The sequence below is a fragment of the Aspergillus fijiensis genome (assembly GCF_003184825.1).
Source record: "Aspergillus fijiensis CBS 313.89 unplaced genomic scaffold BO72scaffold_31, whole genome shotgun sequence".
NCBI classification, from domain to species: Eukaryota; Fungi; Ascomycota; class Eurotiomycetes; order Eurotiales; family Aspergillaceae; genus Aspergillus; species Aspergillus fijiensis.
In genome coordinates, this window is record NW_024469007.1 from 17669 (window position 1) to 272637 (window position 254969).

At 52.6% G+C, this 254969-nt stretch overlaps 81 protein-coding genes and 4 non-coding genes across 85 annotated transcripts in view; 37 read left to right on the top strand and 48 right to left on the bottom strand.

The window, feature by feature from the left end:
- The window catches only part of BO72DRAFT_459801 (iron-containing redox enzyme family protein), a gene marked incomplete at both ends in the record, with an annotated part of 2211 nt that extends 2132 nt beyond the window's left edge, over positions 1-79 (top strand). Inside the window, one exon of the mRNA XM_040946435.1 lies at positions 1-79. This exon is cut by the window's left edge and continues 1406 nt beyond it. Within this exon, the coding sequence (XP_040800092.1) occupies positions 1-79 (79 nt within the window).
- A 1880-nt stretch (positions 80-1959) lies between these two features.
- On the bottom strand, positions 1960-3872 carry BO72DRAFT_512170 (FAD-binding oxidoreductase). The gene is made up of 5 exons (XM_040949432.1): positions 3491-3872; positions 3220-3433; positions 2754-3157; positions 2322-2701; positions 1960-2249 (listed from the first exon to the last, which is right to left on the bottom strand). The coding sequence occupies exons 1-5, from the start codon at positions 3776-3778 to the stop codon at positions 1988-1990; spliced, it is 1548 nt and encodes a 515-aa protein (XP_040800093.1). The 5' UTR covers positions 3779-3872; the 3' UTR covers positions 1960-1987.
- Positions 3873-8027: 4155 nt separating this feature from the next.
- On the top strand, positions 8028-10070 carry BO72DRAFT_147042 (sugar porter family MFS transporter). Its single transcript, XM_040939200.1, has 5 exons — positions 8028-8394; positions 8449-8637; positions 8699-9169; positions 9226-9691; positions 9757-10070. Exons 1-5 carry the CDS (start codon positions 8175-8177, stop codon positions 10031-10033), a joined length of 1623 nt encoding a protein of 540 aa, XP_040800094.1. The 5' UTR covers positions 8028-8174; the 3' UTR covers positions 10034-10070.
- Positions 10071-12433: 2363 nt separating this feature from the next.
- BO72DRAFT_380747 (putative MFS transporter) lies at positions 12434-14349 on the top strand (the record flags this gene model as incomplete). The annotated part of the gene is made up of 4 exons (XM_040941399.1): positions 12434-12603; positions 12709-13020; positions 13093-13684; positions 13759-14349. 4 exons carry the CDS (start codon positions 12434-12436, stop codon positions 14347-14349), a joined length of 1665 nt encoding a protein of 554 aa, XP_040800095.1.
- A 295-nt stretch (positions 14350-14644) lies between these two features.
- On the bottom strand, positions 14645-17127 carry glnA (glutamate--ammonia ligase). Its single transcript, XM_040944949.1, has 5 exons — positions 16636-17127; positions 16494-16526; positions 16307-16399; positions 15549-16053; positions 14645-15493 (listed from the first exon to the last, which is right to left on the bottom strand). Exons 1-5 carry the CDS (start codon positions 16636-16638, stop codon positions 15054-15056), a joined length of 1074 nt encoding a protein of 357 aa, XP_040800096.1. The 5' UTR covers positions 16639-17127; the 3' UTR covers positions 14645-15053.
- Positions 17128-22993: 5866 nt separating this feature from the next.
- BO72DRAFT_147310 (uncharacterized protein) lies at positions 22994-23533 on the bottom strand. The gene has a single exon (XM_040939201.1). It carries the CDS (start codon positions 23435-23437, stop codon positions 23030-23032), a length of 408 nt encoding a protein of 135 aa, XP_040800097.1. The 5' UTR covers positions 23438-23533; the 3' UTR covers positions 22994-23029.
- Positions 23534-23558: 25 nt separating this feature from the next.
- Positions 23559-25979, bottom strand: BO72DRAFT_459806 (RNA polymerase II mediator complex middle subunit MED1; the record flags this gene model as incomplete). Its single annotated transcript, XM_040946436.1, has 2 exons — positions 23559-24224; positions 24285-25979. 2 exons carry the CDS (start codon positions 25977-25979, stop codon positions 23559-23561), a joined length of 2361 nt encoding a protein of 786 aa, XP_040800098.1.
- A 578-nt stretch (positions 25980-26557) lies between these two features.
- BO72DRAFT_380816 (uncharacterized protein) lies at positions 26558-27514 on the top strand (the record flags this gene model as incomplete). The annotated part of the gene is made up of 5 exons (XM_040941401.1): positions 26558-26644; positions 26743-27149; positions 27196-27275; positions 27333-27363; positions 27418-27514. The coding sequence occupies 5 exons, from the start codon at positions 26558-26560 to the stop codon at positions 27512-27514; spliced, it is 702 nt and encodes a 233-aa protein (XP_040800099.1).
- Positions 27461-29292, bottom strand: BO72DRAFT_406563 (SOS response-associated peptidase). The gene is made up of 3 exons (XM_040942326.1): positions 29205-29292; positions 28496-29084; positions 27461-28393 (listed from the first exon to the last, which is right to left on the bottom strand). Exons 1-3 carry the CDS (start codon positions 29229-29231, stop codon positions 27699-27701), a joined length of 1311 nt encoding a protein of 436 aa, XP_040800100.1. The 5' UTR covers positions 29232-29292; the 3' UTR covers positions 27461-27698.
- Positions 29293-29449: 157 nt separating this feature from the next.
- BO72DRAFT_449124 (TPR domain protein) lies at positions 29450-31440 on the top strand. The gene has a single exon (XM_040944950.1). It carries the CDS (start codon positions 29716-29718, stop codon positions 31144-31146), a length of 1431 nt encoding a protein of 476 aa, XP_040800101.1. The 5' UTR covers positions 29450-29715; the 3' UTR covers positions 31147-31440.
- Positions 31441-31566: 126 nt separating this feature from the next.
- cpcB (40S ribosomal protein RACK1) lies at positions 31567-33826 on the bottom strand. Its single transcript, XM_040944951.1, has 4 exons — positions 33628-33826; positions 33185-33311; positions 32712-33029; positions 31567-32466 (listed from the first exon to the last, which is right to left on the bottom strand). Exons 1-4 carry the CDS (start codon positions 33705-33707, stop codon positions 32041-32043), a joined length of 951 nt encoding a protein of 316 aa, XP_040800102.1. The 5' UTR covers positions 33708-33826; the 3' UTR covers positions 31567-32040.
- A 203-nt stretch (positions 33827-34029) lies between these two features.
- BO72DRAFT_431481 (succinate dehydrogenase assembly factor 2) lies at positions 34030-35277 on the bottom strand. The gene is made up of 2 exons (XM_040943135.1): positions 34720-35277; positions 34030-34586 (listed from the first exon to the last, which is right to left on the bottom strand). Exons 1-2 carry the CDS (start codon positions 35186-35188, stop codon positions 34138-34140), a joined length of 918 nt encoding a protein of 305 aa, XP_040800103.1. The 5' UTR covers positions 35189-35277; the 3' UTR covers positions 34030-34137.
- A 327-nt stretch (positions 35278-35604) lies between these two features.
- Positions 35605-36752, bottom strand: BO72DRAFT_449128 (emp24/gp25L/p24 family protein). Its single transcript, XM_040944952.1, has 4 exons — positions 36490-36752; positions 36228-36354; positions 35833-36133; positions 35605-35737 (listed from the first exon to the last, which is right to left on the bottom strand). Exons 1-4 carry the CDS (start codon positions 36676-36678, stop codon positions 35719-35721), a joined length of 636 nt encoding a protein of 211 aa, XP_040800104.1. The 5' UTR covers positions 36679-36752; the 3' UTR covers positions 35605-35718.
- Positions 36753-37486: 734 nt separating this feature from the next.
- Positions 37487-41123, bottom strand: BO72DRAFT_459812 (uncharacterized protein; the record flags this gene model as incomplete). The annotated part of the gene is made up of 2 exons (XM_040946437.1): positions 37487-38713; positions 38775-41123. The coding sequence occupies 2 exons, from the start codon at positions 41121-41123 to the stop codon at positions 37487-37489; spliced, it is 3576 nt and encodes a 1191-aa protein (XP_040800105.1).
- A 5702-nt stretch (positions 41124-46825) lies between these two features.
- Positions 46826-48403, bottom strand: BO72DRAFT_147425 (uncharacterized protein). Its single transcript, XM_040939202.1, has one exon. The coding sequence runs from the start codon at positions 48126-48128 to the stop codon at positions 47031-47033; it is 1098 nt and encodes a 365-aa protein (XP_040800106.1). The 5' UTR covers positions 48129-48403; the 3' UTR covers positions 46826-47030.
- Positions 48404-49507: 1104 nt separating this feature from the next.
- BO72DRAFT_449131 (uncharacterized protein) lies at positions 49508-50778 on the bottom strand. Its single transcript, XM_040944953.1, has 3 exons — positions 50602-50778; positions 50421-50537; positions 49508-50327 (listed from the first exon to the last, which is right to left on the bottom strand). Exons 1-3 carry the CDS (start codon positions 50672-50674, stop codon positions 49960-49962), a joined length of 558 nt encoding a protein of 185 aa, XP_040800107.1. The 5' UTR covers positions 50675-50778; the 3' UTR covers positions 49508-49959.
- Positions 50779-50973: 195 nt separating this feature from the next.
- BO72DRAFT_486949 (calponin homology domain protein) lies at positions 50974-53783 on the top strand. The gene is made up of 2 exons (XM_040947959.1): positions 50974-51504; positions 51585-53783. Exons 1-2 carry the CDS (start codon positions 51338-51340, stop codon positions 53395-53397), a joined length of 1980 nt encoding a protein of 659 aa, XP_040800108.1. The 5' UTR covers positions 50974-51337; the 3' UTR covers positions 53398-53783.
- An 18-nt stretch (positions 53784-53801) lies between these two features.
- BO72DRAFT_528726 (uncharacterized protein) lies at positions 53802-56329 on the bottom strand. Its single transcript, XM_040950199.1, has 2 exons — positions 55967-56329; positions 53802-55903 (listed from the first exon to the last, which is right to left on the bottom strand). Exons 1-2 carry the CDS (start codon positions 56073-56075, stop codon positions 54033-54035), a joined length of 1980 nt encoding a protein of 659 aa, XP_040800109.1. The 5' UTR covers positions 56076-56329; the 3' UTR covers positions 53802-54032.
- A 58-nt stretch (positions 56330-56387) lies between these two features.
- On the bottom strand, positions 56388-56458 carry BO72DRAFT_t166. The gene has a single exon. It is a non-coding gene; the product is annotated as a tRNA-His (tRNA).
- Positions 56459-57040: 582 nt separating this feature from the next.
- BO72DRAFT_528727 (uncharacterized protein) lies at positions 57041-58464 on the top strand (the record flags this gene model as incomplete). The annotated part of the gene is made up of 3 exons (XM_040950200.1): positions 57041-57049; positions 57598-57990; positions 58087-58464. The coding sequence occupies 3 exons, from the start codon at positions 57041-57043 to the stop codon at positions 58462-58464; spliced, it is 780 nt and encodes a 259-aa protein (XP_040800110.1).
- Positions 58465-59426: 962 nt separating this feature from the next.
- On the top strand, positions 59427-60958 carry BO72DRAFT_512198 (glycoside hydrolase family 71 protein; the record flags this gene model as incomplete). The annotated part of the gene is made up of 4 exons (XM_040949433.1): positions 59427-59561; positions 59633-60164; positions 60243-60374; positions 60441-60958. The coding sequence occupies 4 exons, from the start codon at positions 59427-59429 to the stop codon at positions 60956-60958; spliced, it is 1317 nt and encodes a 438-aa protein (XP_040800111.1).
- Positions 60959-61508: 550 nt separating this feature from the next.
- Positions 61509-62255, bottom strand: BO72DRAFT_147495 (uncharacterized protein). Its single transcript, XM_040939203.1, has one exon. It carries the CDS (start codon positions 62173-62175, stop codon positions 61603-61605), a length of 573 nt encoding a protein of 190 aa, XP_040800112.1. The 5' UTR covers positions 62176-62255; the 3' UTR covers positions 61509-61602.
- Positions 62256-63408: 1153 nt separating this feature from the next.
- BO72DRAFT_469478 (ORMDL family protein) lies at positions 63409-64117 on the bottom strand (the record flags this gene model as incomplete). Its single annotated transcript, XM_040946963.1, has 3 exons — positions 63409-63456; positions 63523-63881; positions 63985-64117. The coding sequence occupies 3 exons, from the start codon at positions 64115-64117 to the stop codon at positions 63409-63411; spliced, it is 540 nt and encodes a 179-aa protein (XP_040800113.1).
- A 963-nt stretch (positions 64118-65080) lies between these two features.
- On the top strand, positions 65081-67672 carry BO72DRAFT_528730 (zinc knuckle domain protein). Its single transcript, XM_040950201.1, has 2 exons — positions 65081-66358; positions 66431-67672. The coding sequence occupies exons 1-2, from the start codon at positions 65342-65344 to the stop codon at positions 67325-67327; spliced, it is 1914 nt and encodes a 637-aa protein (XP_040800114.1). The 5' UTR covers positions 65081-65341; the 3' UTR covers positions 67328-67672.
- BO72DRAFT_449137 (putative haloacid dehalogenase-like hydrolase) lies at positions 67514-68849 on the bottom strand. The gene is made up of 5 exons (XM_040944954.1): positions 68617-68849; positions 68460-68492; positions 68183-68392; positions 67920-68082; positions 67514-67811 (listed from the first exon to the last, which is right to left on the bottom strand). The coding sequence occupies exons 1-5, from the start codon at positions 68754-68756 to the stop codon at positions 67584-67586; spliced, it is 774 nt and encodes a 257-aa protein (XP_040800115.1). The 5' UTR covers positions 68757-68849; the 3' UTR covers positions 67514-67583.
- Positions 68850-69239: 390 nt separating this feature from the next.
- BO72DRAFT_528732 (uncharacterized protein) lies at positions 69240-70268 on the top strand (the record flags this gene model as incomplete). Its single annotated transcript, XM_040950202.1, has 1 exon — positions 69240-70268. One exon carries the CDS (start codon positions 69240-69242, stop codon positions 70266-70268), a length of 1029 nt encoding a protein of 342 aa, XP_040800116.1.
- A 36-nt stretch (positions 70269-70304) lies between these two features.
- BO72DRAFT_431507 (putative metallo-beta-lactamase domain protein) lies at positions 70305-71730 on the bottom strand. Its single transcript, XM_040943136.1, has 4 exons — positions 71528-71730; positions 70946-71353; positions 70721-70894; positions 70305-70652 (listed from the first exon to the last, which is right to left on the bottom strand). Exons 1-4 carry the CDS (start codon positions 71678-71680, stop codon positions 70458-70460), a joined length of 930 nt encoding a protein of 309 aa, XP_040800117.1. The 5' UTR covers positions 71681-71730; the 3' UTR covers positions 70305-70457.
- Positions 71731-72408: 678 nt separating this feature from the next.
- Positions 72409-77408, bottom strand: BO72DRAFT_497387 (uncharacterized protein; the record flags this gene model as incomplete). The annotated part of the gene is made up of 3 exons (XM_040948689.1): positions 72409-72564; positions 72625-74019; positions 74076-77408. 3 exons carry the CDS (start codon positions 77406-77408, stop codon positions 72409-72411), a joined length of 4884 nt encoding a protein of 1627 aa, XP_040800118.1.
- Positions 77409-80969: 3561 nt separating this feature from the next.
- On the bottom strand, positions 80970-83510 carry has1 (ATP-dependent RNA helicase HAS1). The gene is made up of 5 exons (XM_040947491.1): positions 82855-83510; positions 82550-82795; positions 82025-82500; positions 81708-81968; positions 80970-81652 (listed from the first exon to the last, which is right to left on the bottom strand). The coding sequence occupies exons 1-5, from the start codon at positions 83438-83440 to the stop codon at positions 81398-81400; spliced, it is 1824 nt and encodes a 607-aa protein (XP_040800119.1). The 5' UTR covers positions 83441-83510; the 3' UTR covers positions 80970-81397.
- A 4828-nt stretch (positions 83511-88338) lies between these two features.
- BO72DRAFT_147746 (transient receptor potential ion channel family protein) lies at positions 88339-91184 on the top strand. The gene is made up of 2 exons (XM_040939205.1): positions 88339-88967; positions 89035-91184. The coding sequence occupies exons 1-2, from the start codon at positions 88595-88597 to the stop codon at positions 90888-90890; spliced, it is 2229 nt and encodes a 742-aa protein (XP_040800120.1). The 5' UTR covers positions 88339-88594; the 3' UTR covers positions 90891-91184.
- A 728-nt stretch (positions 91185-91912) lies between these two features.
- Positions 91913-93634, bottom strand: BO72DRAFT_147739 (putative U1 snRNP complex component Yhc1). Its single transcript, XM_040939204.1, has 5 exons — positions 93430-93634; positions 93122-93380; positions 92926-93054; positions 92769-92849; positions 91913-92556 (listed from the first exon to the last, which is right to left on the bottom strand). The coding sequence occupies exons 2-5, from the start codon at positions 93339-93341 to the stop codon at positions 91994-91996; spliced, it is 993 nt and encodes a 330-aa protein (XP_040800121.1). The 5' UTR covers positions 93342-93380; positions 93430-93634; the 3' UTR covers positions 91913-91993.
- Positions 93635-94566: 932 nt separating this feature from the next.
- Positions 94567-95377, bottom strand: BO72DRAFT_147778 (uncharacterized protein). Its single transcript, XM_040939206.1, has one exon. It carries the CDS (start codon positions 95266-95268, stop codon positions 94738-94740), a length of 531 nt encoding a protein of 176 aa, XP_040800122.1. The 5' UTR covers positions 95269-95377; the 3' UTR covers positions 94567-94737.
- A 2552-nt stretch (positions 95378-97929) lies between these two features.
- Positions 97930-98400, top strand: BO72DRAFT_380593 (DUF3602 domain-containing protein; the record flags this gene model as incomplete). Its single annotated transcript, XM_040941394.1, has 1 exon — positions 97930-98400. One exon carries the CDS (start codon positions 97930-97932, stop codon positions 98398-98400), a length of 471 nt encoding a protein of 156 aa, XP_040800123.1.
- Positions 98401-100955: 2555 nt separating this feature from the next.
- BO72DRAFT_147803 (actin-related protein ArpA) lies at positions 100956-102463 on the bottom strand. Its single transcript, XM_040939207.1, has 3 exons — positions 101606-102463; positions 101235-101549; positions 100956-101177 (listed from the first exon to the last, which is right to left on the bottom strand). Exons 1-3 carry the CDS (start codon positions 102371-102373, stop codon positions 101115-101117), a joined length of 1146 nt encoding a protein of 381 aa, XP_040800124.1. The 5' UTR covers positions 102374-102463; the 3' UTR covers positions 100956-101114.
- A 351-nt stretch (positions 102464-102814) lies between these two features.
- Positions 102815-104003, bottom strand: alg13 (N-acetylglucosaminyldiphosphodolichol N-acetylglucosaminyltransferase catalytic subunit ALG13). The gene is made up of 3 exons (XM_040944955.1): positions 103416-104003; positions 103216-103354; positions 102815-103157 (listed from the first exon to the last, which is right to left on the bottom strand). The coding sequence occupies exons 1-3, from the start codon at positions 103744-103746 to the stop codon at positions 103019-103021; spliced, it is 609 nt and encodes a 202-aa protein (XP_040800125.1). The 5' UTR covers positions 103747-104003; the 3' UTR covers positions 102815-103018.
- A 146-nt stretch (positions 104004-104149) lies between these two features.
- BO72DRAFT_147842 (mitochondrial 37S ribosomal protein mS35) lies at positions 104150-105764 on the top strand. The gene is made up of 2 exons (XM_040939208.1): positions 104150-104798; positions 104961-105764. Exons 1-2 carry the CDS (start codon positions 104240-104242, stop codon positions 105575-105577), a joined length of 1176 nt encoding a protein of 391 aa, XP_040800126.1. The 5' UTR covers positions 104150-104239; the 3' UTR covers positions 105578-105764.
- Positions 105765-106538: 774 nt separating this feature from the next.
- BO72DRAFT_147850 (uncharacterized protein) lies at positions 106539-108770 on the bottom strand. Its single transcript, XM_040939209.1, has 3 exons — positions 108053-108770; positions 107900-107975; positions 106539-107848 (listed from the first exon to the last, which is right to left on the bottom strand). The coding sequence occupies exons 1-3, from the start codon at positions 108494-108496 to the stop codon at positions 106731-106733; spliced, it is 1638 nt and encodes a 545-aa protein (XP_040800127.1). The 5' UTR covers positions 108497-108770; the 3' UTR covers positions 106539-106730.
- Positions 108771-109787: 1017 nt separating this feature from the next.
- Positions 109788-115002, bottom strand: BO72DRAFT_406621 (putative chromatin remodeling complex subunit (Chd3)). The gene is made up of 3 exons (XM_040942327.1): positions 114278-115002; positions 110649-114216; positions 109788-110589 (listed from the first exon to the last, which is right to left on the bottom strand). The coding sequence occupies exons 1-3, from the start codon at positions 114659-114661 to the stop codon at positions 110066-110068; spliced, it is 4476 nt and encodes a 1491-aa protein (XP_040800128.1). The 5' UTR covers positions 114662-115002; the 3' UTR covers positions 109788-110065.
- A 234-nt stretch (positions 115003-115236) lies between these two features.
- Positions 115237-119326, bottom strand: BO72DRAFT_406622 (putative SNF2 family helicase/ATPase). The gene is made up of 5 exons (XM_040942328.1): positions 118987-119326; positions 118868-118885; positions 118661-118804; positions 115633-118602; positions 115237-115574 (listed from the first exon to the last, which is right to left on the bottom strand). Exons 1-5 carry the CDS (start codon positions 119104-119106, stop codon positions 115461-115463), a joined length of 3366 nt encoding a protein of 1121 aa, XP_040800129.1. The 5' UTR covers positions 119107-119326; the 3' UTR covers positions 115237-115460.
- Positions 119327-119579: 253 nt separating this feature from the next.
- On the top strand, positions 119580-121109 carry BO72DRAFT_449154 (uncharacterized protein). Its single transcript, XM_040944956.1, has one exon. The coding sequence runs from the start codon at positions 119976-119978 to the stop codon at positions 120762-120764; it is 789 nt and encodes a 262-aa protein (XP_040800130.1). The 5' UTR covers positions 119580-119975; the 3' UTR covers positions 120765-121109.
- Positions 120984-121670, bottom strand: BO72DRAFT_147915 (uncharacterized protein). Its single transcript, XM_040939210.1, has 2 exons — positions 121458-121670; positions 120984-121384 (listed from the first exon to the last, which is right to left on the bottom strand). Exons 1-2 carry the CDS (start codon positions 121564-121566, stop codon positions 121203-121205), a joined length of 291 nt encoding a protein of 96 aa, XP_040800131.1. The 5' UTR covers positions 121567-121670; the 3' UTR covers positions 120984-121202.
- Positions 121671-121806: 136 nt separating this feature from the next.
- On the top strand, positions 121807-124423 carry BO72DRAFT_449155 (putative AP-3 adaptor complex subunit mu). The gene is made up of 3 exons (XM_040944957.1): positions 121807-121904; positions 121956-122375; positions 122470-124423. Exons 1-3 carry the CDS (start codon positions 121861-121863, stop codon positions 123989-123991), a joined length of 1986 nt encoding a protein of 661 aa, XP_040800132.1. The 5' UTR covers positions 121807-121860; the 3' UTR covers positions 123992-124423.
- An 898-nt stretch (positions 124424-125321) lies between these two features.
- BO72DRAFT_497401 (hexadecenal dehydrogenase) lies at positions 125322-127129 on the bottom strand (the record flags this gene model as incomplete). Its single annotated transcript, XM_040948690.1, has 4 exons — positions 125322-125689; positions 125759-126558; positions 126661-126891; positions 126984-127129. The coding sequence occupies 4 exons, from the start codon at positions 127127-127129 to the stop codon at positions 125322-125324; spliced, it is 1545 nt and encodes a 514-aa protein (XP_040800133.1).
- A 1144-nt stretch (positions 127130-128273) lies between these two features.
- Positions 128274-131278, bottom strand: BO72DRAFT_147984 (alpha,alpha-trehalase). Its single transcript, XM_040939211.1, has 5 exons — positions 130733-131278; positions 130583-130658; positions 130393-130514; positions 128600-130338; positions 128274-128525 (listed from the first exon to the last, which is right to left on the bottom strand). Exons 1-5 carry the CDS (start codon positions 130859-130861, stop codon positions 128393-128395), a joined length of 2199 nt encoding a protein of 732 aa, XP_040800134.1. The 5' UTR covers positions 130862-131278; the 3' UTR covers positions 128274-128392.
- Positions 131279-133210: 1932 nt separating this feature from the next.
- On the bottom strand, positions 133211-134466 carry BO72DRAFT_449157 (short chain dehydrogenase/reductase family). The gene is made up of 4 exons (XM_040944958.1): positions 134313-134466; positions 133995-134229; positions 133594-133897; positions 133211-133525 (listed from the first exon to the last, which is right to left on the bottom strand). Exons 1-4 carry the CDS (start codon positions 134340-134342, stop codon positions 133306-133308), a joined length of 789 nt encoding a protein of 262 aa, XP_040800135.1. The 5' UTR covers positions 134343-134466; the 3' UTR covers positions 133211-133305.
- A 547-nt stretch (positions 134467-135013) lies between these two features.
- Positions 135014-136057, top strand: BO72DRAFT_380662 (deubiquitinase OTU2; the record flags this gene model as incomplete). The annotated part of the gene is made up of 1 exon (XM_040941398.1): positions 135014-136057. The coding sequence occupies one exon, from the start codon at positions 135014-135016 to the stop codon at positions 136055-136057; it is 1044 nt and encodes a 347-aa protein (XP_040800136.1).
- Positions 136058-136182: 125 nt separating this feature from the next.
- On the bottom strand, positions 136183-137096 carry BO72DRAFT_512241 (putative thiol methyltransferase; the record flags this gene model as incomplete). The annotated part of the gene is made up of 2 exons (XM_040949434.1): positions 136183-136539; positions 136626-137096. 2 exons carry the CDS (start codon positions 137094-137096, stop codon positions 136183-136185), a joined length of 828 nt encoding a protein of 275 aa, XP_040800137.1.
- A 1506-nt stretch (positions 137097-138602) lies between these two features.
- BO72DRAFT_469501 (MFS transporter) lies at positions 138603-140462 on the top strand (the record flags this gene model as incomplete). Its single annotated transcript, XM_040946964.1, has 3 exons — positions 138603-138999; positions 139062-140068; positions 140166-140462. 3 exons carry the CDS (start codon positions 138603-138605, stop codon positions 140460-140462), a joined length of 1701 nt encoding a protein of 566 aa, XP_040800138.1.
- A 3202-nt stretch (positions 140463-143664) lies between these two features.
- BO72DRAFT_148165 (uncharacterized protein) lies at positions 143665-144590 on the top strand. The gene has a single exon (XM_040939212.1). The coding sequence runs from the start codon at positions 143908-143910 to the stop codon at positions 144382-144384; it is 477 nt and encodes a 158-aa protein (XP_040800139.1). The 5' UTR covers positions 143665-143907; the 3' UTR covers positions 144385-144590.
- Positions 144488-144886, top strand: BO72DRAFT_148474 (uncharacterized protein). The gene is made up of 2 exons (XM_040939215.1): positions 144488-144571; positions 144630-144886. The coding sequence occupies exon 2, from the start codon at positions 144649-144651 to the stop codon at positions 144823-144825; it is 177 nt and encodes a 58-aa protein (XP_040800140.1). The 5' UTR covers positions 144488-144571; positions 144630-144648; the 3' UTR covers positions 144826-144886.
- Positions 144887-147536: 2650 nt separating this feature from the next.
- On the bottom strand, positions 147537-149110 carry BO72DRAFT_148455 (uncharacterized protein). Its single transcript, XM_040939214.1, has 3 exons — positions 148688-149110; positions 148466-148568; positions 147537-148187 (listed from the first exon to the last, which is right to left on the bottom strand). The coding sequence occupies exons 1-3, from the start codon at positions 148898-148900 to the stop codon at positions 147865-147867; spliced, it is 639 nt and encodes a 212-aa protein (XP_040800141.1). The 5' UTR covers positions 148901-149110; the 3' UTR covers positions 147537-147864.
- Positions 149033-151480, bottom strand: BO72DRAFT_148826 (gamma-glutamyltransferase family protein). The gene is made up of 4 exons (XM_040939216.1): positions 151201-151480; positions 151125-151143; positions 150711-151060; positions 149033-150607 (listed from the first exon to the last, which is right to left on the bottom strand). The coding sequence occupies exons 1-4, from the start codon at positions 151363-151365 to the stop codon at positions 149321-149323; spliced, it is 1821 nt and encodes a 606-aa protein (XP_040800142.1). The 5' UTR covers positions 151366-151480; the 3' UTR covers positions 149033-149320.
- Positions 151481-152387: 907 nt separating this feature from the next.
- On the top strand, positions 152388-153838 carry BO72DRAFT_380756 (uncharacterized protein; the record flags this gene model as incomplete). The annotated part of the gene is made up of 3 exons (XM_040941400.1): positions 152388-152650; positions 152720-153038; positions 153101-153838. 3 exons carry the CDS (start codon positions 152388-152390, stop codon positions 153836-153838), a joined length of 1320 nt encoding a protein of 439 aa, XP_040800143.1.
- Positions 153839-155228: 1390 nt separating this feature from the next.
- On the bottom strand, positions 155229-156385 carry BO72DRAFT_459849 (C2H2 finger domain protein; the record flags this gene model as incomplete). Its single annotated transcript, XM_040946438.1, has 5 exons — positions 155229-155348; positions 155404-155953; positions 156010-156117; positions 156176-156201; positions 156260-156385. 5 exons carry the CDS (start codon positions 156383-156385, stop codon positions 155229-155231), a joined length of 930 nt encoding a protein of 309 aa, XP_040800144.1.
- A 9751-nt stretch (positions 156386-166136) lies between these two features.
- Positions 166137-167491, bottom strand: BO72DRAFT_449169 (flavin reductase family protein). Its single transcript, XM_040944959.1, has one exon. It carries the CDS (start codon positions 167340-167342, stop codon positions 166446-166448), a length of 897 nt encoding a protein of 298 aa, XP_040800145.1. The 5' UTR covers positions 167343-167491; the 3' UTR covers positions 166137-166445.
- A 2832-nt stretch (positions 167492-170323) lies between these two features.
- Positions 170324-171842, bottom strand: BO72DRAFT_149461 (WSC-domain-containing protein). Its single transcript, XM_040939219.1, has 3 exons — positions 171475-171842; positions 171041-171411; positions 170324-170980 (listed from the first exon to the last, which is right to left on the bottom strand). The coding sequence occupies exons 2-3, from the start codon at positions 171363-171365 to the stop codon at positions 170433-170435; spliced, it is 873 nt and encodes a 290-aa protein (XP_040800146.1). The 5' UTR covers positions 171366-171411; positions 171475-171842; the 3' UTR covers positions 170324-170432.
- Positions 171843-175894: 4052 nt separating this feature from the next.
- BO72DRAFT_469507 (Gar1-domain-containing protein) lies at positions 175895-179403 on the bottom strand (the record flags this gene model as incomplete). Its single annotated transcript, XM_040946965.1, has 11 exons — positions 175895-176263; positions 176333-176514; positions 176651-176688; positions 176753-176810; positions 176864-176937; position 177574; positions 178510-178628; positions 178684-178710; positions 178854-178999; positions 179062-179162; positions 179343-179403. 11 exons carry the CDS (start codon positions 179401-179403, stop codon positions 175895-175897), a joined length of 1176 nt encoding a protein of 391 aa, XP_040800147.1.
- Positions 177282-177353, top strand: BO72DRAFT_t162. The gene has a single exon. It is a non-coding gene; the product is annotated as a tRNA-Ala (tRNA).
- On the bottom strand, positions 177663-177734 carry BO72DRAFT_t165. Its single transcript has one exon. It is a non-coding gene; the product is annotated as a tRNA-Ala (tRNA).
- On the bottom strand, positions 178061-178132 carry BO72DRAFT_t164. Its single transcript has one exon. It is a non-coding gene; the product is annotated as a tRNA-Ala (tRNA).
- Positions 179404-179668: 265 nt separating the features above from the next.
- Positions 179669-182130, top strand: BO72DRAFT_459854 (threonine--tRNA ligase THS1; the record flags this gene model as incomplete). The annotated part of the gene is made up of 6 exons (XM_040946439.1): positions 179669-179729; positions 179783-180233; positions 180287-180551; positions 180609-181184; positions 181241-181916; positions 181976-182130. The coding sequence occupies 6 exons, from the start codon at positions 179669-179671 to the stop codon at positions 182128-182130; spliced, it is 2184 nt and encodes a 727-aa protein (XP_040800148.1).
- Positions 182131-182729: 599 nt separating this feature from the next.
- Positions 182730-184328, top strand: BO72DRAFT_449178 (glycosyltransferase family 31 protein). The gene has a single exon (XM_040944960.1). It carries the CDS (start codon positions 182872-182874, stop codon positions 184306-184308), a length of 1437 nt encoding a protein of 478 aa, XP_040800149.1. The 5' UTR covers positions 182730-182871; the 3' UTR covers positions 184309-184328.
- A 1020-nt stretch (positions 184329-185348) lies between these two features.
- On the top strand, positions 185349-187551 carry mpkA (mitogen-activated serine/threonine-protein kinase SLT2). Its single transcript, XM_040939220.1, has 5 exons — positions 185349-185669; positions 185734-185866; positions 185931-185997; positions 186063-186377; positions 186433-187551. Exons 1-5 carry the CDS (start codon positions 185557-185559, stop codon positions 187071-187073), a joined length of 1269 nt encoding a protein of 422 aa, XP_040800150.1. The 5' UTR covers positions 185349-185556; the 3' UTR covers positions 187074-187551.
- Positions 187552-187605: 54 nt separating this feature from the next.
- Positions 187606-190908, bottom strand: BO72DRAFT_528763 (uncharacterized protein). The gene is made up of 2 exons (XM_040950203.1): positions 190380-190908; positions 187606-190185 (listed from the first exon to the last, which is right to left on the bottom strand). Exons 1-2 carry the CDS (start codon positions 190564-190566, stop codon positions 188030-188032), a joined length of 2343 nt encoding a protein of 780 aa, XP_040800151.1. The 5' UTR covers positions 190567-190908; the 3' UTR covers positions 187606-188029.
- Positions 190909-191093: 185 nt separating this feature from the next.
- Positions 191094-192857, bottom strand: BO72DRAFT_449182 (metal homeostatis BSD2 family protein). The gene is made up of 3 exons (XM_040944961.1): positions 192728-192857; positions 192082-192597; positions 191094-192013 (listed from the first exon to the last, which is right to left on the bottom strand). Exons 1-3 carry the CDS (start codon positions 192749-192751, stop codon positions 191432-191434), a joined length of 1122 nt encoding a protein of 373 aa, XP_040800152.1. The 5' UTR covers positions 192752-192857; the 3' UTR covers positions 191094-191431.
- A 319-nt stretch (positions 192858-193176) lies between these two features.
- BO72DRAFT_431591 (uncharacterized protein) lies at positions 193177-194206 on the top strand (the record flags this gene model as incomplete). The annotated part of the gene is made up of 1 exon (XM_040943137.1): positions 193177-194206. The coding sequence occupies exon 1, from the start codon at positions 193589-193591 to the stop codon at positions 194204-194206; it is 618 nt and encodes a 205-aa protein (XP_040800153.1). The 5' UTR covers positions 193177-193588.
- A 374-nt stretch (positions 194207-194580) lies between these two features.
- On the top strand, positions 194581-195719 carry BO72DRAFT_449184 (ubiquinol-cytochrome c reductase complex assembly factor 2). The gene is made up of 2 exons (XM_040944962.1): positions 194581-194736; positions 194855-195719. The coding sequence occupies exons 1-2, from the start codon at positions 194719-194721 to the stop codon at positions 195242-195244; spliced, it is 408 nt and encodes a 135-aa protein (XP_040800154.1). The 5' UTR covers positions 194581-194718; the 3' UTR covers positions 195245-195719.
- On the bottom strand, positions 195714-197750 carry BO72DRAFT_449185 (3-oxoacid CoA-transferase). The gene is made up of 3 exons (XM_040944963.1): positions 197486-197750; positions 196239-197421; positions 195714-196179 (listed from the first exon to the last, which is right to left on the bottom strand). The coding sequence occupies exons 1-3, from the start codon at positions 197546-197548 to the stop codon at positions 195866-195868; spliced, it is 1560 nt and encodes a 519-aa protein (XP_040800155.1). The 5' UTR covers positions 197549-197750; the 3' UTR covers positions 195714-195865.
- Positions 197751-198167: 417 nt separating this feature from the next.
- On the bottom strand, positions 198168-203452 carry BO72DRAFT_449186 (ubiquitin-specific protease UBP2). The gene is made up of 11 exons (XM_040944964.1): positions 203022-203452; positions 202216-202946; positions 201955-202162; positions 201858-201903; positions 201406-201806; positions 201259-201347; positions 200665-201202; positions 200009-200609; positions 199534-199954; positions 199230-199476; positions 198168-199156 (listed from the first exon to the last, which is right to left on the bottom strand). Exons 1-11 carry the CDS (start codon positions 203041-203043, stop codon positions 198624-198626), a joined length of 3837 nt encoding a protein of 1278 aa, XP_040800156.1. The 5' UTR covers positions 203044-203452; the 3' UTR covers positions 198168-198623.
- Positions 203453-203586: 134 nt separating this feature from the next.
- Positions 203587-204838, top strand: BO72DRAFT_449188 (Tim17/Tim22/Tim23/Pmp24 family protein). The gene is made up of 4 exons (XM_040944965.1): positions 203587-203826; positions 203907-204026; positions 204112-204306; positions 204387-204838. The coding sequence occupies exons 1-4, from the start codon at positions 203643-203645 to the stop codon at positions 204464-204466; spliced, it is 579 nt and encodes a 192-aa protein (XP_040800157.1). The 5' UTR covers positions 203587-203642; the 3' UTR covers positions 204467-204838.
- Positions 204839-208804: 3966 nt separating this feature from the next.
- On the top strand, positions 208805-211416 carry BO72DRAFT_497427 (SLM1 family PH domain-containing protein; the record flags this gene model as incomplete). The annotated part of the gene is made up of 3 exons (XM_040948691.1): positions 208805-209339; positions 209391-209878; positions 209941-211416. 3 exons carry the CDS (start codon positions 208805-208807, stop codon positions 211414-211416), a joined length of 2499 nt encoding a protein of 832 aa, XP_040800158.1.
- A 2037-nt stretch (positions 211417-213453) lies between these two features.
- BO72DRAFT_469518 (RNP domain protein) lies at positions 213454-215544 on the bottom strand (the record flags this gene model as incomplete). The annotated part of the gene is made up of 8 exons (XM_040946966.1): positions 213454-213593; positions 213648-213801; positions 213854-214299; positions 214383-214434; positions 214493-214633; positions 214691-214784; positions 214985-215051; positions 215157-215544. 8 exons carry the CDS (start codon positions 215542-215544, stop codon positions 213454-213456), a joined length of 1482 nt encoding a protein of 493 aa, XP_040800159.1.
- Positions 215545-215849: 305 nt separating this feature from the next.
- Positions 215850-216749, top strand: BO72DRAFT_150237 (uncharacterized protein). Its single transcript, XM_040939221.1, has one exon. It carries the CDS (start codon positions 216154-216156, stop codon positions 216670-216672), a length of 519 nt encoding a protein of 172 aa, XP_040800160.1. The 5' UTR covers positions 215850-216153; the 3' UTR covers positions 216673-216749.
- Positions 216750-218775: 2026 nt separating this feature from the next.
- On the top strand, positions 218776-220061 carry BO72DRAFT_406703 (uncharacterized protein; the record flags this gene model as incomplete). The annotated part of the gene is made up of 2 exons (XM_040942329.1): positions 218776-219354; positions 219465-220061. 2 exons carry the CDS (start codon positions 218776-218778, stop codon positions 219795-219797), a joined length of 912 nt encoding a protein of 303 aa, XP_040800161.1. The 3' UTR covers positions 219798-220061.
- BO72DRAFT_478319 (uncharacterized protein) lies at positions 219974-221830 on the bottom strand (the record flags this gene model as incomplete). The annotated part of the gene is made up of 2 exons (XM_040947492.1): positions 219974-220510; positions 220646-221830. The coding sequence occupies 2 exons, from the start codon at positions 221828-221830 to the stop codon at positions 219974-219976; spliced, it is 1722 nt and encodes a 573-aa protein (XP_040800162.1).
- Positions 221831-222080: 250 nt separating this feature from the next.
- On the top strand, positions 222081-224181 carry BO72DRAFT_406708 (WD domain protein). Its single transcript, XM_040942330.1, has 3 exons — positions 222081-222761; positions 222824-223715; positions 223786-224181. The coding sequence occupies exons 1-3, from the start codon at positions 222212-222214 to the stop codon at positions 224003-224005; spliced, it is 1662 nt and encodes a 553-aa protein (XP_040800163.1). The 5' UTR covers positions 222081-222211; the 3' UTR covers positions 224006-224181.
- A 250-nt stretch (positions 224182-224431) lies between these two features.
- Positions 224432-227012, top strand: BO72DRAFT_431620 (uncharacterized protein; the record flags this gene model as incomplete). The annotated part of the gene is made up of 6 exons (XM_040943138.1): positions 224432-224598; positions 224660-224779; positions 224843-225122; positions 225176-225762; positions 225827-225997; positions 226049-227012. The coding sequence occupies exons 1-6, from the start codon at positions 224513-224515 to the stop codon at positions 227010-227012; spliced, it is 2208 nt and encodes a 735-aa protein (XP_040800164.1). The 5' UTR covers positions 224432-224512.
- Positions 227013-227216: 204 nt separating this feature from the next.
- BO72DRAFT_150465 (uncharacterized protein) lies at positions 227217-228822 on the bottom strand. The gene is made up of 2 exons (XM_040939223.1): positions 227310-228822; positions 227217-227223 (listed from the first exon to the last, which is right to left on the bottom strand). The coding sequence occupies exon 1, from the start codon at positions 228681-228683 to the stop codon at positions 227325-227327; it is 1359 nt and encodes a 452-aa protein (XP_040800165.1). The 5' UTR covers positions 228684-228822; the 3' UTR covers positions 227217-227223; positions 227310-227324.
- A 100-nt stretch (positions 228823-228922) lies between these two features.
- On the top strand, positions 228923-230918 carry BO72DRAFT_512308 (MFS general substrate transporter). The gene is made up of 4 exons (XM_040949435.1): positions 228923-229331; positions 229393-229598; positions 229677-230442; positions 230521-230918. The coding sequence occupies exons 1-4, from the start codon at positions 229200-229202 to the stop codon at positions 230896-230898; spliced, it is 1482 nt and encodes a 493-aa protein (XP_040800166.1). The 5' UTR covers positions 228923-229199; the 3' UTR covers positions 230899-230918.
- A 194-nt stretch (positions 230919-231112) lies between these two features.
- BO72DRAFT_478323 (MFS general substrate transporter) lies at positions 231113-232942 on the bottom strand (the record flags this gene model as incomplete). Its single annotated transcript, XM_040947493.1, has 7 exons — positions 231113-231259; positions 231324-231650; positions 231681-231781; positions 231855-232239; positions 232321-232409; positions 232460-232757; positions 232823-232942. The coding sequence occupies 7 exons, from the start codon at positions 232940-232942 to the stop codon at positions 231113-231115; spliced, it is 1467 nt and encodes a 488-aa protein (XP_040800167.1).
- A 343-nt stretch (positions 232943-233285) lies between these two features.
- On the top strand, positions 233286-235474 carry BO72DRAFT_478324 (uncharacterized protein; the record flags this gene model as incomplete). Its single annotated transcript, XM_040947494.1, has 6 exons — positions 233286-233301; positions 233349-233402; positions 233632-234217; positions 234337-234533; positions 234589-234790; positions 234821-235474. The coding sequence occupies 6 exons, from the start codon at positions 233286-233288 to the stop codon at positions 235233-235235; spliced, it is 1470 nt and encodes a 489-aa protein (XP_040800168.1). The 3' UTR covers positions 235236-235474.
- A 976-nt stretch (positions 235475-236450) lies between these two features.
- On the bottom strand, positions 236451-240778 carry BO72DRAFT_150525 (GTPase-activating protein BUD2). Its single transcript, XM_040939224.1, has 2 exons — positions 237580-240778; positions 236451-237525 (listed from the first exon to the last, which is right to left on the bottom strand). Exons 1-2 carry the CDS (start codon positions 240398-240400, stop codon positions 236564-236566), a joined length of 3783 nt encoding a protein of 1260 aa, XP_040800169.1. The 5' UTR covers positions 240401-240778; the 3' UTR covers positions 236451-236563.
- A 3620-nt stretch (positions 240779-244398) lies between these two features.
- atgI (autophagy protein ATG9) lies at positions 244399-247810 on the top strand. The gene is made up of 2 exons (XM_040944966.1): positions 244399-245515; positions 245579-247810. The coding sequence occupies exons 1-2, from the start codon at positions 244779-244781 to the stop codon at positions 247698-247700; spliced, it is 2859 nt and encodes a 952-aa protein (XP_040800170.1). The 5' UTR covers positions 244399-244778; the 3' UTR covers positions 247701-247810.
- A 2611-nt stretch (positions 247811-250421) lies between these two features.
- BO72DRAFT_380870 (class I alpha-mannosidase 1A) lies at positions 250422-253157 on the top strand (the record flags this gene model as incomplete). Its single annotated transcript, XM_040941403.1, has 3 exons — positions 250422-251410; positions 251471-253060; positions 253121-253157. 3 exons carry the CDS (start codon positions 250422-250424, stop codon positions 253155-253157), a joined length of 2616 nt encoding a protein of 871 aa, XP_040800171.1.
- Positions 253158-253937: 780 nt separating this feature from the next.
- BO72DRAFT_380871 (uncharacterized protein) overlaps positions 253938-254969 on the top strand; it is a gene marked incomplete at both ends in the record, with an annotated part of 2616 nt that continues 1584 nt past the window's right edge. The window contains 6 exons of the mRNA XM_040941404.1: positions 253938-253983; positions 254107-254199; positions 254252-254382; positions 254474-254708; positions 254786-254886; positions 254938-254969. The exon at positions 254938-254969 is cut by the window's right edge and continues 128 nt beyond it. Of these exons, the coding sequence (XP_040800172.1) occupies positions 253938-253983; positions 254107-254199; positions 254252-254382; positions 254474-254708; positions 254786-254886; positions 254938-254969 (638 nt within the window). The remainder of the gene's footprint in view (positions 253984-254106; positions 254200-254251; positions 254383-254473; positions 254709-254785; positions 254887-254937) is intronic.

A 254969-nucleotide genomic window follows, 5' to 3' on the forward strand; every position in this document is an offset into this window, starting at 1 on the left:
TCAAAGAATGCAGGCTTTTACCAAAGGTTATCAATTAGCCCAAAGCATACTTGGGGAGACCTTGGGAGCGGCCGAATAGCACTAATAACCGAATAGACACATTTCATAAGCCTGTAGTACCCGTGAAATATGCATATCAGTGTAATCTCGCGCGCGTGAACCACTTCAGGAATAGAAGAAGTAGGAGTTGGCATAGATATCTATCAATACCCAGTAAGACCGAATTGAATGTTTCAACACCTTAGCTAAGTAGTATATTAAGGCTTGATAGACTGGTAGAGTAGTAGAATTAACAGATTAAATTGTAGAATAATCTATGACTATCTTTTTTTAATCTTTACTTAGCTCTTCAAATTAGACTATTCTTAGATGAATAAGAATACAATATAGCTTGAAAAGCTATAAACAGAATGAGAAACAGATAGAATGTTAATCTTCATTACATGTAGGGCAGTTGAAACAGATATCAAAACAGATAGCACAGTAAAGCAGATAAAATAGATAAAACAAATAGAAACAGATACACAGGACTTGTACAATTACAAATTTGAAAATAGCTAAATTTAAGTTAATTAATCCGGGAGTCTGCAGATAGAGGGAAGACGGGGAGGTGAAGAGAGGAGAGAGAGATGGGATTGGAAGAAGAGGCCTGGTCCTTCCAGTCATCTTACTAGGTACCTAGTACCTAGTAAACCCCCTAGCTGCTAACAGTACAACCACACCCCGGGAAACTACCAATCACTATACCACTTTTGCGGCTGAGCTTAGCCCACCCATCCCTAAGCATCTGATCAGCTTTCAATGCGAACCACATTCATTGCAAAGCTGCTGATCACTGCAACAACGTGCCACAGATCTGAACAAGCGAAGGAGATTTGGAGTCAGGAAAAGCGCACAAGCGATGAATCGAAACCCATCCATCAGATAAACGGTATTTCCTTACTACTCCTCATTTCGACGCAACACTAACCATTGGTTTTTGATAGATTTGAGCAGTATCTACAACGCAGACGATACCAATACAATTCACAAACCCTCGTGACAGCCCTTATCACGAAGAAGTACACAAAGACATCCACTTGTAAGTGATACAACGACCTAAAACACACAACACACAACACACAACGTCCACCACACCTAGCTACTCCGGAAACATGGTAATAGAAACTAGATGAGCAGACACGACTTCATCTACGACGCTAAAGACACTCGGCAGCCTTCTTAGGAGAGCACACCATCTCAGAAAGCTTCCACCCCCACGGCCATTAGACGAATGGCAGCCTATACCTTAACGCTGTCAATCTAAGGTCCGCACTCACATCGACATAGTCTAGGCTAAGGTAGTCCATCCCAACAACCCAGAGACGGCCATGAGAACCCAGAACGCTTGCTTGCCCACTTGCAGCTGCACGAACATCATTGCCACATGGGAAAATGACAAGCTCAACCCGGGACTGCGACTCCCCCTTGCAGTTGGTGAGTAGCACCGTCTTCTGGAGACTGCTCCTCAGTCATACTGTCCGGTCTGAGCTTCGACCCTTGCAGGCAGCAAGGGGTACAGTGACGACCTGAGCCTTCGGGTCAAGCCATCTTAAAATAGATACGACCCAAGACTAGGCTTCAACTGTCGTGACTTGCTGCCTGCATGCCAGCTTGTTTAAAGCACATCGAGCATATTTAATCATAATGCACATGAAGTGATCGACGCTTTGTATTATCACCAGAAAATGCAACACAAAAGAAGTTGATTCTGACAAGGGACCGAACTAAGATGACAATAGTCGCGTCTTGTGACCTTGCAATCTTCGCCAATGAGGCGAAAAGAGAGTTGAAATCTGTGTAGGGCTACTGCTACTGCATTGACAATGCACTGGGAAATACTTAAACAGTAGTTCAATTGCAATGAATAAGCGTAACAATACCTCGTCCCTCTTAGCTTACATCAACAGCAAGAATAAACACATCTTGAAGGCCTCGGGAGAGTCTCTCATTCCAGAGGAATAACAGGCACATGATAGGCGAACTGGTTGGTCGGGTCATATATAGCCTTGAGAGCCCAGAGCTTCTCCAGACGCCATGGCTCGTACCCATAAACCTGTTCTAGGGGCTCGTCACCAAATGCATAAATGACATGTGCACTGGGTAGCCGGTCTGGCTGGCCATCGATAAAGAGTTCACGAATATCATGAGCAAGCTGCATTGCCGGCTCATCAAGATTGGAATTCGGAGCATGCGTCATTGTGGTAATTCTGTATGACGATGATGTCAGCTTTCACCCTCTAGGAACATTAAGCTCAGATACGAGACATGAAAGGCCGTACTGATTGATATAATCATGGCGGTGCGGGAAAGCCGAAGTCGCTGGGTCAATCGCCTTGACAGCTTGGACGGAGTATCCTTCGAACAAGACAAAAGATGCTGGCCGGAGTTCCGTATACTTCTTCAGCCTGGCATCGAAGAGATCATAGACCTGGCGGCATGCAGATGTGTTATAGACTTGCAGCCCAACGGTAGATGCCTTCTTTGCAAATCCTTTCGCACAAGTTGAGTCGAGGTTACCATTTCTTGAAGCCAGGGGCATGTCAGGGTAGGGCACAGTTCCGTCGGTGACATTTATCGGGCCGATAGCATCAAATGGAGCCAGGTACTTCTCTGCATCGATCTGCGGACCAGCATAGTTGAAGGTCCAGTAGAGAACCACCTGGTAGACGTCAGAAATTGAGTCAGAGGTATAACAGAGATACTCAGCTCACGTCAGTGTCGCTGAACAATGGGTTGAATTCAAAATGGCCATAATCAACGTCCATTTCCACCGGTTGCGACCCGTTGCGAGCTACTACTTTGTTCAGTTGCTCGAAAAAGGGCTCCAGCTTATCTTGCGTGAACACGTAATTTCGAAAGTACCAAGTATCCTCCTCATGCGGATAGATCTTCATCTCGTAGCTGGTCACTATTCCGAAATTGTGTCCGGCACCCTTCATGGCCCAAAACAGGTCCTCATGGCTGTCGTCCGAGACTACAACTGTAGTTCCATTGGCCAGCACGACATTCAGTCGAACCATGTTGTCGAGCATCAGGCCATAGCGCGTTTTGTACCTTCCGTGGCCGCCCCCAAGAGCCTGTCCAACTATGCCTGCACACGAGCTGGCTCCGGTAACTAGTAGAGAAGACAGTTTAGCCATATGAATTGATGATGCGACAGAAATGGCTGTGACGGACCTGTAACATAACCTTCTTTCCACAGCGCGTCGATCAATTCCTGGGTGGCTGTTCCTGCCGATACACGCGCAATCTGTCTCTCTCGATCCACCACGACGTCGGTCAAGAGCTGGACATCAATGGCCATACCCCGGAACTTCCCTTGCGATTTTGGCAATCCATAGCCGCGGTTGACCGTGTAGAAAGGAATGCCATTTTGATAGGCATATTGAACCTTTTCCAGGTCAGTCAAGGGATGTTGCAAGCGAGAAAAGGAAAACAAAATACTTACCACTGTAGAAATATCATCTTCACAGCCGACCTGAACCCAGACGGTGAATTGCGGGGCCATATACTCCTGAAACCTGATCACTCGCTGTGGCCATCGAGGATCATCCGGGCCAAAGATATAAGAGGATCCGCAGAGTTGTGGGCCGAGCTCGAGTTGTATCTCGAGAGGTGTCAATTCTGCACGCGTCATGACACAGTATTCATCGTTGCAGTCGGTCAGCGGCACCGCCTGTCCGAATGACTGCAACAACGTGAGGATGAGCGTGAGCAAAGTGATAAAGTGGAACATGATGGATGAATCGATATGATGAGTGTGTAATGGAGGGGTAAGTCATGAGAGAGTGGGTGAGTTGGGGAAAATCGAGTACGAGATTGAGAAAAAGGATTGTATAGACAAGTGAGTCTCAAAGCATCCATATGAGGAAGGGGCAATTCTCGTAGGGAAAGAACTCAACACACCTACAGAATGCTACTTCCACGACTTGTTCCATAGTATACAGATTCGAAAAGGAGCATCTGACCCGGTGATTCCGTTTACAAAAGTAGGGTCCTGGGGCTAAGATACCTTTCTGGAGACTTGATATGTCTATGGGTTATTGAACATGGTATCGCCTCTATAGACAGTGGTGGTAAGTAGCAACCTTGCTTGTTGTAAAGCTCTCTGCTATTGTCTTTTCAAAGATCTCAGATTGCCTGCTGCCCATCCTTGTTTCAAGTCTAGATCTTTTCTCTCCGACCAAGCTGACAATGGGATTCCTCCTATGTACAGTAACTACATCCAACTTATGCATGCAGCGAGTTGAGTAATCAATGAGGCCGAACAGTTAACACCTTGCCTCGGTCCGTTGCCGCGACGTGGGGTATTGAATGACGTCACACTCCATCCCGCACCGACCCTTTCGGTCTCACACCTTCAATATAGTAAAACATCCAGAAACCCTCCATGGAGAACTCTGATCAAGCCACTTAGCTCGGTGGCTGACCGTACAGAGGGTCACTCGTCGAATAAGGCTCAGGGACGAAGAAGTTTATCGTGACCTCTCGAGGCAACAAGATACTTTGTATCTTGAGAACCAAAACAAACAATGCATGCGGCATGAAATAATGATATTCTTTGTTGATCTCCTGAATGCTTGCTTGAAACCCTCGTCCACACACGGGGCATTACTCATCGCAAGTCACGATGCCTACGAGCAGGAAAACCTGAGCCAAAACCAGGACCGCCGCGTCAAGGGCTAAAGGATAGCAGACTTGGCGCGCTCCACCAGGGGTTTTGTGCGGTTGTGTAGCTGGTTCTATAGTGCGAGTTTGCAGAAATTGTGACGCATGCTCTACATAGAAAGTGGAAGGGGAAACACTTACGAAGGTTGGCCCAACATGCGAGTACGAAAAGGTTTTATCCGGTTTCCAAATAGACAGATAGGAATCTACTAAGAAAGTATTTTTGCTGGTTGCGAATCTCATGAATTGTGTGAATATTATAGCCAGCAAGAACACATCATGTCATGTCTCCATCCGCTCCGGCTCTCAATCGGGTGTAACACGGCGAAGCAATTGTTTGAACCGTGCTCTTGGGTCTTGGATAGGTAAGGAGAGTCGTCCCATGCTAGTTGGTAGTTCAGAAACTGAACTCCGGCGTACTATGCATATGTTTGTTAAAAATTAGTTATTAGGTGGATGCACAGTGACTAATCATGCAGGAGGTCCATGCAACCACAATTTCTGGACTTGACGAAGAAGCTGTGACTGTATGGGGAGGGATAAGTCTAGGGTGCATGACGGATGAACGATCAACAAGAGCTGACTCCAGATAGGCTGCGTAAGATGCGGAGTAAGACCGGCCAATTCATGGAGGGTGGTTGCGATTATCCCCAGGTTTCGGGTTGTCCGAATTGGGTAACCCGAGGTAACGCATGGATGGGGAGGACTGGGTCGGCCACAACCGAATGGTTCGACTGTGGAGGTGGGGGAAAGTGCCCTGACCGCGGTCTCTCTTGGCAAGTCAACTTGAGCTGGCTAAAATGGGGCTACATGAGCATGGCTCCTCTCCAAGCGTGCGCGCTTTTTGCAACGGTACCAGAATTGAGGAATGGTGGCTTTGGCCTATGATCATCGATGGCCAGTCAGAGGCGCGGGTTGCGAAGACTAACTTGCCGTCCCTTTACCCGTCAAGTCGGCGGCCATGATCAATTGGTTTTGAGGCACACATACCAATTGTGTCGGTTGCATCCTCGAGAGTTTTAGGATATATGGTGAGCACTAGATAACTGAGATGTGCCACTGGATAATTTTGGAGGTGTTATTTGAGAAATTCGAAGGTGCCGTGGCACTGACTGCTTTTGCATAAGTTTGGCCGATGCTTCGGAGGCCGGGCTTTCGGCCCATCTGGGCAATTGTTCCAGCATCATCGGCAGGACCGGGCGGCCTCAACTGGGGGCGCCCACACGGGGGACCCGTCTGATCTCATTCGGGTCAAGCCATACCTTCCTCTTTCCAATTCCCAGGTAAAGTATGATGCTGTTGGCTGATTCCAGGTTAATCTCACGCCAACTGATGAGGCGACATTGTTACTTGCGGTTGGTCCGTTGTTTAAAACAGGCTCTCACTAAGCGGCATCCTGGGTGGCCCGGGTGGAGCTCCGTCCTCACTGCGATTGGAGCGCATGTGGTGAACGAGTGTAACAGAATAACTGATGCTGGATTATATTCGCCGACTGAAATCGACAACAGAGACAGGTCAGGTCGGCTTGGAGATAATCCGATCGGGACTAGTCAGTAATGAGACGGGCTTGAGTGTTCTGTCGACGATAATATTACGGGACCAGCATAAGACAGCCGGTCGCCTGCATGAGCCTCCGTCGCATACCAAATGCTTCGCTGTAGGTTTTGGTCACTATCAGAATCAGAAGAGAATGAGTGGTTCTAGGCCATCAATCAAAATTTGCCCCTCCTTGGTTGGAATTCAAGTGTTGGCGAAGCAAGGGAGAAGAGATTCAGAAAACAGAATCGACAGCCACGAGGCGGATCGAGCCGAGGCCCTTTTGGATCTTTTCCCAAAGTGGTAAAGTAAGAGTGCCTCAGGGCTTTGCGGAGTTCTCCAGACCCCCCGGATTCTGAATAATCAGTCCGACCTTCACTCCTCAGCAATCATCCCGAGTCCCGAATTGAGGGGAAGAGGGGTGAGAGGAGATCCACGGTGGGTATCATGATTCATGGCACCTTACGGCGTAACATAAGTTGAACCCTGTGAGTGGACACTGGTCAACAGAGCAGGGAAATGACGATTAGAGCCCCGATCGTTGGCCTTTTCCTGCTTTTGAACCACGCGGATGGAAACAACGAGAGAAGGTGACACCCTCTCCGATCGGCGTTGCTGCATCGAAGCCTTCTTTTCTCTCTTTCTGATTCCTACTGAACGCTCCGAGGGATTATTTGGCACTGTAACGTATACAGGTGGTCAGTCATTAAAATTAACACAACATGGCGGTCGGTCGGTGGCCCGCTACTTGCCCGACTACTTCTTCCAAAGTCAAGTTTGTTCGGATTGACCAAAAACAGCTAGACAGACAACGTTTCCAGCTCCCAGGGCTGTGATGACGGCATGCAAATTGACTTGATGCTATTTCTACAGTACTACTCCGTAACTACTAACCAGTAAGTCAACTAACTTAGTCTTACATGCGCACCAACCTTGAACAGTCCAGTGCTCTCACTCGTTGATTCCCCGCCTGGCACTAACCAAGCCTGATCAAGCCGCTCCCCGCCGATCACTGCACCGCCCGCGCGACCTGATGGTCTGCCATTTCACTCTCTGCCAACATCTTCCTCGACTAAGTTGTGGAATGAACCCACCGATTCAGTCTCACCTTTTGGCCTTTCCGTCTCTTCGCCTCTGGCGAGGGGTAAACAAGGGGAAGGTATGAGCTGAGAGACCTAGACAGACAGTTCGTTAGTCAGTCTGTCAGTCAGTCATCGCAGCAGACGGGGAAAATGCACCATCTTCTATGATCCCAACTGGGATCCATTTTGGCCTAGACCAATCACGCTCTTGCATACCAGCATCTTGATCGTTTTCGTCCGTCTGAATCAATGCCCCACCACCCTTTGAAGGCCTAACAATGAATGGATGTCTTGCTTGAGATGGATGAGAACCCCGGTTTCCTCCACTAGCGAATGGTCCTAGTGCATCTGACCTCCAGCCCGGATCCACTTTTCCCTAGGAGGTACAGTACAACCGTGCAGTACAGATTACTGCATACTTCAATTGTTGTTGTCTGGAGAGTGCGACCAGGAGTACCACGTTATCCAATCAAGTCTCAATTGGCAAAATTATCGGTACCTCGAAGCACTTCCAAGACCAGTCTATCTAAGGTATCCAGCCCTTGGGTTTAATTTTCCATGCGCCGGTAATTATGACCGCAGCCCGTCAGAGCCAATTTGTCCCATGCCTCTTGCTGGTTTAAAATCCCATCCATCGCCCCTGCAACTGTCGAGATGATCTTTCTTTTCTTTGATTATTGTGCCTTTCACTCGATCTTCTCCTTTCTTTATACCTCCCCGTCCGTTCCATGAATTCTAGATCTTCACCGACTTGAACTTGGATCCAATTCTTCCCTCACCCCCACAAATCCGTATCATCAATTTCCTAGAAAGTCGTCATCAGCGAAAGGAATTCATTTCACCAAGATGGCGCGTAGCTACTTGGGCCTCACAGGAGGCAAGTTGCAGATCGCGATCAGTTTGATTGCTGGTTTGGATTTCTTGCTCTTCGGATACGACCAGGGTGTCACTGGTGGTCTCCTGACCCTCGATTCATTCATCAAATACTTCCCTACCATCTCGACCAGTGGGTCTTACTATGAAAACTTAAGCTCAAGTGCGAGATCTGCTCAGTCCACTCGCCAAGGTGAGAGCGCGCTAGGCTTATCCGATTAAGCAACGTTCTCCTGACCCATTATAGGTATTGTTGTCGCAGCTTACAACTTGGGATGTTTTGCGGGCTCGATTCCGACAATATGGATTGGCAATTGGCTGGGTCGACGGAAGACAATCTTTGTCGGCTCGGCTATCATGGTTGTTGGTGCACTGCTGCAATGTACCTCCTACGATCTAGCCCAGTTCATTGTCGGACGTCTAGTGACTGGCTTCGGTAGGTGATTGGGAGGTCTCTGCAGGAAAATACCGAGTCTGGAGCTGATCTTACTGTTCAGGAAATGGCATGAACACCTCAACGGTGCCTACATGGCAATCTGAATGCTGTAAATCGAACCGCCGCGGCCAGCTAGTTATGATCGAAGGCGCCATGATCACCTGCGGCATCACCATCAGCTACTGGATCGACTTTGGCCTGCTGTTCGCCGACCCCAGCGAGGTGGCTTGGCGGTTTCCCCTCGCCTTCCAGATCTTTTTCGCTCTGATCATTCTAGCTTTCGTTATGTTCCTCCCGGAATCACCTCGCTGGCTCATCTTGAAGGGCCGTGAAGATGAGGCGCGTGAAGTGCTTTACTCCTTGAATGGAAAGCACGACGAGACTTTCATCGAGACCGAGTTCGCACAAATCAAAGCCACTGTTTTGGAGATGGCCAAGGGCTCTTTCCGCGACATGTTTACCATGACTGAGGATCGTCACTTCCACCGCGTGGTACTGGCCTATGTCAACCAGATGTTCCAGCAGATTTCAGGTACGTTGTCTATGGCATTTGGGTGTTCGAATGCACTCGCTAATGACATAATCAAGGTATCAATCTGATCACCTATTACTGTTCTATTGTCCTCGAAAACCAGCTTGGAATGAGCCTGGAAATGTCACGACTGATTGCAGCTTGCAATGGAACGGAATACTTCCTTGCGTCTTGGATTGCCGTCTTCACCATCGAGAAATTTGGACGGCGGCAGCTGATGCTGTTCGGTGCCGCGGGTATGTCCATTTCCATGGTCATTCTGGCGGTATGTGCCAGTCTCGATACGAACGGGGCCAAGGTGACTGTTGTCGTGTTCTTGTTCATCTTTAACACATTCTTCGCCATCGGTTGGTTGGGCATGACCTGGTTGTATCCAGCCGAGGTGGTTCCTCTCAAGATTCGGGCTCCGGCAAACGCACTGGCCACGTCGTCCAACTGGATCTTCAACTTCATGGTGGTGATGATCACCCCAGTGGCATTCGACAACATTGGGTACCAGACCTACATTATCTTTGCCGTCATGTAAGTACACCCCTTGCCGCCACCTGCATGCGTCGAGGCCGCCGAACTGACTGACTCGTGATTAGTAACGCATTCATCTTCCCCGTGGTGCTCTTCTTCTACCCTGAGACTGCGTGCCGGTCACTTGAAGAGATGGACCGCATTTTCCGGAAAACCAAGAGTATCTTCCAAGTGGTGAAGGTTGCCAACGAGGAACCTCACATGTACGGCCCCCGCGGTGAGCTGCTGCGGACGCTAGACGACGAGGAGGATGATGCGGTGCGTCGCACGAGCGTGCTGAGTCACTCCATTAAGGACGCCGATAAGGATAGCGATGATGTGGCTAGCACCGAGAAGATCTAGAATGATCGGCCATCGAATCTGCGCGGATCGCTCCGATCATGTTTGCTTGTTATGCTTCGACGCGCCTTGACGACTACACGATTTGATTTGCTTTTCTTCTGCGTTGGGGCCTTGGCGCCCGATTGACGTTTCTCAATATACCCCTGATGGACGATGCTATACGACTAGACGTGGTGCTTGAATGAAGATGGCCCGGGCCTTGTTCCTTGCCAGATGATTGGTATCTCGCGTACATTTTGTAGTTCTTCCTCATCAGGCAGTGCGTGTCACGTGCTATTAAGACGCCCTCGCATAGTGCCTGACTCTTTCACGTGAGTGCAAGTACTCTCAAGCTACAGGCCAACGCAGACTGGTAGTGGCCAGTCCCTAGTATTCCAGTGAGCGCAACCGTCACCTTGGCATGGCCTTCAGACCAGGATGGCTGCCACATGTCATATGCAACCGTCTTATGCACGATTCCAACCTCAACTTCTGAGGATCTTAAGCCAAATTGCAGCTGACTCTCTATGTGGAGAGCAGCGCCGAGTTTTTCATTGCTTGCGTAGCAACATCATCACGTTTCTCGTCGCTGCGGCGAGTACTCGTTAACGAGGGCTCCCAGTCTGACTGGATGCATACTCTTGCAGTGGCCAATCATGCAAGTCCGCCATACACTTAGCAATCTCAAAAGATGGCGGGCCCCAGCAATAAGGAATTGAACCAAGCACCTGTCAAGGCTTGCTGATCTTTTTCAAACCGGGACTTACACTTTGTGAGCATCTATCTATATTCTCATTAATGACACTTTATTAGCCAGGAACTGTGAGAAACAAGTGGTCGAGAGTGTACACTACCAGTCACCGTTGCCAGTTATGCCACTTCTCACCATCTCAATGTTCTCCGATCCATCATGATCAAAGGTCTAGGACCAGGCATTGTTTTACAACTGTCACTGAGAATCTATGCGCCGACTACATAGAAGCATAGAAAACTTGTGTGGCAAGGATGTTGCTGATACCGGGAAGGTCCCGGCTGCAAAGCAGAATGATCATCTACACATATGCCTGCACAGCCAAATCTCGTCGTTGAAGCTCTATTTGGTTGAGTGTGAGAGGCTGGCTCGATCCCATTCAAAAAGAACGTTTCTTGTCCGGCAGTTGAGACATGGGAAGCAGTGGGGGGAGTGGGTGTTGGGACCTCCGCGGTGGGCCTCGATCGCATGTGTCGCACTCAACAAGTGGGAACCGCCATGGCTGATGGCAACAAAAAAAAGAGGGGAGGGGAAGTTCACACCGGTCTGATGGATTGAGTCACCGACTGTCGCCGTGCAAAGTGTCTATGAACAGATGGATGAAGATCCCTATTCTCTTCATTCACGGCTGGTTTACCTCCGGTATCGGATGTTTCTGCAGGTCGACAGAGTGAGTCACTGAGGTTGAATTAACGTTGAACTAGAAAGTTCGGGAGCAGCAGTTGAGGAAAGAAGCTGAAGTCAACCAGCAGCCCCGTTTCTACCCGTCCGAGGGCCAAAGGAAGAAAACTGGCAATGCTTTTTTCCGGGGAATACATTGAGCAGAATTGTCACGTAGGTTTCAAGGTTGTCTGTAAGACCTACTGTTTAGAGCAGTTACCAGGTAGAATAGGGAGTAATTCAAGAGTAAGAAGAAGTAGAGAAGCACAGCATCGAAGAGGGTCTGGAACCAACCGGGCCAATGGTTCCTCCGGCAGGTCCCTCTTTTATCCTTTTACGGAAGTACACACTTTTATCAATCAATCAATCAATCAATTAGTTAATGATACATGCAAATTCCATTGACTTTTCGCCTGCCTTTTTGCTTTTTCCTCGGCTTTCACCAAGCTTTTTTCTTTTCTGTGTCTCCTGCAGGTGTTATCATCTTACCCTTTCTCCCCTTGCTTTAATTAAAAGCGTTTGCCTCGCCTCTTTTTTGTCATCATGACCGTCGCACTGCAGGTACGTTGTCTGCGCCTCCCCACTACATTCCCAGCGTTATCGCAAGTTTATTCGTGCTCGAGCTGCATCTCCTCCCTCCCCTCCTTTGCCAAACCCAATCACAGTAGCCTTCAGACAGACCAAGAACTGACCATCTCCGACTCCATTCCAGGGCTGATCACTGCCATCTTCTCACCGGACACTCCGATCTCTGTCTGCTATCGCTCCCCCGACCCCGAGAATAAAAAGTGCGGGGTTCCCAACTCTTTCTCCCCTCGTGGCCAAACCAAACCACCATCTCTTCCTGTCTGAATTCTTCATCACCTCTACCGCCGACAAACAATCTTATCCTTGCACGTGCATTCTAGAGTAAGCATTCTTACTAGTGGCATCGACCGCGCGCCACTACTGCTTCGATTCCCTGGTCCTCAACAAGGATCAACCGTCCCAAAGTGGCCCCCTCCGCCACGATGTCCCTCGCAGAGTCCAACCCCGACCACCCCCACGGGGTGACCAAACAACCCAACACAGAGAGCATTCACGAACGATCGCTCGACAGTCGGGAGGGTGAAAATGACCTAGAGACGGGCAGTGAGCCCGAGTCCGAGGCTGACCTTGCCGAGATCGAGCGCATCTATAGGTGAGTTGGGTAGCTCGTCGAACTAGTTGTACTAGTGTGTTTGCTATCCTGCATCGTCTGACATAACATGACATGACATGCTAACTCAAATCGAACCCCTTGCAGAAAGCTAGACTTCCGCATCATTCCCGCATTCTGGGTGCTCTACTTCCTCTGCGCGGCGGTGCGCTCCAATGTCGGCCTCGCGCAAACCATGAACGAGAGCTCGGGGCATGATCTGGGCTCGGTGCTGAACATGTCGCCACACCAGATTTCCACCGCTCTCGCACTGTTCTACGTCTGCTATGTGATCTTCGACTTGCCCTCCAACCTGATCATGACCCGTCTGAGTCCCCATGTCTGGATGAGTCGGATTGTCATCAGTGTGGGGATTATCGGGAGCTGCATGACGGCTATGAAGGCCGCCTGGAGTTTATAGTATGTGGTTCATGCCCCGCTCTTTGCCTGGTCCCTAGCCCTAACCAGTCACTAATCACATTTGTAAATCAGCCTCCTCCGTCTGCTCCTAGGAATTGTCATCGCGGGCATGTGGCCCGGCATGACCTACTACCTCACCCTGTTCTACCCTCCCTCCCGCACCGGCAAACGCATCGGCCAGTACTACACGGCCGCCCAGGTCTCCGCCGCCGTCGTCGGTCTGGTCTCGGCCGGGTTCCAGAAGATGGACGGCGAGCGCGGCCTGGTCGGGTTCCAATGGATGTTCCTGGTCTACGGGGTGATCACCACCGCGGTCGGCTTTTTACTCCTGTGGTGGCTGCCGGACCGGCCGCTCGCGCCCGGCGCGGAGCCCAAGAAGCGGAAGTACATGTGGTGGTTCCCGCGCAGCCCGCCGGCGTTGAGCGGCCGCGACGCAGAGATCCACTACCACGACCTCAAGCGCGTGTACCACCGCGCGCAGTGGACATGGAAGGACCTGCTGAACGTATTCCTGGACTGGCGCCTGTGGCCGCTGCTGATCATGTACTTTGGCGTCGTGGGCGTGGGCATCGGCACGCAGAGTTACGCCACGGTCATCATCCAGAGCATCAACCCTTCGCTGAACGGGATTGATCTCAGTCTCCTGACTGCGCCGATATGGATTGTATGCTCCCCCATCCCCATAACCCCATGACCCCATAACCCCATAACACTCTAAAACTAACCCCCCGAAAAAAGATGGACCTAATCGCCATCCTCCTCGTCACCCCGATCAGCGACCGCTTCCACCGCCACCGTTCCCTCTTCTTCTCCGTCCCAGTCCTCCTACAGATCCTAGGCCTCCTGCTGACCACCTACGCCGGCACGGCGACCAACTCCTGGCCCCGGTACGGGGGGCTGCTGATCGTGGGCTTCGGCCTGGGCCCCACCGTGCCCATCACCATGACCTGGACGACGGAGATCTTCCAGCCGCGTCACGGCGAGGTCGGCGTCGCCGCCGCCTCCGCCGTCGTCTCCGGGCTCGGCAATCTGGGGAGCATCATGACCACCTACGCCCTGTATTCGGGCTGGAAGAGCGATTACGAGGCCCCCGGCCGCGCCAAGTACCGCAAGAGTAACCTCGTCATGGTCGGTATCCTGTGCGCCAGTATCCTGGCGGCTGTCACCATGGAGGTGCTGCTGCGCGTCGTGGATGGGAAGAAGAATGGGGATAAGGAAGGCGGTGGTGCGGCGGTGGCTGCGGATGGGGCGGCCAGACGCGAGGCCAGGCAGAGGGGTCTGGATGGGTTGGGGGCCGGGTTGTTCAAGGTCTTTAAGCGGGGTGGTTGATGATGCGGATGATGATGACGGTGTTTATGGTGATGGCTGATGCATGGGCCTTGGGCATGCAAAAGAAAGATGTTCAGACATCGAGCCTTGTAAGGCACTCACATGGATGGCTGGACGGGAATCGTATGGACTGCCGAGTTGTGAATATGGATATAACTTATAAATCTTTGTATCTAATTTTTAGTATCCTATTGCAAATGTTGAGATTGCACCGAAAACAGTCTATATGGTCTAGGCGCAAGTAGAGCCGAGGGCAAAGAAGATTTGACATGTTCACATCCTGAGGATGTGCTTATTCGTAACGATTGATTATTTGAACACTATAATACTGACCGTGGTTCCGGCCTCAAAGCTATTTGATCCTTCCAGTTTCATCCCCAGTTTCAATTTCAAAAAGACCGTCGTCGGTTCTCCTCCGAGTATCAGTCCTCTATGCCATACGTAACACATAACCCAAGGTAAGAAAGAAACATGCAAGACCAGCAACAGGACAACGAATGCATCAACAGGCGCTGGCACACGAGAGAGGGTTCGAAAGAAACTCCGAAGTACCATCATGAAGAGAGAAAAGAAGAAGAGAAATTCTATAGTTTGCTCTCCCATGACCAGGCTGCATCGCAATCTGACTCCATGTCGAAGCCGGAGGGTATACGAGCGCTAAGATGAAATGTTTTTCACATTTGGAGTAAATGTGCTAGACGCACTTAGTTGCCACCGCAAAGAGTCTCCACGATGATACCAGTAATTTGGTAGGGGCAGGCGTTACTGGCGGGACGGCGGTCCTCGAAGTAACCCTTGCCGTCCTTGGCGACCTGGCGGGGGATACGGATGGAGCCACCACGGTCGGCAACACCGTAGCTGAACTTGTCAATGTTGCCGGTCTCGTGACGACCAGTCAGGCGCTCCTCGTTACCCTCACCGTAAACGGCAATGTGCTCAACGTGGCGGGCCTCGAGCTTCTTCATGTAGGACTCAATAGCCTTCATGCCACCGTCAGCACGAGTGGAGGCGGTCGAGACGTTGGTGTGGAGACCGGCTCCGTTCCATTCACCCTTGATGGGCTTGGGCTCGAAGGAGATTCTGACGCCGAACTCTTCTGCGACACGGTGGAGGAGGAAGCGGGACATCCAGAGCTCGTCACCCACTGCGAAAGAGATTAGTACGTGATGATCGCGACTGCAACAGGACGGAATACTCACTGTCAATACCCTGGCAAGGGCCGACCTGGTACTCCCATTGGGAAGGCATGACCTCGGCGTTGATACCGGAGATCTTGATACCAGCGTACAAGCATGCACGGTAGTGAGCCTCGACGATGTCACGGCAGTAGACCTTGCCAGTACCGACACCACAGTAGTAGGGGCCCTGGGCACCGGGGAAACCACCCTTGGGCCAGCCGTAGGGCCAGCCATCGGTACCGAGGAGGGTGTACTCCTGTTCGAGACCGAACCAGAACTCCTCCTTGGCGTTGGCCTCCATCAGACGGGCAGCCTCGTGGCGGTGGTTGAACTTGTTGGGGGTTCCATCGGAGTCCCAGGTCTCGCAAAGGACGAGGATGTTGTCACCGAGACGGAAGGGGTCGGGGTAGATAGCAACGGGGCGGAGGTAGACATCGGAGTTGTCACCGGGGGCCTGGCCGGTGGAGGAGCCGTCGAAGTTCCATTCGGGCAGTTCATCAACGGACTTGGGGGACTTGGACAGAGTCTGTGGGGGAAGATGCAATGATTAGTCATAATTCCGTGGATGAGTCGATGAATCACGTGAGACTAATGCAGGTGGATTGCAGGGCGGGCGTGCAGGGTCGGATCCCCGTGCGCAGGGCTTATCGGGAGCAGGAATCCCTCCATCCCTCTAGATAACAGCAGCCATTCTCTCCGCATCCCGCGCGATCCAACCCACACGCTGCGCCACCTGCAATGGCAAGAGTGAAGGGACATGAGAAAAAGGGGAGGCGTACCCTGGTCTTGGAACGAGTGCCACCGGTGGCATCGATCCAGATGTACTCAGCCTGGACGTTACCCCGCTGGTCGAGGGACATGTACTTCATGAGCTGTTGCCAGCGCATCAGTCAGTATAAGATTTCCTTAAAACCGCAATGCGGTTCAAGAAACATCTTGCAAGGTAGCAATGAGACAAGAACGCACATTCTCCGTGTTGGAGATGGTGGTTGATTCAGCCTGCAGTGGGAGAGAGTATGAGTCAGCGCGCAGTTCTTGTCGCTGCAGAGAATGCATTCGGACCAAGAATGACCGGGGCAGTTGCCAAACCAACTTAAGGGATGCGTACCATTGTGAATGTGTGTGTGGTTGTGTGTGAAAGATAGAAAACAAAAGGATGCTTTTTAGCGATTAAGCTTGCAGGTGCGAAGCTCGTAGACTTGGGTTGTTCAGATCGCAGTCGAACGACACAAACAGGACAATCAAAAGATTGATGTAGTGCGATTTATAACGAGAGCGGCGGAAGGATCAAAAGTTGCTCTTGAAAATAGAGAGAGAGAGAGTAAAGGATGGGGGAGGGAGAGATGATAAAGTATGGCGGAGAGGAGATGATGGGATGAGAATGGAGAAAGTAAGTCACAACGGGAGTTTGGGTGGGGGGAGGATATCCTTTAAATTTAAGAGAATAGGTTTTTCTTTCGGGAAGGAGGGAGAAAAGGCGGCGGGCGCGTCTTTTTTTTCCATGTTCTGAATTTCTGAATTTCTGATTTTCTGAATTTCTAAACCGATTTAATCATTTCATTGATTCATTCAATCAAAACCTGTGGTCGGCCGGGCCTGGGGCTACCGGCAAAGAGTGGAAGTGTGAGAGAGAGAGAGAGGCAAAAAATCCATTCCCAAAAAAGACCCAGTCCCACCCACTTCCACTTCCATTCTGGGAAGAAAAAGTTCAAAAATAAACCTAGCTGTACTGAAAATTACCGTTCCGGTTGGGCACGGTCTTGGGACCTGGTAATTTATCACTCCATTCACGATGCTCTTTCTCGCACTTGCAACACTTGCAACTCTTGCAACTGGAGATGCGCATCAATAAGGAATCGTCTTGTCTTTCTTACTTTCTCTACAATGTTTTCTTTCATTCTGTAACCAGTCCTACAGATTCAACAGCTTTCAGAGATGGAACACATCTTTAATAGCATACTGCAACCAAGGCTGCAGGATTGACCAGGGCTCGGGGACGCCACCAGAACTGCGCCCGCATTCTATCAATGGGCCAGCCTCGACCACTCACTCTTTCCGATGTCACGATGTCAAGATTACCTACGCTGGCAGTCGTCGTAGTCATGTCAGTCAGCCCATCATCGTTAAAGGTTTTGTAAATTAACCATGACTGCCATTAACTAACTAGTAGTGTTCGTAGGCAATTGCGACTCGCCGTTTGATAGACTTTTCGAACTAAAGTTACTGTTAGGATGCAGCGGTCAGTCAGTCCAGCACGGATATTACCCGAACGGGTAATCTCGATGCGCAATTGAAGCTATCGAAAGGAAGAAACTGCCTGTCACACGCCATTAATCTAACCTCCCACACTACTACTATACTCCATAGGTATCTTCCTCGCAATGTAATCCTATCTTCCTGCTTTCTGATAGGTAAGTCCTCTCGATGATAATGATAAACCAGGTCAGGCTAGTATTGTACCTACTACCTACCGGTAGTCACCATATCATCATTCCAATGGAGGCCGGAAACGGTTGGGCTTCCCCAGATGGATCATCTTCGATGCTGGCCCCCCCCCCCCCCCCCCCACGCGGTGGTGATCTGGGTTCAGACCTGGATCCATCCATCCCTATCAGACAGACAAGAAGCACACAAGCACAGAAACACCGAAAGTACTATCAGACCTGATAATTGGCAGGCCGCACCTCTTTCCATGTCGGCTGACCAGTAGTTATTTCTTGACTTCCTTTCCCTCCCCCTCCATCATCACGGCTGTGACATTGTCAACTCTTCGTCTGCCTTCTTTTTGCTAACCTTCCTATCCCTGGTGGCTGAAAGATAGCAACACGAAACGGTTGCTAAACCCCATTATCAATATCAAGTAAACGTCAGTCCCCATGCATATCAGCTGCAGGACCCAAATAGCTCGGACGTGACTTGCGCCTAATCGCAATGACCGGGGTTATTATTGGCAGAGCGCCATGGCATGGATAGGATAGAGTTGATACTTGATAGGAAGCACCTGAGAGGACACTCAGGTTGCCGCGTCCTATCTTCCGTTGCCTTATCGCAAACGATACTGTACATGTGGCTGGAGTGAGACCATATTGTCATCGAGGAGCTGGGATCAAAGTGATCATGCTCTTCTTCAATCTACCAAAGAAGGGAAACCGAGGCAGCGATTTTGATATCACAGGAATCCGTACCAGGATGTTACCGCCGCACAAGATACCCCAATACGTACTGGTCAAACTGCACCTTGCGGTTATCTCAATTGAGGGATGTCTTATCGCTGACTGCCCCTCGAAACCCCGCCATGAGTCGCGTGGGTGGATCCTGGCGCGCCTGCCGGACTGAATGGGAGGGAAAAAGAGTTTTCATTTTAATCGCGCATGGATGGAATCCGACCGCGTCAAGTCTCGATTTTTCCGTGTAGCGTGTCGGGAGCAGCGCGCACAGATCGGATCCAATCTCCCACCCCATACATGGTGGTGGAAAAACTTTGGGGAGGGAATTGAGGATTCAATGTCTACCTATCCTCGTTGACAGCTATTACCCCGGGGAATGAATTGCCTGCCCGTACAGACAGCCGGTAATTCGAATACCACGCGGGCAACCCAGATTTTGCGTCCGGTGGGGCGTGGCAAAACCATTCTCGAAGAAAGCGTCACCATCACCGTCGTCACCCCCCGAGACCGGCCATGTTTCCATGTTAACGGCAGTTATTTCTGGGTTCGGGTGACTAATATGAACAATCAGCCGAGTCACTGCCGTTCCCTGCCACCGCCTTGGGTGCAAGACGGCGAAGAAAAGGGGAAAAAGGTTCCTTGCACCGGCAACGGGGGTAAAGTCAAAGGGGGGAAGGGAAGAATGGACGGGTGAACGGGGTGACCGCGCATGGGAGAAGAGTTCTTGGTGAATGGCAGATGGGTGGTTCCGGAGGGAAGAAGCCCTTATCCATCCAGCTATCCCTGTCTATCCCCCAGACTTTTCGCTTCTCTCTAGGGGAGTACAGTTGTGTGCTGTACTTAGTGGCGACCCTCATCAAGTCTCTTAGTGTCCGATCAAAGGGAGGGGCTCCCGCTGCATCAGCGTCATCATTATGGCTTGCCCTTCCCCAGGGTATTCTGCGACAAATGGCAACAGGGCTAAGCCGGGAGATTCAGGAATCCGGGCAAGAATGAGTGGCTGCCTTTCCTGTTCTCCTCGATCAGCCCTGTGGATGTCGTCAAGGTTCTTTCAGGCCTCCACCCGACGAGAGAGCCTCGTCCTTCTGATCGCTCGGATGTCATGGGCAACTCATCCAGCGCATCATAGCTTAATTCCACGCAATGGCGGCAATAGTCGCATCGCCCAAGGCGAGACAATGTTTCTATAAACAGGCTCCCGTATCGTCTGCGGAGGCGGTCAAAGCCAGGAATAGATGTCCAGAGGTTTCAAATCGCGACTCCTGATTGTGGCGCAGGCTCAAGAAACTGAGGCTTAGCAGTACGAGCAACCGTACTCCGTACACAGTTACACCACTCCTGTCTCAACTTGGACTATCGTGATCAATGAATAATGAACCAACACATCCAGGATTGCAAATCTGACTGCCAACAAAAACGGGCAGTAGTCGCGGTCAGGCACGAATCAACCCCGATTCTCGAGCCATGGCGTCAATTTCCAGCAAAGGGTGGAGTCGTGGAGATGCGCCCTTTCAAGCGACGAGTGCAGCATCTGGAAACAAATGGGGAAATAATCCCTCACCGGGCCCAAAGCCACAGACAATCAGCTTATCGGAAACATGGCCACAGCCATGGGACCAGCTGTAGATCCCCGCCTCCTGATCAATCACCTTCTCCGCTGCCTTGTCTCCTCTTATCGTCCACTGCCGATTGGCTCCCTGCCCCGGGTCATGACAAACGCTGCTGACTGGTGTCGGGCCGATTTCAGCCTGTGCAGGCTGAGGGGGTAGGAAGTCACTTTCTGAGGGACTCAGCAAGGATAGAATTGCGCTCGCTCACTGCGTGCGAAGGAGAGAAACCTCTGCGAATTTGGCTGAAGAAAATCGAGCCCGTGTGGCGGGTACAGCAGAAGTTGATAGGAGCTACAGATGGTTGATTGTGCGATGGCCGGGCCGGCCGTCGGGTAAGGACTAATTTGGCTGGTGGATCTCATTATGGATCCAGACGGGGGGAGAGAACAAAGAACACCTGATATCCCTTTGATAGTGGAAGGAATTAGCATAGTACTAAGTATATTGCAGTTGGTCAGGTTTACAGGGACGTGGTTTTGGGAATTGGAGAATTTGCAAAATAGCTCAACACATACAGGAAACGATGATTGTGGTTGAAGGTTGGGTAGTCAGTGGTCGGTCGAGGTTCTAGATGTCGGACTGTATACGGAGTAGCGGGTGTGGGATGACATGCATGCTAGAGAGTAGTAAGCTGCGACGCAGACGCTGCAGGTTGAAACATACCCTGTATGAATAACTTACGTCTATAGAATTTGCAATTCCTATGTGACTCCGTCTGCAAGACGCGTCGGAGATCTATATCCTATCCTCCCCTCCCCTCAACAACCCAACAACCCTTCCAACCACCCAATCTCAATTCCTGTACAGAGTAAAATTGAACAGCCACATCACTTATACCTCCGTGAAGAACCAACGAACGAACAAGAACCTCCACAATGCCTGACCCGAAGTATTCTAACCGTGCGTACAGGATGGTACATGGTACTACTGAAATGACAGCTCTCATCCTGATAGACCAGACAGACCATGTTCGATTTCCGTCCCCCTCCCCACTTTTATCCGGGTTGAAGACAGTATACGGGAGATAGGAACAGGAACAGGAACAGGAACGATCTACGGACTACTTCTGTGCCGATTTGCTTGTCTTGGGTATTAGATTTTGGATTTGGTTTTTTCTAACCACTGTTGTGGTTGTGACTCATTCAGCCGACGCGAGGCGCGAGACGTGAGCGAGCAAACGAACTACAGCACTGTTGTCCATGAACGCGTAGAGTTTGGTAGATAATTATCTAGGTATCTGTTATATAAGTTATACACATGCTTTGCAATATAGTACCCTAGATAATCATCAGATAACTAAGTTACTCCCACCGAGCTTACACCTGAAGAATGAATCCAAGTAAGCAAAACAGACACCCCAATCCTAAATCCATACCCTATACAAAGTAAAAGACGATGCAAACTTCCAAGACCAAACTGAAACACAAGAAGCAGCAGCAGCAAGCAGCAGCAGCAGCAGCCCTATTCAATCTCAATTTCAAAAAATGCCCCTCCCTCTAGAGCTAGACAATGTAAGGTAGACCCAGTATGCAAAACGAATTTCAGGCCAAAACAACTACAACCGAAAAAAAGCTCCATAGTTAGGCAGCTAGCTGTAGTCTACGCAGAGACCCCCATTTAGACTCATTAGACTAACTTACTAACTTCAAACTACGGAGAACGCTACAGGAATGAACACTTCCTGTAACTACTGGACAGTGCAAGCAAGCAAGTCAAGGAGAGTAATTCGCGCAGTTGATCCGAATCACAATCCCCCTTCAAGGGTTTGACACCTGCATACCGGACTCTGTAATTTCCTCGAACTGCTCAAGAGTTTTTCAAAGTTATAGAGAATCACAGGAAAGAAAAATTCCCGCATTTCTTCGGGAGCATCATACAAAGGGGGAAAAGGGAAAAAGGGAAAGGGAAAAGGAAAAGGGAAAGAATCGTTTGACAGCTCATGCTTCTTAGGTAGCTAGTAACTTTAGTGTTTTTTGCGCGCGGGAAAAAATGACCCGGCGGCCACCAACCAACACCTCCAGACGCAAAACTGCTCTGGTAAAACTTAGACACATCCCAAAGTTCTTGCATTTTCATTTCCGTTTCCATTTCCATTCCTATTTCTCCCCTTGCATCTGGTTGGGGGAGGTGGTCAAAGTCCGGGGAGGATGAGGAATGATGGGCGGGAAAACGGAAACGGGGGAAAATCCCTCATACTTACTACCTGCCCCATTTCAAGCACTATAACTTACGGTAAAGAGTGTTGGCTGGATCTACAGGGTCAGAACTGATCGACTTCCGGCAGATGGGTTTGGTTCAGTCGACTACTCTGCAGAAGTTGCGTGGAAATACTGAGGTATCAGATCAGATCACCGCTGGGTAAGTTATCCTTCCTTTACTCTCGTACGGAGTACTCCGTACAGCCTGCCCCGTTATTGGGTCTTGCCGTCTTTCCAGGGACGGAACCTCCGACTCAGGGTCTTCAATCCTTCAAACACAGGGCAGAAGTTTGGGGGTCATGGTTCGGTTACGGCCGGGTTTTCTGGCTTCTTACTCGATTACTTCAGAAATGTTGCGCGTGCCTGGGTTTGATGGTGACTGGGTAACTATTCCAGCTTACATAGTATGTAGTATCATGGAAGTAAGATCCTGTCTTATATTAGAGCAGAGCTAGCGACGTCCTGCGGGTACAATTGCCCATGAATCAATCATGTTTCGCCGGAGCGGACGGCCCATTTTGCAAATATCAAATCATGGTATCGTTCGGCTCGAGACTCTCATATCCCCCTGGTCCTCGGCTGGTCCAGGTCCCTAGGGCCGAGGGAGCAATCCCCACGCTGCACGATCTCATGGCACATGACGTGACGCAGCTCTGTGATCTCACATGGAACCACTGAGGAAGTCTCGGGGGTCTGAGCTGAGCATCGTCTCTTCCACATCCGGCTAGGCTCAGATAGCACCAGACGAGTGCCAGTCCAGTGCAGATCAAAGACGCCAAATGGGGATCTGGTGGCCCCCGTACGCCCCATGCAGACACTGCATTGGGACTAAATCTGAGCAACCGGGTGAAACGCTGCTTCCAGAATGGCCAGCAAAGCTTGTTCAAGCCTTCATGCACAAAGAGAGAGAGATAGGACAGGTAACGCATGGCCATCCCTATTACGTCACCGCCTCGTCCGATTGCCAATCGACAGGTCACTATCTGAAGACGATTCTTCCCCACACACCGTGGTTGCAGCGTATCCGTGACCTACCCCGGTCTGGGGGGTAGGCTATCAGCGGCTCTTGCGCTGCCGGGCCCATCGTAAAACCCACTCTACCAGAATCCCCAAGTCCTGCGAGACTTCTAATACCCTCGCGATGGTCTTCTGCAACTCGGATACTTCATTGTCATGGCCTCCGCTCGCTTGAGTGTCCATCGGATCCATACTGGTGTTCTCATCATCAAACAAACCAGTGAGGTCGATGACGGACACGCGACCGTTGGGTCCGACTTCAAGGCTGACAGAGACTTTGCTCAGCGTAGAATATTCTTGATCCAGTGTCGGTTTCCCTTGAAGGTTGTCCACAGTGAACAGGAGCATGATGACCGGGGCTTGACCAAGCTGCGTGCGCAAGGTCACGTCTACTTTGACGTCATCCTCGGTGGTCGAATCATCGTCAGAGCTTCCGTCCATAGCACCTTTCCCCTTGCCTATGGTATGAGCACCTGCTTGTCCAAACCCTCCAAGCAATGAGTTCAACCTCTTCTCGTTGGGATCGTCATTGCTGAGAATAATGATGTCACCCTTGGTTATCGTCTGCGATCTGTTGGCATTCGAGAGATTGAAGAACCCTTTGTAAAGATCTTCCTGTGCATGAAGTTTGTCGTTGTCGGGCATGGGCGTAGTAGTGAAGATGCCACGAATCAAATTCGCCAGGAACGCGTACTGTCGTAGGATCTAACAAAGAAATCATTAGTATGCCCACATAATAAGCACAATACGACACAGGGTCCGTACCGGAAGTATGTCTGCAAGCTGTCTTGGGTGCGAGAACGGAATGTCTCTCAGGGTCCGACCTGCGACAGATTCGAATGGCTGGAACGTGTAGCAATGCTGTTTCTTGCACGGCTTGCCATCTTTGTCAATGGTCTGCAACGACAGCCTACGGCTTCTGCGACCAAGCTGCGATGCTTCTTCAGGTCCCAGTCCCATCGCACCAGCCGCCGATAATGGCGACCAGCCAGGGGCCAACAGTCCATCGTATGTGACCATCTTGAATTCCGGAGGTAACTGCATGCCGAGATGGCGGTAGATATCTGACGCCGCCAAGATGGGGAGATCCAGCGGCGGTTCCATCCTGGCCACAAACCGGCGGTTGGGCGCAGAAGAGCCCAGCATGTTCGAGTCGAGCGCCATGGCGTCCGAGTGGCTTTGCGCGGCCGCAATCACGGTTTCGGGGGGCTCGGCCCAGTTGACCACAACTCCCTCGGAAGACCCGGCCGACTCACTCGAGGAGGGACCATTCTCGCCATTGTGGACTGCTGTCAGAACCTCCGCGGCAACCCAGTCTTTCGACACGCGAAGAGATGGATATCCCTCCTCGCACTCGACCACAACGCTCCACTTGCCCTTTCGCGCGGCCTCGTCTTCCTCCGCCGGCTGATCGACGACCATCTCGTCGGAGGAGGCGGATTTCTGCTTCGCTTGCTTCGCATCCAGGACCCGCGCCTGCTGCACCCAGTAATCAAGGCCGAGCCCCACGCGACCCCCCTTGTGTAGAGACGGCCGACCGACCCAGCCACTGCAGAGATGATCGTAGACGCCCAAGAACTTGTGCTGATCCGACTCCGCCTCCCACACGCGCGTCAAGCTCTCATACAAGCCCTCGATCGCCTCAAAGCAGTTGACCTCCTGACTGAGTCTATCATGGCGCGCCAGCCACTGCAGGTTCTCATGGAACCCGGTCAGCGGCTTCCACGCGCCCCGCTCGCCGTCCGCGGGGGACTGGATCAGGTCGCGCTTCAGCACGGCCGTCGCCTCTTCGCGCTGTTCCCCGTCGGTCGACTCGGGCGTCACGTAGCTCAAACTCACCTCCTTGACGACATTGTGGCCGCGGTGGAACTCGATTTCGAGATCCACAAAGTTGCCGGCGATGCTGAGGCTGTCCTCCTGCCAGATCGACTCGAACCCTTCGAGCTGGCCCAGGCGCTCAATGCCCTCGCGGCAGACCCCGCGGCCCGCGATGCGCGTCCGCAGCAGCTGCACCACATCCTCAATGTGTCTCTTCCGCTCCTCGTCGTTGTCCCGCACGCCGCCCCCGCCGCCCAGTTTCAGGCCCTGCATGCCCAGCGCCTGGATGTCGCTGTCGTTCATCCCCGCGCCCACCAGGCCGCCGTCGTGGCCGGCCGGCGACGGGCTGATCCCGCTGTAGCCACCGAGCGCGAGCAGAGCCGACGGCGAACTCAGAGTGACGGGGTCGTCGGCCCCGGTTGTCGCCGCGAGCGGGGTGGCATAGTGGTGCGCCGAGGCGTTGGCGGGGTTGCTGCTGTTGGGGGGTTGGATGTGACCGCCCGGTCCGGAGACGGAGGGGGTTCTCCCCGCGGGTGACTTGTGGGCGATGGGGCGGGCTGGGTGCGCGCCAGCTGGACGAGGCGAGGAAGTCAGGTAGGTCGGTGTTGCTCCTGGGTTCGGCTTGGACGATGGCGTCGCCATGACAGGCTCTCTCTCTGTGGTTCCCTTGAGAAGTCAAGGCCGGAGCAGAAATCGTAGTCCGCACTTTGTGCGATCAAGAAGAGAAGACAAGCTGAGAGGTGCCAAACTTGGATCCGGGTATCACAAAAGAGAATAGAACCACACTTGCTAAGGCAGAGCCATACGGACTCAAGTCGTTCTTTACGCGGGAATGCAACCGGTAACGAAAAGAAGAAGCAACGGGCCTTAGCGACCCTAAATAGTATTTGCAAGGAAAGTGACTCGACAAAAATAGATCATCAATTAGGAAGCAAGGAAAGAGAGAGGGAGGGAGGGAGAGAAATCCCCCACAGAACCGCTAAGTTGACAAGGACAAGGAAGTGAGTTGAGCGAGTTGCCTTCAAGGTCATTCATTCAATGCGGGCGGAGCTGCTGCTTCCAGCCCGCCCGAAAACGCGCAATCACATGAGTTTGTCTGGTTTGTTCTACAATCGTCATCGGCCCCGGGGTACAAGCTTGCGCTTCATTTATTGTTTCGACTCAATGTCCGAAGATACCACTAGGATCAATCATCCTTGATTCCTTTTTCCTCCCTCAGCATGTTCGCTCTTAGGAATTCAGTGCGCCAAATGCACCAGTGGGCACAGGTTCGTTCCGTGTCGACCTTGGAAGGCAATCCTCACATAGTAAGTGCATCCTTCGAGCCACTGGCGCAGCGTCGCGAGCTTCAATAGAAGCCATTGCGCTTCTCTTGTTCCTCTTTCGTGCTAACATTCTCGCACAGTACGTATTCCCCAAGAATGGCACCAACATACTGTCCTTGCTTCCTTCCGAGCCAACCAACCCCGACCTGGCCATCGGTGTCTCATCCAAACTACCTCCGACGCCAGACTCGTTTAAAGAGAACCCCAAGTTCCTAGAGACTTTGCAAGATGTCATGACTGAGCACGGTCACAAAGACCCCGACGCTATATCGCAAGCACAGGTCATGGTGTCTACGTCAGGAGCTAATTTGAGCACCGGCGGGGTGCTTTTGACCGGGGGACGTACGAGGAAACGCCGCAGCGAGGGCGATTCCAGCGGCGGAGCCAGTGGCCAAGGCGGCGCTGGCTCCGCTGGGAGAGGTGGTTGGATTCATCTTTCGGATAACCGACGGCCACCTGAGTATGGCCGTATAGCTTGGTATGGATGGTGTCCGGCTTGTGGTGTAAACCAACGACTGATCGAATGAACATAGGCCCGAAGATATCTTTGGGAGCTTGGAAGTCGACGGCGAAGGAAACTTCGTGGGTGGGAACGGTAACTACCAGTCGAGCGGTATGTACTCCGATATACGAAAAGCTCTTCACCGACCCAAGCTGACGAACCCGACAGGGACGTATCGCGTGGTGACTCGGGATGGAATGTAAGTCATGCAAGCACCGTCATTTTGGACCCAAAACTAATCAGGGTATAACAGTCTGGGGCTGAGCCCATTTTTGCGGGAAAAGCTGGTGCAAAAGCTGCGCCAGCAGGAGACGGGATCATTTTCCGTCGGTAGTGACCATGTACAATAGACCCTTGCTATCCTCATTGCCGTCTCCAAAGACTGCACTGATCCAAAAACTGCTGGACAGTTGACACAATCTGTAAAATAGACTCGGAAAATGGAACAACGCCGCTCAGAGACCAGCTCATAATTGCCGACGACCCAATCCACGCCAAAATATACTTCGCTGCCAAGCCAGATGAGAAAAAAAATCACTTTTGAAAGAAATTCGTTATGGGCTGAGTCCCTGCCGCCGCTTTCTTCTGCTGGGGCTTTTTGGCCGGCTTCTGATTGTGGGTTGCACTTCGCATCTGCTTTCCTCGACTTGGTGCTTGCGTTGGACTTGCTTTCTGCTCGGTGCCCTGATCCGGTGAGGCTGGCGGGCTAGGCTGAGTCTTCTGCCTCTTCGCAGCTTCATCCTCGACTTCCGCAGGACTCTCTGCCGGATGCTCCCGTTTGACCCCCGTAGCCGGCAGCGGAGCATTGTCCTCGGTCCACTCAGTGTCTACCGTGTCCCGATGGTCCGGTTCATCCTTGACGGTTTTGTCGTCCGAATCCTCTTTCGACGGTGCATCACCACTCTCCGGCGCAGCCTTTTTGGCATTGGCGAAGAAATTGGCAATATTGCTCTTGTTCTCCTTACTGCTCACCGGCACGATGAAGTCCGGGGAGTTGTTCCCCACCTTCCCAACCTCCTTCGGCACCTGATAACACTCCAACTCGCCCTCGTACGGCTTCAACATGGCTTGCAATTCCTTCGACCACGTCGTCCGGCCCGGATCCAGCCACCGGTTCATCGCGTCGCTGTTAGGCTCGAGAATCACAGGCATCCGATCATGTAGAAACCTGAGGTACGGATTCGAGGATGTTGTAATGACCGTAAACGTATAGAGCTCTTCATCCGACCCTTTCCCCTCTCCCGTTCGCATTAGCATTAGCTCCAAAAAACCACGTACAAATCCCCCCCCAACCCGGGGGCTCCTGCAACAAAAGCAGAGAAGAGACTCACCTTCATACCTCACACAATCCCACAACCCGGCAAAACACATCAGATCCCCATCCCTCCGCCGCACAAAATGCGGCACCTTCTCTTTTCCTCCCGGTCCCTTCTTCAACCACTCAAAGAACCCCTGACAGACGACGACGCAGCGCTTCTTGCGCTTCATCGACGTCCACATCCCGCGGTCCTCGAGCAGCGAGTCGTCCCGGCAGTTGATCGTGCGCATCAGCGACCCGTAGTCGGGCTTGCGCTTCGTCCAGAACGGGATCAGGCCCCATCGCATACTTTGGATTTTGTAGCGGGGGCGATTGCTGACTTTCTGCTTATCAGGACTTGACGGGTGGGTGGTGGTGGTGGTGGGGTCTTGTTGGGGGTTAGTAGGGGTCTCGTTGTCGTCTTGCTCTGGTGGCCCATGCTGCTGCTCGTGCTCGTGCTCGGGCTCGTGCTCTGCTACGCCAATGGATGCTGTGTCCACGCGGTAGACCGCGCCATTGTTGCCCGGCGCGAAATTATATGTTTCGCGCACCTCGTCGTCGTCCGGGACTTCGTCGACGGGCATGCCCTGTTCTTGGAGACGACGTCGAACGAAGTTCATGCGCTTTTGGTTTGGGGAGGGGATTGTTAGCTCATCTTGGCCCGAATACTGATTTGCTCGGAACTATAAATGTATAGATGGAGTAGAGGTAGGGGGGGGGCTGGTTGTATTGAGGTCACGTACCACGCCTAGTGCATATCGTCCACACATTATGCCCGTGTTAGATTTGGCCTCGAGTATATCGAAGATCGAAGATTATGCGATAATTGCAAGTAGAGATGCTACCTTGAAGAAAGACGGTAGCTGCGACGTCATGTCATTCAGCGCTGGGCGGCGGAGGAGAAGCTCGGACCATTCCGCTTTAGGTCATACAAAATCGTCCCGCCGACAACCTCCGCTCCGCTGCTTGTCCTCCATACAACCATCTTTCTTCTTTCACATCCACGCTTCCTCTCCTCAAATACCATCAATTAAGGAGATTCACGGATAACTTGACTCGTCTCGTCAAAATAACTCCGTTGCTATCAAACACCAACACAGATACTGAAGACGAACCGCCCCAATGCTCAGCACGCTCTCCCGGCGCGCCGCCAGCAGCGCCCTCCGAATCCGCCCCCTCACACCCCAGAATGCTCGCCATCCCTTCTCAACAACACGCATCTCCTCCCGACCGCGCTTGACGGCCACGACGACGATGACGACCCCACTCACCCTGCAATCCACAAGCCTCGCCACCCAACCAGCTCGGCGCACGCTCACCACGGCCCAAAAATGGAAGCTGGGGTTCCGCAAAGCCCGCAAGGACATCTGGCGCAAGAACCCGATCGTACTCCCCTTGGCCCTGCTCTCCGTCTTCAGCGCCACCTGCCTGTTCGCCTACATCGCCTACGTTGAGGTGACGCAGGTCGCGCCGCAGTACAGCAAGTTCCCGCCGCCGATGGCGGAGCGGCTGCGCACGGCGGTCTACTACACGGACGTGGACCTGCAACCGCAGAAGGCGATGGCGGCGTACAAGGACGCGATCCACATCGGGCTCGAGATGGGGCTGCACCAGTACTCGGACGAGATCCTGGGGGTTCACCTGCAAGTGTCGCATATGCTGGAAAAGGCCGGGTTGGTCTCGGCGGCGGTGAAGGTGCTGGAGCAGACGCGGGCCGGGGCGCTGGCCTGGGTGTATCGGACGCGGCGGGCACGGTCGCTCCCGCAGAAGCCGACGGTGGCCACGCCCGTGGATCCCAACGACGCCAGCAAGGAGGCAGTGGAGAAGCGGATCCGCCAGGCGACCGGCGAGGACGTCGGTGAGAAGGATGCTGTGAAACGGGACGACGAGCAACCCGGCGCAAGTACCCCGGATCCAGCCAAGGAGGCCGAGTTCCAGGCGTGGGACGACCGCCAGCAGAGCAAGGTGCTCAAGAAGTGCGTCGGCATGTCGATGAAGCTGGCCGAGCTATACGAGAGCGACTACATGCAGGATTTGGAGAAGGCGGAGGAGAACCAGCGGCAAGCCGTGGAGCTCTGCCTGACCGAGATGAACCGTCGGGTGGCCCTGGGCCTTCCCGTCGGGAACCAAACAAAGGCAACACCACCACCAACAACAAGCGCCGAGGCTACCGACGAGGACGATGGCTGGATGAACCTTGAGGAGATCGCCATCGCCCTCAAGGACCTGGCCAACCTCTACTTCACCCAGGGCAAGTACGACCTCTGCCTGCCGCTGTTCATCCGGGCCAGCGACGTGATGAAGGCCGCGGAGGGCGACACCCCGACGTGCAAGCAGCCGTTCCTGATGGCCTCGATCGGCGCCACCATGGGCGAGATCGCCGCGGCCCCCAAGCCGACCGCCGGGATGCGGGCCCCGCGCGAGCAGGTGATCGCGCAGGCCCGCCAGTGGCTCGACCAGGCCCGCGCCGTCGCGGGCAAGATCGACCCCCAGGGCCAGGAGGCGGAATGCAACGAGGCCTGTGTGGCCGCGCTGCAGAGTCTGGGCGAGCTGGCGCGGCTGGAGAAGAAGCCGGACGTCGCCAGGGAGCACTACAAAAATGCACTGAGCATCGCGCAGCGCCTGGACGAGCCCGGCTTGGTGGAGGGGGTCAAGGCGGCGCTGAAAGAGATCAAGACGCAGTGAATGCCAGAGCTAGGCCATCCATGTACTGACTGTACCTGTGGCCGTGCATACGCATCTCCCCATAAAGATAAAAGAAAATGTACATTATTCGACTCTGACAGTCTGGACCCGGTGCATGTATGTGCATCTACCAAACGTAAAGCATGTCTTCGGAGGTCATCTTACGAAATCTGAGGCGAACGAGGGTACCTAGTAGGTTCCAGTTCTGACCGCCTCCAGCTCCATGCCCTTTCTGCCGCTTCCTATTTTGGAAATCCGTGTAGCTAGATGGTAGTTAGGGTACGTAGTGGTGCGACGATCTAGACAGTAGACCGATTGCTCTAGCTGACTGGACTATGACTTCATCGAGAGAGTGCCCACCAAGCCAACTAAGTCTAGAACCAACTACGAGACCGATTATATCAGACCCCAAGAGGAGGAGGGAGAGCAAAGATATAAGTTTTTTAACATCTTTTGAATAGTATTCGAACAATCCACCTCTCATCGTTCACAAGAATCTCCCCGGCAATCCGTCGTGTTTTAAGACCACGAATCGAGTAGGAGCTAGACATGGTGAAGAGAGACAAACGATAACCCGGGGGAAAGAAGCCCGAATGAACGGGGTGGGTATAGAGGGGGGAAATTGGGGGGAGGGCGGTGGGGATAGGGTGAGTTTTGGGTGTGAGTTAGAAACACCAGGCGGAAGAAAAACCCAGAGTCCTTTTTTTATCATTTGCTCATGGCTCATACATCCCAAACCAATGCCTGCCCTTTTTATTTTGATCTTGGGAAAAAAAAAGAAAAAAAAATAACAAACATGAGTTCAAGTTGATATTGTCTCTCTCTCTCTCCTCGCACACTTTTCCGCCCCGACCAAAATCCTAATTAAGCTTTGAGGGTTGGGTTGGAGCATATTTATGCCCGCGACATGACACCCCAGGCACGGATCTTGTTGTCAGTGTAACCAGCGAACAGAGTCTGGCCATCAGCGCTCCAGGCCAAGCTGATGCACTCGGGCTCGCGGCTCTTCTTGCCCTTCTCGATGAACTCGGGCTTGAGCTCGTCAACCTTGCTCTTCTTCTCGAGGTCGAAGATGGTGATGCTGCTGGCGGTAGCAGCGCACAGCCAGTAGCGGTTGGGGGAGAAGACGAGGGCGTGGATCTCGTCACCGGCCTGGAGGGAGTAGAGGTGCTTGGACTCGTTGAGATCCCAGAGCATGGTGGTACCGTCCTTGCCACCGGAGGCGCAGAGGGATCCATCGGGGGAGATGGTAACGGTGTTGATGTAACCGGTGTGACCGATGTGGTCAGTCTGGAGACGGCAGGAAGCGAGCTCCCAAACCTATTTGATGGATTGCGGGTTAGTCTTCATTCCGAAGATCAAGCATTGGATGAACCAGAAATTCAATTCCACCATTCTCGCAACCACAAACAGCAAAAAAACAGGTCGATTGTCCATCAGGCATTGGGTGATTGTTTGTCTCATGGCCAGAAGGCTCTGAAGTAGCAAATACGTAGATATGCAAACATCCTCTGGACGAATCGAAGAAAGAAAAAAACCGATGCAGACCGAAAAATCGAACGTACCTTGACGAGCTTGTCCCAACCGGCGGAGACGATGACGGGGTTCTGGGGGTTGGGGCTGAAGCGAACGCAGGAGACCCACTCGGAGTGACCCTTGTCGGTGATGGTGAACTTGCAGTCACCGAGGGTGTTCCAGAGCTTGATGGAGCGGTCACGGGAAGCGGAGACAATCTGGCGGTTGTCGGCAGAGAAGGAGACGGAGAGAACGTCGTTGGTGTGGCCGACGAACTTGCGGGTGGTCTCACCGGTGGAGAGCTCCCACAGGCGGAGGGTCTTGTCCCAGGAGGAGGACAGAGCGTAGGCACCGTCGGAGGAGATCACCTATACAAACGAAGCCCGCACACGGTCAGCCCATCATTCCTTCTTGCTTTCGTTTCTGACCCTTTCCCTCATCCCGAACAGCCTGGATTGGCAGTCGCTTGGCCTTCGGGTTGGACACGGATGGTTGGAGGATGGAACGGAGATCGGTAGCATACACAGTCAGAGACGATGTGAGAGTGGCCCTCAAGGCTGCGCTTGGGGTAACCGTAGGCCTGCTCATCGCGAGTAAGGTTCCAGATGATCAGGGTCTTGTCGCGACTGGCGGAGAGCAGCATGTTGGGGCTAGAAGTCACAAGAACAAGAAAATGTCAGAACTCATGTTGTCCATATCAAACTATCATTTTTTTTTCTTCTCTCAACCTAGTGCGATTTTGTTGCCATCATTTCATGATTCCTGTTGCGGACAATCAAACAACCTATATATACCACTCCAAACCTCCGGTCTTTCTTTTGTGGCTTTTTGGGGCGCAGCATATATAAAATTGTTCCATCGCCCTGCACCATTCCTCGCAAAACTCGCAAACAAAAATCGCACTTCGGTTGAGGTTGTGTGGTAGGTTTTTTTTTTCTTCGGTATGTGTGTTTGGTATGCCCTTACTTCTCCAGAGAGGTGGCAAGGGAGGTAACCCAGCCATTGTGACCCTCGAGGGTGCCGCGGAGGACCAGTTGCTCAGCCATGTTGGAGTCTGGGTGACGATGAGGAGAGAGGGATGAACGCGGGCGGAGCAATTGTCCTTGACTCTGGGCTGGGAAGTAAAAATGCACACAGCAACTGTTTCGAGGATGGAGGAGACAGCGTGCCCGCCTGAGCCCTAACTAGCGTGCCCGCCCGACTGGTTGTTGTGCGCCTCGCCCAACCCTAAGCCAGGACAAGCGAGTCACGTGGCACTGTTGCTGACTCACCCTGGCATAACCCTCCAGCCTGTTAGTTATGCATCCTCCGCTCCCGTCGACGATCGATCTACCCCGGCCTCCAATATTCCCCGGTCCAGTCAAAGTCCAGTTTACATGCAGTGTTCAATTCCGACTACCAACGTAATATACATACTCAGAATATCAGTCCTAGCGCACCTTCATTTTATATAGTACACGCAAGCCTCACTCTCCTCTAGTTAAACACCTGCACATTTGGCATCCTTCCCAACCCAGCACCCCCGGTCTTCTTACTCTTGGCCGCATGGAAGCCCGTGGCACTGTTATCGCGCACATGCGCCCGGAGCAGCTCCAGCACCTTCGACTCCTTCCACCGCGACGGCACGGGCCGGTAAGCAGCCTTGTAGGCGCCCACGGTCTGCGCCCACTCGCCGCTCTTGGCTCCAGTCTGCTTCCAGGTCTCGGTGACGGTATCCTGGGCCCCCTGGGCCGTGGACGAAGGGGACTGCTCCCCGCCATCGGCTGGGGGGTCCTGCGTAGCCCAGTAGTAGATATCCCAGTCGTTCTCATCGAGGAAGCGGTCGTATTCCTGCAGCTGCGCCTGGTCCATCTTGCCCAGGTAGACGTCGGCGAAGGTCGACAGCAGCAGGTCGGACTCGAGGATGCCGCGCTTTCGGCTCTGATCTGTTTGCAAATATCAATGTCAATTAGCGATATATCTCCGACACGACACGCTCTCGGGGTTCGAACTAATAAGCCCGCACAAGAGGTGATTTGAATAGTGATGCCAGTAAAGAGGCAAGGGGAAAAGACATACACAATAACCGAGCGCGCATGGTCGTTACATCCTCGCCCGATCGGCGGAGAGGCTCAACCCGGAAGGTGATACCCTCCATCTCGCCGACACCCAGCTCCGGCTTCTGGGCCCCGGTCTCCTCGCGCCCTCCGGTGAAATGCTCGACCTTGCCGGGGTACGGGTCCGCCGGCTTGTAGTTCGGGTCGACGGCGCCCACGAGGTCTGGCGGCGCGGACTTGGCGCCCACCTTGGGGAAGTCCTTGGTCATCGTAGAGGTCGTGTTGGGGACATTGGGGTTGTGGGGCTTGTTGATCTGGTTCTCTCGGTGCTGGGGCGCGGTCGAGGGCGCGCGATCCTTCACGGCGCTATCGCCGTTGAGACGAACAGCCGAGTTGCCGAAAGAGCGACGGGCAAAAGTGGTCGTTGTGGTAAACGAGAGGGAAGATGCGGATGGCCGCACAAAGCGGTGGACAAGTCTGGATGCGGACATCGTGGCTATGTGTCAATATCCCGAATGAGTTACTGGGAGCAAAGAGAAAGTCCTGAGGATAATGATTTTTTGATCGGACTCTGGGGAAGTCCGTCGGTAATCGAGCAATTGATCCGGCGAAGAAAGACCGGGTTGACATCATCCGCAGATGCAGCTGTTTGCTGTGTTTGCACGGCACGATGCACCAACCGCGACCTGCCGATTTCGAAAAGTGGCAGCTTTCGCATCTGATGCTATCATGACTTCAGTCGAGGATTCTCTTCTCATTGGGAAATTGTGGGAACTGTTGGAGAGAAACGGTATCCTATTCGCTGATCCTAGGAGGTTTCTATGCTAAGTGTCATGTCTACTGTTGATAATCACCAAGTGCGACTCACCCACCACGGCTATCATAGACTACAAACGATCAAGAAGCTGTATATCAATGCAATTGGAAGAAAGTCCATATATTGGTCATGACAAGTAGAGAAGCATCAACCTGTAACCTCCTCCATCCCCACAGAATACACTCCAAGCTACAAGAAAGAAATCTAGATAAGGTGCTTGGATCTGTACGCAAAAAGAATGAAAGGCTTAGCCAACCCTTGCTCGAATCCAGATCCCCATATACGCAATGAAGCAAGAGAAAAGAGAAAGGAACATACCTGAAGTAGGCCCGCAGATAGACCACCTGCCAAGCGCCCAATCCAACCAACATGCCCATAGTGCCGAAAGCGAACCACTTGACACGCTCGTTCGTGCTCTCGTTGGTGTCGCGCAGCTTTTGCTCACGGGCGCGCAGGTATTCCATCTCGCTAACAATCTCCGCGACCATCTCCTCGATGCGACGGAGGTCGGTCTCGACGGGCTTGAGCTTCTCCTGAACCTGGATGCTGGACCAGTCGCGGGCGTCGGCACCGATCTCGACGTCGAGCTCGATCGACTTGTAGGGGTTGGGAATAGCGTCTGTACGATCACCCCCCCCCAAAGATGATTAGTTATGCATTCCACTGGGCACGTTCTTTCGGAAGTCTTCAGGGGAGAGCAAGGTGAGACGTACGGCGGGTGGTCAACTGGTTGTCGAAGCAAACATCAAAGGCAGTGTCGGCAGGGGCAGTGAAGGCCTGGCGAGTCTCTCCGGCAATGTCCTTGGGACGACCGTGCTCATTGCCCAGGGCATCCTTGATCTATTCCCAGCATATATAGTTAGCTGATTGCGTGTCCCGACCCCAGTCCTTCGAAGGTCCCTCGAGAATCACGGCGAGTTCGATGCTTGCTCGATCCGACGCCACAGAGATAGCTCCGGGATTATTGCCACGTACGTGCATGTTGACCACTTGTCCGTCACCCTTGTTGCCGCTGACAATGGCAGTGACTACAACCAGCTGGTCCTTGAAGACGAAGTTGCGGATACACCGTTCATTCTTTCCACTGACGGCAGACAGGTCAAACTTGAGAGCGGAAGAGAGTTGAACAAAAAGAAGAAATAGAAGGCCAAGAAGGGACCTCATCGTAAAGTGAGTTGCCGCCATTGTTAACGGCGATTGTCGCAGCGGCCGACAGTAAAGTCTAGGAAATTGACAACGAAGCTCGGAAGCGGCCAGTATTATTGATGCCACGCCGCGCTCCAGGGGACCGGGCAAGGCCGGCATAACATTGATCCGGTTATCGGCCCCCCTTCCCGTTTCAGGTTGAATCAACAATGCCTAGTCTGGATATCTTGGCCGCAGCATCGTACTTATACTTTATGCGATATGGATTTGGCTGCAAGTAGTGACAGTATACGAAAGTCTTCATCTCTGGTCGCAGACACTATTGAAATGTGTCAGGCAGCTACATTATGTTACTATGTACAGTATCGGCAAAGGTGCCCTATTCCTCGATACAAAGTAGGATGTAAAGATGGCTCGAACCAAAAGTGATACCATAGGATGTAGATCCCAGATTGCAAGAATTTGGATTGGAATTAGTGGCCCTTGGGGTCATTGACACGAAAAGAAGAAGAAAAGCTGAGAACACAGGGGAATCAACTAGAAGTAGAAAAGAGAATCGCTGCAAGCGAGGGGTGATATTGTTCGAACAGAACATGGCCAACGAGGGTATGGAGATGTGAAAAGATAGAACAAGGAATAGTTCCAATGTCAGGAATAGTGTCATTATGGACAGGAAATGGTAAAGAATTGAAGGTAGAGGTATCATCATCAAAAGTCACAACGCTCAGAAAGACAGGTCATTTGCCAGTGATAGCATGTCGTGTTCAGGGTCGCAGAGAAAGCAACAGCTGTCCTCAAAGAAAAAAGAAAGTCACGGTGGCATGAATCAGACCTCGATCTTCTTTCGACGTGCGAAAAGGCGCGAGAAGCCTAATTCCTTCGACTTAGTTGGGGGAGCGGTTTGCGTAGGTCTGGTCACTGGAGGCTCAGGAGGGCCAGTATTCCTCAGAAAGTCGGCTAGCGCACTAGTCTCGGTTTGCCTCTGAGAAACAGACGGTAAGCCGTAGGCAGCATTCATGGATCCACCAGATTTAGTCGTATAGTTGTTGTTTGCCCCAGTCATATAAGTATCGGACGCTTGGCGGGGGGAGCTCCTTGAAGGTTGTGCGAGGACGTTCTTCTCGGTAGCCGTGCTCCGAGTGAGCAGGGTCTTCACAGATGAAGCACCAGCAAAGCCAGCAGATGAGCCCCGCCGGGTACCCACATTCGTAGTCAAAGGTTGCGGTGGAGCTGCAGACGCAGGGGGTGGTACGTTTCGCAAGAAATCCATCAGACTTTCCTCATCGCGCTTTGGTTTCGCGGGTTCGAGAAGATCTTCAAGGTCGTCATCATCCGAGTCAATTGCATAGGGGTCTCGTACGCGACGCTGCGTTCGTTTCGGTCGCATATCTTCCGAATTATCCTTGCTATGTGTGGTGGGAGTGCTTGACCGAAGACCTGTCTCCAGAAGGCCGGTATGGGAGCCAACGGAAGTTAGTGTATTCGCCGTAAGTGATCCTTGCATACTCGGACGCCCCGACTCTAGAGCCTGCAATTCGTCTGAGTCCATAGTGTCGCGGAATGGCGCCACCGCACGTGAAATCCGGTGAGCACCGGGAGTAGGCGGTCCCTCGCGGATAAAATCGATCAAATCGGAGGTCTGATCTCCTTTAGGGGCCACAGCAGGGCGTGCTTGCAAACGTGCACTGCTGTTACGAGCTGAAGCACTCACTGGTCTGGAGACCCTGCGTGAGACATCGGTCGCATCAGAAACGCGGCGCACGCTTGATGGTTTGCCAGAACCACTTTTGTCAAACCCAGTGATCGTAGGGGTACCTGAGCCAGTAGAATTCATGGATGTCGGTGATACAATACTCTGCTCAGTGGTGGGCTGCGGTGGGAGTACAGCAGGCACCACGATGGGGGTGTATTTGGGTTGGTCCGATGATTTGCACTTGGACATGGGAGCAAGGTCCATGATGCTTTTGGAAGATGCGTGAGATGTTCTTGGTCGCGCGAAATCCGATTCAGACGGGGTGGTCTGCTGGGCTCGCCATCTGGGTGAATCAGGCAGCTGGTTTCACAGTTAGTGACATTCCTTGACGACTTGGGGGGTTGAGGGGGTCCAGACGTACCTCCATTTCTCTCATGTTTCTAGGAGTCAGTGTGAAGTGTAAAGTTTCTTCGCTGCGGATAAGCTCATCTAGGCCGGTGGTGTCATCGAAGACTGACTCCTGAGTTGACACCCTGCTTATCTCAGACGAGTTCCGCAGGCGCAAAGAGTTGGAATCCCCGGTACGGACGATCAGGCCCTTTAGCTTGCTTGAAGCAGATGATGAGCCGGACGTCACAGGACGCCTCTCGCGGCTGCTGCCGAAACTGTCCGAGCGGCGCGGTTTGGAATAGCTTGAAGATGCCACCGAGGTGGATGGTCGCCCTGACAGTCTTTGAACGGCGGCACGCTCAATGCCGGATTTGACCGATGAGATTCCAGGGCTGGATCGCCCGTAGCGATGATTGGTACCGTTGGAGAGAGGGCTAGATTTGGGTAGTTTCCGCGAAACGTCCGAGGAGGCGCTATCTCCAGAGGTTGAAAGGGGCCTGGAGGCCTTGTACGAATGACCGTCATCGGTCGAAGATCGAGTGGTAGGAGGGGCTACAGACTCCTCGGATGATAACTCGTCGAGATCGACAGCGGGCGCTACCGAGACAGAGTCAGCCCCTTGCGTCGGCGGTGCGTCTTCCTTGACCGTTGACCCAAATTGTTCATCCACCAAAACAGGAGTAGCAGGCGGTGACCGCTCTTCGTAAATCGATGATTCTCGCATCGTTTTTGGTCGCGGTCGCTGCGCAGAAGCCAATCTGGGTCTCGCACGTGTCCCTTGGCCCTCGAGGATTTCTGTCTCGATCGGTGACGTTGGGGAGACCGGAGTGATTACCTCGTGGGCAACAACAGAGGTGGCTAGAACCGTGGTCGTCTCCGGCACTGCTTTTGTTTCTTCGTCTACATGGTTCACGAGTTCTATAGTTTCCTCCTTGCGTCCCTGGTCGGCATTTCGCTCGTCATCTTCGTCATGTTCGTACATTGTCTCCAAGCGCCGCCGCTCCTCGGATGCAGTCGGTGACGGTCGCTCTGGAAACTGCTCAGGTTCTGGAGTCTCCTCCCCGGGTCCAGCGTTGGGCAACGATCTTGATCGAGCATGACGGGTGATTGTCACGGTCTGTAGCTTAGGGGTAAGGGGCGAGTTGCCGTTCGATGATGGCGATCTCGGGGAAGGCAGTGTGAGTACCATAAGACTATGGGGACGAACTTTGTGGGCTACTACAGCCTGCATGGTTTGAATCTCGCCAGTCTCAAGCTCTGGCAGATAACCAGGGACCTCAATTTCCTGAATATCGTGGTCATTAAGCGGCAAGGGCACCAAGGTTGGGTCGACGTCTTTTGGTGTTTCGGGGACTGGCGAGGTTGCCGAACGGACTGAAAATTCATCCGCGGTGAAAACGCTGCTCTTCCTACTGCCGGTAGTGGTGAACACGCTATGGCGGCGGCGCATTGATTCTCGTGAAACTGCCCGCGACAGGTTGGACCCTCGGACGCGTTTGCGCCATGTTCGCCAGAGTCGACCCAATGTCGGGTTCAAGGCCAATTTTTCCATGTCATGGTCCTCCACAACCAGTCGATCCATACTTGCACGATTGATACCAGTCTCCATAGATTGTTCGGAATCCTGCTCGAGTTTTGTCGACAGTCGTGATCGAGCTGTCTCACCCGCGATGACCAATGCTTGCTCGCCCAAATACTCGATGATCGAAGTCAAGAAAATGGCTGCGGCGGGTGTGATATTTCCTACGTGACTGGCCAGTCTTCGCGGGACGCCGTCCTCGTCAGCTAGGCCTTCCCGTGCGATATGCTCTTCCTCCTCGTCCTCTTCCATGTCACCCAGTCGCGTGTAAACCATACATCGCAGGCGAGTGAGCTTCCACGAACGAATTAGGTCGAATTCACCGCCAGGGGTCTGGCCGCCACGGAACTCAAGCTGCTCGTCTTCCGGGCCACCCAAGACCTCACTCAACTCATCGTCCGCTGCCTCTACCACTTCCTTGGCGAGGCGTGGCTTAAGAACGTCTGCCACCGCTGGCCGGATGCAGGCCAACTGTGTCGACCTTGCTGCAGCTAGTATATCAAAGAGAAGGTAGTCGAGGAATCCGTTGAGGGCTGACAGAGCCTCGCGGGTCACAAAAGCACTCGCAGGCGAGCCCGGTCCATCTTCATCGGCAACAAAGTCGGCCGCGTTGAATTCCTGGTCTGTGGTGATAATCTGGGCTGCAGCGGAAGAGGCGATAAAAGTGGGCGGTGGTGTAACTACTGTGGGGGCGAGCAGATGGGCTCGGGGGAGTTGGGAATCGCTGGAAACACTGGTGCTGCGCGAGCGCGAGACCGTCCTCCCCAGCTCCGGAGATTCGGGTCCTTTGCTGTGCTGCATGGTCGCAATGCGAGGATCACATACAGTCGCAAAGAGGTCGGTCTGAAGAGCGCGGATCGAACAAAGAAGACGGGAGCGGGGTGTATTATTATTCGGAGTGCCCAGCAAGCTTGGGAGCGAATGATGGAGACTTTAGTATCCTGAAACACGACAGAATCAGTTGGTCAGCCTTTGAACAATACGAAATGAGTTGCACAGCCCATCTTGGGGGCCTTGCGACTTGATTTGTTCGTTTTTGGGGGTACTGCCTTAACAGTGGATGTGGTGGATGTCGTAAGATTGCGTCAAGCCACAGAGCATCCGGCAAAAGCAATTATTAAAGCATAAGAAGAACAAAGGAAGATCGGGTAGAAGAAGTTTGTAAAAAAAAGCAAAAACTCGCAGTGCCAGCGGGGAGACGCAGCCAGTCGCAAAATGGGGTCGAGGCTAGAACGTACCCGTGTAACGAACCAACTAATAGAATGTAGCGTTCATGTCGCAGTACTTGAATTCTGAAAGTAGAGAAAAACCGGAATTCGAAAGATCAATGAAGATCTAGACTAAGGTCGGGGTAGGGGTGGTGTTGTAGTTTTAAGGAGAGGGTGGTTCAGCGGATGGTCGGCGAGAAGCGATTGAGGGAGTAAAAGTGTGAAGTAGATGAGTTGTAAGAAGGGAAAGCGAAAGAAAGTCGAGTGGGGAGGAAGCGAGAGACAGAGAGAGAGAGGGAGAGGGAAAGAAGGGGGGTAGACTAGGTAGATGAGAAGGGAGACAAGAGAAAGAAAGAGTGTGAATGAAGGACCTTATGGGAGGTGGTGAAAGTTCAGGAGTAACAGTCAAGCCATCAGTATGATTAGTTTGTATGTATGTATGTACAGTACTGTATGTACATAGAAGTGGCAGCAGCAGCAGCAGCAGCAACAGTCAACAAATGTGAATGGACGACTGCTCCAGTCTTCACCGTCTCTGTAAATTAGGATCCGAGAAATTCTTACAATTTACAGACAGACACAGCAGCGGAACTAACAAAAAGTGACTAGCAAAATCAGGAGAGGTGGAACCCATCATCCGCTTCAATTCCACCAGGGAGGGTCAACTTGGGTTAACTTGGGTCAAGAGAAGCAAATGAACATCGTTGTGGTGTGGGGACTTTGGGGGAAGAGGAACCACCAACAACGCTTTGGCTGCACAGGAACTGGAACTGGAACTGGAATCGGAAGGTAAGTACTCGAGGTAGTAAGAATAGGTGATTTCCCTTTTTCCTTTTTCTACCAAAGACTGACTGACTTATCATCTACTCCGTACATCGTCCAGGCTTCTCCGCTTTGTGAACCGCATGGGTTACTGGAAAAAGCAAGCTCTTCATGACTTATGACTTGTTATAGTTTCCCGCCAGTCCATCATTCTGATGGACCCCCCACGAGTCGGAATGCATCAAGCACGAGGGCTCTGGCAAGATCGACATTGGCCTCGGAGTCGCCACCGACTTGAGACCTTCTCGGGTCAGGAACAGCTTGGCCTCAGATATCGGTTTCGGGGAGAGCGTCAATCCATGGACGGAGCACTGCGATTAGTTCGCCCGACAAGCGGCCAAAACCATACCATACCATACCATTCCACGGTTCCTCCCTCGATTTCGATAAACATGAGCCGTCTGTTTTTCCGAGTATCATCCGAAATCGTGGTTGGAAGGTCCGTTGGTCATGGCCATGGGGCTTTGAGCATGAGAAAGAGAGAGAGAGAGAGAGAGAGAGAGAGAGAAAGACCTCATACCCAGTATCCGGACCCCTACCATGAGCCACCAGCATCCAGGAGAAGTGGCCAGTCGGTTGCGACTAGAAGCAAATAAGAAAAGGCACCGAAGCCCCAAGAAAACCGACGATCGCCAGAGCCGAACTAGTGAAAAAGGCCCCACCGGGCAGGCAGGGAAAAGGAACCCTAAAGGATTAGTCACTCACTAAGGATGAAATACCGTCCCGACTGCAGGGGCACGAGGGGCAGTTTAAGGGGGCGCTACTGCAAGCCGACTGGAATGTAAGCCTCTCACATTAACTCTTTGCTCTCGCCTCTCGTAGCGAGCCGTGTCTCATGCTTTATTATTATATTATTCAGTCATGTTAAATTGACCACGGAAGAAGTGCAGTGCAATTGGATTCCACCTCCAAAGTACTCAGAACAGATGAGAAGTAATAAGTTAGCACTCTACGGAGTAGTATTTCTACCGGAGATAACCGAGGAGACATTCAACCTAACCCCAAGGACAAAATCCGTCCGTGATCCCGCTCCAAGTTTCGGTTCCCCCCCCCCTCATCTCTTCCCGAAATCGGTCTCAAGCCCAGGCACCATGGAACTCAAAATCTGATTGCTACTATTATTCCCCCGGTAAGCAAATCATGGCTACGGCCACTGTCCGGTGGCTTGCATGACCAATTAAGCCACTATCATCACAGGAGCTGTTTCGATTTTCAAGAGGAACGGATAATTGTCCAGAGATGTTCTGCATAGGTACTGTACATAATCAAGAAACAGGAATAGTACACTCGACTCGGAAACACTCCCTTGACACCCTAGGTTGTATCCCTCGGGAGGAGAATAGGAGGCCGCGCAGTCGGACAGTGATCTCCAAGCTGACAAGGGAGATCACTGGTGGGTGCACTGATGATGATCGTGGGACATGCCTCCCTGGTATTGCTGGTTTCTCCATACCCCATATACTACTGGATTTTGCTGTGGCCCGCGGGGAGGATTGAAGGTTTAAAAAGGACGCCTTGACAAATTGCCCATGTCAATCAGCATGCTATGCGCCTATGCCTCTAATGGGCTCCTGACAGCACTTTCCTTCTCGAGAGTTGATAACACATTTGATCTGCTACAGACTACAGTGCTCCTATAGTTCGCGAGTCAGGAATCCCCAATCCCCCCACGTACTTTGACTTTCGCAGTCTCCCACCTCTTGCCGTTCACACGCGGCCTTCGAGACTAGGGCCAGAGATTTCAAATTCTATTTCACCATCCCGTTCCCACTTTTGTCTCTCTTTTCACACGAGTCACTTATCATTCCCACGATCTTGGATGGAGAGTAAGTTCGACAAGAGACGAATCAAGCACCTAACTATTGCTCCGTCGAATCCCTGCTCAACTGCCTCGGTGGGACCGGTGAACTGGCACAGGGATCCAATCAGGGAGGGATCCATTTCCGTCTTCTCTCCAGCGGTTCAGGCTGGTTCACCTGCACCATGACCATGTCGTGCTCCCACGCCAATGCCCGTTCTGATTCAGTTCCATGAAAGTGCAGTAGGCCCCTTCCGGGCAAGCCAGCGGGTAAGAGACATAGTTAATCGGGTACACCTCACCGATGGCCGCCTATGATTGGGTTCCAGGCTCCGATTTAATATATGATTGTGGGAACGTATCAACAATCCACTCTTCAGCTGAAGTGCATCTCGAGCCCAGGCCCATTGCTGGTGGAGGCGGGCGCAATATATGATACGAGCTGAGAGGGGGGCTTTCCCGGCTGGGTTTTGAGTACTATCGTTTTTGCCTAGACTAGGTGCTGCTATACTCAGCCTGGAGTACTACCAGATCAACGTCTCCGTGGGTGGTGAGATGGATTACCCGATACCAGTCCGGTAGGGAGACATCAAATGCAACAAGCAACTCCAGAACAAGCCAGTATAACACTAAAATAGCTTCTATACTATAACCCATGGATCGTAGCCCCAAGATCTCGAATTACATCATCTGAGAGGCTTGTTGATTCTTCGGTCCGTCAACCAGACCGGGGATGAGGCTGCCCCGCTACATACAAAAACCCGGCTGAATTTTGAGATCCCAACTTTCGACACATGTGCAATTGGTGCATTTAAACGCTCTTTCATGACTCCTCGAGCCGTTTATTGTCCAGGTCGCGGATTTTGACCATATACCCACCAGATCAGCACACAGGATCCCGTATGGATGGATGACCTCCAGGCTGGAAGCGGCTGCTACACCCGATAGCATAACAAAGCCAACAGGTGTATCCTCATCCCCAAAGCGCAACAACTAGACCCAAACTCCCCAGCCCACACATGTAGTCACCACTCAAACAAGTAACCTCATAACTATAAGCATCAAGCTCCCAGCTACACATCCTGCCGAGACTACCTTATCTCCCTACCTACTATAAATCCTTCCCTGCGTGCATTGACCTCGACCACACTACACCTAAAGTACAGTACATGCAGCCCCCAACCCTACGCACAGGGCAGGCCGGCAGGCAGGCAGAAAAGCAGGGCCACCATCGGACTAAGCCTGGAGCTGGGGCTGATACAAGGCCATTCTACTGTAGTCCAGATGCAACCAAGCAAGGCGCCCCCAACCGGCCCCCATACATGTATAAACGGACCCCAACGAACGAAACACGTTCGTCAACCTCAAAACCAACAAAACATGGATGTCACCCTCAATCCCGCCACGAATAACCCTTCCCTGTCAGAAAGCAGTAAGCAGTAAGCAGCCAGCCATTAACTAACTTACCCACTGCTTATACACGGCATGATCGATCAACCAACCAAGCACAACACAATCCAGACATCATGATTTTCGGGGACGTAGGGATGAAGAGGACAGGATCTTGGCGATACGCGCAGTAGCGCCTGAAGGATGCTGCGATGCATCAAAAATGTGTGATTGCATGAATATGCACATGTACACAGAGTACAAGGATATGCTATAGTGAGAACCTAGGTAGTAAGTAGCGTGCAGGGGTCAACTCTCAGCACCAGGAGTTTCAGATCGTATGATGTGACTGGATGTATCAAGTTTCCGTCGCGTTCCTCCCAACGTCATGCCCTGCAGTGCAGTGCAGTGCAGTGGCCCTTCCTGCCATTCCCGATAGAGCATGGTTATGCCGTAGGTATACCTCGTAACGTTAGTAGGTACCTAGTTACTTCTCTTCACTTACAACCCAGCAACTCCTTCACGGCTATCACCGGATCTGCTCAACGAGATCTGACATCAGCGCATATACTGTAGTACACCAACCCAGCCTTCTCGAACCCAACATCCACATTGTCGGCTTCCCGTTCGTGAACCAGAGCGGATGTAGCACGACGGACTCCCCGAAACCCTTGATCTACTGGTATCCTGCATCCAGAGCCTCGCTCTCCCCTCGCTCTCTCTCTCTCTTCCTCTTCCTCTTCCTCTCACGGCCACCTACGAGGTAATCTGGGAGCCTAGCGTCTCGACTGTTACGCATCCAAAGTCTAGATTTCCTAGACTACCGTCCCCCAATGAGAAACAGTACAACGATCGATTGATTCCTATTGGCGCAGAACTCAATTCAGCGATCGACCGGATCTAGCCCTGCGCTCATAACGTTTGGCACCCTCTTACTTCAAGTGTTTCAGTTTGATGGAATGCTGCCAGGGAGGGGTGGACGTGTACGGAGTACTGTAGGGCACTGCATAATTACCCATGGCGTCTTGACGGAATGAGTATAATATGATCATGTGTTATAGCCAGCGTCAGTGTTTCGAAAAAATTCCTGGAAAGCGGCAGGCAGGGTGGCGAGTGGATGATGGCCTTATGCGTGGCAACTAAGATCGACCATGTCGGAAGGTAACTATATTCTTCTCGGATTATAGGCGCAATCCTGCCGGGATCAGGATTTGTGCTTACTTACTACTGGATGAGTGGTGGACTGCACTGTACGCCTACGAAGTTACGTTTGATGAGATATTAGAAGAATATTTCGGGTTCATAATCATTAGTGATGCTACAATCCCCGCTCGTAAGCTTTTGCGAAATACTTTTGATATTTAGGCCATGGCAAATGAAATAACAACGATTTAGGCCCTTTGGACATCTTTCGGCTCTTGGCCTTCTTTTTTTCACATTTTAGTGCTTTTTTGTTTCTCTTCGTGATTCTTCATGGACAGCGTATCATATTCATCGCGTCATGTAACTGGTCCAGTGGTCTAGAGCGTAAGCAAGCCCACTGGTGAAGAAGCTCAACTCGTCAGGCCCGATATTGACGGCATTGGAGGCCAGTCTCTCGGAGAGGATATTCTCAAGCTTGGTCAAGAGCTTCTGGTTAATGCTCCCACTCGGCCCGGTGGAGCTGCCCTTGACGTGGCTGAGGTCAACGAGTTCGTTGAACTCCTCCTCGGCGACGATGTTGCGGAAGACTCCGATAACGTGGTTGAGCGCGTTATCGATGTATGCACCAGTGGTTCCATCCTCGTCTAGGTATGGCGTGTGTGCACGACCAGACTTTATATCGTCAACGCGGCTGCGAAGGCGAGACTTGTATTGTGGGTCGGTAAGCCCATTGATGCCATTCATGTAGGCGACGAAGAGACTCTTGTCCAGGTCAACAACATCATCGGGGTGCTCTTCCGGGAGCTGCTTCAAAGTTTCCAGGATCAGACTATCGTCGTCCTCGCAGTCCTCAGGGTGGTCTCCAGGACCTGTACCCTCTTGTAGCCGCAGGCTACCAGACTTTCGTGCCATCTCCATCAACTCGTGGCAAGTCAGTCCAGCCTCGGGGCTTTCATCATCTTCCTCTAGCTCTGGCGCTTCGATATAGCATATGTTCGCATCGAACTGAACATGAGATCCGCCGAATTCGATGATAAACGAGCCGTCTAGTGACGCGACATCGTCGTCTTCCCCATCTGATTGAGACATGATGTCAGAAGCTTCATCCCAATCTGAGACTTCACACATGTCATCATCCGATTCGTCAAAACTGTCATAACCGTATTCGGATTCCTCAGATGCGTAGCCAGACTCTGCCTCTTCTTCGTCTTCTTCGATTTCTGAATATGGTCTTTTCAGAATCGGCTTCAAGATCGACTGGAGAGGCGCCGCTACCGCGGGCACCAGAGAGGGAGCCTCAAGAGTGTGGACAGCAGTGGTAGGTTTTGCGGGGGCAGAGTATTCATCAGAGGCATAGCAGCTGTCATGGGAGATGGAGATTTCCAATTGAGAGAATGTCGATGACAGGGACTCCCATGACTTCCTGTTCATGTTTTGGCTGCTCATGGCGATGCGATGAGTGTCCGGATGCTGGCCGGCTTCCCCGGATTTTCCGCGCCGGTAGCTCAAAGGACTGGTTTGTCCTGTGACAAGGATGTAAACGTACAAGGTTTAGATCCCACCCGTACCTGTCTTGGCGACTGGCGACTGGGAACAGAGATGTTGCTTTATAGAATGTGAACGAAGAAAGTTTTTTTCACGTTCAAACCGTGGCTTTCAAGGCCCCCAATGGTTTTGAAGGAGTCCATCGTGAAGCACAAAAACTGGGTGAAGATTTTCACCTAGTGAGAGCCGGCAAGGCCCTGAACAAAGATAACGTTGATAGACATGTTGATTTTCAATTAGTTCGCTTCAAAATTCAATGATGGTAGAGGTTGTGACACATGCACGCGTAGTCGTTCCAGTTGTATGCAATCAGATGACAGTATTTCAATCCTCCTTCCTTCAAAATGCGATCGTTTTTGATGGATGATTTCGAGTGATACATATAGACTGTACGACTGTAGACCGCTTGGTTTTAAGCGACTAGGTCAAAGGCGCAGTATGTGACGAAGGATCAAACACTGCGACGCGTGGTGGCTGAACGTTCTCCTCGGTATCGAGGGTGAGCAATGAAGATCTTGACGATGGGTGAGAGCCCAGGGAGCGGCAGATCGATTCTCAGTGAGTGAGGGGCAGGGACGGATGAACGACGCGCAGGCGCTAGAATCTTATGCCCACTTTTCGTTGGGGAGTGGTTGGTGATGGTGAAGCGGGGGCAAAGGGGCGAGGAGGCGAGGGGTAATGAGCAAAACCCGTCAGCAGTTCTCGCAGACAATATCTTTTTAAACAGGCATATGCAGCTCGACGTAACTTCCAGGTCGAGAAGAGTCTGGAAAAGATGAGAAATGGCACCGATGATAGTGCTTGGGCAGAGGAAAGGGATTAGAAACAAGGCGAACCTCGACTGTCAGATTTCCGTCATCACCGGGCACCTGACTTGGGCTTGTTGCCTCTCCTTCCGGCCTCCTTGTCGGCCCGGCTTCGGAAATTCCCGGAAGGGTTTAGCGTACAGGGATTGCACTCGCAAATCTGCCGGATCGTCGTCATCCTGAGTCAGCACGGCAAATATCAAGTCCGAACTGCAGTACTCTATGCAGTCCACTCTGCATCGCCGTGACCACGATTTGTCTATTGATCTGTCAATTCAATTTATTCTTTGGCTATAGATGATCCCGGGATATCGAAGATCTATTTGTGCAAAATTGAAGGGTCTTCATTAGGTTACCAGTCGGTGGGTGGACCTTGCCGTTCCTGTGGATGCGTAGAGTCCGACTATATATCTCAAGACGACCCATTAACTACCTTTGGGAGAGAAATTTACCACCCCTAATTCCAGTACTCCTTGGGATATCATATTTGGTATTCGAATTCATTGCGATACCCGGCAGAACGCCATAGACCCATTCTGCTTAGCTCAATAACTATAGTACATACACTCTAAAGTAGGTAATATACAATGCCGCTCGAGCTGACACAAGGTGTTTGCAAGTCCCTGCATCAAAGAGTTCTCGCCATGCAAGACCGGTGCCTAATGCGCCTCTCGTTATACAACGGCACGGCGCGATGACTCCTCGATCTGGCGAGGAACGCTGATCAATTCTCATGATCTCTGAAGAAAAACGTAGAGAGAGTGGAGAGGGTGATTTCTGCAAGCACCAAGACGGCCATCCAGGATCTCAGCAGCTTTGAAGGATGCACGGCTAGTCTGGTAGCATAATTCGCATAATGCACGCGACCTGGGATCGTAATCGATGACCAGGGCGATTAAGGTCGAAGTTCGAAGCAACAAACCAGCTCATCTCTGGGAAGAGGTCGGATTCCAAGAATCCGGCTGCCACTTCTCACCAGGTCCACTGGCGGCCTTTGCCCAAGGGTCTTGTTTTGAAGCTGGTTTCTCCTTCTTCTCGTTCCCAGGAGCAGCAGGGGTAGCCTTGTTAGCCTGCGCCTCATCCTTCGGAGGGTTCAACGTCGCGTCGCTGGTCTGGGTAGCAGGGGCGGGTTGCTGAGTCTTCGGCTTGTCGAGATAAGATACCTTGCTCGCCCATCGTTCATCAGCGAGACGAGCCAACTCCTTGAGTTGAATCTGTCGGATGATGTCCTGTTGCTGTTCTTCGATCGACGGAGGCTCCGCTCGTACGTATCGAAGCCATTGGTGCCATTGCGCTGGACGAAAGAACAGGTCAGTTTGCTGGGGGACTTGTCTTGGGGGTTGAAAGCGCCACTGCAGGCTTGACCCAACGTTGAGGAAGCACTTACGGCTGACTTGGACATCGGAGAGGTGGGTTTTGGGGTCACATTTAACGATGCGACGATACCGATTCGCGTTCAGGGCATCTTTGAATTCCCAATAGGTATTTCCCTTCAAATCATGGCCTGGGGTGCGAGTCTCAAAGTCAGACTGTTGTTGTATTCATGCGGTTTGATGGAGCGGACATACCGACGAGAAAGGAAGTGCGCCACGGCAATTTCAGGCTCTTCCACTTGAACCAGAGACTGTTAATGGGACTCATTTGCCCGACGCAAACCAGATAATGCCTGGGAGCAAAGATGTCAGGCAGCAACGGGGGCGTGTGTGAGATGAGATGCGGTCTTTCATCCACTCAGAAGGGAGTGATTTGGGATGGCAATAATCAATTATTATTATTGCGGCCGGAACGTCATCGGCGCATACCGGCCGGTAACTTACGAGCAGGACGAGAAAGACCGTATTGGCGGCGTATTACGAGGCCAAGATTGCCGCATTCCGCCTGTTGCCCTCGTTTTCCCTTTCGCCGTGCGACTGACTGACTGACTGACTGACACTGACTCTCTTCTCTACTTTGACTTTCCTGTCCTCATCGGTCTGCTCTGAGAGTGTCTCTTTTCTTCTGCTGACTTGCATAACATAATCCTCCAATTCAATCATTCTGCACTGGTCCCTTCGCATTCCATTCCAATCTCGCATCCGTTCGATCCGCGAGTCTTCTCCTAGAGTCCTAAGCCACCTCCCCCCCCTGTGACGTACCGCGGTTCGTCCCACTCGCAGTTAGGCACTATATAAACAGAAACCCTACACTGCCCCCCCTTTCCACCCCTATTTCAGCGCTGACTCGCCATCTTCGGTTCTTCTGGAATCTTTCTACATGCTTCACACTTCTGTGAGCAAACACGGCTGAGTGTGGTAATCCAAAAAAATGGCCTCCGTCACATCCCTGGATAAGGACTTGCGCAATCTGCGCTTGTCCCGCTATACCCCGCAAGCAGCCGCGGAAGTCCGCAGCTGGATCGAAGAAGTGCTCCATGACAAACTCCCGGCAGGGGATCTTCTGGAAGCCCTGAAAGATGGAGTGGCTCTTTGCAGGTAAGACCCGGAACTCTGTCCGATGAAGAACAGCCTTCTCCCGTATGGGAATCGCAAACTGAACGTCAGCCCGCTCACAGACTCGTAAACCTCGCCGTATCGCCGGGCGTCAAATACAAGCAGTCATCCATGCCGTTCGTGCAGATGGAAAACATCTCGCACTTCCTGCGCGCCTGCCAAATGCCTCCTCTCAGCCTTCCCCCGCATGACGTATTCCTGACTGTCGATCTCTACGAGGCCAAGGACCCCGCCCAAGTGCTCCAATGCCTGACCTCGTTCAGCCGACGGGCCAACGCTCTCCAGCCCAGCAAATTTACCTACGCCATTGGACCGCAGTCCAAGGGCAGCTCGCTCAGTCCACATGTGACAGGGTCCAGTCAGGGAGGTGCCTATACCCCCACCAAGTCGCTCGGGTTGGGCGGTAGCAATTCGGGTCGTTCCAGCCCAGCGCGATCTCCGCAGCCGGTCAGCACCTGGAGCAAGAAGTCGGACGAGCACAGCACGGCCCCGGCCTGGAACATCCACCAATACGGCTACATGGGCGGAGCCAGTCAGGGCAACCAGGGTGTTGCGTTCGGCGCGCGGCGCCAGATCACCACCGCCGCGCCCCACGTCCCTAGTCTAGCGGAGAAGGAGAAGCGCCGGCGGGACGAGGAGGAGAGAAGACGGCTGCAGGAGCTGGAGGACCAGCGGCGCCGCCAACAGCAGCAGGAAGCCGAGGAAGAGCAGGCCCGTCTCGAGGAAGAACGCCGCTGGGAGGAAGAGACGGCGCGGACGCGCGAACAAGAGCGCCTGCAGGTGGAGGCGGAGCGCCAACGCTGGGACCAGCAACAGCGCCAGTGGCAAGAAGAGGAGGACAAGCGCCAGCAGGAGGAGCGCGAGACGGAGGCACGGCTGGAGAAGGAGCGACTCCAGCGCCGCGAAGCGCAGGACAGCCGCCTCAACGGCCAGTTCCTCAGCCAGTACCAAGCCAGCATGGTCGCCGGGGCCGGCAAACCCGCCGCGACGTCGGAATCCCAGGAGCGACACCGCATCCGCCAGCTGGAGCACGAACTGGAGCGAGCCAAGGAGCGCGAGCGGCAGTACGAGCGCGAACGGGACGATGCCACCCGCGCAAAATCCCCGGAGACCGCACGGAGCCCGCGCGCGGTCCCCGTGCCTCCAAAGCCCAGCTACGATCTCTCCTCCCTCGAGCAAGAACGCAGACTCCTCCGCGGCGAGTGGCAGAAGCACCACGACAACGACCAGCAAGACAACAACAACAACAACAACAACAACCTCCCCACTCCCATCGCCGAGAGCCCCTCCAGCCCACCCCCTCCCTCCCTCCCCGCGCGCCGCCCTCTCCCCGAACCCACCCCCACCGAATCAAAACCCCCGGCAATGCCCCCGCGCCCTCTCCCCGATCCAGCAACCTACACCTCTCCGCCTCAATCCCCCATCCGCAAACCCGTCCCCGTCCCCGTGCCTGCCTCCCCCTCAACAAGAGTCGACCGCTTCCTCACCACCAACAACCCCCCCACCTCCCCAAAACCGACCACCCACCGCCCAGCCGACTACACGACGACCGCCGAGGTCGACGCCGAGAACAGCCGCCGCCTCGCCGCCCAGCAGAAGACCAAGGCCGGCGGCTGGGCCTCCAAGTCCCTGCTGGAGCGCGAGATGGAGCGCGAGCGCGAGCGCCAGCGCGAGTGGGAGGAGAGCCAGAAGCAGACCCAGGAGGCCGCCGCCCGGGGACTCCGCGACGGCTCGCTGGGCTCCGGCCCCGGCCAGGGCGCCTGGGACGTCCACCAGTACGGCTACATGGGCGGCGACAACCAGAACCGCGGCGGCCCCGGACTCGGGGTCGGCGGCGCCCGGAGGCAGATTATTGGGCCGCGGCCTGCGCCTTGATCTTGTTGCTTGGAGGAAACTCACTGTGCCTGTTTAGCATTCTCGGAATGCGTCTGCGCTGGGGATGTGCTTGGAAATGTAGTTGGTAGGTAGCGGTTGGCTAAGATCTGGTGGATGTTTTGGGAGATCTAGTGATGGATCGATGGAGGGGATTTAGCTTACTGAGGATGTTCCTTATCTTATACCCGTTTTTTTTTTCTGGCTGTCGGCATGATAGCTACTATTTGGAATTGATGTGCATTTAGTATGCGGTTTGTTGGTTTTTGCTTTCGTTGACTGGTCCAGTTGGAAAGGAACCCTGGCTTGGTGGGGTCTGTAGTACGAAAGTTTTCTTCAGATGAATGATAAGTAAAGGGAAGAACGAGAATTAAAAATGTAATTCAGATCCTCAAATCAAGAAACATCAGCTCTGCTACAATCACAACAACAGGGTATCTATCCGACTATTCGAGAAGAAGCACTTCCTAGGTCAATTCGCCCGGAATATAAAAGACAACAACAACAAGAAGAAGAGACAAACACGATCAACAAACACAGGCTAGGCACGACAAGACAAATTACAATTGCCCGACTCGCAGATGCAAACGCTTAGGACCACCACCCACAATCAGTCTTCTCGCTGGGAACCAAGCCTTTCAAACCGTGGCAACCGTCATCCCATGATCCTCATTCCCCTGCGTCAGCGGAATGATCTCTTCGACCAGGAACCACAGCCTCCGCCCGCTCTCCAACAGCCACGCCCACTCGATGTCGCCCGCATGCAGGTCGGCCTCGCGCTTCTTCCTCCCATCGTGGATCGGGCGCTGCTCGCGGGCCATGATTCCCTCGCCGACGGCCTCCTTCAGCGCCGGGGTCACGGTCAGCATGTCGTTGTCGGCGAGCAGGATGATCAGCGTCTCCAGGGTGATGGAGATCTTGGCGTTGTCGGCGGGGGAGTTCGTGTTCGCCCCGTAGGGCAGGAAGCAGTATTCCAGCTTCGCTTGGCTGAGGTACTCGTCCGCCGTGTCGGGGGCGGCGGACTCGCGCATGCGGAAGAGCAGGTACTCGCAGAGGGTGGTGAGGGCGGCCGGGGGGAAGTGCGGGAGGGCGGTGGGGCTGATGAAGGCCTGGTACGAGGGGAGGGGCAGGTGGCGGATGTTCTCGGCGAAGAGATGATACAGCTCTTCGAGCGGGATGAAGTGTTCGGGGATGGTTTCGGAGACGGTGGAGAGGAGGTGCAGGAGGCGCTGGCGGAGGGTGAGCGAGCGCATGCCGCCGAGGGTGCAGGGATCGGCGTGCATGGTGGCGAGGTGGCCGGGGGGGATCTGGTCGTCCGGGACATAGCGTTGAGAGGTAGGATCGGAGTATTTGAACGTGCCTGTAGGCGTGCCGTAGTTGTCGGGCGTCAGGTAATTTGCCGGAGTGGTGAAGATGGTGGGTTCTGGGCGAGTTTCTTGCGGGCGAGTACCTCGTCGGGCTCGTTTCGATTGCCGGAGGGCAACACCACCACCACCGTCTCGTCTCGACGAGGCTGGAGTCCCTGCGCCGCCGCGACCGCGACCACGACCACGGCCGCGTCCTTGTTGCGGCCGTGGCTCGGCGTCTTCGACAATAATGTCATCTGTCGTGGTGGTATCGTCGGCGTCAACACTGTCTTCGTCCTCGTCGTCGTCGGTCAGATAGTCCCCATACTCTTCTGCGTCGATGTTGACCTGCATCCCGCGCTTCTTGCTATTGTGGCTGGACTTCTTGTGTTTGCCATGCTTGAGTTCATTCTCAAAGACCACGCGGAACTCGTTGGAGGTTGTAGCCCGGCCATCGGCGAAGATAGATTTCACGATTCGACGATTCCGGCCGTAGGTGGCGCTAGCGCCTTCGATGTAGCGCACGATGAGGCTGTCTTTGAGTATCTGATCGGCTGCATCATTCTCTTTGGCCCTGGTCTTTGACCTGCGCTTCGCAACGTTCACCTCGACGGCGTTCGTGCTGGAGTCCTTGATCTCTGTCCACTGTTTATGTCGCTCATTCCAGTCACCTTCGAGCACCTCGCACATGAACTCGAGCCAGATCCGCCAGTGTTCCCAGCGCTCGTGGTGTAGAACAGAGCAGTTGAAAGCCCAGCCGACGGCATGCCAGAAGTCCTCCGCACGGGACCAGATGGATTGTGATTCCCCCAGGTCGAGGTTTATCGGCGTCATGATATCCTCTGTCGCATCCGGCGAGGTGGGCGCGTCGTCGGCCCCGCGACGTCGGCGGCCATGGCGAGATGTTTCGAAGTGCGTGAAGGAGAACGCGAGGCCGAACTTGGCGGCTCTGGGCCCAACGAGCGCGTTTGTGAGGCGGAGGAGACGGAGGGATGCATTGGGGGCTTCTTCCTCCTCGGCTGTCTTTGCGCGAGTGGTCGTAGAGGGGTGTACAAGGAAGGTCGCGGCGACAGCCAGGTGCTGAGGAGGTGGAACGAATGCTGGCGTGGAAGCAATGGTACCGGCAGTGAGAATTTCTAATAGAAAGTTAAGAGCTTGTGTATCTGGTAGAAAATGTGAGCATCCGCAAACAAAGAAGTAGATGGACTGTGTCGAGCGAGACATACATAGCTTCTCTTCGAGGAAAATGCCAGAGTGCTGGACCAGCTCGAAGGGAAGCGGCTTAGCAGGGCGATAGAGAGGCATAGATGCCTCTGCACCTTCTAGGATAGCCATCAAAATAGCTGCAGAGGATGATGTATGTGAAGATTGGAGAGGAAGAGCTGCGATGCGCGGAGAGAAAGAATCGCGCCGATAAAGGCTGATAGCCGGTCAAAGAAACGCGGCGCTTATCGATAGCCGCATCGGACGTGTTTGCTTCTGCCGCATTGCATGTAGCCAGTTGTATTTGTGTATATAAGTATGAGATGAATCAAGTTTCGAACAGCTTGTTGGACAATGGTATGACCAATCATCTTCGAATGCAATTATCTTCAAATGTCATAGAGTATGGCAGAGAAGTAAAAAGAAAGCAAACCGAAAAAGAAGTGGCGCTGCCCGGAATCGAACCGGGGCTGGCACGGCCACAACGTGACGTCATACCACTAGACCACAGCACCCGTTGTTGTGATGTTGGCCTCAATTTAGAATCCTGTGTACAGGTTTTGATGCCAGACTGTTACATAGGTATACATAATATAGTGCACATCAGTGCCCATTAGACGGCCTTTTGCCAATTACCATGCTTAGGTCTCTGGAATCTGTATGTGTACAGGTGTGTGTATATTTAATTCTTGCTTCTGGTAGCCAGATGGGCGGCGTGGTGGCAACCTCAACTCACAAATTAGCCTGGCGTAGTACCTTTATACATGGATGTTGAAGTACATACATGTCTAACAACCCCAAACCTTTCACCCTTCCTCAGCAGCCTCTACAGTTGATGAGTTGCTCGTTATATGCAGGTAACACTCTATACATCTGCTATCAAAGATCCGCTTCTCTGGTCTTGGCGCATTCATCCAGTAAAGGACACCCTGAGTACAGTCAGTTTTGCATCATATATCAAAAATAAGGTCCATGAGCAACGATCGATGCGAGTCGGCATGTTTCCGGCAATGGGGGCATCAGAATGTAGAAGAGTTCAGGTCTCAGCAAGATGTTGATCGCTCACGTGATGTTCATACCGGCGAAATACTGTTGCCATGAAGGCTGTAGGCAGTTTACGCCCGTGTCCATAGTGAATGATTGCTTTCTTGTTTTGAATGTGTATAGCATGTGAAGATGCGGGACGCGTCCCCACTGAGCTTAGTGCAGAAAACATTCTTGAAAGAAGTTATCATTCTCATCAATCTAACACCCACTCTCATGGTTATGAAGAAGTGAGATCCCACTGCCAATGTTACAAGAAGAAGCCGTTCTCACTGATTATCTACCTTACTCTAGGAGCATCAGATCACCCTGAGTACCTTCATATCAACGCTGTTCACAGATTCTGCTAGCTGATCTTCAAAGAAGGTTGGCTTGGATTTACTGCTGTGCATCAAAAAGTGACGACATCTGCAAGACTGATCGCTATTCGGTCTTGGAACTCGTACTGGTAAGATATCTTTTAGTGAACTGAGTGTCTTGTTGAGCCGACTCATCAAGCCTATACCCCATATCACAACAGTCTCGAACACATTTCACCAGAGCGATGGCAACAAGAAGTTCTTTCCCCAAGTTTCCAAAGCTGCCCGCTGAGCTTCGTCTCAAGATCTAGGAGGAAGCCCTACCCGAGCTCATCGACCAGCCCCTCTACTTCTACAGCCAGCGCCAGCGCCAGACTACCCACGCCTACGACACCCTCGCGGCGGTGGTGCCCCAGAGCATCGACGTCCAGCACGGCCAAGTGCGCCCCCGCACGGTCGAGCTCCCGCACTTGTTCGTCAACTGGGAGGCTCGCGGGACCGCCCTGTGCTGGGTGGGCGAGCAAAACGCGGAGACTCTCTCGTCGTGGATGAGACCGAAACAGTCCCCGTCCCACCACCACCACCACCACATCCTCGTTCGTCCCTTCTCCCCGGAGACCGACACCCTCTACGTCCCCGCGAAGCTGTGGGATGGGTTCATCCAGGAGAAACGCAAGACGGAGAGTGTGCCCGGATACCGCGAAGTGGGTGGAGTAGTAGCACGAGAACCGACGTTCATCACCTTTCCGGCCCCCGAGCGGGCGCTGCGGTCGGTGGCGGTGCCGATGAGGCTGCTCTAGGAACATCCGGGGAGCCTGGTCGGCGCCTTTTTCCGATGGCGGGGCGTGAAAGTGGTGTATCTGGTTGTCCATGAACAGGAAGATGAGGAGAGACAATTTGAGAGTGATGCGATGGAAGGGAAACAGCCGTGGAGGTTCGAGGTATCGGAAGCCACGCTGAAGGGGAGGTGGGTTCCAGCGAACCGTGAAATGGAATGGGAAGCCAGCGGCAGCAGCAACAACAACAACAACCAAGAGAACGACCCCGACTTGGAGAAACTGAGTACGGTTATGCTCGGAACCCAGCCTTCGTTGACTGCGCTCTTCAGGGAGTGGAACCCTTCGGTTCACAGGGATTTTAGGGTCCAGCTTATACGTGTTACCAGACAGCGTACGTGAGAAGCTGCTGATGCTGGGGCATGAAGTCCGTGGGCACTTGCTGTGGTTGGTGTGGTTTAATTCCTCTGCAAGGTGTTTCTAGGCCGTTGACTGGTCACTGGGGTTGATGTACAGTAGTTGCGACATGCCAGTCCCTACACAAGCAAACACTGAGCATTTAAGTCCGACGTCAAAGCCAATTCTCATCCGTAGTTGTCCTACGCCCTGCGCCTGATGCAGTCGAGCAGACGTCGTACACGGCTTGCATGCACGACGGCAATGCCGTGAAGAGTAAGTAGTGACATTTGAGCATGTCGTCGTATCTCTGGAAGTTTCAGCTCCCGACCGCCAATTGAGAGCTCTGCAAAGCGAGTAAAACAGGCTTGTTGCAGCGCGACCAACGCACACGTTTGCTTTGAGTCCGGACTTTTGTCTGCGAAGCTGGAGGACGTTGTCTATGGAAGACGTCAATGCGGAAAAGCGGCTCGGCTCGTACCTTGACATGGGCAGGTACTGCATAACTTACAGTCTTGTCACTTGTCACTTGTCACTGTTTGCCGCTGCCGAGCCGCAACGATGAATGTGACCAGGTCAGAAGCTTGCCAGCGTTGGTCAATTGGAAGACTAAATCTCCGAGTGTTACTGTAGGATCGAGAATCGCCCGTGGGAAGAAGAGCTCGGACGGTTTGCAGCATCTCACGTGGTTCAGCATCGCGCATAACCTTAATTTCTGAGGTGCAGCCATGGGTTGCACCGGTCTCATCGACTCCAATCTCGAGCCTCTAAGATGTTCTGGTTGAGGTGAACGACGATGGATGTGCTCCGGGATGAAGAAAAGGAGGGGAAATGTGCTTCCCTTTTGCTCAATGGCACAAACCGGGGGAGAATGGCGAGTGTATCAACATAAAAGCCCGGGGTTGGGCTCTTTCCCTAGGAAATGAGGGAGCACCTCAAGTTTTGAACAGCTACTTGAAGAAGCAAGCATGATCTGGAATACTTTTCTACAACTGGTCGTCCTTGTGCTAGGCACCCTTCAAGCAGTCTGGGGTTTCCCCACTGTCGAAGTTGAACGCGATGAGCCCCAGGCCTCAGACCGATATGTCTTTGCCCACTTCATGGTACGTCAAAGTGTCTCGCCCCTTCCACTAGTCAAGTCCATCTCATCAAAGCTAAATCCCCATATCCACAGGTCGGGATCGTCGAGAACTACCAAGTCGAGGACTGGATCGCCGACATGCAAGCGGCGCAAGCGATCGGCATCGACGCCTTCGCGCTCAACTGCGCCAGCATCGACAAGTACACCCCAACCCAACTGGCGCTGGCCTACCAGGCGGCGCAGCAGGTCGGCTTCAAGGTCTTCATCTCCTTCGACTTCGCGTACTGGACGAACGGCGACACGGCCAAGATCACCGCCTACATGCAGCAGTACGCCAGCCACCCGGCGCAGATGCAGTACCGGGGCGGCGCGGTGGTGAGCACCTTCGTGGGCGACAGCTTCAACTGGGGCCCCGTGAAGCAGGGCACCTCGCATGCGATCCACGCGCTCCCGAACCTGCAGGATCCGGCCGAGGCGTCCAGCAACCGGGCGCGGGCCGCGGACGGCGCGTTCTCGTGGTACGCCTGGCCCACCGACGGCGGCAATAGCATCATCAGGGGTCCAATGACGACGATCTGGGATGATCGGTACGTCAAGGACTTGGCCGGGACGACTTATATGGCGCGTGAGTTTTCAGCCTCAACTCTCTGACTTGGCTTATAATATGTGCTTGCAAGGAGGGTTGGGTTAACGAAAGCGACAGCCGTCTCGCCCTGGTTCGCCACCCACTTCAACAGCAAGAATTGGGTCTTCATCTGCGAGAACCTGCCGACCCTTCGGTGGGAGCAGATGCTGACTCTCCGGCCCAGTTTGGTCGAGATCATCTCGTGGAATGGTAAGCACATACTCCACAAGCCCGGAGCAGGACAGCCCCCCACTGTCGATATACATACCCACTGAGTTATAGACTACGGCGAATCGCACTACATCGGGCCCTACGCCGCCAACCACAGCGACGACGGGTCCTCCAAGTGGGCCAAGGGCATGCCGCACGACGCCTGGCGGGACCTGTACCAGCCCTACATCGCGGCGTACAAGTCCGGGGCCGCCACCCCGCGGATCGAGAAGGACAGCCTGGTGTACTGGTACCGGCCCACGCCGAAGGGGGTCTCGTGCCCAGAGGACAACCTCGGACCCCCGAACGGGATCTCTATGCTCGGGGACAGTATTTTCGTGGCGACCATGCTGACGAGCCCCGCGACGCTGACGGTGACCAGTGGGCCGAATGGCCCCGTGCGCATCGAGGTGCCCGCGGGGATCGTGACGTCGAACGTCTCGATGGGGGTGGGCCCGCAGACGTTCACCGTCAGTCGCAATGGGCAGACGATTCTGAGTGGGCAGGGCGGGTTGGCGGTGCAGGGCCAGTGCAACAAGTATTACAACTTCAACGTGTATGTGGGGAAGGTTGCGGGGGTTTAATTGTGTTGTTGGCTGTATCTGTCCCTGGTCATTGAATCTAGGAGGCTAGCTAGGAATGCCGCTGGAAGGATGCCGCGATGATCGGGTTTAGTCTGACCTGCTTAAATTGAATATGAGAGTCTTTATGACTATATCGCATGCCACATAAGCTATCTATTTTACAATAGTAATTGCACTTGAATAGCATACGTGTGTGTGCTGATAGAATACTAAATACACCAAAGCTTGAAGCCGGAGTCCGAAAAAACTAGGGCTAACCACCTTTCTCGTATACCACAACCCCTCGTATAGGGCCCCGAAGGCAAACCCCACAGAAAGCAACCTACAACAAAAAAAAACATATATACTCAATCCAAAGCAGACCGATACAAAAACCAGTCTCAAACTATACATCACTGAAGAATCTTCCATCTCCAGCGACAGACATATTTTTTTGATTTTTCCAAACTTACATTAGAACTCCCCACGAAAACGAGGGAGATTAGGAAGGTAACCATCAAGACAGCCCAAGGCATCCCGAAACACGAGCTACCTAGTCATTATCCACCCATACCCAACGACCGGGATACAAGCCTCCAAAGTCTACTCTACTAGACACCTGACCTCAACAGTAAGGTAAGGAAGGGGCAAGGAGACCCAGGAAATCAAACCTCCACCCGATCCATCAACAGCCCCCACACCCCGCCCTGGGGATCATTATCCTCGAGCATCCACAGCCACCCCTCGACCATGCGCACCGCCTCAGGCGTCGGGTCGCCCTGGCCCTCGCCGCAGTCCGCCATCTCCAAGCCGCGGGTGTCGGCGTCGGCGTCGGCGTCCACCTGGCCGTTCACCTGCTGGCCACCACCCCCCGGCGGCGGCGGCGGAGCTTCAAAGGAGAAGTAATCCCGCTCCAGCAGCTCTCTGTAGAACCGCATGCGGTCGTCCCAGAAGATGACGCCGCCGAAGCGCCGCGCCTCGGGGTAGGGGTAGCGGTCGCGCAGCAGGCGCATGCGGAGGAGGAGCTCGGTCCTGGCCCGCGCCCAGCCGTCCTCCGAGTGCAGCGCGGTGGTGGTCTCGCGGGCCCGCCGCACGACCAGCCGGAGGATGGTCTTGCTCGGCCAGGCGTCGAGGAACGGCCGCCATCGGAAGTAGCAGGCCATCTCCGTGTCCAGCATGGTGGCGCCAGCGCTGCTGCTGCTGGGGGTGGTGCGGGTGCTGGTGCTGGAGTAGGACATTTTGGGGGTGGGTCTGGGGGTGCAGCAGCTAAAGAGGGGGAGGGGGATTTTTGGTTAGTTCTTTGGGGAACTGGGGGATTTGGGCTAGTTTTAGAGAGTCAGGTTTCTTGGGAAAACCTAGGGATTTGGGGTTAGGGTTTGTGGATAGTGGGATGGAGCTTTAGTGTTGGCATGGTTGGCGCGGATTTATATAGTTTTGGGATGGAAATGGGGTTGTGGAGTTCTCCTGTATAATCTCGTTATCTCTGGCTTTGTGCAAAGGAAAGAGCTTGGGGATTGGGGGGTTCGTGATTGATAAAGAAGCTGAGTTGATTGTGAGCTGAGTACAACAAGTGCCGGTTAGGAGGGATAAAGAATTTCGATCGATATTCTCCGGGATGAGATTATCGAAACTGATTTTGAGTTGAAATACGAAATTCGGAGTGCATGCTGCTGCGACTTCTTCCAAGACGACACAAGCGCGTGTACCGCTTCGCTGAAGAGTTGAGATTTGCCAAATCTCGCAAAGGAAACAGAAGGACACCAACATCATTATCATCGGTCCACGGCGTCGACCCCTTTTTCTATTCCCAGATCAGTGACCCCGAGGCTACCTTATCTTCGAACTGCGGACTTGACCCTGCAGACCTACTCACAACAGAACTACCAAGACAATGCACCAGGAAGTAATAATGGATGGGATATGTAGGTAGGTAGTGTGTAGTAGTGATGATGGTGAGGATAATCTGGAAGCCAAGGAGAATAGGAGTACAATAACCCCTCCGTTTCTCCCCTATTTTTGGGTTCTTCATCTAGTGTAGCCCGCCGTCCCCTTTCCACGCCATCGCCCAATTTTCTTCTTCAAAGATGAAACCACAATTCAATTGTCTTTCCACCCCAGTTTCCAGTTGCAGAACGAGGAACCCCCCCGACAGTCCTTGCCTCCCCACTTCGCATGGAAGGTACCCTGGAAAAACACACCGGTACAAATTGGACAGATGAGTGCCCCACTTGGTCTTCCCCAAATGTGGACGGAGGTCCTAGCCCGATGGCTGACAGTGTGGGGTGAGTGGAAGAAAAGGGGGACATGAAGGTGATGACAGCGAGAGACATGGGGGAAAGACAACATAGACGCCAAGTGGAGAATATTAGCAAGAATGGAGAAAAAAGATAGGAAGGAGGACAAGTCTGGAAAATGAGAACATGTGAGTTGGATTAAGATAAGGAAATTCGATGAACCGGAGCAGAGAGCGACTACTCCTCCGGGATGTCAGAGAAGAGGCCTATTCGCAAACGGTGCGACTGGCAGAGAAAGAAGGTTAGTACTGCGATACTGCCGCCTGAGACGGTGGGTGGGGCCCAACTCACAAAGGGCAACTTCGGGATGACCACCCCCAGCGTAGCAAGGAAGTTGATGGTGAAATACGTCAGGTCGTAGTGGGTGTAATGCGTGCTGAGAAGGAAAAGGCAGATGGGCACGCAGAGCAGGAACTTCTTGGTCGGAGTGTATTGGTCGCCATTGTCAATCTGCTCCCACATGTTGAGGTTGTCGTACGCCCCGGCGTTGAACTCGAAAGGGATGCCCCGCACCCAGTGAAACATGAGGAAAGAGCCGAACATATAGCTGATGTTGGTGAGGGTCCAGGAGGTTTCTTGCGAGACACCAGGAATAATGTCGAAGAGGATCTTCAGAGCCACGATCAAGACGAAGTGAATGGTCCAGGCACCTAGATTGTCGTCGTACAAACCGTCAGCCACCTCGTTTATTCTGTGCTTGACTGCCCGCTGAGATTCGCGCCCGCCTTCATGTGTGTGTGTGTGCAAACTCACCCTTAGCATTGACCCAATTCGCATTCAGATTGGGGAGGGCAGCCTGGTCGCTGGTCCGCTCGATGGACTCGGGAGGCTCCTGATAAATGATACTGCTCGACCGTCTCCTCCGCCCAGCCTTGCCTGAAGACATATTGGAGTCCGGAGTCAGCCGGTGTCGGCCAGTGTCGACTTCCGGAGGGAAGGAGATGGCACGGGGAACGAGTAGAGAAGACACTTTGGCGGTATTATCGGAAGAGCAGGAGGAGGGGATAGTCGGAAAGGAGGAGGAAGAGGAGGAGGGAATCTTGGCACGAGGAAAGAGAGAGTCGCAGGTTGAGGAGTAGGTTTCAAAGAAGTGGGATGGATAGAAATCGAGAATAAGAGGAAAAGAAAAGAGAGGGTGAGGTAGTTTGATCGAGGCAGACAACAAAAGTAAGAAAGAGAGATAGTTAGAGAGTAAGTAGGTTAGCAAGCAGGATGGGGGATGGCCGATGTTCGACTGGACTTTCGATTAGAGGCGACGGCGAGATCTGAAGAGGATCCCCGAATGATGGATGGTTGGTCACGGGAGCACCGGTACCGTATTCCCGTTACCGCTTGTATTCTATTCTGCTAACCAGCTCAACTCTCAGCAGAATCACAATTAAGATGTTACTGCGAGTAATCTTACAATCATGTAAAACAGATAAGGACTTGGAAAGGATTCTGAATCTAGCAAAAGCAAAAGGACACCAAGTACGATATGGCTACGTCCCGAGATGCAGAAGGGGGAAAAAAAGAAGATGACAGATGCCCCGATCTCCGAGGAGCTCCAGGAGACAGACAGACAGAGAAGACTTTAGGTTGTCAATGGAAAACCGAAACAGAAACCGAACGGAACAGAACAGACACAGACACAGACACAGACAACTAAGAATAGATAAAGCCAAACGAACCGACCGAACGGTCGGTCCGCAAAGAATCCAGACGCGGACAGAAGTCATTAGTTCCTCGGCAATCGATGCAGAGGCATGGTTCTAGACGCTCATCGATCTGCTGCAGGTCAAACTACAAGTCATATATAAGTTGAGTTAAGAGTCTGGGAAGCAAATGATGCATAGGGAAGTACGTAACCACCAAAATCGAACAAGAAAATAAGATAAGGTAATAGCAATGCTACGGGCTAATAATAAAGTGCCATCCCAATTGGGTAAGGAGAGAAACGGCGGACGGACTTCTGCAGTGGTTCTTACCGCCTTCCGTAAATTTCCCCAATCATGCTTCACAACTTGAGTCTTCGCGTTGCACAAAGCACTTTCGACTCTTCTCCAGTCATCATCCTCAAACCCAACTCTCCCCCCCCCTCTCCTCGCCACTGACGTTCCCTTCTCGCAGCATGTCTGCTCCCCCGTCCGATGACGGTGACTCCCGGACCGCCGCCGTTGGACAGTTGAATGGCTCCTCCATTCGCTCCTCCAGACAAAGCTCCCACGACCCGAACCCGAACCCTCGCAAGCGGCAACGACGCAATGGCGCCGCGGACGATCGCAAGGTCCAGGATTTTGTGCCGCAGGGGGCGACCTTCAGCGCCAACTCGCTGGAAGTAGATCCCGACGACGAGACGTCTTCCTCCGGCTCCGACAGCGAGTCTGAGGGCACCAGTTCATCCGAAGAGGAAGGTGATGCGGCAGACAAGCCGCAGTCCGCCGCCGCCGCCGGCGCAGCAGCAGCACCACCCGTCAGTTGGAACAAGGGCAGCAAAAGTGCGATTCGGACGTCACTTCGCGGGAGCCGCAATGCGACCGAAGAGAACCAGAAGCCGGCTGCTTCGAAGTTCGACGCGGTCAATGACAAGTTCTGGCGCAGTCGGAGCGCGTCGACTTCCTCGGCCAGTGACCGCGGCCACGCCGCACCGAACAAGTCCGATCGCGACGATGAGATGGAGGAGGGCGAGGTAGACGAGGCGGAGAGCTCTGCGGAATCGAGCCACATGCAGGGATCGGTGGACTCGGATGATTCGGACTCGTTGGACTCGGAGGCGGACGACTCGATCTTGCTGAACATCGGCGAGCGGGGTCCCGGCCAGAACCTTGGTCAAACTCAGGATGGCATTCTGACCCCCGACGGCGACGATGAGTACGAGCCGGTCACAAATGGGTACAAACGTCGCGGCGCACAAGACGATCTCATCGACTCCCCGAAGATGTCGAAGGAAGATGCACACCGCCGATACTCCCAGAGGTACCCGACAGCTCCCTCCGTCCTCGCCGATCTTCACCGGGAGGACATGGACTTCCAGGCGAAGTACAGGTTCTACGACCGTGACATCAATGCCATCGATCTCCAGCTCCCGATCGCCTGTACGGAGTGTTTACAAGAGGGCCACCTGGCTGAAGTCTGTCCCTCGAAGGAGGTATGCCTGCTTTCTCCCCAAATCACAGCCACCCATCACCCCGCTCGCAGAGATAAACTAACCCGAAACCAGTGCGTCCATTGCAATGCCTGGAACGAACACCAAAGCAGCCTATGCCCCACGTGGCGCCGCTGCCAACGCTGTCGCGAGCGCGGCCACGACGACGACACCTGCCCCTCCGCCCTGAAAGGCTCCGCCTCCGAGACCCCATGCGACTTGTGCGGCTCGTCCGACCACCTCGAACTCGACTGCGACATGATGTGGAAGCTCAGCAACCAGAACGACCCAACGTCCGGCCCCGTCCTCGTCTCGATCTCCTGCGCCAAGTGCTGCAGCAACCGCCACCTCATCGGCGATTGCCCCTCTCTCAAGAAACCCCTTCTCTCATCCACCTGGACCCTCCACGGCATTGACCCGGGCATGATCACAAACACCAACTCGGTGGTTAGCAGCCGACGTGGCGGCGGCGGCGGCGGCGGCGGCGGCGGCCCCCGAGGCGGCCAAGCGCCGGGCCCCCGCGGGATGAAGATCCGCGGTCGGGCCGACCAGCACCGCCCACCGTCCTCCGACAGCGACGACATGATGAGTCGGCTGCGTCAGCAGCCCGTCAACCGCGGTAACAACAACAACAACAACAGTAATCGCGGACATATCCGGTTCGGAGCTGGCATCGGCACGAACAACAGAAATATTGCGCCGCCGGGTGGTGGTGGTGGTGGTGGTGGCTATCGACAGCGGTCTCTGTCGCCGAACGGCCGTCCGGGTCGTGGTGGTCGTGGCGGCGGCGGCGGTGGTGGAAGAGGCAGAGATAGTTACCAACCCTCGTCCGGGGGTCGAAATGCGAGACCGCCACCCGCGCCCTCGCGTCCGGCCAGAGGCGGCGGCGGAGGACGCGGTGGTGGTCGGGGTGGGAAGAGAGGAGGGGGAGGGTCCGGTGGAGATGCGTACCGTCCGCCGCGGCGCTGGTAAGAAGGCCTGTGATTGATGCAGGATGTGAATGGTTGATTGAGTTGACACGACTGATACCCCCTCTACGAGTGGCTGCGGGGATAGATGCATGTTTGCGTACTTGGTAAAAAAATACCCCGGGATGATTATCTTTCTTTTATCTGTTTGTCTTAGTATCATTTCCCCAGACGAAAAGGAGCCAGGGCAGGTCCTTTCTCGCAAAGCATTATGTACAGATGCCACAAAAAGCCATTGTCTTTCTCTTTATTGATCTAAATCATTGAGCCGATGCCGCGGCCGTAGGTGCATCGGTCGCGGGAACTTTGTTCCCACCTCTGTGACCGACAAATCCACGGCCCAAAATGCCAACCAGCTCATCTAAGCGCTCAATGCAGAGATCGGTATGCTCGTGGTCTCTCAAATGAGCATTGTGGTCGTTGAGGAGGAGCACGGTCGCGGCTCCCGCTGTATGCCCGGCCGTCATATCATCGAGGCTATCTCCGACCTAACCACGGATGCAACATTAGCAAAACAATCGGTTCGTATCACTCAGCCCTGCCCTTCATACAACCCTTGCACACATCAAGGCAGAGGGCCAAGCCGAATAACGCACCATAATCAACCCCTCCCCGCCATCCTCCAACCCCCACTCCCTCGCAATATGCAGAATCCCCGCCGGATCCGGCTTGGGCATCAACCCAGGCGTCTCGCGGGTGATGATCGGCAGAAACACATGAGCCGGGAGATGATTCTGCAGGAGATTCGTCACGGGGGCCCTATTCGTTTCCATGCCACCGTAGTCAGCCTATGCCATGCCAAAGCCCCAAGACGAGAGATGGGAAAGCACAGAGCGAGCGGGAGAAAAGCAATGCATACTCAAAATTCCGCGTGCACAACGCCCGTCGAATCCCCCTCTGCTCCAGATAATCCATCAGATCCACCAGCCCCGGTTGCGGTTGCTGGTGGCGCATGGCTTCGCGTTCGATGGCCTTGATCTTGTCGGCGGCTTCGAGTTGGGCGGAGGCGGTGGGGAGGCTGGCGATGTGGTGGAGGATGTCGGTTTTCTTGTCGATGTTGAGGACGGCTCTGTTTGTGGAGGTTTAGGATGGGTGGAGTTGGACAAGTATGCGCCGGGGGGAGGGGTTGAGGTTACCGCATCTCGGCGAACATGTAGTTTTGGGGGAGGCTTTGCGTGGTTTGTTAGATTGATTGGGTTGGCTGAGGGAAAGGAGAGGCAGGAGGAGGAGTAGAGTAAATGGTTTAGAAGAGAAAGAAGCATAGGATGAAGCAAAGATAACCTGAAAACTCACCATAATGTGCCGTCGACATCGAAGACGATGCCCCTCAGCGCGGGTGCGGAGGAATCTCGCGAGTTCTCCGCATTGAGAGGAGCGAAGCGCCGTTGACGCAGGGGAGATTGCGGGGCTGCTGCGGAGGAGAGAGTAGCCATGAAGCGATGGGAGAGACGCAATGAATTGAAGGGAGAGAGGAGCATTGAATCCGATAAGATTGTGAGTCAGTCCAGGATAGTTCAGGATGTTGGAGACGGAGAGAGTGGAGAGGGAGAGTAGGAAGAGAGGAGGGGAGAAAGTCTGACGTTTGCGGGTCCGAGTGGCTCCGCAGCCGCCGATAAGATAAAGAAAAGTCATCGTCGATGGAATGCGGAGACAATAACCATACACAACTACTATACACAAGTGCTGCATGGTGAATATTGGATTCGAGTCTCCTCTGCACTACTTCAGAATGCAGATATTCATCATCCATCTTCATCATGTCCATTGAAAATCAGCATGTAAGGACCAAACCACAGGGTGGTTCCTTCCTGCAATGCCGATGCACCTCCTCCTCACTGCCACTCCCACCACCACCACCACCACCACCATTCCCAAATCCTGCCTCCCTTAAAACAAAATAACCTCGAAACCACACCATGGAAGCATTTACTATCTTTTTCATCTCACCACCCCCTCTCCCGATCGCCACATTTACAAACCCCAACCGACCTGCTCGATCGTCCATCACGAAAATGGCTTCTGCCCCGGGTGCCAGCCTCACTCGCGCCCTCCACCTCACGGCCACCATCCTGATGCTCAACCTGCTACTGTTCGTGGCATTTCTCCGTGACATCGACCCGTCGTCCGAGCTGTCCCATCGCCACGGCCTCTGCCAGTCCATCCACCGCAAAGAGCGCCGCATCATTCACCTCAGCTCCCTCATCCTGGGCCTCGAGCCCGCCGACCCCTCCCACCCCGATGACCCCGAAGCACATCCGCGCCATTCCACCGTCGACGCGCAGGCGATGCAGAGTCTAGCGACGTCCCCCACGGCCACCGAGCGAGTGAGCGGCTCCTCGCTCCGACCGAAACGGCCACTGCCTGCTGCGAGCATCCTCTCCCTGCGGCCGTCCAACCGCCCAGTGAAACGTAGTCGAGGAGACAGCGCCGTGACTAGCCACTCCGCCATTGGCAGCAAGACTGCGAATTCAGTGGTTGAGGTGCACCAGCAGCAGCAGCAGCAGAACGTCGTCTACCCGCCGCGGATGAGTGACTCGATCTACTCGGCCACCCTCAGGAGGAGTCTGTCATTGGGGTCGGATCGCCGCCAGAGTATCGTGCTGCCCCACATCCGCTATTCCGGGTTCATGACGGAGCGATTGCGGTTCAGCGTCTTGAGCCAGCCGTGGTCGATGGTCTCGGTCGTCGCGCCAGAGAGTAATGAGGTGCCCGCGCACCACCGCGCCGAGCCCGTCGTCGTCGAGGAGACGATGGACCGCTTGCAGCCGGCGTGCTCGGTGGACAGTTATCCGGGCCAGTTCCCCATCAGCGATGGGGTGGAGTTGAGCTGGTTGGCCACGGCGACGCAGCGTCCTGGTGCTGGACCTGCGGAGGATGAAGAGAACAACGCTCCCACTGTTGCTCCTGGATTGCAGACTTCTATGAGGCCTTATACCGAAGTTTAGGGTAGTGGGTGTGCCGAGTGTTGTCAGGTCAAAGATGTAAGTATCATTAACTGAACTGTACCTTAGAGTATACAGGCTTCCCGTGCTGTGTGAGAGAGCATTCATGTACCCGCCATGACAGGGAGCTGGTATGATTGTACTGTACAATAACGAAGAGAGCCGCGCTCAGTGTATACCTTAGATGCTTTGTCACAAACAGACTTCCTTATGAATGGCATGATCCAGATACCCCATAGCCCGGACGAAGATCTTAGCACTCTCCAGAACGCGTTTCTTGCTATCCCCGTGCGTATGCATCCCCACGAAAGCGCCATACGTCGAATCAAAGTCGGTGTGCTTGATCGCCTTCCAGATATTCAGCACCTCATCCGGCGGCAAGGGAATCTACCGTCAGGTCCAAGTCAGCAAACCCCCCGAAGAAGGATGAAGCACCGGCAACAAAGGCGACCAACCATATTCGGATACGACCACAGGAACGTAAACGACGCCGTCCCCGGCAGTCGGTCGACATGATAGATCCCACTCGGGACCGTCCCGATCGTATCCGCAATGAGCAGCGTCCGCAACGCCCGCCACCACAGCACCGTACTGCCCGGGAAATGGCCGCCGGTCTTGATCACCTCCAGCTCACCTAAACCCTCCCCCTGACCCTCACCCCTACCCCCCTCCTCCTCTACGTCCCTCCCCAAAGCCTCCCCCAAATCCAACCGCCCCCCCACCCAAAACACCTGCTCCTCCCCCCGCCGAACAACCCACTCCGCATCCTCCGCGGCCAAAAAGACCGGACACCGGAACGCGCGCGCCCACTCTAGATGCGTGGCGTAGTAGTGCGGATGCGAGATGACGATGGCCCGCAGCCCGCCCAGCGCCTCGATTTGGGCGATCGTGGCGTCGTCCAGGAACGGGATGCAGTCCCACAGGATGTTGCCGCGGCGGGTCCGGCAGAGGAAGGCGCGCTGGCCGATGGCGAGTTTGGGGACGGTGTGGATTGCGAGGAGGGAGGATGTGATTAGGTCGGTTTCGGGGTCGGTGCTGGGGTGGAGGGGGTGGAATTCGTTGTGGTAGGGTTGGTGGGGCTCATGGGTCTGGGTCTGGGTCTGGGTTTGGGATTGGTTTGTGCTGGGGTTTGGATGGTGGCGGAGGGCGCGGAGGGTTGTCCAGGATTGTCTGGTTTGTTAGAACTTCTGGGTGGCTCTGGGACTCTGGGTGATGTGCTGGTGTTGGTGAATGCTGGGGAACTTGGAAGGGGAGGTAGACACTGTATACGTATACTGTACGTACCCCGTTGGAGGGATGAATTGGCGGGGATCATCGCAGATCTTGCAGTTGGGTGGGGGCGAGGTGGTGGGGAATTGCGTGCCGCATGTTGAGCAGATGATGAAATCAAGAGATGATGGGGGTGAATCTGGCATGGTGCATAGGTATGTAACTTAGTACTTATTGAGACGAGGTTGAGGATAGGATGGAATACTTGATGAGGGGAGAGGGGAGAGGGGAGGGAAGGTCTTAAGGGTCTTATACTTCGTGTTGATTACCCCGCATACGGAACATTTCCGTGGTTCAAACACCCATCAAACACGATAGAGCTGAGAGCCATGGCAGGTCCATGGCGGTTGGAGTCTCCATGTCATCATGACTACTACTAACTACTACTAGGTAGTTGGGGAATTGACATGCAACCCCCACTTATCACTCTTCCCCCCCCCCTCCCCTCCTATTCTTCTCATACTCTAACCCTAACTCACCTCATGCCAGCAACCACAAACCGATAAGTTAACGGCAATCATGGATAGCTACAGTCGCCATGCATAGAGCCTGGCTGCTACTTATGACCTGACACTAACTGCAACTAACAATTATCAACTAGAGGCTAGAGCCAGTCTACACTCACACTCCAGTCACCGCATCAAATCAAGTCAATATGTAGCGCATCACTATACGACAGCAAATGGATACATGGTATAACAAAATTCACAGCCACAACCTCGTCCACCCACACAAAAAGAAATCACGCTCGCACAAATGCAAGACGCTGGTCATAGCACATGGTGCAAATAGTCATGTCATTATGTCGTAAACGGTCCGCAGGCAACAAATCAAAACAATGAAAAGAAAGGGTATCAACTGAAATCAGAAACGTCTAGTCAAGCTCGGCATCAACCTGCTCCGGACTGGTCGCTCGATACTGGCTTCGCTTCCGTCGCGCCGGGCTGTACTGACAGCCCGAGTTGAGGGGACGAGGCCCCGTCGGTTTGCGCGGGGGAGGCGTGCTGCGTGGGGATTGAACAGCAGAACTCTACAGAAATCTCGTCAGCATAGCTCGTCTCAGCCGTCCCTTCCAGGAATGCACACTGACCCGTGAAACGACACGATCCATATACGACCGCTCGTCGTCATCCTTAACCTTGGGGGGCCTCTCCGGGATCAGGGGCCCTTCGTCTTTGATCTTCGGGGGTCGCGGGGGTCCCGTCTGGCGAGAACTGGCTTCTGAATAACCTGCGTCCGAGATGGGAGATAGCCGGCCGCCACCACTGTAGCGCGGATTGGCATTTACACCCGACAAGCTGGGATTCGATCCCCAGTGGTCGGACGGTGCAGTGTAAACCTGAGCCTGCGTTTCCAGCTGTGATTGGTACCGTCCGGTGGGTCCTTGGCGGGGTTGGGGATGGTGCAGGTCGAGGCTACCGCGGTGAGCCCGGTACTTGGGCGTTTCAGACACCTGAGATGGCACCAACGGCGACGGTGGTCGGTTCTCATGTTGCTGGTCATCTAAGGTGTAAGTGGAGCGCAGTCGATCTTCGCCCTGAGGATCATAATAATTTGTCGTTTGATATGGCCCCTGTGCGAGGTCGGACCCGGAGCGCGAAGCATCAAAAGACGCCCGCTCTTTGCGATTCGGTTGAATGCTGTTGCGGATGTTGTCACCCATCGACGAGGCGGTGGTCTTCGACCAGCGTGAGATTTTGGGAAAGAACGAAGAGCTGCTGGATTTGTGCTTCTTTGCCTTCTCGGTAATCTTCGGGGTGGTGTCAGTGCTAAGAGCCCCCGAGGCCATCGCGTCCCGAGGGGGTGTTGAGACAGGAGCCGAGCCAGCTCGGTCCTGTTGGTTGTTGGGGTTCGGCTGAGACACCAGGTGAGGGCTCAGGAATTCCCCGCGATCGTCTTCCATATCCTCATCAACCTCCTGGACCGTGCTCACACGGTTCTCGAGGCCCTTCCGGAACTGATTGGGATCCTGGACGAGCTGTGACGACGTCGAAAGGTATTCGGAGGGATTCCCAGGAGAGGAAGTTCCCGCATGACCTTCTGGCTCATAGCCTTCCGGATCCACGCTGGCAGCCCGGTTACCATTGCGCGGAAACCCGTGATCCTGATTGTGACGGAGAGCCTCAACCTCCTCCAGCAATTGCTCCAACATATCCTCGATCTTGGTCAGATCATTCGAGTTCTTCATACTCAGGCCCTTAAGCGCACGCTTGAAGATGTTCTTGCGCTTCTGGCTCAGTTCCTCGCCATCGTCCACAGACATTTGACGAGCGCTGCGCGCACTGACCGGCAGTGGGCGCGGTCCGCCAACAGCCCGATATGTACGCTCGTGCTGTCTGTCGCTGGCCTCCATGAGCATTCCATCTTGCTGAGCGATGAACTTCTTCATTTCCTCGAACGAGTTGCGCATCTCGGCCGCGCTTCGAACCAGCGTCACCAGAATTTCCGTATCTCTGGCGTTCCGTTGCGCATCACGTACAGTAAGCTTAGGCAGTGTCAGCAGAGTTGTCTAAGTATTGACGAAAGGGAACTGGAACTTACATGGTCCATGAGTGCGACGATGTCCTTAGACTGAATACGATCGATGCCTTTGCCAGTGGCACTGTCATATAGCGGAGATCCAACCCCATGGGAGTACCCACTCAGCTGTCGCTGATGGCCGGGTATGAAATCATCAGCTCCCATGGGACTGTCGAACATACCCATGTTGGCATCAATCCCTCCCATCCCTTTTTTCAATGGCTCAGGCGTATCAACGCTTGGAGAACGGGGATTGGCAGCCGAGACATAGCCCTCGTCTTTGGCTCCAAGAGGTGTCCCATACAATTGCCGCGAATATTGTTGGTCGTAGTAGTCATTTGCAGCATATTCGTCCTCGGGGTAATATTCCTGGTCGTATTGTGCGTGGTCGACCGACCCCAAACCCAGGCCCGCACCAGCAGCCGCACCGGCAACGGCGCCACCCTTATCGAAGAGAGGAGACGGAGCATCTTTGGAAGGCGTCTGGTTGAACGACCAACTAGCTTCTTGAGCCGCCGGTCCTTGAATAATGGAAGGATTGGTATTGATTTCCGATTCAGTATCTGGAAGTGGGTCTTCCTCGGGAAGGGGGCTCTGGTCGCGGATTCCGGCGAACATGTGAGTAGGATCTGTCAAGTCTTCATAAGACTGGGTCACACTCTGCGGAGGCGAAGTGGCACCCATACGTCTCGGGAACGATGTAGCATCAGGACTTGACACATTGTGGCCTTGCTTGAGAGGACTTCCTTGGCGAGAAGCATGAGGAGAGTCATCCAATTTGTCCATCGCCTCATCCCGATCGCTCTCGGCTTGTTCGGGAATGTCGTTCATGGAGCGATTAGCAGCAGACTGACTGGACTTGGTGTCTAGAATAGTGGGATCCAAGAGCGAAGCCACTGCCGACTCTACGGCGAGGGGATGGACAAAGCGAGGATTGGCGGCAACACCTTCAGCGACAGGTTGGCCTTGCTTCGCGTGGTCCATGAAAGTAACCTCGCTGTCCTCGTTGTGTCCAGGCATTCTGTTGCGCTCAGTGCTCGCAGTCGAGTGGGCATAGTCGTCGCCGTCGTCTTCTCCATCCGAATGTTCAACCCAGCGACTGCCTCGTGGCGATGCTCTAGGCGTCTCCTCGTAGCCCAGCTCGTGCCCAGGATCATATTGGTTTCGAAGGGACTCAGTCTGACTATTGATGCTGAGTCCTTCCGGGCGGGTTGACCTTGCGAGGTTGGTGCTGGGAGCAGACGAGAGCGAATCAATGGACAAACGCGGCTCCAGCCCCTTTTCATCGTCGGAAAAGTCGTGGTGATCATAAGAAGTCGAGTTCTGCTTTACTGGAGACTGGCTGATGTTGCTCGCCACGCTTTGAATTGGGCTGAGTGTCCGTCGTCGGCTTGTGAGGCCACTATAATCGGTGTCATGGTGTCCTGCATGTACATCAAGCAAGTTGGCTGCAGCCGCCGCCGCAATAGCTCCGGCCGAAGCACCTCCGACGGACGAATGACTCGAGACGCTGCGCAGAGACAAGTTATGGCTAGATAGGTTGCTGTGCTTGAGCTTCAAATCATGCTGCGAGTCTAGAGAAGCCTGACCCGGGGATCGTGGAGTAGGGGAGATGGTTTGGTAAAACGACCCACGCGAGATGTCGTGTTCTTTAGACTCCTCGTAAGAATAGGGATCGGCAGACTGCTCTGAGAGCAGTGAAGCCCTTGTCAGATCTGACTCGATTGCACTGCGTAACGGCATGGGAGCAATGTTGTGTCTCTGGAAGACCAGCTCAGTCTCGTTGATGCCTCCTATCGGGCTCTGGGGGCCGCTGCTTCTGCGTCTACCTTCGCTACTAGCCAAGCTCGATCGCGAATCGTGATGCTGGAGAGCCGCCGCTGTTAGGGCGCTACCGACGAGGCCCGCTTTTTCTGCCTCGCGCAGCCCTTTGCTTCGCTGGCGCCGCAGCTTTTCTTGCTCAGTCAACTCTGGCCGATTGGCCCATTTGACGTAGCCAATATCTGGAGACTTCTCGCTACCCTTACTCGATCGCCGCTCGGCCCGAGAGGGGACTGAATCTCCCGAAATAGTGATCCCCTCGTCACGACTATCCTTGTTGAGAACAACTTTGGGCTTCCTAACGTCAGGCGCACTTGCGTGTTTTGACAGTCGCCTTCCGAGTCCATCCCGTGACGGTGTACTGGCGGAGGAGTGCGAGGCATTCATGTCCCGGTCAAACTTGGAAGTATTCGACATGACTTTTTGGTCTTTCTTCAGCTCTTTCAGTTCGGGCAGGATCAACCTCCGAATCGCGTCTTCGACGGTTTCAAGTAGTTTCGGGTTGTTGATGGACGATTTGGAGGTCCCGGATCGGAAGGAGTACTGGTCACCGGATCGGCGATGCGAGGAGACGGCCGAGGCGCTGAGGAGGCTGGACTCGGGACTGATCATGTCGTCGTGCCCTCGATGCCGGGAAGACTTGAGATCGGCCTCCTCACTGTCGTCGAACTTACTTTTCTCTGCCCGTCGACGCTGTCGGGAGCCGTCGCGAGGATCGCTGCTAAGCTTTTCTGCCACGCGATGGGCGATCCGCTCGGTGCTTAGGCTGCGACTTCTTTGTCGTCTCGGGGTCTTAAGGTAGTCCTTGGACTCGTGGCTTGGACCTCGCTCTAGGCTTTGACTGCGTTTGCGACGGAGGCCAGACGAGGGGGTATCCAGCATACTATCTGCAGGCATGGAGGAGATATCCGAGGCGGGCAGCATGTACCGTGTGTCGCGCGACAGGCTGGAAACCTCACTACCACGATGGCGATCCATGAGCTCAATCTCAACGGGGGAATGACCAGGAGGCTGGTTCTCATCGGTAGCTGAATTGGAGGAGCTTATACTTTGATCATCGGGGCCGGACTCGGCCAGTAACCGGTGCTTGTGGGGCGAGCTGAGGGAAATGCGGCGGGAATAAACCGGTTTACGGTTGCCGCTAGACTCGGTGATTTGAATATGGTCTCTTTGGTCCTTCAGCTTCCGCGCGGAGGAAGGGGTCACTCGGACACGGACGCTGGGCCGCGAAACCAGGGAGCCAGAACCCTTCCCGCCCTCGAAATACTCGATGAGCAGGGAGGTCTGGGAGTGTTGCGACGAGCGGGACAGCTTGGAATCGTCCCCGCGGGAACGATGGTGTTGTTTCCGACGGGTGGGGATAGTGACGGGAGTCCCGTCGTCTGGAATGGAGTAAGAGGTTTTGTCTGTGCGGCGAGAGATGTCAGTTGCCAGATCAGTGCCTGTGACGCTGCCGCCGGTGGTGTTGGTGTCGACAATGGATTCAGTGGGGGCAGGCAGGACCGGTCTGCGGCGCGTTTCGACGCCCATCATGGTCGATAAGGAAAAGAATCGAGAGAGTAAGTCTCGTTGTCTTTTCCCTTCTCAGCCGAACCGAATCATAATCGGGTTCGGGGTTTCTTTTTTTAGGACCTTGAGAGGGGGGCTGATCTCTTTTTGCTCTTAATCTGAGATCTGGAGAAGGGGGAGAAAGCGTGCAGAAAGAAAGGAGGGAAGGGATAAGAAAGGAAGAGCAAAGGGCAAGCGATGAACAGAATGGATGGATGGATGGATGGATGGGTGGATGGGTGGATGGGTGGATGGATAGATGGATAGATGGTAAGGCTGGATGACAGGAACTGGTTCTGGATCCCCGACTGCCAGTTAGCAGATTGGAGTCTCACCACAAGCTCGGACCGATCGGAAGGTGCAGTAAGTGGGTTGGAGACAGTGGCAGACAGTGGCAGACAACTGCAGACAACTGCAGACAAACAGATGCAAGCAAAGATGAAAGTGAGGAGGGAGTGGGGATGGAGGCAGGAAAGGTAAGGATGCGATCAATATCAGCAACAAGCAAAGGAAGAACAGCGTACCAGCACTGGAGAGAGGGAGGGTGGTGGGGAAATGGAGGGATGGATGGACGGTTGGATTAGACGTGATTGTAGCAACAGTAGGCGACTCTTCTCTCTCTCTCTCTTTACCACCCGCGGAAGAACTCAGGAAGATAGAATGACCTTAGTGAGAAAGTCGACTGGGAGAATAGGAAGAGAGGGAGAAAGAGAACGTGCGACAGAGCGCGAGAAGGAAAGAAGAGGCGAGTTGTTGTAGATCGCTCACTGGGAGTGGATAACTGAATCAATCAATCAATCATCTAGCTGGTGGCCATGCGCATTCACCGCAAGAGTCCCCATGCATTGGTGGCTGTCCAGCCAGAGATCACCGAAGGAGAGAGGGGAAGGAAGCAAAGGCAAATTAGGTTGCAAAAAGAAACAAATGACAATGTTCAATAAGAATCAAAATCAAAATAAATAAATAAATAAAATAAAATAGTAATCTAGACGGAGGAGCACCTGGAGGAAAAGGAAATCCAATTATCAGCCCAAAGAGGGAGGGAGCAGAAGTGAAGGAGATGGAATCAGGTACAAGACAGGGTTTGGCGGGAATAACTCCGAAGCTAACAGAGGAAGAGAAAGAGGGGAGGGGAAAAAGTGGGCAAGCAGAAAAAAAAAAGCAGAAGGCTGGTCAAAGAATATTAACACTTGATGATGGCTAGTTGGATTTAGCTGTTAAGTCAGTACTCATAAGTTAGCCACCACTAACTACCATCTTCTTGTTCTTCCTCCTCCTTCTCGTCGTCGTCCCAGCCAAACTTAAGTAAGGTACGCCGATTACAATGGATGAGCTGGCACAGAATCGATTTTCTGAGACAGAAAATAAAATTCGAGACAGGGAAAAAGAAAAGAAAGAATTGTCACCCAACAACAACATCGAAACAATAAGAGCACCACTTTCGCCCTTACACTAAGAGCATAAGCACCACTCTCCAGCCTCGCTCTCTTTGGGTTTCCCACCTTATCTTTGGCTGAGTGAGCTTTGATCGTCCTCGCTTTGGGTGTCCATTGCTCCATTGCTCTCTTCCACGTTGGTTGGGATCGGTAGAAGTGGGCTTTCCCTTCTTACGTGTATGCGTGAGCGAGTAAGTGCGTGATTCCCAGCAAAGTGAGATCCATGCAAGGTGACCGAGCTTTGCGCGATGATCTGAACCTCCCCTTGGGATTGAAGTATAAATAAGTACCACTTATCCACCTCCAGAGGTGTTTTCTCGAATCGTTCGACATCAATCGCTCTCCTCTCGGGTTTTCCGGTCTTGCCACACCCAACCTGAACCGCAAGAAAGCCTCGAGTTCCGTAGGATAGGAATTTTCCGCGCCAGGGATGTTGTCGACATTTCATACCTACCATGAAGCGACAAACGGGTTATTGCCTCCGTGGTGCAACCCAAGATGTGATCTGTATCCTGTCCGTCTGGCATTCTGTGTCTTGGGTGGTCCTATAACCGTTGTACAGGTGTGAGAGGGGAGGAGAGCCAAAGCGAACACAAGAGCGAGTCGTCTTTCATCGTCTTTCATCCACCCATTCTGGCAAAGAAATGAGCTGGAGAAGAACAGGTTGTCGCGAATTGCGACCAGGAAATTGGCTGGGATTTATAGAGCATGAAACACGAGCAACCAGAACATTTGTAAAAGCAGCCCTCTCTATGACCCATCATAAATTCGCCACGATCTTCACAGCTGAAACGACGCGGCGTCACTGTTGACCATCACCACTATGGGTACTACTCCAGTATCATCACCTTCATCATCATCTGCTTCATGGCGGAGAGCATCAGATTCAAACGACTAGTGTAGGTACCGCAGAGGGAGACCGATCCAGGACTCCAGGTTATCCCAGCGGTGGGCCTGTCCGACCCGCCGCGGACCCGCGGGCTCGAGAGTCTGTCTTGTTCCCCAGGCCGCAAGCAGAGCAAAGCTCCAAAGTAGTCAAGGGCCAAGGTCCCACCGACAAGGCCTGTTCGTCTTTTCTTTCTTGAACACCCGCCGACCGGACGCGGGTCTCCAGGACGACCAACGTTCCGGTCTCTTCGGACGATACCTAGAAAATCTGCCAACTCATCACATCCCGTCGAATGCGAGACTCCCTCGTTGATTGGTGACCGCCGTCACGAAGGTCATCCAGTAGGACCACAACGATCAAGGTTCAGGCTGCTTACTGCCATGTCGCATGCAACGTTGGTTTTGTTATTTTTTTTTCTCAATGTCTGATTTCTGGTACTTAGCCATGGGATGGAGTTGAATGGGTGGATTCACGGGACGAACGACGGCAGGGGGATCCATCCATAGGTCACCCACTCACTTATCCTCCCAGCCACCGGAAGGGGAGGAGAAAAGAGAGACTCTACCCGACCAGCCACCTATGCTCCTTGCAAGTGAAAGACAAGGCTTGAAAGCAAGATGCATCTAACTGCCGACGCTGTTTTTCTCACAATTGGAAGTCTGTCCTGCGGTGAGAAACCCGATCGGAGGGGGGAAGCAAGCAATGGCAGCCGGCAGTTAGGCAGGAGTCAGGACGCAGATCGGATGTGCAGCCGTTTGACGGACCGGGCAGCAAGCAAGTTCTTTTATCGCAATGGATTGTGTTTTTCTGCGAAAGAACAATTGTTCAACCACACTAGCAGTGCCCGTATGGGGTTAATTTGTACCCAACCCAATAAGGCGAATTCGAGTAGAAGGCGGAGAGGAAGAGTTCAACTTCTTTTTCTGGTCACTGAGAAGTGTAGAAATCTCTCGTCACAGCCCTTCATTCTTTCCTGCCAGATTAGGCAGGTAGATCTATCTATGATGATCAATGATATGATGAATAGAGGAGGTACTGTATGGAACCCTGAGCTGGAGGCCATGCCACACCCGGTGAATGCCAACTTTATTAGTATGGTACTTATTCAACCCCAATCTATTGACTCTAAATAGCTAAGATATCGATTTTACTGCTTCTGATGTCCATCCAATATTGCGCTGAGCTCGGATCTGTTTAGAGCTTACATCTGACAGGAAATGCATGGAATTGGCGGTTGTACCACTCATATTACCGCAGGCATTGTCAATGGCCCCAATCTTGGATGTAATGCGCATCTTCGATCATGAATCATGGGACTACATGCCAGTCTGTAGTTTCTTCTTAACGGAGAGACGGAGCATGACGGGCCCAGCGACTGTGATGCGATGTTACTCAGCCATTACTGAATTGCATTTCAGCATATGCATCAGAAAGTATTTACTATCCCTTCATAGCGATGACTTCGATGCGTCTGAATCCCGCCTCCTGCTCTGCTTGGATGCTCGGATGAAAAGAGAAACAATAAACAATTGTGAATCAACCATATGTAGTAGACAAGCCAAATATCCACAATATCGAACTCCGAGACTATATGCCAATACTCAAAAACCGCACAATGTTACAATCAATTACTTTTGCTCTGCGCTGACTCATTCATCGTCGTGCTTCCGCTTGAACTTCAGCCCCTTGTTATTGGGCTGGCTGCCGTAGTTGCGCCGTCCCTGCTGCTGCTGCTTCTTGTCGCGGCTCATGCTGGAGCCCAGTGTGATATCAATGCGGGGTGGCGTCGAGAAGCCGAAGCCCTTGGCCACCTTGACCAGGTCGAGTTTGTGCACGTCGAAAACGGAGCGGAGTGAGTGCGATGCATAGGCCTGGAGGTAGGCACGGTAGCCTTCCTTGGCGGACTGGATGACACGTTAATATCCGGGTCGGAACAACAAAGACAGTAGTCCAGCTTACCTTGTTCAAGTAGTAGTTCTGTCCGATCAGCTTCTCAAGCTGAGACTGGACATTGACGATCTTGCTGGCGGGGAAATCGAACTCCACAACGGGAACACGAGCCTCCTTCAGGTGCTTCAAGAATCCAACCTCGGAAGGCTGAAGGAACATCAGACTGCGTCCCTTACCGTTCACACCACGAGCCGTACGACCGACACGGTGAACGTAGTCTCTGGTGTCATCTGGGGGATCGAACTGGATGATCCAGTCGACGGCCGGAATCTAGAAAGGAAGAACGTCAGAAATGTGGCTCGTAATAGTGATTTATGGTAACGTACATCCAAACCTCTAGCAGCAACATCAGTACAGATCAAGGTTCCCTGTTTGGCGTTACAGAACTCGAAGAAGGTGTTGGTGCGCTTCTGCTGCTTCTGCTTGCCGTGGAGGTCGAGAACGGGAAGATCAATGTAGTTGAGCAATTCAGCATGGTACTTGACACAGTTACAGCTGGAGAAGAAGACAATGATCTTCTTCTTGAGGTTGCGCTTGAGGAAGGAGAACAGAAGCAAGAAGCGCTTGTCCGCTTCACAAATGACGTAGCCTTGCTCCAGGCCTTCGACCGTACTATGTTCTTTGCGGTGGTCAACGTTGATGTAGAGAGGGCCAGGTCGCAGCGAAATGCGAGCCAAGTCCTCGACCTTCGTGGTTTGCGTAGCGGAGAACAGCATCGTCTGTCTTTCCTCGGAGGGCAGAATCTTGACAATCTGGCGCATTTCATCCTCGAAACCGACTTCAAGAATACGGTCCGCCTCATCTGAAAGATGTTAGACCATCCAAGTTACGATAATTCAATACCGACTTACCGATAACAAGCGTCTTCAGGTTCTTGAAGACAAATCCGGGGGTGTTCTGCAGGTGATCGAGCAAACGTCCGGGGGTGGCAATAAGCAAGTTCACACCCTTGGTGAGTTTCTCGGCCTCAGCTCTTCGGTTGGCACCACCAATAACAATACCATACGTCTGGGAGTGGTGTGCCATTAATTCCCTAGCGACACCAAAGATCTGCAGGGCCAGCTCTCTGGTGGGGGAAACCACAAGAACACCAGTACCTATGACAAGCGAATTAGCACGCAATCGGATCGAACGATCGAGCTCATCGGCAACGAACCGTTACGGGGCTTGAACCGCAGAGCGCTCAACATCTCCACAGCAGGAATCAAAAACGAGAGAGTCTTTCCAGAACCAGTCTTCGCAGCACCGAGAACATCACGACCAGCGAGCAGCGGGCCGATGGTCCGTTGTTGAATTTCAGTCATGGTCTCGAAGCCCATGTCCTGAATAGCCTTCATCGTCTTCTCCGAGAGGTTCAATTCCGAGAACTTCTTAGGCTCCGAGTCCGTCGTAGGCAGACGGACAGTATCGATCGAAGGAAGGTCGGCACCGGCAGTCTTTTCATCATCGGCGCTCTCTTCCTCTACCTCCTCCTGGCGGATCTCCTCGTCGCTGTCATTCTCGTCCTCGTCGGAATCGTCGACTCTGCGCTTCTTGGAGGACTCCTTCTTCTTCTTATTCTTGTCGCTGTTCTTTTTGGGGGTCGTGCTAACTTCCTCCTCCACAGCATCGGCCACTTCGGTCACGGCTTCATTCTGGACTGGGGAGGCTTCCTCGTTGTCGGTCGCAGGACGGGCGCCTCCGCCGTGCTTTCTCTTGCGCTTCTTGGAGAGAGATTTGGCGGAGTCCACGGGGATCGGCATTTTCGCGGAGTTGTTTGGTGTCGACGAATCCCTCACTGCGAAAAAAAATAGATCTGGTGGTAGAAGTGCAGGGCCTGGAATCGCGAGGCCGCTTTTCTCTTTTTTTTTTTCTCCGTTTCTGCCAAACTCCGCGTCACGTGCCGATAGGAGAATGATAAGAGTGGGCCACAGGAGCCGGGTGCCTGAGGCATAAGAAACTATATCAAAGCACATCCCTCCGATGCGCTTCAATAGCAGGAAACTCAAAATTACGACTGGTAATCTCCTATACGTGGCGACTTGTCAGCCCGGATAATACAGAAGAACATAGATGCTATCAAGTGACAGACTACGAGCCGCATATTGTCGAATTGTGAAGGCTTGCCGCTTGTCAGGTAGGTAGACATCTTGGCATCAATCAGTCTTATAGGTACCATGCCTCTAGGACTATACCAAATCAACTAGTCGCGTAAAACACGTCGCTTCAGCCTCTGGGCTCATTCTATTTCGATGGAATCAGGAGCAAGCCTTGACGTTCATGGATTATGTCGACGTTATCTCTGAGGGACGATTGCGCATAGACAGAAGACCGCTCTAGAAAATAACAATTATGCTGCCTGCCACATAAGCCCTCACTCGCATTACTGTCCTTGGTACCGCAATCTGCGGAGTTCTTGGGGCGGTCTCAGGCCGATGAATTGCTTGTTATTCCAATCAATTCGGTTGCATAGCCACGAAAGAAATCATGAAATGATACCCAAGTGACAAAAAAGGAGAAGAGCTCTGTCAGGAGAATCCGACAACATTCAACCCTCGCCAAAACGTACGGCAGTATATGAATCTGACTGTGAAGAAGAGAACAGCAGCATTGGGCAATAATGGAATCTAACTGGCCTCACCCCATCCCACAAACATAATCATGAACGATGTGAGCCTCTTGCAAGTACGGCAAGATTCGTATACTTCTAACATTTGATTCCGTGGAAGCCTGGCGCTTTGCGCAAACCGCCAACCTACCCCTTTTCGCTAGTTTCGTCCAAGATGGCGTGAAAGGAGAAGAAGCCGCTGTGGAGCAAACTGTCAAGCTCTCTAGTTGTTCGGAAAGACATGAGAACCGTGAGACAGATCTGCTGTTATAGCTTCCATTCTGCTAGTCCAACTGGTAAGTCTGAAGACAGCCGAGCAATGGTCAAATGAAACAGGCCTGTAACTCAAGGCGAGTTCCGGTATGTATATACTATACTGTGTCCTTTGCTCCATGCTCACCTTGCGAGCTCTGTGATTGGACAACAAGAATCTCATTGGAAGCGTGTGCTGGAACATGGATGGATGCCATTGTTGTACGGCCGGCTGGGGCAGCCGAGACGCGAAGCACGTAGACACGTCATTGTAATGTGGGAACCGAAGATCCGTTCACATAGCACTGAAAGCCATTGAGAGTTCTTGTTTGTCCATAAAGACTGACATACTTGCATGGGTACAGTAGGGGGGGTAACTAAGGATTCCCAGCCGTGTCTTGAGAAGGTTTATGCGTACACAAGATCCCCAGCCAAAGTGCTTGCGTATTAGGCAACCGAATGACTAAGGAAGTTCGCTCGGGACTTCGGGTACGTTTTACCGTGCTAGGGGCTGAGAGCCTGGACCAAGCAAACATGGACTGCACAGAGCAGAGCCTCCAGAAGCCCAAGGGGTGAAGTCACTGCAGGAAAGTGCACCTTGCATGTTTTAACAGATCATTGACAGCTAAGAGATCGGATTGAAAGGTCAAGTCGGCTGGAAGAATGCGCAACGGGAAAAAATAGGGTTGGGTTGCGGAGCAGAACGACCGCTCGAATTCATCGTAGGCTGGACTAGATTCCACAATGGATCGTGTGGCGGACAGCCACGCAAATTTTTTGGTAGGTTTATTTTCGAAAAGAATTTGCAAGTTCCAATGCCAAAAATAGGATGGGGCGTGCCATGGTTCGCAGCGCCCAGCATGTTGGAGTGAGTTTGAACTTTGGACCCTTTTTCTTTTCCGATTATTAAGGTAAAAGGTACCGACCGGTCTGAGGAGGGCTGGTGCAGGTGCAGGTGCTCGTCAGCCCCTCGAGGAGAACGTTCATGGAGATATTCTTCGATCGATTGCTGCATGACTGTCTTCTCTTCTACTGATTGAGACATGATATCCCATGGTCAAATCTATGGTCAATAATGTATGGGGTTGGAGTGGATCAATGGGGAAAGACGTCATGATGCGCAGACACGGACGGCCAAGTGTACAGTCAGATACCGTTTTAAAGTGGTAAAAGATCGACTGCCCCTTCCCTTGCTGATCAGGGACGCACAGAAGATGTCGAGCACAAACAAAATACTCCATACTCCATACACTCCGGAGTAGTCAAGACTCATTTGCTTGTGAATCACGGAGTGGTGGAGAGGGCATAGTACGATTTGTCTCACAATGCCATCAGTCAGATCGTGTTGTACACTGTAAAAGAGACAACTTTGCTTGAGATTGATTAAAGGAGTTCATAGTCCCACATCTGGTGCTGTGCGGGAAGGACCTGGAGTTAATCAACTGCTGTAGAGGGAGGCTGTGCAGTAAGGCTCGGGCTGTTGGTAGTAGTCTGTAACTAGGCAAAAGGATACGAATACGTCGAGGATTTCAACCCAAAGTACTCAGTAGTAGTTAGCAGGTGCATGGTACGGTCAATTGACACTCCTCTGGCGTCTGTCTTTTTCAAGTTCGCAAAGACAACCTGAAGTCAAGCTTAACGCCCTACCAGATCGAACAATCTAGGCGCAGTCGACGACAAGCGATCCGATGGTTCATGAGAAGTCATTAGACACCAGAAGAGCCCTAACTTATACTCAGTACACTCAGTAACTAGGTACACCATAGTTCGCGGGCGGATAAAAAATGGTCAAAGGCACGGGGCGGGATCGATCAGCATAGTCTCCCGCTTATACTACTGGATCAATATGCGCCGACCAGTTTCAGCTTCTCGCTCGTGGGAAATAGTATGAGTGAATAGTTAACTACTCATATGTCCGTTTTAAAAATAGCAAGAATATCACTACCACCGGCGAGGTCAAGTGCAAGTGCAACAAGAAAAGTTAAAGAGCGAAGATCTGATTTGTCGCAGTCTTGCGCATCCATACCCAGTACCTACTTACCGTAGTACTGTACCAGTGACTACTGACGGGCATCAACTCGAGTATGAACACCCGTACTCGTAGTCAAAAAGATCCACTCACTCAATTAGGCTGGCTCGAGTGTCCCAGACCTCAAAGAGTCCAAACGTAACGTGGACTAAGTATGACAACGACGACGACAACGACACTACGTAGGTAGCAGCAGTCGAGTGGAACTCCAGCGTAGACTCCAAATCATAGAATCCGTGGGTACCTAGATTGGGACCATCCAGATTCGCCCAGTCGCAGTCGCTTTCCCACTTCAGCGCCCCAAGGTTCATCACTCTGGGCGGTAAGAGAAAGGCAAATCAAAGTCAAGGGCGGAGCGACGGGAGAGAGAGAAGCTCAGCGAGAGAACACCCGCATTCGGCCCAGACCCAACCCCCCTGAGGGACGCGCGTGCACTTACTACGAGGTACGGAGTACGCATAACTAATGGTACTCCGTACTGTAACTAAGCATTGCATGGTACCTTGTATGAGCACTCCGTACAAATGATCACACTGTAGAGGTCACCAGAGAGGTATGCTTAGCTTTCTGTCAGCACCAGCGGCAAATTTCTCATTCCTGTTTTGATTGACATTTTGGCCCTTCTTGATCAGCATTGCAGCAGTAGTAGAAGCAGAAGCAGGAGCAGCATCAGCATCAGCATCAGCATCAGCATTAGTGCATACCTGGAAGAGGGACAGGGCCCCCACGGAACAAGAAGACCCAGCCAATTTCTGTCATCTTCCTCTTCCCTTGATTTTCTTATTCCTTTCTTTATATATATTGCCCCCAAAGATCCAGGGTTGGGACTGAATTTATGTAGGCCCAGAAGAAATTGAATAAAGTACTATTCTCAGTATACTGTCGAGATTATTTAGTGAATGAGGAGCGGTAATCAGAATACAGTCTCCAGTAATACTAGGTAGGTAAACTCAGGGCGCTTAGCCCGATTGAGCTGAGCCCCACCTATCCGTGACAAGGCCACCCGCGCTGTTGATTGGCCCCCGACCAACTGCCCTCCGTGCTGAGTCAGCCGGCAAGAGGGTCTCAGGTGGTTTCACAAGCATTCCCGACCGTCTCTCCTACGACCAGCTTCGGGTCTCGCTCGCTCTTTCGTTCTCTTCTCCCCTGAAGAAAACACTGAACGACGACGAAGCAGAAGCAGAGAGTGTGTGAAACTTGATAGTGAGAGAGACTATCGTCGAAAGAGAGGTCTCTTCATTCTCGTCTTTCGCTTCCCTTGTATTTTGTACTTACCTTCTTTCCCTTCGTCTCTCTCTTTCTTCCTCTCTCTCTCTCTCTCTCTCTTTCGTTTTGCTCGGCTTGCCCTTCACTTGACTGAAGGAGGGTGTGAACGTTGTTTCTTAAGCAGCGCACCCACTTTAAGGGAGGAGACTCAGGCACCCGAATTCGACCCGGTCTCCTGTCCCTTTCTTCCACCACCACTTCTACCACCACCACCACCACCCCTCCTCCCGACAACTCCTCCAGGGCCATACTGTGTGTGTCGCCGTCCACGCTCACTCATTATTTGAATTTCTCCAATTTTTCTTTAAGCCACACACTCGCTTTGAAAAACTACTCGACTTCCAGTCTGACACTCGCTTATATACTCGAACTACTGCGTTCTCGTCACTCCTTTGACTAAATAGAATTACTTAGCCGATCATTTACCCTGTTTCTTCTACCAACCACCGCCTTGAACCATCAATGACGTTGTGAACCGTAATTCGCAACGATACGTTCCTAGACTACCGATCCATCTCAGCCCTCGACCATTGGAAGCACCTCTTCCCTGGAACCTGATTCATTAAAACCCTCTCGCAGGACGACATTCGACTTCCCACGACTTCCGCTTTCGGCTTGCGCCAAGTTGGTGCTCTGGAGTACCACCCTTCGATTTGACCGCCTCGATTACTACGTCTTCTCCGCATTACTACATAAAATATTTGACAGATCCCCTCCGTGGCAGTTAATGATATTGTTGTCATCGGACACGGCTCGGTCAATATGCGATTATCCTCCATCCTCTTCGGGCTTTTCCTCGCCTTGCTCAACGCCCTGCAGGTGAATGCCATTAAATTGATCGAATCTAGCGCCCTGAACTTATGCCAAGCGAGCAACAACTTTACTGTCACCTACTTCAGCGTCGTATTCACTCCCGGCAATCGCTCACTCGCCTTCAGTTTCGATGGAGTTTCAGCAATTTCCGGCTACGTCACTGCGGAATTGCAGCTCACAGCCTACGGCATCAGTGTTTTGTCAGAGACCCTGGACCCATGTGAAATGGGCATCGCAGGCCTTTGTCCTATGAATACCGGTGCCATTGATGTTGCCAAAGCTACCCTGGACATCCCCGAGTCGGTGATCAAAGATATCCCAGGTGAGTAGCGCCCCATGGCAATGGCGATGCCTTGCAGCGCCTAGGCCTGCTAACCGTTCTTTCCTAGGCATCGCCTATACTGTTCCCGATCTCGACGCTAGTGTGCGTATCTACATCAATTCCACGTCAACGAACTCCAGCATCACCTGCATGGAGGCAGAGCTTTCAAACGGCCAGACGGTTTATCAAAAGGGTGTCGGCTGGGCAACTGCCGTCATCTCCGGATTAGGTCTCGCCGCCTCTGCCATCACATCGGGATTGGGGCACTCAAACACTGCAGCCCATGTCGCAGCCAATGCCCTTTCCCTGTTCAGCTTCATGCAGTCTCAGGCCATGATTGGCATGACATCGGTACATATGCCCCCGATTGTTGAAGCTTGGACCCAAAACTTCCAGTGGAGTATGGGTATCATCCATGTCGGCTTTCTGGAGGATATTTGTACTTGGTATCAGAGAGCCACCGGAGGTACCGCTGCGACGCTACTATCGAGTCTGTCGACAACTTCGGTCGCAACCTACAGACGTAGAAAGCGTGACCTCGAGCTTGAAGAACAAGGCATTTTCAGACGAGCTAGCGGCTATCTGAATTATATGCACAAGCGCGCTTCAGGGAACAGCAAGACAGCGACCGACTCTACCGTCATTGTACGAGGTATCGAGCGTGTTGGCTTCAAGGCCAAAATCGAATCGACGAACATCTTCATGACTGGTCTCATTTTCTTTGTTGTCTTCGTTGCTCTGGTTATGATCATGGTCGGCCTTTTCAAGCTTGGCTGTGAACTATTGGCCAAGCAGGGCAGGATGAAGAGCAACAAGTTCCAGGACTTCCGGAACGGCTGGAAAGTGGTAGCCCGTGGCATTCTCTTCCGGCTGACGCTGATCGGCTTTCCCCAAATGGCTGTTTTGTGTCTATGGGAGCTCACCCAGCGGGACTCGGCAGCGGAGGTGGTTCTGGCCATCGTCATGTTCCTGTCGGTGGTCGCCGCTCTGGGTTGGGCATCTCTCAAGGTGCTTCGGCTAGCAAACCGATCAACTGTGATGCACAAAAATCCGGCCTATATTCTCTTCTCTGACCCGACCTGCCTGAACAAGTGGGGTTTCTTGTATGTGCAGTATCGCGCAACTGCATACTACTTCATTCTTCCTTTCCTCGGTTATATCTTCGTCAAGGGCATGTTCATCGGCTTGAGTCAGCCGGCTCCTGTCGTCCAGACTATTGCCTTGGTTATTATCGAAGCCTGCATGCTTATCGCCGTCAGTGTGCTGCGTCCGTGGATGGACAAGAAAACCAACATCTACAACATCGCCATCGCTGCTATCAACTTCCTTAACGTCATCTTCCTCCTCTTCTTCTCGAATGTCTTCAATCAACCCGGCATTGTTACTGGTGTCATGGGAGTCGTGTTCTTCGTGATCAACGCCATCTTCGCCCTTGTGCTCTTGATTATGGTGTTGGTCGCTTCTATCTACGCCATTGTATCCAAGAACCCGGACACACGCTATCAGCCGATGAGGGATGACCGGGGTTCATTCATCAAGTCGGGCAGCCAGCTGACGACCGAACTGGACGCTTTGGGTGCGACGGCACGTGGCGACATGAAGAACTCGCCCTATAAGTCTAGCCCGTTCGAAGATGATAACGCGTCTTTCTCCAGCGGTAACGGGGCCAGTGTCAGCCGTCAGAACCTCGAGGCTCCTGAGCCCTCGCCGAACCACGCTGCGCGCTCGCCGGCCTCCCCTGTGGACCCTTCGTTGCCGCTATTTCCCAGCGACAACCGCAACGGTTCGCACGACGCCAATTTCGGACGATCACCATCGCCTGTTCCGCGTGGCTACACCTCCTCTCCCATGCAAAACCCACACGCATACCGACAACAAAACAACCCGAGTCCATGGCAAAGAGGGGCGGGATATGATCACTGAAGTTGAATAATTCACCTGAATTGCTTTCTAGCCTTGCTTGTGATGAAGTTATGGCCTTGTGTGTGTGCGCGTGCGGGGAGAAGGCATGGATTGACTCCTATTCTACTCTATTCACGAGCCATTCTAGCTTTCTACTACCTATACAATTCTTCCCGCACCAGGTGCGTTGGGTTTTTCTTGCTTCTCTGACTTTTACCTTCATCCATCTTCTCTGTTATCATGTTTTTTGCCTACATCTCTTGTCATATGCTGTGATATACCAGAGAGCCCCCTCCCGCCCCTTTTTCCTCTCTCCCCAATCAACCTGACCCATCCATCTCCTAGACTACCTACACCTACCTACCATCTATCCGCTTACCTCTTATCCGACATCCGACGCCCCCTTTCTTTTTCCAAAAGGGGGAACCACAGGCCGGCGGGGGAGGAGCTCACTACTTCCTTCCTTACAATCAACCCATCTTTCCCTATTACCTACTCCTACTGCTACTACTCTCACGTTTTACTACCGCTGGCGTTTTGAACCAACAAAGGATCCTGGATATATATCGGTTATACTCTTTGTTCTATGGGGGGTTTCTGTTTTTATCTTATATATTTATTCCTTTTTTTTCCCTCTTCGTCCTATATATTTTTCTTCTCCCTTGTATCTTTCCTTGATGTATGAATAATAGAGAAAAGAGAAGGGAGGTTGGGGAGGAATTGAAGAAGAATGAAGGCTTTTTCTTTTTATGTTCGTCCCGTGTCCGAAGAGCTTCTTCTAGTCGTCTTTTTCCTGAGTTTCGTAGTGAACTCCGATCCCGTGATATGTCTATCTTGTTCGGGCGTCTTGGGGGAACGGAGAATAACTGAGAGAGAAACAGGAAAAAAGGAGGAAGTATCTGTAGGATGATCGCTGCTGCAATGACGTAGGCGATGATACCTACTTCCATGCCGTGCCCCATATGGGGGAGGGCCGAAGAATGTAGATGTGGGCGACATGGTATTCTAGATGCCCCAGCATTCAACGGCAGAGACGCGTTCTAACCACAAGGCGCGCGTGCTTTTTTGTCTGCGAGCTAGCAACTAGCATTCTTCTTCTAATCATCTTTGTTTTTTCCATTCTCCTAATCAACTGTTTCCACTCCTCCTTTATTTCGATAAGAAGAACATAAAACATGATAACACCAGATAAGAAAGATAAACCCAAACTCACGAAAATGATATTCAGAGACCACGCCGGGATTTAGAATGATGATGAGGAACAGAAACATGACCACCCGTCTTAAGCAACAGACCAAGCGTTTCAAGGTGGAGGGAGGAGGTATAAAAGGTAATCTCGAACATGTGGGGGGAAACAAAGAGTACATGAGTTGTTTTGGGGTGGGGGAAAGATGTGGAATCAAATGCAAAGCAATCAGGACAGGTTCTTCATCGTCTATCACCCAATCCCGGAGGCGGGCCGGGCAGAGACGAAGAACCCATGCCAGGAGGCGGAGCAGCATGGGCATATGCATCGGAGCCGGGCGGGCCATTGATCCCGGGAGTCGGGCTGGGACTGTACCCGGCTGGCGGAAGCTGGCCCGGGGGAGGCAGGCCGGGGAACCCAGCTGCGCCGGGAGGAGGCGTGGGAAACCCAGCTGGGAACCCGCCGGGGGGTGGGATGGGAGGGAATCCCTGGGCGCCGGGGGGCATGTTGGGGAGGGCAGGAAGACCGCCGGGGGCACCGGGGCCGCCGACGCCGGGGAACGGGGATGGGAAGGGAAGGCCTCTTGCTCCAGGGGCTGCGAGTCTCGTTAGCTTGTTATTATATATATACAGAATTTAGAATTTGGGATTGAGGAGGGAAGAGTGCTGCGTGCGGGAAGGGGAAAAGGATGTATGCAACTGGGAGGCACGTACGCGGAGGCATGCCTGGGGCTCCGGGAGCTGCACCAGGTGCGGGCATCCCGAAGGGAGGAGGAGGAAGTTGACCTGGGCGGCCTGGAAGCATTCAATCAGTCGTCGATCAATCTTTCGGTCTCGTTCGGAGCGTTGGTGTACACGTCGCGAAACATACCGGGAAATCCAAAGGGAGGGGGGTAGGCGCCCGGGGGCACCATCGCAGGGTTGGGTACAGCCTGGCCTTCGGCGGCGTATGATGATGTGATGGAGTCAATGACGGATTGGGCCTTTTCTTGTCCGATCTCTGTGAGCGTGTTAGATAACGGTTGCGGACTCATTGCAGGTCTGACATCGGACGAAGGACGTCGTACGTTGGTAGTACTCCACCACGTTTCTCAGATGGTTGCGTCCAGAGTTGTGCGCCTTGCGCACACTCATCGAGTCGTGCGTAAGGTAGACATCGCAGTAGTCACCTGTTGCATGAAAGTGTCGGTCAGTTCTGTTGTGGCGTGGTTGAAAGGCACCGGGATGGGATTTCGCGATGTGCGCGGAGTTCTTGATGTCGCAGGCACCAAACCACTGGAATCGCATAGTCCGATAATCGCATAAGAGAGGATAACCTACAGAAGAGTAAGGAGTTGTCAGTAGTTTCCTGATGAGCAAGTGGTCGAATACTTATATTTGGGCATCTTGATCTTGAGAGAGCGATTGCTCTTGGGAGGCGGATTAAGCTTCGCTCGGCAGCGCTCGATGGCGCGTTGCGCTTGGGCGGGACGGTTCGTTCAAGGTGTGCGAAGCGCGTTTGTATGAGCAAAAGATGAGAGCCGGGTGTTCAAATCGTTGAGGTATGAGTTTGGCGCGTGGAATTCTTGAATACTCGGAAATTTTGACTGAGTCGGAGACGAATAACTGGCGGCGGAGTTCGAAGCGATATCAAGGCGGTATCACGGGGCAGAATACCCAGCCCAGGTGTCGAGCCTCAGGCTCCCCCTATCTATAGTACAGTACCTGGATCCTGCCGACAAGCAGCTGCAGCAAGTCGGCACATTGTGTGCATGCATATGTGTGGACTTATCATCAGTCAATACTATGATTATACTGAGCTGGCGGAACATTAGTCCCTTCACGGCTATGTCAAAGATCCAATGCTGCAATGTGGACTGTCCGTGGGACGGTATAATATTGCAATACCTTAGCTGGAAACTGTAGTCCTGCATGGTCCCAGAGATCTCCTTGTGCTCAGATGTGTTTGTTGAGGCAGGTAGTCTTGTGCCAATTATGCTATACTACGACTATCCTTCAACTCTTCAAATGATTCTTCATTGTCTACGGTGAGTAGCAACTGCCCCCATCACGACCAGTAGTCTCAGGCTGGGCCGTCGTGGTATATATGTTCATACCCGCTGCGCGTTGGCTTTCCCTGTAGAAAAACGGGGTCCAGACCAGCTGGATCCCACTCGAGTATGTGAAGCCCATCTAGCGGGTTTTTTATACACCGCATAGATGATGAATTGACTTGCCGACCAGATATCAGTCTCGCAGGCTGCCAATATAGACATCAGTAATTGGTAGAGTTGACTCACAGTTGGTGCCACTATCTATGTCTACAACAAGGTCGTAATTCTCGGGGTCTCAGAGAAGCGAGCCACTATAGTCACTTTGACCAAGGAAGAAAGCTCAAATGACCCTCGATTTCTTGCTCTTACAACGAGATCCTCTATTGAGATCGAGGCCCAACCGAGACTCGACTGTTAGGCACCTTGCATTGCCAGAAGACCAAATAAACGAAAAGGGATATCCAACCATGCAAAATCCCTCGAAAAACGGTGAATGGAGTCTCAATTGGCTAGGATTGTTCATGATCATCAGGGCAACAGAGGAGATAGTCCGGGGCCCCGGAGGTTGTTCCTTGGATGATTGTTGCACCTCAGCTGGGGGAAGGGCTTGACAAATTGGCCACTGGCAGAAGGGTTGGTCCCGTGAGTCATCATGTTCTTGCCTCTCGCGTACTTGAGGACCAAAATTGGATCTCAACACGTAGCACTCTGACCCCAGATTCAAGGGACGGCAATTGTGGTTCATGACCTTGTCCGCGGGGAGTCCGGGAATTGTAATGATCAGGTGCTGGCATTGACTCCACAAATCGGCGTAGTCGGCGTTTCCAGCACCTGGAGAAAATGTGATCCAGCATCAGCCGAGGGCTGGAGAATGACCTCGCTACGGAGTAAAGATCCGGAAGGCCAGAGGAAGGTGAAGTTTGGTTGGGGACGTCATGCTTCGCAGCGGGGAAAAGAGGGGAAGGAAAGATTATTTCCTCAGAAGAGACAGGCAAGAAAGGAAGAAATGCTGACTGATGAAACAAGCCATGCCGGCAGGAAAATCCGGGGAAGAAGCAAGTCGAACCTCCTTGGAAGTTGGAACCGTTCCCGTGGCCGCCTTGCCGCCTTACCGCCTCAGGCCAGCAATGCATACGGAGCCGGTGATTTGCCGGCTGGACCGGCTCGGTTGTCATGGCCATTCAGGAACCAGAATCTCGCTGGAAATGTCTTGATGTCTTGATGCCTTGATGCAATTTACACATCCATGCACTACTACCGACAATCCGACAATCCGAGGGGTTATGCGCCCACTTCCCCCTTCCCCCTCCCCCCTCCCCCTTAGACGGTTGGAGAGTTGGAGATGTCTCTCAGCGCCAAGTGTCACTCGCAATAACCGCCATTCTGGCCCAGGAAAGTGACTAAGCAGCAGCCCTGTCGTGTGGGGAAAGGGTGAAAATTTCATACCCCTGGGAGGAGAGGAAAATAGCATCAGTGGCCAGTGCACTGTGTGAATTTGCACACTGGGAACACTGGCACAGTGAGGCATTTCTGGCATTCGAGGAGAAAGGGGGGGGGGGGGGGGGCCCCCTCGTCATCCTTCGTTTGGCCCCTCTCCATTAGGGCCGGTCACCTCGTTTCAGGAAAAATTTCTGCTAATTCTGGGGAAGCTGTCCCTCTTGGGGCTAGCGGCCCATCCTTACTCAGGGTTGACTGATGACTCCAGTCGGTTTGGGTGGGATTTCCAGCTGTTCACCTGATGAGGCAGACGAAGACGACAACGACGACAACGACGACAACGATGGCCTCAATACTTAGCCTTGGCCAGCAAGGCTCTTCCTGTGGCTCACCAATGCCAATAGAAATGAGGCTATGAGCATGATGGGCAGAGAGTGGACTGAATCACACAGTTTCATTAAGGGCGGTGAGCGAGCAAGAGGGGCAGCGGGTGGATGATCTTCGCACGATCAATCGGGGCTAACGTGACTAAACGTCGATGGTCTCGAACATCAACAACAAACCGAGTCTTCAACCACCACCACATCCGGTGATGCCTTGATTCTCCCCCTTTCCATTGACACACGGACACTGGGACGTGGAACACACAATGGTGCAAGCTGCTCCAGCTGCGAGCGACGGCAGGATTAGCTTCTTCTCGTCCATTCCGCTAGTTGTGCCTGATCAGCATCATCCTGCAGTGGGATGACTACCTGAAAACTGGCATCATTCGCGCTATTTCTCTCGTAATCGCAGTACTCGAGGGGTACTCAGGTTGGCGGTCATTCCGCCCTTGTTCGGCTCGTTGTTGAGGTGACCGAGAGGGGGGGGAAGTATGGGAAGTATGGAAAGTATTCTGAATGTACAGCGATGATGCAAGTGTACAGTTCCTCCGATGGCTTTTTGCGGGGAAAAGCAGCAGCCCAGCGCCCAGCCATGAGGGTTAGCGTGGCTTGTCTGCATCTGCCCACCACACTATTTACTAATAGTAATCAATTTGAGAAAAATCAGAATAAAAATATGCTCTCAATTCCAGAACTACTCAGTATTCAATTTAGTAGGTATGAGTAGTCCGGAGTAGGGAGTAACCACTCCCTGAGCCACGAGGAAGACCAAGAGAGTGAGTGCCAAATTGCCAATGTGATAGACTGTAAAACCAACCAACTGTAAGACTGAAATAGTTGCAATTGTTACCTTACTTACAATTAGTCCATCCCTGCTTACACTTCAATAGACTCTTCACCAACTTCTCGAGTACAACTGCAAAGAATGGAAAGAACCGAGCAGCACATTGAAAAAAAAAATGAACTTGACGATGACGCGTGACTGACCAGCCCATTTCCATTACCCCCAGGAAACTGCACTGGGCGTTGCGTCTGCGGCTGATTGGTGCAGCGGGTAGTTTCTGTTACGTTTTAGTCCCGCGGGGAGTGGGAACGGGTTTGTCAGATGATCGCGACAATTCCCAAGGAGTAAAAGCAGCACTGGATGTTTTGGGATGTTTTGGTATGTTTTTGGCTGTGGTGGATCCCTTTCCGACCAGTCCTGCCCCTTCTGCGTAGTGCGCACACGTTCCTCAATGCTGCTGCTTTTACAGGCGCCGCCTCGGCATCCGACGTTATGCGCGCGGTTCAGCCGGCAACCTCTTTTTTCACTCGTTTTTCTCCAGCAGAAAATTTGCTGGCGCTCCACTTCCCACCGCGTGTGACCCTGGCTGGGCTGGCTTTGGCTGGCTTTGGCTGGCTCTTGCTGGCTCTTTCTTTTGCGGTGCCTGGAATGGGAAATTCAACTTCCCATTATTATTATTATTATTCCCAGAAATTCTCCAACTGAATTCACTCGGCTTGTCCCGTGGTGCAATCATGAGTCGTCCTGCCGTCACAAAGGGGGCTGCTCCCATACTATATAACTCCGTCCCCGCCACAACCTCTGGGTCGAGGCTATAGTGGATAATTAGTCCAGTACCAGCATCACGACATCCTTGAAAGAAGGTGTGGATTTCAATCAGGGAAAAAGAAAAATTAGAAGAAAAAAAAAGAATTTTTTTTCTTTCTCTTTTTCTTCTTTGAATCATATACTTTAACCACAGTTCCTGCTGTGTGTCTTCGTTCACTTCATACTTCACTGTTCAGCCTCTGTGGGATATTTATACTCACCTCACCCATTCACTCCTACTACCCCACACTCTCCTCGACTCGATACCAATTCGCATATAAACCGAGTTCGAGTCCCAATTGCACGTCTTGTCTCTCATCGCATTGCATCATCGCTGCATTGAGTCATCGCCGATTAGCGCAATTGCATACATACCTCTTCATACCCGCACACCACCACAACCCACATACAACACCTCAACACAATCCACCATGCCGGGATCATATCGAGTCATTGAACCGCATCCATCGGTTCCTCACACCAGTCGTCCCGCTCTGCATACGGCTCGTGGAGGCGCCGGCAATGTCATCAACCTCAAGGGGACCAAGACCACTCCTTCGCAGACGGCCTCCGGGCCGGCTTCCATGACGCGCCTCGACTCGCGTGTGCCCAGCACCTTCAAGTCTGGCCGGGGCGGCGCCGGGAATGTCCACAGTGGCAGCGAGCGCGCCATCTTCAGCTTCGACGAGGAGTTGGAGCGTGAGCTCCGCCGCGCTGCGCCCGTCTACCACGTCGGCCGCGGCGGTGCCGGCAACATGGTCTTCAGCGACGACTCGTCCAGCAGCCTGTCGCGAAAGTTCTCCGCCAGCAGCAACGGCACCAGCAGTAGCTCTGGCTCCGCGCGCGAGCGTGCTCTCCGAGGTCTGAATAAGGGCTGGGGCAAGCTCCGGGGCATGGCCTAAGCCAGCCAGCCCGGGACGACAACCAAACCAACCACCAGCAAAGCCGTCCTTTGCGACTTTCCACTTATTCATTTTCAGCCTTTGCTTGTTCACCAAAGCGCCTGCGAACTTGTCCTTCTGGATCATGACTCACGACTTTACGACTCCCACCACCACAAAAAAAGTTCTTGATTTTACCGCCTTACGTTCGGCCTGGGGGATTCGACCTCTACATGCATTTGTTCTCAACACAACTACGCATCTATCTAATTTCTTTTGAACCTTCAACCAACAAGGGGTGCTACCGTTCACACTCCTTGAGTTTGTGGGAACTCTCACCTCAACATTTCAAACTTTCAACCTTCGAATGGCATTCACATCTCTTCAACATGATACCCCAATCGCTATGTTCGCAAGCTGATTCAGTACTGGATCAACATCGCATGGCATCTACTTTTTTCTACTTTTTTTTCTATTTTTTTTTCTTTTGTCTTGTCTGCCATTCAAACTTCAACACAGCAATTCTGGATCCTCATCCACCGCAGCGCAGCATAATCGAAGCTAAAGCTCATGTACCTGACCATGCAACCATTCATTCTTCACATATGAACGAACGAATGAAACGAAAACTATCTCCTGTACAACCCCTTTAGATAGCTACTTTCCCCAGAGCGTGTGGAATGGAAACAAGAACAGACAAGCAAAAACTTTTCCCCCTCTTCCATTGTAGAATCATTCCTTTCCCTTATTGTAAGCATAACCACAGCCCCCCCAGAGTAGTGCAGCCCCAGCAAAACCGATGCCTGCATACAAAACACAGAGTGCGGGGGACAAACGAAGAGATTCGTACTCGCAAACAAACCCAACCCTTACGCAGAAGTGGAGACCTCGCGAGCTGTTCACCAACTCGAGTACGAAGTACGTACGAAGGACGGGAAATCCGGGAGGCGGAGACGTCAGCACCTCGGAATGGCTCCAAACCTTACTTAACCTTTACCTACAGTAAGTTACTCATGAGGACATGAAAGAAAGCCTTTCTCTTTCTTTCGCTCTGTCTTTTCTTTTCGCCCTTCCAGTAGGTGCCCGAGGTTCGAGTGCGTTTTGGGGGGGGGGTTGTCGGGTCTAGATTCTATTCTAGAAGGTGGTCTAGAGTCTGTGCTGTGGTGTGCTGTGCTCATACTGTGACATATTGGATGGATTGGTGTCATAACATACATACAATTTGGGCGTGGGTTTTTGGCGGGGCTGGGGACGTCGTAATTGTGGGCATGATTTCCGCTCTTGATGAGCTGGGTGGTGGTGGTAGTGGTCGTCTTTGTGGTATCGAGATCGTCTTCACGGGGGAGCGGATAAACGAACTTTGGAGTGAATTGGGATCTTTGTCGTGGCATGTTGGAGTTGAGGTGGAGAGTCTATACGTGGGTAAGAAGCACCGACTCGACGGAGGGTACTCTAATTCTGTTTTCAAGGTTAAATCTATCTGGGTTTGCCTGATTGCCTGATTGCCTGAGGACACTGTATTGTACTTCTTGACTGGGGGTCTTTTAGTCTCGGCGATCACGGAGCTATAGTATACTGCATCTCTTCTCTTTCGATTTACACTGCAGTAGCAGTAGCAGTAGCAGTAGCAGTAGCAGCATATCCCCGAGGTTTCGTCAGGACACGAAACCGATCAATCCATCCAGGAAGGTTGTACTGCGCACACCTGACACCTGATATCAGTATCTGGAGTTCATGCAAGACGAGATCCCACGCACGCAATTGGTCGGGAACATGTAGACCCAACAGCACGGCGACTTATTTCTAGACTAGACTGTTCGGCGATTGCCCTGCATCGAGGCGTCAAGATGGTGGAACAGTATAGAATAGTACAGTATAGTATTGGGTGGGTTTGAGGACCGAGGGGCTGGGGGCTTGGTGTCACCATGCGCACCCGATCTACTCCTTCAGATTGGTTGTTGGTAGATGTACAGTCCGGTGGATTCTCTTTGCGAGCTCAATCAATGCTCATTATTGGGCTTTAGGTTGCAGGCCGCAGACGAGGAAAGGGAAGAGGTGCCATGCAGCTGTCATTCAAGAAATTGTGTCAATCGCTCATTCATCTCATCTATGCCATTCAATATTTACACAAAAAGTACAGTCGAAGAGAACGGAGGTTGGAGAGACCACTTGACAAGGAGCAGAAGGAGAAGAATGTGGACTGTCATCGCTCAATTTACTCGTTCAAGTCACTCCTCAGCAGCAGTGAGGGTTCATTCCGAAGACCCCGAATTGCGATTGGCTTGGCGAATGATCCGTCCCAGCAGAGCCAGGTGAGGATACTTGCCAAGCCGAGAGGTGTGACAGCTGGGTTCGAATGCAACACGTCTCGGTTACGTGTACGCGTGCGCGTGCGCGTGCATAGGGGACATACTTAGAAGTGATGGGTTGTATGGTTGTCGAGAAAGATATGCACGAAACGTATCATCTGGGGTGCTTTGGAAGTGGTGGATAGGTTGTTTGGAGTGTCGGAGACAGAAATTGGAAAAGGGGCAGGGGTATCTATGAAAAGACTGCTGTTGGTTATGGTTTGGCCCCGAACTTCTTCAGGGACCTGTCTAGACAACCATCCCCTTCGTGCATACTAGTCATTCGTGCCCTCGGAAGCATCCACTGACTTCTGCGCGATGGGATTGTTGTCCGTCGATCATGTCATGTTGTCCTCAGTCGGGACGTCGTCCTGCGATGCCTCACGATTAAGCGAATTTCCGGTGAATGATCTCAGGATCTTCGTGCCACTCGTCCGCGCTCACCCACATCTGGTGGTCCTCGTTAGCCACAGCTCCAACGAAATTCAAATGCGGGATGCAATTTACCTTGCGGAATGTGCTCAAACCAGCGAGGATACCTCCGCCAATCCAGGTCGTGTATTTCCGCTCAGCAGGAGCAGAGATCCGGATCTTCATGTCCTCCACAGCCAAGCGCTTGATCTCCCGCATCAACCGATCAGGGAAGTTCTTGCATAATGTCGAGCCTCCAGAGAGGACAATGTTGAGGTACAAGGACTTGCGCAGGTCGAGATCCGTCCGGGTGATCGCATCTTGGACAATCTGATGCACTCCCGGATACTCCAAACCGATGAGTTCCGGGTCGAAGAGGATCTCCGGCGCGCGGTAGCGTTCTTGCCCGATCTATGCGTAGCTATTAGAGAAAAAACATGCCCCGCCCACTCATCACAAACTCGTACCTTGATCTTGTGCCCGTCCGGCAAAGCATAGTCCACCGACTTGGTCTCCGACTTGTGATAGTTGTTCATCCAGTCCTTCTCCTCCCGCTTGGGGTCCAACGACACGTAGCACACCTTCTCCTTGATCATGCGCACCACCTCCTTCTCCGCGCTGGTATGCAGCACATGGCCGTTCTTGCGGAGCAGCAGCTGCAGCTGCTCCGTCACATCCCGCCCGGCCACGTCGATCCGCCGGATGCTGTTGGGGATGGCGAAGCCCTCGAACACCGGCACCGCGTGGGACACTCCATCCCCTGAATCGAGGACCACGCCCGTCGTCCGGCCGGACGCGTATAGCGACAGGACAGCCTGGATGGAGGTGTACAGCGCGGGGACGTTGAAGGTCTCGAACATGATCTGGGCGGCGGCATCGCGGTTCTTGCGCGGGTTGAGCGGCGGCTCCGTTAAGAGCACGGGGTGTTCCTCCGGCAGCGTCTTCAGTTCGTTCTCGTACACATAGTGCCAGATCTTCTCCATGTCATCCCAGTCCGTGACGATGCCGTGCTCCAGGGGGTACCGGATCTTGAGCAGGCCGCGCAGTTCCTGAGCGCGGGAGCCGATGAAGACGTCGCCCTCCAGGCCACCGGCCATCACCCGCGGGTGTTTGGGCCGACCGACGAACGAGGGGAAGAAGCACGAGGGGATCTCCTCCCCCGCGAAACCGGCGCGGATGGTTCCGCTGCCATTGTCAATGACTATCGGGGCGTTATGAAGGGTGGCTTCTGCCATTGTGGGGAGGAAGCTGGAAAGGGGAAACGGAGCGCTGGTTGAGGTTCGGAGCGGGTGTTTTGGGCCGTCGATTGTTTATATGCAGTGGAAGGCCCCCGCGGCCGATTTTAATGGCTAGTGAGATAAAAGAATCGGTCGGAATACGTTTGATTTTGTGAGATATAGTGTTCCAAGGACATAGATGGTAGAAGAACAATGCGTGGGAGGGAGAAAGAGCAAGGAGAAGAAAAGGACAAGAAAGTCGGTGGTGGTTCTTTTTGCGCGTTTCGGGGAAGGGAAAGAAAGTACGGAGTACTCATAAGTCCAATCAGTCGGTTTAGTTGGATCTGCCCGCGCGGAGAAGCTTGGGCCACTCCACCACCAATCCTCGACTTCCTCCTACTAGGTATCCTTTTTCCATACTACGTACCTCGGGTTCAAATTTGAGAGGATGAATAAATGATAAACGTGTTCATCATTAGCGGAGCGAAATAACGAGTCCTCATCTATGGATGCTAATGCGCCATTGGTGATTGCAACCGTCCAAAGCCATCTCATTCCTCTTCTATACTAAAGCACCCACGCCCCGTAACGCCATGGCAATTCGTTCCTCAACAACAGTTCATTTGCGATGAGAAGTAAGAGATACTGGGCTGTCAAAAACAATCAATCCAAGAAACCCAATTCGTCAGACATGACCTGATCCAGGCTCGGCGGAGGGATTTCCTGGGCCTTGGAGACCGGCGGCCACTTGGCCATCTGAACTCGCAGGCGTTCAGCCCTATCGACTGCTGTCGCAACATCCCTAATTGGAGTTCAATTCGACGTCCACCACGCAAGAAAGCAGAGACTGAAGAACTTACTGATAGTGACTCGCAATGAGATAACCCTGCTCCTGGAGGATATCGGCCAGCTCCTGCTGGTGGTTATCTTTGAGGGTCGGATTCGGGACCACCGCAAGAGGCACGCCCAGTCTCAATGCATCCATAATGCTGCCAGAGCCTAGGATTCATGGTGGTCAGCTCGCGCATTGTGAAGTCCATCGGCAAGGTTGCAACCATACCGGCATGACTGATAATCAACCCACCAACTCGACCTTCCGAGGGCCGTGCCTTGGCAAGACGCATTTCATTGTCCAGTCCGTCGGGGTTGAAGTCGAATCCGTCGATCAGCAGACCGTGCTGGCCCTCACTCCCCGGGGGAAATTGGCGCAGGAATTCATCGAAGAGGGTGTTGCCGTCTTTGCCGTACTGGACCAGCAGGTTGGTGTAACCGTGTGCACGCAGCTCACGTAGAAAGGTTTGCTCCAGAACCGACTGAATGAGGAGGTTGAAAGAAGCGGTAGCTCCCACAGTCACGAAGCAGAACTTCAGGGGCTGGTCTTGCATCGCCATGGTAGACGTACTCAGCATGATTTGTATATGGTAGGATAGGTGGATCGATGCAACGGAAGTGGGAACCAAGAAGTTGATGATCAGCGATTATCAGCACTGTGACTAGGCACCAGCCAGCTAGACAAAGTCATGCATGCCTGATTTAGGCTTGATGTGAATGAAATTGACCAACAGTCAGTTAATTATAGTGGTGACTCATGACATATCTTTGCAAGTGTCAGTTAATTATGTTTGTTACGTACTCATAGAAAATGATGAGATGCGAAGCGGACTTACTACTTACTCGCATAGAGTCAAGAATGTCCGGCAGTTTGGATGGCGGTGAAAGGGCCGCCTTCCCCAAAGGGGATAGTGGATTGCGGGCCCGGGAAAGAAAGAAGTTCCCAATCCAATCCCATCCAATCCCATCTCCATCAAAAAAAACATCCAACCTTGAAACCCTCCAATCCTCCGCCTACAACTCCCCCTCCATTCCATTCCCCCTCCCCTCACAATGGCCTCAGTAGCCAGGTCTCTGGGCCGCTCGGCCTTCTTCCTGGCCCGAAGAGGTCCCATCGCCAACCCCTCCTACCGCTCCTTCTCCGCCACGCCGCTCTCCTGCATGCCCGAAGACCCGGTCATCCCTGAGGTTCGCCCACGGCGCCTGGAGGATTACCCCAATCTCCCGGAGTACTCGCCCGAGAACTTGACTCCGGAGCAGCGGTCCCTGTACGACATGATGTCCCCGGAAGACCGCGCGGCCTTCGACAAGGCGAACACGAGCATGATCGCTGAATTCAACGACCCGGAAAAACGCAAGGCCCGGATGGCCCAGATCGACCAGAGAATCGCCGCGATTGACAAGCAAGTACAGCCCTGGCGCTTTGCGGAAGCAGCATACACGCACGGATTCTGGTCGGAGGAGGAGCCGGACGAGTTCGGTCTGGTGCAGGATATGGACGACGAATTCAACGACGACGACATGACGACCATGGCCTATGCCGAGCTGGAAGAGCACCGTGAGATCAGAGAATACGCGCGGATCGCCGCCTGGGATATGCCGTCATTGAGCAGTATGACTTAACTCTTCTTCCCTTTTGTCTTTCGTTGAATCCTGGGAGGAGGCGAGGGGGGGCTGCCATTCTTCTACTTCAACTTTGATCCCCCACCTCCCAGCTTGAGAAACGAAGCACCCCCCATAAGAAAAAGCGCTGACCCCAGGTCCCCCTTCGCAGAACTCGCCAAACCCTTCACCCTGCCCCCCGAAACCCACATCCTCCGCTTCCGGTACACGACCTACATGGGCGAAGAGCACCCGGCCCAGCACAAGGTCGTGGTCGAGCTGGCCTCCAAGGATCTGACCCCCAAGCACCTGACCGAGGCCCAGCGCCAGACCTTCCTCAAGCTGGTCGGCGTGCGCTACAACCCGGACACCGACATCGTGCGCATGTCGTGCGAGAAGTTCCAGCACCGCGCCCAGAACAAGCGCTACCTGGGCGACCTGATCCAGTCCCTGCTCAAGGAGGCCAAGGAAGGCGACAGCTTCGCCGACGTCCCGCTCGACCTCCGCCACCACAAGCCCAAGACCCGTCTCCGCTTCCCCGACGAGTGGGCCATCACCCCCGAGCGCCGCCGCGAGCTCGACGCCAGGCGCGCCGCCCAGAAGGCCCGCAAGCAGCTGGAGCAACTCCCCGACACCGTCGTCGACGGGAACCAGATCATCTCCGAGGCCATCAAGTCCCTGCCCGCGCTGACCTCCGCCATGCCCAGGCTCTCGGGCAAGGAGGACCAGAAGGGCGCGAAGGTCGGTGTGAGGGTCGGTCCTAGACCTCCGCAGCGTAGAATGCGCTGAGGAGGAGGTGGTGATAGTGGTGGTGGTGGACGTGCTCAGGGAATCAATCCCCCCGGCGTACACATAAGATTCTGATGATTAATGCGCGCACGCGCGCCTGCGGGTGTGAGGATCAGGAATCATTTGCGGGGTGTATATGTGTGTATGATGTGTCTTGTCATGGAGCTCTTTTCTTCTTCTGGTTTCCTTTCTTTCTTCCGGTCCTGTCTTCTTGTCTTAATTTCCCGGAACTTCTCTGTAAGCTCAGATCAAAACAGGGTGGCGCAATTTGCTCTTTTCTGCACGGTTGTACTAGATTCATCATATCAATGTATTATACTTCATTCCATCTTCACAGATATAGCACAGGAGGGTTCATTCAAACTCCACAGGTATGGCACAGAGAGCGGGGCTTGGTTGTGTTTCCGTCGAGCGACCTCGCGAATTACAAGAGTACAAAGGTGTGTGTGCTTACGGCATCTCCAAAGAGTTATTATGTTCGAGATCTTCCATGAGTGATGTGCATCTGCAAAGCTCAAGGGCTGTTTCATTGCATCAGGGCATGCCTGTGCTCCATATTTCACATGTTCGAAATCCATCGCCTCCGCCCAACTCCCATCCAAATATAGACATGACCTCTGCTATATTACATTTCGCACACGAGACCGTGTCTTCTCCGAACAAGAGAGGGGGGGTAGAGGCAACGAAAATGAAAACTGGAAAAGAGGAAACTTGGAAATCAGAAAATGAGAAAAACAAAGCCAACATAGTATTGACAGCATACATATGATGTGCGAACGGCGCCGGGAAAGAAGCACTGTGTGTGTTCAGATACAAGTTTCGCCTTCAAGGCTAGATTAGTAGTAGTAGTAGTAGTAGTAGTAGTAGTAGTAGTAGGCGAACAGAACCTCCATTTTCTCTCATTCCAACGTCAACGTCAAGTCAAGTGGGGGAGTCCTCCGTTCCTTGAGACAGAAAAGGTATATTTATTTCGCAAAGGAGATCCCGTGTAGCATATCATAGTAATTCGCATCGTAGCACCTGGAAAAGCCGCAAAGTCACATATTTATGTGTGATGGGCGAAGAACAAACAGCTGGTTTCCGATCAAGTAGAAGAAAGCCTCAGACCATAGACGTGTGGGCACCTTCCGGTCTCACCTAGTAGAGTCTCTATTTACTTCTCCTCTTCCATGGACAAGCCGCCGAAAAATTCATCTTCGGAAGATCCGACAGAGCGCTCGCGATAAATCTTCTGACCAATGGTCCCGGAATTGGGTTTGTGGCTCTTGCCTTTGACGCGATTGCGACGCTTTCCAGGGCTGGACTCCGACGACGCAGTACTGGAGTGTGTAGAAGGGGAGGCATCTCGAGTAGGCGGCTCGGATGCGGCACATCCATGCATGAGATTCGGGTTAGCATGCGTCTGGAGAGATCCGAAAGTCCCAAATGTGACCTTCGAGGCAGGCGATGCACAATTTGACGGAAGAGTGGCCTGGCTAGAATAGCTCGCCCCAGCGACTCGCTCCTCCATTTCAGAGTTTGGATCATCCGATGGGAATTGTGATCGAGGCTGATACAAACGACGGGACCTATGGGTCTTCTTGGAACGTCCCTGAGGTACAGCATCCCGTAAGATACTTGAACCCTGGCACGGATTCATACCAAGAGAGGCAGGTAGGAAAGGTGGGATACGGCCAAAACTTCCACGCGAATCTCTGCAAGTGCCTTCAAAAGGATCGGTAACAACGTTCTTGTAAGCAGTACTCTCATGCGGGCGTGGATAGTCACAAGCAGGCGAGTTGTTTCCGTTGGCAGGCCTCAAGGATGAATATTCCTGGAATTCCGGGAGCGGATCAAAAGACAGAAGATCGAGCTTCCTAAGAGCCACACTCTTGGAACTGGGAGTGTGCTTTTGCTCTACCCTATGAGTCTTAGAAGCTTTCGCTGCGTCCGTAGCCGGAAAAGCGAGTCTCGAGGCACCAGGAAATCCCAATGAAGATTGCTGGATGGAGAGCTGGTTTGCAGCAAATTCCTGTTCAGGCTCCTTCTTTATCTCAGGCGCGTCAAGCACTTCATTCATACCCATGCGCGGGTGATAGGGAAGCGATCTGCTGTAGGAACCAGCATCGGGTGCAGGGAGTGTATGGTTTAGGGGGGTACGAGGATGTCCATGCCCATTGGGAAGTAGGCTGGGAATATTGAACTTATCGCGGTACCAGCGAGGGATGTCGCGCAGACCAAGCTTCTCTAGCATGGACAAATCGTGAGGCATTTCATGCTTATAGAGGCATCCTATGGCGAGTGTTAGATTTATGCTGACCAAATGTAACATGAGCCCCTCACCTTGTTGCTGATAGTCGCATTCGCCATGACGGATCCAATAGGAGCAGTACTCTTTCTTCGAGTTGTAGTGGGGGCTCTGCAAGAGGGTCAATCAAACTCGTTACCTTGGAACTCGGCTTCTTTTCAGTGCATCGCATGTAGAGTAACACGTACCTGTCTAGCAGTACCGTTTCCTTGGGGATTCACATTGCTGCTTGGGACCAGCCAGCCGCTGGACGAGGAAGGTGTCGCAAACCAGTTCTGAGATACACCATGTTGCAGTAGCGTACTGATAGCAACTCTCTGGCTAACAGGTATATTTTCATCGGAAGCAAGATTCATAAGCGTCGCCTGCACGTCATTGTCGCGGGAGCGATGTCCAGGTGCGGTACCGGGCGACGCGCGAGTTGTGTGTGGGAGAGTGCCCTCGAGGACATAGAATTGCAATCTAGAGCTAACAGTACCCAGACTAGTCATGCCTTGAGTTTCGCTTGGCGAGAGGGTACGGGGAGCACCGCGGATTGAGATATGTGAGGGCAGCTCGTCGACAGCAACCAGGGGAGTGAGGGTGCCATTTGGGCGAGTACAGAAAAACTGAGGGCGAATCGGCGAAGACATGGCTGCTTGGCAGCGCCAACTTGCAACTCAGTCTTCGGCAGGGATAGACGGATGAGAAGCTGAGCGTCAGGAAGCGATATAACCTATGCTAGAAGATGAAGTATATCGCCATGAGAGATGGGAAAGGAAAGAGTGTAAGGATGAATGGTGGAGAGCTAGAAGTAGAGGGATGGAAGTAAAGAGAACACAACCACAGCAAAGAGATTAAGAAAGAAAAGAAGAGAGCAGAGGATCCAAAGAAATAAACAGAAAGGAAGACCGTGTTAAAGATCGGTGAATCACTGGCCAGCAAAAAATCAGTTAACATTCACTGAGACAGGCGTTGGCAACAGGGGTTGATAACACCACACAGAGAACGATACACCATTCACTCCAGGAAAAAGAGCAACCTAGGCGTGTGAGCTTGCAGAGATTGGTGTCATATCACTAACAGCCCTGCAGAAACAGTCACGCAAAAAAGAAGCGACAGGAACAGGAGTATAAAAAGCCAGTCTGAGAACACATCTAATGTTCGCCGCCCAGAGAATCCAATGCAAATCAAAAGATTCTCAACCGGCCGAATATTGGCAAAAGACCAGAAAAAAGAAAAAGAAATACCAGCGCGAAGATTCCGCAGAGGATAAGAGCAGTCGCAGGGTCCAGATCCAGCCATGACTAAATGCCGTCAGTGTTTGTCCGATGATGCTCGCCAGTACAACCGTCCCGGATGGCTGCAGCCTCCTCGCTGGTCGCATGTTATGGGGGGTTTGGTCCGCTCTTGTGGAAAAGGTGCAATTGCTGTCTCTTCGATAAATTCAGCCTCTGGGTGATATCTCGTACCGGACTGATCCCCTCCATCCTCATACCTCTTGACTTGAACCATGCTTTCTCTCTGCATCAATTGAATCCGGGACGAATTCAATGGTCAATGGTCAAGGATCAATGTTGATACACAGGCATTCTTTGCTTGCCCGTGCTGTCCCTGACAGAGTGTCACCTAATAGGAACGACCCATACTTCGTTTCCAGTCCTGAGATTGACACAATGTGTCTGATAAGCCTCGATGCGGTCTGCTGGCAACGTGGAGGGAGTAAGTAACGATTATATCGGCGGGTGACGTTGGTGACACGAACGATCCAACGAATGAGCAAATCAGCATTATCCACAAACGGTATTGCGAAAAATCTCTGCAAATGCGCAGTACGCGATGCGCGGAAAAAGGAGGAGGATGGCAACAAACGGAATGAAGTCTACTTCGAGTTCCGTCCTGAATTTGATATCCACAAACGAGATGCAGTCAGCGGGATGTTCTGGTTTGAACCAACCGGAGCCAAACAGGAAGGAACATGTGACCCCCGATTTGTCTGCCTCAGGTCCATTCCAGTTGCTTTCTCTAAACAAAATGTAATTACATAGCTTTTTCATGCAACTCCTGCCAATGCTATGATATCACGAACTCCGATACCCCGGAGGCAACTAACGCTGAATCAATCCCTATGGAAAGAGAACAAAATCACAAAACCACCACCGCCACCTGCTGCTTCCTGCTGCTTCCTGCTGCATCCTGATCCTCTCGATGAACTGTTAAATTTACACTCCGTTGGTAGGATGGTGTTGAGATGCATGAGTAGATGAAGAGAAAGAATGTCCGGGATTCATCAATGCTTGACCAGCTGGCCCCATGCGATGTTCAGTAGTGAGGTCAACGACGGGGGAGCTGGTTGCAACAGGGGTGGAGGCAGGAAGACTCGCACCGCCTGCTGCAGCCTTACTGGCCTCTTTTCTCTTGCGCAGTGCAAGGTTGCCACGAATACCAGTCAGATACTTTTTCGCTAGGAGAACGAGCTCCCTTTCCTCAGTACTATGCTTTATAGCATCCAGCATCCTGGCGACTTGTGCGTCAGACTTCAGATGAGGACATGTGCGCGAATAACCATAGTGGGCAAGACCACAGAGGGGACAATGCTCAACACCAGCCAACCTCAAGCGACAGGAACCAACTGGGTGAGCCTGCTTGCATGCAATACAAGTGGGTTGCTGAGTTTGGTTAGGTTCCGCACTGCCATCCATGGCGAGCGGCAAGTTGATGGGAGCAATTCTTTCGAATTCTCGAGCTGTGGCTTGCATTAGCGAAATGCGAATAACCCCAATTGAAGGGGGATCGGGCACTTACTTTTAGTCTTTTTGGGGATGATGGCCAGTTCATCACGGTCTAGCTCAGGGGCCAAGTCAGACTCGGAGTCAACGGCGTCTTCGACCTGGTACTCTCCGTCGCTGTCTGCTAGTCGCATTATATGATCATCGACGGGGGACGATTCCCTGGCAGTTTTGCCGTAATCAACATTGGTACGCTTCCTCTTTCCACGACCAAATGTCTCCGCTTTTCGCCTGGCTTCCTCGGCTGCAGCTTGTTCTCGCTCGCGCAGAATGTTGTCCCAGATGTCAGCATTGGGTACAGTCTGCTCAGTCTGCTCAGTCATCTCCTGGAGGCGATCCTCCAGATTCTGGTTATCGTTTGCCCACACCCGAGCAAAGCTGAATTGGGACTCCGGGTCACCTTCAACGGGCGCCTTAGCTTGTTCGGCTTGACTGCGATCAAGGAGCTTATCGACAGACTCAGAGTCATATCGTACATCGCCAGAGTCATCGTCATCAAACAAGGCTTGAGCTCCATGACGGAGCACAGACTCAAGATCTTGCCCGTCATCTTCTTCCGCCACCATGCGGTCAATAAGAACGTGGTCTAGGACCATCTTCTTCTTGCCTATTTGCATGATCTTCTCTTCGGCACTGCTCCGGGTCATAAGCTGGAAGACAAGAACCTTGTTCGTTTGCCCTATCCGATGAGCACGCGACAACGCCTGCATGTCTTGATGGGGGTTGAAATCCGGGTCCATAATGATCACAGTATCTGCAGTAGCCAGGTTGATCCCCACTCCACCAGACCGAGTCGAGAGAAGAAAGGCGAAGTAGGGCGAATCTTGTGCGTTGTAATCGTCGATCGTCTTCTGCTTCTCGAGCGAAGTCATTCTACCATCGAGGCGAAGATGTGGTAAACCCATTCCGTCGAGGAAATCCTCGATTATGTCGAGGTTTTCGAGGAACTGACTAAAAATGAGGACCCTATGGCCACGATCCTTGAGTTTCGGGAGCATCAATTCCAACAATTGAAGTTTACCAGCTGCATCCACCAAGTGCCGATGAGATTTCATCCTATCAGCAGTTCTCTCCTCGATGGCTCTGCTATAGACGAATGGATGACACAGACATTTGCGCAATTGCATGAGAATATTGTTCAGGTTATGTCTTTCGGCCTGCTTCAAAGCCTTTGCCCCATTGCGCTGAAAGATAGCCTTGATCAATTGAGGGTTTTTGGCAAGGATAGATTTGTATAGTTTCTTCTGTACCACAGACATCGAGACCGGAACAATAATCTGGGCAACTGGGGGAAGAAACGTGAGCACTTGCGCTTTTGTCCGTCGCAGGAAAAAAGGCCGTAGCATTTCATGCAGCTTTGTAATATTCTCCTGTGAAAGCGTGCCGTACTCTTGTTCGAGATCAAAGGCCTTCTTTGACGGGTCGCAAAACTGAAGCAAGTTGAATAGTTCTCGGATGTTATTCTGGAGCGGAGTTCCGGTCAAAAGCAACTTGAACGGAAATCTGATTCGCGACAGTGCTTCATAAAGCTGGCTCTTGTCATTCTTGAGCCGTTGGCCTTCGTCAACAATCAAGCCGGCCCAGGGAATCTTTGCCAGGAATCTGCGGGATGCATCATCAACCATCGTCTCATACGAAGTCACGACGACGTGGCATCGGAGAGTAGGATCGTCATCAGCATACATCTCATGCTCTTTGGCAAGATTGCGAGAAAATGCAGACCCGTAGTATGTCACCACCCGCATTGAAGGAACCCATGACTTGATTTCCTTGCGCCAGTTGGGACAGGTGGAATTAGGCACCACCACTAGGAAAGGCCAGCATCTATGGTACTGAATCAGGGTAGCCATGAAGCCAATGACTTGTATTGTCTTTCCAAGACCCATCTCGTCGGCAAGAATAGCATTTTGCTGTTTGAACCACATGTAGTAGAGCCAATTGACACCATCATGTTGGTAGTCCATCATCTCACCACCCGTCATAATGGTGGGCTGATGGTCTTTGACCAGATCAGTTTGGAAGTTCTTCTTTCTCTTCTTGGCCAGATGTCTCCTTAAAGTTTCTTGGTTCGGCTGACGGACATATTCCCGTTTGACCCAGTCCGCAAAAGCAGCTTTGAAGTCCTCCCATCTCTCTGCATCACTCCGATCAGGAGGCGTATCCCAGACTACATCCTCATACGGAAGGCCTTTGAATTTGACATATACCTGAGACACATTGTCAATTCGCTCCAGGTCTGTTTCATAGGACCGCTGCTTGCTTTCTCCAGGCGGCGATGAGCTAGAATAACGGACGTCGAAGATGATATCGATGCGCAAGTAGTCCTCCGGAACAGCCTCTTCAATAGTCCTTTGCGGTGCGAGGTTCCTCTTAAGAAAGGCCCGACGCATGATATGGTTAACAAAGCCCCAGACCCAACTTCCAGGCATCCAGGTCGCGTTGCCGTAGGACTGATTCTTCCATTTGATAAGATACTCCCGCTCCGCTTCTTTCGCGGTTTTCGCCTTTGGATCGACTGGTCGCCAGGCAACTATAGCACCGACTTCTCCCGGTACTGAAGCACAGTCCTGGCAATGCCACGTAAGATGAGCGACGTCAGATAGATGCTCGAAGTGGAAGGCTCTATGACAAGTAGTGCAACGGAATAGTAGATTAGCCACATTATTGACCCGCGACATATCGATGAAAGTTATAGGATCCTTCCCACCGTTCTGCTGCCGAGACTGTTGCTCCTGCTTCGGCGTTAGACGATCCCGCAGTGGCCTTGACATGTTCCCTTCGCGATTGCAGATAGCACAATGGCCCTGATGAGGAACAATTGGGTCTTTCGAATGAGCGACTCCCAGGCAATTGCGGCATTGAAGGACAAACAAGTCTTCGGTGACTTTAGTAACAAGATGGTCTCGGGCAGCCCGAGGACCCAAGCATGAATGGTGGAAACTGCTGGTGCATCCCTGGCAGAATACGAGAGGCCCTTTCGCATAATCGTCTCCAATGACATGGCAACTCTTGCACGCGCCGCGATGTCTTTCTCGGAAAGGATCATTTTCCGGCATCTTCTGAAACTTTTCTTTGGCACCGAAGTACTTTTCATGATGTTTCAGTGTGCCCTCATTCTCGGAAATTTCGTCCTCATTCCGTTCACGCAGATTCTTCCGTAAAACCTTTCGAGTCCTTGTCGACTGACGCGTGCCTACTGGGGTACTACGGCGGCTGTCTTCTTCGTCCGATAGCAGGATCTCCGAGCGCGACTTACTCTTTCGAGCTCGTAACATGCGACGCCCCCTTGTTCTTGTACCAGATGAAGCGATAATATATTCACTGGAAGAATAACTTCCTCGTCGTGGGTGACCTATCTCGTCATCGCTACTCAAATCTCCGAAGAATGCTGTGAACCCAGTATTTCTAGCCCGGGTAGATCGCTGAGTACTTCTCCTGGTCCGCTTTCTTGCGTCGGACAAGTCCGAGTCTTCTTCCGATGTTTCGTGGGATTGAGATGAGGCTGATTCATTGGGGCCGTATTGGAAGAAATTCGATAGGGCTTGCCGTCCATTTTTGAGAGTTTCAAGCTGCTCGGATGAGGCCTGAGAGATCGGACGGTTAGTTACACGATACGCGGGCAAAAAGGTTGCAAATGCAACATACCTTTTGGATCTCGCCACTTTTCAGCCTAACACGATACAGAAGCCCGCCCTCTGTCTCAGAAACCTCCTCACTGATGATGTAGAGAGCTTCAAAGTGTCCAGGTAGGAAGTCGCAGTCCTCGATAACACTGCTGGGGGCAAGTGGAACCTCAACGACAGGCCGCGGTAGCTGAAGCTCTGAAGGACTTTCTTGGATCAAATCGCGTTCTGGTGAATCTTGCTGAGGTGGGAAATCATCTTCAGATGCCTCGATCTCTGGCATTCCAGACTCTTTCAAGGCTCTTCCATCTTGAGGCGCTTCCGAAGTGCGAGCAGCAGGGCCGCTCTTGAACTTGGCAAGAAGCTCCCCAACAAGGCCGCCTTCGCTATCAGAGTTGTCCGACATGTGCTGGTCTGGTCTTTGGTTCTGAATTCCTGTTCCGTCAAGGATATGATATTTCAGGATTGAAGCATGAGCTGACAATGGCAACGGAAGTCCTATGTGGGCCTGTATAATCGGAAGAAGAGAGGTAGGTTGTGGTATTCGTTGAAATCAAATATTGAAGATGAGTTGACACCGGGGTAAGGTGACGCTGAGGTTGAAGGCTCTAGAAAGCGAGTCGAGACGGTTGACTTTTGTGCACAAAAAAAGAAAGAGAAATGTGCCGCTTCATCGTCGAGAAACTGTATAGCAGCTGCGTCTCTTCCTGAGACGGTGATATTAATTAATTCATGCGGACGCGTTCTATCGACGCGATTTGGAAAGGAATAAAGATAATGCGCCTATCTTATCAGGGACTTGGTTTTGGTCACGGTAAGTGGCGGGCGGTGAGTTTGATTGCTTTCTGCGGTACGGAGTAAACGGCTGGGACTCTCCTGTGGGGCTCTATCTACTGCTGCTCGTTTTGGATGATGATCAGTTTTAAGTGAATGATAAATAAGGGAAGAAGACTGCAGGGGATTGAAGAATCCACACTGCCCCCCGCCTTGATCCACATGCCACAGACTCGAGGTGGGAAGTATGGAAAAGTAACATTATAGACTACAGTGGCATCTATTTGCCAACGCCCAACCCAGCATATATGAAACATGATGAACCAACAAATCCAACCCCCATCCACTGTCAAGACTTCCCAAACAGTCTACAGAAAAGTGATAAAAACCTTAGTCATTTGAGACCGAGACCGCGCACAAGCTAAGAGACATCACTTCTTCCGGCTCTTCGATTTCGAGGCGGCGTTGGACGAAACACTAGCAGCTCGCGACGTGGAGGCTGAGTTTGCTTTGCTGCCACCCTTGACAGCCTTCACCTGCTTGTTCTGCGAGGGGCGTCAGTAAGAACTATGCAGAAGCTATCAATAAGAGGTTATGACTTACAACTGCACCACCCTTGGTTTTCTTCTTTGCAGGGGCCTCTTCTTCATTCTCAACCTCCTCTTCGTCCCGATCACGGCCGCGACCTTTGCCACCTTCACCATTCGCCTTTCCATCTTCAGTAGTCTCGAACTCCTTAGCGACAGTATTCAATAGTGTGGTGCACCGACGCCCGATTTCAACAGGTGTCCGGCTGAGAAAGAACCAGTCGAAGCGGAAGAGGGGAGACTCGCGAATCTCGTCGCGGATTTTCTCATAAAGACCTTCGCCATCAACCCCATACTTGTCCAGCATGACCAGCAAGAATCGATCTTCTTCTTCCGTATAGACCTTCTTATTAGTAGTCGACACCGTGTAGTTGATTTTGAGCTGCTGAAGGGGCACGCGGTACATCTCCATCTTCTTGCGCAACATCTTGCGCTGATGGTTCATCTTGCGAAGCTTTTCCTCCCCTTGATCGATGACGCGAAGATACTTAGGATAGTCTTGGATTTCGGTGTATCGTTCCCAGAATACTTGAGCGTACTCCTCGATTTCGTCCGGCTCCTTGCTATCCACCTCGGTAGCAATGCCGGCATAATCAGTGCGACCGAATTTAGCTGAGCCATTGACAAACTGCTGGAAATCACGGCGGTTCCAGGTAGAGAAGCCCTCTTCGGACATCTTTGCCTTTTGTGCCTGCTCCTCTTCCGTCAACGGCACGGCGTTGTCTATCTCTTGTTGCTCCAGATCACGCTCGGCTTCACGCTCACTGAGCTCTTCATCAGGACCGTCCGCTAGAGGAACCTTATAGCCAATCTCTTTGTGGAAGTACGCCGTTTCCTTCTCCTGAAGCTCTTGAAGCCCCGGGGGGAAGAATTGCCAATCATGGACGGCGATTTGCTTGGGTGCGCGCGGAACCTTCGGTTTAGGATCAGCTGTTCTGCCACCGGTGGCCAAAGCCTGACGATAGTACTTGTCGATAGAGTAGAACTGCTCCTTTCGCTCGCGCTTGGCTGGGTTGATCCAGTTAATTCCAATGTCTTTCTTGCGATCGGCGAAATCTTGACCATTCCACTCGTATGCACTTTCCGAACTAAACTTCTGGAGGTCATCGATTCCAAGCTTTTCGTACTTCTTGTTGAGCTCCGCGGTTCTTTCTTCACCCTTGCGCAGGATAGCATCGATGTCATCTTCCGACAATTTGTTCTCCGTAGACAAAGACCCCGTTGCGCCTTTCTGGGTGAAGACGTTGGCAGCTCCATGCTGAATCATGCCAAGGAGCTCGTCTTTCGATGCAGCATTCTTGGTTTGCTGCTGGGCACGCCCTTGTTGAATAACGAGTTGATCCAACCGCAATTTCTGCGCAGCACGCTCTAGAACCTTTTCCTCAATGGCATTTTCTGTAATGAATCGGAATACAACAACCTGCTTGGTCTGACCGATACGATGAGCACGATCCATGGCCTGCAGATCCGCCTGGGGATTCCAATCACTGTCGTACAGAACCACAATGTCGGCGGTCGTCAGGTTGATTCCCAATCCACCTGCTCTGGTTGTAAGAAGGAAGATGAATTTGTCAGAGTCAGGCTTGTTGTACTCATCGATGGCGGCAATTCGATCCTCATGAGCGGTCGTACCGTCAATGCGGCAATACTTGTACTCTCGGAACACGCAGTAATCTTCCAGAATGTCGAGAACACGACTCATCTGGGAGAAAATGAGCACGCGACTGCCCTGCTTCTTCATGCGCGCCAGAACCTTATCAAGGATTACCATCTTTCCCGCATTGTCCACAAGATGCTCATCCGTTGTGTATGGAGGACCTGGCTCAGCGCCTTCGAAAAGGTATGGATGATTGCAACACTTGCGCAATTGCATGACAATATTTAGCAAACGGGTCTTCGATTCGCGCTTGCCGGCAGCACCATTGACCGCGTCGATGTCCTTCTCTAAGATTTTCTGGTACCATTTGACTTGCATTTCTGACATGGGTACGTATAGGTTAATTTCCTTCTTAGGAAGCAGGCTCTTCTCCACGTCGTTCTTGACACGGCGCAGCAGGAAAGGCCGCAAAACGCGGTGAAGTTGTTGCACCACAGTGTCCTGGTCAGCATCCTGACTGGAGAACCATTGATCAAAAGCCTCCGAATCACCAAAGACATCCGGTAGCAAGAAGTTCAAGAGAGCCCAGAGTTCGTGCAGGTTGTTCTGCAGAGGAGTACCAGTGATCAACAGACGATTCCTTGAATGGAAGACACGAATGATCTGTGCCAGTGAAGACTCTTCGTTCTTGATACGATGAGCCTCATCGATGATGATGTACTCCCAAGCAAACTTCTTCAAGTGACTCTTCTCGCGCAGAACCATTTCATAACTGGTGATACAAACGTCGAAGTTCTCATCCAGAAGGCGCTCGTTGATCAAGCGATGCCGCTCTTCCTTGTCACCCTGCAATACCAGGACATTCACCTCAGGAGTCCACTTTCCAAACTCTCGCCTCCAATTGTCAAGTGTTGATTTCGGGACTGCGACAAGGTGTGGTCCAGTGATTCCGCAAACGTGTCGGAGGTAGCCAAGGAAAGAAATAGTCTGCAACGTTTTGCCCAAACCCATCTCATCCGCCAGAATACCAGAGATACCGTTTTCATGGAGGGAAACAAGCCAGTTCAGGCCGGCAATCTGATAGTCGCGCATCTCTCCCTTGATGAAGGGCGGGGATTCCCGGAAAACGGTGCCCGTTTCGCCGCCACTCCTTTCGTCTTTGAGAAGCTCGGCATCTTCTTCTTGTTCTGTTCTGCGGCGTCTGTCGGCACTCGCACCACCAGAGCGAGCCGATCCCTTTTTCTTAGCTTTTGCTTCCTCCTCTTCATTTTGCCGGTCGATCTCCGCCATGATCTCTTTAATTCGCGGGTTGGGATTTGTTTCGATGAAATGACGGAATAGATCGGTGAGGTCGAGGAGGTAGCGAAAACGACGGATGGAATCATCTTCCTACAGTAACACACAATGAGTGGCCGCTAGCGCATGGATATGTAGCATATCCACCTACCATTGACTCGTCCAAGCGACCGTGCTTTTTACCCAGGATACTTTTTCTCATGTGAAAAGCTTCGGATCGTCGTCTGCGCCCATCCAGAGGCGGTGCGTCGCCTGCAACACTGCTCGCCGTGGTGTTGGGGTTCGTATCAGTATCCTATTGCGCGCCCGTTAGCCCATCTATGCGTGATAGCAGTGATCAACATCGGAGCGTTAGTACCGTGTAGTCGGGAGTGTCCTAAAAGTTCGAAAACGCCCTGGTGGTTAGCGAAAACATCCTTAGAGGATAAATGACATGATTTAACAGGTATTGTTCATGGCATGAATGCGCGCGCTTACCGTCATTTGCGCGTCTGGTCTATCAACTGGCACCGACGTGATGGGCTCTGCAGTTGCATCTGTCATTGGGGTGTCTGCCTGTGACGGCGGGTCGGAAGTCGGAATGTGTGAAGGAGCCATGACTTTCCAAAGCGCACCTTGCGCAGGCAAGTTCAACTATATCGGGAGAAACGCGATCTGATAGTATACAATCGGACCAGTATGGAGCGAGTGAAAAAGACTGATGAGAGAAGATTGACACTCCTCTGAGTGTGATATGATTGAGGACAAGCCTGGTCACACGATTCTCTTTGAGATGGAGGACAAAGGTAGGGTGAAAAACAATCGTAGTGACGGGGGATGATCAAAGGACGAACCTTGGAAAGAAGTACCGCCTCGCAGTCGCGCCGGGATGGCGAATGGAAATTCGTCGGCGAAGCGCGGCCCCTTGACGCGCTGATTGGCCGGGGAGACGCGCAAGCTTAAGGTGAGTAATAAATGAGTCAGCAGGGGAGGAAAAGAGGGGAAAACTCGGGACTCGGGAGGAGGAGGTCCCTCCGTAGCCCGTACTGCAGGGCACGCTGGCAGTAACTTACTGTACACTCAGGATAAGGCGCTTGCCCAGAAGAGCAGAGCGGAAAACAAGTTTCCCCGCTGTGGGTCACGTTACCCGGTCAGAAGCAAAGAAGGATCAGCTGCGCCAACATTCTCCCGATCGAATCATCCTTGAGTCAACATCGTGTGTCTACTTCACTCTCCCACTCCCTTTCTTTCCCCCTTATCTACATCGTCCTCACTTGTACTGTCACCCTTTGTGAACCATATCTCTGGAATATCTTGATATTGCCCGCGCCTCCTGACCCTTTCGAGTAATTGTCCGCTCCCCTGTTGGCAGCCAACGCACGGTTCAAGTCACCCCTCCTAGTGGCGGTTGTGACGACGTCGCCGTCTCTAAGACTTTGTCTCAAGTTTCCTGCAACGCTACTTCTTCTGCTGCAGTCCACTTCATTATGGACTCGATGAGATCTTTGAACACTTCGTTGCCGAAATCGACACCCCGCCCGCAGCCCCCTGAGCAGCTTCTTCAATCGTTCAAGGCGGCTGCCCTCTCAGTCACCAACCTCTACAAGAATGCCGTTTACGAACAAGCCCAGGCCAAGCAAGCAGGCTATCAAGAAGCAATTGAGGACCTATTGCACTTTCTAGATCGGGAAAACCTCGGGTTGGGTGATGGAGAGGGCTGGAAGGTTCGACAGTGGGCCACGGAACGGAGCGACGGCATCGGTGCCCATAGCGACGACGACGAGGTTGAGAAACAAACCAGAGGCACAACTTCTGCTGCAACTCGCAAGGCACAGCCCGAATCCGAGTCGACACGACAAGCATCCAAGTCAGCATCTCCAGCGGTCGACGAGCCGAGCGCCCCGCCACCCCAGGCTTCATCACCCCCGTCCTCCCCACCGTCGTCCGAACCTAGCACCTTCGACAGACCTACAATCTTTACTTTCACTGCCGGACCAGCCTTCCCACCAGAGCAAGATATGGACATGCAAGCCTCGGATAGTTCAACACCCTTGTCTCAAGACGGCGCGCCCGTCAGCGTCTCAGTACTGCCTCGAAATGCCCGGCAGCAAACCCGTCATAACAACTTCTCACGACCTAACCCTCGATCATCCACTCGCGAGTCCTCCGTCGGGCTTGGCTCGAAACGCAAGCTCGCAGTACCGGATTTCTTCGACTTGTCCGGCCTTGGGAATCGAGACCTGTTTGGCGGCGGCAAGCGAGGCCGCTTCACCTGAAAGAATATTGTATCGACGATTAGACGAAGTTCATATTCCTATGGTTACGCAGCGGTTATTAGTACATTGATCCATTTTTTTTTTGTTTATCCTGGTGCATTTGTGGGAGTATTGCATGCGGTCTTCAGGCCACGGTCATTTATCTTTCTTTCCGTTTTCACGCTCATCCTATCCTCACTGTGTTTCCTTTCTTCACATCCACTTTTATCCACCTCTCATTTCTCTTCCTTTTTGATTCATAATCATCCAATCTATAGAGGTTGACAGGCTTTGGCGATACCCGGCGAGGCAGCTCGTGTCAATGCTAATCGTATAAACATTTCATGCACTCATTCCCAAGTGACCCTTCTCAATCATGGAGTAGTTTCGATCATTCGAGCTAATATACACAACGCCCTGAGTAGAATACAAATCACAAACAAACTTCAAATTTGAGTATTAGTTGAAGGCCCTCCAGATGCCCATGCCGACCAGGGTTGCGGAAATAGTCGCAATGCCGAGACGTCGAGATCCCATCTTGTACTTGGTGGCGCTTTGCATAATTGTCTTCTCTTGCTTCCTCAGGTTGCTCATGCCCGTCCAGTAGCTGTAGACACCGAGGCCGATAAATGCGGCAGATCCTGTGTTCCTTGAGGCTTAACCACCGGGGCTTTCAAGCGAGTTGGGGCAGACGGAGAGAAAACTAAAACCAACCTGTAATGCGGCAGGATAGACAGTCATCGTAGGATTCTTCGGCGAGCATGCGCTTTGCATCCTTGGGCTGAACATCCCAGCGCTCAGTTTCATTCGAGGAGGAAGACATGTTGAGCGAGGGCGGGGAGGAAAGTATGAAGTCCGGAAGAAATTATGAATAAATGGAGGAAAATAGATAACTTGAATTGCTGTATACAAGCTCAATCCATCGAGCATGGAAATCCCCGAGACCGAGACGGGTAACTTATCAATCGGATTCATCCGATCGATAAGGCGGAGGTAGACGGCAGAACGCGGGCGATTTGGAGGCGGATGGCCTCATTTCCCTTCCCCGACCTTCACGCCCGGACGGACCATGACCGCACACTCCCATTCCTCAGCCCCGTCGAGTTAGGTCGCCATCATGAGCGGCCAAGTCGATGCGCTTTATATTTACGATGAGCACACGTCTGTTTCTCTCCACTTCTTCTCCCCCATCTACTGACGTCTGTCCTCCAGCAATCCGATCGTCGAACAGGTCTACCGCTCCCGTCCGCCCTCCGCACCAGTAATTCGCTCTCTCTTTCTCGCCCATGCGGCCCCTCGCCCCTCAGTGCTGTACTTGCCCGGTGCGGTTCCACCGGTGACCGTCTTCTCCATCGTCCAGTCGAATCTCACCTTCCTCGCAGTCTCCGAGGTTGACTCGGAATCGCTGCTGGTGCTAGAGTTTCTACATCGAGTCGTCGATGTCCTCGAGGAGTTTGTTGGGGCGCCATTGCTCTCAACCAAGCTACAGGCCAACTACGATGTGGTCGCACAGCTACTTTACGAGATGTGCGATGGCGGCATCGTGTGCAACACCGAGCCCAATATGTTGCAGGAGGTGGTGGAAATGCCAGGATGGATGGGGAAACTCTTGGGCGGGGTTGGGTTGGCTGGGTGAGTAACTATACTTTGTCGATAACCCCGCCACTTACGCATACGGGGCAGCTCTGAGTCAATTATACTAACTTCTGTGGTCCTGTCAAAACAGTTCATCCACGCCAATCCTCGGCCAGCCCAACGCATTGAAGCAATCTTTGTCGTCCGCCGCCGCAGCACAAGGTCCCGCGATACCTTGGCGGAAATCCGGTGTTCGTCATACCTCGAACGAGATATATGTTGACATAATCGAGTCCTTGTCGGTCACTATCGCTCCGTCCGGTCGTTTGCTATCAGCTTTGGCCTCCGGCACCATCGCCTTTACTGCGAAGGTCTCCGGTGTCCCAGATCTCCTTCTCTCCCTAACGGCGCCCGGCGGCCAGAAAGCCTTGGGGCAGAAGCTGGAGCTTCCTGTTTTCCACCCCTGTGTGCGATTAGCGCGATGGCGGGAACGGCCGGGGGAGCTCAGTTTTGTTCCACCGGACGGACGTTTCATTCTCGCCGGGTATGAGGTAGATCTCCTACCGCTTGACCCCAACCTCGACCAACCTCCCACCCACATGGAGAAGCTTTTCCTGCCGGCTATCGTGGATGTTCGCAAGTCTCTCGGTCCAACAGGCGCCGAGTTCGAAGTGCGCCTGATCCTGAACACCAACTTTCCGGGCTATACATCCGTCAACCGGCCCGGAGTTGGGCGCAGTGGGTCGGGGTCATCGACCCCTTCGTTCCTGGGAGGTGGCGGGAACTCCACGGCGCCTGCCTTGGAAGAGGTCGTCGTTACAGTCCCCATTCCCATGTCGGTCCGGAATATCACAGAGATGCAAGCCAGCCGCGGAGAGGCCTTGTACTCTCCGGGGAGCGAGGTACTCGAATGGCGAGTCCCGACCAAAGACGCCGGTACGGTTTCCGGCACCGCAACCCTGCGGTGTAGCGTGGTTGGTCATTACGATGAGGACGATGCCGAAGACGAGCTGGAAGATGCGGACGCCAACCTTCTCCAAGGCTACTATGACCCAACCACGGCATACCAGGACCCGCAAACGGGCACCACAAAACGGAAGACCAAGAAAAAGAAGAAGAAGAAGGTCGTCAAGAAATCCTCTCGCGCAGCCGCGGCGGCTGCAGCAGACGCCGAAGCATCGGCTTCTCCTGCCGCCGACCCCAACAACCTCCTGGATGCCGAACAACCCCAACCCTGCCCCCCCTCCGACCCCTCCCAGCCGTCAACTCCAGCCCCTCCAGCTCCCTCACTACCATCAACACTCCTCCCCGAAGCCGAAGGCGAAACACAACATACAACCCCAGAAACGGGCGCCGAACCCGAACCCGAACCCTACAACGTCCGTCCAGAAAAGCCCCGCCACAACTCCTCCCCCAAACCCTCCAAAGACCGCCAGCCTGCCAACATATTCCACACCGCCCCCCGAAAGACCAAAACCCAACTCAATGCCATCCTCATGCCCACCTCCGCCTCGGTCTCCTTCTCCGTGCGCGGCTGGCTCCCCTCCGGTCTCAAAGTCGACAGTCTCAACATCGACCCGCGGAAAAGCCGCGGGCTCGGCGAAGGCGTCAAACCATACAAGGGGGTGAAGTACCTCTGCGTGAGCCAAAAGGGCGTGGAGAGGAGGTGTTAGCGGGTCTCAGGCTTCGGGGTTTAGTGAAAACCCGGAGCCAGACATCATCCCCCTTCCTCCCTCGTCTCCCTGTGGATGCACATCACACATCACGCACCTTCCAGGCATCTCCCAACATAACCTTCTCTATATCTCAAAATATATCTAGCCTGTGACAACCATGTTACTGTATATGGTCGGGTTGCTCATCTATCCCCTCACAATCTTCTTCTTGCTTAACCCTGTCACATCTCAAGTCTTTTCCGACATCTCTTTCCAATTTCTGGCTCATAGACCATCTGCCTCAATACCTAGGTTTTATTTGTGCAACTCTACGGGTTTTTGCTTCTCTTGACGACCACCACTACTGACTATCTTGACACGAGAAGGGAGATGTGACGTGACATGCATGCAATGATGATAAATAGACATTCAAGTCCACTGAAACCAAACACGCCGGAATTTGGCCCTTATTCTTCAGTAGATGCGTGACTCATAAGAAAATGATTCATAAAGTAGACGCCTACATTCTGAACAAGACGCCGGGAATAATCATGATCATACTTCCAATTTCTCTCACCGGCTAGCTAGCCTGCTAGCTACATAGGTAGGTAACCCCCACCACCGACTTAAATGGTATATATCCCCTTCTTCCTTCAGCAAATAACACAGCCCCCAGCCCCCCAAAATGCCGTCGGGTACAAATTATAATATACATAATCATAAACATAGGACCCCTAACCCTTTAAAAGCACAAACCAAAGCACAAACGCGCCAGATGGAAAATCCAAAGAAATTCGAATATCAGAAAAGAGTCATCCGAGAAATCAATGCACCGAACCAAGACTTATTCAGTAAATCAAACATCTGATTGTTACTTTGGCAATCATCGGAGGGATTTATTCATAGCTTGGAACCTCGGCGGTCGAGGAGCTGGAGTGCGAGGTATGCCACTGGAGATAGTATATGGTAAGTATATATGGCTTGATGGATTTTCCGTGTTTTCTTTTGTGGTTCAAGAGTGTCCAGAGTTGTGGATAAAGGATTAAAAATTAAACAATAGATGTCATGAGGGGGTTAAGGCAGGCATCAGATCATGTGACACCGGTTAAGAAGGGCATGCGGAAAACCACCAGGGCGAGAGGGTTAGGATCGAACATGCCAGGTCAATGTACGCAGGCCGATAGTAGCGGTTCGATTCCGATGCAAACTCGGGAGTTTACGAGTCGACCCTTATTCTGCCGATGGAGATGCGGACAGTAAGAAGCCTGCGTGCGAACCGGGATGGTGCATGGGGCAACAAATCCAAAATGACAACACTGACAAGTGGGGAAGAGAAGTAAGGAGAATATCACTCACCCGCAGCGACAATGGTGGCACGAGTAACGCCGGACTTGACAGATCCACCGCCGAGAGTGAAGAAATAGCGGAGCCAGCCGAGTCGGAGCTTCTCTCCGTTGCGATCAAAGTCCGGCGTCAGGCTACCAGCCTTTATGAAGAATTCCTGCTTCTTGCCGAAGGGTGGGTAGCGGACGGCCAGCGCGGATTCGATCCAGCCCGGGCTGGTGGTGATGGTGCGGCGGTGTACGAAGACGTCGAAGCTGGCCTTGCCACGGTAGGAGCCGCTGCCACTCTCGCCCACACCGCCGAATTCGAGAGTGGGGATGTGCAGCGCGGCGTCGTTGATGGAGACACCTCCGGAGCGGGTCTGGGAGAGAACTATTCGAAAGAGAGGTTAACTTGTGTGACTGGGTAATCCCCGGGAAAGAAAGGAAGAAGATCACATACTCTTCTCGGCTTCGGCCTTGGTGCCGAATGGGTAGAGAGCCAAAGGCGTAGACTGCACGCCGTTGGCGATCTCAATCGCCTCGTCGATGCTATCGACGGGGAGAATGGTCAACAGGGGACCGAAGCTCTCCTCGGCGACCAGGGAGTCATCGACCGAGTCAATCTGAATGAGCGTGGGCTCGATGAAGCGCTCTTTCTCATCCATCGTTCCTCCAAGAAGGATCTTGCCCTTGGTGTTATCGATCATCCTCTTGATTCGCTGGAACGAAGCATCATCGATGATGCGACTGAGGTCGGGGGAGGTCTTGGCTCCATGCGGGAAGAACTCGCTGTACGCCTTCTTAAACTCATCCACCACCGCGGGCAGGATGGGTTTCTCCACGAGCATATAATTCTGCGACGTACAGATCTGTCCGGCATTTGTGACCTTTCCCCACAGCATGCGACGCGCCACCAGCTTGGGATCAGCATTCTTAGAAATGATCGCGGGGTTGCGACCGCCCAGCTCCAGCACGACGGGGGTCATATGGGGCGCAGCTGCCTTGCAGATGATTCGGCCGACATTCGCACTCCCGGTGAAGAAGATCTTATCCCACCGCTCCGCAAGGAGCGCCTGAGTCTCCGGGACTCCTCCCTGCACCACGGTGTAAGCCTCCGGATCGAGCGCCGCCTCGATGATCCGCTGGATCACCGATGCGCTGTGGGAGGACTTTTCACTAGGCTTGACCACCACTGTGCAACCGGCGGCGATAGCACCAATCACCGGACCCAGAGTCAACTGGAACGGGTAGTTGAACGGCCTATAATCCATCCACAATTAGCTTATTCCGAACTTCCTCTTCCCCGGCAAACCAAGATAGTGAGCGGCAGCAGGCAAGGCTAGGCAAGGCAGGCCCACATACCCAATAACCAAAACACAGCCCAGAGGATCCTTCCGAATCTTCGGGCTCACGAATTTGAACGTGATATCGATATTCTCCGCCTTCTCATCTTTGACCCATTTCTGCAGATTGCGACACACGAAAACGATGTCGTTCAGGACCCAGTTAGTGTCGCCGAGCTCGGTCTCGAAATCCGGTCGGTTGAGGTCCCGTCGGAGCGCCTCGCGCATTTCCTCTAGATGATCTTTCACACTATTGCCAAGGGCAAGGATTAGCATTATGGCTTCCATAGTCCATACCTCTTTTGCTTCTGCGCCGGGGAAAATGAAGGGAATAGAACTCACGCCCAGTATAGCTTGCGGAGTTGGACCAGCCGGTACTCCACATCGCGGGTCTTGTGTGCATTGAAAGTCTGGCGCACCGTCGAGACACGGGACTGAATCTCCTCGATCGGAGTATTCTCGAAAGGAGGGATCTCTATTGCGCCCATTGTTGCGATTGTTGAATGGCTAAACCAAGGAAAGCTTGGGAGGAGGAGAGGAGGGACGGGGAGAGGGATGGAGGGGACGGAGGGGTAGAAAAGGCCGGCGGAGGTGAACCAAGTAGAAATAGAAGTAGGGGGGGGGGAGATGAGCGACAAAGGCAGGCAATCATCCCGGGCTTAAATTACGAGTAGGAGGAGTGAAAATGATCGTCATGGTGTGGCAGACCATGGAAGAGACCGGATGGAGGAATTGCGCCGACAAGAGAGCCCGGGACTCACCAGATCCATAGAACAGGAAAGGATGGATGGAGTGTTGATGAAAGCACATGCGGGTCCAAAACCAAGCCGGGTTCGGGGCATTTTCCCTCCAGCTCCTCCTCTCCCTCTCTTTCCTTCCACTCCATCCACTCCCCCGCTTCTGTACAGACCGCGGCTGGTCGGCAGCCCGTCTCTAATCATGTTCCCTTGTGAAATGAACACCTCGGTGGATTCTGTCAACTGCTTAGCTTCGGCCAAAAGTCGAACAAAGTAACAGTCTACCACAGTCTAACTACACTAATGTTTAGGCTAATGTTTAGCCTACTTTTCAGTGTTCACAGTGCACTGATTGAGACCACGCTTCATCCCCTCCTGATTTTTTTCCTGCACAGCTTCAGCAATGGCCATTGGCGGGTTGCACCGGCCTGGTTCCTGCATGGACTGTTAGAGAAGTTATAAAAAGACACGTTCGGAAATGAAGAGATACACTGATACGAAAGTCAGAACTTTAAAGGGAAAAAAAGAAGCCCTACTCTCCGTTGCACGGACCTGACAACCACAGCCATGGCCCACTTGTTACTCCCTCCCCCCCTTTCATCGCTCACAGACATTAAACAGATAAACGCTGGCTTGAATTCAACTCATCACTCATCATCGTACTCAGTACGACTGGCTATCAACTCCAACATTCAAACAAGCAAGAAAAGAGCACCAAGCAAACCCTCAAGGTCCTCCACCAAATCTGAACAAGCTCCCTTCTGCTGCGTCCTATGACCGCACAACTACCCAAGAAACAACGACTATTTAAAGAACTATAGCAAACCAATTGTACTCTATCCCCACCGCTTTTCAAGTCCATCTAAAAAGTCTTCAAGGTCCAAAAAGCCGAGACCGCAGAACGAAAGGACGTTTCCAAAGTTCGACCCCAAAATCGTCGGGAAATATAAAAGAATTTCAAAATCTCGTAACGAGGCAGTGACAAATCACCCAAGACATGTCAAGTGAATGCGCTTACAAGATTTCATCCTGCACGCTGACAGCCTTGTTGTACGTCTCGTAAGGGGTGATGGCTCCAAGAGCACGTCGTTGATGGGCGTTGAGGATCTCCAATCCGTAAACGTAGCTGGCGTTCACCCAACCAAATCTAATGCAAATAAGTTAGTGACCGGCGCGCAAGGGGAAAAATAGCTTCGTGCCATGCAACTCGGGAATTCTTACCCTTCACGGGGAGCCCCCTTGAAATCCACGCCTTGGTTGCCGTACTCGGCATCCACCCGATGTGGGTCAATGGGTCGAGTGACATCGTATTTCTCGACCACCACCCCGTTGAAATCCACAAAGGCCTTGGTGATCATATACAGCCACTTGTAGGTCAGCCGTTCGGCTTCATCTTGGTAACCGTACCGGATCAGTCCGGTCCAAGCAAGCATCTGCTGAGGCGCCCAGCCATAGGGGTAGTCCCACTGCCGGTTGGGACGATCCAAACCGACGACGCCCCGCGACTCCTCGGTTCCTGACACCAGGCCACCATACGCTTCGAATCGGTGGAGAGCCTTGACCATTTGAGACGCTTGCTGCGGCGTCGCGAGACCGGCCCACATCGCCCAGTAGGTGGTGGCACTCTCGTAGTTCGTTCGTTCTTGCTTGGCAGTGTCATAATCGAAGTACATGCCTTTCTCCTCGTCCCAAAGATAGGTGTCCATGCGCATCTTTCTGCGTCGGGCGCGACGGTCCCACACAGACGAGGATTCAAAGGCGATGTCCTTGGTGGCCTCCGTCCGGAACTCAGGAGGGATCTCCAGCTTATCTTTGAAGTAGGTGCGAATTACCCGCGCAATATCCACTTCATATTTGTACAAGAGCGAGTTAAGATCAACCGTGGCTAGGTTAGCGCAGACCTTCTCCAAACGGTAGCTGGTATCATGTCCAGACTCCCGCACGGCTCGATCATGCAAGAAATACTCGTCAAGCTCGGGCTCCAGGACTCTGCGCTCGTTGTAGGCCTGGACAAACTCGTCGAAAGACATCCCGTGCTTTTCAGCATACGGAGTAAGGATATGATAGAAGTGAGTCGGCTCCGTCTCCGGAGGGACACCACTGCCTTGAGGACGATACCTCGAAAGACCCGACACCGGGTCAAACCGCGGCTCCGCAGTCCAGACGCTGTAATACTCCTTGATGGCAGCAAGTGTCGCATTTCGAAGGAAGTCCATAGCGTCGGGCTCCAGCTTGATCCGCTCGTACACACGCAGTGCCATATCAGTCAAGAATGGCGGCTGAGAGCGCATCAAGTAGTAGGAGCGGTTAGCATTCAGAATCTTGGCGTAGTGCTTGATGCAGAAACAGAAGTTGATCACCATGGCCTTGGCCAAGTCAACTCTGTCGCTGACCAGTAAACCGAGCGAGATCATGTAACTATCCCAGCCGTACAGTTCGTTGAATCTTCCTCCCGGCACTACGAACGGAACTCCGGTGTATTCGGTCTTCTGGGTAGCCTCGTCAACCGTCTTGTCCATCGCCAAGGCCAGCATTCCAGGTTTGCTGTTGAGGTCCTTCACGTAATCGGGTGTGATGTTGGCGTCCAACATCTGGACATCCAGGCGAAGCTCGGGGTAATCTTCTGCGATCTTCTTGTAGTACTCATACTGCTCAGGAGCCCCCACAGGAATGTAGATCCGAGGCCTAGGGTCATCGGTCCAATCCTTGGGGTCCTTACCCGCTTCGGCGATGTTCGAGCCGTCAATTCGCCGAGTCAAGGCGGTCCAGAATGAGTTCTTGATAAGGCGGGAAAGGCGGGAGACCGGGTTCTCGCTCAGACGAGCCTCGTCCAGAACAATAGTCTTCCGACCGTAGTCCTTGGCGATTGTGAGTTCCTGGAGAAGATTGGATAGCATGTAGGTGCCTCGCAAGTCGAATCTGTTGTATCCCGATGATGCAGCTGTTCCTACGGAGAAGACCTTCGTCCATGTCAGCTTTCATTCGAACGTAGCCCACAACGAATCCGCTCCTACCTTTGGGCCGACGTCTTCGATGGTGATCTGCATGTTCTGATCCGTGTCTTCCCGTTTCAGGAGATCGTGCAGTGTTTTGTCGACATCGATAAGGAATTTGCGGTCGTTTGACGGGGTCTCATCTGTGGCAAGGATGCGTCAGTCAAAAGTACCTTGGTGCAGCCAAGAAATGCTTCTTTCTCGAACGTACCGTGACTGGCTCTCCTCGCTGGAAAACCGCCTCCCAGGAACTCTTGAATGTCTTCCCGGTTGAAGGACTTCAAAGTCTGTGATTGAAAAAATCGAGAAATGGTCAGCCACGCTTGTTGTGGGCTTATCTGACTCAGTCCGTTGTACATACCGATGAGAATGCTCGTTTGCGATCCCTGATGCGCGCTTTGCCATCGTCGCCTCCGTAGTAGACGTCGGGATCTGAAAAAGGGTCAAGCGACTGGTTCCGGCGGTGTTGGGCGCTTGAAGAGCTCATCATCGAAGGGGGGGGGGGGATGTAAGATGGAGGGGAGAAAAAGTTGCTCAGTGACAGGTGAGGCGAAAGAAAATACTAGGGCAAAAGAGGATCGGAGCAGGGGTTGTTGTTGGTTTGCCGGCTAAAGGGGGTAGCACAAGGATGCCAATAATTGACAACGCTAGGCTCGTTCGTGGCGTTGCGAACGACAGCTGGTTCGTATTGAAAGATACCAGCTGGGATCACGATCACAAGGAATGATTCCTATAAGTGGAAAGTAGAAGCAGTGCCAAAGGTAGATGTACTTCCAGGGTCTGCTGAAGTGCAGCTAAACAAAGAGGATGTCCCCGGGAGAAGAGGAATAATATTTTTGGCCACGAGTCGAAGTTTTGGCGTCCGCGGAATCTCGGGGTACGTCACACTCGGGGGTGGGTTCTTTCAGAGTAATTGAGGGTTATCGCGTGGGGGAAAAAAGGAGCGGTGTGCACTCGAACAACAAAGCTCAAACAGAATGTTGTTGTGAAAAATAAAAGTAGAAAAAAGGGGGAGGGGTAGAAAAGACTTTCTCGGGCTGGTCTGAATTCGTATCTTCTTTTTTAAACAACAGGGTTCAATGAGATGTCCCAAGAAAGAAGTGTGACGGGCGATGTGTGAAAAGGCGAGAATGAGGTTCCCTTGGAGACTATGACGCCACGAACCGATGATGTCGCCTGCTCCACTCAATAGCCATTTCTTGTTGGTATTTCGCCCGCTGACTTCGGTTCCAATGATGATAAGCCAGCTCTGTACCGACCGGTGCGAAATCTCCCGAAGCCTCGAGATTGAAATGGTTCAGTTACTATCTGGACGCTGTGCCTGCTCATGCTTTCTCTCTGCGTCCTTGACGTGGCGTTGGATAGCGGTGCGATAAGAGAGCAATCGGCGGCGGGGAACCACAAATGTGTCTCTGATAATCGAGGCACAGTACAGTAAGGTGAGGTGGACGCGTTTCACCCACCACCTGTACACAAAAAGAGAGCCATAAAAGAGCACATGACAGAGCCACAGAGAAGCAAGGAAGCCCAAAAGAAGTAATTGAATCAAGCTTGAAGACCAATTCTACCGTTTGGGTACGATGCTTGCTTGTTATCTTGTCTTTTCCCCCCTCCTGCATCATGTACTGTATTTGTTTTATCGATTTGGTCCATGCACATTGCTGCGGTCGTACCAGATCCGACTTAGCATTGGATTAGCGTTTCTCAATCGAATTGATCACGGGGGAAGTAAGATCGACATGATCGAGATGCTAAGACAATCCATGGTTTGGTAGCACGGTCGAATCATCATCACTCCGTTTTGTTACACACGGAGGTTGAGTCCTGCTGTCCTCGAACTGCGGGGGGAGCGTCGTTGGGTAGCTCAAATATTGTTGTTAAACAAGTGGCTGGCAACCCTTGATGAATACCTAACGCAATTCCGAAAGCCATGCACGATGCAGTGACAATTGTTAAGGATCATTGAATGCCATGGCAGGGCTTCGGTCCCGGCATAAGGTTGAGAAAGACTGCGCGGTCTCGGCAACGCCCAAAAGTATTCGCAATGCCGGCGTGCAGAGTCACAATCTGCCAAGGACACAAATTATTGTATCACTTGCCGAAGTTGAGCTGTTCTGGCCCGGGTTTCCAACCCAATATTCATGGTAGTAACTCTGTTGCAGAGTCTCGGGTCGTTAGTGTCTAGACTATCGTGCTCGGCGCGCTTACTATCAGCTGTCGATGACTTTATGTACTGGCCACGGACCGACCTGCCTCTTACCCAGGACTTTTTCAAGCTGGGTGAAGGTTGGACGAAGACGTTATCCTTTGTCAGGATTCTGTAATCCGTGAGGTTCTGTTCTCAGGGATCAGACAACTCAATGTCATCGTGGAGACATTCGCTCATTGCTGTTTATGGAAGGATGAAGCCAGAGCTGAGCGGAGTGAGATCGTCCCTTCCGGCCGTAAGTCGCGATAAACCCCTAGAATCATTCTCGAAACATTGTGCGCATGTACGGAGTACATCTGACTGTAAACATTCCGACCGATGACAGGCAATATGATATGTTGCCGATGAGTAACATGCTTTGCCTTACGACCAAGTACCGGTAGATTACATGCATACAGAAGATCAAGATAATCAATGTGATACGTATGGCTCCAAGTTCTGCAGTGACATATCAGTAACTTTGGTCAGCTGATGTTGAGTGTGTTATTAGCCTCAACAATGTGGCGCCTCAACACACACACTATTGCCTACAATGCTCAAAAATGACACATCTCCCCGTACTGGTATGGGTCATGTTAGTTCATCAGGTGGTACAGGCTCGCAATCTACGAACTCAGAGTGAGTCCCACCGGTAAGTCGGAGCCTTGATTAACCTTCATGTTAATTTATCTCTGAAATGACCATAGGCTAATGTCTCGAATGCTTCGAATCGCTGACAGCTCTGATTACAGCCTAGCAGCAACAGAGCTACCACCGTCAACAGTGATAGTCGCTCCGTTCACGTATGCACCAGCCCGGCTCCCCAGGAACAGACAAGCCCCTGCCACATCTTCCGGACTTCCGATACGACCCAATGGGATATTTCCCTCAATGGTCTCACGATGCGCCTCCAAGGTGGCGGCCATCATTTTACTCTGGAAAGGACCACAAGCCAGGGTATTCGACCTGCCAGAAAAGACGGCCATATTAGCTCAACTCTCATCGACAACCAGACAGCGAGGGCCGCAACATACGTGATATTCCTCCTTCCAAGATGATTAGCCAAGACTCGGCTCAGATGATGCAAACCAGCTTTACTAGCGCTGTAAGCAAAGGTCTCCAGCGCCGGGACCCTCAACCCGTCGATACTGCCAATGTTGATGACCCGAGCCGGGTCGCCCGGCGCAGCAGCCTTCTCGAGCAAGGGCGTGAGAAGCTTGGTGAGGTCGAACACCCTGTGGAGATTGAGAGTGAGGACCCGTATCCAGGCGGAAGATGGGTATTCATCATATGGGGCACCCCAGTTCGATCCCGAGTTGTTGACGAGAATGTGAAGCTCTGGTAACAATCAGGTAAGCGCTTCATGACTCTTGCCACCCACTTCAACTGCCAGCCCTCTCGTGAGGGGGACCGAATGAAAAGACGCAGCACTCACTACTCTCGCGCTTGGCCAGCTCTTCTGCCAATTTCTTGAGATCTTCCTCTTCGTAAAAATTGGCGGGAATAGCATAGGCCTTGCCCTTGCCGAGCGCATTGAGCTCGCTGGCGGCCTTCTCGCAGGCCTTCGCATCGCGCGAGGAGATATAGACGGTGGCACCGTTCGCTACATATCCCTCGGAGATCATGCGGCCAATGCCTTTGGCTCCGCCAGTGACCAGCACTACTTTGCCCTGATAGCTTGCTTAGCGTTCATGATACTCAACTGGAAAAAGGGGGTGTGTGCCGCTAGATTTTGCGCAACAATGCGACTAACCTTCACATCGAAGAGTTTCTGGACGTCCATGATGGGCTCACTTTCGAGTCTTCAGGGTCTCTATTTATAGATGATAGAGCTATAGATGTAGTGTACCTGCTGAAGAAATGGTTCACGTTAAAGCGTCGAACTCGCGAGCGGTGCCAGATGAAGCTCCTTATACAATGCGGAGAGAAGATGTCGGGGTAAACTAACCGACGGCCGAGCGATTACTGAGCGGCTTGGCACAAGATGCCGAGGCAATCCGAACTAAGAAAGAACAAGGGCACAGTTGGAAGGGTGAAGCACTGTTTCTTTGGTTTCTGGTTACATCCTAATATCTCGAGGAAGTATACCGACTTCTCAAAGGATCATTTTAAGAATCCGTGGTAGTCTTTGTACCTACAGTGATGCCTGGTGCCTGAGGTTGTAAGCTCCGGTCTAGAGATATACATGCCTGAGGCGTCGATCTCTAGACCGGAAGGACGGAGGACCGCAAAAAGTGAGCACTGCAGTGGCGGGGCAATTCCACCCTGTGTGTTTGTTATCCAGCAAAAGTCCAGCAGCCCACCTTTGGGACCTATACCCTCCATTTATCCACGTTCTTCTTGCATATTTTCCTTGGAGTATCTGAACCAATACGTATCCAATTGGGGATTTTTTTTTTTCATCCTTATATCTCCTTGTATACCACAGCAACCAATACAGCCAACCCTGCAGCCATGGAGGAGCTGCAAGCCCGACACCGCAAGGAACAGAAAGACCTGCAAGCGAAAATCACCCAGAAGAAAAAGTCCGCCACCAAGAAAACGCGCAAAGGGATCAACGATGAATGCGATCGACTGCAGCGGGAGCTCACGGAGCGACAACAGGCACAGATTGCGGAGTTGAGCGGCGAGCCCGTGGACGGTGGTCTCGAGGACCTCAGCCTCAACGACAGCAAGTCCGACGATGATGGTGACGAAGTGACGAGCAAAGACGACGTCAACAATTCTGCAGATGATCCCTCGGCCTCCACAACCACAACGACGACGACGTCGACGCCCCCAAGCAGCAACAGCAGTAGCACCACCGCCACCACCACGGCGGACACCCCGCAGCCCTCCGGCGGCCCGCGCCCCAAGAAACCGAACCGTCAAAAGGCCCGTCTCGCGCGTCGTGCCGCGGAGCAAGCGGCCCAGTCGGCGATCGCAGCGGAGGAGGCTGCGAACCAGACCGACCACCGGGGCAACGAGAAGGAGGTGATGGATGCCGTGTTCAAGCGCTTGCAGCTGAAGGAGATCGAGATCAACCCGGACGGACATTGTCTGTACTCCGCGATTGCGAGTCAATTGGACGAGATGGGTCTGGGGCTCAGGCCGGATCCCAAGAGGATGGTTCTCCAGGCTCCCACCCAGTCGCGTGTGGAAACGGTCACTTTCCCGAAGCACGATGGGTACCGGGCGGTCCGGGCGGTGGCCGCGGACTTCATTGCGGAACATAAGGATGACTTCGAGGCGTTCATGGAGGAGCCGCTGGATCAGTACACCAGGAAGATCAAGCTGACTGCCGAGTGGGGTGGACAGCTCGAACTGCAGGCGCTGGCGAGGGCATACGGCGTCGAGATCAATGTTATACAAGGCGACGGGAGGATCGAGAAGATAGAGCCGGGTGATATTGACGGACTTGATGACGAAGCGAGAAGTAAACGGGCCATCTGGCTGGCATACTACAGGCATACATATGGGCTTGGGGAGCATTACAATGCACTATCAAAGCAGTCATAGAGAGAGAGAAAGAGAAAAGCAGCAGAAGCGAGAGTCAATTTGAGCGAATCAGACCGGTGGATCCATCAGGGGATTGACTGATTCATGATGATGTGTATCCGTCTCCAGTTCCAGCCACAAGCGCACTACCGATGGCGCCATATGGAGACTCGATCTTGAACCACCCCGTTGCTGTCCTTGCCACCCTCATGTGTCTGGGCTGGCTGAAAGTACGCCACGCGCTCGAGACCATGCTCGCTTGGCTCGCGAAGAGGATCCATCTTGCATCGACCCTGAGCGTCATACGGGATCTGTTCACCCGGGTGACTCAAATGCTCCATGTAGGCCTCCGATGAGACTCCCCAAGGGGGTCCCTGCTGCGTCGGGTCCTTGTGCCTTGGAAACTCTAAGCAGATTAGATTGCCGCGCGGCGAAGGCGCCAGAAGCTGGGTGTGTCGCAAAGCCCAATTTGGTCGCATCGTTGGATTTAGTGCGCAGAAGAACTGTAGATACGTGTAAGCCCAGATTCTGGCTATCATGGGCGAAGACACGAGAAACGTAAAACAGGGATCAAGCTGAGTGGCCTTACCGTATAATCGTATATCAAGTCAAAGCAGTTAAGCGGTAGTTGTAGACTCTCCAACCAGTCATTCTTGAAAAAGTCGCCTTGCACGAAAGCGATTTTTCCTCGACCTATTCCAGCATCTCGGACAGGGTACTTGTCTCCATTCTGAGCCGCCTCGCTCTCACAAATATTGACTGCAGCATCGCTATACTCCAGTCCATAGGCATCGTAGCCAAAGCTCGCAAGAAGAAGCACATCCACTCCTCTGCCACAGCCGGGAACCAATGCTTTCTTTCTGTAGGTTGCTCCCTGTGCATCCGTGGCAATTGGGCCTCCGACGGTCGCGCGCTGCTGAATGAGGGTATCTTCCAATGCGGGATTAGGAATACCCTTGTCCCAAGGCAAATTTTCGTTCTTATCCCAGAGCTCAGCCCAGCCGTCAACATAGTCATCCCCTTGATACTTGGCTAACGTGTCCCTGACTTTCCGTTGCATGGTGGCCTTGTCTGAATCCATCATCTTGCTTGTGATTTCGCAGACTGTACGAAGACAAAAGGGCGTTTCGAGATATGGAGGTGGTAGATTCAATGGCACACTTCGAGATTTATGACGATATCAGCCCTTTGCGTGTATGCGTGCTCCAAAGCATAGGCAGGCAGGGTGTTCGATCAAGTATCGGTTCGAACTGCTGGTGGGCGTGGGGCAACTTGGACCGGCGGATCCGAGTCACAGTATCCACAAGAGTCAACCCGGCTGAATGCAGTCTGAACAATCGGCATACTCACCCCAGACGTTTTTGTCAATGACTTTAAGCTTAAATGTCTTGCAAGCGTGGTGGAGTCAAGCTCAGACTCCAGAGGCTGACCAATGCACCACTGTTATTGCTCGAGAGCTTGCTCTCGTCATCGGAGAAGCAACTCCTATGATATTTCTACTATAGTGAGCTGCACCTAGATTCAAGTGAGTACAGTTGAGAGTCTCATGGCGTTCGTCGTATGCTCAATGATGAGGAGAAGAAATGAATCTCTTCTGGCGACGCGGCGACCATGACCTGGAGCAGCAATGGCGACCACTCACGAGACTGGCAACTGGTTAGGTATGTATTGCACAGTTCTACCGAGAGACTCGGATAAGAAACCAGCTCCCCACTCTCCAAGTCAAGTGAGCATTGACCTCGGCAAGTTTCTTGTTTGGATGGAGGGCGGCAATGCCCGCTCAACAAGCCTTCCGACTGGAGCCCTCGGATGGAACGGCATCGGCCCTTGGCTTGCCTGGCCCTACTAGATTAGGACTTGATTTGCGGAATGGGATGGTTAGTTCACTGTTGCTACACACTCCTACTGTAGACTTTGTTGGACTCATTCGGAATCCCAGTGATGAAGCACACAATCGCCAAATCGATAACGATAAATCCCTTGGAAAGAAGAAAGGAAAGTAAAGTGGGGGGAAGAGGGACGGTCCACGCGGGCGACGACGGCGAAGGCCATCGCCTGCCTGTTTGGGACCCATGCGAGATATGGAGTGCACAACAATTGGAAGAGACTAACCGACCAACACCTCCTTCTCCTCCTCCTCCTCTAAAGTCTTTCAGGTTTTTCCCCGTTGTTCCCAAAACTATTTCTGCACAATATTCCTTTTGCTTCTTCTCGTCTTCCCTTATCGGCCATGCATATTTAAGACAAAGATCTGCTCTTACGCAGCTCGACAATGGCCAGCGAGCTTCAACATATTAGCCAGGCATCATTTCAACTCAAGTTCTAGTCACACTATCCCCACTGAAGGCCGCATGCGTGATTCTCTTCGCTTGCTCGGCCTTTTCGTCTCTGTTATCTTCCATCCTGGCATTAGAACATAATTCTCGCCCTGCCTTTCATTAAGATCCAGGGAAGAATCAGACAAGCCAGTATAAATAGCTTCGCTGCTCGCTAAGCCGTACATCGCTACTCGCATCTCTGAGAAGTCGTGCTCGGATGTCAATAAACCACCCAATTTCCGCTCTACATGTCTCTATGGGTAATGGCGGCAGACAAGAGCATTCACAAAGACGAGGTCGAAAGCCCTGCGGTTACCAGCGAGACTCACCGCGACGTCGTATCGTCCAAAAATATCATCGAGACACACATTGACAATAAGCCTGCGCCTCAGAAAGCCGACAGCTCTCCGGTGATAGAAGGTAAAGATGAGGAAGACCGTGCTTCTTCGACTCACACTTCTGACGAAGAGCAAGAGGAGCCAGTTGTGGTACCCCGACTGGAGCGTAGGGGGCTCTTTGGGCAGCTTACGCTGCTGGCGGAGGTGGTAGACCCCAAAGTCTATCCTCGAAAGACGAAATGGTTCATCACATTCATAGTTGCAGTGGCCGGGGCTGCAGCTCCCATGGGCAGCTCGATCTTCTTCCGTGAGTCTATTCATGTCCCCTGACACCAAGCACATCCTAATCTGTGCCTCCACTGGGCAAAGCCTCCTTGTCTCAGGTGTCAAAAGAACTAGGTACCTCGACTACCGTCACAAACCTGTCAATCTCATTATACATGCTTAGCATGTCTATCTTTCCACTGTGGTGGTCTTCGTTTAGCGAAAGGCTTGGACGACGAACAATATATCTTGTCTCTTTCACTCTTTTCGTCATATTCAACTCATTGTGTGCCATCTCTAGCTCAATCGCTATGCTAATTGTCTTGCGACTTCTGAGTGGAGGTGCTTCTGCCTCGGTTCAAGCAGTCGGCGCGGGAACTATTGCCGATCTTTGGGAGCCAAGGGAAAGAGGGCGTGCCATGAACATCTTCTATCTGGGGCCACTGTGCGGGCCATTGATAGCTCCCATTGTTGGTGGGGCTCTAGCTGAGCGATGGGGGTGGAGAAGTACTTTGTGGTTTTTGGCAGTTTGGGGAGCTATCACTGTCATCCTCATCTTTCTTGCACTTCCTGAAACCCTGGCCGTCTCTGGTCAGGTAAGACAACTCAAGGAAGAACAAATGGAACCGATAGATCGTCAATTGAGTCGTGTCTCATCTCGGCAAGTCATTCACGTTACAACCAAATGGCTCAAGTATCTCAAGATGGTACTCTTGGATCCTCTGAAGATTATTCTCTATCTGCGGTATCCCCCGGTTCTGCTCACGGTCTACTATGCCAGCATCACGTTCGGCTCTCTATATGTACTCAACGTTAGCGTTGAACACACGTTCGGAGGTAGCCCGTACAATTTCACTACAATCATCGTCGGCTTGCTATATATTCCAAACTCACTGGGTTACGTCGTGGCCAGTACCTTCGGGGGCCGTTGGATGGACAGCATCATGCAACGGGAGGCCAAGAAAGCCAAACGGTACGACGAAAATGGCAAGCTGATATACCATCCTGAAGACCGCATGCGCGAGAACGCCTGGCTTGGAGCTTTTCTTTACCCTGCCGGGCTGATATGGTATGGCTGGTGTGCGGATCGGGGCGTTTTTTGGCTGGCACCGGTACGTTCCAAGCCCTCAAAGCTGTCAACTACCATCGAAGAATTCTTGTTGTCCCTGTATTTACACATTCTGAAGCCTCACTAACTGTACCGGGCAGATGATTGCGAACTTTTTCTTCGGTGTCGGCTCCATGCTGATCTTCGGTATGGCAACGACGATGTTGACCGAGTTCATGCCCAAGAAGTCATCTGCAGGAGTTGCACTCAACAATTTCATGCGCAACATCTTCTCGTGTGTGGGCTCTGTGGTCACTGCGCCGATCATAGATGCCATCGGCAATGGGTGGCTTTTCACCATCCTCGGACTAGTCGCTTTTGCGAGCAGTTCTGTCCTCTTTGTGATGAGGATCTACGGACCCCGATGGAGGAAATCCATGGACGCGCTCAGAAAATGAAATCTTATATGAGAAGGCTGTGAGCATCTTTTATACTCGACCGAGGGCTGTGGCGTCGCTTTGGGTATCCAAGTCAAGATCTCGGGTTTCTGTCGGCGCACTCTGTCACACACTGACATGAGAATCTGACGTCGAGAGGAGGCTTTCCCAGGTAAATATCACAATGCATGCATTCGATTCTCGGTTTGAATCCCTGCGTGAAGCTGAGTCTAGGCCCAAACCTCGGCGCTACAGAAAAGGTATCAGTCTGGCCGAGCACTACAGCATATTCCAGGAAGCTTGCACAGCTTCATGATACCCGACGCATGGTCATGTTATTTTTAGAGTTAGTGATGACGGCATACAGATGACTCAAATACATATACTGTCAGACTGATAAAGTAGTCGATGTCATCGGTGTCAAGCATGCAGCTGAACCCGATTGTGATGCCAGTGGCTGCTAGAGGTAGGCGGTGATCATCAACAGCCTCATGTACAGTGCAGTGCATGTTTCATGTGAGCAGCCTAATAGCCTTTCCGAGCTCAGCGACCAAAAGATACCTTATTTTAACACTTCTTGCATGAATGACCGTTAGAGATGTAAGCGCAGTCAGACATTGCCCAGTACTCCCAACGTCTCGGAAACTATTTTTACCATCAACATACTGTAGTTAATGGTAGGGACATTTATCGGTCTGCCCTAGCCGCTCTGCGTTGCTCCTTGCGAGCCCAAAATAAAAAAAAAAATAAAAGCTCAGGTAGGACAGCAGCAAGTATGAAGACAAAGCAGCGGCGGAAAATCTGAGGTTGAAATAATGATTTGTCGACAAGAAGCTTGAGAGAAAAAGAGAAGTAGATGTAAACTGAAGCCTTTTGGAAGCATGAACTGATTTTTTCATCATCTGTTCGGGTCCCAAGCGGCAACTTGCATAAGTTGCCCAGTGGAAAAAAAAGCCATCTTACTCAAAATTCCAGATGATAATCGGCAAGGATTAAATCTCGTGACGATAACTCTGGCCACGCTGAGTACAGTACGTACAGTGTAGTAATTACCGGGGATTTACTACACAGTAACTATGGAAAGAGGCAAAACCCGGGCTCTTCGGCCCGCTGCATTTGACCTCCCTCCCTCTTGCTTTGTCTTTGTTTGCCTTCCTTGGTGGTGGTGGTGGTGGGATGACCACTGTGTGGCTCAATGGATAGGCTGGCTTACTGGACAATCATACACTTTGTTTGTAAGGGACGGAGAGGGCAATATACATACTACGTTTCCTGCAACACGATTTGGTGCAGCGACTCCCTCGTTTGACCACCCCACTCCCTCCCACCCGCCGATTCTCCTCATTAGATCTGGAAGACACTTACCTTTCACAATGAGTGGTATAGTGTGACAGCAGGGAGTCTTTTGGGCCGTGGGTTGGGTGACGCACGCGCAACTGCAGCAGAAGAAGGGGGAATGAATTGGAAGAAATCTGGTTGGCGACTGGAGGAGAGGGGATTGTTTTTTGTTGGCCGTTCTCGCTTGCTGGCAAGCAGAATGAGATCGTGACTTCCTTTACCTCCTCCGATGAGATGCATAGAAAGATCTAGATAGTAGGGGGGGGGAAGGGGGGCGCTTCCTCGTTGCTTCTGAGACTTTGTCCATCATCGCCCATCGGGAGGCCCGATAGTCTTGTCTGATTGGAATTGATATACGTGGAGGACGTGTCAAGAGGGGGAGTGGGAGATTGTTGTGGTATGCACTATGATACTCCTCTCTTTTCTGCTTCGTCCAAGCGCCCTAAGCAGGGACTTGTGTGCAGAAGCTGTCAAATTGGTGATGGAGAGGACGAAATGCTCAGTACTCAGTACTCAGTGCTCAACGCAAGGTGGGCAGCGAAGTCTGCAGCGATACTCTGTAGTCCCCACAGATTTACGTACGGGGAAAATTTGGTTTCGTTTCGGACTTTTCGAGAGCGAACTTGGATTGAGGCTAGCTTAGTTAGCGAGTTTTCTCTTTTCTCCATCTTCAGCATAGATAATCAATCTTTGAGGTTGTCTGTCTCCTCAATAATTCCAATGGGTCCCCGAGGGGGAGAGGGGGAAGATTAGTGGTGGTGGTGGATGCTATGGCGGCCACTCACAGGCTGCCAAAACAGCAGACCGGCGCGCCTCACTTCGCTGCGGGTGCGACGACGGTCTGGCAGTCCTAGAGCATTATTTTTCTGTTCCTGCTCGTGAGATGGATATTTCTCAGATCAATGGGTGCCAGAATGCTGCAGAATTCGGAGAATAATTGTCAGCTGGAAAAAGAAAAGGGAATATCGAACCCCTGGTCCGTGTCATTTGATGCGGTGCCCTGGTGGTGTGGTTGTGTAGCAAGAACTTAAGGATGGAAAGATGGAAAGATGCAGTGGAAACAGCCTGAGGCCGAGGCCAGGCACTGAGCCTAAACAGGCAAGCCCGCTATTCCTGGTCAGGCAGTCCAGTGATCTGCGGGCGGGTGCAGTAACTACTCGTAAGTAGGTACTCCGTACCTACTGTGTAGGTACAGAACTGCTGACTTGGCCGGTGGGGATTCGCATTCAGACGGATCTTCCTCTTCTCTCCCCTTCTTTCACAGCTGCCACAACAATCGCCTCCCCTGAGGTGTTGGCCGTGCCTCTATCAGGTACCAGAGCACAGTGCAATGTGGCCTTCACTCATTGTCTCCCAACAGATCCCTCACAGCTGAAATCTCGATGATGATCTCAGATGATGACAGTGATGTGTTCTGCTCATGATCGATCGCCCTCTTCAGATGTCCCAAGTATACCAGGAGATACTCTGTGTACAGTACTCCGTACAGAGTGCACTGATCAGGGAATGGGCCTGGCCATGAGTTATCGCATGCACCCACTTCACCACCCCCAGTTACAGTACACACAAATTCCCTATCCCATGTCGCCTCGAATTGACATGGGGCCCAGTCTCTAAAGACCCCCTCTCCATACAAATCCATACAAAGAAATGCATCCAATCTATTGCCCTATCCACGCAATTGTTGGGCAGGAATCCACAACTGCTTCCACAGGCGCTAATGCTAATGCCAGTACGAAAGTCGATATTGGCAGTGGTCGCAGTCAATCAATTTCCGAGTAACCGGAGTCATTCACGTCTTCAGCTATTATTCGCCCTCGATTGCTTGCCTGCAACGACTTTATGTTGCCTTCATTGGCTGGTCATATCACTTAACCTGGCATGGATCCGTGTTCACCCTGCATCCTGAACTAAAGCTGCCGGTTTGACCCTATGCTTTGTTTTTCCCTTCTCCACACGGAGAAACTCCCTTCCAACTGCATCAACTTGCAGTTCTGCTTTGATGATCGACCTCAAATGATCATCAACTAAGCGGGTGAGAGAGCAAAGACAAGGCAAAAAGAATCAAGGAAAACGAAAAGGTAAAGAGTTAACCAGGCTCGGGAACAACAACAATCAGAGGGTCCCGATGGAGCTGTGGCACCACCCCCACCACGCTAAGGACTCTCTCAACGAAGCACCACCCATCTCCCATCTCCCGACTATCCAGCTTGCATTCTATCCGGACTGCACGGCGCACCCACTCCCCGCCACCACTACTGCGACTTTTGCAGATGGCAGCCCTCCGGCTTCCCCCCCCCCTGCCCCAGTGATGCTTCCGGAAAAAGACCCTCTGTCGATGTCCCCGTCCGCCAGGGCCATTGGGCCCGTGAGACGTGGTCCAATCAGAAGAGATGCCGTTGGGCAGTTCGTTCATGACGTCCCCAGCCCCAAGCCCGAAAAGTATTGCTCAACAATGTTCTATACCACCGGGAAGTGGATTCGCTACGATACGTTGCCTCGCATTGAATCCAGAATGAAGCCCTCATCTCGTTGGCGTATCGGTACATTCGGGCCTTTGTCGCTTTGGTCACTCAACTCGCCCTTTCCAGGCCCTCTAACCTAATTCAACAGGGTTTGCTTTTGAGCCTTTGACCTGACATTTTACATATTCCCCCCCTCCGTTTCACATCCTGTGCTTCTTGCATTGCCCCTATTTTTGGTGCTTCGTTCATTCGTCTCTTCCCCCCTTGTCCATTTTCGCCCTATCTAGAACCCGACGGGAGTATGTCATAGTTCTTCAATGAAAATTTATACCCCCCTCTCCCTCCCTCACAAAGTCAGCTGGAGTCTAACATAGCTCAGTAACACTCGCCACTGATCCGATGCAATGGGTAAGAAGAAGAATATCAACAACAAAAAGAAGAACAACAACAACAACAAGAACCGACTACCGATAAACGACAATCCAAATTCCAACGAGCAAGCTTCTTCCCTAGCTGAACCCGCCCCGGAGACGGTGGCCGAAGTGATTGGGAATGGAGCAACCATCGATCCAGTATGCTGAGCTTCCCAAGTTTGAGTACCATCAGACACTCGAGCGTCATTACCAGACCTTCGACCGTCAAACCATGCAATTTCATTATTATTCTGTTGCTGCTACCTCGTCCGATGATGGTCTGACCCCGGCTAAGGACCAGGAGAACAACAAACCCGTCGATGGCCAACCTTCCGACAGTGCTGCCCAGGAAGAAGGATCTGATAGCACCTCAACTGATGGTTCATCGTCGCCCGATTCTGGAGGTATGTATTGGCCTACCTTTGCCTCACCCTCTCTATCATGTCCCATCAATTGCTTTCTTGTTTTACTAAGTATCCATACAGAAACGTCTGAGACAAGCACACCACCTTCCGAGCCCGCCGAAATCGCTGCTGATGCTGTCGACGACACCGATGCGGCACCCAAAGAGGACAGTGAGACACCTGCTCCCGCGCCAGATGCACCCGCAACGGACGCGGACGATAGCACACCAGCAGGTGAAGACGCCACACCAGCCGATGACGCACCCAAAGAGGACGCACCCGAAGACGTAGAGCCAGAGCCCGCCGCCCCCGACGCAGCCGACAGTCCACCGGCACCAGCGGAGGAGACTACTGAGCCTCCCCCCAGCACTGGTATGCCTACAAAGAAGATCAGTTCACTAAGTCAGCTAACATTACACCTAGAGGAAGACTTTCCGGCCTGCGACCCCTCCGCCGAAGAAGACAAAGTCGAAGCCGAAAAGCAGGCGGTTGAAGCTACCACAGCGGAAGAAGAGACACCAGCAGTCGGTACAGAACACCTCATTGATCTGAACATTGACATTGTTGACTTCGACGCGACAACTGACCCCTATATAGACGGCCCATCGACAGAAGAGGTCCCGCCCGATACGAATGCTGATATTCCCGGTGACGACAATGCAGGTGCGAATGACAATAGTGATGCAATTAATGACACCTCAGCCACAGAAGCCAAACCGGAGGAGGAACCGAAGGTGGCCGAGGCTCAGTCAGAAGCTCCTGCTGACGGTGCCGAGCCTTCAACCACTGAGGCCGTTGTAGGGGAGGCTGCGGAGGAGGCAAAGGCCGAGCCCGTCAAGGAAGAAGCGCTAGAGGCCGCAGAGCAGGCAGGGGAGGGAGCGCCAGCAGAGACAAAAGAGGAGGTCACAGCAGATGCAGCTGCCGCCGAACCTGAGGGGGACGCTACAAAGGCAGAAGAATCTGCACCAGTTGAAGCGCCCGAAGAAGCAGGTCCCACTCCAGAAGAGATTGAGTCACCTGCAGCAACCCAAGAACCCGTGGCAGAGGCAGAGGCAGAGGCAGACCCCAGCCCTCCAGCTCCCACTGATGCGCCCGAAGAAGCTACTTCAGGAGAAGTTGTTGAGGAAAAGGGTACAGGCGAAGACATTGCCGAGGCCGAGGCACCTGCCGCAGAGACCGCGGCCGATGAACCTGCTGCTGATGCAACAAAAGATGCTCAGGATGAAGCACCAGCTACGCCAGAAGAGTCTACAGAAGTGACGGAAGCGGCAGTCGAAGAATCCACGGACGAAAAGCCGGCCGAGGAAACACCCGCGGAGGCAGAGGCGGCGGCCGAAGCTGCACCTGCGGAAGACCCTGCAGGTGAAGCTGCGTCGAAAGAGGAGCCTGCTGTTGAGGAGCCTGCAACAGCCGATGACGTGGCTGCCGAAGAAACGGCGCCTGCCGAAGATAAGGCTATTGTAGAAGAATCTGCTCCAGCTGAAGAGCCCGCTGCTGAGACTCCTGCTGCTGAAGAAGCTCCCACTGCTGAGGAACCGGCTGCGGCTGAAGAACCGACTGCTGCTCCAGAAGAAACTCCTGCCGAAGAAGCTGTTGCTAAGGAGGTTGTCGCTGAAGAACCAGCCGCCGAGAAAGCCCCTGCTGCTGAGGAAGCCCCCGCCGCTGAGGAAGCCCCCGCCGCTGAGGAAGCCCCCGCTGCTGAGGAAGCCCCCGCTGCTGAGGAAGCCCCCGCTGCTGAGGAAGCCCCCGCCGCTGAAGAAGCCCCCGCCGCTGAAGAAGCCCCCGCCGCTGAAGAAGCTCCCGCCGCTGAGGAACCAGCTGCTGCTGAAGCTGTCGCTAAGGAGATTGTCGCTGAGGAAGCTCCCGCCGTTGAAGAAGCCCCCGCCGCCGAAAAAACCCCTGCTGCCGAGGAGCCCGCACCGGAAGAACCTGCATCTGCGGATGAACCGATCGTCGTTGAGGAAGCTGTCGCTGAAGAGGTCGAAGCTGAAGAGGTCGAGGCTGAAGAGGTCGTGGTTGAGGAAGTTGTCGAGGAGGCCGTTATCGAGGAAGCTGCTGAAGAGCCTGCAGCAGAAACCGTCACTGAGGAACCTGCGGCTAGTGAAGAGCCCGCTCTAGAGAGATCTATTCCCGCCGACGAGCCCGCCACTCCCGAGGAGCCTGCTCTCGAAGATGCTACTCCCGTTGAAGAGCATGTCGAAGAGCCTACCGCCGTAGAGGAGCCCGCACCTGTTGAGGAGCCTGTCATTGTCGAGGTCAGTCCTGCAGAACATGTATCTGAGGAGCCAGCGCCTACAGAAGATTCTGCTCCTGAGGAACCTGCTGCTGAGGAACCTGCTCCTGCCGAAGAGCCGGCGGCGGAAGAAGTTGCACCTGTCGAAGAGCCTGCACTTGCGCCCGCTGAAGAATCTGCATTTATCGAAGAACGTGCTCCTGCGGAACCCGATTTGGTCGAACGTTCTCCCTCTGAGCCTGAGCTTCTTGAGCGCTCTCCAGCCGAAGTACCTACTCCTGCTGAGGAGCCTGCTGCATATGAGCCTACCCCAGAAGAGCCAAGTGTCGACAGAGGGGTCCCCGAAGAGGCCCTGGCTACGGATGTGTCGGAGGATATTGACTCTGCCGACCACGATGACGAAGCCTTGGCTGCAGCCGGTGCGGCAGCGGCAGGGGCAGGGTTGGCAGCAGCGGCCGCCCACAGTTCACGAAGGAAGAAGAAGAGGTCTCCCGATTTGGAGCGGGATCGAGACCGAGACCGCTCCAAGAGCTCATCCGAAGGACATCGATCAATGCAGCGGCAGAACAGTCAACGCGGTAGCGGTCTTACTGGTCGATGGGCGGAATCCATGAAGGAAGCCCGACGACAGCATGAAGAAAAGGCCAAACAGAAGGCAGCCTTGGCCGAGAGGGCCGAGAGGGCCGAAAAAGAGCGCCGTGCCCATGAACGCGAGCGTGCAAGACGCGCTGAACGAGAACGGGCTGAACGGCCTGAGAGATCTGAGCGCGTTGAACGACATGAACGACATGAGCGGACTTTACGTACTGAGCAGCCTGAGCGAGCTGAAAGGCGCGAGAGAGCGGAACGAGCACAGCGACAGGAGCAAGCGGAGCGCGAACGGGCTTTGAGGGCTGAGAGAGTCGAGCGTCACGAGCGGTCTGAGCGATCGGAAAGAATGGAGCGTCTTATAAGCGAGCAAGACAGCAGCTCAAGCCGACCGCGACACCGCAGCTCAAACCACTCTGAGAGCTACGAGGGCGATCGCAAGAGCAGCTCCTCCTCCTCTCGCGTCATCCCAGAATCCACGACCACGAAGCCTCGCTTCTTCCTCAAATACATGGCCGATGGCTCCGACAACCGACCGCCTCTGATGGTCAACGCTGCCAAAGCGACCGCCAATGTTTACGACCGCTCGCGACGCCCCTCAACCACTCATTCCCACAGTCATCGATCCTCGCAGGAAAGCAAGAGCACGAGTGAGCGCTCCACCGAGTCCTCCCGCCGCGAAGACGAAGAGGATCGTGCTCGCCGCGAGGCTCGCCGGGCTCGCAAGCTGGCCGAACAGACCGAGGCGGCGGCGGCGGCGGCGGCACCGCCAGCGAAAGAAGAAACCGAGCGGCGTCATCATCGCGGCGAGCAGCGCGATAGCACCGAGTCGTCTCGCCATCGCCATCACAGACACCGCCGGGACCCCACGCCTCCTCCGAGCGGGGCTTCGAAGATGAAAGGCTTCTTCAAAGCCGCCGTCGCTGCACACTGAGTGCATTGCTCTCTTCCCCTCCCCCCTCCCTCCTCCCCTTCCTCCATCGAGTTCATATTCCACGATGATCACCGACCGTCTCATATGTTCAACCCCTGCATCTATACATTACTTTCTTGTAACTTTCCCCCCCATCTTTGATTGTTTTCTTTTGGGATTCATACATTTTGAGCCTGCATTTATAGGTACAGCATTTGGGAACGGGGCATCGTGACTTTTTGTGGTTAATTGTTTTTCATCTTCATGTCTCTTGTATGAGCGAGCTCCCCCCTTTTCGGGTTTCATCTACTCCGATTGTATCTCGATACTTCTACTCTCTACTTTCAGTTCCTCGTCTTTTTGTTAAGACAGGTTACCTTGCAAATGTGTTTTCTTTTTTCTACCAAAAAAGCAACATTTACCCTTTGAGATCGTTTCAATTTACACTGAGGTTGAGACTCGTAACGAACTGTAGTTATAGATGTACAGTGATACACATTGAAGCCCCTGGATGTACATACGCGACTACAAGATTGGAATCGCCAGCCCATCTCCCCTGAGATCACTTCCACCACTGTAGATCAGCTTTCCTTCATCATAGTGGCACCGGATGATCTGGCCCCGACCAAACATGCCCCTCTTCCAGCCGGCCAAGACCTTCACCTCGTGGCCCAGACACCTCAGGCCCTCGATCGCCGCCTCGGAGATGCCCTCCTCCACGTAGACCGCGCGGTCGACGCTCTTTCCGGAAATGTGCTCGCCCGCCGCGATACAGATGCGCGGGGAATCCAGCGCCGCCTGGGGGTGATAGCCGAAGGCGAGCATGTTGAGCAGCACCTGCACGTGGCCCTGCGGTTGCATGAACCCGCCCATCACGCCGTACACGGAATGCAGCGATCCGTCCGAGACGTTCGTGACCATGGCCGGGATGATGGTGTGGTAGGACCGCTTGCGCGGGGCCAGGACGTTCGGGTGGTCGGAGTTGAGCGAGAAGTTGGCCCCGCGGTTCTGGAGCGTGAACCCGCAGCCCTGGGGGATGATGCAGGTGCCGAAGCCGCCGTAGTTGCTGTTGATGAAGGAGATGCCGTTGCCCTCGCTGTCGGTGACGGAGAAGTAGACCGTGTCGCAGTGGTTGTGGGCCGGGCTGCCGTGGTCGATGATGTCGGAGGCCCGGTCCGGATTGAACAATTTGGCCCGCTCGGCGAGATAGGCCTTGGAGATGAGGTCCTGCGAGGGGATCTTGTTGGTGTCCGGGTCGGTGACCCACCAGGAGGCGTCGGCAAAGGCGATCCGGAGGGATTCGATGAGCGCATGAAGGTACTCGGCCGAGTTGTGTTGGGCTTCACTGAAGATGGGGATCTTGCCGGTACGTTCGAGCTCCTCGAGGATGCCCAGGGCCATGAGAGCGACTATGCCCTGGCCGTTCGGTGGGTGCTCCCAGATCTCGACGCCCTCATTGGTTTCGTCGGTGGTGCCGTCAGTCTGCTTGGAGACAATACCCTGTCCCGTGAATTTGAGGGAGATGGCTTCCGTCTCTTGGCTTCCAACCTCGGCGTGGTACCTCAGGTCGTCTAGTGTCATGTAGCCTCCCAGGTCCTGGACGACTTTGACGATCTCTGCGGCAATGCGACCCTCGTAGAAGCCCTTCTTGCCGTGAGCAGCTAGGGAGCGGAATGTTTGTGCGAGGGTTGGGTTGCGCAAGATCTCACCGGGCAGAGGGCTACGGCAGCCGTCTTTAGCCGTGGGGTCGGATTTGAGCATCTCTCTAAAGTTGGGAGAGGCAGCGCGAATTAAGTGCTCGCTTTCATGCCACTATTTAGAACGGTTATTCCCATCGGTGCTAGACCAGACAGCGGGTTGAGCGTATCTCAGAACGTCTCTCGAAGCCGAAATTGCCAAATATGGAGTGACTTACGAAATAAGAGGCCAATTCAGACACAGGGAATCCCTCTTCGCCCAGTTCAATTGCGGGACGCAAAACATCCTCCAAAGTCAACTTCCCACTCCCAAACTTCTCGAATGTGTCCACCCACCCTGCAGCAGCTCCAGGGGTTGTGGCTGCAAGGACACTATCCATGGGAATTTTCCCCGACTCGCCGGGACCTAGTTTGAGATCCTCCCGCACCTTTTCCAACGTCGCGCTGCCAGGGTATCTGCCGGAGCCATTGATGGAATGGACCTTCTTTGTCTTGGCATCGTAGTAGAGGCAGAACATGTCCCCTCCAATGCCCGTGGAAGAGGGTTCAGTTATGTTCAATGCAGCGGCTGTGACCAGTTGACTATGTTAGTATTCGCTTGAGAACGAAGTCGTCGACATTCAATGACTGACCTACGGCAATTGCGGCGTCCTGTCTAGAGGATTAGCAGGGGCATGTCTGTTAGAGTTTGCGATGACGAGGACATACAGCAGCGTTGCCGCCATTGCTGAGGATTTTCTGACCTGCAGCTGCAGCTAGAGGTTGCGTGCAAGTCACAATGCCTTTGGTACTATGTACAGTACTTCGTCGACTGGCAAAAGGGGCAAAGTCGGCGTTGAGACGAGAATAGATGGCTTTAGAATTGAGTGGCATTGTGGAGGGGGGGGATCGTTGATTCAATTGAGAGAGCGGGGTGAGGAAGGGCGGCAGTCGGCTTTGGAGAGGCAAGCGAGGGAAACAAGCGAAGTTATACGGAGGAAAGGAAGGATGGAGAAGCTAGCGGAAGCGATATGACTCCAATATTGGTTGAAGGGCTATTGGTAGATAGGCCCGGCCGAGGATAAGAAGAGAGCGCGACGACGACGATAACTAAAGTTACCCCACTACTGAGTGAGGGGGAATCTCCAACTGTTGCCGGAGGGCGATGGCGTTATCTTATCGGAGGACATCCTGCTGGTTAGAGTTGGAGTTGGAGTATAACTTAGCTGGGAGTGGTGAGTGGCTTGCAACAGCCATGACTCTTTAATACTCCGACAGTTTGTAGTACAGATGCAGTGGTGCAAAGGTGGAGTTATCATGGATGAGCATCAAAGAGAGATTATTTGTCTTGTCTGCAAACAACTGTAGTCTCACGTGATGCCGCATGACCTTCCCGAATGGGTTGTCAGTCGGTCGGGGAAGCAGCGATGATAAGATGGAAAGCGCGAGGAGGATCTGATATGATCGCATCCAATTTCATCTCCGTTGCTCTACCCTGACCCTCTTCTCTCCTCTTTCTTTTCCTTAGACGTTTCATAAAAACACTCGCTGTCTTTGCGGTTGGCATCCCCATCAGACCCAGAGAAAAGAAAAGAAAAGAACCACCACGGCTTCTGGATCGCCGAGACGAACCACTTCTACTATTCAACTATTGCCCAGCTCGTGCTGGCCCCGCGCCGAAGAACGGAGCTGGATCTTTCCCAGCCGTGTCATTCCACTCCCAACATTTATGGATCTCAGAAAATCCCCTTTCAGCTATAACTAGATCGCTGTATCTTTGCCAGACGCAAAGAGTCTACGTATACTTAGCTAACCGGCTGCTCACTGTGCGAATTCTTGTCCGGTGAATAATAGAGCTTGAGCCGTGTGGATCCCCCGCCTCCTTAACCATCCGTTCCTCTGCCGTCATTGTCACAATGGTGGTCTTCGTTGACTACGATCACGACGCGTTCAACAGGCATACTTTCCCTGGCGTCCCCGATACACTCCTGCATCCTTCCTTAGAACCTCAAAAGCCCACCTTGTCCAAGTTGCTGGCAGTCGGTCCGGATCCATCGACGAACGTGCCTGCGGCTCATGATCAGTCCGCCGCTCCGTCACAGAATCATACAGTCAACCATGAAGATCAACAGCATGCTCTCAACCGGAACGCTTTTTCGGCCGCTCTTAGCTGCTATCCGTATGGAATACTCTTGGGCCAGGCTACTGAAGTGTCTGGTTCCTGATGTTGTGCTGACTCACCATCCAGGATCATAAAGGAAATTGCTCGAGCAGTCGACCTGAACACCTTGCATGCCCTCTCCCAGACCTGCCGCCAGTTCCACGCAAATCTGGCCCCATACCGCTCGCTGTTGATCAAACAGACTTTACGCTGCGAGAATGAGTACATCGAGACCGTATCGGACATGCTCGACAGCGGAGCAGCAATTCCCGATAGCGTCAAGTCTGTGCTGCAAATATTGAGTCAGAACGCGAGAGCATCGGGCCGAATAACCACTGGCAAGGTTGCCAAATGCGCTCGAGATATGGTTGCTGAGTGTCGTCGATGCTCTAAAGTGGTGTGCCGGGTATGCTCAGGCCTTCCCGTCTCCAAGTTGAACATTGACGGACTAACGTTAGCTCGCTGCAGAATTGCACCATTAAGCCTCCCTCGAGCAGCATGTATAAAAACCGCATTCGCCGTCTCTGCACAACCTGCCAGACAGCCCCGTTAACTGACTTGATTGATCCATTGTCTCCTTCGTCTCAGTCTGCCATGGCTCACGAATCATCAGCACTAAACCCAACGCCAACGTCCATTGCGTTTCAACGGACTCCATGCAATTGTTATGAAGCGATCTGGCTCTGCCATCAATGTGGTCACCGTGTCCGCAGCAATGACACCACCTACCGTCGCGTCTGGACCTGGCGTACACGTTACAGCACCTATCTTGGTGGTCTAGGCACAGGGATCGGCGAGGGCTGTCAGGGTGTCAAGTGCGGCCGAGGGGAACAATGCCTTGCAGCCAAAGAGATTGAGCTCGAGGTTGAATGCGAAGCGGACGAGGCGTCCGGGGGTAGCTCGCCGGATTACAGTCATTACTATGAGCATCGGAATCATGCGCATAGTCCTCCCAGACACACCACCATCGAAAGCTGGGACCACCGCGAGGGGGACGAACCCGGGTATTTCCGGCAGGAGATCATCGGGATCGGAGGGAGGGTGAAGCAGAAGGCGAAGAAGAGAATTATAGTAGGAGCTTGTGTGGCGGAGCATGAAGATGAGAGGGAAACAGGAGAGTATCTCACTAGGGAGGAGAAGGGAGAACATCGTAGTTGGTGCGGCTGGTGTTGGAGAGTCATCCTTGCGAAAGGGGAGATTCATTAGTCCTAAGATCTGGAGTAGCTGAGGGGGGGGGATAATTGTTAGCACAAGTATATCAGTAGGTAGATCGAGTTGGAATTCCACTTCCCAGATGTAGCACACACGTGTCTGCCGCTTAGCCTTCATTCAGTGAGCAGAGCCCGAACCACGTTTGCTACATGCTTCATGCAAAGCTACCGCGTCCTCGTTTTACAAGTCTAGATCTCCCCCCACTGAATCTCTACACCAATGAAGCCTGGGTCAAAGATAGACTGAGGAACGGTTCTTAATCGCCATATCTTAGAGAAATCCACTACTTTACGAACAAGAATATGGTGACTATTCTACTAAGCCTGCACAGCCAAGCACACCGTCTGCCGCAAGTTTGAGCCCAGCCAGGACATATCGCTACAGTCACAAACCCCCTCCCCAGAAGTGACCATACAGTCTATCAGCTTACTCGCATCGACGAACAGTGATCAAACTCGGCAAACACTGCTTACCAAGAATCTCGATTATACTCTAAGCAAAGCAATGTGAAGAAAAGCAATGAGAGATATATGTACGATTCCAGATAGGAAAGTCTATAGCTAGATATACAGAGTATTTGTACAGACCGGAGAGAAACAGTTGTCGATGAACAACAGCGAAGCAGAATCAAAGCAGACAAAACAATGCATGTACCAAAAAAAAAAGAAATGCCTGTTCAGGCCCCGAGACCAGAGAAACCCAAACAAATTTCCGAGAGAGAAGAACATCGAACACCGCCGCGCATGTAGACTTGATATAGCATAACTCAATAAGGCATCAGAGAAAAACATTGATCGACATAGGAAATAGATCGGGAAACAGATTGCGGAATACAAAGTAAAAAATCAAGTTCCTTGCACAAAAATGGGTATATAGAGAAGTGGTAAATAAGAAGAAGAGAAAAAAAAAACCATGCATGAGAAAATGGAAATTGAGACAAAGGAGATGCTGTGCAGTAACTTTATAAGCCGATGCGAGTCTAATAAAGGCAGCTCTGATGGTAGGTGGGTGGAGAAGGAGACAGGGTAGCTCCTTCCCGAGCTCGGAGGGTGGGGTGTAGTATTTTGTGTAATCCTCTCTCCGACGAAAGAAACTTTGGGAAGCCTTTGCAGGATGGATGTTTCGAAATTGATGGGGTGGATGTTGCTTTTTCCTGTTCCCTCTTTTTTTGAGGTGGTTTTCTGTTTTGCGCGTTCTGTTTTCCCAATTCGAATTGTAAGATTAGCCGCGTCCGCTGCGTCGATTGCGTATTAGACATTTCGATTATAAGCTGAATCGATCTTCCCCTCCAAAGCATGGCTGATAAGCCCCTACTTATTGAGGATCCGGCGAGGATGAGGTCTAATGGATCGTGGTCGTTACTTCGTGCTTCTCGTGCGCGCTTTCACATCGTCCATGACTTCCAGCCCATGTTGGCGGGGAAGGCGGCGGGTGGTAGCACATGCTCGTCATAACCCAGGCTATGTGTTGACCAGCTCGGCGAGGAGTAGGCGCATTGAAGGGACTGTCAGGCCGGTGTTAGTCGGAAAGGTTTCGAAGTAAAGCTTGTTACAACGTACCGGTTGAAGAAGACCTTCGGTGAGGGGCATGGGCATCATGCTCATGGATGGCAGGCTGATGTCCTGCTGGTCCCAGCAGCCCATCCGCGATTGCATGGAAATAGGCGATGATGTCAAGTCGTGCTCAATAATGCTCTCGGGGTAGGGTTCGACTGTGGTCATAGGCGTGGACACCACGGAAGATCGAGCGTAAGAGTGAACTGAGAGCGAGCCATCCGAGACGGGAGAGGGGCATGTGTCCGGGGTAGCGTAGAAGCGACTGTCCTCGATCGACTCGTGAATGTGAGGGCCCTGGTACAACGGGGTGTGGGGTGCCGACTGCAAATCAACTCCATTCCACATCAAGTTGCAATCGCTGGCGAAATCGGGGTGGATAGCCGGCCCGACGAGCGATCCTACGGACATGGCATTCTGGGGCTGGGAGACGGTGAGATAGGGAGTCGGGTGGGCGTTGACGGGTGCACACTTGGGCACATAGGCCTCGGGCATTACAGAGGTGCGGTTCTGACGCTGCCATTGTGCGGTGTGGTCCATCTGGGCCTCGAGCTCACTGGGGGTTTTGCATTAGCGGCCAGGCAGTGACATTTAGCATGGAAGATCACTCACTGTCTTTCCATGTGGCGGGAAAGCAAGTCGGGACGGTGGAATGCTTTCTTGCAGTTGAGGTGGGCGCATCGAAACAGTGCCTCGGGGTTGTGGTTCAACTCATGCCGTCTACACAAAGCAAATTAGCACGTGAAAGAGTCGAACCGGGTACATTGCCATCAAGTACCTTCTATGCTCTGCTCTGGTGAAAACCTTGAATTTGAATGTTAGTCGAGAACTCTATATTGACTGAAAATTCATGTCTACGTACTTTGTTGCACCCTGGATACTCGCAGGCGTGAACGCGTTTGCCCTTCTTCGCTTTGCTAATGCGATGCGTCGTTGGGGTGTATGTGATGGGGAGAGGAATCTCCGATTGGGCAGTGCTTCGGCGCATGGTGACTGTATGTTGCTGGCCAGCAATTGATGTTGTAGTATGAGTGATAGAAGAAGAGTTGGTAGGAAGTGGTTGTTCCTGTTGCTGTTGGTGTTTGAGATGTGTAGGAGTAATTGACTTTATAGAGTCGTGTGGAGAGGTGAGGATAGACAGGAAATCTGCCGGCGACTGGGTCGAAGATATAGTTCTGGTTCCTGAAGGAGATGATCCCCTGGTCATTCTGTAACAGACCCAGACTTGTCAGGAACGGGAGGTGAGCTATGGGTGTGGAGATTGGGGGTCGTGAGCAAGGTGGGCTGTGATGCAGCTATACTAGCAAAATTGGGGAACGGGCCAGAAGCATGGGTGAGTGAGATCAGGAGCTGATTGATTTGATGTAGATGATTATGATGATAATGATGATGATGACGGGAAAATGCCTCGCATCTGCAAATCAAGAGGGAGGCAGTGAGATGCGGAATTAGAAAAAGAAAAGTGAAGATCTGAAACGAACTGGTATGGAGAACGAGGAGAAGGAAGGCTTAGAAGAGGGCCGGGAGAAGGGTAGTGAGAATAGTTACATGCAGAGAGATGATGGAGATATAGAAGATTCCCCCAATGCGGCTAAGTCTACCTCTCACCTACCACATACGGTACCGAGAGATCGCCGGGTAACTTGGGGGAGAGGGGAGGGAAAGACAGTTCGGAAAATAAAAGAATAATTCAAATTTAGAAAAAAAAAACAATAAGATATTTGATGGGAATAAAAAAAGAATCAGAATTAATAAAAAAAAATCAAAGTAATATGTGTATACATCCCAAAAATCCAGACCCAAAACGATCGAGAATAATACGAAAATGCGGATTTTCACGAGAATATTTGACCAATGTAACCAGCATCAATGGCTAGTCCCGAGTAGTCAGAGGTAAGCGAGCAGAAAAGCAGTTCTTGATGATCATTCTCTGCAGGGTGATCATACTGGGTTAGCCACCATGGCTATGTTGGCTTGCTGGGGACAGCACGAGTGGGTAACCACTTTCGGCGGGATCGACCCATCCTCATTTTCCAAAGTCAAAAGGATCAGATCAATTCCCTAATTTCAATCGAAATACACATGATTAACGGTGCGGGAGACGGGGAAGGAAGGATTGAAACGGGCGACGGGCGATAAGAAAGTGGACTCGATACGACAAGTAGTACATAAATTGAAATGGAGATATCAACTCCAAGAGAAAAGAAGAGACACAGAATAATGGGACTGGGGGAGAAAGGCAATGTACTGGACAATACGGAGAATAATCAACATCACTGCAGAGAGTTAAGAAAAAAAAAAAAAAAAAGGAACTACTGAATAGTTGACAAATAATGTGTATCGTCTCATCTGCCGTTAGTTAGTCATGACAACAACAGCAGCAAATTGCAGCCGGTAACAGACCAACACCTTCCAAGTCTGCGGCTGAGGCGCACTGCAGGGATTGGGAGAGAAGAGAAGACGAGGATAGGGAGGAAAAAAGGAAAAGGGGAACAAATAGACCATGCCATCATGGAATAAATTACGATGCCGGTATGCAGCTCGTACCACACACCCACCACCGCCCGGTCTACAGCGGTTCAGTCAATCAATCACTTGGTGGAAGTTGCACCTGTTGGCTCGTCCCCATCTCCCTCCATTGTCATCACCATCCTCATCGTCTCCCGCCGCCACGAGGCGACGGGGAGGAGAGAGGGGAGGGGGGAAAGTGGGGGGGAGGTGAGGATCCAGGGAAAAACAGACCTTCCGATCGAGAATTGTCTGGATGGATCATGGATGGATGGGCCAATCTATCTCCCGGAAGAGGAAGGATATAGTTCACAGAATAATATTCCTACTCGCAGAATGCGGGCAATAGGATAATAAAAGACATATTAAACATCAATCAATATGAACTTCAAGCCATCTATCCACCCACCCCTCATGCCATACAGGACTTCGGATTGATTAACCGGGCCTCATGTCTTTGCTGCCAACCCACGCGGCTCTGCGTCTGTGTGTCTACCTCTAGATCGAAAGGTACAATACAGTAAGTACTAAGTACAGTACTAATTCTATGCAGAGAACTGCAATGCTGAATAATGGGTGGTTTAGGGCTTACGACCATGTGAATGTCTCGCGCGTGACAGGGGTCTTCAGCGGATCAAACTGATCTTAGCGGCTAGGAGAGGTCAGGATATCGACGATAAGGAGCAAAATTCTTGCAAGATCAATGGAGGAGGAGGGGGGGGAGGGGCGTTGGGTGGTGGTTGTTAGGAGAGTGGGAGTTGAAGAAGAGACAGTCCCCGAAATCCAATCAACAGTTAGAAAGAATGTTGGGGATTTGAGTCTTCTCATTGGTGTGCTCGCGTGAACTAGTGTTAAGCGCCTCTTAGGTACAGTACTTTTACTGTCATGGCTGAGGTTGGGGAGGGGGTGAGAAGAGATATCTCCACTTTTACCCCCCCTCTGCTTAGCGTGCTGAATGGGAAACGACTCATGGAGGCTCTCGCTCATTGTCCGGCCCTCCCCGTAGCAATCAGGTTCAGGCTTTCCGTCCAAGCCTCAGGGGCTCCACCATGAAGACTGGAGAATGGAGATTGCTATCCGCCCTAGGCTAAATGACTGAGGGTGCCAGGATGGTCGATTAGACTAGACGACTCCATAGTAGAGCTAAGGTCAAGACTCAAAAGGCCTAGAAACGTAGGTAAACAGAAGCTCCACGGACCACTCCAGCCAAGATGGATCCCCCCATCCCGAGCCAACTGGAATCAATTGAACCAAGTGGAGCCACTACTATCCACTCACCTCTTTTGGGAGTTTATATCCAGTCACTGCAATTAAGCGGCTCTAGCATTCGCCCACTGGCCTGCTTTCCATTCAGACTGCGATTGGCCGAGAAGGCCTGGGTAAAGGGCTTGCATGGCTACATGAATCAACTACGCACTGTAGAATACTCTGGTTCTTTCAAGCAATCCCATTGCTGACCATAGAAATTGCGGCATCGTGTTAAAGAAACAGGTTGACCATGGTTATTTACAGTACCAGAAGAGCCTCCAGACTGCCAGTGGCGGCCTGCGGGTCCCTCTTGATTGCTTCTTACTGGCGTAGGGTCGGATTAGCCCGCTAGTCGTCCAAGCAAAACTCAGGGTTTACCGCTGTCATAGCATAGGCGGTCGTTGGCTTGAGTCAAAATGTCCTCTTCTGGGTTAATGAGGTTAATGGATTTGTCCGCCATAAGACCATATCAAGTAAAAGAAGAATCCTTGACGACCCTTGGCACCGTTGAATGTGTCATGATTGCAAGGGCTGCGAAGGAGCGATGGAGAACCACCCGTTCGGGCATATAGAAACATTCATTATAGAGGGATCAGGCAAGGGAGAAAGACCAGCTGAGGTCACACAACCACGTGTAGGACGATCGGCGTGTTTCCGTCGGTTACCTTATATTGCTGCCCGTTATGGAAATATTCTCTGCCAAGCAAGATTTCATGGTCTCTGTTAAGGGGGAGGGGGGGCACGACCACACACGCCTTCGTCACGTCCTGTGATTCGATGAAACCTGTGGTCAGAGCCCTTATCGGGGCCTGCAGACAACGGGAGGAAGACTTAGCAACTGGAGTCTGAAGAATCATTGTTACGGCGGCGATAATTACCATACAAGCTGGACGCCTGACGAAGAATAGAGTTCCGTAGACTGCTCCCTGAAAATAGATAGGATATTCGGTCTGGAAGTACTGCAAATCGACCAAGGTGGTCTGTGTGAACTGATTCAGTTTCAATATCATCACGCAGCAGAGACCCTGGGTGGTAATGACTCAATACAGGAAATCGTGTAAAAGTCAGCAGCCCCATCTTAGTCTGATTCTGTTTCTAGGGGGTCAGGGTATGTGAGAATTCGGAATGTCAATCGTTCGACGCTTCGACACTTGGAGACTACCACGGCAAGCACTTCATAACAATGTGGCAGGCACATTCATGCACAGTTACACCGGAGGTAGGTGGCTTAGTAGCGTCGAAGTATACAATGACATCTAGCGTGGCGACAAGGGCGTCCAGCCCTGTAGCCAGTGGGGCATGCTTGTAGGCTCATCACCATCCCTTTCCTTTTCCCCTCAAGGAAATGATGCGCTCAACGTGAGCATAGACAGCAACCCCTGCCACCCTCTGGTCTTTGTGAATCCAACTGACCTTCTAGCTTGTTTCATAGTGAAATCCGACTGCACGCACCTCGTACCGCCCGATTGAGCCTTGTGCTTCCAGAACAATGTGCTTACTCTTGGTTGCTGTACGCCTCAGGCTAAATGATTAGTCGACGACAAGGTGCATTTTCTTCCCTGACCAACGACACCCCGGGTCAGATAACAAGCACAAAGCACCACGAACGAATGATTGAAACAATGATTATCAGCGGTGACACCAGAGATTCGGTACTAGACCTGAAACGACGGGGATCGATCTTCCGGGAAGCGGGGAAGGCATGAGAATCACTAAGGAATTATCGAAAGATACGGATCCCTATGTTCCTGGCGACCGTGTTGGTAAGGACCCGTCAATGGTACGACAGTACTCCGTCGTTGCTATGCGGCTGCCACACTACATTGCTCCATAGTAAGCACCAGTCGGCCAACCAACTTACCAAGTTATCCATAATTGGCGGCGGGAATGTCATGTCCCAGCAAAGACGGGATTCAATGGTGGTGGTGGTGCTGCTGCTCAATGAGAGCCGCTGTTGTTTCCGAGATTGACTCGATCTTACAGTAGACTGCATTAGTTCGGAATTGGGAAGAAAAATCACCCTGGGTAGAGAGAGTACTCGGTACGTGGTTGACAAATACGTCGCATGAAAACGGAGAATGTAGCTAACCGATCAAGGAGGCGGCTTAGCTACCTAGCACCTAGTAGAAACCTGATTCAATGGGAGAGTGCCTCAGGCCCCGGAACTTGGGGGAACCGAGTGCATGGGTATGACACCATCATCCAGCCATTTCATCACTGCTCCAAGAGATAATAGGTAATCTTTCTGTCCGCGCTAGAAAGTCTTCTTCACGTGGCGGGGACCCCATGCCGGGATCACGATCCTTCAAGGCGTGGCAATGGGGCCCAGGAGAGGGGAATCACACCAGTGAGGAGGAGTTAAAAAACGCTAGGTATTATTGTGTCTGTCTGGATGTAGTCATATGTATGCCCTCCTTTTCTACTTCTCTTCTTGTCGCCTTCTCCCGGGTCTCCAACTAATGCATCCCGTGTTTAGAAGTCTGACTTTGGGGCTGCGCAGCCCGGGTTCCTACACCACAGCTGCAAAGTAAGATGGTTGACGGTAGAGTATGTCTTGTGTTGTCCATGCAGCGACGGTGCCAAGAAGTCGAAGCAGGCTTGACACTAATTATAACCATAGGCATAGGGCATCGTGCTCACTGGGCGGCACATCCCGGTCCTGTGCGGCACAAAAAGGTAGCGGTGGTCAGCAACAACGTGGCCTTCCTGTGGGGAAACAAGGAGGGACAAGAACGACTGGCCTAGGTGTAGAGGAGGGTTGCATCGGAATTCAAAGGTAATCAAAGTATGATTAAAAGGTCTCAGAACCCACCTAATTGACTTGACTGCATAGGGTCAGTATTACGGCCGAGTTCCTCCTAGCCTTTGATGCTTCATTCCTCAATAAAGACCTGCCTCGTAATTTGGCGATACATCGTTTGCTAATATCATGGATTGGATTGATTGATTAGCTTACTCCGTAGGTGGTAAGAATAATGGTGAAGACGGGTACGTATTATTGACTCGGAGGCCACGGCCGAGCTGGACGTCAGTGGGTGTTACCGGACTAACCACATTCTGTCCTTAGAACTCCACGTACTAAGCGGTAATCTCCTTTCCCCCCTTCCACCGATTGATCGAGGCCCTGTCATGGGCGGGCAGTCATGGCACTGTCATGTGCCTTTCTGTTGACTACACTCAACCAGGCAATAGATTGGTTGCTCACGGCCCTAGTCCCAGGCTAAACCGGCCCGGAACGTTGTGGTGTAATCCAAACGCCGCGGGCAACACCTCACTTTGTTCACTAACACCAACACTGACAGTTTAACCCCCTTTCGCGAGTCATTCCTTTTGCAGAAGTCCTAGCGAGAACATTGACTGGCCAATCGTTGCAGACACTGAAACCGTGAGACTGTAAGACAACTGGAACTCCCTTGCACACGTGCAACCTGCAAGACATTGTTGGACTAACTTACAACACTACTCAGGGCATCTCGATATATTTCCGAGTCGAGTCTGGTGAACGTGACCGTGAACCACATGTGAATGGAATGATTGGATGCATGGATGCATGGAGAGTGGACGATGACGAGGTTCTCAACTATTGCCTAATCAGGAACACTTCTCGAGCACCGTGGACCGTGGACCGTGGACCTGCAGTGGTGGACTTGAGTTGCTCAGTTAGTTACTAGCTACTAAGTTAGTTAGTAGCTACAGCCTGGAGCCTACTGGGGCCTGGAGAATAAGGAAAATAGGAAAATGGATCGGAGGCTCGGCAGGGCAGTGGGCTCCGTCAGCGGCGGGGGTCCTCGTACCGCCGGAGCCAGAAACTGCCCCGGTATCCGCCATGCCCGTGGCCTTGTTGTCTGTTAACTTTCTTAGCATCGCCATGTTGTTCAGACGACAGAGTCCATGGAAGTCCACAAAAAGATGGGACTGTCTAAGGAGGCTCCTGGAGGATTTACAGTTTGGAGCCCTTAGCCGACTGCAAAATGATCCTGTTCCATTGTTGACCTACTTCTTCAGGTACGGCTGGATCCGCAGGAGGGAAGGATTTTGAAACTGTATATACAGTACATATGTACCTGCCTCGAAGGATCTAAACGGGGATTCAATGTCAAAAGGAACTCTTCTTTGGAAATATGGTTATTGGCGTAGGGTGAGAACAAAAACGTGGTGATCAGCAGCAATCTCGGGGGCTGATCCTGCAGGTGCCTGACCTTCAGGTGGCATGACAAGCGAACGGACGAACGACCTGGGCCTTTTCTCTCTTCAGTTCTGACCTCATGTCACCCTTCGAGGGCAATCTGCAATCCTGAAACACACCCTTGGGGGTCATCGACTCTGGTTCCGGGAGATCACAAAAAGGCTTATCGGACAGACCAGACAGATCAAGCGAGTCTGCCTTGCCTCAGGCTGTCTCTTGTCTTCTTAGGTAATCCTAACCCCCCCACCCCCTTGGGTTCCTGTTTGTTTGTTTGTTTGCTTCTCTGTCTACTCCGTACAGTCTGTCTCTCTGTCGTCATAGAGCGTCAGACCCCATGTATTCTTTTTACTCTTCACTCTTACCGTACATCTCTTCACTTAGCTTCATGCAAGAGAAACACGGATTACTCGGGCTATCTTGTCGGCTAATTAGCAAAGGTGGCTTTCTTCATTTCGCGGCAATACAGTTCTCGAGGTTTTCCAACTTGGATGGCGGCGGAAAAAGAGGCTCAGAATCCCAGAGCCCCCCCCCCCCCCCCCTAAGAGACGGTCCGATCGAGAGTGAGCCATCGTCGATCTCTATCCCCGTTGATTTCTTGTCTTCATTCACATTTCTTCTTCGTCTATCTACAGTGGGAGGGGTTCTAAGGCGTGAGCATGCCGAGTCTTGCTGCTGCCCTTTGGGAATGTGGATCCCCACCGCCAATGCCGCACTGTCTGGACATGAGGACGGAATTGACCCACTAGGCATGCTATTGCGAAGTGAGTTCGACACACCCACTAAGGACCAGGGCTGCAGCTAACACTCTAAGTCACTCACACTAGTGACTAGGTCGATGGAACACCAAGCGTATGCTGAGGGTAGCTAAGCGCTACTGCCGAATAGCAATTTCGGGACGGAGAGGCAGTCCCTAAACTCCCCCTACCTTCAGCTAACTTACGTGCTAGTCAAGTTCAGACCTCACTGTCAGGCCCCCTCGACTGCATGGTAGTCTAATAAGCGACAGTTGGTACCAACCTCCTCAAGTCCTAGCAATTTAGACTACCCCACTGCCAAGCCATCCAGTTGAGTTCGTCCAGTTTGGCCTGCATGATTGACCGTCCCGCGGGTCCGCAACTTTGGCGAGCCTCTTACGTCTGAACGAAACCCATACTACACAGTAGTGAGGGGTCACTCGACTGATTGTTGGATAAGAATAGCTAGGTAGCCATGTCAACGTTATACGAGCAGACAAATCATGCTTTGGCATTGCGATGGTAAGAAAGGTCGACTACGAACCAGGCACGGTAATAGTCGGTCACGGCCGAGCCCGTCTGTGATCGACACCTCGAATGTCCAGGCGCTCGCTCAGACACATCTTCTTCCACTTTCAGGCCGCTCTGCACGGTAGACCTACCCCATTTTGACGGGCGGTCTTCCCCGCTGGCGGTTGTATCTACTCCAGTGACAAGCTTAACACCATTAAGCTGGTATACTTCGTGAGTAAATCATCTTCTCGTATAGGGCTCGGGCTCCTTAGGGGCCGGCCGTACATCGTCTTTTCATGGCTTTCTGTGTCCTCAGTATAGTATATCTCGCCAAATCACGTTGTGCTTTGTCTACCACTAATTCTGTAGGAACGATCTATCGAGGCTTACTATGAGCCCCAATTCGGAAAATGTTCCTGCCCCTGTCAGCAACCCTCTTCCAACACGAGGGGGATATTTTGTGATAACATTGCCCGGTTGCCGGGATAAGACGATCGGCTGGACGAGCTTGGTTCTTGTTCGTGTCATTGGTCAGGGAATGAGATTCCATACTGCTTCGAACATTCTACAAGCAAATCTGCATATTACACGGGGCACTGCTCGGCACCAAGTACGTCCTCCTGCAGCTGGTAGCTTATGAGCTACTGCACCGCTCGCATCTACTATGTACTATACATATTAATTGCCATAGGGCCACGAGGCCTACTATTTTCGCCCCCATGGCAGGGGTGCCATGCGCTTCAGCACGGCCACATGGCCTTGACTCTTGCTGCGGTCTCTGTTTCTGACAACAATCGGTATCGGTCCGGTCCCACCCTGGTCGTTTGTTCCTAACCGGCTGGTGCTCTGACATCAACGGCGTGTTCAACGATCGGTTTGCACTAAGCATGTCGTCTGGTTCTCCATTAAGCTGTCTCCAAGCCACGCTGCTAGCAGGCAGGGGCCCCGTCGGATGAGGAACCATCCCGCCTCTGCCATACTTCTGCACCGCCATGATCGCAATTATTGCTTGCTACCAGGGACAATTCCGCCCCTCTGATGGTTACATTGGTCCTAGCATGATTGTCCCGGTCAAAAGCCTTAAAGTCGAACTACTACCAATTATAGAATAAGCTGGAGGCTGGCGAGCTGATTCGCCGACCCTCCCTCTCGTACCTTGCCGTCCGCATGCTGCCGAGAGTATGAAGAGTTTCATCCTGCCCGCGCGTGTACAGGGCACTTCTCGGATTCTGGGGGCGATCCTACAATGCTTCTGAACTCTGAGATGTGGATACCTCAGCCATGACGGCTGCGGAGCTCTGCCACCACCAGGCTTTCTCGTTCTCATCTACACAGCTCAGAAATATTCGCGAGGTAACATGCCACACGGATTAGATCGAATTTTTACACGAGATTGTCAGCGAAGTTGCTCCTAGCGCCAGTAAGGCCAACCATGCCACTGTCTAATATGAGACATCTTCTAACTCAGGCATAGTGATATCAGAAATGTTTCCAATCAGAAATGCATATAAGGCAAGCGACAATAAGACGATAGCCACCAACGCGGACTTCCGCAAACCAACGTGTTGGTGCAGCATTTGCCGCTCAACTGTGCGGACCTGCTACGAGCGCAATTTCAGGCACGACTATACCAAGAGAGGTATTGTTCTAGACGTTTCGCACATCCTGCTTAAGCGGATGAGGTGCTTGAATTGTGATAGTGCCTCTCACCTGCATGATTCCTGCGATCTGCTGACCAGCCACAGGTGGCTCCCACTGTTGGGTCCAGGAACGCGCCTTCACCCTGGCTGCAGAGGTATATCTGAGACAGGTACCATGATCAAACAATGGGCGGATGAAACCTAGTGTTTCTGACAGACTTAGTCCTGAAACTCCTCCCATTTGATCATCCTATCCCTCAAGTCGAGCTCCTCACCATCCACCACAAACCTGCCGTCCCCACGATGGTGCACCATCCTCATCTGCCTCTTCCCGCCACCAACAGCACCGCTGGGCTCCTCTAGTTGCTGATTGCTCTGCCCATAGTTCAGGTCGAGGTCTCTGTTCACCCATGCGCGGACAACCCGCAGTATCCACAAGTTGTACGTTGCCACCAACGCTCGATCATGAACCACACATTGGATGTTGGCCATGATATCCTTCCCACCAACCAGTGGCGCACGGGCAGTCCTTTCCAGCTCCATGTAACTCTGCCCCTTTTCTTCTCCATCTTCAAGTTCTGGATCGGTCTCTGGCGGTAACGGCGATTCCGGTGGCTCCACAGGGATCATTTCGAATGCATCCCACTTATCCACCGTTTCGCCACTGCAATTGCCAATATCAACCACTTGCTCCAGCAGCTCCGCAGCCGGTACTGCAAGCACGCATTGGCCGGTTCTTTTCAGGTTGTCAAAGCTTTTGTCCCACGGTCCAATACATGCGCCGACCAGTGTTGGTTCCTCGTGTTGGATCATCATGTGAAAGCCCATTGTCATGATATTGTGCGTCCGATCGGCTAGAGACCCGGTGGTAACGAGTACCACAGGCCCAGGCTCGAGGAGGCGATTGACTTTATGCGTGGGATAGGAGAGGAATCGGCTCCGATCATTGAAATGATCCTTTGCCTGCTCCTGCTCCTGTGCCTGATCCTGAATCTCCCGGCTCTTCTGATGCCATCGAGGCCTCTTGCTGGAACGGCGTGGGCTCAGACCTAGTGGTCTGGTTGGCTCCCTTTTCCCTGCACTTCGTTTGTCGCCTGATACTCGCTTGAGAGGCATTTAGGCCAAGGTGTTGGAAAGGGTGTAGATGTAACTTTTGTAAGCTTGTAGACCTAGACTTCAGTCGAGAATTGCTGCCTAGGAGAGCATATGTGCATGACAAGGAGGGGTGACCTGACTTGAATCGCGTGCAGGAAATGGGAGTTGTGGACGCGTCACTGCGAAAGAACAAAGAACGGCATTGGAGTGACGTCTTCCCCGCATACTCGCCGGGGTCCCGTGACCTCCATTTCTTTTCGCCATAATTCTACGAGTGTGCATACAAAGAGAATATTTCTGTCTTGTACAGACAGCTGCTAAATGTATAGACAAGCACGACAAAGTGTGGTTTTGAAGTGCTCGAAGGGAACACTGTATCCCCTTCCCTTCAGCATAATCTTCCATGTATACAGAAAGATGTTGAACTGTAAACAATGACCAATTGCTCAATGACGATCTTCAGCGTGACATTCCTTAGGACTGTGTATATCCCAGAGTCCAGGTCACTCTTTGTGTATCAGATCGCCTGAGTACTGTACATCTCTAGCTGAAGAAAGATTCATTCGGTTGTATGTTATTCATCCTTCCGCGCGATTCTCCAACATTGTCCCCTATCCCATCTACCTCAACATATGCAACGCAGATACCAGTCCAGCTCAGTACTTCATTCTCTTCCTGCATGTGGTATATGTCCTCCTTGTTCTCTCTCGGTCGAAGTCAAAAATGAAGAGACCCTGAAGTGACCCGCACATGAACCCATTGTATATATATACATATAGCCTAAGACGTCCATCACAAGCACAATTGAGCCAACTGAACTAGCTTCGTAATGAAATGCTGTACTCCAACTTGACTCCAAGCATCTTTCCCTTGCAAAATACTATAATATTGGAATGTATACCCTCAGAAGGGGCTGTATCACCGGCAAGGAGGGAGGTCCGAAGTGTCGAGTATAGTCTTCACTCTCTTTCTCTCTATCTTTCTTTGCGTTTGCGTATGTGTAGTATTATCTTTCCAAGGTTTCTCAGTGGGTACCCCCTCTAGATCCACACGATTGGCAAAGCTACCAGTGTATCAGGGAAGAGAGTCAGGGCTGCGAACCTCGCGGAGCAAGAAACTACTATAACAGGTCTTTCCGCCATCTGGCAATGGAGTTCACATCCATACTGTGTATCATGTACAACCAGGACCTACCTTAGACAGTTTGCCCCCGCCTTCCAGCATATTGGTACCAGAAACCTCACCGAAAAAATATATGGAGTCTATACCTTCGACTTTTCTGTGTATGTAGTACAGTACATGCGGGTGCTGGGAACGACCCTAATAAGAGGTGTGTTTAGTTCGAGCCTATGCTTTTACTGCAGTGGTTATGGGCTGGTCCACAGCCCTAGAAGACTATTCGAGACTTTATTTTGAGGTAGACAGTACGATCCTTTGCAACCAGCTTACCACCCCGGGGGCTCTTTTCCACTATCACGATATACATACCTTGCTTAGATTTGATCAGGACCTTGTCGAATGGTTATATGTACAGTACATACATACCCGCAAGGGAAAGCCCGGCACGGCACGGCACGGCACGGCGAAGGCGGACTTGGGAAGAACAGGAACAGGAACCCCGTATTCAATGTATACTAGGTACTGGTACTCAAATTCCCCTCTCAAGGTCCAAGATGTCGAGGGGGTAGGCAAGCTGAATGCGGGAGATATCCTCCTGTAGGAAGATATATATACAGATTTCGAGGCAAGCGCGCGAGGCAGCGACACCTCTCACGAAGAAACCATCTTCGGCCGTGGAATGTACTGTAGTGTACCACCCCGCGATGCAATGATGATCCGCGAGAGAGACAAAGGGTGAGATCGGGGAGGAGTTAGACTACGGCAACCCCATTTCGGATCTACAACAAAAAACAAAAATATGCATGCCGCTGATTTCTGCTTGGAGGGGGGAGTGGGTGCGAGATGTATGGGATACGGTTGGTGAATCCTGATTGTACATATAGTCGTCTAGTTTCTGGCGCTTGTTCTTGTTTTAAGCTCCGCAGTAGTAAGGCTGCTTTTGTGTACGGGTGGATTCAAGGTGTGTTCGTCGATGAGCTCCGGTTATGCATGCACATGATGGTGGGAGGTGGTGGATTTGGGGTAGGTACTGTTGACCTATTGACGCTGGGTCGAGTAATGGTCCGCGGTCAGTGGACGCCTTGGGCGAGTCTTGCTTGAACGCAGATGGAGTCGGGTTGTCAGCAGTATCGGCTAGAGTGGTGAGTGGGACTGAGAGATCTGACTGGCGCTCACGGTGCTGTACATAACCCATCCGTCAAACTGACCAAAGACTACGTCCCTACACTTATCAACGAGTGCATGATATCCATTCATCCTCACATTAGTTACAGAGACCTAGCCTGTCCTGTCCTGTCCTGTCCTGTCCTGTCCGTTTCTTAACGGAACAGGAGCTACCGTTAATTATATCAACGATAACGCATTGCAAAAGCATCGCAGCAGTTTTCAAGCATCACAAAAACAGAAGCTCGATGTCTCAAGAGATGAAAAGAGAAAGCGGGAACTCAAGATCCGCCCAGAAAGAGAGATGACTAACGTAAGATACAATCCATGCCAAACGCCCTGGTTAAAAGCAAGAACACAACAAGTAACCTTGATGGGCATGTCGGATGTGTCAACCCAAGGGAGCGTTGAACTTGGGTGACTGAGCCCATTCCCTTCCAAGAATACATCACAGCGGTGATTCGGGAGTAGAGGCCTTTGTCTCGACAATGAGACAACGCTCTGAGTGCTGAAGCGCACTCGGATCGATGCTGTGTCACCACCGACGACGTAGCTAATGGGATCATCGTGGTCGAGGCTTGATGAAGATGTGGGATTCTGTCCGATAACATACTCTGATATTGAGATCGCAAGGTCGCTAAATAGCCCGGCAAGAAAGGGGAATATCGAGAAGAAGAGGGTCTTTCATGGAAGAGGCAATATCAAAGGCGAGAGGAGTGTCGGGTTGCAGGAGGAAAGAAAGAACGTGACTCGGATGGCGCAAGTACGCGACGACTTGCCAGGATGATTGGAGACTCTCAGCGACGGTCGGGGTTGGTTACCTGAGAACTAATTGAGCCTCAAATCAAATATGATGGGAAGGGTAAAACCTACCTGCAGAATGCGACGGGAGAAGTCTTGATCGTCGTCGATACTGCCGTTGCTTTGCCGTTTTTGAGCCATGAAATCACCATCGAATCGGGAGTCACTGCCCTGTGCCATGGGCTGTCCGTAACCGTCCACGCCAACACTGCGACGATATTGCGCTTCCACCGACTTACGGTTCTTGAAACGCCAGAGAAAGAACCCAGCACCGATGAGCGCACAGAGGCCGACCACTCCGATGACCACTCCTGCCGCAATCGCAGCAGTGTTGGCACTTGAGCTTTTTGACTTCTCGGTCGGGGTAGCGCTTGCATCGGCGGCGTGGGTGGCAGGAGCTTCGGTAACATAGACTGTCTGCCCGCCGCTCGTGACGGCATGAACTGTGGGTGTCTGTGTTGTCGAAGTCGACGTCCCTTCGGTGCTCTTGCTGGAAGTACTGCTCGAGGAAGAGTAGTTATCCACGTCATCCTCAATACCTGTTAGATAGACCGAGTATGTGTTTGCACCGCCACCTAGACAATCGGTCAGCATTGGATACACATAGAAACTTCACCTAGGTGAAGGCAACATACACATGACCGAGGGCCAGCCAGCACACGACAGATTGCATTCGTCATCCGATACTTTGTCCGAAGACGCCGGTAGTTCATTTCCGCAGAGACAGTCTTGTTTGTTGTGGAGCGCAAAGACGGCGTAGTTGTCCTTCAAGCATAACTTCTGGCAGTATCCGTTACTTTGGTATGTGTACGATCCTTGATCTTCCAAGGGCGTTGAGCTCGAGTAGCATCCGTTGTAAACTTCGTCATAGGCAGCGGTCGTGGGAACATGGGCAGCCAGAAAGAGGACCGAGGCCACAAGAGCCGACCGCACGGTCAAGAGTTTCGTGAAGGAAGACATGATGAATGGAATAACGATGGCGCGGCCGATAGAGGTGACTGGACACCTGCTCCAGACACAACAGTCAAGGTTGCTTGTTGATGCAAACGAAGGGAAAGGGACGACCTGCGTAACCCTTTTGCGGAGCGCTGGGGTGGATGTTTCGAAGGTCGGGGGAGTCTCGGCTTCCCGTCTTGCGCAAGATCTTGAGTACTTGTCACTGCGATCTGCGGCGGAAGGGTACAATGTGAGATGCTTTCGAACTGTCGAGAGTTGAACCCCGATGGGCGCAGAAAGAAGGGCTAGAGTGATGCAAGCGATGGAAAGAGTGTGTGATGTTCGCCTTGGCGGGGAAGAAAAGGGCCTTGAGGAGCGGGTTGTTTCAAGCACCCCTTTCTGTCGGACAGAGTTTAGTGGGCGACTGAACGGGTAGCTTAGGCAGGGGAATCAGTCAGGGTCGAAAGTGCCCCAAATCAATAAATGAACGGATTGGTCCTTGATAGTATTGAGGGGTGGGCAATTCGGGGGGGGCGGAGATTTTGGGGAAACGGAAATTGGCGGAATAACGGCTATACGAAGGCGTCGAGGTCTGAGTTGCTCTAGGGAAGCAACGCGTGACAGGCAGCCGGTGGAGAAAATAGAAAGAAGTGTGAAAGGTAAAAGAGAGAGACAAGTGAATGGGATGAAATGGTAATGATAGTAGTGGAGGCCCAAAAGAGCAAACGAGTGTCTAGGGTCAATAGCAGCAGAAGGGGATGAAGGAAAGTGACGAGGCAGTTCAAGGACTCCTCTCGAGGAAGGAAACGAGTGTGATTGACCGGACTAGTCTAATAATTAGTTAGATTAGGTGGATAGGAATAGAATTGCTGCTTGCTTGCTGGGCGGCAAGATGGAAATGGGGGTGTGGTTAGACTAGGGGAAAGAGGGTCGGTCGAGGGTGGAAAAGGCCCTTAAGCGACGCACTGACAGGCTAGTAAGAGGATCCTCTAGGGGGGAGGGAAACAAACAACAAAACATGCGAGTTACAGATACAATGAGTTGGTACTTGGTACTTGGTACCAGGTACGGTAAGGCTCTGGGAACGGGAGGGAGACCAACCCTGGATCAAAGGATGTGCAGCCGTGCAGCCGTGCAGCCGTGCTCCTACAATACATACAGTACATAGAAAAGGGCACCACGGCAGGGTGGTAATCTATTTCAGTACTGAGTCAATACCGGATATCTTACCAGATACAGTACCAGGCAGGTACCAGGTACGGAGCACATTGGAAATGATCCCGCGGGTGTGACGAATGATCGAAGGGAGGGTCCAGGGGCAACTCCCACTTTTTCCTCCTTTGGGTCTAACACGGGCGGAGACTGACTGGCATGTGCGAATCCACTCCAGGCTTGCAGTTTGGTCATGAGCTGCTCTGAAACGGGATGAACATCCCTCCCATGGTACACCAAATAACTTAACTGACTTAACCATTGATGATGATGTTCTTCCATCTCACTCTTCTAAAGTTTCGCACGACTGACTGAATGTGTGAACTGTAGTCAGTTTGTCCATGATGCACAGTATCCGATAATCTACACTACTCTACACCATTCAACTACAGAGGCATCTACAAAGAACAAACACACACCTCTCTCAGACCCGGTGTATTGTAATGACTCCGCCCATGTCTTACTCCGGTTATCGTCCAACCTCGACCACTACCCTCGAGGATATTTATAGTACGTCGTGAGGAGAAAAAAAATTCGGGCACAGTTATCCGTCGATCCGTCATACTTTGAATGGCCTGCTACCTCTACTGCTGCTGCTGCTGCTGCTGCTGCTCGAATCCGTCCACTTGACAGTCGTTCGTGACGAAGAATCGATGATTTCCCGCTGTCTTCCTTGCTTGTGGCCAAATTATGCCGAGTACGTGGTGGCCGTTTTTGCGAGACACTTTCTCCCGCTCGCCTCGAACTCCCGGGGCAATCCAAAGCAGCAAGCAAGCAAGCAATCAATCACCTTTCTCTCGAATGCTATTCCCACCACATTCCCTGTCAAATACTGTGTAAGTCGAAGTCTGCCTGCCTGACAGTTCCATTCTTCTCAGCCACGCCCGACATTCCACTCCGTGCTCCCGAGGAATGATGTTCAGATCGTGCACGACAGGACCCCATGCCAGTGAGTCGGATGCGAGAACGAAGGGCGAGGCCACCACCGGCAAGGGGAGAACAACACCACTGGCCGAAGAAAAAAAAACCGCTCAGGGACTCACGAACTAAGGTAGACTAGAATCCGTAAACAGTTCTCTCACTTGGCCTCTTTGATCCTAGATGCCTGTGAGCCACCAATGGAATGACGGGCTGAGGTAAAAAAGTCCCTGACTCCTAAAGGCCCTTGAGTCCTTCCGGCTAAGTGCAGGAAAGAAGGGGAGAGAGTGGACGAAGTGGAGAATTCTCTTCTCGCCCCAAAACCCCCAACCCTAGATGTTCGCCGCTCCGAAATTTTGCCATCGTCAGGGTGTCCAGTGTCAACCAACACCCGCAACACGCCTTTCCAAATTGAAAGCATTGTTGTTCTTGCAAAGTGCCAAAAGATTAGCAGTAAGATTGGGAACAAGAGATGTGAGGTCTGGGCCCTCTGCGTTCAGTGAGATCAAGATTGTTCTCCACTACCGCAATAGCCCGTAAGTTACATGCTATGCCATCTTTCATAGGAATATTGTTCGAGCAACAAATCTGACCCCGGCGCGTTGGAATGAACCCCCTCTATCCGGCTTGTCCGGTGTGCGTATTGACAGTGTAAATTGCACGAGAGAACTCTCTCTTTGCGGGCGGTTCAAGCCACGCACGTCGTGGGCTGAATTTGGACCAGACAGTTTCTCAATGGTATGACGCGTGTCCGGATTGCGGAGTTGGCATGTAACATGCGATATACGCCGTGAAGCAAACAGGGCTTCTGTGATCTGCTCACTGCGTTGAACCTGTCAGTTTGAGTAGCCCTGCGATGAGAAACTGAAGCCAGACCAGCTTCCTAATCTAACTCGACTTTCCTCGCACGTCTACAACAGCACGAACCTGGGGAGTTTCTATGCCGGCATGAACACCCGTGGCCCGAGGTAGTGGATCACGGTTAGCATTGTTTATCTTTAGCAAACAAAGCCCCCCCCGCCCAGGCAAGAAGATTGACTTTGCAGGGCAACTCCGGGCGGGAACGACGAACGATATGTCCTCATTGTAGTATCTAAGTCGCTGGATTGACTGATGATTGTTCATCACTTGCTGAGAAATCAACCTTGCTCGTTTGGATTGACATCAGCAGGCGACTTGGCACATGACCCGGACAGACGACGGTCGGGCGGGCTTGTGACGGTCTGCAACGGCTGAATAGAACTTGCGATTCTCGAATGACGGGGGCGGAGCGTTCATGTCTCAGTAACATGGTTCAGCTAAATTGGAGTGTAGAAGCGGACTAGGTAGGAGAGATCCATTGTGTATTTGTGCGCAGTTTGGAACAAAGATAAGACCTATTTCAGGCCTCGTCTCGACCTCAAGAATCACCGGCATTGATCATAAGAATAAAGTCGCGTGAGTCGTGCTATGGTCCCAAGGGATAATCGAAACCATAGAACATCTCCCCACATAATGATAGTCCCTCGTGCGAAGAAAAAAAAAGCAACATCGACGACGGCCAGAGTGAAACAGGCCGTGGACCATTCTAGACTGTGGGACCAGAGAAGGCTTCCCATCTACCTTAGCGATGATGCGAGGCAGTTACCGCTAACTTAGACAGGCAATCACAGAACCTGCCAGCATTCTAGCTATCGGCAGCACCGAGGGTAAGATTTAGGTGTAATTATCTGCCTGGTGATCTCATGTGTCCTTGCGGCGGTTGGATCTATTGGGTTATCGTGTCAATATGTCTTACTTGGTTAAGAGAGAGAAAAAATATGAATGATGCTTTGGTGGTAGTGTGAATTTGTACCGCCGGGCTATTTTATGTTGCCGGTACATGGTCGGGCGGAGATATACAAGCGACGAGCGGGCCGCATATTCTTGAAGTATCTACAGGGGGAAACATGATAGGATATTGCTGGATCATTGTCCGCGGGGAGCCAGCGGTGGATTATTTTTTTCAGAAACTGCAATCAAAGGTGTGTCCAGCAGAGGAGATGGAACAGTTGCTGGCCTTGGTAGTATGTTCATTCGCGGATCCCGCATTAGCAGGGGCGATAGAGAACTTGGTATACCTTGGCCCCATTCTACTGTAATTTCAGTGTCAGGCAGAGGCAGCCTGAGCCCAAGAAGAAAAAGAAGGTTATGGCTGCACTAGGCCTCGAATCTGATTTTACTATCAACAACACCAGACAAATGCGAAATGCGACAGTAGAATGTGACTTGTCTCAACAACAACGGTATCTCCAAAAATACTTCGATGTCCACTTTTGACGTAGGTTTTCCCTCAGTATATATGCTCATTTAATAAGACATCTCTATCAAGAAATGGAAACCTCGGCTCAGACAGATTGGACGCGCGTCTGTTGAGCCTTTCATTTTCATAAGTCGAATCTCCTCTAAGGCTTGGGGATGTGCAGCGTCTTGCTGACCATTAGACAGCCATGTAGCACAAAAAGAAGCACAAGGGGGTGGAACTCGAGCGCGGTTCCTTCGCCCGCAAGGCCCAATGGTAGATTGTCCTGGACCCAGTCCTGAGAGACACAGTAGGCCATAAATGCTGCGATGGATAGGGTGGTTGGGATGGGCGTGCCCTCGAAATACTTGGACTTGCCGGTCTTGTCCTTGGGAAGAACAGCAACGGTCACGTTGAAACGCGCCAATCGGGTCAGTCCGCAGAGAACGAAGAACGTCAGGAAGAAGTGGTCGACAGGGGTGCGGATGCCGATGGCGAACGCTGCAGCGGCGGGTGCCATTCCGAAGGAGATCTGGGAGAGCACAAGAGTAAAAGATCAGCAGCAAGCCCCCTCCCATATCAGAAAAGACCACAAACGTACCAGATCCGCCAAGGAGTCGAGCTCTTGTCCCATCAGAGAAGACTTCTTTCTCCATCTAGCGATCTTGCCATCCATGAAATCAAAGAAGAGTCCAAAAGGCATAAACGTAAGAGCAGCCCAGAGAGAGGAATAATCGGTGGGATCCCCGAGACAGTAGCGCATTGACGAAAAGACAGACATCACTGTTTAAAACAGTCAGTATGAGGTCGCAGGTTCTCGCTCGGGCTGGGGTGTAGCTTGCCTCCGCAGAATCCTATAAGTGAATACATTTTAGCAGAATTCTCAAGGATCACTTTCCAATGACACCAGATTCCTTACCATTCAGTTCAGTCACAAGATCGGCGAGATGTAAAGCTCTGGTAAAGGATGGCAGATGAGTACAAGGTCGAAGAAACCAGCTTCAAGGTCGGGGATGCTAACCTGACCATGCTAAAATGACCCGTTTCTGCTGAAAGGAGCATCTTTTGCTTTTCTTGTCCTTTAACACAACATGAGCATCCTTTGTCGCAGACAGACTGGTTTTAAGCATACCTCCATCACCCGCAGGTGGGACACCGCTATTCTGAGACGTATTCGACGGCATGGTGGATGTCCTCCGAGACATGCTCAAATTGCAAATATTCGATTGATAAAGAGACTGAGGCGAGGGCGAGAGATCGAACGGGAGAAGCTTGGTTATATGCGGAGGTTGTCCGTGGGGAATGGAAGGGGAATGATGCAATGCGAAACCAGTTATCGATGAAGGAGTGTTGACAGGCGCACAGATTAATTCTTTGACCGCTTAGGCGTGGCTAGACGTCATTGCAAGGCGGTGTTGGCCTGCGCCACACACAGCCTCTGTTACCAACTATCGGAATACGTTGCAGAATTTGCGCCACAAACAATCCTTGGACAGATGCTGCAAGAGGTGAATGTGGCTGATAGCTTGAAGACTTACAGCAATACAGCTGGGGTTATAGCTCAGTGGTAGAGCGCTCGCTTTGCATGCGAGAGGTCTGGGGTTCGATCCCCCATGACTCCATTGTTTTTGCCAGATTTGCACCTAGCCGCCCGCCCTTCTTGGATCTTAAAGGGCTACTACCAATAAAATATCATTCAAAGTTTGATTGTCGAATTGTTACCACGAACCAGAATTGCGACATTCATATTTTTTTTTTTTTGGCAATCTGACCTTGTCATACGTGCACCAATCTGTAGTTGGTTGAAACCTGGATATCGGCGAAATACCTACCACAACCTACGCTGGGCTTGACGAAAGAATTATCCAAGACTAGAGAAGCAAAAACAAAGATCAATTAAATAAAGCACATAGATCAGAAGAAAAAAGTATTGGAGTCATGGGGGATCGAACCCCAGACCTCTCGCATGCAAAGCGAGCGCTCTACCACTGAGCTATAACCCCAGCTTAGTCATAGTCCTTTGATTTAGTCTTTATGAGCAAAATACAACCATCATCGTGACTCCAGATTTTGCCCTATGCTCAGACCTCGCCGCATATGTATGTCCTTGCCAAGCACACTCCTCATGCAAAAACAAGTCTGAAAGGCATAGTATCAAACAATGTAGTTATCCGCACAGCCTGATAAATCTTATACATCTTGACTCGATACCGTCCCCAATCTTTACCTGGCACCCGGCGAACCAAAGATGATTAGTATTCATCTGAAATCCATGCCACAAAAACACCGACCTGACATGGTTACGACCAGCTGCAGGTTGAGCAAAAAATGGAGTCATGGGGGATCGAACCCCAGACCTCTCGCATGCAAAGCGAGCGCTCTACCACTGAGCTATAACCCCAGATTAGTCATGCTGACTTCATTCTAAAATCCCCATGGACTCATTTTCGATCTCGCCATTCTGCGAAGACATCGCATCTCTCTCTTATACTGGGCCCGCGGCAATTCAAGGGAAACAAAGGTAGAATTAACAGGTATAATCATTGCAATACATGGGTCTAATGGCTGCATTGTGCTCACAGCCTCTGCACTTCGAGAAGCAGCAATTTTCCGAGAATGCACAAGAATATCGAGACAAATAAATTCCTGCAAGAAGCTCCCGTTTTCCCATAACGCCGTAATAAGACAGTACTTTAGGTCAGACAGACACTGTCTATCGTCGGAACCCACCGCTGCCACCTCCCCGAGAGAAACCACCACGACCACCGCCGAAACCACCGCCACCGCCGCCTCTGGAGAAACCACCACGGCCACCACCGCGACCACCACCGAAACCACCACCACCGCCACCTCTGGAGAAGCCACCGCGACCACCACCACGAGGACCACCACGACCTCTGGGAGCGAAGCCACCACGGCCACCGCGTCCACCAGCACCACCACGACCAGCACCGCCGGCTCTCTTGGGCTTGGCAGCTCCTGTGAAGGGTATTAGCATCAATGATCTGGTCATGCACATATATGTTCGGAATCATACCCGGTGGGGGCTTGGGCTTGGGAAGGAACCTAAAGCCACGAGGTTAGCATCGTTCGCATGGTACCCAATGGATGTCGTAACATACTTCTCCAAAGGAAGAAGCTTGTCGCCGCCGATGTAGACCTTGTCACCAGCCTTGAACGAAGTCGCGACAATGCCTTCCTGAGGCTTCACGGTGAAGTAGACCTGGTTGATGGGGCCAAGAACCTCATCGACCTTACCGATAGGGGTCTAAGGGCAAGTCTCGTTAGCAATGGTGTCGTTTCGGGAGCGATAATCGGAGTGGATCGTACTTTGTTCTCGAGGTAGATGGGGGCGTTGAAGTAGGGAATCTTGGGGTTGATCGATTCGCAAACCATCTCGCCTTCGCAAGAATGCATGACAGTTCCCATCTCTGTAGCAAATCCATCAGTGACTAGTGTTTGGTTGTTTTGTGGAGGCATATTTACCCAAAACCTGCGCCGGGGGTCCGACAGGCTGCTGAAAGCCTCCGCGACCTATCCAAAGAAAATTTCGTCAGCCTATCCTCAACGCGACAATCAATTCTCCCATGCTCTTCTGGCTGAAAACTCACCACCACGACCACCAAAGCTACCGCCACGATTGGCGCCCGTACCACGGCCCCGGAAAGACATGTTGTATTGCTGGGTGTTCTGATCGACCTGAATCCGGAGTCCGGAGAAGTTTTCAAATGGTGGGAAGCCTCGAAGCGGCAAGTGTCGCTAGCCGCAAGGGCAGTTTTAACTCACGTGACTCACCGCCCCCCCTCCTCCGTCTCGGTTTTTGAGTCATGATCGTCCGATTTCGATGTGGAAGAGCCATCCCGCTGCTGGTTTACCCCTCTTCAATAGTCGGTACACCTCTTCTCAGATTGACCTTCTGACGTTGCGGGCTACAGTCATGGCTTCCGAGGGCTCCAACGATCTGCCTGTCAGGCCTGCTGCCGACGCCAAACCTGCTGGTGAGTTTACCATTTTTGCCCCGCCACATGTTATCGGAAGCCCTCCTAATCAGTAAACGGGCCAGGCAACGGTCTTCCCGATTTTATCATCGAACGTAACAACCTCTTCGAGGAACTGTGGCAGCAATATCTGGAAGAGCTCAAGAACAAGCCCCACAACGACATCAATGTCACCATCGAACTTGGTGACGGCAACACCGCCAATGTCACCGCGAAGGCCTTCGAGACCACCCCCGCTCAGCTTCTGAAGAACGTCCCCAAGGAATTGAGTGCTAGCATCGTTATCGCGAAGGTGGACAAGGAACTCTGGGATCTTGGTCGCCCGCTCGAGGGTGATTGCACCGTCTCTTATGTGCCATTTGAGCACCCCGAGGGAAAAGAGGTTTTCTGGCACTCCAGCGCGCACACCCTGGGAGAGGCCTGTGAGTGCGAGTTCGGATGTCTTCTTTCTCACGGTCCCCCCACCCCCCAGGGTTTCTTCTATGATATGGCCATGCCCGATGGGTACGTTCATCTAGTCCTTGCCTTCAGGAGTTTCCACGCTAACTGCGAAACAGTCGTGTCGTCAGGGAGACTGATTGGTCGGCCTTGGACAACAAAGCCTCTCGTATCTTCAAGGAGAAGCAGAGCTTCGACCGGTTGGAGGTCACCAAGGAGAACCTCAAGAAGATGTTCGCATACAGCAAGTACAAGCTTCACTACATTGACAAGTTGGTGACCGGCGAAAAGAGCACCGTCTACCGGTGCGGTACTCTTGTCGATTTGTGCAGGGGTCCCCACATCCAGAGCACTGGCAAGATCAAGACTTTCAAGATCATGCAGGTATGTCGCGGTCATAGTATTTCTATCTCATAGTGGCCTATTGCTAATATCTCAAAGAACTCTTCGGCGTACTTCCTTGGCGACCAGACCAACGACTCACTGCAGCGCATCCGTGGTGTTGCCTTTCCCGACAAGAAGCTGATGTCCGAACACCTTAAGTTCCTCGAGGAGGCAGAGAAGCGCAATCACCTCAAGATCGGAAAGGAGCAGGAGCTTTTCTTCTTCGACGAAGTCTCTCCTGGATGCGCTTTCCTTTTGCCCAACGGTACTAAGATTTTCAACGCTCTCCAGTCCCTTCTGCGCTCAGAGTATCGCAAGCGTGGCTACCAGGAGGTCCAGACCCCCAACATGTATGATGTTGGTATCTGGAAGACTTCCGGCCACTGGGCGCACTACAAGGACGACATGTTCAAGTTGGACGTCGAGAAGAGAGAGTGGGCGCTGAAGCCCATGAACTGCCCTGGTCACTTCGTGCTCTTTGGTCACCGTGACCGTAGTTATCGTGAGCTTCCTCTGAGAATCGCGGATTTTGGTGTCCTGCACCGTAACGAGGCCTCCGGCGCTCTCAGCGGACTTACCCGTGTCCGCAAGTTCCAGCAGGATGATACCCACATTTTCTGTACTCAGGACCAGGTAAGGATTTGGCACGAGCTTTCCCGTCATTTCACAATGGAACTAATTCAGCGTAGATCATGTCCGAGATCGAGGGTCTGTTCGACTTCCTGCAGTCCATCTACGGCCTCTTTGGCTTCACCTTCAAGCTCAAGCTCTCTACCCGCCCGGAGAAGTACCTGGGTGAGCTTGCCACCTGGAACTATGCCGAAGAGCAGCTGAAGGCTGCCATGACCAAGTTCAAGGGCAGTGACTGGTACATTGACGAGGGCGATGGAGCCTTCTACGGCCCCAAGATCGACATCACCATTGCCGATGCCCTCAAGCGAGAGTTCCAGTGTGCCACCATCCAGCTTGACTACCAGGCTCCTATCAACTTCAAGCTTGAATATATGACCAACGAGAAGACGCAGACGGCCCAGATGACCCAGGAGGAGCCTAAGGAGGGCGAGGCCAAGTCCACGGAGCCTGGTCCTGGTCGCGCTCGTCCCGTTGTTATCCACCGTGCCATCATCGGCAGCTTTGAGCGTTTCCTTGGTATCTTGATTGAGCACTTCGGTGGCAAGTGGCCTTTCTGGATCAGTCCCCGTCAAATCCTAATCGTCCCGGTCATGCCCGCTGTCAACGACTACGTCGAGGAGTTGCAGCAAATCTTGCGCGCTGACAAGCTGAACGTTGACATTGATATCAGCGGTAACACCATGCAGAAGAAGATCCGTACTGGACAATTGCAGCAGTACAACTTCATTTTCGGTATGTTCTCTGTCTTGTTATGCTTCTCTCCTTCACTTATGCTAATTCCGTTATTCTAGTTGTTGGTGCCCAAGAGAAGGAGAACCGCTCGGTCAACATCCGTAACCGTGATGACCCCGCCACCCAGAACAAGGGCATCATGGTTCCTCTGGAAGAGGCCCGTGAGAAACTCCGCAGTCTGCGGAAGGAGCGCAGACTGGTCAACTCCCTGTAAAGGGAGAATTCTGCCATTCTGCTCGCTGGTAGAGTGAGTTGCTTAAAGAATACTCAAGATTTACGTGTCGATATACCATAGTTTTAGATCCTAGCTCGCATAAAGAGCCAATGCAAGGCAGGAAAGAAAGACAGACTAAGATGAAAGAGGTTGTGCTTCTAGACTTAAAGAGGGGATGTTGGTCTTGCTATTGAGCTCGAGTTTTGACGATGATGTTTTGCTTGAAGCGTACGTAGCCTGGGAAAAGTGCGGTTTGTGAGAAGCCCTGAAGTTATCAATGGCTCGATTGTTGGCGTTTACCTTGTCGGGTCCTTCCCGGCTAAACTACTTAGCAAATGCTTGTATGAGGGAGGCTAAATTTACGCGACGGAATGCTGGTAGTTTAGCAATGCCAGGACCCCTGACTGAGCTGGTATATTCGTACGGTTTACGGAGTACTCCGTACTTCATATCGATAATTGTCTTTGCTTTCTCCTGAACATTGGTGCACTGCTTGATCCATCATATTCCTCTATGAGTGTTAAAGATCCACCCGAGCCCCTCTCTCCACCTATGTCAACGTAAGCTTTAGAGGGCACTTCCTCTCTCCCTTCCTTCCTCCCCCCCCCCCCCTTTGGGGCAATTGTTCCGAATTTTCTGCAACAATCCCATTCAAACACAATTCTGCCGTGCTAAGGTGTCTTTCTCCACACCCCAGAACAAAGAAAGTGAGGTGATCATCGTCATGTCTGATCCCTGATGATGTCTCGAATCAACCGTCACCCCTCCCTGCTTATCGCGGCCGCGTTCCTCGCCGCATGCCTGATATTTCTCCTCTCCTCATCCCGCCGGACCGCCACTACTGAACCCCTGTCTCACAATGAATTGAACCAGCCGTCATCGTCTCCCAATGATTACACGAACCCGTGCTACGTGGATCTCGACCTCCTGCGGCAATATTCTCCCACGTCTTCCTCAATTGAGTACGCGCGATTAGAGATCGCCGTGGACCAGTCCGACAATTTCACCGGGTACACAGATACCCTCGATGCCAAGTTTCCCAAATTCCGGACGGTGTCCCTGGAGGGTGATGCGCAGCGGCAGGACCTCTCCGCCGAGCGATGCGCGCCCGCCGTGACTATTCAGGGCCCCCGGCCGCGTCCTCGTCCCGATGCATCGCACCTGGTCTTCGGCGTTGCGACCTCGATGGAGCGCCTGCTTGATTCTTTGGATGCCTTTGCACATTGGGCCGGTGGAACAAACGCGCGGATTCTGGCCGTGGTGGACAGTGCCGGCGCCGCCAAGAAGGGGGCACTGGCACGGGCGGAGGCATTGGGGATCCGTTTGGTGATCCGGGAGAAGGCAGTGGAAGAACGCTTGGATCGGTGGTTCTATCTGGTTCGGTACCTGTACGAACTGCGGGACGACAACACCCAATGGACGGTCCTGATCGATGATGACACCTTCTTCCCCTCGATGGAGAGGCTGGTCGACCGACTGGCCACATATGACCCGACGCAGCCGCATTACGTCGGGAGCATGACGGAGGACCTGCATCAGTTGTATAGTGGGGGTTTGATGGCATACGGCGGTGCGGGGATTTTCCTCTCGCTGCCTCTGGTTCAGCAGCTGCAGCCTTTCTTCGACGAGTGCTACGTCTTCAAGAGTGGCGGCGACCGAATGCTCTCGCAGTGCATCTACGCGCATACGAACACGAAGCTTACCTGGGAGAAGGGCCTCTTTCAGGTGGATCTCCGCGGCGATGCGTCCGGGTTCTACGAGGCGGGTCGGGAACAACCGCTCTCGGTGCACCACTGGAAGTCCTGGTTCCAAGCGGACATGGTGGCTCTGAGTAAGGTAGCCAGCATCGCTGGCGACGAAGCGTTACTCCATAGGTGGCTTCTACCGAGAGACTGGTACCTCGTGAACGGCTTTTCGGTGATCCAGTATGCTACAATCTCGGATGATCCGCTGCCCATGGAGCAGACATGGGATGACAGCAAATATACGGGGCCGGATCCGTTTACGTTCAGCCTAGGACCGCTCCGGCGGAAGGATGAGAACAAGATCTCGTACCGCCTGCAGACTGCAGTGGCAGAGCGCGAGCGGGTGCGACAGATTTACACGCGACAGGTAGAGCCGGAGAGGCTAGAAGTGTTGGAAGTAGTTTGGGTTGTTGCTTCAGCAGACAATCCATGATTTTTACTTCTTAGATTACAATTTTAGTTTAGCGCAAATAGACCAAATGAATACCATTTATGAGCTCTCAAGCTGATTGGAAATCAGGTGGTGGTTTTGGGCTGCACACACTAGATCTTACATAGAGCGGGTGAATCGCTGGTGCATGCAGCGACTCGCCAATGCAGTCATGCCATCCTCCGATTGTTGCTAGGAGCTTGCCTTCGGCTAAGCCTAGAAATGCTTATCTTCTGCCATACTAGGTAGGAAAAATCCTTGTGTCTGTGGGAAGTGGCTGTTCAGTAGTAATGCATTTTCGACCTCATAAAGAAATTAGGCCGCCGTGATAGGCAGAATTCTTTTCCGTATGAAGCTGGGGCCATATCACAGATGCAGTCAGGCTGCATGCATTTATTATCACGAGTATTATTGCTGCTGCTGCTGCTGCTTGCTTCTCACTACTCATGCAGCACGGTGCGCGCTTCGTCGACCCAATCAGTGGAGCTGTCACATTTCAGCTGGTCTCCATCGGCCCCTCTCTTCCATCATTTGCAGCAAAGCAGACAGGCGGTTATCTGTCTGCTGCAAGCGGTTGGGTCTCCGGTGGGTTTCAGGACTCGAGAATGGGTCCATCCAGCGATCGAGGCTAGCGAGTCAAAGGAGCATATCGTGGCCTTCTCGGTCGGCCTGGGCTTTTTCTTTGTGTTTTGCCAATTGCCAGCCTTAGTTGTCTTAGTGTACCCTTCCTTGGCGGGGCGTTCCGGACGGGTTGACGGTCAGTCAGTCACCCAATCCTTGGTTCTTGTCTGCATTTATTATTACTGTATCACTGTTGCTCTCTCGTGTGCGTAAGGCGAGCCTCTCGTATAATTGAGGGTGTCCGGGATGGGATGTAGATTTCTCTGGAAGGGGGCTTTATAAGAAAGACAGGACAAGGTTAGAGCGACAGATAGAAAGAAAAGAGTAAAAAGGAACTTGTGACCAGCAACTTAGTTCCCCCTCATCCCCTCATTGCCTTTTCCTCCAAGCTATTTGCTTTGTACCCCACCGGGTCGGAACAACTCGCCCTCCCCCTCTTTCCCCTTTGAGCCTCCTTGTCTCTCGCTCTCTCGCTCTCTCGCGCCATCCTCAACTCTCACTCGCTCTTCGTCTCCTCCTCCCGTCTTTCTCTTTCTCCCTTCTCTCCCCTTTCTCTTGCTATCCTCTCCTCCTTCCGTTCGCTTTTTGTCCTCATTGTTTGCTCTCATCTTGCTCTGCCGCTAGTTCAACATGTCCGACCTGCAGGGCCGCAAGATCTTTAAGGTCTTCAACCAGGACTTCATTGTCGATGAGCGCTACAATGTCACCAAGGAGCTAGGTCAGGGCGCATACGGTATCGTCTGGTATGTTGTGATGCTTTTCAACTGGTTTCGAACGGGAAGGGCAATGAAGACTAAGAACGGACAGTGCTGCTACCAACGTGCAGACGGGTGAAGGTGTTGCCATCAAGAAGGTCACCAATGTCTTCAGCAAGAAGATCTTGGCCAAGCGCGCTCTGAGAGAAATCAAGCTGCTTCAGCACTTCCGAGGCCACCGTAATGTACGCTCTCACGCTATCTAGCTATCTTGACCCCTGGGAAATCGCTGACTCGAGCTTGTTGCAGATCACTTGCTTGTACGATATGGATATTCCCCGCCCAGACAACTTCAACGAGACCTACCTATACGAAGGTAAGCTCCCCCACCCCGATTATTTCATTTGAAGGGGTCGCTCACACAATGGATCACTCCTGTAGAGTTGATGGAGTGCGACTTGGCCGCTATTATCCGCTCCGGACAGCCCCTCACCGATGCCCACTTCCAATCCTTCATCTACCAGATTCTCTGCGGTCTCAAGTACATCCACTCGGCGAACGTGCTGCACCGTGACTTGAAACCCGGTAACTTGCTGGTCAATGCCGACTGCGAGCTGAAGATCTGTGATTTTGGATTGGCCCGCGGCTTCTCGATCGATCCGGAGGAGAATGCAGGATACATGACGGAATACGTCGCCACGCGCTGGTACCGCGCCCCGGAGATCATGCTGAGCTTCCAGAGCTACACCAAAGCTAGTAAGTGATGTCCTGTTCTTTCCATGTCGTGCGAGATGCTGATATCAGGACGCAGTCGATGTCTGGTCTGTCGGTTGTATCCTTGCTGAGCTGCTCGGAGGCCGTCCATTCTTCAAGGGTCGCGACTATGTCGACCAGCTCAACCAGATCCTGCACTACCTGGGAACACCCAACGAGGAAACCCTTAGCCGCATTGGCTCCCCCCGGGCCCAGGAATATGTGCGCAACCTTCCCTTCATGCCGAAGATCCCCTTCCAGCGCTTGTTCCCAAACGCCAACCCCGATGCCCTCGACCTATTGGACCGCATGCTTGCTTTCGACCCCACGTCGCGCATCTCGGTCGAAGAGGCGCTGGAGCACCCGTACCTGCACATCTGGCACGACGCTTCGGACGAGCCCACGTGCCCCACCACTTTCGACTTCCACTTCGAAGTTGTCGACGATGTGGGTGAGATGCGCCACATGATCTACGACGAGGTCGTGCGTTTCCGCTCCACCGTCCGGCAGCAGTCGCAGGCGCAGGCCGCCGCGGCCCAACAACAGCAGGCTGCCCAGCAGACGAACGTGCCCATTCCCGAAAACCAGCAGGGCGGATGGAAGCAGGAGGAACCCAAGCCTCAGGAAGCGCTCGCCGCGGGCGGTGGCCACCAGAACGATCTGGAATCGTCTCTGCAGCGTGGCATGGATGTGCAATGAGTCTGTGCGGTTGCTGCCTGCGCTGAGCTGCCGGTATCATCCATGAACCATCAATGACTGCACTACCAAGGGATGACCAATGGAAGATGGAAGATGAAAAAGAAGAGATCTAGTACGGGGCACGATTGCTCCCCACGTAATATCTGTCGATTCAAACCCCCTTTACCAACCAAATTCGTCGACTTGCCCGTTGTCGTTCTGGAACTCGCGGGCGTTTCCGGGACTGTCATCTGCCCGATATATGCTATGTCTATTACCCTCCAACAATATAAAACCTTCGCGGTTCACTGTCAAATCTATTCTTCCGATATGCAAATAAACCAAAATTCAACTTTCTTCGTGTATGTTCCCTCTCAGAGGACTTTTTTCCTCCTCTGTACGGTTTTATCATAGATGAGAGTGCTTCATCTAGGTGACTCGATCTCCGAGGTCTTATTCCCAGTAATCAACCACTTCTTATTCCTGCTTCGTCCGAGAAAGGAAGTGTTCTTTGACAGATACATTAGTTGTAAGACGAGCCACCATCGAATCCGTCTTCATCAGTCATAAATACTATTGATAATCCACTATACTATACACATCAATCCCCACGTAACGTCATCGAAAAAAACCCAGGATTTTGCATCCTTTCTTCATCCCAAACCTGAAAAGCTCCACGTAGAAGAAACAAGCAAAATCCAAAGGAATCCCAAACCCCAAGCAAAGCCCTCAAGAATTCACCATTCAGATGCCCCCCCCCCTTTCTCACACTACTAGAGAATATGATAATTCTCGTTCCAAAACAGTAGGTAGCAAGAAGATAAGACAAAGTCAAACCAGAAACCTCCCGCGCCTTCCCTGAAAGCCAGAGCTATATAGACAAGGGCCAAATAAGAGTCAAAAGTATATGAAATGATCCTCAAAAAGAGCATCCAATTCATGTAGATATGTCCCACTGAACGGAATTAGCTCAAGCTTCAGTAGTAATACCCGCGCCACCAGACCGCCATACAAGCGGCGACTACCAGATCCAACATCTTGATGCCTTCGTCCTCGATGATCAGCTTGCCGAGCTTAGCGGATTTGCCGCGCATGCCGCCGCCGGCGCGCTCGCGGGCCAGGGAAAAGTCGAGGCGTTCGTCTTCGCTGGCGCGGCGGCGCAGGAGGAAGGCTTCCTCTTCTTTTTGCTTGGCGTGATGGTGGTGGTGATGGTGGTGGTGAGGATCGTCGAAATCGCCGCCGCCGCTGCTGGTGCTGCTGTTGGATGGGTGGCGGGTATGGTGTTGATGTCTGTGCGGGCTACCGCTACCACCACCTCCAAGGCTCGAGGTGCTGGCACCAGAGCGGGCGCGGGGACGGGTGTAGGTGTTTGGGTTGAGGAATTGGGCGAGGGAGTTGCGTTTGGACGTTGTCGAGGCGGCGGAGGTTGGTGTTTGCGGGGAGGAGATGGCGGTGTTAGTGGGGTGGCTGGATTCGCCGGGAGGGGTGGTGAATTGTTGGGGATTGGAGAGGTCCCGGAAGGGAGTGGTTTGGCTGAGGGCGAAGGGGGAGACGTGGGATGGGCCGGGGGGTTGGTGGAGGTGACCGGCTTGGAAGGGCGTGTTGAAGCGGATCTCAGCCACGGTTACGGCGGGGGTCTCGGGGGGCGGCGCCGCAGTCGAGGCAGCGGAGGGGAAAGGGTGATGATGGCTGCTGTCGTTGCTTCTGCTGTGAGAGTGATGAGGGCCGCCCGGCGTGGGGATCATATGTTTGCATTTCAAGCTGCGGCCGTTGACGCTGGTGGAGAAGGTACAGATGCCGTTCCAGGGCGACGTGAATGTGTAGTAGCCGCTCTTAAGTTTGGACATGCCCGGCGGAAGTGGCTTAGGCGGACTACCGCTGCCTCCATGGTCGAGCGCCGCGCGGTTCATGTCCAAGGAGCCCCCTCGAGGCTCGTCTTGGATATATGGCCGTGAGACGCAGAGCTTGCGGCGGAAGCGTCGAGGTTGGGAAGGGTTGTTCGGGGTGGAAGTCGGCTTGGGACTTGGAGTGGAGTCTAGGAAGCCAGGCGGAATAGAAGCCGGAAGCTTTAATGATGCCAGTGACGGTGGTCGTCCGTCGGTATTGGGAAGATTCAACCCCAGACTAGCAAGGGAGAAAGGCTCATCCTGCGCCAGAAATCGATTGTAACCTGGGGTAGAGATCTCGATATCAAAGGCGCTACCGTCCAAGCGTGGAGCGGAAATCGTCGCGACATTCCACTGACTGCCATGGGTGGGATCGCGGCGAATGAGAGTGATATGAAATCCGGGGGCATCGCGGGGTTGACGCTCCTGCGGTCTCCGGCTTGGAGACTGGCCTGGGCTACGCGCAGGCGATCCTCGATAAGAGCGCGCGGGGCTCCCATGAGCCGAGTGCGGCCGGATTTCAGGCCGAATTCGAGGCCGCCTAGTGTCTAAGCTATTGCGACTGGATGACAATGCCTCGTATTTCTCCTTCCAGCTTTCCTGACCGCGGGAGATGTACCCCGACAGCGCCGCGCTCCACCGGTTGGGTCTCTTCATCGAGACAGCGTCACTACCTGCAGGATCTTCCAGCGGGGCTGCAGGTAGCTGCTTATGCGGACGCGCATTTTCCAGATTTGTAAGGTCTCCCGTAGCGAGCTGCAGAACGCTGTCGCGATCATCCAGTGGCAGATGTGGCGGAGGGGTAACGGGCGAGGTTTCACTGGGCACGGTGCCTTGGAAGCTAGGACGATAAGGGAGATACGGACGCTGTAAGGTATCCAGCACCGGTGGCGGGGACTGAGGCTCCTGCGATTGCCGTGAAGTTGGGCGCGGATGGGCTGGAAGCGGAGGAGATGCGATATTGGCTTCTGCCTTGGGCGAGGCAGCCGCATTCGCGCCGCCCGGTACAGGCTTGCGCCGGACGTTGTTCAATCGCGCCAGATGTGGTTGGCCTGCAAGAGGGGTGTCCGCATCATCTCCGAGAGCTTCCTTGCGCTTCCGAGCCTCCTCTTCGCGCTCTTGTTCGTATTCCTGGAGAAGGGCTTCATCTTCGGGGGTTGCGACGTGCAGGTAATAGAGGGAGGCATTGATTGCCTCCGCCGATACGCTCGATTTCGTTGGGGGTTTCAAGGGAGTGAGGAAGACATCTATATTGGCGCAAAACAGACAGGACAGTCAGCAGTTGTTCATCCATGTAAAAAAAGCGAATCCAAGACTGAAAGGTAGGTGGCTGGGTCGCACGACTAGCCTCGACGGCAGGCGGTCGATAGTGGTAGTGTAGTGCGGGGTATTTGCCGATATCATGCAGTAAGGGTCTGTATGGTTCACATTGTTTACCCACCTCTACTGCCAGGTACACGCACAATGTACAGGACTAGGGGGTCCAACTTCTTCTGCGCCGGATTGCGGGGATAAGCGGGAGGATTCGAGGCGATGGCAGTGATTGAAGATAGCGAGCGGGCCTCGACGGGGGCTCGAGGCAGCCCTGAAACAGCCTCCCCCTCCCCCGCAGCGTCAATCTTCGGCATGGGATGTGGAGGCGAAATCCTGAAGTGGAATGGACTGCGCAGACAATTGCGCTCAGAGATCCAAGCCAGGAGAGGCCGAGCAGCTATCGAGTTGGACCACCAGAAGGCAAAGAACAAGAGGAAGAAGAAAGAGGCTGGGAGGGAAACAAATAAGAGGCGCGGAGAAGCCGGAGAAAACGCCAAGAAGATGTGTCGATCGTCATCGGGCAGCCATACGAGAGACGGGGATGGGGAGGATCAGAATAAAGAGAGATCAGAGAGATCTCGGAGTGGATAACAATGAAAGGACATAGTCTGGAGAAAAGAAAGATAGTTGGGTTACACAGAAGAAAGTCAGTCGAGTTGTGGCTGAAGAAGCAGAAGAGGAGGAAGAGGGAGAGGGAGAGCAAACACACGAGCTTGGACTCGGCGGGTTGTTTGGTTGCCTGGCAGCCCCCCTTCATCCATTTGTCCAGTTGACGGGCAACAATACAGAAAAATCTACAATAATTCACAACTTACGACACAGTCAACACAATGATCATCCATTGAGATGATGGCAGATGAGTGATTGGTATCTCGCTAACAATATATCTTCATAAGAAAGAAAGAAAACAAAAAAAAGGCCCTTGAACCTACAGTCCTCCAGTCCCGAATCCCATTAATCATTCCCCATTCGTCCATCAAACCACTCTAAGTAGATAAAACCATCCAAGGTCAAGTCATAAGAATGTCGAGGGAATGACAGACAGACAGTCTGGAGAGAGAGAGAGAAATAAAGAAAGAAAAATGAAACGAAATGACAGTCGCCGCATGAACGCCAATGCTTCTTCCTAAATGTATATGCCCGTGATCCATCTCCAAGACCATATAATCCAAGACAGGCTTAAACAACCGTCTCCGATCGCTCGCCGGCCGCAATGATTGGCACGTTAAGCCCACGTTCAGGGCTCTGCAGCACAAGCTGCTCGTGACGTCGCGCTCGCAAGAAGTCGCTAATGGCTCGAATCAGGATAAACCACCCGACAATCATCAACACATAGGAAATCCATTCGCTCGTGGTGATGCCGGACATGCCTCCACCCCCTCCGTCACCCCCTGTGCTGCCATCAACATTATTAGGGTCAAAACTGTGGCTGTTTGGATCGGGAGGCGTGACATAGTCGGCGCCGCCCTCGTCCGACCCTTTCGACTCATTGCCGCCTTTCATATAGAAGCCGTATTGCACCAAAGTCAGACCGAGACCCGCCCGGCTACCGTTTTTGGCTGCATGTGTGGTATGGAGTAGATAAGTCAAGAGGAAGCCGACCAGCTGGAAAGACATGGAGATCATAGCATTCCAAACGAACGAGAAGATCGAGCCGACCGGCAGCCCGTCCACGAAAACCTCGTCCGAAGAGATACCAGGGGCCAAAATCGTCGTCTCCCAGTATGGCGGGGTGGCGTCAGCTGCCGCTTCTTCGTAGGACTAATCAGAGATAGTCAGTACACATATCCTCCCGTGGCAACCCAGCGCGCGGATTACAAATCACATACCGGTGGTAAATCCTCGTTCTTCTCCCCACGCTCGGGCTTGGCTGCCAGATTGGCGAACACACCGTCGTTCGCCGAAGTAACCACCCGGCTTGCTGGGGTGCTGAAGGACGGCAAGATGGTTGGTCGTCGCTGGATGCCTCCGGTACCGCGAGTCTCTCCTGAGGACGCCTCAGGGCTGGCGCCCGCTCCTCCAGACGAGGATGCCGCTGCGGTGTTCGCTGCTGCCGCACTGCTGTGATTGTCCGCCATGGCCCAGGGTTCTGGCTGGGCCCGCATCAGCCGCTGACGGTCATCAGGCTCGTCGTCGGGTTCTGAGTCGCTGCCGTCCCCGAAGGCATCGGCTAGGGTCTGGTCGGCATCGTGTCGGCGAGGGTCATCGTTGGGCAGAAGGCGTCGGGAAGAGAAAGAGGATGAGCGAGAACGAAAGGAAGGGGGAGGGGAGTTCGGGGTCGGGCTGGGTCGGAGAGGGATGGACGATTGAGATTGAAGGTGGTCGTCTTCATCGTGGGCGTTAACCTGCATTTGATCCCATCGCGTCAGTTTATCTGAAATGGTACCCAACACACCACACCCAACGAGCACAGAAAGAATGCTACCACTTCTAATCGAGGCCCAGGGGTGGGAAAGTGTTATTTGAGTTGCATACCCTTTGATAACGCTGCGAGCTCATAATAAGCGGAGCGAGCGGAGCAACCGGATCGGAAGGGAAAGGAAAGAATCGAACACAGTCAAAACGAACACCCCGGACAAGATAGAGAGATCGACAAAGAATACGGGAGGAAAGGAGAGAGCAACCCAAAGGGGATGTGGAGGGGGTGAGAAGATGGGATGGCGAGGAGTGGAATGGAAGGAGATGATCGGGGATGACGAGGAGACGGGCGTAAGGCACTCAGGCACCGCTGGGTGGGTGGCGCAAGGCTGTGGGGGCCTTAGGCAGAAGCCAATCAGTAAGCATGAGTTGGTTGCACAACATACTTCCTCGGCATTGCTGCTATGATCATGAGTATGCTGTGAACTACCATATGCAGGAATTAATGATGACAATGTGTATATTTTTATTCTAATATTTACATGAGGTGTGTACTGAATAGGAAAAGAAGGTCAATTGTACGACGCCGGCGCGTTTACCTAGTTGTCGACAAATTGCATCCACTACACACAGACATTTATGACCCCCGACTGACAAATATGGCTCGCCTCCATGCGAGGTTACCCTGTTATTGACCTCAATTTCTCGACAGTAGATATCTTGCCTGCACTTCTCACAGCATCAACTATGATGAAATATGGCTTCCCGAAACATGTCCGCCCAGTCGACGGTAGAACTACTTAAGATCCATGGTCTCCAAGACATGAAGATACGAACCTCACTCGACCGTTTAAAGGATCTCATCATACAATCTTATCTTTATCCAGGAATCACAATCTGGACATTTTCGGGACTTTGTTCGCTCCACAAACACCAGAGAGCACCCCGCAATCTACTCGATCCAACAGCCCAAGCACCATGGCCTCAGAACCGAACAGCGACCCCCACCGCAAAACCTGCCTCATCCCCTACGTGGATCCTGACACTGCACCCTCAGTCATCCAGGAGCGCCTCAAAGTCCTCCCCTTCCGGCGCAACATCCTCCTTATCCTCGCTCACTCCCAAGGCCTCTTCCCCCACATCAGCGGCCTGCTGGGGGCATGTTTCGACGGCAAGCAGCGGAAGCTCTCGCTCTTTGACTGGCAGGTAGTGGTGCTTCGAGTGTCCCGCGCTCTCGATGCGAAGTATGAGTGGGATGTCAACGTTCCCGTGGCCGAGGCGTTCGGCTTTCCCCCGGAGAAGGCCGAGGCCATGGGGTGCTCGGCGCAGGACGTGGTCGAGGGGAAAGGCCCGTGGAGTGAGCGGGAGCGGGCGATCTTGCGGCTAGTAGATGAGCAGTTGAAGGGAGCTACCAACGAGTCGGACACGGTGAAGGAAGCTCTGCAGCACTTGGACGTGGACGAAGTGGTGGAGGTGTTGGTCATGACGGGGATCTATGCGATGTTGGCGGGGGTGATGAGGGGGTTGAAGATTGACGACGATGAGGTTATTCCGGACTTCCAGGAGAAGATCAGAAGTGCTGTCTCTGAGAGTTAATTAGGGGCTGTGGAATGCATATACTTTCTGATTGCCATGCTTTGATTCCTGTACTTACAACAAGGTAGTCCAATCACATTGCCATATTCGGAATAGATTACCCTAATTGCTGCATTGTTCAAGAGCGGACGCAGACTATGGTGGAAACACTTGCACCAGCATCAGCTCCAAAACTTTGATAATGAGTATGAAAGAAAGAAGATCTAACATCCCCCAAAGAAAACTATCTCCCAGCCAACTCAGACACATATATCGTCCCAAATTCGTAGAAGATTGGTGAATATATGTAAGTAGCTTACTAATCTCTGACTAACGAGCATAAGCACATGCAGCTCCGCAACAAAAGTTGCATATCGCGATCCAACCAAACCCATCCAGAACCTCATCCCGCAAATTAATTGACTGCCATCCAAAACCTCCACCATCTCTACACCAAGCCCACCAATTCACAACCACCAGTCCAACCCTCAACCACTTAGCCACTGGCCCAAGGGCAACCCTACACAGAAACAATGGCCACCAAAACACCAGTACGTCAGTCCACCATCCACCCTGTCTCCCCCCAATCCCAATACCAACCCCAACCCCAACCCCAACCCCAATCCCATTCTCCCCCTCTCAAAAGCCCAACTAACACCCCCTAAAAAGTCAACAACAGCCCGCATAACCCACCTCCTCACCCACTGGCCCAAAGACAAAGTCCGCCCGGCCTCCGTCTCCATCCACGCCTACCTGCAATCCCGGCTCCCGCAGCCGCAGCCGCAGCCGCAATCGCCGCCGTCGCCCTCCTCCTCTTCCTCATCTTCCTCCGCCCGAACAGCCCAAAAACCGGGCCTCTCCGAGGCCAACCTCGACGCCCTCACCTCCCTCCTCAACGACAAGTACGCCCGGCGGTACCCGCTGCCGCCGCGCCTGCGCCACCCGGCCAGTAACCCGCAGCACTACGAGAACGTGATCCGGGAGTTCGACGAGGCGCCGGACCGGGATTGGCTGGGCCGGTTGCGGAAGAAGGTCGTGGGGATGTTGCGGTTGAAGTAGACTTCACCTATTCCCTTTCTTACCCTGTGGGGGTTTATGTTTTTTCCAGTGGGTTGCTGTATGATAGGGTACAAGGGGGAAGAGAGAGCCGGTATGGATGGATGGGTAGAGGTAGTCTGGGGGCTGGGGCGATTATGGCGAAAAGGCCTTGGGCATTACGCACGGCACACGGCACTCTACTCTTGCTTTCTGGGGTTGTAATAACATGGGGGAGCATTTGGTAGATGGGTTGGGTTGGGTTGGGTTGGGTTGGCTGGAATATGCTTGCTTGCGTCGGGCTTTTATCGATCCTGGAGAAACTGGAGATCGATTTTAGAGAAGTTCGAAAACTCGAAAACTCGAAACAAGGGGATGGGAATCGGGGATGAAAAACTACTGTACTGTACTGTACTTTTATGGCTTATGGCGCAACAAAACTTGTATATATATTTGGACCTTTAATGATGCGCAGCAATCAAAAGTGATGGAACTTGAATCATAATGCAATTGCGATACTCCGTTATCTTATTCATCTATGTACAGTACAATCCATATCTTCCGACCTGAACCTGTCAGGCAATTTCACACATTATATCCAACCCTGTCAATCCAGCTGCGAAGAAAAGGTGCAATAGAAACAAATCACAGCATGGGCTTCACATCGTCAGCAACCTTGAAGGGCGCCTCGGTCTTGCTGCGCACCTCCTCCACAGTGACTCCATCCGCCAGCTCGACCAGCGTTAACCCGTCAGTGAAGTCGACATCAAATACGCACAGCTCCGTGATAATGCGGCTGACACAAGTTTTCCCAGTCAAGGGGAACTCGCACTGCTTGACAATCTTAGGGTTTCCCTTCTTATCGGTGTGCTCCATGGTCACGACCACCTTTGTCGCAGAGGGATTCGAGACGAGGTCCATGGCCCCACCGAAGCCCTTGATCTTGCCTGGAAGCATCCCTGAACCCGAAGTGATTAGCTTCGTCATCTCCATCTTCAGATATATCGAAATCACTTACAGTTAGCCAGATCACCCCTTGCGCTGACTTGCATTGCGCCCAATATCGTCAAGTCGATGCGACCCGACCGGATCATGCCGAAGGACTCATCGCTACCAAAGCACGCCGCGCCAGGCAACAGCGTCACCGTCTCCTTACCAGCATTAATCAGATCCGGGTCCTCCTGTCCCTTCTTAGGGTAGGGGCCCAATCCCAAAATACCGTTCTCGGACTGCAGCATGACCTCAACCGAGGGATCCACGAAGTTCGGAGCCAGCATCGGCATCCCGATCCCCAGGTTCGCGTACATGCCGTTCTTGAACTCCTTAGCCGCGCGCCGGACAATGCGCTCGCGCTTCGCGGCCGTCTCGCCCTTCCCCAGCGCGGCGGTCTCCTCGGCACCTTCCTCCTTGGCGAAGGTGAACTTCTCGATGTTCTTGGGCGTGGTGCTCTGGACCACACGCTTGACGTAGATCCCGGGCAGATGGATCGCCGCGGGCTCGATCTCGCCCACCTCGACGATGTGCTCCGCTTCGACGATCGTCGTCTTGGCATTGCGGCCCATGGCGCCGTTGAAGTTGGCCGCCGCATAGCGGAACTGACAGTTGCCCAGCTTGTCGGCCTTCCACGCCTTGACGAAGGCGTAGTCGCCCTTGATCGCCTCCTCCATCACATAGCTCTTCTTGTCGAAGACCTTGACGTCCCGCGGATGGCTGTACAGGGCCACGGTGCCGTCGGCGTTGTGCTTCAGAGGAAGCTCTCCTGTCTGCACAACGGTGCCGCAGGCCGCCGGGGTGTAGAACGCCGGAATCCCGGCTCCACCGGCCCGACACCGCTCGGCCAAGGTGCCTTGTGGGGTCAATTCCAGCTCAATCTCGCCTGTCAGGTACATGCGCTCGAAGGTCTTGTTCTCCCCAACGTAACTGGAAATCATCTTTTTGATCTGCTTGGACTGGAGGAGAAGGCCCAGTCCTGATCCGTCGACTCCGGCGTTGTTGCTGACGACGGTCAGGCCGCTGATGGCCGGGTTTTCCCGCACCGCGTTGATCAGAGTGTCCGGTACACCACAGAGACCGAAGCCTCCGGCCAATACGGTTGAGTTGGGCTTCAAATCCTTGATCGCAAGATCGGCAGAAGAGACTACCTTATTGATCTCTGGCCGACGGATGCTGTGTGAGAACGCACGAGCAAGAAATCGCTGGTGCTAGACGAGTACCAACATTCTCAGTAAATGGTGGGGAGTCAAACATAAGAAGCTGAGAACCTACCTTGCTGGGGTCGGTACCGAGCCTCCGCGCAAAGCGCAAGCCCGTAGCTAGTTGAGAAGGCATAATGGCAGTATGAGGGGAAGTGGGAACGGGGAACGCCGCGAGGGGATACACTCTCTGTAGTAATCGATGGATAACCTGACTCGCAGTCACCTACGGAGAGGAGGTAGCAAAATCAGAGTGTCAAACAGGACGTAAGAAAGGTATACGAGAGAAGAGAATTGAGGTTGAGAAGCGGAGAAGCTTCGCCTTTTATCGGGTCAAGAGAGGCAGCGAACGGCTTCAGGCGGGGAGATGCGGAAAGACAGCCGCTGCCCGCTACCCGCTGCCCGCTGCCCGTTGCTGCCGTCTTCCCCGGATTGAGAAATGCCAACCCTTCCCCCGCATGGAATAGTCCCACGGTTAGTTGGTTGGCTGGTCTCCGCAATCCGCACGGGAGAGTTTGGAGCCGGAGTCTGGCCAACAACTGCCTTTCACTTGACCAATTTGGTGTGTCCTAGATAAAACTAGGTACAACGAGTCCTTAGAGTCAAAGCGAGTACTGCATTTGCAATTTGACTCTAAACAATTTTGTCTTCATTGTCTACTCCATAGTTGAATCAATAACAAGCAGGGTTGGAGTCGGGTCCGATTCCAAGCCGCGGCCCCCCTGACTAAGCAGGATCGAAGTCTTCTGATCTTCTTCAAGTGTGTCCATGTGTGTCCATGTGTGTTGTGTGTATACATCGTCCCCATCATCAACCAGTCGTGACGCTGAACCGCACCAACTATTTACAGTAAAGCATCCATAATAATCCACCAGATGCATGTGCAAAGAATATCGTACCGAACACAAAACAAACACCCTCTGCATGGCAGCATTTCACTATGTCATCGAAAGTGCCACGCAGAATAACAAACATTGCAGCAGACGGAAGCACCCATCCGCCCACTGATAAAATCAAACTGTCTAGCTCTGGCAAGACGGTTCCTCACTTTGCACCACGAAGGGAAAAAACACAATGCAATCCATATTGACAAGCGTGTCCTTCGCGTTACTCAAAACGCCCTTCAACCCTTCCGCCCATCGTATCATCTGAACCCTTGCGCTTCAAGGGATTAGGCGTGGATTGTCGCCCTGGCGCTGGATCCCCGGAGTCTACCACGCCACGTCACGTAAGTCAGGATGAGTGCTGTAACCTGCTTCGATGGAATCCTTTTCCTCCTTCATGGGGTGGTCGGCGCCCGTACCTGATATGCTTTGGTCGGCCCAAATCGTATCATATGACGGCGGGTTCATATCCACATCTTCGGTCGATGGCACCTTATTCGTGACTTCTCCCATGGCAGTAAAGCCATTCTCTGGCGCCACCTCGAGTAATTCTCTGCGCACGGGATTGACGAGATCATGCTTCATCCGGTCGTTGACATAGACGAGGAAGTACGGCGTGGGAGGGTTGTACTGGCCCTGGTCTCGGAAGATTTCATCCACATTATGCACCTCGCTCACCTCCTGGTCATTGTACTTGCGCCACACATCACGATCAAAGTCGAAGATGTAGATGTAGTAATGGCCGAACTCAACAGAGCCCTGATGAATGAACACGGCGTACAACCTGTATGCCTCATCTTTGTGTTCAATGAACTGGTCGGCTATCATGGCTCGAGTCTTCTTGATCTCGTCCTGGACATCTATTGGGGAGTCAGAGACACCGCGGATAATGTGATAAAGACGGCATGGCAAAGAGAAGGAGGAAGCACTTACGCGTCAACTCAGCACGGGCTAGTTGAGAGAGCCGATCGACCTCCGCGCAAAGCTTTCTGGTATCCACATCAAACAAGTGGTCGGCGGAGTCTGCGTCCTCGAGACGATCTGCGGGATTCATAGCCTCTACATTGGCCGACGGCCCCGCATCCTCGACGAAATTTGTCTCTTCTGCAATACTCTCGAGATCGGTAAGAATCCTGCTGGCTTCGTCGAGCAACCCCGCTGCATCAACCTTGCCATCTTCCTACGAGAGTGTTCAGTATGTTTTCTCAATTGAGGAGGCAGGCAACAGTAAACGTACGGTACCGTGTAACAATTCTGACTGCCGAGCTTCGAGACTCTTCAGTGCGGCTTTCCATTCCCAACTTTGCTGCCGTTTTGCCATGATTTCAGGTGACTTAGTATCCATGTAACGGTCTAGGTATATGGTTTCCTCCAATCCGAGATGATGGGTTGACTTGAAGGAGCGTTTCGTTTGGGGGTCAAACTGGACGCGCTGGACCTGGATTTGAAGCACTGGGGGTAGCTTGCTAATAGTACCAAATCGCTCGGCGATGGTATTGTCAACATTGACTTTCTGCACATCGAACGCTCCGTCAAGCGCTGCATAGATGTTGCGTGGACCTGATGCCACATCGACTTTGATGTCGCACCACCATTCTTCCATCGGACGAACGCCCTGCTCGGACTTGAGATAATATATAGTTTTCCCATAGAACAAGCTGGAGGAAGGAGCTATTAGCGAGGGAATCTTAGTCTGCACTTATTTTACTTACTCCTTCACTTGGTCAATCTGTTCGCCATCGGAAGAGTGTGCAACAGGTCGGATCGCGCATTGGCTTTGGAACAGCACATTATTGATTACTTCCGTCACATCCTGCTGGGCTCCAATCTCCAATTCTTCTTGTAGTAGTCTCTGGGGATCGATGACCGGGGTAGGTCGTGGGGGTACTGGTGGTGGTTGGCTAGCTATCACGGGTTGCTCTGCAGGAACAAGACCGCTCGAGGGCTCCGGGGTCACTTTCTGTCCGTCCTCCATCTTGGTGTCAACAGGAGGTTCATTTTCCTTGTCGTCATTATGAGGTTGCTGCGTCTCTTTTGCAGTCGTTTGTTCAGGTGGAACATCAGTGGCGGCTGTGTTGGAGGCCTGTTCTTCCTGCGTGGGCTGCGGAGGTCCAAGAGGGCCCAAAATGGGCATCCCCTCGAGTTCGCCCAGGGCTGCTGCGGGCCTGTAAGTCGAAATAGTAGAGCGGCGACGAATGGCTTCTTCATTCGATGTTCCAATGAGAGTCAACCGCGCGAGCTCTTGACTTGGTGTGACGTAAGGAAACGGAGACGTGATCATTTCCGAAAACAAGGTCCGCAACTCTTTCACGACTGTGTCATCTGAGGTAAGCCTTTGGTTTAAATCAACAGAACGAGAAGCACTTACATTGCTGAGAGCGCTCGACCTCCTTCCGTGAAACTTTGCGAGATCCTACCTTCTTTCGGCTCAGGTTCTCATCGCTTAGGTCCATGCTGAAATCCTCGAAGTGCAGGATCAAGTCGCGATACCCACGAACAGAGAAGTAGAACTGCAACAAGCTGTTCAGGTAGCAGGTGTTGCCAATGTTCTGCAGCCCGACCGGCCACTCTGACAAGTTACGGTCCGAGCCAGTGCCCATTCCAGTGGCCTTGTTCGACAGAAAGCTGCTGTTTTTATGCTTTCCAATGATCTGCAAGGCCTGGTTGTACATTTCCACCTTGCTCGGGTCTTCTACCACACAGCACGTATACGCCGCCTCGATCAAATCATCGTCGACAGTGCGATTGTCAATGCGCAAGAGACGATACGCATCCCCAATATCCATCTCACTGGCCGTCATCTCACCGGTCTTGAGAAAGTGCTTCAAAGCATCGGACTTCCGCGCCTCGGCAATAAGCTCGAGAGCTCGCCGCGCAAGATCTCTGTTTGACGGAGCATCCTCAACCTACATGAAACACATTAGCCCGTGAAACGCTGAGGCCACAATCAACGGGGGCCGACCTTGGCAGTGAACAAGGAGATTATGAAGTCGTCGGCAGTTCCACTGGTGACACCTAAATAGTCCTGGGCCTGTTCCACAGTCGATACGCCTAGCACATGAGTTAGCCGCGATCAAAAAGCGCCTGGATCGCGCTCTTAAAATCTTACTATCATCCGCCACGGATTTGATGCGGTCACTACGTCTGCTCTCGCCTATTATGCGCATCTGTCTGCGAGACTCTGCTTCCTGGGCTGAGGTTGTGGAGCTCAGGTACGCGTTGAACGTCCCAATGATACTATCTTCCGTGAGCCGAGGGTTGTCATGAGCCAGACCGAAGTATTTATAAGCATCGGCAACATCGTCCTCGGTGAATCGGCCTTCGGCGTATGCTTTAATGACCGCTTGTTCGATTACAGCGGCATCGTCACCGCCCCTTAGCTGTCCGATCTCTTTGAGGCATTTCAGGTATAAAGGCGACCGTGCGGGGTCGACTGCAACCTGCCGGTGGAAAGCTTCAATGATTGTAGCCGAGGACATATCGTCGACAGTGCCCAGATCCTCATAATAGCTATAGTCCTGTTAGCAAGTGCTAGTGAAGTGAGATACGGCGTGAACGCACGGTGCAGGAGCAAGTTGGAATTCTTTCGACCGGCTTGCATTAGGGTCTGGCATGATGATTAGTCGGAAGTCATCCAGCAGATGCGGACTTTACTTACAGTCAGCCGCATCCAACGCACGAAGCAAGTCAAATATGGCTGGATCGCTTTGGTTCTCCACCTGATGACCCTTTCTTTCCATCACAGGTCGCTGCTCTATCAGTGCGGTGAGTTCGTGCAAGACATCGTCGAGGAAAATCTTGAGCTGGTCCCGGTATGGATGTTCCGTCCATGGACTGGTCCGCGGGGGTTCCCAGAATCCTTCATTCTAGACGATAGTCAGGCATGGTGGTCGAGTAGGGCCAGACGCAATGTACGAACCTTGACAGTGAATCCCAGGAATTCCAGCAAACCTTTGCAAGGCACACCATCGAGACCAAAGCAAGTTATAAATCTCTTGTTGTTGGCCGAGATCGATTTGCCCTTGTCGGCTGCATTCAAAGAATTATTAAGGTATGCGCCGAGGGTCTCGAGAATAGTGATCGGCTGTGGCACGCCGAGGCCTTCCAGACGTTCTGGTTCTGCTGCAAAGGCCTCCTCTGCTCGCTGCTGAATGAGCTGAGGATCCGTCAATAGCTGTACCAATTCTTGCGAGAGTACAGGGGAGACCAGTCGAACCGACACCACGGTAGGACACGTGAGGTAGGAGCATTCGAACTCATACGTCTCTACAGTCTGTCCCTTCGGTGTCACATCTTGCCCCGTCGACTTATATACCAGGTGATGCAAATGGTTTGGCGAATTTTGGCTATGTTGGCCGATTGTAGGCGTGGAGTGCACGACGAGTTGCAGATGGTATCGGCACTTGCAGCATATAGCAGATACTTTGGGAGGGTTGGCGCTACTCCTCCTCTCCGGCTCTGGCACAAGGGTTTGCCTCGACTTGATCACATAGTTATGAGGGCATGCGGCAGGAGAGACGTACTCCGGTGGCCCAGTGTAGTAATCAGGAAAGACGGGTGGAGCTTGGGAGAGGAGGTTACGGCCTGAAGCTGGGGGGTGGACAGGATCGTAGTCGCAAAGAGCTCGTACGAGACTGGGAGCAGTCCTGCCTGTAGAGCAAAGTGTTAGCCGCACATACACTTTAAGATTGTGTGGGCGCGTCCGGTCTGAGGGAATGTACGTACCTGACCTCTGCGTGGATGACATGGATACGCTCTTGGGGAGCTTACTGCAGCGCGAGGGGTTGTGGCAGGCAACGGCAAAGCTCTAAGAAAAGACCTCCCATTCAGTCATCTAGAGAGTACTTGGGTTTGAGATGTGATGAGATGTATGAACCACCCGCACAACGGCAGAAAATATGAAATAAATTCGTGCAAATATAGTACGAGGCACGAGGCACTCCAGACAGTGGTAGCAACGGCGGGGAATGGTGAGCGGCCCGCACTCGGCCTGGCGGCAAGCTTGATGGGTCGTATCTTGTCCTTCTTCAAGCACAACAGATTTCCGACAAGTTCAAGATGAATCATCTAAACCACTAGAACGAGAGAGAGAGAGAGAGAGAGAGAGAGAGAGAGGAATTACTGAAATATGTCAGTACTCTAGAAGAACAAGCGACCGACAGCCGGCGTGGAAATCTACTACCAGATTGCCCTCAATGGGAAGCTCCTCAAGGAAACCCGGCGATAGGCGGTGTCACATGGCAGAAACTCTGACGTCTCCAAATTCATTCACGCCCGTCCGGCGACGACACTTGAAGCCCAGCTGCCACAGCCCATCATACACCCACCTCATATCCCACCGCCACCATGGCCCCTCACTCCGACGAACACGATTACCACCCTAAGGATGCGCTCCAGGCCACCTTGAAAACCACCATGCTCACTGGTGGAGTGGGTCTTTTCGCCTCCGCCGTCCAGAACACCCTGACTAGAAAGAACGTCGGACCATGGGGTGTGTTCACGAGGACTGGCGGCACGATCGGCATTTTCGGTACGAATATCCCATTGCAACTGGCCATTGGAGCATGATCCGGGTCAATTGTCACTCCGTTACTGACAACGCATGTCTAGCCGCGATGGGAGGTACCTACGAGTTCGTGAAGACCGCTTCCGCCAACCTTCGTCAAAAGGAAGACCACTACAACGTCGCGCTGGGAGGTTTCTTCTCCGGTGCTATTCTGGGACTTAAAGGTCAGTGCTGCACAATTGCTTTGATTGCTGTCAATCCCATGCCCCTCTCCCCCAATTGGATTTACCGCTGACGAGTCGCGAACAGTCCGCACTTTCCCCGCAGTCCTGGGCTATGGTGTTGGCCTGGCCGTCACCCTCGGCGCTTTCGAATACACCGGTGGTTCGTTCTTCGGTAAGAAGCGGGATCCCAACGTCGACGAGTTCGAGCGTCGGGAGCGGATCAGAACGGCATACAGAACCTCCGGGGAGGAGACTCTTGCTCAGCTGGGTGAGGGACGAGGTAGGTCTCCCAAATGATGAACGGCATCACCGGACACTTGATGCAGAACGCCGCCAAAAGCTAACGCTGTATCTGAACAGGTATCTACGGCCCTGGATATGCTGAGAGACGGCGGGAGAGAATCAAGGAGGCATACGGTATCGAGGTTCCTGCATCATAGAAATGGTTTCATTGAATTTTTCCTCTTTGCGCAGTCTTCCCTCTCCCCCATTTCCGATATATTCTTTTGTGTAAAATTATTGCGTTACCCAGATGCCGTTCAGCTAGCAGATTTGGCACGTCCCCACGAATGCCCCTTTTTTCTTACTCGTGTTTTGAACTTTGCTGGGAGAGCGGGTATTTCAGCGCAAGTAATCGCATAATGCGGATTATATCTACGTATGAGGCTTGCATTGAAGATAAGGAAGGTCGTCACGGAATAAGTGAAGTAAATGATACATGCAAGAGCCAGAGGTTCGGCATGCCGCGCGATCTCTCCAGCGATGCAGAGAACAATAGCCCCTGCTTCGAATTTCAACCCATTGGTCGTCGTTTTTATACCTTTGAATGGTTCAATTGCTAGCTACTCGATCACTAGGAAGTCTGTCTCGAAATTGCAGGCATTCTTGCCATACCGAAGCATTGCATGGAATCAGGTCTACCTCCGCATTTCTTAAATTACCACTGGAGGGGTGCCGGCCAATCACACGGTCAGCTTATCAAAGCAGCAGAGAGTCTCTTACAAGACTCTACAGGTAAGGTAGGTACCATCCAACTAGTACTACTACAGAGATGATACATGTGCTTCATGCATATATCGTAAGTCAAGGGCACTCAAAAGACAAAATATATTCAAGCCCCCTTTCTGCTCTGACATTGCTCATAATCGCGATGCCGCAGAGTGCTTTTCTCGAGTGCATTTACATATGGGCTTGGCGTGAACTATACGCTAACGGTGTTCGTACCTACCTAACTTAGTAGTACTGAATTGCTACCTATTCCTATTGAGGACGGAAGAATCAAAGCTGGAGCAGAAGATGAAGACTCCACAGAGGTCAACTCCACTCGCTTCTGAGCGCTACATCACCCTGGCAAAAGTCCTGAGGTGGCCTGTCCGGTCGCCACCAGCTGAGACGTGCGAAGAGCAACTGTGAAATAGTACTCATCAGGGTGAATGAATAGACCAACCAGGTCCCCGGACCCCAAGACCAGCTTATTATATCCATTAACGAATGTGGTGCAGGAAGTGGAGGGCAGTGGCAGTGGCAGTGGCAGGAGCAGGAGCAGGACAGTGGGAGGCGAGCGGGATTATTCTCCGCATAATTGCGGGCATCTGCAACAAGCATTAGATCGGGGATTAGTGTCTTAGATCAGATGAGTTGACTACTGAGTACCTCACTCTACCTGAATCTCGTTTCGTGAGAGCAATATTGCTAAATCCGAAGGGGAGAGTGGTTTTTTATGTTCGCAAATGCTCTGTTTCTGATCAAGTGCGTTCGGATAGGCTTCACTTGCACCTTAGTATCATCTCCGCTGCTATACATGTCCAGGCAGAAGTATTTCGCCTTGGTAGGCAAACTTCGCCTTCCCATCAGGCTACCTCACATTAGGCCTGCAGATTGGCAACTTCGCACTCAGGTCGCATAAGCACCGCGAAATGTGCAATCCTCCATCCCTCCCTTCTTCTCGGGCTTCTAGAAAGGCAAGGGGAACCAGCCGTTCTCCGAGGTTCACCGGATGAAACGCTCACCCAGGCTGATGGGTCGCCCAGCTGTCTACTCCGTCTTGACACAGAGTCAAGGGATGCATGATAATCTATGCAGGGGAACTTATGATATCACATCGTCGGGGATGACCCCTCTTCCTCCTCCCCTCCTGAGTCGTCAACAGTACCGGTACTTCTGTTCCTCGAGATCAACCAGGACGGCGAATCGACTCGCCTTCGGATGTGCATGTGAAGTCATTGCAATTGTAGATGTCTTCTCAAACTACAAGGAAAGAGGAACTGATGTTCGTGCGCTAACTGGTTGCATTCCGGAGGGAAGGTAAGTGGATGACAGGGCTACGTCAAGGGTGCGTGCATTGCAGAGAGAAAAAGGTGTCATGTGGAGTGTTGTTGCAGAAGCGAGAAGCGAGCAGCGAGCCATCAGACCTTTGGTATGTGGAATTGGGCTGGATGCTTCGCGATCGATGAGAGAAACAGCAAGAGATTGACCTCAGGATCGGTGGTTCGACCTCACATACTGTGTCAGTGGTTCACATCCGTGTACCTCGTAGTGGTGCATCCATCCGGATCGACATGGAGTGGATGAACCGTGCATGACGTCGAGGATCGATAGGAATCTTGGGAATGCTGCCTCGCCGATACCCGAATGGGAAAGACCAGAAAAGAAGCTGAGAGTGTAGAGGGATCCATTCCCGAAGATCCGCCCGGGAGTCTCCTTTTCTCCTGTGTGCATCTGAGTTTGAGTAGAATTGCCACCTGTTCGGCAACAAGAGAAGGAGAGGGGGTGGGGGGGAAGGGAAGAAGAGGATTGGAAAAGGGGTGTTCCCATCAAAGGCATAAGGAAGTATTGCGCAGACACAGTATCAAACTATCCGTAGATTGGCTGGACGGACAAACCCCCCCGCCCCGGCCACTGCCCGAGAAGGCAAAACGAGAGCTGTGGGGACCAACTCCCTAGCCACAATCTGACTTACGTAAGGTAAGGGTGATGCTTAGTTATGCATGGCACCAGCCACGTTCCATGCATGAGATTCATGTACTGTAAAAGACTTAGATCATGCTTCGGGCAGTGAGGGCAGGCAGCAACCACAACCTGGACAACCATACGCCATAGTAGCAGCAACAAATAGCATCAGCGGCAAGGATTGTGGGCTTTCCCTTTTCTCTTTCCATGATTATTGGGTGGCGCCATAGTCATGAGAATGATGATGGGCCTACTAACTGTACCTAGTACCTACATGCAGTGTGCTACTTACTGTTTGTACCGAATCTGACCGTGGGATGATGATCATCCTTTGGGTAGGCTATGTTCTATGTTCTATTGTACTCCAGTTTGAGATTGGTGAATTTCTATAGATTTTAATTTATCTTTGGAGAGTCTGGATTATGAGACTATATTTATAAACCCAATGGAAAAGGGGAACGGACCATAGTGCATGTTGCCCAGTCCCATTGAGACTACGGAGTACAGGTGTATACATAGTAGTACGGTAGCTGCTGCATAGGTATAGTATACTTGAATGGTTCTTCTCGTACTTTCTGGCCACCCTCCTTTCTCCTCCCCTCCTCAGCAGACAGAACTCTAAAAACAAGGTGTATGGTCAGAGAAGAGATAAAGAAAGTCAAGTGAAGAAAAGTAAAGAAGAAGAAGAAAAAAAAAATTCAGAGGTCGGGACCGGGGATTCCGTCCCAAGCGTCATAACGTCGCAGTTACCATCTGGTTCGTTTGGCTGGGGTAGACGTCATCCGAACCGGCACTGGATATAACCACTTCCCCCCTTTAAACCTTCAGAGGCTAAGAAAGGGAACTGTGTAACTTTCTAGTTATCTACAATTCTACAACTCTACAACTCTACTACACTTTACTCTCTACATTCTACCTCCTACCTATACTCTTCTACACTTTCCTCCTTCTTTCAACCATTCTTGAAACATTGACGGCGATCTGGATTGCACAGATTGAGAGATTGTCTCCTGTCACTACTTAAATTGGAGAGTCTCCTTATTTCCGTTCTACTTGCTAGTAACGTTACTACTAGACTACGACTACTCCGGGCCCAGCCCAGTTCCAATTTCCCATTTCCCATTTCCCATTTCCACCTCCCATCGATCCTATACGAACTAGTTTCTCCCTCAGTGGAGACCCAATCTCCCCCCGAACGTCGCGTCCTGATCGACTGTGGAATGATTTTCTATTCTTCTAGCCTCTCTTCTTTTTTGACCGAAGGGGTATTATCTGTGAAAGTCATTCTGCTAGTTGAATGAGAGACCCTTTAGGTCGTTCGCTCCGGTAACCAACCAATACCACCTCCGATCAACCAGCCATACTACACTATTACTACCTCCTGCTCCTTCTACGACTCTACTAAATCCGATCAATTTGGCTGGTTCTTTTTAGATTGACTCTCCTTTTCTCTCTCTCTCTCTCCCTCTCTCTCTCTCTTTCCCTCCTACTCTTCCTCCTACGACTCCTGTCCTCCCTATTCTCATTTCTTTCTTCAACACTTCGCATTTCATGATATATTGTTACTCTGGACGCCCTTATAACTCTGATCGCGGCCCGCATTCGGCAACGGCCCTTTTTTTCCAACGACGGACCGAATTGATATCGACACACGGGCCTGGACTGCCTTGCACCGCCCGATTGCGCTGACTTGCATTGCCCGTCACCACCACCACCACCACTAAATTACCGCACTCTTACTCGCGACACGACGACTACCGCCACTCGTCCACCCTCCTCCTCCCTCTCTTCTCTTTCCTCCTCTCGTGGCCTTCCTTTCCTGCCCAGTCATGGCTATGGCCGTTAGGTCGCAAACGCCGGTGCAGGATCTCTATGGCACCCTACCTCAGCATCCCGATTCTCTACTAAACCGCGGAGCATACGGCGCGCGCTCCAGTTCCCGACCCAACTCCATTATCGCCAGTACTTCCGGCTACAATAACGTCACCCACGCCGCCGACCCCACCTCTCACCCTCACACCGGTCGCTTCCACGAGGAGTTCGACGCTGCCAGCCAGCGCGGCTCCGTTATTGTGGACGGTCCGTCGAGCGCCGGCATGCAACGCTCGGCTTCACAGATGTCCCAATCTCGATCCGCAACCCCGACCAGATCCGGCACTTTGAGAAAGAAGGCCTCCCTCAGTAAGAGAGGTAGCATGCGTCGCAGTGGTAGCAAGAGAAGTCTGCGGGCGGGTAGCGTACGAAGCCTCGTCCTGGGCGATAGAGAGAAATACGGCGTCGATGGCGAAGATCCGAACAGCGCATTCTATATTCCTGTTCCAACGGATGGAAGCCCGACCGAGGTACTGGCTAACCGTTTCCAATGTAAGAACCCCTCATATCCAAATTAGGAGGCAACATGCTAATATGCGACAGCGTGGCGCAAAATCCTCAAAGATCTTATCGTCTTCTTCAAGGAAGTGCAGAAGTCGTACGAAACACGCTCGAAACTCTTCATGTCCGCCTCGAACATCATGAACAACACATCACTGCCGCCGACATTCCTTAAGTCGGGTGGTCTGGCAGATGCGACCGAGATCTTGCGCGACTTTCACCGCCAGGGTTATTTGGAAGCGACTAAGGCGGCCGAGGTGGAGAGCGAGGTTGTCAATCAGCTTATGGGTCTCCGTAATGATCTGCAGAAGAAGACTAAGGAGATCCGCAGCCTGTCGGGTGATTTCCGAAACTCTGTCGACAAGGAAGTTGACGCCACTCGCAAGGCCGTTCGACACTTACACGAGGCCCTGGGTCTGGTCGACACTGATCCATCTGCGACTTCTGGAAAGGGCGATCCTTTCATTGTTCGGTTGGGTGTGGACAAACAAATTGAGAAACAGATCGAAGAAGAGAATTATTTGCATCGGGTATGTTGTGGTTGTTCCTCGTCTCGATGCTCCATGCGCGACAGACACTAATAACCATCTAGGCATTCTTGAACTTGGAGAACTCTGGTCGCGAGCTCGAATCCATTGTTGTCAGTGAGATTCAGAAGGCCTACAACGCCTATGCCAGCATCCTCAAGCGGGAGGCCGACGAAGCCTACGACACCGTCGAGAAACTCCGCGCTGGACCCATCTCGATGCCACACGACCATGAGTGGAATGCATTCATTGCAGACACTGACGAACTGGTTGGTCCCGGAGTGCCTCTCCGTGATATCGAGAGCATCACCTACCCAGGAAAGGACCACCCTGCCGCCGCAGAGGTCCGGTCGGGTATGCTGGAGCGTAAGAGCAAGTATCTTAAGAGCTACACGCCCGGCTGGTATGTCCTGTCACCCACGCACCTCCATGAATTCAAATCCGCCGACCGCGTCGCATGGCAACAACCGGTGATGTCGCTAAACCTCTTGGATCAGAAACTGGGGTCGCACTCGCAGCCCGACTCGACCTCGCACAAGTTCATGCTCAAGGGAAGACAGACCGGAACCATGCACCGGGGTCACTCGTGGGTCTTCCGCGCAGAAACCCATGAGACGATGATGGCCTGGTACGAAGATATTGAGAGCCTCATGTCCAAGACGGGCGAGGCCCGCAACGCATACGTGAGACGCCATGTCCGCACCGTGAGTGGCGCCAGTTTCCGTCACAGCAGCGATGGAATGGATGAGGATGAAGCGGATAGGACTCCCTACTCTGCGGAGTCAGCCGTCCTGTACCAAGAGCGTCCCACTTCGCAGCCCCGTCAACCAGGAGGTCGCTTTCCCAGCGATGTCCAGATAGATCGTCACTTAGAAGCGCCTCTGTCGCCTTCCAGCGGTGAGAGCTCCGGTGACAGAGACCTGCTGGCGGCGGCCGGGTCCTTTTCTGACCCTCGACCATTCAGTAGCGCCATGACCGATGGTGATGCAAATGGCAGTCACTTGGAGAATCAAGGGTATCCCCAGCCAGTAGAAAGGCACGACAGCCACTATGGCACATGGATGGGAGCCGGAGGTTATAATGAGCAAACTCAGCCCGCGCAACAAGGTTACGACCGAGGTTATCAGGACCGAGAGACTGGCGAGGCCATCTTCGTCAACGGCATGGGTTCCACGAGTTCGCGAGATCCATCTTTGACCCGCCAGCGCAACCGCGGCGAAAGCGCCTCAACAGCGCCCACGGCGACGAACGGGACAGAGTACACACACAACACCCTTCCGAGCTCAATTGACGAGCACGAGGAACCCAATGTAAATATCGTTGGGGTTGAGCTCGACGGCGCAGCCAAGCAGCCCATGACAACCACCGACCATGAGGGAATTATACATGCTGGCCCGTCTGTCGGCACTGTTGCCACTGACATGGCCGTCACTCAGAATGGCAGTGCCAAACGACCTCCCGCACAAACCAAGGGCAGTGTCTCCACTCTTGAACTGCAGATTCCAGGCCACTATCCTCCTGCAAATAACCTGTCGCCATAGACGCAGGGAGCCCTTGTGATCGGGTAATCTCAGACGAATGGCCATCTACCATTATCTGAAATGCTGCTGACTTGGGGAAGGAGCTCCGACGGAAAGAAAGGAGTCCTGCAACCCCAAGAAAGCATTTTCCTTTGTCACACCCTTTCCTATGTTTTTTTTCCCTTTGTATATCTCCACGACCTGACGACAATGACGTGGTGATCCTGTTATGTGTGCGCCTTTGACCTTCAACAATCATATTTGAGGAGCTCTCATGCATGACACATACCAACAAACAAATTTTCAACAACAATATGTGGGAAGGAGAGATACAGAATTCAAATATCCTCACTTTGACAAATCTCACCACAAATTCTTCCCAGTCCCTTTATATATCCACACATTTCACACAACCGTGCACTCCATCGCTCTTGGCGTTCTGTGTCACAAAATCTGACAGATTCGACTAGCGGGAACCGGATTGGGGCAGTCAACTCCCTCCGGGGGTTAGTTACTGTACAGCTTGACAGGTCAAGTAAAATTTGACCACTGCTGAACTTTTTTTCCTCTATTTCAAGATTCGTCACCTCTTCCTTTCTATTTCTCTTTACAAAGGCGTTAGACTCCCGGATGGCCGGGCGGTACGGAAACGGATAAGGCGGTTGGTTGGCTGGCTGGTTGGTCGGTTGGGTTCATCGGCTGAGGGGGTTTTTCATTGCACTGCAGCCAGTGCTCTCTGCTTCAAGGGTCTTGGCTTCAAGGTTATCGTTGCCTGATTTCTTTCTTGCTTGCTTGCTTTACTTCTTTGTTGCCTCTTACTTACTTACACTTCTCTTGTATCTATTTCACCCATTTCTCATCATCATCATCACCATCATCACCATCATCACTGATTTCAATTTCCTCCATCACCATTGTTTGAGTGTTGGTTGCCTGAGGTCGAGTTGCTGATGAGCTTTTCTTTTCTTTTTGCTTGCTTCTCTTATTCCCTTCCTGTTTGAATCCATTTAGGTGTTACTGAAAGCTGGCTTTTCTGATCGTATCGGTTCTGGATCTATCATATTCCCTTGACTTTCTTCTGACACTTTCTACGGTACAATACGACAAATGAAGTTGCAGTCTGTGTGGTAACTATCCTTTCGGCCTAACCATTCATGGCGAGGAAGATCTGAATCATCAGACGATGAAAAGAGGTCCACCGTTCGTCTCCTTGGAAAAGTACAATAAACTACCCACCTCTACCACTTGCACCCTCCCTGTAGATTTCGACACTGGGTGTAATTTAAGGCGAAGGTATTGTCCTGAGTGGGAGCAATGCTGAGTGCAATTATTCCTAAGTTTTTACGTTTCATGTATTATGGCAGTCCACGTATACACGGATTTGTGCCATTTCTTTATCTTGATTCCAGTGTGCATGAATAAGATAGTCAAATATGATGGCAACGACCAACTATATTGTACATGGATGTTGTCTTCGGGTGTATCCCGTGATTGCCTCCGGTGAGACCAAGGGAACAAGCACAGTCTCCCACCGGACAATATGTTGCAGCACTTACTGTACATAGCCTACCACAGCCTACCACAGCCTACCGCATTACCACTGCACATTACCAGACCTACCGAATACGGGATGGTCCAACACATCACCAAACCATATCCTCTGTTCAGATCCATCCATTTGTCGGGGGCAGTCAACAGAAACCGCAACTGCATCGGACGCAAGACCCCATCCCACACCCCAGCGTACACACGCACATTCTTGGACATTGTCAAACCAGGTCTGATTTATCCCCACGGAACCAGATCGCCGGAGATGAGAAATCATATAACGAGAGCTAACCAGCGACAAAACACGTCACAACAGGTGACTTGAATCGAACAGATCGAACACAAACAATATCGAAAATGGGGAATGAGGTTAAGGGCGATATTTCAAGGTAATCAGCATACGCGAGCCCGCGCCGACAGGTGATCCTTTAAACCACTCGGAGTTATACATCGCAAACTTTTTCGATCAAATCCTCCGAAAGCCGAGATATTTCCATCAGGCCGGTACAATTACATGATCTGATCCTGAGAAATGGGAGCCGTGGGCTCCTGACCCTCCATCGCGTCCGCGGGAGGGCCACCCACATTCAGGTACTTGACAAAAGTGATGCCCAGGGGACGACCACCATACTGATAGCCTGTAAACTTGGCTGCGTGAGGAGTCAGTAAAGAGACCAGCCCTTAATGCAATGGCCTGAACGTACCGATAGCAGTTTCAGCAGTGTCCGCACTGTCGAACTGAACCACACCGGTGCCACGGGAGCGACCATTGGGCTCATACTGAATTTCGGCGCGATCAACCTTGCCGATGGTGGAGAACAAGTCGACGAGGTCCTCGTGGCAGGTAGACCAGGGCAGCTATATCCGGATGAGTCACCAATACTCTTGACGAAGTCAGGGTTCAACTTACGTTGCGCACGTAGATGACGGGGCTCTTCTCGCCGCCGGAAGTGGCGAAGTCAGTGAAGGGGTTGGGAGGAACCGAAGCGACGCCCTCGAAGCCGGGGCCGCCGGGAGGACCGCCAGGGCCGCCGTAGCCAGGACCGCCCCCGTAGCCGCCGCGACCACCAAAGCCGCCGCCGAAACCACCACGACCGCCAAAGCCACCGCGGCCTCCGAAACCGCCGCCGAAACCACCACGACCTCCGAAGCCACCGCGGCCCCCAAAGCCGGGACCGGCACCAGCAAAGCGGTCCTCACGGACCTCCAAGGGCCGACCTTGCCAGTCGTAGCCGTTGAACTGCTGAATGGCATTGCGAGCGTCCTCAGGGGACTCGAACGCGACAATGCCGGAGCCCTTGGGCCGACCGGTGGCGTCAGTGTGAACATCGGCACGAATAACCGCACCTTGTTGAGCTACAGAATTAGCTGCTGTCCGAGCGGAACTCACGCAAGCGGCCCTTAAAGGGCGCCGCGCCCTTCCGTTTAGAGTGACTTACCGGCTTGACGGAACAAGTCCTTCAGATCTTGCCAACCCACGTTGAACGGAAGCTAGACATCCCACCATCAATTCTCCGTCATTTTTATTGCTTTCAGTGACCGCACTTACGTTGGACACGAAGAGCTGACGACCTCCAGCACCACCAGCACCACCGCCGCCGCCAAATCCACCACCGAAACCGCCGCGGCCGGCACCGCCAAAGTCGCCACGCGAAGGTCCGCCGGTGAAACGCGGCTCGGGTTCACGATCCTACAGCCATCCCATCAGTCGGCAATTATTGATAGCTGAAGCCGAGTTATGACCTACCTCACGAACGTAGACAAGACGACCCATCAGGTTCTGGTTGCTAAGGGTGTTGACCGCATTTTGCGCTTGATCCCTGGTCGCGTATTCCACAATCCTATCCGAAGAGTCAGCAGGCGTTCCGACAAGATCATTGAGCGCCAGGAGGTCCTTACCCGCATCCCTACAGTATCCCGGACGGCCAGGCCCAGCCCGTCAACCCAAACAGTCCATAACAAGCAAACCAACGAGAGGGGGAAGGGAAGGGGAGAGTCCAGGAATAACAACAAGGGCAGAAAAAAAAACCAGCCACACTACGCATTGGCGCCCACCTTCGACATTCCATTGGGAAGAAGCAAGACATCGGCAAAGATAACTTCTCCAGCTGTAGACACGCAACGCGGGTGAATCCCCCTCCAAAGTCAGCCCTCAAATTCGATAGCGACGACACGAGCGAACCAGACGCTCGAGACGATGTGACCCTGCTCACCCTGTCTCATAAAATCCTTGAGGTGATGCCACTTGACATCGTAGGAAAGGTTGCCCACATAGACCCGACGGTCTTGCTGAGACGATTCGCGGACGGCTTGCATCATTTGTTCTTTGTGAACAGCGCGTTCTTCGTGTGACCGAGCCGGAGGCGGGTAGCTGCTGCGCCCACCGTAACCAGAAGATGAATGACCACCAGAAGGGCCTTGGGCCGCACTCATAGGCGAGCGGGAACGACGATCGGAACGGCGGTAGTCGTCACGACTGCGTGAGCGACTGCGAGGAGAGTAGGAACGACGGCTGCGTCGGGGGCTACGGGAACGGCGACGGGGAGAACGAGACCTCTCGCGCTGGGCGTGGTCAGTATCGTCAAAGGCGGGTGGAGACATTGACGAGGAGCGAGAATTGAGCGCGCCGCAGGTAAGACCGGGCACGGACGGAGGGGAGAAAAGACGTGCGGAAGGAAAGGGAAAATCAGGGGAAAGGAGGTGGAGAATGTGCGCGCAAGGTCCCTAATCAGAATTGGGACAGGAATGTAGGAGGAGGAGATGAGTGTTGGGTGTGGGATGAATGGAAAGGATAAAAGATGGGACGGGTAACAGAAGATGGGAATGAGTTGGGAAGAGTTGAAGGGAAGAGAGGAGTCGGGAAGCAGCAAGGCAGCGAACAGCAGCAGCAGCAGCAGCAGCAGCGGCAGCAGAGGGGGAGGGAAGGATTGGTCCGAGTTGCCGGGCTGGTAAGATAGGTAGTCAGGTGACTCTCGGACCCGGTGCGGGCCAGACTCGACTGGGAATCAAGCAGCACAACTCAAAAAGGACCTTGCGGAACAGTGGAGGAGGCGACCCGTAATGGAGTATGGAAAGAAAAGAGAAAGCAAGACTTGAGATCCCAGGTGAAGGCAAAGAAAGACAACGAGGATCGGTAGGCAGGTAGGTAGGCAGGTAGGAAGGCAGAGATAAGAGAAGACAAGACAAAAGCCCTGGTCGCGAGACTGAAGCATGAGAGAAGCAGACGATAAAGTGGTCGGTGCGTCTTGCCCCAGGCGGAGAAGAGGAGCCAGCAGCAGCCAGCAGCAGCCACCGGCACCACCAGAGCAGCAGCAAAAAGAGGAAGGCTACAACCGCCAGGGTGGGGACCCGGTGGTTCATCTCCTCCTGCTGCTGCTCCTCCTCTCCCATACCTTAGTACTCTCTCGTTCGCAGTGCCTGCCTCCCTCTGCTCTAGCTCTGCCCTTTGCCTCGATTCCTGTCCAGGATGAAGGAGCGAAGGATCATAGGGGAAAAAGTAGTCGTTTCGCTACACAACAAAAAGCAGTAACAAGAAAACACAATCGAAGAAAATCCCACACTTACTTGGTGAGGTCGATACACGTCGGCTGCACACCGGATCTAGATGGTAAGCCACCAAGCCAATGGTCGGGGTTTAAACAGACAAAGGAACCATCCAGGGATTACCAGGCTAGGAAGATTGAAGACGAGAAAAGGGAAGTGGAACTGATGGAAATGGGAAGCAAGTGAGGTAAGAAGTAGAGGAGAAGGAGAAGGAGAGGGGAACGATGGGGAAAGGAAAGATGGAGATGGGAATGTGAAGAGGGAGAGAGGGGAGGAGAGGAGAGGGAGGAGAGGGTAGAATCAGTAATCAACCGAAGAAAGGCGAGACCAACACTTAAAACTAAGGAAGAGAAGAGCGAGAGAGCGAGCAAGAGATAAAGGAGGGTGACGGCGGGGGGGGGGGGGAAGGGGCGTTGGGTTGGGTTGGGAAAAGGGAACGAACACTCGTTGGTTGGCAGACGGAAACGATGGTGGTAGTGGTAGTGGTAGTGGTGGTAGTAGTGGTAGTAATCGTAAGGTGGTAAGGTAAGGTAGGTAGGTAGGTAGGTAGGTAGGTAGGTAGGTAGGTAGGTAGGTAAAAGGTAGGTAAAAGGTAGGTAGGTAGGTAGGTAGGTAGGTAGATAGGTAGGTAGTAGCAGTAGAATGGAAGGAAGAGTAGGAGCAGTGAGAGCAAGAGCAGCGAGAGCAAGAGCAGCAGTAGGAGCACAATAACACCCATCAGCCAGCAACCACCAGCAACCACCAGTAGCAGCAGCAAGCCAGCAAGCAAGCAGTCAGTCAACAATCACTCATGGTTCCAGGCGGCCCGTGTCTGTCTCTCCTCAACCTGCAGGTCCACAGTATGTGATTGGCCTCGTTGGTTCCCCTTCTTCCCGCTGCCCGCTTCCTCTTGTCACCCTGACTGACAGCTTTAGAGACAACCTGGAACCTGACATGGTCGCCATGCCAGCCAGCAATTGAAGTGAACTGATAAGAGACATGAACGAGGGTGGCATAGACGCCACAGCCTTCGTCCTTCTCTCCAATTGTGTATCATTGGCTTCTTGTGTCTCTTACTGGGGCAAGTGCTCGACTGGACGGCGTCTACAGGGGAGAGGGCATTGAGGATGCACCAGACATGAACGTGCAGTCACCGGACTGGCTCATCTGGAGGGGAGGATGGCAAAGTACTATCCACGGAGGGAGAGGTGATGAGGGAGATTCAATGAGGCAGGAAACGAAAAGCAAGGCAAGTAGGACGAGACGAGAGACAATCGAAAGACGAACCCACCCATGATGGTTTCTAGATAATCAATTGTGAAGTCGGCAGCAAACAAACGGTCAGAGTAGGGGAGGGAGGGAAAAGGGCAGAAGATAAAAGGTGTGTGAGTGGAAAGGGAGGCGGATGAGTGGATGGGAGAAGGGGACGCGGAATGCAGATGCGGATGATGACAGGATGAGTGGGCGGGGCCCGAAGGAACGGAGGGAAAAGATAAGATGAAAGGGACATCGCTAGTCGGAAGTAGTCTGAAATAGTCCGTTAGTTTCGACAGTAATGACTGCGAGAATGATCTATAAACTAGTCCCTACGTGACTGGACACTACCCTTACTACCAGTGCATAAACAGGATCACTAGAAGAAGAGATCAGTCAGATCGATCAGATCTATTTGACAATGGTTGTTATTGAAAGACTGTTAGCTCCACTACAGCAAAAATCCCAATTATAGTAGAACCAACCACTGCCAAACGTCATTGAGGGGGGAGATCTTCAGGTACCACAGAGCTAGTTACCTGGACCAACAATCTACGAGATGTATATTCATAAGATTCTGGGACTGAGTCCAGGTATCGAGGTAGTGGAGTATTGACTTTCTTAATTACCGTCTACATACTATTTTCCTGACTTTCCTCTAGTAGGTGGTGGACGAAGTACTGTACTTTACTGTCTGCGTAGGAGGCATTCTGACTACTTCTTAATAGCATAATCCAGCTCTAGTACCAGACACTAATACGAACAATAAAGTCAACAATTCAATCCGAGTATTTCCAAATGCACCCACATGGTCAACATCAACCACAGACCAATCCCACTGCAGTTAAACCATTCAGTGGTTCACCCCGGCACCAGCGAGTCTGGCACTGCAGGCAATCTTGGCTCCGCTCAGGCCACCGCTTAACAAATTCCTCCCGCCGACATCCCGACTTTCTTTCAACCCCCATCACCACCGCAAATCTCTCCTTCTCTACCTTCCCCTCTAACTCTCTTCAACCCTCTCCTTTACAGCCATAAAAAACACCTCCCTGAACCATGACCCGACCAACCTCCCTCCTCACCCTCACCCGGAGAGGACTCTCCCACGCCTCCTCCCCGCGCGCCGCCCTCTCCCTCGCTCCCCGAACCCATCTCCGCCAGCCCAAGCCCCAATCGCAAATCCACACCACCACCACCACCACCACCAACCCCCGACAAAACAACCTCACAATCACCTCTCGAACAACCCCATCCCGCCCCAACCGTCTGTCTCCCTCCACGCGCACCTACCACTCCGACCACCACCCCACCCAACCCCACGACTACACCAACTCGCAAACCACCATCCTCTCCGCCGCCCTCCACCACGTCCCCACGCACGGCTTCTCCCGCAACGCCCTCACCCTGGGTGCCCGCGACGCCGGCTTCCTGGATGTCTCCGTGCAGCTCCTCCCCCGCGGCGAATTCGACCTGATCCTCTTCTGGCTCGCCAGCCGCCGCGGCCTCCTGCGCTCCAAGGTCGAATCCGATGGCCTGTTCTCGGCCGGCCCCGTGCTCTCCGTCGACGACAAGATCCAGATCCTGTTGATGGAGCGCTTGCGCATGAATGCCGAGGTCAAGGATCAATGGCAGGATGTGAGTCTTTCCCCCAACCCCCTTGAACTCCCAGCCAGAGAGCAAACACGCACGCACACACACGCAAATGAACAACAACGATGCTAACACATTCTATTCTGCGAAACCAGGCATTGGCAGTCATGTCCCTCGGAGAAAACATCCCTCTCTCCCTTTCGGAACTGCACGCCCTGGCGGACGATATCCTCAACCTGGCGGGTGACAAGTCCGTCGACGCCTCGTGGTACTCGAAGCGCATGGCGGTGGCGGCGGTGTACGCGGCCTCGGACTTCGTGATGACCCGCGACACGAGTGCCGGGCTGCGCGAGACGGAGGAGTTCGTGGCGCGTCGGTGGGCGGATGCCCGCGCTGTCGGGGATAAGCTCACGGGGGTGAGGGAGTGCCTGGGATTTATGGGGTCGACGGCGGTGGGGTTGGGACGGAGTTGGGGGTTGAAGATTTAAGAAAGAGGAAAACAGGGGAGTCTGGTATCATATTTAATTATCTTTTTAGATCTTGTTCATCGAGAGCATTCGCCGCCGCTTGTATACTGTTCTAGGGTTTGGATATGTGATTTACAAGATATTATACACGATAGGGGATATTTCCGAAATCTTTCTATACATGACCCTTGACGCTGCTAGGTTCGTCGTTGGGGCTTGTTCATCTGCTCTCGGCGCCTCAGCTCTTCGACCCGCGCTTTCACCTTGGCGACCCACCCGTCGTCGTCGTACAGGGCCCGGAAGGCCTTGCGGTTCGGCGCCAGATCCCACCACGTCTCGCGGCCGACGCGCACTTTCTCTGCCGGGTTCCGCGGCCGAGGGAGCGATCCGATATTCCGCTTCCAGTGCGCCTTGAGATCGCGCGTGCGCTGGGTGGCGATCGAGCCCAGGATCCGCACCGTGCGAGCGTCCGGCTCCACGCCGGTGACGTCCATCTCCTGCATGAGGGCGACCACGGCCGGCAGATCCTGGCACCCGCGCCAGTAGAAGTAGATCAGCTCGTTGTAGAGCCCGGTCGAGCCGCCCAGCACGGCGGACGTGGGGCCCATCAGGCGGATGGTGGACCGGAACTGGCCGATCAGCGGCGACGCCGGGGAGTGCAGGTTCAGCAGGCGGAAGGCGGCCAGGAGCATCTTGGGGTATAGTTCGGCGACGACCGAGGAGACGGGCACGCCCTCGGGGAGAACCAATTTGTACGCACTCTCCCCTTGAGGCTCGATGTCCTCCTCATTGATTGTCGCTGCCTCTCCCTCCTGCTGTCCTTCACCGTTCGCGGCCGTCGAAGTCTCAGTCTCCTGCGGCTCACTGACCTCCTCATACTCCACCTCCACCTCAGCGCCCCAAGGATCATCTTCCACCTCCGCTGGTTCCTCCGGCGCGAAGAACATGTCGTCAGATTCATCCTTGAGCACCTCCGTCTCGTCAGCGTTCGTGTCGGAATGCTGCATCCCCACATCCGTCTCCAAAACACGAACGAGCGGAAAGACCATCTCGCGACAAGCATCCCAGAGCCTCCTGTCCCCATGCTTTCCCTTGACCGCCCTCAGCAGCGCCGTCTCGATCACATGGCTCTCGCGCAGCACCACCGCCTCCACCGCCCGCTCCGTCGAGACAAGGTTCCGCGTGAGCCAGTCCGTCAGCTGCGCGTTGATGAAATCCCCTCTCTTCAGCCGCAACTCGATGAACTCCGTCAGCGAGGAACTCGCCGGCAACGCCGCCGGGTCGTCACCCCCGGCATGGTACGAGGTCGAGTACGGGGTCACTAGGGAAGATTGGCCCCGCTTCTCTAATTTTTGCTGTTCTTGCCGCTGCTGCCGGACCTTGCGCTCCTTCAGATCCTGGAGGACGGACTCGAAGATGGCGGAGATCTGTGACATTTCGTGGAGGTCGTCTTCGGTGGGTTCGTTGGCGGCGGGAGGTTGGGATTGAGGTTGTTCGGTTTCGGAGGGAGAGGATGAATCCGGGAAAGCAACGCCAGGCGCTGAGGGTTGGGGCGGCGGCGGTGGCCATGCGGACAATGTGGGTAACGCGCTATTGGGCTTGAGATCGGCTCCGGCGCCAAGGGCCTCGAGCATCTCGCCAAAGGCTTGTTTCTCGCTGTTCGTCATCATCGTCAAGGCGCGGGGAGGGGGTTTGAGTCGGTTTAAGGATGATTGCGCTGGGGCAGCGATGGAGGATACAGAGGCGGCCTTGCGCTTAAGGAAGCTGCGGCGTCCGGGCCGGGGTGCTGGTGGTGTGCTTTCTTGTGCTGAAGGGTCAGGTTTAGAGTATTCTGTGTTGTCATTTTGTTCCTGTGATTGTTCCTGTGACTGCTGTTGTTGTTGCGCCTCGGTTGACATCATAATTGACTGAATCTGTTGACGCTGGAGCTGCCGGTGCTGATATCGCAATTTGGGCACCGCGGCGAGCGTGCGAGTCTGATAGAGGAATGGAACGGAGGAGTTGCGAGTCGCTCGGGCCAGGGCCAGCCAGGCGCGAGCGTTGCGAGCACTCATCATGCTCTTCCTGCAGTGTGTATATAACACTAATGCAAAAGGCGGTGGTGGGAGAGAATCAGAAGGCGAAAATAAGAACCCCCAGGCTTGCGGACCAAAAATTGTATGGAATAAACTTCCGCGGAGGATTTTAAATTATTTCACTTTTGCCATTTGCCGCCGCCCGGTCAATTAAAGTCACGTGCCCACGCGGCGGGTCCAGACGCGCCGCTTTCTCCAGCAAATGCATCGCAGTCCCACTCACTCACTCTTTTCCCTCTTCAAAGCTTCTTTCTTACGTGTGCCACTCACCCCGTCTTGTCTCCTCTTGTCTGATTTTCTAGCCTTTGATCTGTCCTTCGTTAATCATCGATACCTAAAAGTACCATCCTTAAAGAAACAATGGGCGAGGAGATTTCCGACTTCGAAAAGCAGCGTCTGGCCAACATCGCCGAACGCGATGCGCTCCTCAAGAAGCTCTCCCTGGAGGCGCAGTCCTCGGGGCTCTTCCCGCCTAAGATGCAGCCTTCCAGTACCCCTTCATCGCGGGATCAGTCCGCTCGCGCGAAGAAGAAAACGCCCATGAAGCGCGTCAAACAGGAGGAGGCGTCGCCGGTGCCGCGCAGGATGTCGTCGCGACTGAGGGGCATCGCGGCGGAAAGCGAGGTTGCGAAGCGGAAAGCGGAGGAGGTGGATGCGGCGCTGCAGGCGGCGGAGCGGGCGAAGCGCGTGCGCAGGTCGGACGCCTTCTCGTTCAATGAGATGGTGGTGTACGGGCAGAAGCTGTCGGGGGATAGTTTGATCGGGGTGGATGTGGTCACCAAGGGTGTAGCGATGCCGTACCAGCGCACGTTTGACGAGGATGATATCGAGCAGACGACGGATAAAGACCTAAAAGCATTGAGGGAGGAGATGAGCGGATTGAAGCTGTGGGATGCGTGGGAGCCCAACCGTCTGTTTACCCTCACCCCCCAAATTTTGAGACTTCTATACTAATCACAACGTCCACAACAGGCATCAAACTCACCCCGGAAAGAATATACACTATGGCCTTCCACCCCACTGAGACGAAGCCGCTTCTCTTTGCTGGCGACAAATTGGGCCACATTGGCATCCTTGACGCATCGCAAGAACGGAACAACGCGATCAAGGCCGAGGAGTCCGGCGACGAGGACGAGGACGATGAGGACCCCGACCCCAGCTTCACCACCCTCAAACCGCACACTCGCACCATCAGCTCCATCTACATCCACCCTTCCACCCCAACCCGCATCTACACCGCCAGCTACGACAGCAGCATCCGCGCGACCGACCTCGAGAAGTCCACCAGCGTCGAGCAATACGCCCCCGAATCCACCTCCGACGATGTACCCATCTCGGGCCTTGATATGGCCGCCGACGACCCGCACGTCCTCTATTGGACAACCCTCGACGGTGAATTTGGGCGCTACGACACGCGTCTCGAGCGCTCGAAACCGCAGTCCGTGACCACCTGGCGTCTCGCCGAGAAGAAGATCGGAGGGTTCTCCCTCTACCCCGCGCGACCCCATTACTTTGCAACTGCCTCGCTCGATCGGTCCATGCGCCTCTGGGATCTCCGCATGCTGCAAGCCCCCACCAAAGCTGCTGGACGGTCCACCCGACGCCAAGTACAAGAAGATGACGACGAGCAGCCCTCTTGGGTTCCCGTCGGCGAGCACTACAGTCGACTCTCCGTGTCGCATGCTGCCTTCAACAGTGCCGGTCAAATTGCCACTTCCTCGTACGACGACACCATCAAGATCTACGATCTCAGCGGCCCCAAGGGAATCAACACGTGGGACAAAGGCCACACACTCTCCGAAGACGAGTTGAAGCCCCAGACGGTCGTCAGGCACAACTGCCAGACGGGACGATGGGTGACTATGTATGTTTCCCCAAAACAAACAATACCCTCACTATCGCTGGAAGGACCCATATGCTGACAATATCCCAAGCCTTCGCCCCCAGTGGCAACAGAACCCCCAGTCCCCCATCCAGCGCTTCTGCATTGGCAACATGAACCGCTTTGTCGATGTCTACAGCGCCTCCGGGGATCAACTGGCTCAGCTCGGCGGCGAGGGCATCACGGCTGTCCCCGCGGTGGCGGTCTTCCATCGGAGTAAGAACTGGGTGGCGGGCGGTACGGCAAGCGGGAAGATCTGCTTGTGGATGTAGTATAGTGATGTGAAACGATTCAGGCGAAGGGAAGCGTGTCTCGTTCTGAGGTGATTCTGGTTTTTACGTTGGCGGCGGCGGCTCTTGTTGGATGTACTGTAGATCTGTAAATAGTCGTGTTAGCATATTCGGATTTTGTAAGCGGGATTAAGCTTTGGCAGGGCAGTCAGTGGCTTCCAGTAGATAGGCTCGTGAAGAGCATTCTCAATTGCACTTTCCAATACTTTCCACAAGTACAAAGTCAATACCCTAGCGAACTGAAAGCTGACTGGTAACTTGGGTTATCAACGGCTATCAATCGCGTCGGCAAACCCCCGCACCGAAATGCGGAGAAGATAAGCGGAGGCGCGGGTCGGATGTCTGTATGTACTTTGTCCGGGACAGATTGCCGACTCACTCATTCCTGTGCACGTCCGCAGATGCCTAGGAATCTAGAAGTCTCGATGAGCTTGATTGAAGTCGTCACCTGAGTGTCAGATTGCCGCATCCTGACTGCTCAGGGCTCTAATGACTATGGATTCGACTAGTACTGCAGAGAGGCGGAGAAGACGGCGGCGCGTTGCAGATGTGGATCGAAAGAGAGCACCACGAGCGTGAGAGCCAATGGTCATTGTACACGCTTTACCGATTGAGTGCGTACTGACAAGCTGACAGGTGCACTCTATGCAAGAGAAGGAAAAGCAAATGCATCCCAGCAAGGGGTAACCCTCGTATGGATGCACACCACAAATGTCAGCGATGTACACTCAGGAATTTAGATTGTAAATTCGAGAAGTATGAAACCTAATGATTTTCTCTCATCGAATCTGGGCTACGCGACTGACTGCTAACTGCTAGAGGAGACTCGCCAGGGACTGAATCGTCGCTTACCCAAGTCCCAGCGCAATCCCCGAGCGCAGCCATCGATTCTACAAGACGGTTGCCAGATCATGCATCGATTGATCACTCCGAACTTTTATCCCCAGCCTCTGTTCTGTCGCAGGGTCTATCGACACACGTCATTGCAGATCAGTCGAAGCGAGTTCTGTGGCCCAATTTCCTATCTCGGCTTCGAGAAGCGTTCTCGCTCGGCCCCCATCATGCTCCGGAAGAACGGGAGATGGTCGCGATGCAGGCGGTATGATCCTACGCTGCAACGCAGCGGATATCTGTGTGACTGATTATCTCAAGAGAATGATTCAACCAAAAGGGCTACATCCCTCCGAACTATCAAGATTACAAGCAGCCATCGATGCGTTCCCTCCCCGTCCAGTGGCCGACTTCCTGCTCCACGTCTTCATGAAGCACGCCACCGATGTTTTTTTCTATTTCGATCAAGCTCAAATGCTCGCCGACGTTGATGAGTTCTATACGGACTTAGACTCACCTTTGAGATTTGATTCAGCCTTCGTCTGCCTTGCCATGGCCACCTTCGCTCTGGGGAGTCAGTGGACACCGCTGGAGAAGCCCGCAGGATTCGAGCCTAGCCTACTACCCAAAGAGAATGTAGAGCTCGGACATAGATTTGCGGCTCATGCTAAGACCCTCATACCGGATATCATCGAACGCTCATGCTTGAGATCCGTTCAAGCCCCATTTGTCCTGGGAGTTTATTTCATGCCTGCAAGTGCGCTTGGGACATCCTACGTTTATCTGGGACTGGCATTACGAAAAGCTCTAGCATGCGATCTGCATCTCAACTCAGAAGATCTGTCCATGACCGAGCGAGATATAGAAGTGAGATGTCGTCTTTGGTGGTCTATTTATGCGCTGGAACGGTGCGTGGCTCGTGCTCCAAGACCCTCCCTATCTCTACTGGCATTTCTGCTAAGTCGGTCAAAGTTGTACCACTGTAAAGCTGAACCGGCCTCGCTCAACTGATACCCGAATAATCACGGTGGCATACCCGTCTCAGAACGCCGTCCTTGACCGAGCTCAATCGTTCGAGAACCTCGACTGCCAGCTGGCTTACGTTCGCTTGGTCAGAATACTTGACGAAATCGCCGGTCCTGCGTATGCTACATTCCCTCACATGAGGAAGTCAACTATACTGACATACTCTAGTGATGGATTACCCAGCTCAGCAGACATATCCCAATCAACATGGAAAGATGACCTCAAAGCATGGAAGCGATCACTTCCCCCCAACCTGAAACTCGACCAGATCCCTCCAAGCAGCTGGAAGTATCGAGCCATAGCCCATCTGTACCTGAACTACTGCTATGCAATGATCACGATGGGCAAAGTCGCCTTGGTAACTTTGGCTAGGACCAAGTTGAAACCGCCCGCTGATTGCGACGCACCGGAGATCAGCGACAAGGTCGAGAGCCTGGCCAATGGCTGCACAAAAGCCGCGAGGAAGATTCTACGCCTCTTCGAGAGCCTGACGCGACATCGAGTCATCACCAGGTTCTCGTTCACCGATTTCCAGGGCTGCAGCATCGCAACTATCGTTACCCTGGTCTCAGGGATCTTGGAACGCGATTCGGGGTATGATAGTCGGGTGGAGCTGGGATTCAACTGTCTGCGGAAGATGGCCACAGGGAATATGACCGCCAAATTGGGTGTGAGCTTTGTTGAAGCGGTGCAATCGATCACAAATGAAGCTGCGAGCAAGTTGCAACAACGGGACAATCCTGCCATGTCTCGAGGGGCTCCAGACCTGGATGCGCATTTGGGCTACAACCAGTGGCTGGAGTGGTTCGCCGTACAAGAAGACTCCAAAAGTCGCGAATGTTGTGGGATTGGGCAACGAGAAGAAGTCCCAGATAGTAGAGACCGGGATGCGGAGTCATGGTTGGCAGTACCGGCCACCTGGCAAACACCGATGGAGCAACACATCCCAGAGGCAACATCCATTCCTGAGGGTTATTCGAATCCGTCTTCGGGATCTTCTTGTCCGCTTTTGCCAAATGACTTTTTCTCCGGCCTACACAACGATGAGCAGTCGTTCTTGATGGGGCTAACTGGACTAGATGCTCTAGGCGATGCTCTGGATTTCTCGGGTCTGATGGGCCAGATGGAATGATCGTACTTATCATCATTTAACCAAGATTTGTAGAAGCCACTTGCATATTACATCAATGGCATTTAGTCGGAGAGGTCATAGCCACGCCTTACTCCTATCACGCTCTTTGTAGATGCCCACTTGAAGCAGTCACAGCCGTCTCGCGCTTTCCTTGTTAGGAACCTACGCATGCATTTGAGCTAATCACTCAACACACAAAGAGCTTCTTACACTGTAACCACAAGATCAGCACTATTGAGAAAAGCCAGACCCCCAGAAAGGCTCATTCACTGGGAGGATCAAAAATCAATTCCTTACATCTACTCCCATAAGTCAGTTATATTGAACACGAACCGGAATCTCCGCATCCTCCGCCAGCGCGCTCCAGCGACTCTTACACACGCGGCCATCCTTCATCACCCCGAGCACATGCTCCTCCGGCCGATCAAAGACCGTCACATCCTCGAGCGGATTTTGGTTCAGGAAGACCACATCCGCGCGAAAGCCCTCCTTAATCTGCCCGATCACATCCCCGCAACCCATCATCTGCGCGGGATGGACCGTCGCACTGCGCAGGATCTCCAGCGGGGAGAGCACCTGCGCGCGCAGGGCGAACTCCTGCGTCTGGGCCGACCCCAACGGCCCCAGCAGATCGGACCCGTAGCACATCGTGACGCCCGCCTCCGCCGCAATCTTCAGGGCCTGCAGCCCGGACTGCAGCACCTGCGCGTTCTTCGCCTGCGACTCGGGCGGCAGGTAGCCCTGCCACTGGTCGGAGGCCATCTGCGCGTACGCAATCAGGGTCGGGGTGAGGTAGACGCCGCGCTCGGCCATCAGTCGGGCCGTGGGCGGGTCGACGAAGTTCCCGTGCTCGATGCCCCGGACGCCGTGGTCGATGCAGTGCCGGATGGCCTTGACGGTGTAGGCGTGCGCGGTGACGAACGTGCCCGCGTTGTCCGCGCACTCCACCATGGCTTCGAGCTCGGCGCTGGTGAATTGCAGGTGCTCGAGCTTGTCCGTCGGGGAGGCGACGCCCCCGGAGCCCATGATCTTGATGAAGTCGGCGCCACACCGGATCTCCTCGCGGACGGCGGACATGCATTCCGGCACGCCGTTGCAGAGCCGTCCCAGGTGGTTGTTGCGGTGCAGGCCGCCGCAGCATTCGGTCTGGTCGTGCGGGCCCCGCAGGTCGCCGTGGCCGCCGAACTGGGAGAGGGCGTGGCCCGAGATGAAGAGTCGGGGCCCCGGGAAGACCCCGTCGTCGATGGCTTCCTTCAGTGCTAGCTGGGCGCCTCCGCAGTCGCGGACGCTCGTGAAGCCGCGATGCAGCATCTGGGCTGCTACGAAGGGCTGCCGCAGTAGGGATGCGTGGTCTGAGTTCCCGAACGCTTTGGAGAGGTCTTTGTAGCCGGGGACGGCGCACAGGTGGACGTGGGCGTCGAAGAGGCCCGGGCATAGATAGTGGCCTTTGCAGTCGATGACTTTCAGCTCGGAAGGAAAGGAAGTCTCGGGCGAAGGAGAAGCTACGGAGACGAGTTCAATTTTCCCGTGGCGGGTAATGAGGTCGGCATTCTCCAGGATACAACCCTCCTGTACATCCACGATGTTGGCGTTGGTGAAGAGATACCCCCGCGGGGCTGCGCGGGCCCAAGGCTTGATGTCGGAGCCTGGAACTGGTGGGTGATAAGGCATGATGAGTATTATGTGTTCACTCAGTTGATCGATCAAGTCAAGGGTGAGAGAGGGGGGGAGGAGAGAGAGATCAAGAACACTTCCTAGAAGATGGCTGAAATATGGTTGGTGATGGTCGCATTGCAGATGGATGTCGTCCTTGTCCTTGTCGGGAAGTTGGCCTTGCAGATTGCAGATTGCCGAGTCGGCATCGGATCGATGACCCTCATCCATCATCCATTGCTTCGTATCGCTGGTCACCCTTATCAACGTCGTTTATTGAACAACTTTCATACTAGAACTTGAACTTGGAAAGATAAGAATTCCTGATTGGTCAATTGACAAATCTGGGGTGTGATGCCGGCCATATATCATCCCTGGTGAATCCTATCTTGTGTTTGGGGATCCGAGTCGACCGGCAAACAGGCTGTATATTCAACACCAGTCCTATTCTCAGCCAAGCAAAGCCAAATGTCTCCTTATTACTTCCTTTAAACTGCTCAAAACACATAAGCTCACTCCTCACCTTCTCCAACAATGAACGACCCAGAGAAAAAGGATCATGGCACCCGCAGGAGTAGCGAGGTTGTCGCGGTGGGATCAGATACGTATACCGCGGAAGAAGAAAAGACAGTGCTACGCAAGATTGACATGGTCATTCTGCCATTCGTGAGTCTTCCAACTATGATCCAACAAAGGTGCACGAAGCTGACGGTGCTCATCATTGCAGATGTGCTTCGTATTCTTCCTGCAATACCTCGACAAGCAGAGTCTGAGCTATGCGGCCGTGTTCGGCCTGATCGAGGATCTGAATCTAACGAACTCACAATACTCATGGTCCAGCTCAATCTTCTATGTCGGCCAGCTTGTCGCGGAATATCCCTTCATTTATCTGATGAGTCGGCTCCCATTGACCAAGTTCGTGGGTGCAACCGTGTACGTTTCCCCCTTCCTCAGAGCGACCAGCAAACACAAAACAAGTCGAGCTGATGGGTACCCCAATTTCCATGACAGTATCATATGGGGAATCATCTGCATGTGCCTGGCCGTCCCGAGAAACTTTGCCGGCTTCGCGACAGTCCGGTTCCTCCTCGGCTTCAGCGAGGGGGCCGTCTCCCCGGCATTCGTGACCATCACGGGGACTTGGTACCGGAAAAGGGAGCACACGGTGCGGACGGCGCTCTGGATCACCATGAACGGCGTCGCCCAGGTGATTGGCTGTCTGCTGATGTACGGCATCGGCAAGAACAGTTCCTCGTTGGCAATCGCCCCCTGGCGGGTGCTGTTCCTGCTCTGCGGCGCGCTCACCGTGGCAGCGGGGATCGGGTTCTTCGTGCTGATGCCCAGCGGGCCCAAGGACGCCTGGTTTCTGACCGCGCGCGAGAAGACAGTGTTGTCACTGCGCATGGCCGAGGATCGCGAGGGCGGCGACAAGACGTCCTTCGCCCTGCCGCAGCTGCGCGAGGCCCTGCTGGACCCCAAGGCCTGGGCGGTGTTCTGGTTCGGCGTGCTGGTCACCATGCAGTCCCCCGTCTTGACCTTTGCGTCGCTGGTGATTGAATCGATCGGCTATAGCAAGCTGGAGACGATGCTCTACACGGCCCCCTCCGGTGCCGTGCAGGTCGCTTTGCTCTGGGTGGGGACGGCGCTGGTGTACTGGTTCCCGCGGCAGCGGAGTCTGGTGGTTCTGCTGCTGATCATCCCGCCACTGGTGGGGACGGTGTTCTTGATGAAGCTTGACGTGGCGGCGGAGTGGGGGCTCATCGTTGCTGCTTGGGTGGTGAGTTTACATGCACAATACTTGCGGGGCCTTGGTACGATGGCTCTGGAAATTAAAACCAATGCTGACCCTGTCTAGTCCTCGTGCATTACAGCATCGATGTCTATACTTCTCTCCCTCTCCGCCTCAAATGTGAAGGGCAACACCAAACGGGCGATCGTGAACACCATGTTCTTCATAGGCTACTCGGCAGGCTGCATCGGCTCACCACAGCTGTGGACGCACAAGCCACGGTATACCGAGGGCGTGATCACTTCCATTGTGACATGGTGTCTCCTCTTCGTGGCCGTCATCGTCTACCGCTTTCTATGTGCGGCCGACAACCGCAAGCGTGACGCGCAGATGAGGTCTTCGGAGCTGCAGGGGACTGATCCGCAGATCGAACTCGATGAGAATGGTTTACCCAGCAATGACCTGACTGACAAGCAGGACAAGGAGTTCCGGTACGCATTATAGAATTGACCCAGATAATCGAGGTTCCCTTTCCCATTGGTTTGCATTAGTATTAGTTATATAATCTATCTGGGTCAATATATCACCCTCCTTCAAGAGTATACCCTTCCCATTCCTGGCCATCTTTTGCAATTTGCATTAATGTTACCATTGATACCGCCAGAACCTCTAGAGTCAGTGTTGCATACCCAATGACCACGCGCAGCAAGCTAATTCCTCACACAGTGACCTGCCCATCCGACTGAGATTTCTCACTTCGCTCTGCACAAAGCAAGTCACCATTTCCCTGCGCCGGGCGAGTATTGACCCATGGAATCCCGCCGGCTACTATAAACGCCAGAGCGCTCCCAGCTACGGGAAGATACTGGTGAACAAGCACCGTCAGCGTAGCGCGCACACACCTCACAAAGCCTAGAGAATCAACTCACAAACACAGTAGTAATAGCCTTGTCATACGCAACAACCACCTCAGCCAACCGATCCGGAAATGCCTGGGCAGCCACCTCGCGCATCCCGCGGGTCCCAGCCTCAAGCAACATCTCCACCTGCGTATACTCCAACGAAGCCCGATCCCGCAGCTGCTTTCTCAGTTCAGTCTGAAAAATGGTTCCCCCGATGCTCTGCACCACCGCACTCCCAAAGTACTGCGTCAAAAGAACCGTGGCGATCGCAACAGGGACGTCGCGCGGTCGATCCTTCAGTGCCAGCTGCACCATCAGCAAAGGGAACTGGGCGGCAACGCCACAGCCCAGGCCCTAAAAGATCTGGTACCCGATCCATGCGACGGGTCCTGAGGAGACAGTGAAGGTTGTGTACAGCCCGTTGGCGATGCAGAGGAAGGCGGAGCCGATGAAGAGCCACGGGTTGTAGTAGCTGAGGTTCTTGGCTATAGGGATTCCGCCGTTAGTTGTGGATTTGCTGGGGAAACGGGGATAGCATGAGCCCTAAGCTTGACTTACCTAGGATCCCGGAGACGAGGGATCCAAGCACCTGGTTGCACACCGACGGCAGAAGCATGACGTCGCTGCGCATGGGGCTCGCGGCCTGGACGATCTGGAACCATTCGGGTAGAAAATACACCGGGATGACGAACGACCCCATGAACACAAACGCAAAGGCAAGACTGAGCATGGTCGACCTGCCCTGCAACAGCACGATGGGGATCATGGCTTGCTCCTTCATGTGGCACTCCCAGACGACAAAGATTGTCATCGTGAATGCGAAGCCGACGAAGAGTCCGAGCACCGTCGCTGAATCCCAGGCGGATTCGCTGCCGCCCCATTGCAGGGCCAGCATAATCATGATGATGGAGGGTATGAAGAGCGCGCATCCGAGAAGGTCGAGCTATTTTAGGAGGGATGCGCGATGGACACCCCCATTGTTGGTGTTGGGAGCAGGGGGGTGGAAGAATAAGAGCAACGCCACCACCGTCACGGCTCCTGCGGGCAGGTTGAGGAGAAAGCACCACCTCCACGTCCTATGCTCAGTCAGCGCGCCGCCGATGATCGGGGCGACTACAGTTCCCAGGGCATAAAGAGAGGTAATTAGCCCGTGATCAGTGGACGCTGCTGCGGGGTGGTGATCATTGCAATCACCGAGAGCCCACCCGATACTACCCCGGAGCCTCCGGCCCCCGCGACGGCTCGTCCGATGATGAACATCCTGGAGCTGTTGGCCACGCCGCAGATCAGGGATCCGAGCAGGAATATGACGTAGAATGCGAGGTAGGTCCATCGCAGCGATATCAGTGAGGAGAGCTTGCCGCTGAGAGGTTGAAGAGCGCACATCGTGAGTGGGTAGGTCGCTCCGTACCAGCCGATGTCTGTTGTAGCATGGAATTGGATTGATATTGGGGGGATGGCCTTTGACGGGTAAGTTTGAGTTTCAAGAAGGGCAAATAAAAACAAAGAACTGAGGGTGAACTTACAGTAGCGATGATGGAGACATCCAATGATATTAGGAACGTGGCTATCATGAGCCCGGCCAAGATGCTATACAGCTTCACAGAACTGATTGGCTGTGCTGCGTCAGGAGGACTTGCAGACATCTTCCAGCTATAACTGATCGAGATTTGTGAAGACTGTATTGGGTAGTTCATGGCAATGAGGACACAGCTTTATGCTGTTTCTGATTTCGAAGCCCAGGTCCTGGATCATACCAACAATTACCGAATCGGGTAATCTGTTGGTATAGTAGACCGAGACCGGTCCCGGCTTTGTGGTTGGCTCCGAGGCCGACTCCGACCCCGCGCCGTGTTGATCTCCGTACTCTCTCTACCTCCGGCTTGTCAACTTACCGTCCCTCATTCAGTTGCCTTGAGACCGGAGCTATTGTCCAGTACAAAGAGAAATGCCTCCGCAAGCGCCCTCGAGGCGGCATGCCTGCGTACGATGCATTCCATTGAAAGTGAAATGCGTGCCAGTTGAGAGTGGACGTTGTCAACGGTGTGCGAGACTTGACCGACACTGTGCTTCTCCAGACAGCTCGCGCAGCAATGCAAGCATCAGGTTAGCTCATAGCCATATATTGTACCCTTGTGTTGGGGGTAGACTGATGGGTAACCTTTCTCTCCCTGACTCCAGGAACAGCCGCATTGCGATCATCCAGCAACAGGTCGACACACTTGTTGCTCAGTTACATACTGACAAGGTAGCCTTTTCCGAGCCATGCACCTAAAAAGAAGACTATCTCAACGGCTCGACTTGGACCCGAGAATGGGACTGGCATCTATAACAGAAATGTCATCCCCTTTTACAGTCAGTAATACTTCGTCACACCCAAGCTCTATACCTGAGCCGCTCCACAAATTAATCACACGGGGACTTCTCAGTATCACTGAAGGCGAAGAGCTACTCTCGAAATTCCGCACAGGATTGATGCCCCTGTTTCCATTCGTCATTGTACCCGAAGCGAGCTTTGTCGAACTGGGCAAGCAGTCTCCATTCCTTCTCCTGTGCATAATAACAGCTTGTCTCGAGCATAGGCCCGATCTACAGCAAAAACTAGAGCTCAAAGCACGAGCTGTGATCTCGACCCGCATAGTCATGAACATGGAGAGGGACATGGATCTACTCCGGGGGTTACTGGTCCATATCGCATGGTATCACTATCACTGGCGCGTTTACCATACCCAGGTGCACATGCTTCTGCAGATGGCTATGGCCATCGTTGTGGACTTGGGACTGGATAGATGCGACAACTTCAGAATGCAGCGCCACTATCCCGAAGAAAAAGAGGCGGAGGAACCACACAAAGCCCAAGCGCTCTATCTGACCCCTGACGGACAGCGTGCCTTTTTAGGGTGCTATTATCTATGTTCCAAGTACGAGCTGTGAATATGATATGCAGTCCAGAGTTATTGACTAACAGAACCAGGGCCTCGACATTCCGGCGACAGCTCATCATGAAAAACACGGACTGAGTCGACTACTGTGCCCACAGCTTAGGGCAAAGGGCGGAGTATCCCACGGACCAGTCTCTCAAAGCACTAATTGAGATCCAATCGCTTGCTCGGCGATCGGAGCCAGAAGTCGAAGACCCTATGCATGCGATGAGCACGGACGAACTGTCCCGGTCTATGGACATACTTGAGAATCGAATCGAGCACCGTCTCGTACAGAAAATACAGTGTAATACTTGTATGTCCCGTCCGCGACTGAATAGAATAGCTTGGCCATTTCCTGACCTCAATAGGGGCCCTGCGCTTGGAGCTCAACGCAATGCCGGCCATTGTTCTCGGACACGCCCTGCGGCAGCAAGAGGATGACCCTCGCCAGTATGAGAAACAGCAACTCCTGACCATCGCGCGTTCCGCGTTCAACGCCGTGACAGTATTCCTCGCATCGCCGGCTTCAGTCACCCCCAACCTCCCCATGTTCAGCTACACATCCATCTAGTACGGCCTGCTGGTCTTATCGAAGCTGAGCCTACTCTCGGATGCCGCGACGAAAGGCAAGGCAGTCGACGTCCGTCCCAAAGACATCCACAACCTCGGCCTGGCGGCTATGCAGAAGATGGCGACAATGTCCCGGAACGATGACTTTTGGGACAAATGCCGTGCAGTGATTGGATCCATGCTCTCATGGTTGGAGAGCAGTCGGGCACGGCCCCATTCCACACCAGATCGAGGAGATACTAGAACACCATCTACCCAGCACGCTGAGAACGCTCATATCTCACCGCAACCAACACCCGACGATCCCCCTCGAGCCCCAGGGTTCGCGGCGGCGGTGGCCGAAGATTGGGATGCGACCGTATGGCAGCAGATGTTGCACGATTTGACCTGGATCGGGCTACCGGTGGAGCAGCCGTTCGCCGTAGATCTAGCCTACTTGCCTTGAACGCGATGTAACTTTCGTACCCCTGTTCATCGCTGCGGAGCGATGGAAGGCGTTGGGCGCTGAATGCGTCGCGTTCTTCTATCTGAGGCTGCCGACATGGACCTGCGCCTGGTTCTTCCTTGCCTTGGTACTGCCAGTCCCTCCTTAACAGTACTTCCTCAAGGGTCGTTGATCTTGTTCCTGACGGTGCCCACCCTGATGCTCCACCATCGTGATTAGATAATATCGAAGACGAAGTTCAGGCCCTATGGAAGGGGTAGGTCAGGCCAAGGTTGAGCGCAGATTTTTATTCACACTGATAAGCATTCATAGACGGCGATCCCGACCCTCCCTGATTTCAACCTCATGAGGGCCGTCGGGGGAACTTCCGCGCTCCATCCAGGCTTACAGGCGAGACCGGCATTTTCGAGTACATCTATGCCGAACAGGTATCTAGATGATTAGCATGCTATCGGATATGACTGGAGAGACAACTCGATCTCCCGAAAATCAGGCCAGCTGACCTGTGAGTGGACAGTATGTCAGTCACTTCCACTTCTCCAAAGGGGAGGGGTGGAGTTCCAGAGTAATTTCCTAGGTTACGCATGCTCCAGAAAACAAAGCCAATAGTCGGTATCGAACAGGTTAATGGAGTAGTCGTGTCATCTATACCCAGACCAATCTGGTGAGAAGAAAAGACGCTATTTACACAAGGAGAAAATGTAGAGGGGGCCAAAGAAAAGAGAAGAACAAAGGGTGGGGTCGGTCATCTCTCACGTTCGAGGCATCCCAATTCCTCAAGAGATCCAATATATCCATCCAGTGGGCTGTTCACACGTCCAGGGACCAAATGACGCAAAAACAACCCCAATTGGAGCAGGGTATCAACACCAGAACAAAATGCTTTCCAGGAGGAAACAAAGAGACAACCACACAGAAGAAAGTACGTTAGATCGTGGGCACATGCTGCTTAAGAGAGGAAAATCAATGGAGGCAAGAGAACGGCGAGGGGAGGAGAAGAATTTACACCAGAAGACGCAGGTCTTTCGATAATGGAATCGATCTCTTGTGTTATACAGAAAAGGAGAAGATGAACAACAAACAATAATTCTGCCACCTGCCATATGGTTCGCATTTCAGTCGAGGTTCGCACATCCCGCTGTCGGCTTGTCCTCGAGAATTGGAAAGTCGGTTTCTCCACAAGACAGGAGCTCAGCTCCAATGTAAGGATGAATGCGTCACAAGGCTATTGTTGGGAAGCCCATGTATCAACCAGGCCGCTCCTGGTCGCCATAGTCATCATGAACGTCGAAGCGTAGATGTTCGGGCCTATGAAGACGCTTTTATACTCATGTCTCACTCCGTTGTTCTTCACGGGACTGCTGTTGGGCTTGATCTCGATCTTTGGCTTTGCGTCGAGAGGTGGCGGGGACAAAGTCAAAGAAACGATATTTGCTTGTAGTCTCCCTTGTAATACTGGAGCGTCTAGATCTGGACGGCTCCTGGTCGAGGGAATATGTCGAGGAGTTTTTTGAGCTGCCGGTACTATCCCGCGGATCAGCCCACCGAGGGATTGTGAAGGGCACTCGACTCTGATCCCACGTCGCAGATGAAGAACTGGGTGGCGTATCCTCATCACCCTCAGGGGGGCGATCAGTTGATCGACGCGGGAGGGACGGCCGTGAAGTGAAATAGCCGATTGAATTGCGATGACTGCCCGTCACCGAGGTAGATCCCGCCACGGCCGCCTCCGTCGTCGGGCTGGTGGGCTTAGAACTGTCGTCGTAGAAGGTCGCGGACCGCTCCATTGAGTCAATCAATTCTTCCCATTTGACTTCAAGGTTTCCGCTTGGACGCTCAGCTTGCTCGGCTCGGCTCATGCAATCCTTTGTCCGTTGATGGAGCCGGAGGGCTAGCTCATGGAACTTGCTGACAGCAGAGTCGACCTCCTCCAACTCGTTCAGCCTCTCTGGTGCCGAGTCCAGCCAGATGCTTATCAGATTGGCAAAGCTTCGCGCATGATCAATCAGAAAAGGTAGACTGGGGAACCCTTCGCGTGAGGTTGGGGGCAAACGGCCCAGAATCTGAATGGGCGTGGCGTAAGAGGGAGTCACGATCGGCGCCGGACGGTCAGCAGGAATCGCGCAGATCGAATCCACGAATTGTTTGAAATCGGACCGGTTAGTGTTCAGGAACTTGTTCATGGGCTCCATCCAAGGTTCTTTACTGCCAAAAGTAGTCATATTGGCTAAGCCTTGCAGAGCCTTCGCTATCAGGGTTAAAGTACGTTGAGCACGAGGGCGCGGGTGATCTGATTGCCATTAGCACTGGTGAAAACAGTCATGACTAAAAGTTGGGCGCATACCTTTCAGCAATCCAAAGAGCTTCGGGTTAAGGATTGCCGGGCAGAAGAATCGCAAGAATAGGAATCCGGAAACACTGCTGTACGTGACAGTTCGAAGGAAGTCGCCGTATCGGTCCTCCGCGCACGCCCTGATATGGCGGAAAATGAGTCTCAATTCGGCCGGACATCTGGAGGGCGAGGCCGCAATCGACTTCCAGACCCCATTGCTTAGAGCAATCAAATTCCTCCAGTTACGGTCGAGGTCATCAGAACGATGTACACGAGACGGATCGACCTCGCAGTCTGGATCAGTCTCATCAATCTCGCGAAGTCGCTCTCCAATCGTCTCTTCTAGGTACTCCTTCCCGAGTCGACGCATATGATAATCGAGTGCCTTAGTCAGAAGTGAATTGCCGCGGAAGAGAAGGTTTGCTTCCACAGTAGCAGTTCGGCCCAAGTCTCTGACGAGGACTTCCCGGTCCTGGGCTGATTCCCGTGCGTCGTTGGAATGGATTCTCGACGTGTATCGTAGTCGACTTACGGTCGACTCTTTATGCACCCCGTCGATCTCGTCCTCTACTAGGGCTGATATCCATTCGACGGTCGTCCCTGAAACCTGGTAAATGTTCAAAAGCGCTTCCGAAAGCTGATTAAGTTCGGATGACATGACTTGAGCCATATTTATCGTGAGACCATTGGTGAAGGAATGAAGAAGTTCAGACATCGGGGTATATTCTTGCGACATGAGCACAACAGTCTCTTCCATCCGAGCCCTCATGAGCATTTCACCCACAGGTTGATCTTTGTCGTCCAGGATTGGCCACCATTTTTCGGTTTCCACCCCTGGCTGCAGGTCATCTAGTTTCAAGTCAACCCTGCCAAACGTGGCATCATGAGAAGCGAGTTCTACGTCATCCAATGCGCGCAGAGGGTTCGAATCATGACCGAGGGCATAAGAGCCATGCGAGATCAGTGACCAATCCTTCTGGGTCGAGTTGATCGTCTTGACAAGAATGGAGACTTGTGACAGAACGGGTGGGAGGTCACTGAAAGTGAAGTCTTCTCGCCAGAAAGGGTTTGCTGTGCGGTATTTGACGGCAGATTTCGCCCGAATCTCGCCATCCAGGAGAACTTCGGTATAGTAATCACTCACTGCAGAGGCGGGGGCCGAGTTGCTATGAGACCGGGACTGCTTTCGACTGCGGGGAGTCTTTTCCGCGGTTCTGCAGCGATATAGCTTAGCTTCCGTTACTCTTACATCAAGTACTCTCTCGATTCGGAACATGTCCGCGGTAGAAGCGACATTGGTCTCGCTTGTTCCTGGAGTCTTCGGAGACTCTTCCTCTACTGGCGTTTCAGGGCCGTAAAGCTCTGGGATCGTGAACGCGCGCAAAAGGACGAACCACACCTCGAACAGAACGCGGCTTTCAAGAGCTAAATATACTGGGCGCGTTAGGCCCGAAGCAGAATGTACTGCATACTGCGGGTATATTGCAATGCAGAATTCATCTTCCAAGACGGATGAGTGCAGTTGTTGTACTGCACAGCGGGAGAGTTGCGACAATTGAATGCAAGCGACCAGAGTGATGTCTGACTCCGTGTATAGCTTGAAAGCGCCGTTTTCCTGCAGCGTGCAGCTTACGCGTAGCCAAGACGCAGAAAGTGCCCTTTGCTGTCTGTAGGTGGAAACCCGACGCCCTGACGATGGTCGAACGCCAGAGGCACTCGGCCTATCCCAGAGGAGCATTTTACCCACCTTGATGATTGCTGCCTCCTTCTGAACAGTGCTCTCCGAGTTTCTCCTACGTTCAACCAGGCGGCGATCACCGATGACCACCGATTGTGGTTTCGTCATCTTATTTTGAACACCTTTGGGTCGGATCGGCTGCCAGCATAACAGCGCAGCTAACCACGAATCAAATGTTTCGCTGACGTGAGGTTTCAGCTCCACCCCTAGACCAGAAGTAAAGGTTGATACACTGAGATAGTTGGTACGGGTCTCGGGATCGACCAAGGTGCGAACCTGACAGCCACGAAGATCGGGGATCAGTGTTTTGGCCAATGCGGGCTCTCCTTTAGCTTGGTATATCAAGCTTCCCGTGGCAACATTAATGGCGCAATAGCCCGATGACCAAGCGGTCGTAGATGCAGTCCGAAACGAAAGAATGCCGTGCATCCTTCCACAAGTTGTTTTCATAAGCTGCAGGATTTTGGATGCATCGGTACTCGACAGCGGGGATGTTGTTTGATTGGCCGACACGCTCGTTACCAAATTCGAGCTTCCGGGAGGCTTGCTTGATCGCTGCCGACCAAGGGTATGGCTAAGGTAAGTGGGCGATTGTATTGACGGGAACCCGATCGACGTCGTTTGATCGTCGGGGGTTCTAGGTTGGGATGTTGCGGTGTTGATGGAGCCCAGACGATTCCGGGATCTAAAAAAATTATTGCTGGAGAGCTCACTGCGCTGATCGTCCAAGTTGGTGGTCCGTGACCGCGCCCGTTGGGTCTTCACTTCCAGCGGCGGCTCGTCTTCGTCACCGGCCGAATGGCGCGAGTAAAATTCGCGACGGGCTTCGCGATCGGAGGCTCGTGTACGGGCGGCAGCGCGAGGGGAGGGGGCCGCACTTGAAGCCAGATGTTCCGCTTCGGACGAGGGGGAGTGATTCCCCGCCTCGGGGTCCGGGGTCACTGTGCGAATGCCTTTATCTCTGAAACTCTCTGGATAGACCATCCCATGCCGGTCCTTAGAGGAAGACTTTTTGCTCGGGCGCCGTTCCACAGGACGACTATATATTCCGTGGATGGAGTTCCGTTTGAACCCGTTGGAACTTTCCGGCTCCATCTTTTTTCCAACCACGCACGACGGAACCGGCAGCAGCGGCGCTCAAACGAGGTCGCTACAGGAGATGCAGACAGACGAGCCGAGACACAGAAACCGATGAGACGATGAGAGGATGCGGGGTTGTTACGTTGCAGGACGCTGACACCCAACGTACGCTGCGCAACCGTCCTCCAACAATTGAGGGCCTTTGTCGTCCAATGGGTCGCTAGCTGAACGCATGGAGTCCGGGATGAGGAAAGGACGCGGAGTCGCACATTCGGTCGAGGCCGGCGCGTTGGGAGTACAAGCGATGAGGATGTTACAGATCGACTGCTTCTGGGTCAAATAGAGGAAGGGCCAGTGAGATTGCTCGAGAGGGGTCGTGAGAGGAGGTGGTGGAGGAGGAGGAGGAAGAGGAGAAAGTTCTGGTGCTGGCGTTGGTGCGGTGGCAGTCGTTGAATGGATGGGCGGGAGGAGGCGTAACAAAATGTCGAGGGGTTGAAAATCGCTAATCAGTGTGCTCCAACTCCTATCCTCGAAGCTTCGAGTTTCAACCCACAGGGTCGCTGCAAGATAACCACCATAGGTAAGCTAAGTTCAATAGGGACAAAAGGCAGTTGAAAAGGATTAGGTCATGACATGACAGCAGCTCTAAGGTACTCCTCCTCGTACTAAGGAATCGGTCGGCACAAAGGTTTGGTTCGAACCACCGGGAAGCGTGATATCATTGGAGTCGACGGAGAAAGGAAAATTGGGGACATATGGGGTCAAGGTGAGGGAGAGAAGAATGATAGAACAATTAACACACACCTGCATCCGCTGAAAGAAGGGATTGGCGTTCTATTCGCGACCTCTGCTCAATGGACTTGTCAATTGGAGGTAGGCGCGACAGCGATTTTGCGGGTGGAGGGGGAAATCGATAGGGAATTGAGGGGAGTGGGAAATCAATGACCCTGGCAACGTGCGTGGTGAAAGCTGCAGATCCCGCATCAGCGTGGATGCATTTTCGTACGACAATTCGGGATTTGGACTGGGCTGGGCTGGTTTGGTCTATGTCGATAATGCTGGTGTTGGTGGTGATTGATTGTGGTAAGAGTAGTGGTGAAGGTGGGGGTTCGGTAGGTAGGTAGGTGGAAAGAGGAACAAATCAGGGAAAGCCGTGGAGGCAAGTTGTAGGTAAGCAAGCGAAATGGAGTTAAGAGAGGGAGAAAGAAAGGAAAAGGGAGAGTAACGGAGAAGAGGATAGAGTTGGCTTGGCTGTGGAGAGTGAGAAAGTGAGAAAGAGAATGCGTGAGAGAGTGAGAGAGTGAGGAAGAATGAAAGCGGGAGGCGGTGGTGAAGCCGTGGGAAGAAGAGATGCAACTCAGCAAGAAGGCACAGATGAACAATAACTAGAGATTGCTATTCAAGGAAGAATCACAGGGAAAACGAGGTCAATGGAGGGGGAAAGGACAATTGCTTGTCTCCATTCAATAGTACTTGAAGACAAAAAGTGCACTGTAGATAGAGCTGATAGAGCTGTGGCCCCCGGCGTGCAGTAAGCAAGCAAGCAAGCAAACCAAAGAAATTCTCCCTACTGCCCAGTCATCCCAGCGTCGCATCCAAACGCTATCGAGGAAAAAAAGGAAGAAGGAAACAATAAAGAGCAGAAGCAAGCAAGAAATTGAACGGAGAGGGAGACACCAGAGAGACAAAAAAAAGGTACCAGTACTTACTGCAGTCTCGTTTCACCCAGGGTAGGGTTACTGAGCTGGACGGTATAAGAATCAGTTGAGATACTGTAGCAATAACGCGACGATGGCGATGGACGGTGGTGAAGAAGGAGAGGGAGACATGCCAATCGGCCAAGATGCAGGGGGAATCTTAGTTTAGGCGTTTCGGAAGACGAAGAGAAGCCTGAGGGAACACTTCAACTGCAACTGCCACTCATTGGCTGGCTGACGCATTATCCTCACTCCCCATTACTATGAGTAGGTAGAGTAGATAGAGAAGTATGTGTAATGATTTCCCAGATGATATTATTCTACTTCCTACGTAGGTACAGAATACTCTATCGGTTCGCTATTCTCTCCCTTGCACATTAATTTTTATGGTCAAAGCAACTTCATGGCCTGATCACACTGCTGATAACTTAGCTACCAGCTCACCACGGAGCACTGCACACAACTCCGTATAGCGGTCTATAATGGGAAGGAGAATAAATGGAGCAAAGGAAAAATCTCGGGCCCAAGTTATGAGGCTGAGATCCACTATTGATGTGGTTGTGGATTGATTGTGGGCTTCGACATTATTGTGATTGTCCTTTATGGCCAGTAGGTTACTAAGTAGGTATCATTTTGACTAACTACCGGACACCACCCGGGCAATGGTCGGTCTATGGAGAACATACTGTTGTAAACGGCATTGAAACCTGTCGAAAGGAGTTACTATGTAGTAGTACTGTACAGTACTCCGGACCTAGAATCCTCATCCCGTCTATTAGTTATACCACCACTGATATGGATGGAGACTTTTTTTTTCTTGCTCTGTTCGAACTCTTGTTGCTGCAGTGCGGTGTGTTTCCACCCCTTCCCCCTGACGAATCGTTTCCCCAACCATTGCCGAATCATGGAATTCCAGAAAAAACCCGAAATGTTAGTAGCAAACCTCAAGGCACATAATCATTTCCTGCTCATTCTCTCCTTCGCCTTCTGTCGCATTCTCTTCAGCCTCAATCCTTTACCTTCCTTCCAATTTCACCAATCTCAATAGTCTCCACGAAGTGGATGTCCACTCTGATGCATCGGGAATATGGTACCTCCGTACGGCGTCCACCACTGGCAGTAGTACGGAATAGAGTGGAAGGAGGGAACGGTCTGAGGACTAATTCATTATTCCAGAACCGGACCAACAGGGTGCGGCGGTCAGATCCGAGAAACTAACGATAATCGCCACTGGGATTCTTCCCGCCTCCCTTAAAGCAAGTAATATATTCGGTGTTGGCGTGGCCCAATGGCAGCTGCCAAAGTCTTTCGCCCGTCATCGTGTGCAGGACTTGATCATTGCCCGCCTACCCTGCGGGCCATGCTAGTGATTGCGTTACGTCTAGAAAGCGTAGAATGCGCTCCTCCGTAGTAGAGGTGTTGGCACTACTGTAGGCACCGCGGCCTGAGTGGTTCAGTCGATATCTTGGGCGCGGTGTGGCTTTTCCCCATGGGACAGCCTTCCCATTCTTCCATTGGCCTTCGCTGGTCCCTGGTTGGCTTGACAAATATTGACGGTAGACGTTGGCAGAAAAAAGGGAGAGAGAGAGAGAGTGTGTGTGTGTGTGTGTGCGTGGTGCGTGTAAGAATTGTCAACAGCTCGGCTTGGGGAAGATAGTGAACATGGCAGAACGCGTCCATGGGTCTCCCCGTCCGTAGTCTAGCCTTGACCCGAGAAAGGCCAGAGGTCATCTCACTGAGTGTGGAGCTCTCGGGGAACCAGTTGATCACCAGGGTTTTCTTATCATTCAATGGGGAGCAGAAATACTCATAAATAGTGCACTACAAGAGTACGTAGTGACCCGGTTATGGTTTAAGCGAAGGACTGTTCACGAGGATTGCGAAGAACGCGGCTTGCTTGCCTGTCACCGGTTGTGTTCTCTTCAGTTCGAGCCGAATCCCGGCCTAGACCACTGGCAGCTGGACACCATGATGATCATTAGTAGTGATTTTCGAGAACAGCAGGACAAGGCACTCCGTACCACAGACCTGACTCGAGTCGACCACCCCCGCACGAGCCAGCTAACCGGTCATGGCAGGATCGCAGGCGCTGAAGCCAATCAGTGGTCCTCGTTGGCGGTTCATCCCGTGACCATTGAGTTAGAAATCACTGACTCGTGCCCTGTTGTCAACGCTCGCCCGCTTTGTCATCGCTGTCTGTATCACGTGATGACAATGAACACTCCTCAACTCCCCCGATAAATCACATGATGCGACTGCTCGTCCTGACGCCTGAGGCACCAGCTTCTTTTCCGTTCGGTGACCGCCTGCATCATCGCGGCTTATCACGAGGGCAGCCGGTCACCAGCTTCTTTGGCACTCCTGACCTTGACCGCGTCAACCGACCTGCTTCATTTCCAAAAGTCAATAGCTCCACCCTGTCTGCTATTACATGATTATTTCTCGTACTTGCTTTCTTGAAATTGGTCAGGCATCAGGTCTTGCTTGGTAGGCTTTCTCTTATCGGTGCCAGAGGACCGATTGCCCGATTACGTTCCGCCATTTGACCTCCAAAACACCCTCGCGTACCTAGAGTATACCAGAGCTGTCTCATATTCGGCAAAACTCTGGAGCTATCTCTGGACCCGGCTTGATGGCCGCTTCCAGCTACTGATGTGTCTACAGTCCATGCATCAAGTCGAGAGCTCTAGCCCAAGATGATGACATCAAATATCTTGTCCCGTTTCCTTCCTCCGCATGGATCGCCGTCAGTGTATGAGACCATCCGACAGCACGATTCTCATTCAGACACCTCGGATATTGAGGAGCGTGCAGGGTTAGCCCTGGAGGATGACCATCTGGGTCATTTCAGTGATGGCGAACTGGAGGAAGCCCTAGCACATGCCGAGAGGGATGAATCCCCAGGCCCGAGCGATCCCTTTTTGACCCCCCCGGTTCCTCAAAGCGCGAAAGCCGCCGGGAAGGCATCCATGAAGAGTGTATCGCGAACCCGGAGATCCAGTCGCTTACGGCGACCGCAGGCACTATCGCCCCAACATAAACTCGAGGACAGTGATGATGAGGTTCCGGCTTCTCTCCTCGTGGAAGGGGACCAGGAGGATGAAGACGATCTCAAATCAAAACTTCCTCCTCCCCCACCCTCTCATAATCTCCGCGATCATGGTCCTCACGCTCGACCATCCTCACATAGGGACCAAGCGCGGTGGGAGACAGCCCGGGGACAATTACCAGTGCATAGTGCTCCTGGGAAACGCCACCATGGAGCTTTGTGGTCAGCTGGATACCCAGATCTGGCCACAGTAGATCCCAAAGTGAAAGCAATGTGGATGTGGGCGAATGTGGAGAATCTAGACAATTTTCTGAAGGAAGTCTACACGTACTATCTCGGAAATGGGATTTGGTCGATTTTACTGAACCGAGCGTTAAGCCTCCTGTACGCTCTCATTGCTTTGCGGCTTATCGCGATGGATTCAAGGCAGCTGCTGACCAGATATAGGACATTCGCATTTGTTGTAGGTTTCAGCATCTTTCTGACGAATTGCATCGACTATCGCAGTGTACGCGGTAGCAGAACGTTAGATGACATTTATATCCAGCAATGCACCAAAAAGATGTCGTTCTCTTCTACTTTCCTGCTGTGGTTACTCTCGCTGTTCTGGATCGGCAAGTCCTTTCAGTATATCCTTGATATCCGAAGACTCAAGCATATGCATGAATTCTACCATTATTTGCTCGGCATTTCCGATCCCGAGATTCAAACGATATCCTGGCAGGAAGTGGTCAGCCGCCTGATGACCTTACGAGACTCTAACCCAGCGACGGCCGGCGCTGTTTCTGCCAAAAACCGCAAATTCATGGGGAGCCAATCCAAGCAACGAATGGATGCTCATGATATCGCGAACCGACTGATGCGGAAAGAAAACTACTTAATAGCTCTGGTCAATAAGGATATACTTGACCTCACACTTCCAGTCCCGTTCTTGCGGAACCGGCAACTATTCTCACGGACGTTAGAATGGAACATCAATCTGTGCGTGATGGACTATGTTTTCAACGAGCAGGGCCAAGTTCGAACATTGTTTCTAAAAGATACCCACCGACGAGCGTTGAGTGACGGCCTGCGCCGCCGATTTATCTTTGCCGGCATCATGAACATCTTCGCAGCTCCTTTCATTGTTGTCTACTTCATGACTCATTATTTCTTTCGCTACTTTAATGAGTACAAAAAGAATCCGTCCCAGATTGGGTCGCGTCAATATACCCCGTTGGCGGAATGGAAGTTCCGGGAGTTCAACGAGCTCTGGCACCTTTTCGAGCGTCGCACGAATATGTCCTACCCATTCGCCAGCCGCTATGTGGATCAGTTCCCCAAGGATAAGACCGTCCAGGTTGCTGGATTTGTTGCCTTCGTCTCTGGTGCGCTGGCATCTGTGCTGGCTCTAGCGTCCGTCGTGGACCCGGAGCTGTTCTTGGGGTTTGAGATCACTCCCGATCGCACTGTCCTGTTCTACCTGGGTGTTTTTGGATCTGTTTGGGCGGTCGCCCAGGGTATGGTGCCCGAGGAGACGAACGTGTTTGATCCCGAGTACGCGCTACTAGAGGTGATCAACTTCACCCACTACTTTCCGGGCCATTGGAAAGGACGATTGCATAGCGACGATGTTCGGAAGGATTTCGCCACCTTATATCAGATGAAGATTGTGATCTTTTTGGAGGAAATCATGAGCATGATCTTCACGCCTTTCATCCTGTGGTTCAGTCTGCCCAAATGTAGCGACCGTCTTATCGATTTCTTTCGGGAGTTTACCGTTCATGTCGATGGCATGGGTTACCTGTGCTCCTTTGCTGTGTTCGATTTTAAGAAGGGCACCAACGTCATCTCCCAAGCGGACCCTGGTCGACGAGATCCCGCACGGCAGGACCTGCGGGCCGATTACTTTTCCACCAAGGACGGCAAGATGTTGGCTTCTTACTATGGGTTCTTGGATAATTATGGGGCAAATCCACGTCCATCCAACAAGCGACAGTTTCATCCGCCGCCCACGTTTCCAACCCTCGGGTCACCCTCGGCTATCGAGATGGGCACTTATGGTGAGCGACTGGATGGAACGCTGGCAAGGCCTGGTTTGGCTGGCGGGATGATGGGCCAACAGTCTGCTTTTGGCGCTCCTCGGTTCGGCCCTCCGGGCTTAGGCGATCACACGTCCCCCGCCCCGTCGATGCTCCTCGATCCGCATCACCAACCGTCTGCGTCCGGGTTCCGCACCACTCATCGTGCATCAGCGTACTCTCGCTACCGTCCATCCCGACCGTCGCGTACCATTTCTGACCCGATCGCTGATGAGGATGGGCCATCTACGCAGGCTCGTGGTGTTGGAGTCAGAGCTTCACCGCATGTAGCTTCGGGGTCGAGCGGGGCAGGCATCGGAACGAGCGACAGCAATTTGGGCGAATCGTGGCGCATGAATTTGGTAGACGAGAGGGACGAGGATGGTGAGGAGAGAGAAGGCGGAGAGAATGTGGATGCGCTTGCTGGGGGCGCTGGGGTTTTGGGGCTGATTCAACGCTTCCAACAAGTGAGCAAGGACAATCGGGGGCGCACGACTGTTGGGTTATAGGATCCCTCTTCTGCAGACAGTGTCAGTCCGTCAGGATGTGAATATGAACGAATTCCGGAGACTTCCGGCTCTGTGAGCCTCCCGGGTCACCTCCCAGATAGATAGTCATGAGTATAATCATAGAGATGAGATTTTCAGGCGTATACTATCCGTAGTCATTGTATTCTGTAACAAGTGTGTTCTCCTGGAGGCCCGAAATAGAAATTTTGCACTATCATTAGGCTCAACCTTCGGTAATCATCCGCCATCAGAAGGAGCAAAAAGGTGGAAAGCCACTCCCACATCTGTCTCAACCCGCCACTTTGGGTCAGGTCTTCACTCTCGGCTGTTTCATCTTCGGGAATTTGTGTTTCGAAGGGCAAATTGAGTATCCGCCAGGGTCTTATGCTTCATCTCGACGGGGCCTTGAGTGGATATGGTCTGAAGGGTCTGTCTACTGGTTTCTTACAGAGACCACAGTCCTTCTACTTAGCATTCGACCATGTAGTTACTGTACCGTATACTGGGTCAGACACTATGTTGGCCCCTTTGTAATAGTAATCCCGTGACTGTCATCTATGCCGCCCTTCATCAATATTAGTGAGTTCATCTAAGCACCTCCCCGGATAGGAATGGCATTGTGAATTGGCAGTATCTACAGCAGCTCGAGACGGGGAGACCAAGACCAAGACCAAGAAGGCCAAGGATATTAGAAGGAGGAAGACATCGAATACTTCATTAGGTGTGGGACTTTCGCTTCGGAATTTGGAGCAGGGGAACGGAGCCTGGAGGGGGGAAATTGTACAGTACTGTATGTTTATGTTATTTTTAGTAACCGCCGGGACGGGCCCCTCTTCCTAAACCTTCCTGGTGGTTGTTCCTTTACCCCCCTGGATCATGCACCCTGCAGTCAGATGATGGCTGGCAGCCATTGAGTTAGTGTGGCTAGTCTAGATGGTTTGGCCACGGAGAAGTGGTCCGTTGGGCAATATCATACTGGGTACTAAGAGAATACTGTGGGCGGAGTGGGTAAAGGACCATACTCCTGAACAGAATAAACAGTGCGGTAGTAATAACCATGGAAGACGGTAAGGGAAAGCCGAGATAATCGTTACTATGTACATGTATTATCAGTACGTAGTACGGAGTAGAAGTACGATTAATTCCTCTGGACTCCATTGGGAAGTCTGGATCCATCGATGGCGCATTCTAACAGGTCCATCCGACTAGCTGATCCTCCTTCTCGCGAATCCGGGGTTCTTCTCGGCCTGCTCTCTGTGTCTGTGTCTGTGTCTGTCTCTCTCCCCTCGTCTCCAGCCTCAGCTGTTTCTAATTTGGCCTTCGTTCCATAATGCAGAAACATGAACTATCGATGTTCAGAAAATCCCCAGTTCGACTGCATCAAGTCGGAGTATTTCTTGATCCTTGCCCTAAGAGCCGGACTGATCCGGGTTGGCATTACGAGAGGTGGGAAATGCCATGAAGATTTCATATCCGTCTGGGATCAATCAGAAACTGCAGAATTCCTGTGTATTCCGTAGTCTGCGGTAAGTTTAGTCTACGGTAGTTGGACTAGGTCAGCCTGGTCAGGACTATTTAATTAAATATTAAATAATCTTTAGATTATTTCCACGGGTTGGAAGTCTTGCGACACCCAAGTGGGTGCTTTCTCCACGGCGGTTCCACCGTAGGCTGGAGAATGCATTGAGCCAGTGCGTGAGGCCAGCGAATTAACCGCCTTCCCAATGGTCTGGCCCTGCGGTCCTTTTTTTCAGGCTTGCTCCGACCTCCGCCCTCTTCCTCTTTGGGATTGCACTGTACACTTCTTATCCTCAGTCCAGTCTGTGTTTCCTTCCCGTTCCTCTCTGCTCCTACTCCTGATCGGGGTTGTCCATTCTCTTTGCCCTCTGTTATGAGTACTCATACCACTTATGATTGATTAAAACTTGCTCAAAAACTACCCGAACTAAATACTAAACTAATCTAAGAACAGAACTGACTGCTGTTTGTGGTGGTCACTGGTCTTGGTGGTTTCCTCCAGACTGTCTCATCTTCTCTTTCCCTTCTTTCCCACCTTTCAAACTCAATACTACTACCAACTTACTACTAATCATGTTTGAATAGAGGCTTCACTGTCCTTCATTCTGTCACTATTCCCCTCCCCCCCCCCCATTTCTTCCGTCAGTCGTTTCTCTAAATAGATCGTTTGATGGTTTGATCGATCGATTCATTCACCAACCTCCACTCATTCCTTCTTTCCTCCGGGAGTCTCTTCATGTTGACTCTTGTCTGTCGTTTGCGATTACCGCCCTACACATCATATCATTTTCTTCCACCCTGTTTGTGATCCTTGGGACTAGTAATTCTTGACTAGTATTCCCATTACCAGCATCTTCTAAATCGTCTTCCGCTTCACTCCTCACTCTTCACTCTTTTCTCACGCGGATTTCTACCTCCTGCAGGTCCAAGACATTTTCCCTTTCTCCCCCGGGAACCGCGTGATCTTTCTGCTCGTATTTCCCCCTCTTTCTTCTTTCTTTAGTCTCTCTGACCATCTCATTTGGGGGTTCCTACTCTTTTCAATCTTTTCCTTTTCTCTTCATTCGTTTCCGCTTATTCTTTCACCTTTCGTTCCTCACGTTGAGGATTCCCTCCCCTTTCCCCCTCGCCCCTCCCTCGTTCCGGGGCGTCTTCGTGCTGCCTCGTACCTTCATCCCTCCCCATCGATCACCTTCTTCGATGATGTTCCGAGCCCGGCGATACCGGGTTCTCCTGGTATTTGCGGCCATCTTTGTTCTAGCTCTTGTTCATTTCGCCGGTTCACGAGAACAATCCTCTGCTAGTTGGCGTGCATCGCCGCCCGCCGATCGTCGACCGGGGGCCTCAGCCCCGAACCCACCCGCCGTTCCTGAGCAAGCCGCCTCTCAATCTCCGGCCTCTCCTCCGTCCGCCCATGACTACAACCCCGAGCAATTCTCTACCGAAGAATCCAAGGACACTTTACCTGATGTGGCCGTAGAGGGTCCCCCCTCGATCTCAGCCGAATCCCCCCAGCCATCCGAGGAGCCTGCCACCGAGAAGGACGGGGACAACCGGAAAACCACTGGACTTGGAGCTCCAGTCAAGGGCCAAGGCAAATTGGGAGTCGAAACACCCGCCGCAACATGGACACGCCCACATTGGCAGAAGCTGCCCGAGCTCTTCCCGATTCGGAGCGAGGACATGATCCAATTGCCATCAGGTCAGCCCAAGCCGATCCCGAAGCTGCAGGCGGATTTCAAAGACGAAACCTCGGCCGATAAAATGACACGCCTCGAACGCTTGTCGGAAATCAAGGAGGTCTTTGAGCGCGCCTGGACTGGGTACAAGACCTCCGCCATGGGACACGATGAGATCAAGCCTCTGCGGGGTGGATTCCGAGATCCGTTCAATGGCTGGGGTGCTACGCTGGTGGATTCGTTGGATACTCTCTGGTTGATGGATCTGAAAGAGGAGTTCTCCATAGCAGTCGACTATGTCAAGACGATTGACTTCACTACCACCTCCAAGAGGAACGAAATTCCCCTCTTTGAAACTGTCATTCGCTACCTGGGTGGGTTGATTAGTGCTTACGATGTTTCGGGTCACAAATATGATGTCCTGTTGGCGAAAGCCGTGGAACTGGCCGAGATTCTGATGGGAGCCTTTGACACCCCCAACCGCATGCCTTCGCTTATGTACAAGTGGACCCCGTAAGTCAATTTCGTCCGTCCTCGGGTAATTGCATAACCCCTAACAAGTACATGTTACAGATCTCACTTGACCAGACCCCATCACGCCGATAAGAAGGCCATTCTAGCCGAACTCGGCTCGCTCTCAGTGGAATTCACACGTCTGGCGCAGTTGACCAAAGAGAACAAATATTATGATGCTGTTGCGCGCATTACCAACGAGTTAGAGAAGCTTCAAGATCAGACCCAATATCCCGGCTTGTGGCCCGTGAAGTTGGACGCCTCGGGGTGCCGCAAGAACGCCAACGCCAACGCCAACGCCAATGCCAATGCCAATATCAATGCCAATACTAAGGAACTCACCAAAGCTCGCCTCGAGCAGGAGTATGCGCGCGACCGGCTCCCTGTGACTACCACGAGTGCTCATTCTTCCAAGCCGCATCCTACCAAGCCGGCCCCGACCGACGCGAAGAGCTACCAGGACTACTTCAAACCCCGCGATGCGCGGTCTCTTCACGAAGATGCTCAGCTTGCAGAGTACCCTGGAGCTGTGGCGCAAGGTCCCGGTGGCGCAGCTCTGAGCGCCCCCGAAGCGCAGTGCACCGGGGGTTTGGACACAGCCACCATTGACAAAGAGAAGTACAGCCTTGGAGCTCTTGCCGACTCTACATATGAGTATCTGCCCAAGGAGTATATGCTTTTGGGCGGTCTCAATGATCAGTACCGTTCCATGTACGACAAAGCTATGAACACAATCCGTCAACATCTGGTCTTCCAGCCTATGATTAAGGGCGGCTGGGACGTCCGCTTTCTGAGCACAGCGATCATTCCCAAGAATAAGCCAGGCCCCACGGTCATGGAATACAAAGGGGATCACCTGTCATGCTTTCTTGGTGGAATGGTTGGCATTGGAGCCAAACTCTTCGGCTTGGAAGGAGATATGGACCTGGCTAAGCAATTGACTGACGGCTGTGTGTGGGCGTACCAATCTACCAAGAGTGGTATCATGCCCGAAGAATTCTCCCTGGTTCCGTGCAAAAAAGGCCAGCCTTGTGAATGGGACGAGTCGACCTATCACACTGCTTTGGATCCTGACATGCTGGAGCGTTTTGCCAAGGCGCAGGAGCGGAAAGAGCAGAAGGAGAAGGAGGAGGCAGCGGCTGCAATGCAAGCCGAGGCTGAGGTAGCTGACTTGAAGAAAAAGAAGACTCTACTGGGGAAGCGCGAGCGCGGTAACTGGCACGTCATTGGTTTGGAAGACGAGGCCACACCGAAAAAGCCGGAACCCGAGCAACCTCCTGAAGAGGAAGAAGAGAAGGTGCCCTCGCACGAGGAGTACGTGGCGACACGTATCAGTAATGAGCGCCTTCCTCCCGGGGTGACGAAGCTCATCAATCGCAAGTATTTGCTGCGACCTGAGGCTATCGAGTCGGTATTCATCATGTACCGTCTGACTGGCGACGAGTCGTGGCGGAAGAAGGGTTGGGAGATGTTTCAAGCCGTCTCGAAGTACACTCGGACGGAGTTCGCCAACTCAGCAATCGACGACGTCACCGTCACAACTCCCGAGATGTTGGACGAGATGCAGTCATTCTGGCTCGCGGAGACGCTGAAGTACTTCTACCTTCTTTTCAGTGATCCGACCGTCGTCAGTCTTGACGACTATGTACTGTAAGTCTTTCCTCTCGTTGTGAACCCCATCAAGTGCCCTGGCTAACGGACACACCGCAGGAATACCGAAGCGCATCCTTTGAGGCGCCCGAACTAATAATGGCTTTGTATGCATGTGCATTTTGCGTTCGTCCTGCTTGATTCTTAATTCTCCCCCGTTCTTACTCTTTGCTTCCCTTCATTGCTGCTTTTGCTTGTAAAAGTACAGATACCACGGTCCAGTCCACGAGTTGTTGATTGATGCATTCGCCCTCCCTATTACTGTTTTGTCCCCCTTCGCTTTTCTTGTGGGATGGGCTCCGTTATTTCTTAGCTGGCTTTGGAAATAAAAGGCTCATATATGGTGAATGGTGCTGCTGCTGTTGTGGACGATGATGTGTTGTATAGTCGTACTATTGTACGGGATTAAGTAGATAATGGAGTGGTAGACATATCACTGTCTCTTTACAAAATGCAAGAGAGGAAAGAGAAATTAATGTAGGCCCTTTGCTGTTTCTAGTGGCTGTCATCAGGTCATCAGTGAAAGAGTGAAAGAGTCCAACGATGGGGCCATGAGACGAGACGAGAGGCGGGGGACAAGCGAAGCGAAGGGAGGAAGGACGGGAATGACGTCCCGCCCGCCCGCCTTCTTAATTGATTATTGACAGCGTTCCCTCTCCGCTCCAACTCCCATCTCTCCTCCTCTCTTCACCCGACCTCTTCTCCTCTCCTCTCTTCTCCTCCCCTCTCCTCACCTTCTCTCCAACTCCTCCTTCCGCTCATTCGTGCTCCCTTTCCTGGCTGGAGCAGCGCCTTATCCGACTCCCTCGCTGCGGGCGCAAGACGGGATGAGTGCAGGGACACGCCACGCCCGACGAGGACGACTGAGCTGTGGGAAATGGAGTTTGAGGTCACCCTGGAGAACGAGCAGCAATTCTGGGACGGTGAGTAGTACCGATCTGTTTCTTTCTCCATTGCCCGATCGTGCTCAGAATATACTGCGAAACCCCTCTGCTCGCTACTTCAATTCATTCGGAACTAATTTTGTTGCGCGACCTTGTCCGCAGAAATCCAAGAGATCGTTTCCGCCCCTTGCTCCTCGGAGGACCATATCGACAATGCGCTTCGATCGTATTTGAGCCTGGCTACGAAGTATAAAGGTTTTTCTCAGGCGATCGTCCGAAACGAACGGATGCAGTCCAGCTGACGCAGGACAACCGACAGATGAATACCTTCAGGGCGAGTTGGATGTTACCCGGTGCTTGTACAAGCTCCTGGCATCCAGCATCTTTGCATCGCATGCGGACTATGTTCGACGACAGATGATCTATTGTTTGTTGCAGGTACGCCCCGAGGAGTTCGCACATTGCCTCATGTAATGTGTGGGAGGGGGTGTGTGACGACGTCTGACATGGGGCATGATTTGTTTTCCAGGACGACGACCCGGCTACACTTCATCTCATTGCCTCGCTCTTGCTTTTCGACGGTCGCCAACATGAAGAGGCATTTCGGATGATGAACGAGGAGGGTTCATTTCCGCGGTTGCTGGAACTGCTGCAGGTCCGCAACCGTTCGGCGGATGAGAGCATGCCGGCGGGCCTGCATCGGCTTCTCATGGACTTGATGTATGAGATGTCGCGGATACAGCGGGTGAAAATTGAGGATCTGGGTGGGTTTGCGCCGGCGTTTCTTTTCCCAAAACATGCCTCGGTTCGGAATTGTTGACCCTGTCTGTGTGCATGGCAGTTCTTGTGGACGACGATTTTGTTCGCGGTCTCTTTGACATCATCGAGGATCTCTCGTACGATGTCAACGACCCTTATCATTATCCAGTCATTCGCGTTCTGGTGAGTGTCGCGTCCAAGGTGGAAAGCAAATCGCTAATGACTCTCGGACAGCTGGTTCTGAACGAGCAATTCATGATCTCGGC

Bases quoted from the DNA above. Each gene is read 5' to 3' on its own strand.
- BO72DRAFT_528763 (XM_040950203.1), bottom strand. From the start codon at position 190,566: ATGCCGAAGATTGACGCTGCGGGGGAGGGGGAGGCTGTTTCAGGGCTG. The intron at 190,186-190,379 runs GTGGGTAAACAA...GCGCCAATATAG, and splicing joins GCGTGTACCTGGCAGTAGAG to ATGTCTTCCTCACTCCCTTG.
- BO72DRAFT_147803 (XM_040939207.1), bottom strand. From the start codon at position 102,373: ATGGCAGAAGCCACCCTTCATAACGCCCCGATAGTCATTGACAATGGC. The intron at 101,550-101,605 runs GTACGAGTTTGT...AGCTACGCATAG, and splicing joins CGGACGGGCACAAGATCAAG to ATCGGGCAAGAACGCTACCG. The intron at 101,178-101,234 runs GTAAATTGCATC...GAGGACCACCAG, and splicing joins GTTTGAGCACATTCCGCAAG to ATGTGGGTGAGCGCGGACGA.
- BO72DRAFT_449155 (XM_040944957.1), top strand. From the start codon at position 121,861: ATGAGCGGCCAAGTCGATGCGCTTTATATTTACGATGAGCACAC. The intron at 121,905-121,955 runs GTCTGTTTCTCT...TCTGTCCTCCAG, and splicing joins TATATTTACGATGAGCACAC to CAATCCGATCGTCGAACAGG. The intron at 122,376-122,469 runs GTGAGTAACTAT...CTGTCAAAACAG, and splicing joins GGCGGGGTTGGGTTGGCTGG to TTCATCCACGCCAATCCTCG.
- BO72DRAFT_449182 (XM_040944961.1), bottom strand. From the start codon at position 192,751: ATGAGCTCGCAGCGTTATCAAAGG. The intron at 192,598-192,727 runs GTATGCAACTCA...GATCAAATGCAG, and splicing joins GCTCGCAGCGTTATCAAAGG to GTTAACGCCCACGATGAAGA. The intron at 192,014-192,081 runs GTATGTGATTTG...ATCTCTGATTAG, and splicing joins AGAACGAGGATTTACCACCG to TCCTACGAAGAAGCGGCAGC.
- BO72DRAFT_449178 (XM_040944960.1), top strand. From the start codon at position 182,872: ATGTCTCGAATCAACCGTCACCCCTCCCTGCTTATCGCGGCCGCGTTC.
- has1 (XM_040947491.1), bottom strand. From the start codon at position 83,440: ATGCCGATCCCCGTGGACTCCGCCAAATCTCTCTCCAAGAAGCGCAAG. The intron at 82,501-82,549 runs GTAAGTCGGTAT...AACATCTTTCAG, and splicing joins CCTGAAGACGCTTGTTATCG to ATGAGGCGGACCGTATTCTT. The intron at 81,969-82,024 runs GTACGTTACCAT...CTTCCTTTCTAG, and splicing joins TTGCTGCTAGAGGTTTGGAT to ATTCCGGCCGTCGACTGGAT.
- BO72DRAFT_528730 (XM_040950201.1), top strand. From the start codon at position 65,342: ATGTCTGCTCCCCCGTCCGATGACGGTGACTCCCGGACCGCCGCCGTT. The intron at 66,359-66,430 runs GTATGCCTGCTT...ACCCGAAACCAG, and splicing joins AAGTCTGTCCCTCGAAGGAG to TGCGTCCATTGCAATGCCTG.
- BO72DRAFT_431507 (XM_040943136.1), bottom strand. From the start codon at position 71,680: ATGCCAGATTCACCCCCATCATCTCTTGATTTCATCATCTGCTCAACA. The intron at 70,895-70,945 runs GTAGAGGAGGAG...GGTTTAGGTGAG, and splicing joins GGGAGGCTTTGGGGAGGGAC to CTGGAGGTGATCAAGACCGG. The intron at 70,653-70,720 runs GTTGGTCGCCTT...ACCTGACGGTAG, and splicing joins TGTGGTCGTATCCGAATATG to ATTCCCTTGCCGCCGGATGA.
- BO72DRAFT_150525 (XM_040939224.1), bottom strand. From the start codon at position 240,400: ATGGAGCCGGAAAGTTCCAACGGGTTCAAACGGAACTCCATCCACGGA. The intron at 237,526-237,579 runs GTATGCGCCCAA...AATGGCAATCAG, and splicing joins GCTCTTTGGATTGCTGAAAG to ATCACCCGCGCCCTCGTGCT.
- BO72DRAFT_528726 (XM_040950199.1), bottom strand. From the start codon at position 56,075: ATGGCTATCCTAGAAGGTGCAGAGGCATCTATGCCTCTCTATCGCCCT. The intron at 55,904-55,966 runs GTATGTCTCGCT...ATTTTCTACCAG, and splicing joins TTTCCTCGAAGAGAAGCTAT to ATACACAAGCTCTTAACTTT.
- BO72DRAFT_150237 (XM_040939221.1), top strand. From the start codon at position 216,154: ATGAGAGAAGCAGACGATAAAGTGGTCGGTGCGTCTTGCCCCAGGCGG.
- BO72DRAFT_147746 (XM_040939205.1), top strand. From the start codon at position 88,595: ATGCGATTATCCTCCATCCTCTTCGGGCTTTTCCTCGCCTTGCTCAAC. The intron at 88,968-89,034 runs GTGAGTAGCGCC...GTTCTTTCCTAG, and splicing joins GGTGATCAAAGATATCCCAG to GCATCGCCTATACTGTTCCC.
- BO72DRAFT_147915 (XM_040939210.1), bottom strand. From the start codon at position 121,566: ATGTCTTCCTCCTCGAATGAAACTGAGCGCTGGGATGTTCAGCCCAAG. The intron at 121,385-121,457 runs GTTGGTTTTAGT...CAAGGAACACAG, and splicing joins TCTATCCTGCCGCATTACAG to GATCTGCCGCATTTATCGGC.
- BO72DRAFT_148165 (XM_040939212.1), top strand. From the start codon at position 143,908: ATGGAGCTGTGGCACCACCCCCACCACGCTAAGGACTCTCTCAACGAA.
- alg13 (XM_040944955.1), bottom strand. From the start codon at position 103,746: ATGGCGATGCAAGACCAGCCCCTGAAGTTCTGCTTCGTGACTGTGGGA. The intron at 103,355-103,415 runs GTATGGTTGCAA...CATGAATCCTAG, and splicing joins GTTGATTATCAGTCATGCCG to GCTCTGGCAGCATTATGGAT. The intron at 103,158-103,215 runs GTAAGTTCTTCA...AACTCCAATTAG, and splicing joins CTCATTGCGAGTCACTATCA to GGATGTTGCGACAGCAGTCG.
- BO72DRAFT_406622 (XM_040942328.1), bottom strand. From the start codon at position 119,106: ATGGCTCCTTCACACATTCCGACTTCCGACCCGCCGTCACAGGCAGAC. The intron at 118,603-118,660 runs GTAGGTGGATAT...GTGTTACTGTAG, and splicing joins GTCGCTTGGACGAGTCAATG to GAAGATGATTCCATCCGTCG. The intron at 115,575-115,632 runs GTAAGTCATAAC...CGCCCCTCGCAG, and splicing joins AAACCAAGGGTGGTGCAGTT to AACAAGCAGGTGAAGGCTGT.
- BO72DRAFT_486949 (XM_040947959.1), top strand. From the start codon at position 51,338: ATGGCCTCCGTCACATCCCTGGATAAGGACTTGCGCAATCTGCGCTTG. The intron at 51,505-51,584 runs GTAAGACCCGGA...GCCCGCTCACAG, and splicing joins GATGGAGTGGCTCTTTGCAG to ACTCGTAAACCTCGCCGTAT.
- BO72DRAFT_147984 (XM_040939211.1), bottom strand. From the start codon at position 130,861: ATGATGAGCTCTTCAAGCGCCCAACACCGCCGGAACCAGTCGCTTGAC. The intron at 130,339-130,392 runs GTAGGAGCGGAT...ACATGGACGAAG, and splicing joins TCGAAGACGTCGGCCCAAAG to GTCTTCTCCGTAGGAACAGC. The intron at 128,526-128,599 runs GTAAGAATTCCC...TATTTGCATTAG, and splicing joins AAGGGGGCTCCCCGTGAAGG to ATTTGGTTGGGTGAACGCCA.
- BO72DRAFT_147842 (XM_040939208.1), top strand. From the start codon at position 104,240: ATGGCCTCAGTAGCCAGGTCTCTGGGCCGCTCGGCCTTCTTCCTGGCC. The intron at 104,799-104,960 runs GTATGACTTAAC...CCCCCTTCGCAG, and splicing joins GGATATGCCGTCATTGAGCA to AACTCGCCAAACCCTTCACC.
- BO72DRAFT_449157 (XM_040944958.1), bottom strand. From the start codon at position 134,342: ATGGACGTCCAGAAACTCTTCGATGTGAAG. The intron at 134,230-134,312 runs GTTAGTCGCATT...GCAAGCTATCAG, and splicing joins AGAAACTCTTCGATGTGAAG to GGCAAAGTAGTGCTGGTCAC. The intron at 133,526-133,593 runs GTATGTTGCGGC...CTTTTCTGGCAG, and splicing joins CTTGGAAGGAGGAATATCAC to GTCGAATACCCTGGCTTGTG.
- mpkA (XM_040939220.1), top strand. From the start codon at position 185,557: ATGTCCGACCTGCAGGGCCGCAAGATCTTTAAGGTCTTCAACCAGGAC. The intron at 185,670-185,733 runs GTATGTTGTGAT...AAGAACGGACAG, and splicing joins GGCGCATACGGTATCGTCTG to TGCTGCTACCAACGTGCAGA. The intron at 185,867-185,930 runs GTACGCTCTCAC...AGCTTGTTGCAG, and splicing joins ACTTCCGAGGCCACCGTAAT to ATCACTTGCTTGTACGATAT.
- BO72DRAFT_449124 (XM_040944950.1), top strand. From the start codon at position 29,716: ATGACGACCCCACTCACCCTGCAATCCACAAGCCTCGCCACCCAACCA.
- cpcB (XM_040944951.1), bottom strand. From the start codon at position 33,707: ATGGCTGAGCAACTGGTCCTCCGCGGCACCCTCGAGGGTCACAATGGC. The intron at 33,312-33,627 runs GTAAGGGCATAC...TGTGACTTCTAG, and splicing joins CTTGCCACCTCTCTGGAGAA to CCCCAACATGCTGCTCTCCG. The intron at 33,030-33,184 runs GTATGCTACCGA...TCGTTTGTATAG, and splicing joins CTCACATCGTCTCTGACTGT to GTGATCTCCTCCGACGGTGC.
- BO72DRAFT_449169 (XM_040944959.1), bottom strand. From the start codon at position 167,342: ATGCCTCTCAAGCGAGTATCAGGCGACAAACGAAGTGCAGGGAAAAGG.
- BO72DRAFT_148474 (XM_040939215.1), top strand. From the start codon at position 144,649: ATGGGTAAGAAGAAGAATATCAACAACAAAAAGAAGAACAACAACAAC.
- BO72DRAFT_147739 (XM_040939204.1), bottom strand. From the start codon at position 93,341: ATGCGATTCCAGTGGTTTGGTGCCTGCGACATCAAGAACTCCGCGCAC. The intron at 93,055-93,121 runs GTACGACGTCCT...ACACGCTCACAG, and splicing joins CGTGGTGGAGTACTACCAAC to AGATCGGACAAGAAAAGGCC. The intron at 92,850-92,925 runs GTATGTTTCGCG...GAATGCTTCCAG, and splicing joins CCCTCCCTTTGGATTTCCCG to GCCGCCCAGGTCAACTTCCT.
- atgI (XM_040944966.1), top strand. From the start codon at position 244,779: ATGATGACATCAAATATCTTGTCCCGTTTCCTTCCTCCGCATGGATCG. The intron at 245,516-245,578 runs GTACGCTCTCAT...GACCAGATATAG, and splicing joins AACCGAGCGTTAAGCCTCCT to GACATTCGCATTTGTTGTAG.
- BO72DRAFT_431481 (XM_040943135.1), bottom strand. From the start codon at position 35,188: ATGTCCGCATCCAGACTTGTCCACCGCTTTGTGCGGCCATCCGCATCT. The intron at 34,587-34,719 runs GTATGTCTTTTC...ATTTGCAAACAG, and splicing joins CATGCGCGCTCGGTTATTGT to ATCAGAGCCGAAAGCGCGGC.
- BO72DRAFT_147425 (XM_040939202.1), bottom strand. From the start codon at position 48,128: ATGAGCAGCCAAAACATGAACAGGAAGTCATGGGAGTCCCTGTCATCG.
- BO72DRAFT_449137 (XM_040944954.1), bottom strand. From the start codon at position 68,756: ATGGCTACTCTCTCCTCCGCAGCAGCCCCGCAATCTCCCCTGCGTCAA. The intron at 68,493-68,616 runs GTGAGTTTTCAG...AACCACGCAAAG, and splicing joins GATGTCGACGGCACATTATG to CCTCCCCCAAAACTACATGT. The intron at 68,393-68,459 runs GTAACCTCAACC...CTCCACAAACAG, and splicing joins TACATGTTCGCCGAGATGCG to AGCCGTCCTCAACATCGACA.
- BO72DRAFT_449154 (XM_040944956.1), top strand. From the start codon at position 119,976: ATGGACTCGATGAGATCTTTGAACACTTCGTTGCCGAAATCGACACCC.
- BO72DRAFT_148826 (XM_040939216.1), bottom strand. From the start codon at position 151,365: ATGCCACTCAATTCTAAAGCCATCTATTCTCGTCTCAACGCCGACTTT. The intron at 150,608-150,710 runs GTAAGTCACTCC...CGTTCTAAATAG, and splicing joins CTGAATTGGCCTCTTATTTC to TGGCATGAAAGCGAGCACTT.
- BO72DRAFT_406708 (XM_040942330.1), top strand. From the start codon at position 222,212: ATGGGCGAGGAGATTTCCGACTTCGAAAAGCAGCGTCTGGCCAACATC. The intron at 222,762-222,823 runs GTCTGTTTACCC...CGTCCACAACAG, and splicing joins GGATGCGTGGGAGCCCAACC to GCATCAAACTCACCCCGGAA. The intron at 223,716-223,785 runs GTATGTTTCCCC...CAATATCCCAAG, and splicing joins ACGGGACGATGGGTGACTAT to CCTTCGCCCCCAGTGGCAAC.
- BO72DRAFT_512170 (XM_040949432.1), bottom strand. From the start codon at position 3,778: ATGTTCCACTTTATCACTTTGCTCACGCTCATCCTCACGTTGTTGCAG. The intron at 3,158-3,219 runs GTCCGTCACAGC...CTTCTCTACTAG, and splicing joins GAAAGAAGGTTATGTTACAG to TTACCGGAGCCAGCTCGTGT. The intron at 2,702-2,753 runs GTGAGCTGAGTA...GACGTCTACCAG, and splicing joins CATTGTTCAGCGACACTGAC to GTGGTTCTCTACTGGACCTT.
- BO72DRAFT_149461 (XM_040939219.1), bottom strand. From the start codon at position 171,365: ATGTCTTCCTTCACGAAACTCTTGACCGTGCGGTCGGCTCTTGTGGCC. The intron at 170,981-171,040 runs GTATGTTGCCTT...CCGATTGTCTAG, and splicing joins TGGCTGGCCCTCGGTCATGT to GTGGCGGTGCAAACACATAC.
- BO72DRAFT_449131 (XM_040944953.1), bottom strand. From the start codon at position 50,674: ATGAGTCCCATTAACAGTCTCTGGTTCAAGTGGAAGAGCCTGAAATTG. The intron at 50,538-50,601 runs GTATGTCCGCTC...CTCGCACCCCAG, and splicing joins GCGCACTTCCTTTCTCGTCG to GCCATGATTTGAAGGGAAAT. The intron at 50,328-50,420 runs GTAAGTGCTTCC...TCTTTCGTCCAG, and splicing joins CTCCGATGTCCAAGTCAGCC to CGCAATGGCACCAATGGCTT.
- BO72DRAFT_449128 (XM_040944952.1), bottom strand. From the start codon at position 36,678: ATGAGGTCCCTTCTTGGCCTTCTATTTCTTCTTTTTGTTCAACTCTCT. The intron at 36,355-36,489 runs GTACGTGGCAAT...TGCTGGGAATAG, and splicing joins GACAAGTGGTCAACATGCAC to ATCAAGGATGCCCTGGGCAA. The intron at 36,134-36,227 runs GTACGTCTCACC...GTGATCGTACAG, and splicing joins CAACCAGTTGACCACCCGCC to ACGCTATTCCCAACCCCTAC.
- BO72DRAFT_449188 (XM_040944965.1), top strand. From the start codon at position 203,643: ATGGCCCCTCACTCCGACGAACACGATTACCACCCTAAGGATGCGCTC. The intron at 204,027-204,111 runs GTCAGTGCTGCA...AGTCGCGAACAG, and splicing joins TGCTATTCTGGGACTTAAAG to TCCGCACTTTCCCCGCAGTC. The intron at 204,307-204,386 runs GTAGGTCTCCCA...GTATCTGAACAG, and splicing joins TCAGCTGGGTGAGGGACGAG to GTATCTACGGCCCTGGATAT.
- glnA (XM_040944949.1), bottom strand. The intron at 16,400-16,493 runs GTGCGTTCTTGT...CGCTGGCAACAG, and splicing joins CCATCTCCAACACGGAGAAT to CTCATGAAGTACATGTCCCT. The intron at 15,494-15,548 runs GTGAGTATTCCG...TCTCTTTCGCAG, and splicing joins CCCTTGCCAGGGTATTGACA to TGGGTGACGAGCTCTGGATG.
- BO72DRAFT_449186 (XM_040944964.1), bottom strand. From the start codon at position 203,043: ATGTCATCCACGCAGAGGTCAG. The intron at 202,947-203,021 runs GTACGTACATTC...TTTGCTCTACAG, and splicing joins GTCATCCACGCAGAGGTCAG to GCAGGACTGCTCCCAGTCTC. The intron at 199,955-200,008 runs GTAAGTAAAATA...TCCTTCCTCCAG, and splicing joins CAGATTGACCAAGTGAAGGA to CTTGTTCTATGGGAAAACTA.
- BO72DRAFT_512308 (XM_040949435.1), top strand. From the start codon at position 229,200: ATGAACGACCCAGAGAAAAAGGATCATGGCACCCGCAGGAGTAGCGAG. The intron at 229,599-229,676 runs GTACGTTTCCCC...TTTCCATGACAG, and splicing joins AAGTTCGTGGGTGCAACCGT to TATCATATGGGGAATCATCT. The intron at 230,443-230,520 runs GTGAGTTTACAT...GACCCTGTCTAG, and splicing joins TCATCGTTGCTGCTTGGGTG to TCCTCGTGCATTACAGCATC.
- BO72DRAFT_147850 (XM_040939209.1), bottom strand. From the start codon at position 108,496: ATGTCTTCGCCGATTCGCCCTCAGTTTTTCTGTACTCGCCCAAATGGC. The intron at 107,976-108,052 runs GTACGTGTTACT...ACCCTCTTGCAG, and splicing joins GAAACGGTACTGCTAGACAG to AGCCCCCACTACAACTCGAA. The intron at 107,849-107,899 runs GTGAGGGGCTCA...CACTCGCCATAG, and splicing joins ATGCGACTATCAGCAACAAG to GATGCCTCTATAAGCATGAA.
- BO72DRAFT_406621 (XM_040942327.1), bottom strand. From the start codon at position 114,661: ATGTCGGACAACTCTGATAGCGAAGGCGGCCTTGTTGGGGAGCTTCTT. The intron at 114,217-114,277 runs GTATGTTGCATT...CCGATCTCTCAG, and splicing joins AAAGTGGCGAGATCCAAAAG to GCCTCATCCGAGCAGCTTGA. The intron at 110,590-110,648 runs GTAAGTGCCCGA...TGCAAGCCACAG, and splicing joins CATCCCCAAAAAGACTAAAA to CTCGAGAATTCGAAAGAATT.
- BO72DRAFT_147495 (XM_040939203.1), bottom strand. From the start codon at position 62,175: ATGTCCTACTCCAGCACCAGCACCCGCACCACCCCCAGCAGCAGCAGC.
- BO72DRAFT_150465 (XM_040939223.1), bottom strand. From the start codon at position 228,683: ATGCCTTATCACCCACCAGTTCCAGGCTCCGACATCAAGCCTTGGGCC.
- BO72DRAFT_449185 (XM_040944963.1), bottom strand. From the start codon at position 197,548: ATGCCTTCTCAACTAGCTACGGGCTTGCGCTTTGCGCGGAGGCTCGGT. The intron at 197,422-197,485 runs GTAGGTTCTCAG...GTACTCGTCTAG, and splicing joins TCGGTACCGACCCCAGCAAG to CACCAGCGATTTCTTGCTCG. The intron at 196,180-196,238 runs GTAAGTGATTTC...CTTCGGGTTCAG, and splicing joins AAGGGGTGATCTGGCTAACT to GGATGCTTCCAGGCAAGATC.
- BO72DRAFT_406563 (XM_040942326.1), bottom strand. From the start codon at position 29,231: ATGTGTGGACGATATGCACTAGGCGTG. The intron at 29,085-29,204 runs GTACGTGACCTC...CCAAACCAAAAG, and splicing joins GACGATATGCACTAGGCGTG to CGCATGAACTTCGTTCGACG. The intron at 28,394-28,495 runs GTGAGTCTCTTC...GAGAGGGGAAAG, and splicing joins GGATTGTGTGAGGTATGAAG to GGTCGGATGAAGAGCTCTAT.
- BO72DRAFT_147778 (XM_040939206.1), bottom strand. From the start codon at position 95,268: ATGGCCATGACAACCGAGCCGGTCCAGCCGGCAAATCACCGGCTCCGT.
- BO72DRAFT_147310 (XM_040939201.1), bottom strand. From the start codon at position 23,437: ATGGCCATGCGTTACCTGTCCTATCTCTCTCTCTTTGTGCATGAAGGC.
- BO72DRAFT_147042 (XM_040939200.1), top strand. From the start codon at position 8,175: ATGGCGCGTAGCTACTTGGGCCTCACAGGAGGCAAGTTGCAGATCGCG. The intron at 8,395-8,448 runs GTGAGAGCGCGC...GACCCATTATAG, and splicing joins TGCTCAGTCCACTCGCCAAG to GTATTGTTGTCGCAGCTTAC. The intron at 9,692-9,756 runs GTAAGTACACCC...ACTCGTGATTAG, and splicing joins TACATTATCTTTGCCGTCAT to TAACGCATTCATCTTCCCCG.
- BO72DRAFT_148455 (XM_040939214.1), bottom strand. From the start codon at position 148,900: ATGAGACGGTCGGTGATCATCGTGGAATATGAACTCGATGGAGGAAGG. The intron at 148,569-148,687 runs GCGATGATGACG...CACGATCCTCTT, and splicing joins GTGCTATCGCGCTGCTCGCC to CGTCTTCGCGGCGGGAGGAC. The intron at 148,188-148,465 runs GTCGTAAACATT...CGACTCTCTCAG, and splicing joins GTTGAGGGGCGTCGCGAGCG to CCCTCAAAGCCCGTTCGCGC.